This window comes from Notamacropus eugenii, chromosome 1, assembly GCF_028372415.1.
Source record: "Notamacropus eugenii isolate mMacEug1 chromosome 1, mMacEug1.pri_v2, whole genome shotgun sequence".
Lineage (NCBI taxonomy): Eukaryota > Metazoa > Chordata > Mammalia > Diprotodontia > Macropodidae > Notamacropus > Notamacropus eugenii.
The window spans coordinates 660,632,610-660,920,967 of NC_092872.1; the positions used below are offsets into that span (position 1 = coordinate 660,632,610).

General features: G+C 38.2%; 2 protein-coding genes across 3 annotated transcripts; one reads left to right on the forward strand and one right to left on the reverse strand.

Moving 5' to 3' along the window:
• The first annotated feature begins 20,632 nt into the window (after positions 1 to 20,632).
• Positions 20,633 to 133,841, forward strand: FBXO11 (F-box protein 11). 2 transcript variants are annotated; one of them, XM_072635651.1, is made up of 23 exons: positions 20,633 to 21,560; positions 100,965 to 101,092; positions 101,270 to 101,351; positions 101,851 to 101,995; positions 102,794 to 102,923; positions 103,380 to 103,463; positions 103,553 to 103,685; positions 108,090 to 108,196; positions 108,280 to 108,391; positions 109,287 to 109,393; positions 109,472 to 109,609; positions 125,205 to 125,422; positions 126,149 to 126,234; positions 126,679 to 126,773; positions 127,871 to 127,993; positions 128,087 to 128,172; positions 128,752 to 128,828; positions 128,917 to 129,060; positions 130,604 to 130,714; positions 131,091 to 131,198; positions 131,738 to 131,846; positions 132,351 to 132,449; positions 132,536 to 133,841. In XM_072635651.1, the coding sequence occupies exons 1-23, from the start codon at positions 21,302 to 21,304 to the stop codon at positions 132,663 to 132,665; spliced, it is 2,811 nt and encodes a 936-aa protein (XP_072491752.1). In that variant the 5' UTR covers positions 20,633 to 21,301; the 3' UTR covers positions 132,666 to 133,841. The 2 variants fall into 2 exon arrangements, with proteins under 2 accessions (XP_072491752.1, XP_072491753.1); XM_072635652.1 differs by having other exon boundaries at positions 101,854 to 101,995.
• On the reverse strand, positions 133,808 to 159,521 carry MSH6 (mutS homolog 6). The gene is made up of 10 exons (XM_072635650.1): positions 159,052 to 159,521; positions 146,816 to 147,015; positions 144,716 to 144,879; positions 138,645 to 141,180; positions 136,403 to 136,677; positions 135,103 to 135,220; positions 134,636 to 134,725; positions 134,401 to 134,555; positions 134,100 to 134,299; positions 133,808 to 133,966 (listed from the first exon to the last, which is right to left on the reverse strand). The coding sequence occupies exons 1-10, from the start codon at positions 159,402 to 159,404 to the stop codon at positions 133,885 to 133,887; spliced, it is 4,173 nt and encodes a 1,390-aa protein (XP_072491751.1). The 5' UTR covers positions 159,405 to 159,521; the 3' UTR covers positions 133,808 to 133,884.
• Positions 159,522 to 288,358: the final 128,837 nt, after the last annotated feature.

The following is a 288,358-nucleotide window of genomic DNA, read 5'->3' on the forward strand; positions in this document are numbered from 1 at the left end:
TAGCATGGGATATACTGTCAGATATGGTCACCATGTCAGTTTTCTTAACTTTTTCTTTATTACCAGGGAAGCCTCACTGTGTAGTGATAGGAAGTATATTTGTAAATGACTGTAATATAAAAACAAAAGCCATCAGTAAAGTGTCTCTCTCCTCCCCACCCCCCATGATAGAGAAAAATAAATCACAAGATTATTTACACCCATACAAACAAGTGTTATATTCCCCTACTGGTTATTACACCACCAATGGGGATACATGCAGGGAACATTTATGATCAGAGAACATGCATGAGGAAACACAAAGGGAACATATTTGACTAGGGCATATGTGTGTAACTTATATCTACAATGCTACAAAAACACCAGCAGCTTCAATTGTTATCATCAGACAAGCTAATTTCTGTACCTATTTGGGTTCCACTGTTCTGTTTTCTCTGCTAGGTTTCCCTGTTCTGGATATTGCCTTACCACTACAGATGCTGTGATCTTCTAGACAGTAGACACTCTGCAATTTTTTTCCAATAGAGAGAGGGGTCTACCAGTTTTCTGCATTACAACTTTAGCTCTTAGTTCTTTAGTGATATAGACCCCAGCCAACTTCACACAGCCAGTTAGGGAAGCCCTAGAGCATTTTAAAGTTTGTCCTTTAAACTACATTTCCTTTTGTTGGACGTAGGCTCCTGACCCCTACTTTCCATATGACCTGGGGTCAGAAAATTCTTTTCATCTCTTGTCAATACCCCCTGGATATTGGGTTGCATCCTTTCAAAACACTCTGGACTTTCCATTTAGCAAAACTACAAAGAAGTTGTGTGGTCCTTGGATGATAATGTTCTTTTGAACTCCCTTCATGCCCTGGTTGCCATGCAAATAAACCTGAGGCAAGACAGAAAAGGCTAGTGGAGTCAGAGGAATTCTCAAGCTCTGTCCTAATTCCCTTCTTTTACACACACACACACACACACACACACACACACACACACACGCACACGCACCTCTTTACAAGTTTTATCTTCTCTATTAGATTAGCACTCCTTAAGGATAAGAATTGTGTTGTTTTTTGATGTTTGTATCTTCAGTACAGTTCTTTGAACATAGTAGAGTTGATGCTTAACAAAGTTTATTGGAAGGAATTAAAAGAACTTCAAGCCAATTTCCTTGCTATCCACTGTATGGTCTACTTTCACATCCATTCTACTAATCTATAGCCATATGGATTCTTTGGGTTCTAGCTCAAAATTGACTTCCCCTAAAAACTTTTCTAGAATAACTTCATCTTACACTGATTTCTTTTATTCTCTGACCCCTTGGCCTTTATGTATATAGCTGACATTATATCATCTTGCACATGTTCTCACATTAGTTTACATTTCTCTGCATGGATGGTGAATTTGTCTCACTGACTAAATAATAAGTTCCTTATGGGAAGCACGTCTTCTGTTTCTTTAGCGTATGGATTGACAGAAGAAGAAGAAGAAGATGATGATGATGATGATGATGATGAAAAGGAGAAAGAAAAGGAAAGAGGAGGAAGAAGAGGAGGAAGAGGAAGAGGAGAAGGAGGAGGAGAATGAGGAGGACAAGAAGAAGAAGAAGATGGAGGAGAAGAAGAAGAAGGAGAAGGAGAAGAAGGAAAAGGAGAAGGAGAAGAGTGAATAACTGTGAAATAGTGGAAAGAGTGCTTGATTTGGAGTTAAAAAAACCTGAATTTGAATCTTACCAAGTAGTAGTTATGTGATTCCTAAGAAAGTCATCATTTCTGTGAGCCTGTTTCCTTATCTGTAAGATAGTAGAAGTAATCTGTAGTGCCTGCTCCGCAGGGTTGTTGTGAAGTTCAAATGAGATAATATGTATGTGAAATACTTTGCAAACCTTAATGCACTATGTAAATGTCAGCTATAATTTATGAATGAAACCGTGCTCATGGCAGTGAGAGGAGCAAACACAATATGAAATATTTTATTTGGCCCACCACTGCCACCTGACCCTAACTGCTTTTAAAAATTTTACCTCCCACTACTCTCCAGTATGACTCCTCTACTCCAAACAAAGGAGTCTTTACACCACTTCCCAAATGTCACCTCCAAGCCTTTGTTCATGCTATAGCATTTTCCATTTTCTATACTCATCTAAATTCTATTATTTTTCAAGGCCATGCTCAAGTTCCAGTTCCTCCACAAAGCATTCTCTAACTATTTCAATCCACAGAGATGTTTCTTCCCTTTAACCTCCTAAGACAGTTGTTATTTATTTAGCAATTAACATGGGTTAACTTATTTATGAGCACATCTTGCCTCTAATAGGGTACTTCCTATTACCCATTGGCTAGTAGACTTTACTAGCACTCATTAAAGACATTTACTCAGGTAATGGGAGTCTGGCACACGTGCAGACCCCATCAACATGCTAAGATGGCATCTTCACTTGGAATATGGTAAGTTGCTGCTTCTGGGGGAATCATGAGGACCAGAGGGAAATCCCTTGAAGATTCTGGAATTCATGGATTCTGGATTCATGGGCATTGTGTAACTGGTTCCAGTTCATCTACCATGGAGTTGAGAAGCCTTTCTTTTTTCCATTGGTCCTATGGCCAGAAATGTTGGTTTCTTCAAAAAGACTTGAGTCAATTGTGGCCAGCTGCTTTTTACCCTTTGTCTTCAGTTGCATTCTAATGGTGTAATGGTGCCTGGTGAGACATCATGCTTTCATTTAAGGGGAAGAGTCACATGACATTCCTCTTTTGAGGTCAACTGATTTTCAGGAAGTGGGACTTACATGGCTTTTTTGTTCATTGTTTTCCAGTCTAGGTGCAGGGAGTGAGGACTCCAACTTTAGGAATTTCAAAGGCTAGGAGAGCAAGTCATGAGAATCCAGGACTTTATAACCAGTGCAACATTAATGACCTGAGGACCAGGGATCAAGGAGAGATCTTTGGGAGGGACCTTTAGGATCCCAGCCCAGTAGAAAGCTTCATCTGGCAGTGACGCCACTTTCAGCCATGAAGTTCGTGGAACCAATGCTATATAGGAACTGAGTTAAGTTAAGCTCAAGTCCCCTCCAATGACTAAGGTGGGGGAACTACGCCTGCAAAGTATAAATACAGATGATTAAAGCAACTCACAATTATGGAAGTTCAGGGACCTGATATCCTTTCTCTTTTTCGAAGTTCATTGTAGGACAGTGATATGGATGCTAGATTAGTTGCTCCACTGCTAAGCTAGCCTGGCTCTCTCCAGGGCCAATTTGGTTTTGTTTATTTGGCTTTGAGGTTTGCAACCTCCCAAGTACTGAGTGTTAAGAGGTATAGGTTCTTTTATTCACCTACTTTTTCTGGTTCATAATTGGGGTCCCTTGGTGAAGGAACTGCTCCTGACTTATAGCAACCATTCAGCACATTTCCTAAATCTTCTTCCTTCCTATGCAAATGAGTGGCTAAGGAAAAGAAGTCAATGTAGTCCTGGGGACTAGGTGTGAAATGCTTCAATCACACCTAAAAGTGCCTCACTTCTCTCTCCCTCTCTCCCTCTGTGTGTGTGTGTGTGTGTGTCTCTGTCTGTTTGTTTCTGTCTCTTTCTGTGTCTCTGTCTCTCTCTGCTCCATTTGACCTTCAACTTTATTGCAATCTAAAAGGAGCACAGCCTTAATCTAACCAACAATCAAGACCCAAATCCAGGGTGAGTTCTCATTAAAAAAAAAAAGAAAAAGATTTGTGAGGATGACAGGGTTATGTTATGTTACCTTTATTATAACTACATTGAGTCCCGTATATTTTATCTTCCTATTATTATTCCATTAAACTGAACTCCTGATCTTATTGTCTAGTTCTAGATTATTATTGACTTAACATTATAATACTGGATATGTGTTCCTATGATAATTTTTGTTCCCAAATATCAGGAAAAGCCCTTCCTGCTCAGTCACAATGATGTAGTTAATCAGAGTCAGGGTATAGTAAAGAGTCAAGACCCCCAAACTTAATCATTAAGCAAAGGGAGTAATTAGGACTCTGTGTCAGGTTACTTACCAGACTGGAACCAGAAACGTGGAGATCAAGACCTAAGGAAAAGCAGATGCAAGGAATAGGAAGCAAGGTCAGGAATGCAGGATATCAAAATTAGACCACTGAGCTAAGGTCAGATTTACTAGAGGTCAGAGGTAGAAGAAAAAAAGGAAGCACCCTGTGAGCCTGAACTTGTCTCAGTAAATTGAAAACATTCATTTTTCTGGTTGTTTTCAGCTTAAATTCTACCAGTTAGATAGTAAAAATCAACTTGAAGATGAGAATTTTAGTTTAATGTACATATGTAGTAAATAGAGTATTATACTTATAATCAGAAGACATGGGATTGAATTCCAGTTCTAATATTTACTATCTAAGTCCAGGTGAGTAATTTGATCTCTTGGAGGCTTAGTTTACTCAACTATAAAATGGAGATTAATCATATCTATATTACCTATCTCACTGTTGTAACTCCGAGTACTGCTGTTGGTTGATCTGTGAATTGGTACAACCATTTTGGAAAATAATTTGGAATCATGTTAAGAAAGGGGCTAAAAGGTCCTTACCCTTAAAACCCAGAGATCCTACTGCTGACATATATATCAGAAGGAGGTCAAAGACATAAAGAAAGATATATATCAAAATACTTAGAGTAGTCATTTTTGTAGTAGCAAAGAACTTGAAACAAAGCACCAATACAATGGGAAATGACTAAAGAGAGTGTAGTATATGATGTAACAATATCATTGTACTGTACAAAATGACAATTATGAAGAGTATGGTGGAAGGGAAGACATAGGAACTGATATAAACTAAAGTAATCAGAACCACTGAAACAATATCTACAAAGACTATAGTAATGTAAATGGATACAACAAAAATTAAACTCAGAGCTATGAAATTAAAACGACCAAGCTTGCCTCAACAAAGCAACAGAAGAACACACTTCCTTCTCTTCTTTAAAGATATGGGGGCCCATAGGTATAAACACTACGTATAATATCTGACGTAGCTCATGTGTTAATTTTGCTAAACTGGTTTATTAAAAGAATTATTCTTTGTTATACAAACAGTTCTCCAGGAGAAGGAAGGGAAAGGATATGTTCATAAAATGATATAAAAACAAAGGAGATTCATAGAAACTTAAAAACTTAAAGCACTATATGAACGTCAGTTACACTTAGGTGGGAAACATTTCTTTAAAGTATGTGTAGGAGACTTTTGTTACTGTTCATTTTCTACAAACATAATAATTAACGAGCACTGTGAAGCCATATATGACCATTATCTAAAACAGCCTTCTACTTTAACCTCTACCCAATTTTACCCATAAATTTTCCAGATCTTTAGGCACCAAAGAGAGACAGAAATGTGGAACAGAATAGTCCTAGCAAGCTTGTTGTAAATGACAACTTCCAGAGATCTCACTGGTTGTGCTCTCTGATGGGCTTTAATGATGAGAAAATCTTTTTTTGACTGACTATGTCTCTCTGAATCTCTCTGTTTCTCTCTCTCTCAGATTCCAGGAGCAAAGCTCTAGCATATTGAGAAGCTATGCAGAGAAAGAAGCTACTTTTGTTGTAAGTCCAAGAGATTTCTCAGTTAGATGGCTAAGGTATCAGAGAGCAGGTTTTACTTGGATATCAGGCACAAACAGGAATGTCTGACTGCCTGTGTCCCTACAAGGATATAAGTTGATCTGGAATGTGAACACATAGTTTTCTTTGCCTTTTGTGACTCTGAGATTGAGATTGCTTGGGAACATTCATCTATCTCTGACTACCTTTGCCATTCCAACCCTGAAAACAGAGCTATAGGAGATAGAAGAGCAGGTTGGGGGAATTGGAAATTTAGATACCTCCAGGAGTGACATGAGCAGGGGTTTGAGATGTGAATGAAAGTACATTTCACCTTTGATTTTTTTTGTCAGTAAATTCCATATGGTCTTCTTGTCAAGTCAGTGAATTCTTTGGTGAATAGGTAGTGCAGTGGATAGAGCTCTCTATCTGGTGTCAGGAAGACTTCCAATCCAGCCTCAGACACTTACTAGCTATATGACCCTGGGTCAATCACTTAACTTGTCTGCCTCAATTTCCTTATCTGTAAAGTGGGGTAACAAGAGCACCTACCTCCCACAGTTGTTGTGAGGTTAAAATCAGCTAACATTTGTAAAGAGCTTTGTGAACCTTTAATTGCTATATGTATGCTGGCTATTATTATTATTAAGAAAGGAGCAGATTGGGGATCCAACTGGGGGTTAACAGTCAAAAGTATTGTGTTATTTTTAGGAATTAATCCATTACCCTAATCTTATACATAAAAACCCATAGGGCATTAGTGAAGCCTATATCTTGTATCTACATGCTTGTTGTGAATGTGAAGTTTGAAGGTAACCAGCATAGCTATCTATAACTTTGGATTCCTCTTGATGGCTAGTACAACTAAAGTAGCTCCATAGCAAACTTCTCCAGGTCACACCTCTAGATCTTGATCAGAAGTTTTATCTAGGCCAGAAGTGTCAAACAAAGGCAGCTTTGGTGGCTGTGGCCTGCAATATTCCCCAGTGCAGCCTGCAGCCAGATTAAAATGTAATATTTAACAAAATAAATAAAAATACAATAAATAGTATTGGATGATAATATGAATAATATTACATTTTAAAAACGCAATCAATATGCAGTCTGTAAGGATCCTTACCAGATTAGTGGCCCCCAATGGAGTTTCTATTTGAGTTTGACACCATTGGTCTAGCTTATTTCATACCTGTAAAGTTAATTTTTTGAACCTGTGTAAAACTTTGCATTTATGAATTTCACCTTATTAGCATTGCAAGGGCTATTCCCCACACGTAGCATGGTGGTGTCTTTGTGTGGTTTGAAGGGATGCAGAATAGATTTCTCTAGCTTCTTTCTCCCCACCTTCTTCCAAGGGAGACTTTAATTTCCAAGGGGAAGCAGGAAGTTAGGGCCAGAGACTGCCACTCTGCTCTCTTTAGAGAGGGAGAGAGAGTACCAAGCTAGAATTACATCTATCTGCTCCCTTACGTATTACTCATCTATGGGATATGATTTTCTGGTTCAAGCTAACTTCTGATCACTGTTTCATTACTGGAGGAAGCAGGACCCCAAGCTTTACATCCAAGACTTGACTCCCTTCCCACCAAATACTAGTTCCCCAATGAACATACCCATAACAATTAGCTTTTGTTATTGTTCAGTCATTTTGCAGTCATGTCAGACTCTTTGTGACCGCATTTGGGGTTTTCTTGGCAAAGATACTGGAGTGTTTGCCATTTCCTTCTCCAACTCATTTTACAGATGAGGAAATTGAAGCAAAAAGGATAAAGTGTCTTGCAAAGAGCCACATAGAGTCTGAGGCCAGATTTGAACTCAGCAAGGTATGTTTTCCTGACTCTAGGCCCAGCACTCTACTATCCAGTTAGACAACTAACTGCCTAACAATTAGCTAAGAAATCCATTTATCGAAATCAGTAGCAAAACAGAAGTCAGAGAAAATATATATAAGAGAATATATACCAGAGAATACAGGACAAAGGAACTTTCCAACTGGGAACAGGTAACTCACCTCAACCAAGAGACTAAGTCCTAGAAATCACCCAAAGGGAAATCTCTCTTCAGTCTCTAATGTAGCAAACTAAGGATAGAGACATGATGAAGACTGTCAACTCTTCTCACATCAACTTCTTCTCAGAATCTTTTTCTTCAACTCGAAGTTGAGTGGGCATCATCCATCTTTTCTCTTGAAGCTGGAAGCCAGAAGTACATAAAGTCCAAAGAGACTCAGAACTCAAAGAAAACTCAGAGAAATTTTGAAAAGATCCAAAAGAGATTGGAAGCTTGAAAAGAACTGAGAAACTCTCTTCTCATGTGCTCTCACTACTCTGCCCCACCCCTAATGCAGGCAGGGCATTCACCTCCACCAATGAAGCAAGAGAGCTCATACCAATAGCTTTGGGATTAGGGTTACATTAGATAGGATCTGCAAGCTCACAACAGATTCAGAGAAGCATAGGACCAATTGAGAGGAAATTGATTATGGACTTTACTGCAAAGATTGCTAGTGTATCTTTCTTTATTTAACCCTGGTTTGTAGAGTATCCCTTGCATCACCAACCTGCCTTTTTTCCTTACAGTGTCTGGACAATAAGAGTAAATAAAATTTTAAAATCACATTTAAGAGTATGACACCAAGCACTGACACAGTAAAGCATTTTAAAATCACATTTTTGAAATAGAAAAACAATACTTCATGTTTGTTTAAAGTAGATCTCCATGAGAGATTCCTGACCCATGAGACTCATGGGGGTGGTTTGGCTCTTTAAATGTAGTCTGTGGAAACAGAGTGACTGTTTCCTCCCTTCAGGATAAGATGAGATCTCTATCCTATACAGTAGTCTCTTAAAAGAAAAAAAAAAAACAACTAAGCAGATGCTAAAAGCTATCCACCTTTGATGAGTATCACTTAATTGTTTGTTTTTTAACTAAGGGTTTTTAACTAGGGCTATTAGTACTTTAAAGGGCATTTGATCTGTTGCTGTTCGTTTGAAAATGCTCAATTAACTTTTTTCATTTGTGTTCTTTGGTGAGTAATAAAAGAGGGGAAGGGAGAAGATATTTAGTTATCTAAAAGATCAGTTTTCTGATTTTTTATTTTCATAAGTATATATTTCCACAGTCAGAAGCTGGTCTGAAATGGGTAAAGAATGGTTCTAGAATGGTGTGAGGAGTGACTTTTCATGCTTCTCTTTCATTCCCCACCTAATTCCTAACTTTGTAATGATATTCTAAATTTCCTTTCCCTTCTAGTTATCCAATATCATATTGAACATAGAACTAAAATGTATCTAGCAGTCATTTCATATGCAGTTCAAACCAATACATTTTGCAGGACCGTGCTGATAAATGATTAACAACTGGCTCTTTGGGGAAAAAAATGAATGCAGGACGCACTTTTCAGTTTAATCTGTATTATTAATGTTTTCTCTATCACTTTCTAAAGTCTAAAAATATCAACAAAACAATAAATCAAGCCCTGATTTGTAGTTTGCTGATTTCTGAGGTGTAAATGCTCACACTGAAAATTTAACAATTGACTGTCCTAAATCAATATAAGCTGGCTCAAATAAATCTAAAGATGGGCAGGAGATCCAACATAGATGATACAATTTAATACACGGTGGAACTTGGGGATCCACCCCTAATCCTCATAAATACAACAGTGCCAGGGGAATTTCATTGATGTCTTATAATTCATGTAATCATCAAAAATAATCAACTGGATTTTAAAATATTTTAAAAGAATATTTTGGATATCATGTTTCCCCTATCCCTTTATTTTCTAGATAAAATGAAATGTCATCTTTTCAAGGGCTCTCCTTCCACTCCAACTGCTCAGAATGCAGAAGGAAGGGGAAGAAGGTGAGGGTTATATGATGCCTGAGGATAGAAAAACAATTTGTAGAACAGAGATGTCTGAGATAACAGAGACTATTCTAGAATTGAAAGCAAAAAAGGGAAAAAACAAAACCTATAGATTTTCTTAAAGATTGAGTGATAATAAAGAGGCACTTCTATAAGGAATGTCTTGGTGCTTAACCAAATGTCAGGATGCAGCTACATAAGAATAGGAGACACACATAGTAACATTATTCACACAAACTGGAACTTTTTAATATCTCTCATGGAATACAGGATACTGTATATAGTGCTGGCAAGGACCTTTGAAGTCATTGAGTCCAGCTCCCTCCTTTTACAGCTGAGAAAACTGAAGCCCAAAGTGATATAGCTAATAAGCTTCAGAAATAAAGCTTAAAACCCAGTCTTACTGACAAGTACAGTGGTATTCACCATACCATTATCACTCCAAAATCCAATGAATACAAAAACCCAAAGGTAGCTAGAGTTTGAGCAGCTATGTTGCACAGTGGATAGAGCTCTGGAACTGAACTCAGGAAGACTCATCTTCTTGAGTTCAAATCTGGCCCCTGGCACTACTAGTGGTATTACCCTGGGTAAGTCACTAATCCCTCTTTGCCTCAGTTTCCTCATCTATAAAATGAGCTGGAGAAGTAAATGGCAAACCTCTCCAGTATCTTTGCTAAGAAAATCCCAAATCGGGTCACAAAGAGTCGGACACAAGTGAAATGACTGAACAGCAGCAAAACCTAATCTACTTGTGAGGAAGTCTCCTCCTCTGCTGCTCTTCTTCAACAACTGCTGGAGTTACTTGGGCAATAGTTACTCATGTCAGATTTGTTGTTCTTCAGTCATTTCAGTCATCCATCTATTACTTTCACATTTTTATTTTTTAATAACAATAATTTTAATAAGAAAATGACAATAATAATTTTAATAAGAAAAGAAAAAATTCCTTCTAATTCTTATAAGTACCTTATATTTTGTAATTTGGCTCTGCTTAAGAAAAACTTGTGATAATAAAATAAAGCCAAAAAAAAATCTATCCCACTCTATCCTGCTTTGACCAGGGTACGTTTACACCACTATTCTAAGGAAGGGTCTTCTAGTTTTTTGAATTTTATATGTGATAGTGGAACTGAGTTCAAATTTGACCTCTGAAAATTGTTATAGTATGACCCTGGGAAACTCAACCTCAGTCTGCCTTAGTTTCCTCATCTGTAAAATGGAGATAACAATAGCACCTTCCTCCCAGAGGATCAATTAACATTTGTCAATGCTTTGCAAACCATAAAGCTTAAATGCTAGTTATTATAGCTACTATTATTCATTGCCTCTGAGTTGATCGACATTCTCTTCAAATTATGGGGGGGGTCAGAATTTGTTAGGGGTGGGCCTGACACCAGCTCACTGTTGGTTTGGATTTGATATGGGGATGAAATGAGACACACATGAGGATAAGAGGGGTTTGTTTAGCTATAGCATAGAAAATACAAGGATATAGTAGTATTGAACTTCAGCTTTTGTAGACAGGTCCTCCATAGACATTTTGGAAACTAATCTACTTAGCAGGGTGGAGTATGGTGAAAATTAATCCCTCCTGGAGGGCAGGGAGTGGGTGAGAGGGGAAGGGGAAGGTCTGGACCTCACTTATGTTGTAGAGACACACTGGTAAATAATAGTCCAATCACAGAAATGGCATACAATATTCCAGATACGATATGATTAGAGCAGAGGATGGTGGATCAATGAATCACCTTCCTTATTCTGGATGCCATACCTATCTTTATGAGAGCTAAGATTGCATTAGCTTTTTGGCTCCCATATCACAACGTTGACTCATATTGAACTTGTATTCCACTAAAACCTCTAAGATCATCATCAGATGAATGGCTGTCTAGTCATGCCTTCTCCTTTTATGTTTTGTCAAGCTGATGTTTTAAGCCCAAGCGCAAGACTTTACATTTTTCCCTACTGAATTTCATCTCATTAGAGTCATCTCAAATCTTAATTGTCAAGAGCCTTTTGGCTCCCGCCTGTCATTCAGTGTGTTAACTCTTTCCCAGCTTTGTGTCACCTGTGGAGAGGATAAGTTTCCATCTGTGTCTGAATTTATGTTGCTGACAAAAACATTAAGCATCATAGCAGGAAGCAAAACTACAAAAGATTTATTGAAACAAGTGACATGGAAGAGTTCCTAGACCAAGCAGGAGTCAGAATTCACTCTCAACAAAGGACAACGATTCTCAACCATGTAGTTCACTGATACTGTTAATGTGAATTGTGTTGGTCAAAGGAAGGGGGTTGTGGTAAGAGGAATATCTACCAAAATCCCCCACCAAGTGTCCTGAGCTAGCTCTTTTCCTGAGAAGGTATTGAAATTATCCTTGAAACTTAACTGGCTCAATAAACTGAGGTTCAGGTTACTGAGGTCACTTCCCAGTCATTTGAATAATGCTCCCCTCCCTTCACTGGGGAATTTTCAGGGGTAATAGAAAGGCAGGGAAGAGGCTCTCTACTGAACTTACAAAGTATTCTTCCTAAATATCCTTCCTCTTTTATGGCTAAATAAATCTACTTTTGTTAACTATCAGGTCTTCTACAAATGTTTCATTTTATTGCAATACTGAACTTAAATTACCAGTAGGCCAATTTAGGTGATACTTTTCCAAAACAGGGGCTGACCAACTCTGAGTTGTTTCTTCTTGTAGTCATGTTCTACCCAGGCACAAATACAACCATCTAGGCAGAAAGTATTGCCCTCTGTGTGTCCTATCCAATAAAGGAAAGGAACTTGGGGTCACTAGAGAGTAAAGCAACTCCTTTCAACAGTCAGCCTCACCATGCAGGACCTAGAGCAACCATGTCGTGGGTTGCTTGATTTGTACAGCAACCCTAAATTCTTTTCCTTATTATTAGCAGGGGACAGCCCAGAGTGGTATTACGAGTCTAGAGGATTGAAAAAGGTCCTTTAGTAGGTGGGGCTAATTTGGGGCCTCAAGTGCTTCTCCTTTGTATTTTTTTTCCTCAGGTTAAATAAAGTCTGACCCATATTCATTGTTTTGATAAATATCTTTGCAAGGGCCAGAGGAGTCCTTTCTCTTCTGTTCCCTTTCTGTTGCCAAATATTCTAAAGTCTCTAGGGGAAATCCTGGGTGAGGATAAAATGACCCAAAGAAAGAAATTTTTGTGAGAATATTCCCAGATTGAACTTTCTCTTTGTTAACTCTAAGGCTGAAGTTTCAGATCACAGGTTACAAAAGAGCTCTCTTTTTTCCTTCTCATTAGAATTGTTCCACACTTCTATAAGATGAATATTTTCTTCAAGAAGAGAGTTGAAAATCACTATATAGAGAACACAACATCATTATAAAATGTGAAAATAACTTTATCTTAATGGACAGAAAATAATTGGTTCCTGATGGTGGGAATCATTTTTGAATCATCGTTCTGCATGCAATTAGACCATCTACTTCCAGAAAAGTTAAAAAACAAAAGCCAAAGAAAAGAAAAAGATGAAATTACAATAGCTCCAACCCAATCCTTTAAGTAAGCAATTAGTTAACTCTGAAAAAAAGGGGGGAAGAATAAAAAACATTGACTCAGATTATCAGCAGAAGTTAAAGTGATATAAAGCAGTTGTCAAAACAAAGAGCCAGAAGAAACTAGAAATTGCCTTAGCTAACTGTCATTTAATGTCCTTTCCCAGAGACATGATAGACAGTTGGTAATACTAGTATAGAGCACAAATTCATCTGTAAAATGAAATGGAAGAGTAGAGCAGAAGGGTACAAGCAATGCTACCTCATTAATGAGCAAAGTACAGGAGATTTTCTCACCTCCGAATATCTCCTCACTCTTGTAGTCCCCTTCTATTGCTGAGTTTCTCCTGGAACCTCCATTTTTTGGACCAAGTAGGTGTAGGTGTGCTGCAGTTCATTCAAGAAAGGAGCTAGTAATAAATCCTTGGCCTCAAATGTCTATACACAAATGCCCAAAGTGTATGCAATAAACAAGATGAGATGGAGGTCCTAATACAGAAAAAGGAAATCTGACATCACAGACATCACTAAGACATGGAACCCATAATTGGAATGTGGAACTGAATAGGTATAACTCATTCAAAAGGAAGAAAATGGGAGAGCTCTATATATTAAAATTTAAATAGACAATGTATACATAATATATTAAAAGCAAAACAGCGTAGCACTGTATTTTATGAAGATATACTCATATAAGAAAATTTAGAAACCAGAAGGCAGAAACTTGGTGAAAGAATTGGGATATAGATAAAAGGAGGGACAAGTAGAAGAGATTTTATCATTAGAATATACTACAGACAAACTGAAAAAAAAATAATACAAGAAGAAACATATGAAGAATTTGGTTAAGAGATCACAAGCCTGCTGAAGGGCATAACATATTACTGATAGGGGATTTCAATTATCCAGACCAGCACTCTTCTTATCTAACTTAAATGATAATTCCTTTCTTCCAAAGATGGAGGAACCAACAAGGCGGAATTCTATTCCATACCCGATTCTCATCCACAGGAGAGGAATGGTGGCTAGGGTGGACGTTATGAGGACTTCCTAGAGTTTTCGAAAGGAAAGGCAAGGAGATTGGAATATAGTCTGACATGCACTCTAGATTTTAGGAGGAAAGATTTCAAAGCATTCAGAATAAAGAAGAGTAAACCCCCCTCATTGACTAAAATTCTACAAGGGAATACTGCTAAGAAGAGATGGGAAGCTCTCAAGAAATGCTGATGACATAAAATGGAACAATTCTGATGAGGAGGAAAAATGGGAGATGTCAGAATATACTGATATGAATGCACATAGGACTAACCAAACAATTTAAATTTTAAAAGGATAAGATAAGAGATTGAATCAAGAGAAGGTAACAGAGAATGAATAAAAAAACCCCAACATAGTATGATCTTGTAAGAATCATGTTGAATACTACTAAAGCTCAGAATGAACTGAGGTTGATAAGCTGAGGGCAACAAAACCAGTTCTGTTTATTTTTGGTTCACTGGGGGAATAAGTATCAAAAAAGCAATAAAGTCACCACTTGCTCTGCATGGGACAACAGGGAAAGGTAGAGCTACTAATTATTTTTCCTCAGCTGAGGAGAATGACCTACGGACAGGAAAGGAAAGAACAAAAATTGTTTGTTGGGAATTGATGCCCAAGACATAAGCAAGAGCATAGAAAGAGAACACTTGTAGACAGAACCAGGAAAGCATTGTACATAGTAACAGCAACACTGTGTGACCAACAGCAACTGTTAGACTTAGCTCTTCTTAGCAATGCAATGATCTAAGACAGTTCTAAAAGATTCATAATGGAAAATGTTGTCTACATCCAGAAAAAGAAATATGGAGTCTGAATGCACATGGAAACATACTATTTTCTCTTTCATGTTTTTCTTTTTCATGGTTTTCCCATTTTGCTCTGATTCTTCTTCCACAAGACGACTAATGGGGAAATAGGTTTAATACGATTGTACACGTATAGTCTATATCAAATTGCTTGCTGTCTTGGCAGGATTGAGGGGAGGGAAGGGGGAACAATTAGAACTCAAAATTTTGTAAAAGAGAATGTTAAAAAGTAAAAATAAACAATTAATTTTTAAAAAGAGAACACTTATAGCAGTCCTTGATGGATTCAAGTCTCCTGAAACATCTGATACATAAATAACTGGCCCAGGTGATAGTCAAACCACTGTCAGTGACCGACGAAAAACTGTAAACAGGTGGTATCAGAGGGTCTAGAAAAGGACAAATGTTCCAAAATTTTTTTAAAGGGGGGGTAGGGAAGAATAGAATCTTCAAATCCTGGTGAGCTTGACTCTGATTCCCGACAAAATTCTAGAATTAGAGATGGTCAGTGATCACCTAGAAAAGGAGTGCTGATCACAAGTAATCAGTATGGCTTCTTCAAGAAAAAGGTCATGCCAGACCAATCTTATTTCCGTTTTTGACAGGTTTATTAATCTGGTAGATCACAGTAATGCAGTAGATATAGTTTACCCCAATTTTAGCAAAGTTGAATTCACATGCTATCCTTGCGGAAAAGATAGAGTCAAGGTGGCTATACCATACTATAATTTGGAAGAAATGAGTGTATCAGGGGTTTGTACTAGTCAACATTTTAGATCTATGATTTTAATAAAGGTGAATGTTATTCTTTTTTTTATCATATTTGAAGATGACACAAAGCTAGGAGGGATAGTTAATATACTGAATGACAGACAGGTTACAGAAAGATCTTAATAGATTAAGAAATTGGGCTGGGCAAGTATGATGAAATTTAATAAGGAATAATGTGGTATGACATTCATGAAATCAACTTTACAGGTACAATATGGGGAAATATACACATATATTATATATATATATATCAAATGAGAATGCAGTTCACATGAAAAACGTCTGGGGACTTTGGAACAGTAGTCTCAAACTCAAATAGAAATAGGAGCCATTAAACTGAACATAGGTATCCTGGTGGGCAGCATATTGACTTAGAAAACCACATATTAGCATTATCTATGTTCTATTGTACATTTATTTATTTTTAAAAGTATCTCTCAATTATATTTTAATCTGGTAGGGTTGTACTTGAGAGCATTGTGGGCCACATGAGCCCATGGAACTCCAGTTTTACACCTCTGTTTCAGAAGACTATAAGCTGTAAGAGTCAGTAAAATGACTTCCAAAAAGGTAATGCAATTTGCAGTTGTAAAAGAAGCATACCTTTCTAGAATAAGAATAGTCCCACTGTACTCTGTACCGTTCAGGCCATATCTGGGGTATTAAGTTTTGCTCTAGGTATCACATTTTAGAAGGGACACTGATAAACTGGACAACATCCAAAGGAGAGCAACCAAGATGATGAAGGGTATAGAGTCCATATCACGTACAAATCAGTGGAAGGAATGGTAACTCTACAGGGTCAAAGGTGACATAATGGCTACCTTCAAGTATCTGAAAGCCTTTCACCTGGAAGAAAGATTAGTTATTGTTTATCTTACCATTTTAAATAATATTTCCCCTCGATTACATGTAAAAACAATTTTTAACACTCACTGACTTATTTTTTAAGTTCCAAATTCCATCTCTCCTTCCCTCCCCTCCACCCTCCTTCTGATGGTAAGCAATCTGCTATAGGTTATATGTGCAATCATATAAAACATTTCCATATTAGTCATTTTGTGTAAGAAGATGAGAAAGGGAGAGAGAAAAAGAAAGAGAGAGAGAGAGAGAGAAAGAGAGAGAGAAATAGTATGCTTTAGTCAGTTCTCAGACATCAGTTCTTTCTCTGGAGGCAGACAGCATTTTTTATCATGAGTCCTTTGGGATTATCTTGGATCACTGTATTGCTGAGAATAGCTAGGTCATTCACGGTTGACAATATTGCTATTACTGTGTACAGTGTTCTTCTGCTCACTTTGTATCAGTTCACATATAAACTTGATATGTTTAGAGGGCAGAACCAAGAGCAAAGAGCCAAACTTAGGTCTGATGTTACGAAAAATTCTTAACTACTAGAACTACCCTGTATTGAAATGAGCTGCCTCAGGAGATAGTTGGTTCCCCTTCAATAAAGGTCTTCAAGCCAAGATTGTGTGATTATTTGTCCAGTGTGCTAAACTAGCACAGGATGTGGGCCAGATGTGATCCAACTAGGTGAGCTGGAAGTCAGGAAAACCTGAGTTCAAGTCTGATCTCAGATTCTTAGTAGCTATGGGATCTTGGGCAAATCAATTAACTTCTGTTTGCCTCAGTTTTCTCATCTGAAAAATGGGGATAATAATAGTACCTACCTCACCTGATAGTTGTGAGCATCAAAGGAGGTAATAATTGTAAAGCACTTAACACAGTGCCTGGTACATAGTAAGTGTCAGAAGGCCTCTACCATAGTGGGCAGACTCTCTTCGGAAGATTAATAGGAGAACATAGACAAGAATTGCAAGGACTAAGAAAATTTAGATGGATTGCAATCTGTATGGGTGGAGAGAAAACACACATTGATGAGGACATAGTTACATCAAGGTATAGTAAATTATATCTAGCATGAGCATCTTTGAATTCTGTGCTAACCAGGTTTCTATACATATACATCATATAAAAGTTGCTTCCAAGTTTAGTTTTACCATCTAATTTATAGAATATAAGTTGAGTGTGATCTGAAGGGTGAATTTTTGTCATTTAATGAGATGTCTTTTATAACCTAACCAGGATATTTTAAACAGTTACTTATTCCTTAAGGAAAATTGCTTAGACCATACTAACTCCCTAAATGAAATTTAATATAAACAGCTATGAAATATTATATTCATATATTATATTTATGCAATATTCCATCTGAATTGTGAACATTTGGGACTAAGTTTGGAGAGTGAACTTTTAGAGGAAGATTTATGAAATAGGTAGAGTATAATTTAAAGATCACAGCTGCTTGGCTCTTACCTTGATTAGAGTATATTTTGTGCCTTCTTATTGTGGCTGATTCTAGAAACAAATAACTTAATTCACTCTAACACACTAAGCACCAGTAAGTGCTTGAGTAAAACAAGCACAAACTTGTTCTGAAGGACAAAACAAACTCCATGGGAATTCTGTCCTTTGAAATTATGCTACACGCGTACATAGTTTTAGGGGTCCTCTCCTCATAAATACTGGGTGTCCCAAAAAATCTCATAACAGTTTTAAGCTCCAATGGCTTATAAGACTTTAGTGTTACAGGAAAAGAACATTATACGGTTTGAAGTATTGTGTAAATATGAGTTAATTTATTATGTCATGACGAAAATTCCATAACCAGAGTCATAGTGAAACTTCCAAAATCAGAGTTAACTTCTCATGTCAATGAACCTTATTAGAAGTTATCTCTCCTACCTCTAGACTCCCAAAACTTTTGATTTCATTTTTTTTCCTCTAATGGCATTTTTCACACACTTTCTTATCTTGTAGATCTTTAATGTATTTCTCTCATTGATCCTATTAGACTGTTTCATTGTATCTTCTCAGCTAGCCAAGAACATGGTACTTTTTACAGAGTAGCAAGTTCATGTTTTTATTAATGAGTGACCACTAGTCTATTACTCTAATGCCTTTTTTTCCCCCTTAAGGATAGAAGAAATAAAGACTCTAGTACTCACAAGTCAAAAAGACAAAAAACTGGGAGTCAAGAGACCTGAGTCCTCTCTCTAGCTTGGTCATTAACAAGAAACATTTATTAAGGGATAGTATGTGCCAGTCACTGGGCTAAGTATTCTGGATATAAAGAGGTAATAGACAAACCCTGTCTTCCAGTAGCTCCTAGTCTAGTGGATGTGACTTTGGGGAAGTCACTTTATTTCTTTGATATCAATTTTGTCATTTGTAAAACGAATTGAGTTGGTATCCTTCTAGTTCTGTTTATGATTGTAAAATGGAGGTGGTTTTGAAAATCAAGATTTGATCACAGTGTCTGGCATATAGTAAACTCTTAATAAAGGCCTGTTCACTGACTGCCTGATAGCAATGAAAGAAGACACCTGCCTTCGGTTTCTTTTATATAACCCCCTCTGGACATATCCTAAGCACTGGATAGTTGTTGGGTGAATTTATGAAAACATGAAGTTTCAAAAAAAAAAATCACCAGGACTGATTAATCATTTGAAGACATTATGGAATAGTATGTGATTTTCTTTTTTCCTTAAACTCCATTGGATCAGCTCTTACTCCTCCCTATCTCCTCTAGCTTTTTTCACTGGTTATTGACTTCCATGTGACTAACAAATGGAACTGTTTGTTTCGGTACTTAGCTCTTTTGTTCAACTTTATTTCTTTGTGGGCTTGAGTTGGAAAAGTTTCTCCTCTCTCCCTTTTCAGACTGAAATGTAGGAGGGACTTCAATTGCACTTCACGAATGGACAGGTAAAAACACTATTTAAAAACAGATCTCTGCTTTGCCCTGCCTGAGCCCCCTCTGGCCTGGCCAGCAAGGAAAAGTAGGGATCTGGAAAGCTCCCAGGGATGAGGAAAACACACAAAGGTCTGCACACCTGGGACCAGGTAGGACACGAGCCGGAGGCATTCCACAGAGAACGACCGTCGCAAAAAGGAAAGAGAAGGAAAATATATTTCCAATTTAAGTCAATTCTGATAGAGAATACAAAGGCAAACACATTTTTCTCAAGAATTACTGGGAGGGGAATGGGGTCACACTGTCTCCGTGGGTAGGTCTGGACCCACCCAGACCGGCTCTCCTAGACGTCCCTTGGCATCTCTTACCCAGGCACTCACTTATCGATCATTTGTCGATCGCCGCGAGGGCGGGGCGGAGAGGGGAAAGGGACCCCCCACTTAGAGGCCCCCCGGTCCTCAGCTTGCTGAAGGGCACGCAGGCTCTTGCGCACCCTGCAGACCACTCTCGGAACCGACATCAAACGCAAGTTGCCCCCAGGCCCGCTCCCGCGCCACCTTCCCATTACGGGAAGGGAAAAGAAGGGGGGAGAGGCTGATACTGTAAATGAATGGATTAATCACTTCTTCCAATTACATCAGCAGCCCCCGCCCTTTCCACCTCCCCCCGACCCTGCACTCCTTCTTCCCTTCAACCCCGACTCCTCACTGGACCCCCCGCCCCCCCCCCCACATAAATACCTCGATACCTCCCATTACCCCAGGCTCCCTGCCTTCCCTTCGGGTCTGGGGGATCAAGGCTGGGACCAGGGGAGCAGAGTGAGGGCCGGCTCCTTGATAAGACACGAGCTCCTATTGGCCCCGGTGCCGGGATGACTCCGTTCCGGTGCTTCCCATTGGCCGCCCAGAGGGAAGCCCCGCCCCTCTCCTCCCCGGCCGCGGCCCTCGATTGCTCAGCTCTGGCGGCGGCGGCGGCCGGGCCCTCCCCCGCCCCGCTGTGGCGAGTGACTGACTGAGCGTGTGGTGTCTACGGCGGTGTCCATGGCTCCTCCTGCCACGGAGCAGCAGCAGCGTCGGCGGCAGCAGCAGCAGCATCATCATCATCGGCGGCGGCGGCAGCAGCCACAGCAGCAGCAGCAGCAGCGGCGGCGGCAGCGACGGGGCTGAGCAGGAGGCGGAGGCGGAGGCGGCGGCGGCGGCGGCGGCGGAGGCGGAGGCGGAGGCGGAGGAGGACCCCGAGGAAAGGCTCCTTTAAGGAGGAGGAACGACTACGCCTCTTTTTTTTTTCTTTTTTTTTCCCCCCCGGTCTCCTCCCTTCACCCTCGTTTCCCCTTCGGTGAGGAGAGAGAGGGGGGGAGGAGAGAGAGGAGGCCGAGGAGAGGAAAAAAAGATTCCTCACAGAAATCTCTTTGAGGGGGTGTGGGGGGGTAGCAGAGGAAGAAAAAAAAAGGAGCCCGGCGCCCCCCGCTCCCTCCCTCCCTGCTCCCTCCCTCCCTCTCGCTCGCTCTCTTCTCCTCCTTCTCCGCTCCTCACCCGCCCGCCCACTCCCCCCAGCCACCGCCGCTGCCGCCGGAGACCGTGCTCGGGAGACGGCGGGACCGGGACCGGGATCGCGATTCTCCTCGGGATCCCCGAGCGGCCGGGCGGCCGTCCTTTCTCTCTCCCTCTCTCGGCCTCGGCCTCGGCTCCTCGCCGCCCTCGCCCCTCCCTCGCCTCTCGGCCTCCTCTCTCTCCCGGCGGTGCGTCGGCCCGCCGCCCCGGCCTCCGGTGCCGCTCTCGTCCCCGGGGCCTCGGGGTCTCCTCGGGGGCCCCCTCCCCCCCGCCCCTGTGTCTCCGCGCCTCTCCCTCGCCCCCCTCTCCTCTCCTCCCCCCTCCCTCCCCGCTTCTCTTCCCAGTCCCCGGGTGCGGGGTGTGTGTCCCTCCGCCAACGCCGCCACCTCAGCCCGGCAAATGAACTCCGTCCGAGCCGCCAACCGGAGACCCAGGCGAGTGTCGAGGCCGCGCCCGGTGCAACAGCAGCAGCAGCAGCCGCCGCCGCCGCCGCCTCCCCAGCAGCAGCAGCCGCCCCAGCCCCAACTGCAGCAGCCCCAGCCCCAGCCGCCACCTCCGCCGCCGCCGCCGCAGCAGCCCCAGCCCCAGCAGCAGCAGCCTCCGCCGCCGCCGCCGCCGCCTCCGCCGCCTCAGGAGAGGAACAACGCCGGGGAGCGGGGTAAGGCTGCGGCCTCCTCGGCCCCCTCCCCGGGCCGGGGCGGCGGGCGGGGGGGCTCCGGCTCTCGGGGGGTTATCGGGGAAGGAGTCTTCCCGCTGCCGCAGTGCCCAGCCCGGGCCCCCGTCGGCAGGAAAAGCCCCGGCTTCCCCACTCGCCTTGACTGGCGCTCAGGCCGCGCTTTGTTTGGTTTCGGGGGCTCGGCACACCCCCCCCTTTCCCCCGTCCCTGGACCCCGGAGGGAGCCCGGGGGTGGGGGGAGGTGGGCTCGCCGTGTTCTCCCTCCTCTCCCGTCCCAGGCTTTGGGCTCTTCCCCTTCCGATGGAGGCTGGGGAAGAAGGAACGGGGAATGGGATTGCCGGCGCTGGGTGAGGAATGTGTCCTCCCTCCCCCCTTCTTCTTAACCGGGTTAGCGAGGCTCCTCTCCCGGCGGGGATCGGGGGATCCGGGCGGCCGGAGGGGCTGGCCCGGGAGCTTGTTTTTACCCCTCCAGCCCCGCTCCGCTCCGTGGTCACGGGGTGGGGGGTGGGGTGGGGTGGGGGGAGCCTCGGTTCTTCCAGCCCCATAATGTTTGCTGCGCAGTTTGGTTTTGGTTACAGAATCCCGGGGAGGGGGTGGTGAGTGAGTGGGGGTGGGGAAGGGACCCGTTAAATAAATAAATAAACAGACCATCGGCCATTTCCAGCCCCCTCCCTCCCTCCTGGTGCAATCACCCCTACGCTGTTTCTTCCAACACCCCTTCACCCCCACCCCCTTCACCTCCTATTCTCTGGCCTGCCCCGATCTCCTGGCATGGACTTCATAATACTCCTACCTTGGAGCCAAACGTCTTGGGAATGTGTGTGTTGTGTGTCTTGTCCAAGGCCTAGCGAAATGTGTCAATTGGACCCAACTGTTTAGCTCTGAGTGTGGTAATCACCATTGTCTAAAGGGCTGAGGCTCCTCGGGATTGGATTCCTGCTTTAGTGAAATGGTACAGTTATTTTGGGAGGTGGTGAGGTGGGAGTGTGCCCCTTGGTCACCAAGCTGCTTAACTATTCCCTTTTTAACTAAATGCAGCCAGTGGAGGGGCTTGTTCTCTGTACCGTATTTGCAGCTTTGTTTTTTTTTTTTTAAAGAGGAAGAGAATTGTTAGGAGACATTTTGCATGTTGTGTAGTTGAGAAGATTAGGTTTTAATTTTTTATGCATTGCTTGTCACATCTCGAATGATAAAGGGAACTAATCTTGAATGCAGTTACCCTCTTAGAAACACGGTGTTGTTTTTTTAAAGTGGTGATTCTCTGTCGTTTTACTTGGTCAATATTGAATAGATGAAAAAGGGAAATGCCAATTTGTAAATTAGGTTTACCCATTTCTTCCCTAGTAATGGTAAAAACTGTCATTTGGGAGCAGGTTATTATGTATGACATGAAAGGATGTGAGGCTGCAAGTCCAGTTGAAGGTCTTGTGCAGATTCTACAAATTCTTAGTAATTTTTACCGATTGGTGAATTGGAAATTTATTTTCATCATTTCCTTTTTGTGTGTGACAGGCATACAAGAGTTTCTTTTCCCCCTGTCCCACTCAAATAATAATCGTGTGTTTCTCTCTTAACTTAACGCTTTTGTAAGTAGTTGAAAAAAATATTCTAAAGAACAATTCATAATTCTGTATTAGAGACTTATAAATGTTCAGTCTTGGGGTGTTGCTAGCAGTAAATTTGCTCAAGGTGTATTAATTTGATAGTAACCTTGCCAAAAATCTTTTGATTTAGTGTATTTGAAAAAAAAAAAAAAGTAATCCAATCACGTGACTTTTTTTTTTTCAATTTCTTTAACTAATTCCCAGAGCCCCCTTTCTAGTCCCTGTCATTTAACCTGCTGATGAACACTAAACTTTAGTTAATGTCAAGCTATTTGTTCAAATAGATTATCTCTGACATTTTTCTTTCTTTCAAATTCAGTAGCTGCTTTTCATTTGAAGTGGAGTGGTAATCTGGGTTTGGAAATTGCAGGTTATATGCCAATAGTTAGAGTTCCTGTCTTTGTTTTTGATGCTTGTAAACTCTCTGATGACATTCATCAGAATTTCAGTAAGTAACAAAGCCTTCGTAACAAATAAAATTCCGTCGAGGATCCTTGCTTTTTTTTTTTCCAGAATAAAAACACTTTCTCATTAGTTAGACTCTTTAAAAACCCTTTAATGATCTTAAATTCAGAGGATAGCTTCAAAATTGAATAAATTGAGTTAATAAGCAAAAAACTTAGGTAATAACATTAGTATATTATTTTGAATCATGAATACATTTTTTCTTTGAAAACTTGAATACTTTTAAAAGGATTTTAAATTTCTGTATGCAAAGTGTTTTGGGGGGGGGGCGAGTTAGTTTTAAAATATATGATTTATAAAGGAGAGGAGGATTCCTTTCATTAGTTTCTGGCTTCCATAATTCAAGGTGTGTAATGAAAATGATTAGTTGGTTTTATTTTTCTTACAGAGATCTTGCATTTTATTGAATTATATTGTATTAGTACCTAAGAAATGCCAGAAGGATTTAGATCAACATTGAGACTCACAGATTCTTAAGATAATTTCAGTGTCAGTTTACTATCCATGTGAAAGCTCTTACTTTTTATATGGTGGATATGTCTTTTGCTTAAAAGAATAAAATAGACATCAATTAGTTTTTGGTGGGAGGGGGGGAATTATTGTACTAGGACTGTGGTACTGGTGTACCTTCTCTGTTTCCCTTTCCAGGCATCACTTTAGCATCTAAAATTCATGTTACCTTTATTTCAACTATAGTCCATGACCAGTGTTTGAGGAGGAGAATAGTTTAGGAATATGATAGGGGAGTCTTTTACAGGCTTCTCCAAGTTCCTGGAGGATTCATAAGGCTCTGTAGACACCACTTCAGGAAACGTTGACTTATGTATATCATGGAATACTGCATTTGTCTACAGACTTTCCAAAATGGTCCTTTGTCAAAGGTAGAATTCTAATTACTAATAGATGCTTTTGGTCTGTTCATTTATATTCTTGAGGTTTGAATATTATATACAGAAACATGTTTAGCTAATAGAAAATAATTGGAGATATTTCACAGAGGAAGAAACAAGGATTTATTAATATAAAAACTGTTATATTCTAGGATCTAAAATAGTTTTGTAAAATGAAACTGAATGTAGTATGTTCTATACTTCAGAAATATTTGACACGCTACATTTTTAAAAAATTCAAGTACCAAGTTTATGTTCTTCACTCAGATACTGTTTGATAAGAATTTTGCAGAACAGAAAAGATAATTGCTTATTCTCCAAGATGGAATTTGAGTAGCTAAAAAAGTATGTTGGTGGTTAAAGTTAATAAGATTTTATTCTTGATGTTGAATTTTTTAAAAAATAAGTGGATGATAGCTACAATTTGTATTTTAGCTACTCAAAAACTTTGAGGCTCTTTTTAAAGGCAAAAAGTTTATTATGCATATGTAATAGTCAAAGTTCAAGGAAATTTATTGTGGTTCTCATGATCTTTTAGTTTCTAATCGTAAGGGGATCAGGCATTTTATTTTTTTTAAGAATTGAAAAAGTCTCAACTATAACTTGAGCTGCTTCTGTTTTGTAGTAGTATCACAGAATTGGACAGGGGAATCCCTGGAGATCCTGGTCTTGAGTTCTGATTGGGCCCTTTTTAAGGAACTTCTTCCATCTAGTTCTGCTCCCTTCAGGCTCCATTGCATGCATGCATACACACCGTAAACACTGTCTTATATATTCTTTTGAAACTCCTGTAGTGGTAGGAATTCAGGTCAGGGAACTCTACTCTGGTTTCAGGAGTTTAGGGTAAGTATGTACCTTGGGGACAAAACTAATGAAGATGAAAAAATCTTTGGCTTCTACCTGGCATGACAGGTTGGGAAGAATATCAAGAACTTTCTTTTTCCCTGATCACTTTGTGAGGAAGTCACTCTCTTTATATTTTTCCTAGGTTTTGAGATCATTTAAATTTCTCAAGAAGGGTCTGTGTTCCCTTCACAGTTGGGAACTTTAGCAGATCAGGAGAGGTGGCAACTAGATTAAAGATTATCTACCTCTTAAAGTCTTAAATTAAGGAATTGTAGCATTCAAGGCTACTGGGTCAGTCTTTCTGTGCAGCTTTACTTCTAAAATAGTAAGACTTCAATGAAGAATTGTTTTAATTTGTGAACCATTATGATTCTGAGATCCTTTTCTCTCATTCTTCAACTTGTACCTCTTGTTCTTCTGTGTATTTCTTTTTACTTAATAATGCTTCTGTAAAGTGTCATTTGGTTATAGTTCTACCATTTCTCTCTTAGTTATTTTTGATCCTCTTCCTGTTTTCCAAAGATACAGCAACTTTTCCAAACTACTTTAGCGTCATTTGAACACTCAGTGAGCATTCTCCACTTCATTAGTGACCTGGCCTTGGGGTTGGCATTAGTTGGGTTAAAACCCTATCTCTGACACCAGTTAGCTTTGTGACCATGAAGAAAATACTTACCCTGTCAGTTCTTCCCAGCAATTCTTAAGATTATAAGTAGCAGACCAGTTTCTGTTCTGCTTAGGTGGAGGGATTTTCCACGCTGGAGCTTCCTACACATGGGAAATCACAGGTCCGGAAAATCACTGATTAAAGCAGTAAAATATTGTCCAATTTAGGGCTAATTCTTTGGAGTAACATTCAGAATAATCCCTTAGACTGATACATTGAGACTTTGAGCATTGCCTTATGCAAATGTAGATAGTGCTGGAGTCAAGTTTGTTCATATCTAACAAGGTGAAACCATAGATTGTTGATGCAAATGACTAGACTTTTCCATGTACAAAGAGATGGGTGAATTTTCCCAAAATTACTCATCAGTTCAGAAGTTGGTTTTTTTTTTTCAGTTCATGGCTAAAGGCAGAAACTGTTTTTAGAAGAAAAATGTAGGTTAAGTTAATGTTGGACTAAAGTACTAATTTAAAAATTATTTTTGACTGGCTGTTTTCTGGAGCAAATTTCCCATAGTACTAATGTGTATACTAGACAAGCTTTGGTATTTTTCTTTTTTGACCATATACTTGTGTTTTCCTACATCCTTTGATTTTTGACTTCCATCTCTTTACCCCCTGTTGAAAAGCTTCCTCCCTTTCCCTTGACCCCTTAACAAGGTCATTAATGGAACATTTAATCACAAAATCCAGTGATCTTTTTCAGGCCTTATGTTCCTTGACCTACCTGTCCATTGCCTTTGACCATGTTGACCATCCCATTCTCCTGGATTTCTTCTCACCCACCTCCAAGGGTGTATAAGTCTACTCTCCTATCTCTGTAATTTCAACTTTCCAAACCAAAGTATTATTATTATCCAGCCACCATTCCTCTCTATGGGTTATCTCCTCTGTTAGAATCTAAGCTCCTAGAAGGCAGCTATTATCTTTGCTTTCGTTTGTATCTCCTGAACTTGTCAATGCTTAACTCTAGGAAGCATTTTTAATAAATGCTTTTCCTTTCGTATATTAAGTCCTCTTCTGTTTTTCCAGACACCTGTTGTTGTCCTCTTGTTTCAGTCATGTCTTTGTGTTGCCATTTGGGGTTTTCTTGGGAAAGATACTGTAGTGGTTTCCCATTTCTTTTTCCAGTTGATTTTACAGATGACGTACTGAAGCAAACAGGGTTAAGTGACTTGCCCAGGGTCACACAGCTAGTATGTGTCTGAAGCCATATTTGAACTCAGGAAGATGTAACTACCTGACTGTAGGTTCTAGCCACTATGCCACTTAGCTGTCAGTCTTGTCCTCCAACCTTTCCTTAATTGCTCCTATCAGACAATAAACATTTATTACATGCCAGACACTGGTTTCCTTCAAGTCCCAGCTAAAATCCCAATTTTTATAGGAAGACTCCCAATCCCTCTTAATTCTAGTACTTTACTTGTATTATGTTCCTAATTATCCTGTACATAGCAGTTTGTACATTTTTGTTTGCATGTTGTCTCCTCCATTACAAGTTTCCCAAGAACCAGGACTGTCTATCTTTTGCCCTTGGGAAATGCCTTTTTTGGGGAGAGGGGGGAGGGAAATGATACAGATACCAAAAAGACAAGACAGTACCTGACCTGAAGAAGCTTACAATCTAATGGGAGAACACTACACACAAAAGAAAACTGAAATCGGGCCTGTGGCATAATGGAGAAGTTGTGGGAAATGCAGAGGTGGCTGGCCTTGGGGTCATTCTTATATGGAGACTTTGAGAGGAGCTCTCTACCTTCCATGCAGAGGTCTCCAAGAGCCAGAGGGTACTGATGAAGTGTGTGTACCAAGGCTAATGCAGTCTTTCAGGAGGATGAGATTCTTGATAGTGTGATGAAGAAGTAGAAAGGAGTGCTGCTTTGTGTTATTTTGTTGTTGTTGATTCTTCTTCCCCTTCCTTACTGACTGTTTTAAGCTGGACTAGGGCTTGGGCCCTCTTCTCATTCTGTTCTGTCCTTGGCAGTCTCATCCACTTCTATAGCTTCAGTAAATGCAGTACGGTTTAACAGAGTGCTATATTTGAGAGCAAACCAGCTGGTTTCAAGTCCTGGCTTTTATTACCTATGTGGCATTAGACAAGTCACAACCTTTGTGACTCTTAATTTTTTTTTTCTTTTAAGTAGGAGATTGAGACTAGATATCTTTAAGATCCTTTCCAACTCTAAAATTCTTATGGACCTTTATACAGATGATGACCAAAATTTAATTCTAGCTCTGGCCTTTTTCTCCCATACTCCAGAACTTCATGTCTACTCGACTGTTCCACCAATTCAAACTCACTGTGTTTGAAAACGAGCAAATTATATTTGTTCTGAAAACTTACTGTTCCTTCTGTCTTCATTATTTTTGAGTGACACTACCGTTCACTCAGTTTTGTGTATTTAAAACTTCTTTTGATTCTACCGTGTCCTTCATCTGTCATCGTTCTAAGTTACCAAGGTTTCTTGTTTCTACTTTTGAAATCTCTCTCCTGCCTGTCTTCAGCACTATTTCCACTGGTATCACTTTAGTACAGATTTCATTACCTTCTGTTCTATTGCAGTAGCCTCTTAACAGGTCATCCTGCTTCCACTTTTAACTTTTTTCAAGTCATCTTTAAATTAACATGGCTACAACACATAATTTTCCTTATACATAAATCTTGTTCATACTGAGCCTTCCTCTTATCCACCATGTTAAATTCAAATAACTTTGCTGGGCGTTTAATGCCTCTGCATTTTAGGCCCTTTCTCTTCTCAACTTAATCTGTGTATTTTATTCTCCAGGCACCTTTAACTAAATGGTCTTTTCTACACATCCTCTACTTTCCTATTTAGTCTTTGCTCAGACTAAATATCCTCTACACTACATTCCTTTCTATAATGCCCATTCCTTAAAAGCCTAACTCAGATTTCTTCTAGGAAGTGTTTACTAATTTCTACCAGGTAATAATTTCCTTTTTCCTGTTGTACTCACATAGAATTTTGGCACTCATATTATAAACCAATGCCTTGATTGAGGACATGGAACTATTTTTTTGGGGGGGGGGGGATCTTCAGCATCCAGTATAACGCCTTGCATATAGTGGGTTTGTATGAGTTAGATCCTGATGCACTGTAAATTCCATAAAGTCATGGATTCTGTCTAAATTCCATATCTAAGTGTTGTGCGCACAGTTGATGCAGTAATTGTTTATTGAGTTGAATTTATGGAATTTAACTTAAGAAACATTCTTTTTACACTTAAATTGTTAATATGTTTAATCTAAGAAAAATAGAAAAGTGAAAGAGACTGACTTTTTTTTATATATAATTAGGCAAGGGGCAAGAGTGTTTATTTGAAAACAGTTTTTTTACCTTGAACAATCAATTAATTTCATTTTCTTAATTAGAAACATTGAATAAGATTGACTGTAGTTGCAAAGTAGAGGTATATTTTTTACATATTAACATAATTTAGTTCAACAAATGTAATGTAGGCATATACCATATGTGAAAGTCTGTGCTTGATGTTAAAGGAGATAATTTGGTAAGCCAAATTGCCTTTTGGGAAGTTTACAAACTAAGTAAGGGGATATACTCCCCCTCCCCCATACACACACATTAGATATATAACCATGGTACAAAATAAATAGGTAAGTACCTCAACTGTAAAAAAAAAGCTTCTCTATGGAGTCTTATTTGAGGAATCCAGGAACATTTAGGGCTTCAGTTTCCTTTGAAATGAGATTTGAGAAATACGCTTATCTGTGGTTTTTGGTTTCTTGTTATCTGATTCTGCCCTTTGTATTACTAGATGGGAAGCAAGTCTCCAGTCAGGAAGACTTGGGTTTAAGTCTTGCCTCTGACACTAAACTGTCCTTCTGATTCTGAGCAAGTCAGTTAATGTCTCAATGCCCCTGGACAACTCTCTAAGAGTTGTTCAGAACAGTTCGCTGATCTGCATTGGTAGATTGAGTTGACATACATATATAATCACAGGTTGGTGCCCTCCCTCAATATTTTGAAGATAACTCAATCTCTGGTCTTGGAGCTTTCTCCTACTTCGGAGTTTATTTTCTAGTAATGTCTTGTGTGCTCTTGACTGAATTCCTGTATGAGTGAGAGAATTAATTTTGAGGTTTGTTTGACTGGAGTTTATAGTGAAGTGTATGACTGGAGAAACAAGATGTTCTTATTGTGAGCTAAGGGTCATAAAATTGAAGCCTTTAGTTTTAGTATTTCTAGGAATTAACTAAGGCTGGTTCATTGTCAGCCATGTTTTATCTACTAACCCTGAATGGTTAGGGACACTACAAGACCTCTTCAGGTTATCTGGAATTTCAGCACCAGTGGAAGCATTTCAGGAAAGGGTACCCCAAGGGAAATCAGGTCACAAGTGAAGTAGTCGGATCATTTTTCTCCTCAAGTCTACATCAGGATTTGGACTACATCATAGGAAATAAACTTGAGCTGGAGATGAAGGTGAAACCAGTCCTGCTAACAGACATTTGGGCTTTTAGAGTGATTTGCACCTTTGGCACATTTCCATTACAAATTCCACCTTTAAGTGAATATGAAATCACTGAGGGTTTTCCTGATTTTCCTTGTGCAAAGTGTCCATCCAATACTACTATAGAGGTCTTAAAAGCAACTAGTAGCAATCCGTAGAAGAAAACATTGATTCTTGTGATTAAAGTAGTTTCTTGTGATTAAAGTAGTTTACTTTAATCACAAGAATCAGTGTTTTGTTTGGGTGGTAGGGTAGTTTATTCCTTACCCCCATTTAAAAGTGTGAAGTATTTAGGTTCCTTGACAAACACGTGGTTAGCTGTTGTTTGGATAAATCTGACATTAGGACTAGTTGAGTAAGTTAGCAACTTGATCCAGACCCTCTGATTTAACGTAACCTTGGACATCTAATAATCAGGAATGTTGGCTTTTTTTAAAAACTTGTTCTGTCAGCTTGGACAAGGCACCTGAATGCTTTCCCATCTGTAAAATTTAGATAGTAATATTGACCACTTATTATTCTCTGTAAAATGATTGGTAAAAAAAATTAAGAGTCCTACCTACTTGTGTGCTTTTGGGCAAATCATTTCCTTAACTTTTCTAGGCCTCAGTTTACTCATCTGTAAAATGAATTGGGCTATATGTTCTAAAGTTCCTTTTAGCTCTACATTAATGGATTATGCTTCTCTGGTTGAAGGACTTGCTTCTTAATTCCCAGGGTTAGTTATCTGAACCTTTATGTTTTTGTTTCTAAGTAGTATTCACAGTGGAGCTGCTAGGTGGCACAATGGATAGAGCCTCATCTTCCTGAATTCAAATATGGCCTCACATATTTACTAGCAGTGTGACCCTGAGCAAGTCACTTAACCTTGTTTGCCTCAGTTTCCTTCCTGAAAAATGAGCTGGAAAAAGAAATGGCAAACCACTCCAGTAGCTTTGCCAAGACAACTCTAAATGGGGTGATGAAGAATCAGGCATGATTGAAAGGATTAACAGCAGTAACAACTGTATTCATAGTGTGATTAGAATGTATGAGTCTCCATTTCTATGAGAGAGTTGAGTTTAAGAAGATGTAACTTTTCTTTCATAATACTTTTATTCACTTGTTAAATTTTGAAGATTGATAAAGCCTGGTGTATAAAATATACCTAGGTATGAGTTATTCGTTGGAGGTAAAGAAGTAACATTGTTTCTTCCAATTTAATTTGTATTGCCTTTTTGAAAAGGGTAGGATTTGGTACAAACAAGATTTAGCAGATGAAAAGCGGATGGTCACTTCAGGCCAGTGCAGGTGATGTGGAAGAAATTGACAGAAATTCAAAGGTTACCAGTGACACTATTCCACAGTTACCTTTGAAATCTTCCTGGCTAAATCTAATAGTCTCTTCTCATTCTTCATTCTTCCTGACTTCTCTGCTACCTTCATTCATTCTGTTCTCTTGGAAACTCTCCTTTTAAGTTTTTATTACATGGTTTTTTTTTCTGGTTCTTCTGTTTGTCTGAGCAGTTTTTTTCAGTCTTTTTTTCTGGATCTTGATCCAGGGCATGCCCGTTAAGCCTGGGTAACTCCCCCAATTCCACATTATGTCAAGTTTTGTCTTTTTCTTCTGTTACAATCTCTATTATAAGTCCTCTTCTCTCCAGTTACACAGCTAACACCCTGTAAAGGTGCTCATGATCTTAGTACTTAACTATTGCAGTAGTCTTGTGATTGGTCTCCCTGCTTCCCTTAAGTCTCTCCCCATGCCAATCTATCCTTCACTTACCTGCCAAATTGATTTTCTTAAAGTGAATGTCTGACCATGTAACTCCAGTGTCCCTCACTTAAAGTTCTCTGGCTTTGCTCTCTGTTGCCTCCAGAATCAAATATTAAAAATGTTCCGCTTGGCATTTAAAGCCTTTCACAACCTGAAATCTTCCTATTCTTACACTGTATTCCTTTCCACATGCTCTGTGATTGTTACACTGGCCTACTTGTTCTTCCAGATGACACTCCCTACTCCATACATTTGCAATGACTGTCTCTCATGCATCAAATGCTTCCTCACATCTCCCTCTTTGCTTCTCTTACATAACCTTAAATCTTTCCTTCTGCAGGTAGTCTTTTCTGCTGCCCTTCACTACTAATGCCTTACTTCCCTCCGAGATGACCTCCCATTTTTTCTTGTATGTATAAGGTTCTTTGTTGTCTCTTCCATTAGAATGTAGTTTCTCTGAGAACACAGACTTTTTTTTGCCTCTTTTTTTTCAATTTGCCCAGTGTTTAGTGCAATACCTGGCACATAGTAAGCCCTTAAGAAATGTCTGTTGCCCAATTGACTAATAAATGCTGCTTGACTGAATGAATCCTGTGTGTGATTGGAGGGAAACAATCTTCTGAAATAGCTAGCCCCACTCACTTCCTCAAGTGTCAAGGGAGGTAAGGGTCACATGTTGGACAAATGGAAACTTCAGGAAATCAGTCAAAAATGTTCGTAGTTCATGGGATCATAAATCTAAAGCTAGAAGGAAGAAGTTTTATAAATATGTGCCGCTCAGCATCAAAAACCCCTTACTTTTGGCAATACTGTCAGCATAAGAAATGTATAGAACTTTTGAAATTGACCCCAGCCTAATGTGTACTAAAATTGAATTCAGCAGTCATCTATTAAGCATTTACTATTGCAAGGCATTGTGCCAGGTGATGGGAATACAGACCAAAAAAAGGCAAATATTGCCTTATTCTTAGAGCTTACATGTTCTGAAGAATAACTGAAATAAACATATAGTAGTTAAGAATGCTTTTGTCACTCGTAACATTCATTTGGAATTTAAATTCGCTGTTTTTGTTTTTTGATAATCAGTGATAGATTAAGCTTCCTGGTTCTGTTTATACTTATATATTCTGTAGTACAAACTACTCCTCCCTGACCTACAGTTCTTCTAAATCATTTGCTAAGACTCCACTATTGCCATCATGGGAATCTTAAATTCCTCTCTCAAATTGTTAAAAATAAGTTGGAACAATGTGAACAATGGACAGAGAATTCCCCAACTTTGGGTTGTATATGAGGTTCATTGTGTCTTGGAATTGCAATTTTTTTTTTAAAGAAAATTGTTATTATGTAACAATTGAATATGTAGGCTACTCCGCAAAATCCTATTTAACACATAATAGCTGACCATTTACTACAGTATTTAATAGCTCTGAATTCTGGATCCTTGGAAGAAATAGGAAGAAAGAGGACCAGTTCCAACTCTCTATTACACAAAAATCTTTTGAAATTTTTTCTTCTAGATGCTGTAGCACCAATATGATATTCACAGCCCCTTCGGTGGCCATGAATATCCTAGTGCAATTCTGAATTGTGAAATACAACAGACTTTCCACATGGAAGACAGAACCAAAACATTTATTCAGATACCAGAAAGCCAAATCCATCATAGCAACAAAAATCTATACACATTAACAATGCAGAGAACAACATCATCCCCAAACCTTCCCCCTGCTAACCACCTCCATTATACAAATCATAGGCAGGCTCCCTTAAACAAAATCACAAACAAGTTCTTTCACTCAGGCTAGCCTAGCCAGCAGCCTGCTTGCCTGCATCCTTCCTAACTCTGACTAGACTCTGACCAATTTCCTTTCAATTCTGCTCTAGCTCCACCTGTTCCTGTTTCACTCATTCAGCAAGCTTCTCCCACCACATGTGACTTAGGCTTCCATGTGATTTAAGCTGGTCACATGGGCCTATTAATTAATGGGAAAGATTTTCCCATTTAAATGACCATTACAGATGCAAAGCCAGCAGTGGGCAAAAATTCAAAATTAACCAAGTTTCTTTGATAAATTCCAATCTACTTCCCTTGTAGTTCGCTCCCCAGGTGCTTAGTGCCCTTGTACCAAGCTAAGTCCCCATACTGTGGCTCTCTAACCTGACATGTTCAACTCTCTAAAATTACTTCATGCTCCCAAAATTATCTGTTTTCCTTATCTTACCTAAGCACTGTATCTTTTCCAGAGCTTTACACAATGTTCCACGTAGAGTAAGTTTTTATATTTGTTGAAAATGGAAATTCAGTGTAAATTAGTCAAGTTTGGAGTTTGAAAACTCTCCTTGAAGTAATTCATAGCTGATGTGTGAATTGATCATTGTCCCTTAACCATATCAGAAATTGTGGGGGTTTTGTTTTGTTTTGTTTTTTAAAAGAGGGTACTTTTGACTGAAATGAGTCTCTTAAGTGGAAAAATTTAGGCTGTACACCTGAGTGAACTAAAGACATTTGGGCTCCTGAGGAGTATATTTTGAGATAGCTTTAGATAGGTGCCTGGGAGTTTTTCCTCATAGTCAGCTCCCCTTAGTTATTCACAGCCTATTCCTTCCTTTACTGTGGAATATATAGAATATTGAAGCTTTTGAAGTAACTTTTTCCTTGACCATGGCTTTTACATTTTATGTATGTGTGTATATGGGTGGTGGTGGTAGAAGGTGTGGAAGAAGGGTTGGCCAGCAGGGTGGTAAGTTCGGGACTGACTTTATGTGAAAATGATTTGAATAGTAGAGTCAGTGGGATTCATGAAGAGTTTGTCCACATTTGAAACTAACCTTTTAGTGGAAATAATTTTCTCTTTACTTTGATTTTGTTGTTATTTTAGTAAAGAGTTTCTGAAGGAAGTTTATGAATGACATGAAAAAAGGTGCTTATTTCCATAGATCTTACTAGGTGGTACAGTGGGTAGAGCCTTAGTTAAAATCTGGCCTCAGGTACTTACTAGTTGTGTGACCCTGAGCAAGTCACTTAACCTGTTTGTCTCAGTTTCCTCATCTTTAAAATGAAGATAATAATAACACCTACTTTAAAAGTTTGTTGTGGAGATCAAATGTGAGTAATTGTAAGGTGCTTAGCTCAGTGCCTGGCTGCATAGTAAGTGCTGTATAAATAAATGTTAGCTATTATTGTTATAATCACCTATTTTTATTGTTTATTTACTTCCAAAGGAGTGGAAGAGCTGTATTGGCAATATGAATAAGAATAGGAGCTCTCTTGATTATGTTGATAGAGTAAATTTGCATGAAGAGGTTTTATTTTACATATATTTATATATTTCTCAGTTTTCTGATTTTGCCACATTGCAAGGTTTTTTGTTTTGTTTTTTTTTTTGATATTGCGTTAGAAATTTATTAACATTTGCCAAGTCTTTTGGTATGCAGTTAATGTTTTAGCACTGAATTATGATTGTAACCTTTCAAAGTTTTAGATTACAGTTTTTAAAAATTATACATACCCTCTGGGTAAGTGATCTTGGTCCATTTTATAGGTAGAGTGTAGTAGAAATAGCATGGAACTTGAAGTCAAAGTCTGAGTTCAGATCTTGTTTTTACCATTCATTGGCTAATCCTGTCCAAGTCTGTTGCTTCATCTGTAAAATGAGGAAGTTGAACTAAAATCTTTAAAGTACTTTCTGGCTTTACCATTCTATAATTCTTGTCAGTGAGGATGTGGCCACTGCTAATTCTGCCTTAAGTTTTATGCCCCTTGTTTTCATTTCAAAACTCAAGTTACTTGCTTTTTCATTTGATCCTGGCATGCAACTTTCTTGAAAGTCCTATCTTGGGTTATCATTTAAAAATTATTTTCCTGGTTTTTGTTTGCCATTACTGATACTTCATTATCTTAAAGTCATCTTGGTATATGCTAGAAATCTAGCATACGGTTTACAAAATATTTGGATACATTTTGCACTCATCTTTCTTAGTTCTGTTTATTTCTGATGTGTATGAGCAAGGTGCATGAGTGTCTTTGCCAGAAGCCCCATGTGGGGCCTCCCCCGAGAAAAGATCTCTTATTCTTGTGTCATGGGTTCTCATAAGCCAGTAGCACCCCCTTGAAACTACCTCTCTCAAGAAAATTGTCCCTCTTCCTGGGAAATGGTGACTCATTTGTTATATTGATTTTGATTGTTCTTTCAGGTACATGGTGCTCTAAATAATTTTATTATGTCAGAACAGTGAAAAAATTAAAGTAGTTTTGTATGTGCCCTGTGTGTGTGTGTTGTCTGTGTAAATATATATGTATATATTGGTATGCTTCCCATATGTGGCTGGATAGATTGGTGAGAGCATGGCACTAATGAGGCGCCCAGGTCATGGAATTGGTCACTGTGGGCCACTTAGCTTCACTTGGGTCCAAGGTTGCAAACTATGGTATGTGTGTATTTTTGATCCAAAGGACTTTTGTCAGGCTCTTAGTACATTGGTGGAAATTCATTAATGCTAGAAAAATAACCCCAAGAGCATGCCTCTTGTTGGTTGGTTAGTAATGTCATTTCCTAAATAAAACATTTTTATTAGTAAAAGCAACAGATAATCTATAAAATAGCATTTTTGTTCAAATTGGTAACAGACACATTGACTTCTATAATGTTATTTGATCAATAATCAATCTTACCTTGTTTTTATTTTGTGTATTATATCTATTGTATCTACTTCTACATGTACATGTTTTCCTTGATAGAATGTAAGTTCCTTCAGGTTGTGTGTGGGCTGTTTCATTATTGTCTTTGTATCTCTAGTGCCAGTTATAGTGCCCAGTACATAGTTGGTGATTAATAAGTGCTTCTTGAATGATTATAAAATTTGAAAAAGAGTAGGTTGAATTAATTGTAGCTGAAGAACTGTTGTTTGAAATTTTTGTTCTATAGGTGTTCTCAAAGTTAATGGCATGATGATGAAAATTTTTTGAAAGTTTTGAAAGAATCAGTGTAGTCACATGTAAACTATAAAAGGTATTTCAAAAGAAAATGTTTTCTTACATAAAGAATGAAAAACAAAGTAAAATTGAGGTTCTGATGAAATTCATGAGAAACTTTGTACAAGTTGAGTAGAGTCAAATTTAGGGAAAGAAGGGGAGTCTTGGAATCACTGGGATTATTGAGTTGCCATTGTGTTTTTATAGGCATTATTTTTGATTTTAGCAATTCATTAAACCCCCCTCCATTCCTTTCTGTGGAGGCTTATGTTGTAGACAGGCAAATATGGAACATAAGTTGAACATATATGAAAGTATTTTGTAATTATAATGTATACACATAAGATAAGGAAACCTGAGCTATTTCAGGACAGCCATCATCACCTGATTTCTCATATACTGTAATAGGATATATTCCATATGGGTAGTTTCTGAGCAAATTAAATTGATGTAGCAGACTTACTTCCTTTTCTTTGAAAGCTTTTAAAATTGCATTGTGGAAAGCAAAGGAAGACAACTATCAGCCTAAGTTGGATTTACAGGAGTTTATTGATAACTTTTTTTCCTATTCCTTGCAGTTGGAGGTCTTATGTTTAGATAGATATCATTTGCACCAAACGTGATTTTCTGTATATTATTTAAAAAGTGATGAGCACATCTGATCACTATTATAGGACCCTTTTGTAGTTTAATGTGCTTGAGATCCTTCTGGAAATTATAGTACTTTGGACCAGGGTTGTGTTGATCCAGTATCTTAATAGTTGTTCCACCATTTACATACTTAGTTACTTTATGCTAGGCACTTCAAAATTGTTGTAGCTTAGGAATAAACAGGAGGTTCAATAGTATTTTTGTAGAAATAAATGAGAAATAGTACTAGGGCCCCAACCAGACTTACCCTGATGGGTAGAGTAAGGTATTTGTTTTGGGAACTCTTGAGATCTCTGTAGCTTAGCTAAAAGAGTTCTGGGCCTATCTTATCTTAGGGGTTATAGATTTGAGAACTAAAATGTAATATTTTAAGTATTGCCAATATATGTCCAATATGCAGTAGTCCAAGCTAACTGCCGTTCATGAATATATATGGATGGGTAAGCTGTTTTGTTCTGGACAGGCAGTATGATCTGTGAGATAGGTAGTTTAAGTATTTGTCCTCATTTTATGTAGATGAAACCCAGATTGTGCGAATTTAAGGGGCTTGCCCATGGCTGCATAGCCAGTAAAGTGTTTAAAGTGATTTTTGAGCTGAAATCTCTCTACTTCAAATCTATTGGTCTTATACCAGCTGTAATGAGGGGTCTGTATCTGTTCACTGGCACTACATTGATGTTATGGTACTTAACAGCTATGTGAAAATTTTGAGGGAGAAGAAATAAAGTCTTTCTTCTACCTGCCTCCTGCCATTAGTTTGGATAATTTCTTTTTTTTACAAAACTAGTCAGAGGAAATGTTTGGCTGTTAATGTTCTGAAACACCAGAGCAGATTGTTGAGTTGAAACAATTTTATCAGTGGTCTTTAATTAAGTAGCCATTGTGTTTGTACCAAGTGCTCCAATAATGTGAGTTTAACAGACATGGTCCATGTTAAATTTGTGACCTAATATATATATTTGAAAATAAGTTAGACTATACCACCAAACAGTTTTCAGAAATTGTTGGGGCCATAAAAATTATATTTATCAGAATTTGATTACAGTTTTTTAGAGGCATAAGAAACCTTAGAGGTAGTCTTGTCTAGCCCCTATATTTTATATATGAGGATGCTAAGGTTCAGAGATATTAGATGAATTGACCCCATTCATCCTACCAAGACCATACCTTTCTCCTAACCCTACTCCCCTCCCACTAGTTATTTCTACTTCCTTCCAGCATTTTTTTTAAACAAAGTATATTTAGTACCATCTCTAAAAGTAGGGATTGTTGATATAAAATTCCAGGTAAAATTCCTTTTAAGCCGCTTTGTTCTTTGAAGATAAATCCAAGACAGATAATCCATAACCCATAACTTGAAGATCAGATGTGATGAACCTGCTTGTAAAGTCACCGACTATAATTTAGATTCCAAAGAGCAAGATTGCTTCCAGAGAGAGCTTTTCACGTTTTAATTCAGGGGTCTACAGTTTAAGGTGAATTGAGAAACTACTCTTTGAACTGAACCAACAAGGCTTGTGAAGAGCTTGTTATGTCAGACCAGTTTTTCTGTCTTTGAAAGGGAGCTCCAGTTCTCTTAAAGGACAGAAGATGGAGCAACTAGGGCATGAGAGTAAAACTTAAGATTTTTTATCTTATCTTTTTTGGGGGGTGGGTGAAGAAGACTGATCTCTTTTCACCCAGACTAGAAGTGCAGCTCAGTTCACAGGCCCAATACCACAGCTGATTAATAACTTTGACCTACTGGGTTTCTTACCTAGGCTGATTCACCGCTCTGTTAGTGTGTATCTTTAGGAGTGTACAGCTTTTGTTAAGGTCAAGGAAGAGAGATTTATGTAGTTATATTCCATAGAAGTTGATTCTAGATTTAGTATTTCAATTAATAATTTACATGAATAGAGAACATACTAAGTTTACAGATGATATAATTTAGGTGAGGTTTAGAAATACTTAGGAATAGAAATAAGAGGACTTTGAACAATTCATGAAATAGTCTGTCAGAAATGATAGACATTTATTTGCAAAACTGTACAAAGAAATCCTGCCCAGCGTGGCTCATTGCTAAGTTCAGCAGAAAATTATTAGGGGTATTAATTTAATGAGTTGTTTAAATATTAAATTTGTGTACAAGTCCTATTTTATAGAAAGATCTGCAGAAACTGGGAAATCTTTTTTATTAAACTCTATAGTAAAGTAAAGTTTGAAAATAATATTAGGAAACAGTTCTGGAGGATAAGAGATAATGACCCTTTGATGCTTTAAGATAATTGTTCCCCTTCCCCCTTTAAAAAAAAACCAAACAAACTTAATCAGAACTGGGTTTTGTTTGTTTATTATTAAGCTTGGGTCACCCTGTCAGGTTGAAAGTTCAGCAGCCACTCATAGGCCTGACCCAATGCTGATTTTCCAGCGTTTTTCCATCCCAGGTGAATTCATGCCTCCTTTGGCAGGATGGTAACCTACTGGTCACCTGTTTTTTCACTTGCAGAGAACAGACAGAAGAAATGGGCAAAATTGGAGCTGGGTGGTTTAAGTTAACCATAAAGGACTTCATGAATGGAAAGATTACAAAAAAACAGAGTAGTAGGCCAGTGAGAAAGGTTGTATGATCTTACTCCATGAGTTCAGCTATTTCTCTCAGATGTTCTTAATCCTCTCTGGAGAAAGGGGGCTAGATTAGATGTTGATATTTCTTCTTTAGAATTTTATGGTCATGTTGTTCTTTTCCAGAGTTCTTTGTAACTTCAGTCTTCTTCAAATCACGTTCTTTATGTAGTTTTCCAGTGGCACTAAAAAAAACCTAGTTTTATTGCTTACAATTTTTACTTCATACAGTGACTGAGAAAAAAATTTTTGATAGATGAATCAGTGTTATTCATGAAAACACTTCTTCCAAGTGCTTTATCTATCACATTTATCACCTATCACAACTTTTCTTCTAGTGTTCTAAAACTGTAATGTTTCATAAGTACTCCACAGAGGATCTATCCAATGTACTTTTAGGTGTTTTGATGTTTCTCATATAATAGTACAGTAGTCAGGCTGTTCCTCTGTTGTCTCTCACTTTTGATACATGACTGGGCCTTTTATGCTTCTGATCATATGTTTCTTTGATATGTTTATGCTACTTGTTGCATGAGAGTTATCTTAGTATTATACTGTAGCCTACTTCCTTCCACCCACTGTGCCTCTCCATTGCCCATGAGGTGACCTACAGTTTAGTTTTTTAGAATCAGGCTGTAGCTTGGAATAATTAAAAAGACTGTGTAAATTTCTCCAATTCAATCTAGCCTCTTTTCACTGTTATTTAGTTGTGGGCACAGCTTGGTAACTGCTGAAGTGGGCCTTCAAGATACATGTATGGATAGACCAACTGTGTCAACTACTAGGCCTTTCTCTTTTGAGTAACTAGGTCTGATTGATATTCTGGGACTTCATATGTAAAAATCTACCTAAAGTCAACTGCAAAAAGTATTTAGAGGACCTCACATTTGGTAGTAAAGGTTTCTTTTATTTAGTCTCTTCTCAGGATAGATATTCACCATAATAGTAGTGAACAACCTTGGTGAGCATATATTTCCTGCTTTATGTTTTACTTTATAGTCAGGTGGAACAGAATTCTTTATGGTTTTATCTATTAAGGAATTGTAGGTGATCTTTCTGTATGCACTGCAGACACTTCATTGGAAGAGAGCTTTTTTTGCTGCCAAATCATATGTGCATTTTAAAAATTAAACATAATTTATACTTTTCTTTGTCAGTTATATGCTTGTGAAAATGTCTGCTGTTGAAAAATCACCTGTGAAAGACTTACCTGTTCCTTCTCTTTTTTTTTCATCAAGGATACCTTAAAATTGCGCATTGAACATTTTCATGTAGGTTTTCCAGAAATAAGAACGTAGACATTGTAGCAGCTAAGTGGCACAGTGGATAGAGCACTGGGACTGGAGTCAAGAAAAGTTGGGTTCACATCCAGCCTCAGACACTTCCCAGGTGTGTGATCTTGGGCAAGTCACCTAAACTTTGTTTGCCTTAATTTCTTCAACCATAAAATTGAGGATAATAATAGTTCCTGCTTTCCAAGGATCAAATGGCATATTATTTGTAAAGTGTTTAGCACATTGCCTGCCACATAATAAGTACTATATAAATGCTAGTCATCATCATCATCATCATCATCTTCATTATCTTCATTATTATTAGTTATAATTCATATATTTGGACTGTGATTTCTCTCCCCCTGCCCTCCCATACTTTTGGATTTTCACCTTCTTTGAGATATGTTGAAAATTGCTGCCTCTAGCATGAATTCCTTCTGTGTAAACTTGATTTTCCATAGTTACTTTTTCTGACATTATTAGATGAGTTCAAATAGTGTTCTGCAGTTTATTGTGTGACTTTAGATAAGTTAATTTAATTTCACTGAACCTGTTTCCTCATCCATAACATGAGGAGCTTAGAGTATGTTCTCTTCCAGCCCTAAATCTGTAGTCCTTGTACATGCCATTTTATTTACTCCTCTAGCACATTGAATACTGAGGTGTTAAAAGGCCAAATGTGGTTCTACCTTGCATTTATTTAGGGTTTTAAGGTTTACAAAGTGCTCTGTGTGTGTGTATCTCATTTGATTTTTTTTCAACAACTGAGTGAAGCAGGTGCTAGCAGTAAAGAGATTATGTGACTTGCCCAGGGTCACCTAACTATTATGTGTCTTGGTCAGGATTTGAACTTGGGTCTTCCTGACTCCCAAGTCCAGCACTCTTCTGTGCTCACTAGTCACTTAGTAAGAGTAGAATAGGGTCCCGGGATGAATGGAACTGAGCATGGATTAGTTAGGAGCCATGAATTTGGGTCTTGGGATCTGGAAAGGGAATTTGTGGCCTAGGGATCCTACAACTCACGAGTCACAGAAGTTCTGGTGTTCTATAGGTTGTCATGCTCTTTATAATAGCAGAAGTGAGGTTAGTCTGTCCTTGAGAAAGTTGGGATTGGGGTGAAAGTGGAAGGGAGAAAAGAACTGTCAAGGATGATATTGGTGGTGGAGTACTGGGGCTAGGCTGGTAATAGAGGAGAATGAGGCTTGTTTAAGGTATTCATGCTCAGGCAGGTCAGCTTTGCCCTTGGATTAATTCCAGTACTGGTTAGATGACCCTCCTCTTGGTAGCTAGGTTCCAAAGTTGCTTTTTGTTAGACTGGTGGCCAGGCAAAAAGTATTAGTAATAGTAATTAATAATACATCTGTATATTGAGCCCTCTGAGAATTCTACCAACCAACTACACTAGTAAATTTAATATTCAATATTTCTGTTTCTCATGTTCTTGATTTATTATGCTATACACAAGTAATTAAAACTTGTAGTTATGGTGAATTATTTGAAGAATAGAAAGGTGTATTATACTGGTGCTGATAATTCATACTGTATGGTGATTCCTTAAATTAAAACTCATAAACTGATTTGAGAGATCTTATTTAAAGACAAATTTTAAAGTTCCTTACATGACAAATATGGATTTTTATAAGAAAACTCTGAATTTTTTTTTACAGTTTACGAAGCAGGTTCCAAATTTAATATTTGCAAATTAAATTCATAAACTAAACTAAAATTTGTAAACTAAATTCATAATCAAAACATTTTCATGTCTTGTGTTTTCAGAAATGTACTCTATCACTAGTTCAATTTCTGGCTACTTCATAGATCATTCTTTTAATTTTCTTAAATCTGGTAATTTTCACTAAGTGATAAAGGGGATCTAAGATCCATGCAACAAGTGCTTGACTTCCTACTGCATGAGAGCCACATATTTAGTTTTTTGGATTATTCGCAATTTTTAAATACTTTTAATAATGACTTCTTCCTGACCACACTCTCTCCTTTTTAACTAATTCTTGACATCACACCTGCTTGATTTTGCTAATACTCTGTTTTGTTAAGGCCATTTTCTCAGAGATCTTCACTGGTTGCCCCATTGCCTATAATAAAAGTATCTGACATTTATTGTATAATGCCTTAAAGTTTGAAAAATTCTGAACATTCATTATCTTATTTTCTCATCAACCCTGTGTAAGTAGTATAAGTAATAATACTGCTTTTTAAAATTTTTTTTATTATTATTATTTTTTTTTACAAAGGAAGACATTGAAAGATTGTGAAATTAAAGAATTTGCATCTCCTCATTCTCACACAATGAATAGATATCAGAAGCAGAATTATCCTGGCATTCAGGCAGTCTTCAACCTACTTTTATAGTGGCACATTATCTAGTGCTTCTTTTCATGTACTCTATTCTAATCATACTATTATTCTCTGTTCTAATCCTACCTTTTCCTGTTTTCTTGCCTTTGTTTATGCTTTCCATCACTTCCAGTTTGTTTATTAAAATCCCTTCACAAATGAATTCAAATGCCATCTCCTTTCTGAAACCTTCCTTGATCTCTCCTCTTGTTCCCTAAAGCTGGAAGGCATTTTGTCTCCCTCATATTTCTCTCAGCACTTTTATTTCAGTCTCTCCTTTTGTATTTTTTCTTTCTGCTTTGTGAATAGAAAGTTCAGAAGACCTGAGCTCCAATTTTGCCTCGGACAGTTATTAGCTGTGTGACCCTGGGCAAGTCACTTAATCTATCATAGCTTCAAGTTCCTCATCTGTGAAATGAGACTAGTGATACCTAGTGTCATGTACTACACAGGGTTATGGGGATCAGATGAAATAATATATATAAAGTGATTTGCAAATCTTAGAACATTATGTAAAACTTCTTGCTGTTATTAGAGATCTTTCTGTACATATCTAATCTCCTATATTTGAGTTTCAGCTCCTTGAGGGCAGGAACTGGAATATTTTTTAAATGCTCTTATTTTTAATTAGTACTTATGATTTATTTCTGAATATATTTTTTACCACTCCAATAAGTCATTTTTGTTGTTGTACAAAATATTAAAGATATAAAGGAAAAAGAAAAGCAGGATATCAATACAGGGTTTACAATATTCTCTGTCTGTAGTTCCCTTTCCCATTCTTTCTATTCTACCCCTCCCCTTCCCCCCAGTGTATGGAAGGAGGTGCACTGTGTGTGGGGGGGGGGAGGGGTCTGGGTCTGGTTTTGCTTCATTCTGCATTGTGATTCTCAGGGTTCTTCATATTTGCCATATTGCTGGTAATGATGGTCTATTCATTTACCACAATTTTAAAAAAGGGTTTTCCCGGTTGATGGGTACCTGTTTTGTTTCTTATTCTTTGCTACAAGTATCAGAAATACCGATATTCGTATCAGACCTTTCTGTGTTTCAACAGCTTGGACTTTGACTACCAGTAAGATCTCTGGGAAAGGAAGTAGACATTCTAGTCACTTGAACATAATTCCAAATTTGCTTTCCCAAATGGTTGGACCAGCTCCACTAACACTGTATTAGTATACCTTTCTTCCTACAGCTCCTCCAACATTGACTTCCATTTTTGTCAGTTTATCTATTTTATATTTTATGATTATCTATTTTATATTTTATTTCTGTCTTTTATTTTGTGGTTTCCTTTGTCCTTTGTTTAGGTTAAGAATTCTATTATTTATATTTTTTGATCTCCTTTGTCCTTTGTTTAGATAAGAATTGTCTCCCTAGCAATAGTTGTGAAAGGTACTTGATAAGTTCTGATATCTCTTTTGAGTTTCTTTTAATATGTGGTTTAAGATGTTGGTCTAAACCTGAGTTTTCCAAAATCTTTTTTAGTTTTTCTAGCAGTTCTTACGCAGTTGTCCTGACATCATTTCCCCAAGTAATTTTCTTTCTGGTTATAGAACCAGATAGTGAGTTTCTATAGATCTAGAAAGAATTCCATTGATAGAATACTTTGGTATTCTCAATATACCTTTATAATTTACAAGACCACTTTTGTTATGATAGAAGGGCTTGCAGAGATTCAGTGATAGGGTTTTTATGTTAATAAACATAGATGATAAAATCCTAGACCATATGCTATGTCTGCTTAACTTTTTAGTCAGGGAAGGGACATTGGTGTAGTTTTCAAGACATGGGGAATCCATCAGAGTTGTAGATAAAATCATAATTTTAAAGCTTGAATAATAGCTATTATCTAGTATAACTCCTTTAATTTATATTAATTGGGTTAAATATATATATATATATATATATATATATATATATATATATATATATATATATATATATATATATATATGGGTGTGTATATTATATTTTAACCTCTTATTTTAACAGATGAGAACTAAAGCCTAGAAGGTTAAGGATTTTCCCAGATCCATGGAACCTAGACACTAGATACTAGCAGAGATAGGAATAGAATTTATGTCTCCAGACTCTAGTTTAATTTTTTTCTATTCTGCTATGTCTTATAGGCCAGTATCATTTTCAAGAAGACAAGAAATCTGAAACTGATTTTTTAAAGTTGAGCTATTTTGTTGCTCTTCATTGTTGCCACGGAAATCTATTTGGTAGCAGTATTGTCAGTTCTACCCTTCCCAGAATTTTGAAATGACTCTGCGTGGTTTTTATTTTGTGGATTGTCATATATAAGAACATACAGAGGACACCTAGCTCTCTAAACCATATTCAGTAACTTCCCTTTAAAGCATTTCATACTCTTTATCAGGACTGGATTCCAGCAGCTCTTTGTTTCTTTGATTATCCAAAGTTAAACTTGTTAGCTTTTCCCCAAGACCTCCAGGTTCAAAACCTTTGTGTTTATCTCTTGACTTTTCCATCTCCATTGCCTCTCCTAGGCAATTGATCGAAATCCTACTGAGTCTACTTCTATTTATCATCCCTTCTTTATTACCCCCTCCACCAATATAGTATAGACCCTCATTTCCCGGTCAATTGCAATAGCCCTCTAACACGTACAGTGGCCTTCTAAACTTCCCCTACATCTTCCCCTTCTCCCATCATTCTTCATGTTAGTGTCAGCTTATCTTCCTTATACATACAGCTGGTAAATGTGATTCCATGGATCAAAACACTACTTATGCTACTTCGGACTCCTTTTTGTGACATTTAAGGCCTTCCTTAGTTTATGTATCCCCTCCCTCCATCTCTTCAACCTTATGTAATAATATTTCATATTTTCTATATACTAGCCAATAGTTCTTCTGCCCATAGTTCTTTGTACTAGGTCCATTGGCACTACATTGCCTTGGTACCTTTGCTATTCCCTATTCCTAGAATACTTGGCTCCTTCCTGTACTCCCTACCCCACCTTACCCCTGACTCATTCCTGTTGTATTCTTACCCAGCCTTTTAAGCTCAAGTCATATGTTAACTTTCTCCTGGATGCTTTCCCTGATCTTGTTCCAGTCATCCAAATCAATAATGATCTTCTCTCCCACTTCTTATAGCACTTTGCTCATCCCTATCAGACTCTTACAATGTGTTATTTTAATGTTAATTAAAATTATTGCTTTGTTTATGCATCATAGCCCATTTGTAGGTTGTAAGTACTGTGTGAGTGCACTGTTGCTTATCTATGCTTGCCTAATTCTTAGCATTCTGCACACAGTAGGTATTTAATAAATATTTAATTGTCCAGAGAAAGTTGCTAATGAATTGTACAATTGTGAAAATTGGTTAGGCTTTCTGTTTCATTATGACTGAAAACATTATAAACATCTATAAAAACTTCTGTCAGTTGTGAACATCAAAGAACCCAAGGACACAAGGAACCAATCACATCAGATAGGAACTTCCATTGTGTAGCATCAGACTTTTCCTAGTGGCCTAAGAACAGGGTCAGTAACTATACCATTTGTGTTTTATGGTCAGGGAGGAAGTAAGTAACAGTGGCCTGAGTGTTTGGAGACTTTGCTGAGTAGGTTAGGTGTTTTTCTAGCTTTGAGGTGGTTTCACTATTGCAGCAGGTTTCCCAGTTTACAATTAAAGGGCACACTAGAAATGGAAGAAGCACTTATTTTCCAAGCTTTCTTCCTCATTCTTTTCCTCGGCTGTCTTTGTTTGCCTAGGCTGACTGCCTTATGTTGCAGAGAGGGCAAAAATCAGAATAGTGTTATGAATGGGGGCGCAGTCTTAGGCCCCAGCCTACCCTACCCTCCCAACCTTGTCCTTTTTGATCTTAAATGCCTTCAGAGAGATAGATCCCTGGGAATTCAACAATAAAGGATGTCTTTCGGGGCCCATGTCACTGAGGTTCAGACTCTACCTTGGAGGCTTTTAAAACATGGTACAGGGAAAAGAATACTAGATTTGATCAGAAAAACTGACTTCAGATATTAGCAATGTAGCTTTTTTATTACGTGTTACGTGACCTCGCTCAGAAAAGCCATTTCACTTCTCTGGGCCTCAGTTACCACATCTTTTGAGACAATGGAGTTTGGACTAGATGCCCTCCAACTCTTCAACTTTTAAATCTATTATACTGTTATCATTAAACCGATATTTATTCTGTGTATCTCACACGCACACGCACGCACTTACAATGCTAGGTAAGGCATCATTCTGTTAAAGTGAAGAGAGAATATATAATACATTGTTTTATTCTGCTTGTTTAATATAGCCATGGTATCTATTAAGATTTTCCGATCTTCTGGATAGCTTATCCAGATTTACAAGTTTTGTGAGCATTATTAAAATTGCTTAGTTAATAAATACTAATAATTAACTGGCAAGCACATAAAATATATATCACAAATACATATGACATCACAGACCATTTTACAGAGTCGATACAGCTTTATGGACTTAGAATTTGAAGGAAGACTATGTACGGTCTATTCTAGAGATATCCTATATGGTGCTTAAGATTTTTCTACTCAGAGAAGTTTCTATAATCAGCTTTAAGTAAATGTTGTTCATTTTAATCATTTAGTATCAATTACATAAAATTTATCTATCATTCTGTTGCCTGAGTGCTGGATTTGGAACCTAGAGAATTCTGGATTCATATGGCTCTTCCTACACATACTCTATATGTCCCTGAGCAAGCCATCCAACTTCCTTGAGTTTTACTTTCCTGTTTTGTAAAATGAGCATAATAATATGTGGTGCATACCTGTCTCAGGAATTTGCACATGTGGTGCAGTGGACTACTCAGAGACTGTGGATTCTGAGAAATAATTGCTTTACTACTCATTGATTTGATGTAAAAGAAACAGTCAAAAAGATAAAAGCAGCCCTCTCTTCTTATGGATTCCTTTTCCAAAGGGTCCATAGTAGCATTTTGGGTCATCCACCTGGAGGCAGAGTGCAGACAGATCAGCAAGGCCTGTTCCTCAGTGTCCTGGCTCACAGCAGCCCTGGTTGGGGATGTGGCATATATGGGGTTTGACTCAACTGCCCATAGTCTACTGAGGTTCTGGGCCATAGCCATTTACTGCCTGAACTCTGGTAACTTGAGGGACCAAGGAAATAAATTTCAGCTTCACAGCACTCCCATGTTGACTAGCACCAGGTTTAAGGTCCTACTTCTAAATGTATAGCTCATGAGCCCCCAATGGTGTGCTTACCTTTAGTAGCTACGATATAGACATACCCCAAAGCAAATATATTTACTGAGACGTTATTGTAAGAACAATAGTAATAAAACATTCCCTTTATAAACCTGGGGAATACTTTCCCGTATTTGAAATACAATAGTAGAGAGGTGTACTTTTAAGCAGTATGTAGTCAAGGCAACTTATTATCTCCAAATACTGTGACACTCCATTATCCTTTTTCTTCTCAGGATGTTCCCCTTGGGTGTAAGGTTTCTGTTCAGAAGGTAGGTAGTAGGTAGCTTAATTGAACTCCTTTAACCTGACACAGCTCAGTTGATGACTGTGGCTATCTATATTCTTAAGAGAGGTTACTCTCCTTAGAGCTCTCCTGCCTCAACTGTTGGGTAAGGTGCCTTCTGTTGGACAGGTTTCTCCATTACAGGACCTAAGATCATTTGGCGGGGGGTAAGAGAGTGTAATCCTTATCCTCCTCACCAGAGGCAGAGGAGTAATGATCCCCTCTTACATGAGTTTTTCCTTCATAGTTGCCTCTTTTCTGCTTCCATCTAGTCACAATTCTCAGAAATATTCCCTGCTTTGACTTTTTACTTAGAGAAGGTCTTTTTAAAAGACCATATAGGGCATGGCCAGCAATAGCTAACTGCCCTCTAATTCCAACAATTTTGATCAGAAAACTTACTCATGTTAAAGAGGTTTTTATACTTTGAGACCATAACACCTTGTTTTTTCCACTGTCTTTCCATTATCATTTGTGATTTTATTAACTGGGCTAGAAGGAAACCAATTGATCAAGAATATCCTGATTAGTTTCTTCTCCTCCCATTACAAATTATGCAAGGTAATTTTTTAGAAGGAGGCTCTATTAGCTGGGGGATCAGGAAGGGATTCACATAAGAGATGTTAAGTAGAACTTTGAAGAGGCAGAGGTGAGGAGGAGTACTTTGAGGCATGAGAAATAAACAGACTGTGCAGAGAACAGAGACTGGAGATAGAATGTCATGTAGGATGAATAGCAAAGGGGCCAGTTGGGCTAGTTCATGGAGTTTCTGAAGGGGAACAGTGTTGTTTAACAAACAGGCCAGAGGGGTAGTTTGGAGCTTGGTTGTGAAGGACTTTCGTTAACAAACGGAGGATTTTATAATTCATCCTAGAAGTGATGAGAGACCACTGGAATTTATTGAGCAGGGGAGTGATGTGATCAAACCTGTGTTTTAGGAATATCACTTGGGCAGCTGTATATGTAAGATGGATTGCATAAAGAAAAGATTTTAGGCAGGGAAACCAATTGGAAGGTTATTGTAATAATCCAGGTGAAAGTTGATACAGGCTTAAACTAGGGAATCATGTATTCCTGAAGTATTAGTCAACTGTTTAAAATTAAATGAAGCAAGATTAGTGGTATTTTTTGAATGAGAACATTAAAATATGTTTATATGATTTCTCAGTAGCAGCACATGGCACAAAAATAGGCCATGTGCTAGGGCACAAAGATGACAAATTTAAAAAAGCAAAAATACTAAGTGCATCATTTACACATCATAACTCAAGTAAAAACAGTAATCAATACAAAGAGCACAAGCAACAGACACAGACCTAAATGGAGATATGTGTGTGTTCGTTTTTTGTTGCCAAAGAAGACCATGCCAATAATGACATGACTTACACTTGACTTTGTTTTGAGTGAGGGAGGGCTGTGCAGGTCACCAGCCTCACTTCTCCTCCATAGCCATCTGAATCCAGTGACCAGATATTCATCAGGATGACTGGAGATGAGCCAGGATGAGGCAACTGGGGTTAAATGACTTGCCTAAGGTCACACAGGTAGTGAGTGTCAATTGTCTGAGGTGAGATTTGAGCTCAGATCCTCCTGACTCCTGTACTGGTGCTCTATCCACTGCATCACCTAGCTGCCCCAGGGGAAGGGAGTCATATATAAGCATTAATTGAGCACCTTACTATGTGCAAGGTACTGTGCTAATCAATGGGGATACAAAGAAAAGCAAGACTGTCTCCACTCTTAAGGAGCTCACAGTCTCATGGGGATAGAGAACACAAAAATAACCCTGAACAAACAAAATATGTTCAGGATAAAATAGAGGTAATCAATAGATGGAAGACACTAGCATTAAGGAGTGTCAAGAAAGGCTTCTCTTAGAAGATAGGATTTTAGTTGGGATTTGAAAGAGACCAGGAAGCCAAGAGGCAGAAATGAGGAAGGAAGCATAAGGGAACAATGAGTGAAAATGCCTGTGGTCTGAAGCGGAGAAATGGTCTTGTTCCAAGTACAGCAAGGAGGCCATTGTCACTGGATCACAGAGTATTTTGAGGGGAGTAAGGGATAGGAAGACTAGAAAGAGGACTAGGTTTTGAAGTTGTTTGAATTCCAAACAGAGAATTTTATGTTTGATCTTGGTGGTATTAAGTAGACACTGGAATTTATTGAATTGGAGGATCCTCTTCCAGATCAGACCCTCTAATTGTAGGTGTTCTTTAGGGTTCTGACTTGGCCCCTGTTTTCTACCTCTATGCTGCTTCACTTGGGTGTCTATGCAGATGATTCTCAGCTCTACCTTTACTGCCCCATCATTCTCTCAGTCTCTTAGGTTTGCAACCTAGGATTCATCCTGGAGTCCTCATTACGTCTCATCTTTCATATCTGAGCTGTTGCCAAGGCCTGTCAACTTCACCTTTTTGACATTTTTCCAATATGCCTCCTTCTCTCTAACCCTGTCTCTAGTGCAGGTCTTCATCACCTCACACCTGAATTATTGCAGTATCTTGTTGGTAGATCTGCTTATCTCAGGCCCTCCCCACTCCAATTTAGTCACCAAAGAATGTTCCCTTACCCCAAAGCCCATAAACTTCACTAGTTCTCAGTTGCCTCTAAGACAAAATGTAACATGCTCTGTTTGACATTCCAAGTCCTTCTTAACCTAACCCCCTGCTACCTTCCAGTCTTACACTTTAACTTTATTTCCTGACATGTATTTTTCGATCCAGTGACATTGGCCTCTTAGCTGTTCCACAAAGAAGGCACTCCATCTCTTCATCTCTGGGCATTTTCCCTGGTTGTTCCCCATGCCTGGAATATGGTCCATGTTCCTGTCTTAACAAAAGATCTAGCATATCAAGTTAACTGATGAAAAAAAGTGGGAATAATACTCCCAGAGTTCATACTGTATTATAAAGTAGTAATCACCAGAATTATTTGGTATTGATTAAAAAATAGAAATGGAGTTCATTGTCATACACTAGATAAGAGAATCAGCAACAGTTGAACTCCCTGATACAGTGTTCATTAAACTCCTAGGCATGAGAGTTTTTTGACAAGAATTGCTTAGTAAATCGGAAAACAGTAGGTATAGACCAGCATCTCGAACTGTTTATCACAATAAACTCAAAATGGAGACGAGTGCTTAATTATTAAAGATCATCTACTTTAAAAAAAAAGAGGAGAAGCAAATTAAACAGCTTTAAAGCCAATGACTTCCTTGTGCAAAGAATAGATACAATTAGGAAGAATAAAATAGAGGAATTCTATTACAAGAAAATTGAAAACTCTTGCATGAAGTTACTGTAACTAGGACAAGAAGAGAAGCATTCTGTTGGGGATGATTCTTTGTAAGAAATAGCTCTGACAGGGGTCTTATACCTAAAATATGTAAATGGAAATATGACCAGAAGCCATTCTTCAATAAAGATATGTGATTAAAAGATTTGAACAAATAATTTTCAGAAAAGAATTTCAGACTACTAACAACCATAAGAAAGAATGATCCAAATCATTAATAAGACATGCAAATGAAAAATAACTGAGCTTTTTCCTCACACCCAAAATCCTGGCAAAGATGCATTTGGAAAGGACAGGAAATGCTAATGCAGTGTAGTCCTTCCATTCTGGAAGGCAGTTTGAAGTTACATCATAAAAAGGCTACTACTGGATCACTTTGACCCAGAAATTTCACTGCTACATATACATCCCAAGAAGGTAAATGACAAAAAGGCCCTATGTGCACCAAAATATTTGTAGCAACACTAATACCCAAGAAATATAGTAGATGCCTGTTAGATGGGCAATGAATAAATAAATTGTGGTGCATGAATGCAATATTTTTGCTATTTTTATTTTTTTTTTTGTTATAAGAAATGCTTAAAAGCATATTATGAATACAAAGAAGTATTAGACTTAAGTGAACTGTTTCAAAGTAGAACAAGTGAAAAGAAAACACATAAAATGAGTACAGTAACATAAATTAAAAGAATAAGAACAAAAGAGCTGAGACGAAATACTTCAAAATTATAATGACCAAGCTTAACCTCAAAGAAGAGATAGGTTTTGCATCTCTCCTGACTTTGGGTGTGGTACACCTCATATAATGTTAGATATTTTGAGTTTTAAATTCATTAAAAGAGCTGATTCTCTGGGAAGAGGGGAAGGACTTGAGAAATATAGGTGATGTACAACAAAAGACAATAAAAATTTATCTTGAAAACAAAACAATTAAACAATGATTTGTTTCTTGTCCTGTTTTTGGTGAGAGCCTCACCATCCTTTTAGGCATTGACACAAACCTTGAGATCATCCTAGAATTTTTCACTCTCCTCCTCATCCCCAATATTTGTCAATTCTCCCTTTACAATATCTTTCTCCTTCTCTTCATGCAGATGTCCACTGTCCTAGTTCAGAACCATATCATGAATTACTGGAATGTTGCAAGGAATTTCAGTGACTCATAATTGCTTCTAATTACCTTTAGAACAAATTACAAAACTCGCTACTATTTAAAGCCCTTCAGGGTATCACTCCAACATAATGTCTTTCAAGATTGATTTTACATTAATTCCCCAACACCATTCATTCCAGCTAAACTGAAGTATTTGTTACCCTATTCCATCTCCTGTTTCCATGCCTTTTATACATGCTGTGTGCCACAGGTCTGGAATGTTCTTTCTCACCTCTACCTCTTGCAATCCCTAGCTTGTTTCACGTATCTCCTACAAGGGGCTGTTTTCTGATTCCCTCAACTATAAGTTCTACTTCTCCCTATGCTCCTCTCTCTAATTACTTTGTATTTATTTATGTATGTTTTCTCCTAGACTGCAGCAGTGCTTGGGACCCAGTAGGCACTTAATAAATGCGTGTGGAATTGATTGTCATGTAACTGAGTAAATACATTTAAAAATTATATATGATTATGGACCCAGTTTAGTATTGCCATGATTATGCTCTGGGTGTTCTACTTCCAAGATGAAAAACCCTGAAATTCCTTTTGTCACATCATAACTTTCTGTCATTCTCTCCTGATGTTTTACCACTTTCTAAGCCTATTTTTCATACTTTCCAAGAATTCCTAACATCCCTTCTCTCAGTATTTTCTCAGCTATAGTTAACTGGTTCAGCTGTGTTACTGTTCTCTATTCTTGAATACCCTGCCTCCCTCTGTGTAAAACAAAAGATAGTAAAAATGTGTCTTTTCGCTCATTCATTCTTTGCCTCAAACCCCAACCCTGGAATACTCCTACCATCTGTCTTCCTTTGCTCCAACTCACATGTTCAGCAGAATAGAGCTAGGGGAAAATTAAGCTAACTGGGTTCACAGCAAATTTATGTTGTCCATTCTATCTGGGGCTTCACTATAACAAGATAATCTTTTAATCCTCCCAATTGATTTCTCCATCCCATTCATCACAAAGTCTCTTTTCAGAAAGTAAGAGATCATTCACTATGAGCTCCCTCTTCTTCTTCCAGCAACTCTTGACATAACTCCTCATTTTCTCTTCCTTTACTCTAGTCTCTGAGAGATAGCCCTTCTCCTTACTGGGGCCAATCTTTTGTTCCATCCTTATACTTTTGATCCTATTTTCTTGCCTTGTACAAATTACCCCCACTGTCATTCTCTTGCTTTAATCTTTGCACTCTCTCTGTATTCTGTTTCTGACCTTGCTACCTATGAATATGCCTAAGTGATACCCATTCTTTAAAAATATCTCACATGACCCCACTATCCCATCAAGTTATCATGGTATATCTCCACTCCTGTTTTCTGCCAGACTTAAAAAGCTGCCTATACTCTTGCCCTCACTCCTCAACACTTTGTAATCTGGCTTCCTACCTTGCCATTCAGTTGCAACTGTTTTCTCCAAAATAATCAGTGATACTTTAATTACCAGAGCTCCTGACCTTTTCTCAGTCCTTTTCTTTCATGCTACATTTGACACTGATTGCAACTGTTTCTGAATATACTCTCTGTTTTGGATTTTGTTTTTTGTGATACTATTCTGTCTAGGTTCTCTTCTTGGTTTGACTATCAACTGTCTCCTTTCCTTGTTCATAATTTGTATCACATGCTCTCTCTGATGGTATGCTCCAAGGCTTTTTTCTTGGTCCTCTGCTTTTCTCTATGTATACACTCTCTTGGTGACCTCATCAAATTCCAAAGGTTTATCAGCTCTGTGTAGATGATTCCCAGGTCCATATTTTCAGCCCTAGTCTCTCTTGAACTTCAGTTACATATCTGTCATTGTGTTTTGGATATTGTATGGTTGGCCCACAAGGCATCTTAAATTGAACATGACCAAAACAACTTCTCTTTTATCCCCACCCAAATGTATCCTTCTTTTTTGTTAAAATTATCATACTCCTTCCAGTCATCTAGACTCATTAGCATTAGCATTATCCTCAGCTCTTTGCTGTCTTTCATCTAGCATATCCAAACATTTCCCAAGTCAATGAATTTCCACAATATATATTGTATTCATCAACTTCTTTCAGTACCTAGTTACCACACTGATTGAAGTCCTCAGCACTTCTCACAGAGTCATGACTCGTCTCTTCTGCTTCACATCTTTTCTTGCTATGATCCATTCTTCTTACAACAGCTAAAATGATTTTTCTAAAGTACAAATCTGACAGTGTTACTACCCTACATGATAAATTTCTGTCTCCTTTGCCTGGGAGGTACCTTTGCACCGTCTGTCCCTCATATCTAGATTGTACATCCTTTTCATCTCTTGTGTTTAAAATTCAGCTTCTACTTGGAGTTTTTCCTGATTCCACTTTGCTCCGGTTAATGGTACCCTCTCTCCAAATTTATCTTGCATAAACTTAGGTATATATTGTTTCCCTTTTATAATGCAAGGTCTTTGAAGGCAGAGACTTTCATTTCTGTCTTTGTATTCCCAGTGCTTAGCAGAGTACTTGGGCATATAGTGGATGCTGTATAAATTCTTGTTGATTGAGCTAAAGAAGTGAAATTGCACATTAAGGTTTTTTCTCCATCATATTTACTCTTATTACATCATATTACTTTTCTCCCCAACTCTATTTCCAAGTGAAGTTTGGATACTAAATTTTGTGATCAGTAAGGTACTGATTAGCTCACCTCAGCATTCTTCACTATCCTCTACAAAAGATAACTCTCCTGCCATTGCATTAATAAATTGATTTATTTCTACAATTTTTTTTAATAATTGTACTCTGTGTGTGTGTGTGTGTGTGTATGTGTGTGTGTGTGTGAGAGAGAGAGAGAGAGAGAGAGAGAGAGAGAGAGAGAGACTACCTTGAATTATAAGTTTTTAGAAACAGGGACTGTGTCTGTTAAGTTAGTTTGATAAGTGGGTACCTAAATGTGTTTTAGTCATAATAAAGGATTATTTTATTAACAAGTTTCATTCATTTTAGAAGAGATTGTTTTATCTATTAAACTACATTAGACACTTCTGTAAGCTGCAGCTTTTACTCATTTACTGTTTTTGTAATCTTGACTGGCATAACACAAATTATAGATTTAGAGTTGGGAGGGATCTTAGATACCATCAAGTACAACTTCCTCCTTTTGCAGAGGAGGTTATAGGATGTATCCACGCTCACATAGAAGTACTTTTTTTTCAAATGAATACATTTTGTGATTGTTTTTTTCAGATCAAATATAGTTTTGCTTTGTGATAAACTAAATCACACATTAGACTCTTTAGAATATATCATATTTAATTAAAATCAATCAAGTTTCCTTTGGGGAGTTTTCACAAATCAAATGGAAAATGCTTAGGTATAGAACTTAGAGATGAAAGATGAGAAGCTATCATTGGGGGAGGGGAAACTATCAGATAGGTTAAAGGTTATACATTAAAGGTCTGATATACAAGATATAAATGCAACTAACATAAATGTGTGACCAAAATCCTAGTGGATTTAGAGGTCAAAGAACAAGCAGTATTCAAAAGAATTGCACAGTTAACTGTGTGAAAGCTGTTTCCAAATCACTGATAGTAAGAGAAATGTAATTCAAAACAACTATGAATTTTTGCCTTACATCCAATAAATGGGCTTAAAGATGATGAAAGATAGGAATAGTCATTCTGGAAAGAAATTTGGAATTGCACTGTGAAGAGTAAAGAGCAAATATTCTTTGACCCAGAGATTCCACTGCTAAGTTAGTACCCTTCAGAAGGTAAAAAATAGAAAGATTTCATATATACCAGTTATTTATAGCAGCACTCTTTGGAGTACCAAAACAGAACTTAACTATATTTGTTCTTAAACCCATACCTCTCATAAACTTCCCCTTTTTTACACAGGGCATCTCCACCATCCTTTTCATGTACAAAGCTTCAGAATTATTCTGGACTCTTCCTGGAAGCTACCTCACACCTCTCCCTCCCCTAAAGTATTTACTGCTAATTACTCCCTCCTCCTATTTGCCCTCCCTTCTATCATTCCTCCATCCCACTTATCCCTTCTTCCCTACTTTCCTGTAGTGTAAGATAGATTTTCATATGAAATTGAGTGTGCATGTTATTCTCTCCTTAAGCCAGATGTGGTGAGAGTAAGCTTCACTTCTTTCCCTCTCACCTCCCCCCTTTTCCACTCTATTGAAAAAGCTTTTTCTTACCTCTTTTATGAGAGATAATTTGCCCCATTCCATTTTTCCTCCCAATATATTCCTCTCTCACCCCTTAATTTTATTTTTTTAGATGTCATCCCTTCCTGTTCAACTCACCCTGTGCCCTCTGTTTATGTGCGTGTGTGTGTATGTGTATATATAATCCTTCCAACTACCCTAATACTGAGAAAAGTCTCAAGAGTTACAAATATTATCTTTCCATGTAGGAATGTAAACAGTTCAACTTTAGAAAGTCCCTTATGATTTCTCTTTCCTGTTTACCTTTTCATGCTTCTCTTGATTCTTGTGATTGCAAGTCAAATTTTCTGTTCAGCTCTGGTCTTTTCATCAAGAATGCTTTTGAAAGTCCTCTATTTCATTGAATGACCATTTTTTCCCCTGAAGTATTACTCAGTTTTGCTTGGTTTTAATCCTAGTTCCTTTGACTTCTGGAATATCATATTTCAAGCCCTTTGATCCCTTAATGTAGAGGCTGCTAGATCTTGCGTTATCCTGATTGTATTTCCACAATACTTGAATTGTTTCTTTCTGGCTGCTTGCAATATTTTCTCCTCGACTTGGGAACTCTGGAATTTGACTGCAGCATTCCTAAGAGTTTTTCTTTTTGGATCTCTTTGAGGAGGTGATCAGTGGATTCTTTCAATATGTTTTTTTACACTCTGGTTCTAGAATATCAGGGCACTTTTCCTTGATAATTTCATGAAAAATGATGTCTAGGCTCTTTTTTTTGTCATGGCTTTCAGGTAGCCCCATAATTTTTAAATTGTCTCTCCTGCATCTATTTTCCAGGTCAGTTTTTTCAATGAGATATTTCATATTGTCTTCAATTTTTTCATTCTTTTGGTTTTGTTTTGTAATTTCTTGGTAAAGTCTAATGTCATTAGTTTCTATCTGCTCCATTCTAATTTGTGAGCTTTTGAACCTCCTTTTCCATTTGACTGATTCTACTTTTTAAAGCTTTTTTCTCCTCGTTGGTTTTTTGGACCACTTTTGCCATTTGGGTTAGTCTATTTTTAAAAGTGTTATTTTCTTCAGCATTTTTGGGGGGTCTCCTTTAGCAAGGTGTTGACTCACTTTTCATGATTTTCTTACATAGCTCTCATTTCTCCTCCCAATTTTCCCTCCACCTCTCTTGATTTTCAAAATCCTTTTTGAGCTCTTCCGTGGCCTGAGACCATTGCATATTAATTTTGGAGGTTTTGGATGTAGAAGCCTTGACTTTTATGTCTTCCTCTGATGGTATGCATTGTTCTTCCTCACCAAAAAGGATGGAAGAAAATATCTGTTCACCAAGAAAATAACCTTCTATAATCTTATTTTTTTCCCCTTTTTTGGCCATTTTCCCAGCCAGTTACTTGACTTTTGAGTCCTTTGTGAGGAGGAAGGTATACTCTGGGGCCCTTTAAGTTCTCAGTGCCTTCAGGGTGGCACAGTCAAGGGAGAGAAGTTTACTCCTCTCCTGGCCTGTGCTCTGGTCTGGGAGCTACTGTAAGCTTTTCTGCCCAGGGTCTGCAGCTACAATTCCTTTTCCAGAGCCTCCACCAGCTCCAGCAGGCCAGCACTCCTCTTCATCCCAAGGCCTGCACTCCTCTTCACCCCAAGACCACCACTCGGGGCTAAGACCCAAATCAGCAGCTTGATTCCCCTGGGGGCTCCAAAAGTGGACACTGCTGCGACCTGGGGCCAGAGCTAGAGCAGGAGGACCCTGTTCCCTTCTCACCAGGTGAAAGAGCTTTCTCACTGACCTTTGAAGCTGTCTCTCCCATTTGTGGGTTAAGAGATCAGTGAACTGCAGCTACTGCCCAGGATTCTGTGCCCCTGTCTGCTCCAGTCCTTTCCCTGCAGTGTGGGCTGCCTCCACTCTGAGCCTGGTGCAATAGACTTTTCCTGTTGGCCTTCCAGGCTGCCTTGGGCTGGAACTCTCTTTCACGCTCTCGTTTTGTGCCTTCTGCTGCTCTAGAATTTGTTTAGAGTCATTTTTTACAGGTATTTTATGGGCTGTGGGGGGAGAGCTCTTATAGGTTGTTCTTCTACTCCATCTTGGCTCTGCCCAAAATTGAACCTCTTGTCAATTAATTTAGGAATAGTGTCAAGATGCTATAAGAAAGTACATTTACTAAAAACAAATTGTGTGGGAAAGTATGTTTTATTCTTTTGAGGCTAGATACAAACTTTATTCCATAAAAGTTTAAATAACATTCAACTGAAAAGTGATATTTTGTATATGTTTGCTAACTATTGTGGGATTTTATAGGGAAACATTTGACATGGTACCACTTAATGTACTGGTGGATGAGATAGCAGAGCCTCTATTGGTAATCTTTGGAAGATGATCAAGAAAGAAATTGGAGAAGGGCAAATGTGCCAGTTTAAAAAAAAAAGAGATGAGAATAGAATTTGTAAATAGCAGGTTTGACTTTCATTCTTGATAAAATTATTATTATTATTTCTTACATATTTATATTTAGTTTGGTTAAGAGACTTTTTCAGGGTCATACAACCAGAAAGTGTTAGGGGCAGGATTTGAACCCAGATTGTCCTGGCTCCAGGTCCAGCAATCTATCTACTTTACTACCTAGATGTTTTTTCTACATAACTGCCAAACTGATATTTGTAAATAAAGCACATGCCTGACCACATCACTCCCCAGTCATATATTTAAATAAAGATATATACAAATATGTGTGTGTATGTATATATATACATATACACACACACATATATATCATATTGTATATTATCATCTATGTTATTAAAGGAGTAGTTTGTGAACTTCTAGAAAAGGAAGCAGTGATCACAGAGTCATCATGGCTTCAGCAAGAACAAGTCATGCAACATTATATTTTCTTTTTTGACATGGATACTGTTGATAAAGTGGTAGAGAAGGAAATTGCTATAAATAAAGTTTATTTAGATTTTAGCCAAGCATTGATTGGGTAAAGAATCATGTTATACTTATATAATAGATTAGATGTGGGCTAGGTGATTTTATATTTAGATGGGTTTTGAAACTAGTTGAAAAGCAGAACCTATAGAGCAGTTATTAATGGTTCAGTGTCAGCTACCTGGAACCTGAACTCAACCTTCAAGAGAAGTAGGAATTTCAAGAGGTGGAACAGTTTAAGAAAGGAAAACATTCCAGGCATGGAAGAAAACTTGGAAGTCACAAAGGCTAGATATAGAATGTCTTGTACAAACAACAACGTCAGATTAGACAGTTTGGCTGGAATATAGAGTTTCTGAGGGAGAAGTAATAGGAAAACAATGTGGAGTGACATGTTGCCACCACTTTGTAAAGGGCTTTAAATATAGAACAGGAAGCAGCTTGGAATAGTGGGAAAAGTATAGGATTTGGAATCAAGTGCTGTCTTTCTTACTTTCCACCAGTTTGATGCAGGGCAAGGGATTTTGCTTCTCTGGACCTCAATTGCCTCATATTTAAAATGATGGGATGTCAGGCAAGAGCACTTATAAAGTATCTTCTAGTTGTGAATCTTTGATCTTATTGTTCTAATTTATGCAGTGGGACCCACTAAAATTACTTGACCAAGGGCAGTGATGTGGTCAGGCATGTGCTTTATTTAGAAATATCAGTTTGGCAGTTATGTGGAAAAAACAGCTAGGTAGTAAAGTAGATAGATTGCCGAACCTGGAGTCAGGAAAACCTGAGTTCAAATCCTGCCTCAAATACTTATTTGTTTGTGTGACCCTGGACAAATTTCTTAACCATTATAAACCTCAGTTTTCTTTCTGTAAAGTGGAGATAATAGTATAGTTATGAAGATTTAAGTGTTTTTCTTCAATATTTTTTGTGTGTCTCCTGTACTGAATGGTTGATTCTTTTTTTCATGATTTTCTTGCCTCGTTTTCATTTATCTTCTCCAATTTTTCCTCTACTTTTCTTACTTGATTTTCAAAATTCTTTTTGATCTATTCCATGGCCTGAGACCAATTCATGTTTTTCTTGGAGGCTCTGGATTTTGGAGCTTTGACTTTGTTTTCTTCTTCTGAGTGTGTGTTTTCATCTTCCTCGTCACCATAGTAACTTTCTATCCTCAGAATTTTTTTTCTGTTTGCTCATTTCTCCAGTCTATTTCTTGACTTTTAACTCTTTGTTAAAATGGGACTCTGCTTCCAGGGTAAAGGGCATACTGTCCCAAGCTTCAGAGGTTTTTGTGCAGTTATTTTCAGAGATACTTGGGACCTGTAAGATTTCAGTTTTTCCACGGTGGTATGATCTAAGGAGAGATGCATTTACTACCCTCCTAGTCTGTGCTGTGGTCTATGAGCACCACAAGAACTCTTTTTTGCCCTGAAACTGTGATGAGGGTACCTGCTTCACTGTGGCCACAAGCTCTGTATGCCACTGCTCCTCCTTGCCCTGGGATTGCCCCCAGGATTGTGACCTGATCCAAGTATGGGCAAAACAATAGAGTTCTGCCCCCAGTGCCAGCAAAGAGACCCCTGATCAGTTGTTCAACTCCCCTTACTGCCTGTGGGCTGAAAGCTCCAGAAGTAGCTGCTGATTCAATGGCTTCCCTGGTTTGCAGGGGCCTGGTCTGCACTGGGGCAGCCTGTGCTGAACTATACTCCATTCTCACCCTGGTGTAGCAGTACTTTCCTGTGGACCTTGTAAGTTGTCTTCGGCTGGAAAATTATTTCACCCTGTCCTTTGTGTGTTCTATTGCTCTGGGAATTTTTTTATGGCATTATTTAAAGGTGTTTGGAGAGGTTTTGGGGAGAGCTCGGGCAAGTTGCTGACTTTTCTCTGTCATTTTGGCTCTGCCCCCATGATAAGTGTTTGAAAGTCCTAAAATATATATTAATACTAGATAATATAGATATAAGATAGTTTAGATAGGGCAGACCTTGGAGTCTATTGCAGTTGACCTGGTGAGAGGAGATGATAGCATGAATAATATAGTATTGGCCCTGTGAATGAAAAGTAGGGGAAAATTTTGACTTAACAAGATTTGGTAACTCATAATGCTGGAATTGGTTAATATGTTGATCAGTTTTACTAAAATTTTCCCCTCTTCTTTCTTTGTTTTAAGGGATAACTCTTTTGAAAAGTAGGTAGAGAGGCATTTATGAGGAAGTGAGTGTGAAGTAAAAACAAAATATACAAATAAAAATTTTTAAAACTTAAAAATATGAGATTTGGCAATTGATTGGATGGGATGTCTCTGGTGAGAAGAGTAAAAGGTAATTCCAAAGTTGTGAATTTCGATGACTGGAAAGATAGTGATTCCCTCAGCAGACATGGGGAAGGTTGGAGAATAGATGTGTATTTGAGGGGAGAGGGGAGGTAGAATATGACTTCTATTTTGGATATGTTGAGTTTGAGATGCTATAGGACATCCAGTTAAAAATATACCCACTTATTTATTAGCAGCATGATACTAGAGTTCAGGAGAAAGATTAGGGTTGGAGGGTTAGATTCCCATGAAGAGATCAAAGGAGAAAGAATATATATAGAGAAGAAAAATTCAGAACAGAGCCTCATGGATACCCCTACTTAGTGGACAGGAGGAAGAGCAAAGGAGAATGAGAAGTTAGAGATATAGATGAGATATAGGAGAACCATAAGAACATTGTCATGGAGTCTAGAGAAGAAAGTATCCAGGAGGTGATTGTGGACTGATATAAAAATAGTAATAATAATAACAGTTAACATTTGTATAGTGCTTGCTGCGTGCCAGGCACTATGCAGACTAAGCACTTTAGGTCAGTCAGTATATGTATTTTTCCTTTTTTTTTTTTGGTCATATGATTTTAGTCCTTGTGAATTTCTGTTTATTAATTATACTAGCAATAATTTTTTAGCTAATACCTCCAAGCCTTGAAAATTATTTAACTTTTTGACCATCCCTCAGTAAAGAAGCTACTGTGAGTATTTCTGATGAAATATCTTGTCAGTGCAGCCCTAAGCTTCCTCAGTGATAGGACTTGAAAAATTGTATGTTGTCAAATAACATTTGTTAGAAATCTAGTAATTTCCCAACTGATGCTGCTCTTATATATAGGACCTTCAGTTGAGGATTACATTTTGTGTTTATTTTTCTAAATGACATTAGGTATGTTTTAACTGAAACCTCAACTGTCTAGCAATTTCTGCTCAAAAATGTTGTTGACAGTAAGAAAGTAAACAAAAAAATGCTTAAATTTTAAATCCTGTAATTGTGTGTATTTGTGATCCTGTTGGTCAGAGCAAATTGCAGTTTGTCCACACATTCTTATCTTTTATATGTTTGTCCGTATGGTCTCATAGGTATTCTATTAGGATCTATATATAGGATCCACCCAACAGGTGGGAATCCTTCCTGAACTAGGGCAGCAAGCACTTGGACTACTTGCCTGTTACCTATTGCTCTTCACATGACATGGCTACCTGATTTTTCTCATCGTACATTACCTGAGACATTTGTGTCACTTCTTGAAAATTTCATTTAGAACCATATTTGTACTTAAATCTGCCATGAGTCTCTCAGTTACCTTTTGGTTTATCCTAGCTTGGATTCTTTCGAATTCATTCTGTTCCAGTATTGACAACTAAACTAAAGGTAAATAAAACCAGAACGGGATGTGATGTAAGACAGAAACTACAAGATTTGACCACTGATTCTCTAGCTAGGTTTGAAATTGATGAACTGAGGATTATGTTGAAATTTTGAAACTGAGAAACTGAAAGAATGGTAATGCTTTTGACTGAAATAGGTAAGTTTGGAAGAAGGGTAGGTGTTGGGGGCAAAGCTATTTAAGTTTCATTTTAGGACATGCAGATTTTGAGATTTATTTGGGAATCCCATTTGAAATATTCACTGTATAGATGTCTGAGTCATCTGCACAGAGATAATAATTAGAACCAAAGCTGAAGAGATCACCACGAAAATGTAGAGTGAAGGTTTTATCTAAAGTCCTTTAGAATTGTGTCATTCACAGTTGATCATTGCACAATACTGCTGTTGTTAAAAGTGTGCATTGTTACCCTGGTTCTGCTTACTTCACTTTCAGTCAGTTCATGTAAGCCTTTCCAGGTTTTTCTGAAAGCATCCTGCTCATTATTTCTTAATAGCACAATAGTATTTCATGACAGTTATATACCACAACTTGTTCAGCCTTTTCCTAATTGATAGGCATTCCCTCAATTTCCAGTTCTTTGCCACTACAAAAAGAGCTGCTATAAATATTTTTGTACATATAGGTCCTCCCCCTTTTTAAAATCTCTTTGATATACAGACCTTGTAGTGGTACTTCTGGATCAAAGGGCAATTTTATAGCCCTTTGGACATAGTTTCAGATTGCTCTTCAGAGTGGTTGGATCAGTTCACAACTCCACCAAGAGTGCATTAGTACCTCAATTTTCCCATATCCCCTCCAACATTTGTCATTTTCCTTTTTTGTCATATTAGCCGTTCTGATAGGTATGATAGGTAGTGAAGTGGTACTTCAGAGTTGTTTAAATCTACATTTCTCTAATCATTAGTGATTTTAGAGCATTTTTTCTTATCACTCTATATAGCTTTAATTTTTTTATCTGAAAACTGTCTGTTCATGTCCTTTGACCATTTATCAATTGGGGAATAACTTGTGTTATTATAAATTTGACTCAGTTCTCTATATATTTGAGATGTGAGATCTTTCAGGGAAACTTGCTGTAAATTTTTTTCCCATTTTCTGCTTTCCTTCTATTCTTGGCTGCCTTGGTTTTGTTTGTGCAAAACCTTTTTAATTTAATGTAATCAAAATTACTTGTTTTATGTCCTTTAATGTTCTGTGTCTCTTGTTTGGGTAAAAGTCTTCCCATGTCCTAGATCTGACAGTAAACTATTTCATGCTCCCCCAGTTTGCTTATGGTATCAATCTTTAGTGTAAATCATATACTCATTTTGACCTTATCTTGAAATGGTTTTGAAATGTTGGTCTATACCTAGTTTCTGCCAAACCGCTTTCCAGTTTTCCCAAATAGTGTCAAAAAGTGAGTTCTTGTCCCAAAAGTCTGAATCTTTATGTTTATCAAACATAAGATTGCTGTGGTAATTTCCTACTGTGTATTGTGTACCTAATCTATTCCACAAATCCACAGAGTGATTAAAGATTTTAAATGTGAAGGGGGGAGAGATTTGTTGTATCTTACCTTTCTGAAGGCAGGAGACTAGATAAGTTGATCTCTTCTTCCTTTCCAGTGATAAGGTCTATGAAAATAAATTCATTTATCTGATATGTAAAGTATATGTTTATTTATAATCCAGTTTTTTAAAGATATTCTTTGGAAATGCAAATCAATTTTAATCCTCATCTATACCTCAAAGTTGTCAAGTTAATCTTTTAGAAATTTTTTCTACTTTCTATCCCAAGTAAATTTACCCTTTTATAGGCAAAAAATGTATATGGCTAAGAGAATGTTAAGTCCACTACTGGACAAACAACTCAAAGCATCAAACAACTTCATTTCATATCATCTTTGTGTGTTTTAAATCATAGAATTTCACAGTTAGCAGGAACCTCAGACACCATCTAGTCTAGCTCATACCTGAACAAGAGTCACTTCTATGGTATACCAAAAAGTGGATGCCTTTGAAGACATCTCATGAAGGGGAGAACCTTTATCTCATAGGTAGTCCATTTCACTTTTCAATGGTTTCTGTTGTTGAGACAGTTTTTCCTTACAACATACTGAAATAACCCAGTTCATGAATTTCCACCTGTTGTGCCTAGTTCTTCCTGTGCAAGCAAAGAAGGGGTTTACAATTTATGTTCTAGCATAGTTTTTCAAATACTTGAAAACAGCCATCCTGTCTTCCCTTCTCCAAGATTTAACATTGGCAGTTTCTTTGACAAATCTTCATACAGCATGATCTCAGGGCTTTTCACCACCCTGATTGTCTTTCATGTTAAATAATCAGTGTTCTTCATGAAGTATTTCTCCGAATGTTGAATGTCTAGGGCAGTGTACAGTGGGGTTATCATCTCTCATGTCCTCAACATTACTGCACCTTACTTTAGCTTCAGATTGCGTTAGGTTACTTTTTGATTGGCATGTTACACAGTTGACTCTTCTCAGGATTATAGTTTGCTAAAATACCCAGATCTTTTCCAGACAAACTGCAGACTAGCTAACGCCTCCTTTGTCTTTGGTGATGATGAGTTTTAAAAAATACAAACTAAAATATAAAATTTTATATTTAACCCTGTTTATCCCTGTTTTGTAGCCTGTCAAGATCTTTTTTGGACCCTATGCCATCTGCATTAGCTCTTTCTTGTCACAGCTTTGTGTCACCTGTAATTTGGTAAACAAGGATCACAGATTTAGATCTGGGAAGAAACTTAAAACTCATGGAGTTAATGCCCATTTTCTTTTTTAATGATGAGGAACTAAGTGACTTATCCAAGGTCACACAGTCACAAAGCCAGAATTTGGCCCCAAGGCCTTTGACTCAACAACAATCTTTGCATAACATAAAGCAGTTTGCATAGTATGCACTGCCTTCATGCATACCTTTGCGGATATGTTGATAAAAATATGTTGAGCAGCACAAACCCCCTGAGGGACTTCATTGGGAGACATGTGTCAGTATTAAGGTTGAGTCATTTGTGATTATTCTTAGGTCTTGACCAGCTCTGAGTCCATATAATTGTACTGACATCTAGCCCACATTTCTCTGTTTTTTCCACAGAGCTCTCTGTAGAGGAAATTAGGACATACACATGTTTTCAGAAAGGTCCTTGTAGTTTCAAAGTGGGGCCATAAAATTTTGCTCTCTGGTTCTCAACTAAACAAAATAACATTGATCATCTGTTATCTTTTCTTTATAAGAGTAAATAATTGGGTTTACTGTATTCAGGTTCATATGAGTGCACGTTTATTTCACTAAACACCTTTAAGATTTTTTTTTTGGTCTGTAGTTATTTACACTTCCATTTACACCTCACCTGTTAGGTTATTTTATACCAGAAGTACTTATGGTTATGGTTATGAACTTATGGTTCATGTGTCAACATTTGAAGCCTTTTTTTCCCGGCATTCTTTGTATTTATTGATAATTTGAAGTATTTTTGTGGTAGATTAAGGTCCATTTTTGGACCTACTGAATGACAACTTTAGGACATCATAGTATACTTTTGCTAATTTGCATTGTTAAGATATCAGTTCCAATCTGAGAGGATTGTTTTTTAGTTCTTCATTTCTTATGACAGGTGGCAATAATCTCAAATGATTTTTTTTGCACCACTTACTGTTGACGTTTCTTAATTTAATCTGACAGTAAAAGCTTTTAGACAGTAGTAGCTCCTAAACCAAATTTGTCCCTTCAAAATGGATGCTTTGTATACTAAAAGTAACAACAAGCTTCTGATTTCTTCTACTGTAAGTTTATGTTTATGGCTAGTTTATTAACTGACTTTCTGAAGTACATAGGGTAATAATTGTGTTGTTAAACATTATTTAATGACCCATAATGGTTAAGTAGTAATTTTTCATTGCATGTATCTCAGATTAGTTGAGAAAATTTCTCTACTCCTGCAGTAAACCTCTTTCCTCTCATCAAAGAGAGCAATATGTATTCCTTACATCTCTCCATTTTAGTAGTTCTATAGTTCAAAAATATGCATTCCCAAGAAATGCTTGTTCTACTATTAGCCTTACCAAATTCTAAGAGCTCCCTTGAATCCTTTCATGGAGCCTTTCTGGGGCATAGTGGATAGTTAAGTATTAGACTTGGAGTTAGGCTGACCTGAGTTTTGAATACCATCTTCAAAATTTACAGACCATGTATCCACTCATAATAATTTGTCTGATACTCGGTTTCCTGAGGATAAGTGACATAGTACTTTGGAAAATATTAAAAAAAACAAAACCAAAAAACCTGAATGAATGCCAGTCATTTTTGTTATTGTTTCTGCTGTTATTAATACTATTTTAATTTGATCATTATTTATGTGTATGTTTTGCATCTGAATTATTTGTAAACAAAATAGTGTCTTCTGTGCTTCTTTTGTACTAGGTAGTATGTGTTTTACTGTTGTACACATAGTAAATACTTTTTTATTTTGAGAATTGTTCAGACTTGAGAGTGGGGCAGAGGGTGGTGAATGTAGTGATGTTATAAACTTGCAAAAATAGCTTCCTTTTCTCTAGACTTTGTGATATATTCCACTACCGCCATCACTGCCGCCTCCCCATATTGGTAATAGGTAAATTGAAAAGAAAAAAGTCCAACACAAGAGTCCTAACAGTGATATTAGAAGGTGTGATCCCTTAGTTATAAAACTGGAAACTGAAGTTAATCTGAACCCATACCTGAAAGTTGTTAATGATTTTGGTTTGTACTTTATAGATTATATCAATAAAGTGTTGTAGTTTGTAAAAAGAGGTAGTGAGAGACAAAATTAAAAAGATAGGCTGGAACCTTATGATGAAGTGCCTAGAGTTTGGAATTTATTTTGTAGGCAAAGAGTGTCATTGTAGTCCACTCCAATTCAAGCAGCATTTATTAAACTACTTGTGTGGTTTGTCCTTCATTTTCAAAGAGGACCATGAATCAGAGGGATGAAAACATGACTTGCAGTTGAATTTGATTTGAGTAAGGGAGGGCTGCGCAAAGTTGCCAGCCTCATTTTCTCCTCCAGAGCCATTTGGGTCTTTGAATGACTTCTTAAAGAGGCCTGTTCCCTAAATGGGTGTTGCCTCACTCAGAGTGAGAACTTGAAAAGACCTTAGTTTAAAAAAGCCAAGATCTCCCACTGCATCCTGGGCCATCTCCAGTTGTCCTGATTGAAACAACTAGTATATGTAACAAGTAAAGGCAGTGGAGATACAAACCTCTTACCTTAAGAAACTTACTGCCTACTGGGGGTGGTGGGGATGGTGGGGGTATACAACTTGTGAACAGGTTAGTATGTGCATGATTTGTTGAAGAATGGGAGAATACTAGCACTTGGGGTGGAGGGGTGGAGTTAGGAAGTTTTCCTATGGGATGTGATACACTATCTCTATCTGATCCTTGAAAGAAGCTGGGAATTCTAAGTTGTGATGAGGAGTGAGTGGAGTCCAAGCATGGGAGAGGTGCAGGGGAAGACATTCTGTTCAAATGTGTTACCATTACAGAAGCCTGGCACTGGGTTATGAAGGGCTTTAAATGCCTAATAGAGGATTTTGATTTTTATTCTAGCAATAATAAGGAGCCACTGAAGCTTCTCAGGCCGAGAAGTGACATGGTTAAATATATACTTTAGACAGATCAGCTTCACAGTTGTGTAGAGGATGTATTGTAGAGAGGAGATAGTAGAAGCAGGAAAACTAAGAAATAATTTCAATAGTCAAGGCAAAAAGTAACGGTCTGAAGGAGGGTGGGGCTTGGTTGATAGAAAGGAATGTATATGAGAGATGTTATGGAGTAAAATGGACAAGACTTGGCAACTGATTGAATATAGGAAGGTGAGGTAAAGTGAAGAGTTAAGGATAACTCCAAGGATGTGAATGCAGGTGATTGGAAGGATGGAAGTGATCTGAATGAAATAAAGGAACTATGGAGTTTAGATTGGTGAATTTGGGGGGAAGGGAAAAAGAGTTTGGTTTGGAATATGTTGAGTGGATGTCCAACAGATAATTGTTGATGGAGACTGCAGCTTATGAAAGAGACTAGGGCAAGATAAAATAGATCTGAGATCATCCATATAGAAATGGTCTTTGAACTCCAGGGAACTAATGACGTCTCCAGGAGAGGATATATAGTAAGAAAAGGACCCAGGAACAGAGTTTTGGCATACACTCGAGTTGGGAGGAGGACATGAATAATCTAGCAAAGGAGATTGAGGAGGCATATTCATATAGGTTAGGAGGAGAACTATGGAAAAGGGGGGGAGGTGGGCAGGGGTATACTGGAAATGGAGATGGACAACAGTTTAGATGCCAATGCTTGCAGAATGATTTTTTTTTAAATAATGAAAGAAAGCCATTGCAGTTAGCAAGTAAGAGATTTATTGTAACTTTGGAGAGGGTGGTTTCATTTGAGGGAAATCAAAAACTATGTTTTTTCCCCCCCTAGGAATTGGCTATAGAAGGGAGAAGAAAAATAAGATAACTAGAGGGGATGGTAAGGGAGCAAGTGAAAGTTTTTTTTTTAAAAGACAAGGAAATCCAGTCATATTTGTAGGCAGTAGGGAAGGATCCAGTAGATAGAAATTAATGATTGGAGAGAGAAGAGAGGAAGGACATAATTGATGAGTGCCATCCAGGTTTCTGAATATGGGAATGACATATATACACATTTTAGGAAGCTGAATTTCCCAGTGGGAAAAGCAGCATGTTGTAGTGGATAGAAAGCCGTCCTTGAAGACAAGAAAATCAAGACTGAAATTCCCCTTCTAACACATCAACCATGTGACTCCAGTCAAATCACTTAATATTTCAGTTTATCAGGTTCACTTTTTTTAAAACTAAGTTACAGAGAAGGTATCCCACCTGCCTAGGTAGAGTTTTCCTACCCAGTAATTGTCTATACAATTGAAACCACAGATTCAATCCCTAACCTTATCTCTGATTTGCTTGTACTATGTAGGGTGGAATGAGAGATAGGAATCGGAAGAAAGTCTACATTGCATATGAATGACTTTTTTGTCACCTTTGCGTTCAAATGACTATTTCCCTGAAGCAGTGAACATTCATTTTTAAACTGTTGTGACCTGGATGAAGAATCAGAAAAGAATAGGAGAAGGAGTGGTCAGACAGGTAGGAGAAGCAGGATGGAATGATGTCATGAAAACCTAGAAAAGAGAAGGTAATCAGCAGTGTCTAATGCTTCAGAGAGGCCAAGAAAAGATGAGGATTGAGAAGACCACTAGGTTTGGCAATTAAGTCATTAGTAACTTTGGAAAAAGCAGTTAAAGTTGAATGATGAAGTTGAAATTTACATTTAGGGGAAAAAAATTGGATAAGAATATTGCATAAGAATTGAAGGCATGATTGGGTTGTGATCTGCAGTGATATGTATTCAGATACAGTCATGGTTAGGTGATTAGGATCTTTTGATTTCAGGGAATGTAAAGCACAATGAAAAGTAACATTTGATGGCAATATAAATAAACTATGAACATTTTGTAGTAAGTATATACAGTGCAAATAACACCCAGAACTCCAGTATTCTTTTTTCATACATAGTTCACATTTCCACAGGTATTTTTTCTTTGTTATTTTTAAATGACTTTTTTCCCTTTTATCTGCCTTGATTATCTTCATTGATATATCCAGTAGCCTTTAGTAACTCATTGGATTTATTTTCTAAATAAAAACAGAAAATGTCTACTCAAAGGACAAATTTTCTGACTTTCTTGTTCATTCTAAAAGTTGTTTTAAACTAGATAAAACATGTTAATGAACTAACTTTGGATTGGAAAGTGAAAACAAAAATAAAATCTTTGATAGATTTTTAATAAGCAGTGAATTAAATAGCTGTTTTTGACTTTCCCCAGTATTCCCTTTGGAAGGGAATACTGAACATGTCTTTGTGTGTGTGTGTGTGTGTGTGTGTGTGTGTGTGTCTGTGTCTGTGTCTGTGTCTGTGTCTGTGTGTCTGTGTGTGTATGTATATGATTTTTGGTCATGTTTTGTACCCTGGTGGCAGTATAAGTTTATACTAGTATTTTTTTTTAACTATGTAAAGATTTTGCTTCAAGTGCTTCAGACAGAATCTGGTTCTCCTTTTTGTTTTTAAAAATTTTTGTTTATTGTTTATATGTGCTGAATGATCCCTTGCTTTAATTTAGCTTTCCCTACTTTTATTGAATCTGTGATCTTTTTGTACATTTCTATAGTCTAAGTTTCCTATATGTGAAAATCTTTGATATTTTTGATGTGTTATCTTTCATTGATCATAAAATTAATTGCATTTATACCATTTAGGGAACAGGGTAGATTGCCCAGATATTGTTTTTCAATATTTTGTGTAAAGAGAAGTGAACAGTACTCACCCTATTTTCAATGGTACTCTTAGTTATGAAGTCTTATACTTCTTAATCTATTGAATAGATAGATATTTCCATCTTTAAGGCAGCATGTTTAAATTAATACTAACTAGAGAAATTAGACTTAGCTTCATTGCATGACTGTACCATCAGCTGAGGGTCTTTGGACTAAATTCACTTCTGATTTTTCTGCTTTGTGAAATGAATATTATAAAAATGTTTTTTGATTCCTTAACATAATCATAGTCACTTAAAAAGTATTTTACTTTACAGCTGGGAGGAAGAGGTTTTTATCTCCAAAAAGAATTGAAATGACTTTTTATATATCTGCTCTCTTTGTGGAGAAGTAAGATTATGATACATACTCTTAACATGGAATGATTAAGAGTTATTTGTTACAGCCATCTATTTCTCTCCCACCCCTCTGGGATTTATGCCTTAAAAACCACATGAGCCAACAGGGCATTAAAAACAGATTATTTTCTCCATTTGATTATGTTTCTTATAGATTTTAATTGTTATGAGCCCTGTAGTTATCTTTTTTGACCACTAGATGGTCCCCCCTGTGTAGTCAATCAGCTAAATGATGACCGAGAATTAGTCATTTGTTCTTTGAGATCTGTCCAGATTATAAGCAAAAGTGCTAGTGAAAGGTCTGGAAAGTTAAAATAAGGTTTTTTAAAGACAGTATCAAATACAAAGCATAGGGCAGTGTTCTCACTGCTTTATGAACATTGTAGAACACTGACAGGGATCTGAATTCTTGAGCTTCTTGGTTTCCAAGTCTGTTAACTTTCAGTTTGTAGTTGACATCTGCCCACTTCCTTGAGGGGTGTTCATTCTCATTGCTAGACATTCTCTAGAGTTGTTCTCCAAGTAGCAGCAAAGAGATGGAAAGGGGGGCAGTAGGTGTAGAGCTGGTAGGAGTTAAAGGTGTTGAGTCCAACTCTTCTCCTCATTTCCAGTTTTTCTTGTAAGGAAACTGAGAGGAGTATACATTTACTTGGCACCTATTATATGCCAGGCCTTGTTTTAAGCTAAGCACTGGAGAAGTGAAGTGACCCCAGGGTCATACAACTAGTAATTTTCTGAGTTGGAATTCAAACCCAAGTCTTCCAATTCCATGTAGGGAGAAATATTGGGAAGGGAGCAGTGTTAGGCAACATGTCCAATTTATGTATAAAAATATTTTTTCCTCATGTGCCATAACTTTTAATGGAAGCCTCGATCTTTAGTGTTCGTCTTGGAGCTGTGTTTGTCACTGCATGCTGTTGTTAGTATATAGCAGCCTTCTTACTTAGGCACACCAGCTGTTTTTCCATTATTAAGTCACCTACAGTTTTGATTCTGTTGTAGATTGTGATGTTCCATAATTAAGCACCCTACAGCATCACTGGAAGAATACAGCTATCATGGAAAAAAAGGATTTTTGTGTCAGAAAGTGCTTGGAATCTTTGATAGTACTGTATTACTTCCCAAATGGAATAAGCTCTTTTTCTTTCTCTTATTTAACTCTAGGCTTACATATACTGATAGTTTCAGTGATTTATCTGAATGTCATAGTCTGATCAATAAGTTTTTTTCATTCATTTAGTGTAGTTTTTTATTTTAATTCCCCTCCCAGGATTTTGATGGAATACTATTGTGCTGTGAAAAAATGATGAGGGGATGAGTTCAAGAAGACCTAGGAAGAGTTATATGAACTGTAGCAAAGGGAAGTGAACAGAACAGGAAAACATTGTACGCAGTAATAGCAATATTAAAATGGTAATCAACTGTGAATAACTTAACTGCTGTCATCAATACAATGATCCATGACAGCTCCATAGGACTCATTATGGAAAATGCTGTCCACCTCCAGACAGAACTGATATACTCTGAGTGCAGGTTGAATCAATCATATTCTTTTTTCCATTTTCTTTATTTTCCCTTTTTTTTTCTTTTTGGCAATGTGCCTAATGTAGACATAGGCTTTTTTTGATCTCACATATACAATGGAGAGCATATTTTTTGCTTCTTCAGTTGTGAGGAAAGGACAAGAATTTGGAAATACAAATTTTAAAAATGAATGTTTTTAAAAATAATTCATAATCTGAAAGAAAGTCTCTCTCCCCCATTGAACTTCCCTTCTAACAAATAAAACCATTAAAGTGAAACCAAAACAAAAGCACTTAAGTGAAACCAGCTAACAGCCATATCTGTCAGCACATGAAACATTTTCTATACATATTCCCCTGCCTTTCTACCAAAAAGAGAAATGTCTTTCATCTTCTGCTGTCTAGATTTGAGATTGGTCATCGTAAGTAATTAGAGTTCAGATATCTTTTAGTGTTTTTGTTGTAGTCCTATGTGCTTTGTTTTCTTGGTTCTGCTTTCAGTTGTTTTGGTCGTGTCCAGCTCTTCATGACCCTATTTGGAGTTTTCTTGGCAAAGATACTGGAATTGTTTGCCATTTTCTTCTCCAGCTTATTTTTGTAGATGAGATAACTGAGGCAAATAGGATTAAGTGTCTTCTCCAGGGTCACACAGCTAGTTAGTGTCTGAAGCTGGCTTTGAGGCATGTTCTCCTGATTCTAAGCCTGGAGTTCTGTCTACAGTGCCACCTGCATTTGCAATGCTCATGCATTACTTCCCACAGGTCTAAAAAGGTTTCTCCAAATTCCTCATAGCTTTCATTTCTTATGGTGCAAGAATATTCCTCTATCATTAAATATATTCAGCCTTTCCCTAATTGTTGGCCACCTGTTTTGTTTCCAGAATTTTTGTTTTTGCTATCAGAAAAAAGTTCTGTTGTGAACATTTTGTTACATATAAAAGACCCTTTCTGCTTTAAACCTTTTAGGAGAGGAAGAGTTTATGCCCAGGAGGGATATTTTTGGTTGAAAGGAATAAATAATTTGGTAAATTTGCTCAAATAAATTCAAATTATTTTCTTGAATGCTTGACCCAGTTTACAAATGCACTAGATATGTGTGTGCCTATATTCTCATAGCCATTCTGATACTGGTTTTCCATTAAAAAAAAATAATCTTTGGAGAACAACTGTGTTGCAAGGTAGATTTGATTTGATTTGATTTTAACTTCACTTTACTATTGATGATTTTAAATTTATTTTCACATAGTTGTTAATGATTATTGGAATGACTTTTGACCTTATATCTGTGTCATTTCTGTTTTATCTTGAATAATAGACTTTTTCAAAGATTTGGTGCAGGTTTTTTTTCAGTTGCCTTAATTTTGCTTGTGCAAAAGATTTTAAATTTTACAAAACTTAAATAATCTGTTTTCTCTTTTACAATCATCATCTATCCTTTGCTTGATTGAGAACCATTGAATTCTTCCTACATGGATTATTTAGGTTGATCACTTGAATGATCATGAGTGGGTAGAAGTTTTTATAGGGGCTAATTTAGATTTAATATCAGGAAAAACTATATGAGTAGAGTTAATCAAAATTGGAATGGGCTGCCTTTGGAGGCATTTGAGATATTTCAAGCAGTGACTGGGTGACTACTTAGTCTGTATTTTATAATTGGCACTCTTTTAGAAATGGATTGGACTAGATAACTTCTGAGATTATCTAGTATGTGGGATGTCAAGATTTCCTACTTAAATTAATTACTCAGAGGCCTCTCAAAGTGATGACAGAAAGTTTATTTATTCGATTCTCGAAGCGGGGCAATTCCTCTACCAGGTGGTCTGGAGCAGGAAAAGCCGAAGACAAAGGAAAAGCAGTGATATATATAGACTCTAATGCAAGTCCTTCCCTCCCCAATGACCATTATCCTCATTGGCTGAGAATATGATCTTGCATTCTAAATGCGAAATCTAGCCAATCCCTTTTGAAATGAAGACATCGAAGAATTATGTATGATTCAAGATATCAACCACTGATGATAAAGGAAATCCCTCTCCATTTGGATTCTACACAAGACATTTTCCATGGTAGAAGTAAAAAATGTATACCATGTTTTATGTCTTGCCTAACATTACAGTTATCTTTAAGGTTATATTTATCATTGAGGCTTGTACCACCTTAATATATGCAGGAGAAGTCTTATTGAGGAAAACCTTAAAGAATTCATTTTGCTCTACAGTCATAGCTTTAAAAAAAATAGCTATGTGATTTTGGCCTTAATTATGCCTTAACCTTGCTCCTAAGTCTTTTAGTGAGTTGTTTGATTATGAACATGTGTATAGAAAATGATTTCTGGTAGCCTATCCGTTCACTTAATGTATTTTCATCCTAAAGATACAACATATGCTTAATTTTCATAAAACTTCTATAGAGAGGAAATAATAGGCATATGTCTTGATCCTTTTTTTTCCTTTTCATTTAGTATGTTACTTTCATTTCACATATCTTGAAAATTGACCCTGCTGTGTTTTGAAAATTGTTCATTCAGGTATGGCTACTTTCCTTCACTTATACTTATTCTGATCCACCTATTCTTCCTAGTCCCATTTCCAGTTCCTCATTTTAAGACATCAAAGATTGAGTTCAAATATTGTTGTTTCATTATCATAGGTGATGAAAATGGGTTCTTGTTGAAATTTTTGTAGATTATCAACATTAATTATATATTTATTTTTCCAATTTTAGTTGGAATTAGATCTCAGGCCAAAGTTTTCTTTTGACTAGTTTTATATCAAGTATTGCTTAAGTACCTCCTCTGTGGCTGGCACTTGGGATACACACATACACACAAAACACATATACATATATATTCTCTTGGTAGAGACAACAAGTACATAGTAAAAACAATACAGCATAAATATATACAAAGCAATCAAATATAAGGTAGTTTGGGAGGGGGAGGGCATTAGCAGTTGAGGGATGTGGGTTAAGAAAAGTTTGATGCAAAAGATAATGCTGAAGCTGCATCTTAAAGGAAAAGAGGAACTGTGAGACAGGGGTAAGGAAAGGAGTGCATTCCAGGAATGTGGGATACCTAGTACAAAAGAGGGAGGTGGAAGGTGTGAGGAAGAGAGAGGAAGCCAGTTTGGCTAGATTCCAGACTGTAGGAATAAGTAATGCCCATTGTGGAAAGATTGGTTAAGGTCAGGTTACATAGGTCTTTAAAATCTAACAGAAGTGTTTGTATTTGATCCTAGAGGCAATAGAAAGCCACTGGAGTGAATTGAGTAAAGAAAGACAGGGTCAGATCTTTCGGCTGCTCTGTGTAGGGATAAGCTGTAGTGGTGTGAGACATGAGGCATAGAGTCCAGTTAAATTATTGCAGTAACCTAGGTGAGAGGTGATGAAGGTCTGAACTGAAGTAGCTGAGAAGAAAAGAGAAGGGGGTCTGTTGTGAAAGTAGAAATGGCAAGATTTGGCAACCTGCTGGATAAATGGAGTGAGGGAGAATGAGGAGTAAAGAAAACTCCAGTGTTAGAAACCTGGAAGACTGGAAGGATAGTAGCTGCCTTTGACAAAAATAGGCAAGTTTGGAAGATGAAATGGTTTAAGAGAAAGATAATGAATTGAATTTTGGACATGGTGTATTTGATATGTATATATGTGTGTGTGATACATATACACCCACACCCACATGCCATATCCTCAGAGCTAATGGAAGTCAGTGAATTTACCAAGAGAGAGTACGTGCAAGTGAAGAAATCCCAAGACAGTCGTTACCGAACACTCACAGTTTGTGGGGAGGATGTGAATGATGAATCAGTGGATTGAAAAGGACTTAACAGGTAGGAGGTAAACCAGAAGTGGATAGGGTGATGAAAATATTCCAGATCAGTCTGGCCCTTGGTTGCCATGTTTTTCTGCTTGGAAGGAGATTCAGTGTTTGTTATGCTCCTTTGGGAATTTCATTGTTGTAATTACCTGAAATAGTTAAACCTATGTGGGAAATGGTTATAGTTCACATTGATGTATTTTCCTTTGCGCGCGCGCGTGTGTGTGTATGTGTGTGTGTGTGTGTGTGTGTGTGTGTGTGTGTGTGTGTGTGTGTGTGTGTGTACTGCAACAGTATACCTTGTTTTGGTAAGACAGGTTGGAGTTACTTTAACTGCAATATCTTCTCATCTTTTTAAATGGAATTTAAGCATTTTAAAATGTTATTTGAAACTTGTTGAAAATTATAACCTTTTCAACCACATTAAACCTAAATTTGAATCCTGCCTTACTTAGTAGCTACATGACCTTGAATGAGTCATTTAAACTCTTTGCTCCTATTTCCTCATTGTAAAGTGGGGATAGTAATACCTCCCAGGGTTGTGAGAATCAAATGAGATTTCGCATATATTTATAAAGCACAAATTTCAAATCACTTTATAAAAGTTACTTATTTTTACATGCTTCTATATGTGACCCTGTGCTTTAATTTGCTTTGTTGAAATAATGTTCTATAAATTATATAGAAGTTACAGACTTTTAACTCTTCTGTGACATAGCCTAAAACTTTTATCAGTAAGGACAGTGAGAAATACTTGAGTTGTGATTATTTTAAATAATTTTCTTTATAAAGAACAAAAATTTTTATTATATATGTATATATTTATATGGCAGATATCAACTGGATAGTTTGCCTAGTGGAAATAAATGTACAATATAACCAAAAAACCTATGATTGATTAACTCTGTAACCTCCAAGTCTTAGTGGTTTAGTTACTCATTTATAAAATTATGTATAATATTGACATTCTTCAAAGTCTCTTTCACCTTAACTCTGAATTGCTCTGGTTCCCCTCCAATTTCTCTGACTTGTTTTTTCTCAGTTCTTCCTCTTGCTTTTGGCCCCAAACTATGAACATTCTAATGACTCATTTCTAAGGTAGCTGCCTTTTTAAAAATGTATTTATTTTTTAGTGTTTTATTATTTTATTTTTTATTTTTTCTTCTCCTACTCACCTGTATGTGAATGACTAAATCTCTAAACTACAGGCTTCTTTAGGTTGTTCCACTTTTACCTTAGATCATAATTAAATTCATTACTTCCCTTCCCACGTACAATTTCTCTGCCATTCTTCTAATCACTTAGGTCATTAACTCATATATGAAGTCATAGATTTTATACCTGAAAAGGGACCCTATGAAAAGCCATATAGTTTAACCCCCTCATTTTATGTAAGGAAACTAAGGAAGAGAGGTTCAGTGCCATGTGCAAAATTTTATGGTAGTAAATATGCAAGGTACTCTGAGAAAGAGATTGGAAGCAGCATGTGCTGTGTACCTCAGACCACCACAACCTTGCCACCATCTCCCTTCAAACCCTGAAGGGATCAGCCCTGAACCCAAGAGCCTTGGGAATAGCAGTGTTCCCAAACCACCAAAAATATTTCTAGTCTGGCCCTGACAGCCATCATTGAGGGGAGAAATTGTAGAGAGGAGTTCCACCTTTCACATCACCATTAGCAACAGTTGCTGATCGAAAGCCTTGAGAACAGTGACATGAAAGAAGAGTCATTTAACATTGGCTTTGCTTCTAAGCCCTAAAGACCATGAGACTTTTCTGTGTGACTTGACTTGTAGCTGAAACTTTCTATGTATATGTGTATCCTTGAGAGCCTGGATTATCTTATCTCTGTTTATGTCTCCATGACTGAACAGTGCTTTGCTCATAATAAATGTTCAATAAATGAATCATTCATCCATTCAAATTCAGTAGTCTTTGCACTCAGTTACCAAGCTCTGTCAATTGCCCTTTTGCAGCATTTCTTGGATTTATCCTTTCTTTTCCATGTTAATTGGCGCCATGTTATTCCTAGCTCTTATTATTTCATGCAGGATGGTGTAGGGAATAGAGAGAGATAGCCTTCAAATCAGAAAAATATGCATTCGATTCCTTCCTTTGACACATGGTCAATGTGTCTATCTTCCCATATGATGGGACCATACTTTTACTCGGGTTGGGGAACCTGCTCTAACTCTATCCTATCTAGTCAAATTTAATTCTAGCTAAATTAGTCTAGTAACTGTCCCAAAAATAGCTTATACGTTTCACTTGCTATACTTACCTCATACCTAAAACCTGCCGCCCTTCCTCCCCCCCTTCTTTCTGGCACATTGAACTGACTCTCACAATGACCTCAGTTCAGTCTTATTCTTTTCTGAACTGTTGCAAAATGTAGCATGTATAAACTTTTATTCTCCTGTAAATCTTTCTTCCACATAACAGTTAACTCCTTAAAGGCAAGGACCATATCTTATACAACTACTACTCTTCTCCAGTAATGCCTATGAGACTAGATCAGGCACATAATAGGCCTTCATATACTTGGGGGATTGACCTCTTAAAGAAGAGCTGTACACAATGCATCTAGCCTATCATTCTTAATATAAACACAGAGACTAATGAAAATCGAGGGAGATTTTATCTGCTACTTTATCTGTCTTATGGGGGCAGCTAGATGGTACAGTGGATAGAGTGTTGGGCTTGGAGTCAGGAAGACTCTTTCTCCTGAGTTCAAATGTGACCTCAGATACTTACTGGCTATGACTCTAAGCAAATCATTTCACCCTTTGCCTCAGTTTCTCTTCTGTAGAATGAGTTGGATAAGAAAATGGCAAACCATTTCAGTATGTTTGTCAAGAAAACTTCTGATGGGGTCATGAAGTCACATATGATTAAAAATAATACCTAAACAACAACAAATATCTATCTTATATATAGGTAGATAGAACATTTATTAAGCACTAACTACTGGAGTTACAAACAAGCAAGACAGCCCTTGCTCTCAAGGAATTTAGATCCAAATGGGAGAAGACAACACATAAAGTAGGGTGGGAGGGAGTTGGTAGAGGCAGCATGGTGTGGAGGTAGCTGGGAAATACATAGAGGCTTGGTTCCTGGCAATTTAAAGTGAAAGTTCATTTTTCAGAATCCATGTTCCAGGTGCAGAATTCAAGGTTTTGGTGGAAATTGAGGGGTGAGGGAGACGTTCCTGGAGGTAGTGATAGGGTAGCATTGTATGAAAAGGTCTGGGAAGATTTCCCTAATAGGTTTGTAAAACAGGAGGAATCTATTTAGACAGGTGTCTTAAAAGATGGCAGTTCATAGGGCCATTAGATTTAGCACTGAAAGGGACCTTAGAGGTCATTTAGTCTAAGTTCCTATATTTTATAGATGCCAAACTTGAATTTCAGGGAAGGAAATGACTTGCCCGATGTCTTGCAGGTAAGATTTAACAGCCCAAAAATCAAACTCATATTCTCAGACCCCCCAATCCAGTATTATTTCCACTGTACCATTCAGTTGATCATAATGACATGGAAAATGAAAGCATCAGAGAAGAAAGACCATCTTTTACTTTTGAGAACATCTTAAATTAGGGAGTCACTTAATCTTAGTACCTTAGCTTCCTCATGTATGTTGATGATACATGCTTTATTTATTTTATAAAGTTATATGTGTGTGTGTGCCCTTTCAGATTATTCATTAACTTTGTAACACTTCCTGAAGGATTTCTCCAGTATCTTTTCCCTTGGAGGAAGCAAATTCTAATATTAGCTTGCAAGTTTATAGTTGTATTCCTAATCCCAGATATTTAAGAATAAATCAAATCTGTTATAGGTTATGTTACAGAACTTGTCGATAGAAAGTTACTGTGAGAACAATCCCAAGAATTCTGAGGAGGCAGACCATTATGGAAATGAAATTAGTGATATATGAAATTAGTGTGGACTTTGTTTACTTTTAAAATATGTAAAAATGTGGTGTGTTATTTGTATATAATTGAAAGTTAGTTACATAGTCTGAATTGAATTCACAGGCGTGAATTAAACTTTGTGTTAGTCTTTTTTGCTTTATTCTGAATTCAGTTTGATAAACATTTATTAGATACCTACTATGGATGAAGCATTATACTAGGTGCTGAATATGTATACAAAAACCAAACAGTCTTTGCCTTCAAAAATTTATATTTTATTGGTTCTTAGTTATGGTATGATGGCAAATTTACTCCACTGTATAAAAATCCCTACTTTATTAACTGCCCATATTTTGTATGTTCACATGTAAATATTTTAGGCTATAACTTTTATTGGAGGTTCTGTTAGATGAAATCTTCTTTTCACATTTGTTTTTTCTCTTTGTTTTGCCTGCTTTTTTGTGGTACCGAACTTGTATCTCTGGGCAGTATTCCTCCCCCCATTCTCCCTTTTCAAGTCATTCAAGCCCTAAATCATGTGGAGAGATTGCTATTAGTAAGGTAGATGGTAAGTTAGGTAATACTTTTTAAAAATCACAAGCAAATGGAACTTAAAAGTAATGAGACTTACTTGTGATATTTTTTTTTAATTGATTCTAATGGTAGTTCCAAAAAAGAAAATTTGAGTAATGACAATATTGCTGGAACAGGAATCTTGCCTCTCATAGTGATTATCCTGAAGGAAAATAATCCTTTATATTTCTGATATGTTTCTCATTTTCCTTTTGTTTTAAACCATTCATAATTTTATAGCCACTAGTTTTTGTTCTCTTTTCCACAGTTCACCCTTCAAATTGTGGCCATGTTGAAATTCTTAAAATTTTGCTTTATGCAGATCATTCTGCTGTTTTAAAGTCTTTAGCAGTACTCATTGCTTGCAAAATAAATAAATAAATTTTAGATTCTTTAAGTTGTCCTTAAAATTCAAATCCCATTTGGGATTCAACTTACATCTCTAATTTTATACTAGACTCATAGAATCTCAGTGTTGGAGGGGACCTCAGTTCACTTAGTCCACCCACCAGGAAAAAAGAAGCCTCTTTAAGTCTGATAATTGGTCATCTAGCATGTGCTTGAAAGTCTCCAGTTACTTTTGGATAAGTCTAATTCTTGGCAAGTTCTTCTTAGCCTCTTGCAACATCTATCCATCTTTCTCGCTCCTGGTTCAGTCATTCAGTGATGTCAGCTGTCACTCTCAGCTTTGTGTCATCTACAGATTTGATAAATATGCCATCTCTGCCCTTATACAAATCAGTGATACTACTACCTTGGCTTCCTCCTAACTAGTACACTAGAAACTTCCTTCTAACTAGACACAGAACCATTGACGACTATTTTTTGAGTCAAACTATATCCAATCTTTTTGAAGTCTACCTTATTTGAATTATCATTTAGCCCATATTTTTCTATAGTTGCTCTAAGAATAATGTGATAAATTGCCAAATGCTTTGCTAAAATGTAGTCAAACTCTAGCTCCAGCAGTCCTCTAATTAACCATTCCACTCTAGTAGCTCTATCCTGACACCCTTCTCTGAAGGAAATGAAGTATGAGCTATTTTTAATGAAGCCAGGTTTTTTCTTTGTGACCCAGACTGCTTACCCCTTTAACGAATTCTAGAATTTCCCAGAATTTGAAGACAAAATCATTGGCGTATGTATAGTTTACCTATGGTTTTCTTCTTATATTTTGAAAATTGAGATATCTGTTTTTTATCTAATCCTGCTGATTTGATTACCTCTTCATTATACACATTCTTTCAAAGATCTTTGCAAGTGGTGTTTATACAATCTAGCCAAACTGACTTTCTTGCTATCCTTACACAAAATATTCCATCTTTAATCTCTGGAGTCTTTCAAAGTTCAACTTAAAAGCCACCTCTTAAGGCCTTCCATGATTCTTCTTCTACTTCTTGCTGCCTCCCATATTACTGTTCTAATTTTTATACATTTTGTGCATACTATATACATGTTGTTCTCACCTCCTCCCAACCCCACATAGAATGTTTGCTTATTAAGAGCAGAAACTATTTGTGTATTCCCTTTTCCTAGCACATGAAGTGCAGACTGCAACACATGACCACCAAGAGAAACAGTAATGAAGATGTCATAAAAGAAATATGATATGCATCCATATGTATATGTATGCATACACACACGTGTGTGTGTAAACTTTTTTCTGAAAAATGGGTCAACCTTATAGTAGCAGAAACAAAAGAAAAAGGATAGAAAGGCAGGATGGCGCAATTGGTATCGTTATTGCGTCTAGAGGACACAGAAAAGTCCCTCAGTGTATTGAGTGGGACCTCCTGTGACATAATTATGGAAGGTCATGAATGAGATCAAGGGTGGGACAGGAATGGATGGATTCCTAAGTGGAAGTGAGTTCTATGTCTGTGAGACAGTTGGAATTTTCAACATTAAAAACAAAACCAAACTCACTACCCTTTTTCTTGTCTTTAACTTTTTCTCATCTACTGCAGCTCATTCTTTTAGCACATTAGACCTTGTTCTTACTGGATTGTGCTACACGATTGTATTCATTCTTTGTAGCATGTTATTGCCTCTAAGCTCTAGGTTACTCAGCATGTTTTATCTATGCATTTACAATGGTCTTGTTAGGAATCTGCCTTTTTGCCTTCATCAGAATTGTTTCTCTTTAGGTCTTCACAATATTATTCTTACGAACTTTTCATTCTTCCTAGGTTGACCTTCCCTGTAGAATTTAATTTTAGTCCATGAGATCCTTCTTTTGAAAGCTTTTACAGTTTTTTTCTCCAGAAATATGTTAGGCATGGCCTTACATAACCTTCTTTTATGATCGCTCTTAAGATGGAGATGTTTCTTTTTTCAGTGGTTCCCATCACTGCCACCCAGCAGCTATTTAGTTCCTCTTTGTTGGTGAGACTCAAATCTGGAATAGAAGTCCATCAAATCTCCCACTACCCCTCTAAACCCTCTACAGTAAATATTTCCCTCCCTAACAAGTCATACTCATTTTTAGTTTGATATGACCATGGGACAGCTGTGCAGAGATCCATGAGCAGTTGAAAATGTGAATCTGAACCTCAGGGGAGAAGTCTTTGTTTGAGTTTGCAGAGAAGTAGTAGTTAAAAATAAAGAAGCTGGTAGAGAGAAGAGGGCAGAACATAGAATTCTGAGAAATTCCTATATTTAAGGAGCCCCTGAAGGAGACAGAACAATCTAAGAGGTAAAAGGAATACTGTATACTGCAACAGGAGCCAAGGAAATAAATTTCAAAGAGAGGTTAGTTAATAATGCCAAAAATGCACCACCACCCCCCCCCAAAAAAAAAAAGGAAACCAGAATGAAGACTGAATCACATCCATTGGATTTGGTAGTTAGGATGTCATTTGTGACCTTTGAGCAAATAATTTGAGTTCAGTGGGGCAGAAGTCTGCAAGTAATTCACTGAGTGGTGAGAAAGTAGAAACTAGTAGAGATGCATTGGGAGAAGTTTAGCAGTGAAATGAAGGAAGGTTTTGTTTTGAGATTGGTAGGTACTGGAGCATATTTCTTGGCAGGAAGGAAAGATAATGGTGAGAGAAATCGTGTATACATTAACATTATAAATTAAACTTTATTATAGAAAAGGAAGATTTAACACAGATTTTTAAAAATACTTAATCTTACAGTTTTTAACTATGCACAGAATAAGATTTAAAAAACCTTACAATTTTTTCCCCCTGCAAAACTAGTCTATATGGTAAATTAACCTGGGATTCTCTAATTTTTAATTGCTTTAACTAGAAATTATCTTAATGCCAGTTGCTTTATAAAACTTTTCCATAATTGGAGAAAAGCTAAGGTACTCACAGCTGTGTTAGAAACAGTTGTCAGGCATGTATCTCTGCCATGAGACTAGGAACTGTTTTCAAACACAGTTGTTACTAGCACAGATTTTTTGTTTGACCGATGTGGCAGGTTGGTAAGTGGCACGAGATGTTTGTAACTGCATTATAGAAAAATGAATCCCAACACGTGCATAATCATTAATAGCATGAGGATTGTTGTTCTTGTTTTAGACAGGCTTTAAAATATTATCTTAGTTGTATTACAGATTAAGAAAATATGGTAAGTATAGACCAGAATTGATTCTGTTGAAATGAATCCCAGTATGCCTTTTTGTTTTCCCTGTGGTGCTTTTTTATACCAAACATATTGGCTCTAATACTTTCCTTGGTGTCATGATATGGATCTGCAAGTATAAAGTATAATACTTTTTCTAATGATTAAGTTTCTCTTGAGACACTGGTTCAGTTTTCTACTGATAATTTAAATGTGAAAAGCTCAAAACCTGTATATAGTGTTTTCTTTAAAGACAGTTTAAAAATAAAATGAAATAAGCTTTATCCTTTCAGAGTTACTAACGAAAAGTTTAGTGAAAGTATCTATAACTATAGAAGTCCAATATAGGTTCTAGTTCTTTCTGACTAATAGTGATTATTTTTAGTGAGTAGGCAAATGCTGGATGAGATGGTTTTATTCTGCTGTGGTTCTCCCTGCATATCTTTAGATTATATTGTGACAGATAAAATCAGATCTCCTAAAATCATATTTGAAAATGAAAAACTGTAAGTGTGAGGATTATCTTTAAGTATCTTTAAATAATTCAGATTTTTTTTGTTGGATTTTACTTTTAGATTTTATTTTTATTGGAAGCTTAAATCCTCTGTGGAATTCAAGTTCTTAGAATAATGCCAGTTTGGAACTGCCGTTTATTACTACCCATTTTTAATTGTTGTATGGGGAGACTTTTTTGAAGTGAGCTGCAAATACTAATAAGATTAACTTGTATAGTGTTTTTGACATAGCTGTCTATATTAGATGCCTCTTCTTCTTACTATATTCCTTACTCGTTCCTTAAACCTTTGAAATCTGCATCTGCCTACTACCATTCTGCTAAAATTGTTCTCTGTGTTTCTGCCTTTCAGCCAGTTGCATCTGTTGAGGTAGAGGAGTTTCTAATAATCCCAGGATACCTGTAAGATGAACTGCAAGTGTTTATGCTTTATTTTTTAGGGTGGCTCTAGGAACAAAGGAAAAGATTTGAGGACTAGCATTTTACTAGTGTATGTTTATAGAGTAAAAGAATTGATGACTTTTCCACTGGTTTCTATTAATAAGATTTTTATGGAATATAACATTTAAATAGAAGCAAATAGATTGCTTTTTTAATGACCTTTTAAAACTTTGCAAGATGCAAGTCATAACTACCTGTGCCCTTAAGTTGAGCACTGTGTCTGTTCTTCACATTTACCATTTTTTCATTTATAACTAATAAATATTTATTGAACACTTTACTATGTGCAAGATAATCTAGATACTGTGTACAAGATAATCTAGATACATACAAAACATTCTCCTTGCCCTTAAGGAGTTCACAATAAAAGGTACAAAAATTCTGAAATTTTTCATTCCCCCCAATGCATATCCACAGCCCACGTGGAGAGAACAGTTAGTTAAATTTAAAACTAACCACTCTCTCATCTGCTGGTTTTTAAGCTTCCCCCTTCCCCTTATTTTATAATTTGTTAGAAAAACCTAGGATCATGGGACATTGATCTAGAGGTAGAAGGGACTTCAGAGACCAGCTAATCCAGTCCCCTCGTTTTTTTATGGATGGAGAAACTGAGCCAAGGAAGGTTAAGTGACTTGCCTAATGTCGCATAGGTAAAATCATTTGCTCATTATCGTAGGGCTAGTAAGAGAAAGAGCAGAGAATTCCTCATTCCTGTTCTAACATTCTTTTCTTCAGTAGCATGCTGCCTCATTTCTTGTATATTTACAAGTACATGCAGTTCAGTGTACCATCTTCATATTCCAAACTAAGACCAGCTCTTTTCTGGCCCTGATGTGGTGATGCATGATTTTGCTGTACTTCAGGGAGTCTCCAATCTTTTAAAAAGGTGTTGAAATTTTTGTTTTATCTTTTTAGTACAGCTATAATCACCATGTTAGAAATACTAAACTAGAAAAAATTACTAAACTGGTAAATCATCCAGATATACATTTGATAGTATGCTGCCTCTTCTTCCCCAATCTTACTCTCTTGCACATTCTGGACGATGACCAGATTTTTCTGTGCAGAAGGGAAATGCTGTCCATAACCACCTCCTTTCTTACCACTGTACCAAGGATATGGTAAGGGAGAAACACTCCCCCTTTGACCACTGGATGTTCAATTTATTTTCTTCCCATCCTTCAACCCTCACGATGATTTTTCTCATGTGTATATACACATTATTTTTCATCACCTTGTTTTTTCTCTTAGTACAATTCTAATTGGTGTTCATTTCCTCAGAAAAACCACTTTCAAATATAATTTAATTATTGTTGATATGTCAGTGTTAGTTATTTTACTTGTAACTAAAAAAAAAAAAGGAAGGTTGTAAGAATTGAAGTAAAACTGGATGTAGTAAAGAAATTGCCATAAATTATTTAAAATGCCCAGAAGTCCCTTTTTTAATGTGAATTACAACAGTATTTCTGTCTTCTTTCATTTCGCATGTAGAGTATTTTGGTTAAGAAGAGTTTATGAACTAACGTAGGAAACTACTACTTATAATAATGTTTCAGTGGAGAAGAAAAGACCACAACATATTATAACTTCCAAATGGGCATTTATAATGAACGCATGTGTAACACATGTATGGCCATTTACTCATGATCATAGATTTTGAGTTTGAAAGGTCTGATAGGTTATCTAAACAGACATTTTACAGATGAGGAAACTGAAGCTCTGAAAAGTTGTGATTTTCCCAAGATCACATAGGTTAGTCAAGAAGCATTTATTTAGTTAGTGCCTACAACGTGCTGGGTACTACATTAAGTGGTAAAGATAAAAAGAAAAGCAAAAAACAATCCCTGCTCCCAAGGAGCTCACAAGTCTAATTAGGAAGACAACCTACAGAACAACTATGTACAAACAAGATACAGATAGATAAATTAGAGTTGATATCAGAGGGAAGATACTAAGTTTGATGACCGGGAAAGGTTACTTGCAGAAGATGATACTTTCTCTGAGACCTAAAGGAAGCCACAAGGTAGAAATAAGGAGGGATCAACTTCTAGGGATGGGGAAATAGGACAGAGAATAAAAGTGCCTAGAGTTTGAAGATGGAGTAGCCTGTGCAAGAAGTAACAAGAAGGGCCACTGGATTGTAGAGTATGTTGGAAGAGAATAAATAAGGTATAAAAAAACCCTGGAAAGTAGAAAGGATCCAGGTCATGAAGGACTTTAAAATCTAAATACAGAATTTTATATTTGACCCTAGAGGTAATGAGAACTACTGGAATCAAATAGAAGAGGGAGTTGACATGGTCAGACATGCACTTAAAGAAGATCAGTTTGACTACTGAGTGGGCAGTAGAATAGAGAGGGGAGAGATTAGAGTCAGAGAAACAAACCAGAAGGCTGTTGAATTAGTACAAGCATGAAGAGAGGGAGGTCTATATCAAGATGGTAGCAATATCAGGGGAGAGAAGGGGACATATATGAGAGACATTGAGATTGAGATTGTTTAAGGAGATAGAAAAAGATTGTCTTGGCAATAGTGAGTGCTCAGGATTGTGTAACAAATCTGTAGTAAACTCAGCACAGTTTTGTGATTTTTCTTCTATCGGCAGCATGGGAGTAGGAATGAAGACGGTGGATGGTAGGAATAATTCAGGACTGGGATTTGGCAGGGTATTTACACAGGGAATAAGCGGTAGAGCTTGGAGTCAAAACTCAAATATTCTCATTCAAAATTCAGTATCATTTATACTGTAATCCTGTATCTAAAATGGAAAGGCTGCTGTATATATCAGGAGGTTTTCAAATCAAAATCAGAAGTTAAGTGGATCTGTCTCTCAAATGTTTGTAGATCACTGCTCATGACCTCATATCTGGATTCCTGAAAAGCTCCCTAGCCAACGTCATTCTTCATTTCACTTAATCTTAATGTTAGAATCACAGAATTTTATAGCTGATAGATATCAAAGAGTGAATTTCTTCTCAGATTCTCAGGGGAAATAGGCCCTAACTATAGGAACTAACTTGATAAGGATCACATAGCTAGTTAATGACAGAATTTTGGAACTTGAGCTGAGTTCTCCTCATTAGCTGCTGTTATTTTTTTAAAATAATATTTCATTTTCCCCCCAATTACATGTAAAGACAATATTTAACATTCATCTTTTTTTTATTTTAAGTTACAAATTTTCTCCCTCTCTGAGATAGTAGGCAGTTTGATATGTTATACATGTTCAGTCATGCAAAACAGATTACCATATTAGTCATGTTGTGAAATAAGACACAAACCCAAAGGAAAACACACACACACACACACACAAATAAAGTGGAAAATAGTATGCTTTGATCTGCATTCAGACCCTATCAGTTCTTTCTCTGGTGGTAGATAGGATTTTTCATCATGAATTCTTTGGAACTGCTCGTGAGCTGTTTTTAAGCATAATGTTGATTATGCAATTTCCAGTTTCAGAAGATTATAGTGGAGAGCTGGACTGAGAGTCAGAAAAACCCGAGTTCAAAACTTGTCCCCATACATACTGACTTACACTATCACTTAATCTCTCAATGTCCCAGGCAACTGTCTAAGACTATAAATTACAGAGAAAGTGCCAAAGTCTTTTGGTAGGGGGAGTTCAATAATGAGAGTTCCCTATACTAATGAAATCACAGTTCAGTTTTTTAAAAAGACTTTTAATGACCCTATTTTCTTACACATCCAATGAAATAGTGTACATTAGCATCTAGTGTTGTCAAATAATGAGGTGTTTTACACAGGTGGATTTTCAAGATAACTGATTCTCAACTACTATCAACTACTAGGTTTAAAAAAGAAAAAAAAACAAAACATTAAGCACCCCTTACTATGTGCAAGACAGCTCTCCTTAGCACTGGGACTTTTTTTTATTTTTTAAATGGGAAGACAATCTTTGCTCTTGAAAAGCAAAGAGAAGATAGCTTGTGCATAGATGAATGTTCTATTTAGGGTAGAATGCTATGTGTAGCAGATAAGTGAATACAAGATCATTTGAGGAGGAAGGGAACAGTAAAAGCCTGGGTGTAAAGGAAGTGGAATTGCAAAGCCTTTGTGTCTGAGTGACAGCTTGAACTGAACCTTGGGTGAAGATAAAGAGGTTGAAGAGTGGAGGCAAGGAAAAAGCACATTTTTGGCATGGTGAACAACTTACATGAAGGCGTAGTGGTGGGAGATCAAATCCCAGTTTCAGGGAATTTATAGCTGTGCAATTTGACTGGAATATAGAGTGTGAAGTAGAGTAATAGGAAATAAGTCTAGAGAGAAAGATTGTATACAGATGTAGACTAGGTTAAATGCCAGTCGGAGGCATTTCTTTAAGCAACAGGGAACCCTTGATGATTTTTTGACTTGGAGGCATGAACTAGTTCTGACCTATGCCTTAAGAATATTATTTTGACAGATAGATTGGAAAGAGGAAAGACCTGTTAGGTAAACCACTTAGGAAGATAGGCAGTAACACTAGTGCAGGCTAGAAATAATGACAGCCTGAACCAGGATGGTGGCCTCATGAGTGAAAAGAACTGAGATGGATTTGAGAGATGTGAATTTGAATTTCCAAGGCAACTACTGGTTGGATAGAGGTGGGTTGGAGGGGCAAGGAGAGGGAAAAGTAAAGGCTGTCTTTGAAGTTGAAAGCATACATGACTAAAATGATGGTGGGGCCCTCAGAAGAGTCTGGACAAAGGCTGGCATTAGGAGAGGAAATAATTCTATTCTGAATATATTGAGTGGGACATCCAAGTGGAATTGTCTGATAGGCCTCAGTTTCCTCATCTATAAAAATGAAATAATACCTATGTCTTACAGAGTCTGTCTGAAAAAGATATAAGAATTGTCATGAATCAGTGGTGACCCAGGTGAGATTAGAAAATACATATTTGTATCTCAAAAAGAAAATAAAATATGAACTTGTAGTGGATCGTGTTGGCAGAACTTTTATGACTTTATCTAGTGACATTTCATAGCACACAAAAATGGTAATCAGGACAGTGAGATCTGGCAAGGCTTGAATATTGGTGTGATACTGAGACCTTTAGGACTGTATTTTTAAAATTTTTTAGATTTTTAATGCTAGCATATTGATTCTTATCGCACATCATGAATGCTGAGAGGTATTGTGGCTTAATGGACAATGTTCAATCTCTGCTTCTTGACCTAGTGGTTGTATGACCCTAGGCAATTCACTTAAGTGAGGGACTCTAGGCATCTTTCTAAGACCAAATTACAGAAAAGTTTCTGACCTTCACTGTAGCTTCTCTGAGGGAATTTCCTCATCCAGAGTTCCTTATATCAGTGATATCATAAGTAAAATCCCCTTTCTAAGCCTACAAATGTTAATTCTCTTCTACATTAAACAGTTTTTTTAATGCAAATTCCTTTGATATTGATCTATTAGCTATGACTTTTGCTATTAGGCATTCCTTTTATACCTGCCTTATCAACTCAGTGTCCCACTCTTCACAAAAGCTCTTCCAAACCTTTTCATGCCTCCTCAAACCTCCTGTGGTTCTCTCACCCCCATCCTCTTAGCTGAGAATCTGCCTCATATTTAACAGAAAAAATTGAGGCCATTTACCCAGAACTTCCTCTTCTCCCCTTTTCCTCATCTCCTGTCACTCAGTGGCCTTTTGCCACTCTTTCCTCCTTCATCTCTTTCTCATGTGGTAAGTTGGTCTTACTCCTTACTTCCTTCTACCAGGAAAAATGATCCCATTCCATTCCATTCCATCTCCTCCAACAGATTGCCCTCTCTGTCATCCCCATTCTATCACTTATTTTCATACTCTCGATATTTATAGGCTCTTTCTCTACTACCTGCAAACATGTCGATGTCTCCCTCATCCTGAAAAACCTTTACCTAATCCTTCCATTTCCTCTTTTGTCATCATCTCTTCTGCCCTTTGTAGTTAAATTCCTTGAGCAAACCTGTTTATAATAGGCGCCTTCACTTTCTCTTCTTTCCACTGTCTTCTTAACCCGGAACAGTCTGACTTCCAAATTTAATCATTCCACTGAAACTGCTTTCTCTAGTATTATCAGTTCACTTGTGCCAGTAGTCTTTTCTCAATCCTAATTATCCTTGACCTCTCTGCAGCATTTGAGCACTGTTGATCACTCTCTCCTTCTTGATCTCTTTCTTCTCTCTGTGCTTTCAGGACACTACTGTCTCCTTGCTTTCCTCCCAACTATCTGACTCCTCCATCTCCTTTGCAGGATCTTCATCCAGATCATGCCTTCAAATTGTCCTTCAGGGTTCTGCCTTGGGTCCTCTTCTCTTTTCCCTCTATACTACTTCTTTTGGTGATCTCATCAGCTCCCATGGATTTAATTACCATCTCAATGCTGGTGGTTCTCAAACTACCTATCCTACCCCAACCTCTCTACTAGAACTCCTGTCTTGCATCTCCAGCTGCCTTTCAGATGTCTCAAACTGTATGTTTGTTCTGTAGAGTTCTTAAACTAAATATGTCCAAAACAGAACTCACTATCTTTTCTTCCAAACTCTCCACCTCTCTTATCTTCCTTATTTCTGCACCATTTTCCTAGTCTCTCAAGCTCAAAACTTAGAAGTCATCCTGGATTCCTCAATATCTCTCACCATCCCCACCACTCCCCATGTCCAATCTGTTGTCAAGGCCTGTCCATCTCAGATTTGTAACCTGTCTCAAATATTCTCCCCCCCCCCTTCTCCTCTTGACATTGCCACCACTCCAGTACAGGCCCTCGACCTCATACCTGGATTATTGCAGTGGCCTTTTGATGGGTCTGCCTGCCTTAAGGTTCTCCCTATTCCAATTCATCCTCCATTCAACCACCAAAGTGATTTTCCTAAGGTGTAGGTGTGACATGTCACTTTCCTACCCAGTAAACTCCAGTGGCTCCCTGTTGCCTTCAGGATCAAATATATAACCCTCTGGTTGGCATTCAAAGCCCATCATAATCCAGGTTGCTTTCTAGTTTGCTTATACCTGACTCCTTGCCACATACTCTTTGATCCAGTGATGCTGGTCTCCTGGCTGTTGCAGGAAAAAGACTCTATTTCTTGTCTCCAGGCATTTTCTCTGGTTGTCCCTCCATACATACACTGTCTCCTGAATTCCTTGACTTCCTTTAAGTCCTAACTAAAATTCCATCTTTAACAGGAAGCCTTTACCAAGCCCTCTTAATTGTGGTGCCTTCCCTTGGTTAATTATTTCCTATTTATCCTACATATACCTTGTTTGTATATGTGTTGTTTACATATTGTCTCATTAAGAGTAGGGACTGTCTTTTGCCTCTTTTTGTATCCCCAGCTCTTAGCACTGTGCCTGGCACTTAGTAGATACTTAAATCAGTATTTATTGATAGTCACCTTTTTAACTTTCATGCTAGAATTCAGTCTGAAATAGAAGTGAACAGCATCTGAAAAAAGGCCTGAGATTGTCTGAAGGAAAGGCACTGGGGGGGGGGGGGGGGGGGGGCTGGGGTTACTAAGAGGCCTTAGAGGTCTTTCCCCCTATGTTTCCTGGTTTTTGGCTGTTTGAGGGTTGTTGAAGGTACCAGGTAACTAACTACCATAAAACAGGCATTTATTAAATGCTTTACCTGTCAGACATTTGCAGGTGCTGCTGGTGGGAATACGACAAAAATTTAACAGTTCTTATACCTCAAAGAGCTTATTTTCTTTTGAGAAAGATAGTATATAAATACATAAAATGTAAATGTATGTAAAATAAATTCAAGGTAATTTGGGTTATTTGGCACTAATAGTTGTGTGGGGAAGACAAGATCAGGAACACTCTTATGTAGCAATTGTTGTTTGGAAGCAGCTCAGGATTCTTAGAGGCCAGGTTGAGGAGGGAATGCATTCTAGGTATGGAGGTTAATCTACTCACATACTTGGGAAGACAGGAGAGGAAATGGTCACTTTGGTCACACTATAGAGTTAAAAAAGGAATTCTTTTATACTGTAGTGCCTCAATATATTCCTGCCAACTTCATTTCCTTTTCCAAATAATAAAGTTTTTCTCATCCATGAGCTGTACTGAGATAAGTTCTCATGAACTTTGCTTACCTTAATTCAGGTCTGCACAACAGCAGGTCAGCAGCTCACACACAGCATGCTGAGGGATTTCTTCTATATTTTTTCGAGGGCAGCTTGAATGCAAGTGGCTGAAGGACCATCAGTGGTCTGCAGTCACAGATTGTGCAGTCCTGTTAATCATTCTAGCTTTAACATATTCATTTTGTAATACTTTACTCATACTCTTGTTAGTTTCATTTTTATCCCATGTGCCTAAAGTTGTCCTACAAACTTCTCATTTGTGAATGTAGGTGTCATTTTTATTCACATGAAACATCAAAATGCAATAAAATTTAATTTCAGCACAATTTTCATTAATTATAACACAGAAAATGTTGTGTAAACATCCTTTTGCTGTTTAGTTAATTTAGATTTGTGCCTGGAAAACATTCTACCTTGATTCTAAGATGCGTTGACATAGTGTCAACTTAGGTAATGGTCAGACTGCTACCCCTGAGACCATACACACACACAGACACACACACGCATGCACGCGCGCGCACACACACACACACACACACCCATACCCATACCCATGAACAAAGAAGGGAATGAGAAACAAAAGCAAACTGACAGATGGTCTTGTCCTTTGAAGGAGTAGGAAAGGGCAACATTCATATGAACAAATTCCAAACTTTGGCTTACTTTGACCTACTTTGTAAGTATGCATATTCAAGTCTTTTACTTTCTAGAGTCCCTCTCAGTGACCCCATGACCTCAAAGTGCCTCCAGTCAGGTCTTTAGTGCATGTGTCTTAAAATACTTTGGTTTTTGTTTTTGTTTTTTTTGAGCTGCGGGGCAAAGAAATTTGATTAATCCCCATAATTGTCACCTCAGTCAATCAAAAAGCATTTACAGAATGTCTAAGGCATGCCGTGATAGGCTTGGGAGAAGTGACTTTTTAGGGACATTTTAGGTAGAAGGGACTTAACTTTCAACCATCCTTCTGTCCCTATTACTCTTTTTTTGTTTTATCATTTGTGGTTCAAAATAATTTTCTTTTTTTGGTAGAGAAAACAGAAGCAAAATAAGGGAACAGCCTTGCCCTCTCTTTTGTCCTTTATCCTCATTTCATCTCCTCTGATAGAAGTAGCAGTACTGTCTCTTCTTTGATTTTATTTTTCTATAAATAGCCAACAGCCACTTTTTTATTGTTGTTAGTAGTACTTCGCAATCTCAGATAATGCTGAGTTTTGACGCCCTTGACCCTATTCTTATGGGACCCTACTATGGTTTTTAGTAATCATAGTCTCTTTAGACAACTTACCTTTTTCCTTCTTGTGGGAAATATTTCTTTTTGTATATTCAGAATATCATTCTTAAAAAAGCTTTCCCATTACCCCTTTCCTGACTTCAATTAAAGAATTTTAATTGTTACTCAAGTTCTACTAGTGGCTCCAAATTGCCACTAGGTGTAATAATATGTACTCTTCCTGTTTGGATGTTCAGGGTCTTAAGAAATTGAGAAAATGAACTTTCTTCCCTTCTTTGCAGAGGTGGGAATCTGTGTGTTGTTGAAATACTGCACACACTATAAAATTTGATTATTTTACTGAACTGTTTTTTTTTCCTTTTTTTAAATTCTTTGTTACATAGAATGATTTGCTGAGTAGGGAAGAAGAGAGAGGAATATAGAGCAATATTGCATTATTAATACAATATATTTATTATAATAGCCTGCCTTTCCAGGTTTACTATATATTTAACTCCATGTTCTCTACATTCTAGCCAACTGACTCTGCTTCCTGTTCCTCATATATGCTACTAAATCTTCTACCTCTGTGCCTTTGCACAGGCTATCACCTATGCCTAGAGTGCCCTCCCTCCTCATTTCCACCTCTTAGAATCCTATGTTTCTTTCAAGACTCAGCTTAATTGCCCTTTTTCATGAAGCCTGTCTTGATTTGCTCAGTTGCTAGGGCTTTCCTTCTGGAAGTTAGCGCGTGCGTGTGTGTGTGTGTGTGTGTGTGTATGTGTGCGTGCGTGTGTGTGTATGTGTGTGTGTGTGTACGTGTGCACGCGCATGAGAGAGAGAAGAGAAACAGAGAAGGGAATATTTACTTTTCTGTGTATATATTGTTATATCTCTTTCTTCCATTTCCTTCAACGTAGGATCCTTGGCAGGCAAGGGCTATTTGGGTTTTTGTCTATGTCCTATGTCCCTGCCTAGCACATAGGAGGCACTTAATAAGTACTTACTAGATTGATTCCTACCTATACTTTCCCTTATTCCTTTGAAATCTGTTCTCTCATAAGGTTACCTGTCCAGTTATGCTTAGTTAACTGTTTCCTCTTTCTCAGTCACAAGTTCTGAGAAGGGTTAATTCACATTCCCATGAGGCTGCCATCATGTTTTCTCAGCAGCCACTTCTTTCTTGTTTATATGAATAAGTCTAGAATAGGTAGTCCTCAAATTGGTTCCTCCCCATTTGGAAGGACTTGTCTTTAAAACAAGTCAATTAATTATTGGTTGCTCTGTTGCAGGAAAGAGGGAATTGCAGCAGAAATTCAGATAATTGCAGTTCTCTATTACTACTGTATTCTGTTTCTGCCAGCCTTCTGATCTGTTTGTGAAATTTTTCATCCCTTTCTATCCAAATAGTCTATAATGTGCTTCGGTGAATATATCACTTGTGTTTCTGTCTCTGTTAATCTTTATCCAAATGACATGAGTGTGATTTAACTTATCCTATTATTTTAGTATAGGGTGTACTCTTCTTTAGCCGTATGTTCTAGTCCTGCCTCTAAGATAAAATATAAACTGTTTATCCATTAAAACCCCTCTCAACTTGCTCTCAACCTACTTTTCCAACCTTATTTCTTCCCACACTCTGTGGTCCAGCCAAATTGGTCTTCTTTCTGTTATTCTTCTGTAATACTAGATCTCCCATCTCTGTGCCTTAGTTGTGGCTGGCACTCAAGCCTTAAATGTGCTCTCTCTCATCTTCATCTCTTAGACTAGCATTTCCTTCAGGACTTAGCTTAAACATCATCTTCTACATGAAGTCTTTCATGATTTACTATCTCCCCCCAACTTTAGCAACTGCCACTTTCCCCAAAGTCATCTTGTATTTACTTTGTGCATATTCTGTTTATATTTATTTAAGTCTCCTTCAATAGAATATGAGGTTCCTAAGGGCAGAGACTCTTTTTCATTTTTGTTTTGTATCTCCTCTGCCATTATAGTACCTGGCATGTGGATGTTGGTTAATAAGTGCTTATTAACTGATTGCCCCTATCCCACGAAGTTTCAGAGGTACCTGCTTCCTTGTGTTAAGCTATCTAGTTCACATTGCGTTTTATCTATATTTTGTACATTGTGACTAGATACATGTGAACATGGGTTTTGTTTTTTACTCTTTTATATCATTTTTGGCTTTTTTCTTATGTGAGTTTCTGGGCATTCACACTCCACATCTTCCTACAGTTTTAACAACTTTATATTTATTGTCTAGTACTTACGCTTAGGCAGTTTTCACTTTCATCCTTCCTTTTAATTTTTAAAGCTTTTTTGATTCAGTAAATTTTTTAAATTAAAATTTTTAAAGCTTTTTTTGATACAGTAAGACTAGGCAAATATATTCTAATTAGCCTTTGTTAGATACATTCTATTCCTATACCATGACTCTTGTGTTTCAAGTTACAGTCCAGAAATCTAAATCTGATTCTAGATATCATCTTTTTAACAAAGTGTTCACTTATGAATTTTTTCTTTTCTGAGGCCTTTTACAAAATGCGATGATCAGCTTTAGCCAAAGCATTACTTGTGCTCCTAAAATTTTCAGTTTCTTGTCCAAAACTTCATCATCTTGAGAATTGCTTTTCAAATTCCTCTTGACAGTATAATCTGTGTTTATGTGTATCACCATAAGTAAGTAGACAACTACCCTTCATAAGTAGGTTTACTAAGTTTTTGAGAGATTTTCTGGATATTTCTCCCCGCAAGTTAGAAAACCTTCTACAGTTCAACTAGCAAATAACTACCCTTTAACTTAGAATCACCAACCACCACTACTCATCTCATCTTCCTTTGACTCTTGCTAAATATTGCTAAAGTGGTTACCTCCTCATAAGGTCCAGTTCTAGTTTCTTCAGGAAAAGCCTCACATCTATTGCTAGAACCAAATGTTTATTGATCATTCACCCACCCTTCTGGTACAGGAAATTTCGCCTTCTCCCCCCAAATCCTTTTTATTTTTGGTTTTCACACTAACCCTTCCTGTTCTATTTTGTTTTTACAAGAACACTTCATTCTTGATTATCTAGAAACTGGAGAGTTCTTTGAGTCTCTTTACCCACTCTCCTAAAGAAAGACTAGCCTGCACTTAGAATACAGATAGCGGTAACTTGTCCTCAGTAAACATCATTATTTCCTCAGTAAAATTCTCACTGCTCTTCATATTTTTTGGAAGCAATGACCTTAATTTTGTTCTTTTTGGTTCTTATTAGAAAACTTGGGATCACATTTTGACTTTGCCATTTCCTACCCAAATGACCTTGTACAATTATCTTTTGGGGTCTTAGTTTCTTCATTTTAAAATGAGAGGGTTAGACTCAATGATCTAAGATCATTTCTGGCTCTAAGTCTCATCCTTCATTTTATGAATGAGGCAACCAAGGCCCAGAGAGTTTTAAATAATTGTCCAATGTAAAAAACAAAAACCCAAGTTTCTTGTCTAATAATGAGTCTACTTCTCTTTCTGTTGGAATAGAATTCTGTTTACAAAATAATTTGAATCCCTCATTGACTTTTACTAAACAATATAGCATATATTTTCAAAATTACAGGGTTTTATTATATGTATTTTTAGAATACATTTAATGTATATCACGTAATAAAATAGATATTTACTTGAATAGTCTTTGTAAATTAAAGAACTTTTTCTTTCTTTATTTCTTTTTTATTAATAGATGATGATGTTCCGGCAGATATGGTTGCAGAAGAATCAGGTCCTGGTGCGCAAAATAGTCCATACCAACTTCGTAGAAAAACTCTTCTACCTAAAAGAACAGCTTGTCCTACAAAGAGCAATATGGAGGTAAGTTGTCTATTTTGTTTTATCCCCTTTTTGTTAATGGACATTAGCATATATGTCAGAGGGGAGTTTTTCTTTAAAAAAAACTAATGTAAAATCCTTTCACATTATTTAGAAGCTGTTGAATTTGTTTTTTTAAAAAACTACAACTTTCTAAAGTAGTGTTTTTGTCGTTTAAAGGGTGCTTCTACTTCTACCACCGAAAATTTTGGTCACCGAGCAAAACGTGCCAGAGTTTCTGGAAAATCACAAGACTTATCAGGTATTTTTTATAAGGGAGACTGAAGGACAAAGAGGGCTATATTAACCAGATTCTTTCTTAGTTATTTTATGCCAAAATCAAGAATTAGAGATTGGAGGGGAAAGTTGTTTTACGTCATTTGGGAATTAGAATTGGAATATTGCTAAATAATCTGACAGCAGATTATTATATTGCTATATAATTATAATTATATATTACTATAATATATAATTATATTATTATTATATTATCTGCCTTCTTATGACTTTTATTGATAGTGTACAAAGTTATTTTTGCAATGTTTTCCAAGTTAAGAAAGCTATACTAAAGTAATGAAGTAATCCTTGCTAAATTTAAACGAAAAGAGAGTTTTAGAATCTGAAGAGGGTTTTATCTACAGTTAAAACAAATTCTTTCAAATCAGTAGTTTTCTGGTTGTTAAAAAAAAACTAATCATTAATGTTGATGATTTACTTAATAATCAGCTAGGTTATTTAAATATGTGTTAATATTTTAATAGCAGCACCTGCCGAACAATATCTTCAGGAGAAGTTGCCAGATGAAGTAGTTCTAAAGATTTTTTCCTACTTGTTGGAGCAAGATCTCTGTAGAGCAGCATGTGTGTGTAAACGCTTCAGTGAGCTTGCTAATGATCCAATTTTGTGGTAAGTGAAAAGCTATATTCATTATTATTGTGAGATGAATTATTTGCCTGTACAAAATGCCAAACATGGTAAGAAAGATGAACTGTAAACTTACTGTCATATTTAATTAGCTAAGCCAAACTAAGAAGCTTCTGTTTTTAAAGTACCTGGTTATCACAAATATGAGCTGCCAGTCAAAGCAATGTTTATTAAAAAGTAATTAAAATATTTTCTCTATGATGTATTGATTAATAACTCAATATTTTGGTGATTATGGGGAGTTATTTCTCATTTAATTGTTCTTTAGGAATGGAAATAAAATGATTGGATTTATATTTCTGGCTGCTTTAAATAATAGAATTGCGTAGAAAAAGTGTTATTGTACTAGTATTGACAGGTCTCTTTGTGCTTACTGACATAAGTTTTTACTACATAATTAATAGAGAAAGAAGCTGACTGTAGAGTACTAGAATTGTAATTCTTAAGTTACATAGTGTCTTCAGTCTGTAAAACTAGTAATAGGTTGAACTGGTGGGGAATGTTTTTTGTTTAAAAAAGTACTAAATTGAATATTTTAACTGTGAGAAAATGATACATTATTTCATGTTGTTATTTGAATTTTTTCCACTAGCTTTCACACTTTAATCAAACATATAAATGATTGCATTAATAGCCAGAACAGTTTTGCTATGCTCTATCTTTGGTCTTATTTTCTGTTTTATTATTTAATGAGATTAATTTTGAGGTTTGAATTTTGACATGTAATTGGAAATAGTTTTTGTATCTGATCTATATTATATATACTTTTTTCTCTTTAAGGAAACGATTATACATGGAGGTATTTGAGTATACACGTCCTATGATGCATCCTGAACCTGGGAAATTTTACCAGATTAATCCAGAAGAATATGAACATCCAAATCCTTGGAAAGAAAGCTTTCAGCAGTTGGTATGTATCCTGACTTAATGTAGAAAGTACTTGCCTCACTGCATAATTCGTAAATAAAATTTCTACTAAAAAGAACGTTACATCCCATTAACATTAAAAATTATCTAGCAGTCATCTTTTTTTCAGACAACAGATATTTTGTCACTTTGATTATCAGAAAACCATAAATGCTATGATTTTGAATTTTTTTGAAATATTTTTTCCTTCCAAGAGTCTATGCTTAGCTAGCCTAAGGTAGTTTATGGTCCCTTCTATTTTTCATTATTGCTTTCATATTAATGGAATGCTGTATATGCTGTAGAACTAACCTCTTTAAAAAGTACAGTAAATGAGTGGAAATGTATATTTTAAAAAATATTTCAGTTAAGGTTGACTTAAATAAATATGCCATGGTTCTAATTTTAAATTAAAAAATGAAATTTTTTTCTCTTATGCTTTTTTTTTTTTTCATTTTAGTATAAAGGAGCACATGTAAAGCCAGGATTTGCTGAACATTTCTACAGTAACCCTGCAAGATACAAAGGGAGAGAAAATATGCTAGTATGTATAATGTGTATTTTTTTAATATAATTTCTTCAAAAGTAACCCCACAGTTTATGACTAATATTTTTATTTCAAATTTCTTTTAGTATTATGACACCATTGAAGATGCATTAGGTGGAGTACAGGAAGCTCATTTTGATGGACTTATCTTTGTTCATTCTGGTATATATACTGATGAATGGATATACATTGAATCTCCAATTACCATGATTGGTGCAGGTATTTTGATATGTATTTTTGTATTTTAATCTTAATTTTAACTCAGATTAATAAAAATTTCGAAAACAACAGTGACATGTTATGCACTTTTTAAAAGTAGAAACTATATATTGATCAAAGGTATTTTTTTTTTTTGGTGTTCTGGGAATTTTTTAATTTTATTGTATTAATTTTTATTATTTGGGAGGTTAGAGCTATTTCTCCTAGTTAGGAGGTTATTGAGCTGGATAAAGCCTGTCTCATAGAATGTGAAATTTTTCTTTTTTATAATTTATTTATTTATTTTTAGTTTTCAGCGTTCATTTCCACAAGATTTTGAGTTCCAAATTTTCTCACTATCTCTCCCCTCCTCCCACTCCAAGACATCATGCATTCTGATTACCCCTTCCCCTAATGTGCCCTCCCTTCTGTCATACCCCTCTCTTCCCTTATCCCCATCTTCTCCCTTGTTGGGCAAGATAAATTTCTATACCCATTATTTGTATTTCTTATTTCCCAGTTGCATGCAAAAATAATTCTCAACATTCATTCTTAAATCTTGGAGTTCCAACTTCTCTCACTTCCTCCCTCCTCACACATCCCCACTGTGAAGGCAAGCAATTCAGTATAGGATATACATGTGTATTTTTGCAAAAGACTTCCATAATAGTTGTGTTGTGAAAGACTTAACTGTATTGCCCTCCATCCTATCCTGTCCCCCATTTATTCTATTCTCTCTTTTGTGTTTGTCCCTCCCCTAAAGTGTTTACTTCTAATTACTCCCTCCTCCCATTTGCCCTCCCTTCTGTCATCCCCCACAGCCCACTTACCTACCTTCTCCCCTGCTTTCCTGTAGTATGATAGATTTTCATACCAAATTGAGTGTGCATGTTATTCCCTCCTTAAACCAAATGTGATGAGAGTAAGCTTCACTTTTTTCCTCTCACCTCCCCCCTTTTCCCCTCCACTGAAAAAGCTTTTTCTTGCCTCTTTTATGAGAGAGAATTTGCCCTATTCCATTTCTCCCTTTCTCCTCCCAATATATTCCTCTCTCACCCCATAATTTTATTTATTTTTATTTATCCTTTCTTATTCAACTTGCCCTGTGTCCTCTGTCTATATGTGTATAATCCTTCCAACTACCCAAATACTGAGAAAAGTCTCAAGAGTTATAAATATTATCTTTCCATGTAGGAATGTAAACAGTTCAACTTTAGTAAGTCCCTTATGATTTCTCTTTCCTGTTTACCTTTTCATGCTTCTCTTGATTCTTGTGTTTGAAAGTCAGATTTTCTATTCAGCTCTGGTCTTTTCATCAAGTATGCTTGAAAGTCCCTATTTCATTGAATGGCTGTTTTTTTCCTCTGAAGTTTTATACTTAGTCTTTCTGGGTAGGTGATTCTTGGTTTTAATCCTAATTCCTTTGACTTCTGGAATATTATATTCCAAGCCCTTTGATCCCTTAATGTAGAAGCTTCTAGATCTTTTGTTATCCTGATTGTATTTCCACAATACTTGAATTGTTTCTTTCTGGTTCCTTGCAATATTTTCTCCTTGACCTGAGAACTCTGGAAATTGGCTACAAGATTCCTAGGAGTTTTTCTTTTTGGATCTCTTTCAGGAGATGATCAGTGGATTCTTTCAATGTTTTTTTACACTCTGGTTCTAGAATATCAGGGCACTTTTCCTTGATAATTTCATGAAAAATGATGTCTAGGCTCTTTTTTTTGTCATGGCTTTCAGGTAGCCCCATAATTTTTAAATTGTCTCTCCTGCATCTATTTTCCAGGTCAGTTTTTTCAATGAGATATTTCATATTGTCTTCAATTTTTTCATTCTTTTGGTTTTGTTTTGTAATTTCTTGGTAAAGTCTAATGTCATTAGTTTCTATCTGCTCCATTCTAATTTTTAAAGAAGTATTTTCTTCAGTGAGCTTTTGAACCTCCTTTTCCATTTGACTAATTTTGCTTTTTGAAGCTTTTTTCTCCTCGTTGGTTTTTTGGACCACTTTTGCCATTTGGGTTAGTCTATTTTTAAAGGTGTTATTTTCTTCAGCATTTTTGGGGGGTCTCCTTTAGCAAGGTGTTGACTCACTTTTCATGATTTTCTTGCATAGCTCTTATTTCTCTTCCCAGTTTTCCCTCCACCTCTCTTACTTGATTTTCAAAATCTGTTTTGAGCTCTTCCATGGCCTGAGATCATTGCAAATTTATTTTGGAGTTTTGGGATGAAGAAACCTTGGCTTTTATGTCTTCCTCTAATGGTATGCTTTGTTCTTCCTCATCTGGAAGGATAGAGAAAAATACCTGTTCACCCAGAAAGTAACCTTGTATAGTCTTACTTTTTCTCCCTTTTTTGGGCATTTCCCCAGCCAGTTACTTGACTTTTGAGTCCTTTGTCAGGTGGAGGGTATACTGTAGGGACCTGTAAGTTCTCCATTCCTCCAAGGTGGCACAATCAAGGGAGAGGAATTTATTCCTTCTGTGGTCTAGGGACAACCACAAACTTTTCTGCCCAGGATCTGCAAGTAGTGTTCCCTTTCCACAACCACCTCCAGCTCCACCATACCAGTGCTCTTCCTCATGCCAGGGCCACCAGTCAGGGCTGAGATTCAGATCAGCTGCTTGATTTCCTCCAGGGTCTTTAGGCAAAGGCTCCAAAAATGGATGCTTCAGCTAGGGCAGGAATCTGCTCCCTTCTCACCCAGGTGAAAGAATTTTCTGACCTTTAAAGCTGTCTCTGGCCATTGTGGATTGAGTAGTCTGGGAACAGTAGTTGCTTCCTGGGATTCTGTGCCCTTGCTCCAGTCCTGTCCCTGCCGTGCAGTGAGGCCAAGGCTGGGCTATGCTCTGTGGGCTGCGCTCCTCTTAGAGCCTGGTGTGATAGACATTTCCTGTAGGCCTTCCAGGCTGTCTTGGGCTGGAAATCTCTTCACTCTGTTGTTTTGTGGCTTGTGCTGCTCTAGAATTTGTTTAGAGTCATTTTTACAGGTATTTTATGCACTTTGTGGGGAGAGCTACAGCAGGTCCATCCTTCTACTCTGCTATCTTGACTTTGCCTGTATTTTTTTTTTTTTTTAAAGAAAACTTTATATTCTGCCATATGAGACAGAGGACCCTACACAGTCAGGGAGAATGGTTTAGAGAGGAGATAATACTCTTACTTAAAAGAATGTTGGAAAATATAAAAGTATACTTCCTTTAAAGTGAGAATATTACCTACATTGCTCTCTTCCACTACATGACCTGGAGTTACCTTCCTCCTGGTAGAATATGAAAATTAACATATATATTAACATATATTTTCATTCCTAATGCATATGTTAGGAAGAATTGGTTGTTCTTTACTGGGTTTTTAATAAATTTGAAATTTGGTATTATATTTTGCTTTGAACTGATGTTTTGTTCTAATGCCACAATATTTTTTAAGTTTCTAAGAACATTTAATTCAACATATTAGCATAACATTCTGTTAAATTTCTTGAATATACTCCCTCTGCTGGTTTTTCAAGTAATTAGTACATGGAACAATTTTTTTCTTTTTTTAAAAAAAAAATTAATTTTTAGTTTTCAGCATTCACTTTCATAAGATTTTGAGTTCCAGTTTTTCTCCCCCTTCTTCCCTCTCCCACACCCCAAGAGGGCATGCAATCTGATACAGGCTGTACATACATATACATTCACATTAGCATTGGATACTTTTCAAATAAATGCAGATATTTCAGTGAAGTTCCTTTATTATCTTCCCTTCTTTTCTCTACCCACTGAAAGTTACACATGTATTCTCTTTCTCTCTTTCACACACACACACACACACACACACACACACACACACACACACACACACACGTGCACACTTTGTCCCTTAAATTTAATGTAATTTTTGATGGTGATACTATATATTTTTGATCTGCCAAGATACTAATTTTTTAATATACTTTGTAGAAACTCATTATAGTTAAACTTGCTATAACACTATATTACTAAGACCCATGCCCCTTAATCATTAGATATAATAAAGCCTAATGTAACATGGCACATGTTATGTGTTAGGACCAATTCCCAACACTATTATTAATGAAGGGCAACAGAGTATACTGGAAAGAACACTAGACTTAGACCCAAGAGACCTGAATTCGAGTTCCAGCGTAGCCTTATGCTAGATATTTGGCCACAAACAAGTCAGAGCCTCAGTTTCCTCATCTATAAAAATAGGAATAATACTTTTACTACTTTGACCATAGGTTAGTTTCAAAGAAAGTATTTTGTAAAAATTTGAAAAGCAGTACTATAAAGATGTGAGTTACTACTTAGTTTTATATGGCATCAAGACTGTGCTTTAGATTTAAGCTTTTCTTTCTGCTGGACATTGCTTAATCTGTTCAGTAAAAATGATGTACTATTCTAAAAATGTATCTCTTTACAGCACCTGGAAAAGTGGCAGACAAAGTCATAATTGAAAACACTAGAGATTCAACTTTTGTTTTTATGGAAGGTTCTGAGGATGCTTATGTTGGATATATGACCATCAGGGTAAGAGACCTGAGATTAAAACTATGCATATTTAAATTACTAAGCCAATGTTTGTTTATTTGAAAAAAATTTATATTTTTCAGTTTAATCCTGATGATAAATCTGCTCAGCACCACAATGCCCACCACTGTTTAGAGATTACAGTGAATTGTAGCCCAATAATAGATCACTGTATTATTCGAAGTACCTGTACAGGTTAGTGTTCCTTCCATATTTTGATGTTACTTGGGTATTATAACACATATTTATGTATGTATGTATTCTTGCCCAAATAAAGAATAAAGAAACTTTCTAAACTATATTTTTCACACATTAAAATAAAGAGGTGTATCATGTATTCCGTGTAGATAATCTTGCTGCCTATGTAGATCATAACTGATAAATTAGTAGGTGGTCTTTGAGAGTTACTGTGACCAATTACTCCAGAACTAACTGCGTGATAGGCCTCTCAGAATTTATATAGGCTTTTCCTTAAATAGTAGGCTTGTGGGTCTTTGTCCCACCTTTGCTAAGATAGTTTTACTAGATTGTCTTATAGGATAAAGGACAAAATCAACTTGACATTTAAAACCCCATAATGTGGCTTCAGTCTGCCTTTCCAGTCTTTATGTATCTTACTCACCTTTACGTATTCTTCATTTCAATCAAACTGATTTACTAGCTGGTGTGTGTGTGTGTGTGTGTGTGTGTGTGTGTGTGTGTGTGTGTGTGTGTGTGTGTGTGGATGTGTGTGTTGTGTTTGTGTGTTTTTGTGTATGTGTACATACACATAAACTTTTTTTTTTTTTACCAATTTTCACTCCTTTGCTACCTTCCCTCCACCCTTAACCTATTTTGATTTTGATATAAGTTTTCTCCTGTGTATGCATAGCTTTAAAAAAAATGCTTGTTGAATTGAACCACACATTCAGACTTGTCGCAATCAGCTTGAGTTTACCTTCTGCTGGTATTGATTTTCAGAACCCATAGCTCATTGTTGAGTCATTGTGGTCTTTAGGAGGATGTGAATTTGAGAGTAAAATTAAATAAGTCCTTAGCACAATGCTGGTAAAATATGCATACATTATTTCAGATTTTACTTTTCTTACAGTTGGTTCTGCAGTTTGTGTTAGTGGGCAAGGAGCATGTCCCACTATCAAGCACTGCAACATCAGTGACTGTGAGAATGTCGGACTTTATATAACAGATCATGCACAGGTACTTTTTAATTCTAAAATTTTTTCTTTGATGTTTGGAGAAGTTCTACTCTTGCTGACTTCTGATTGTTTGCTATAGGGGATATATGAAGATAATGAGATTTCCAATAATGCTTTAGCTGGGATTTGGGTTAAAAATCATGGAAACCCCATTATTAGACGGAATCACATTCATCATGGACGTGATGTTGGTGTGTTCACGTTTGACCATGGCATGGTAAGAGCATTTCCTTCTTGGTAGAAAACATCTGATTCATGTCATCAACTAGATGATTCTTACTTACCAATAAATATTTGGACATACTAATTTTTTTTCCTGAATATGTTCCAAAGTTTATAAACCAAAGTACAAATGGAAAAACAAATCTAGTATGATTCATTGATACACGCAGCAGTTCACCATTTCCTAAATTAGCAAGTTGACAAGCATTTATTAAACAGTAGTGAACCAGGCACTTTGTCAAGTACTGGGGAAGTAAAGAAGGGCAAAAAATTTTCCCTACTTTCAAAAAACTCATTGTCTGATGTGGGAGACAACAATGTACAATATGTAAATGTGTATATGCATGTATATATAATTCATATGTATGCATGTGTGTATGACTTTTTGCAGAAGGTGGCCTTTTAGCTAGGACTTGAAGGGAACCAGGGGTGCTGGGAGGCAGCGATGTGAAAGGCCCTTGCGTTCCAGCCAGTAAAAATACTTGGAATTGAGGGATGGAGTATCAATGTATTGGGAACAGTAAGAAAACTAATGTCATTGGATTGTAGAGTACATGGTGAGTAGTAAGTAAGGTGTATTGGGAAAGTTGGCTCCAGGTAATGAAGAGATTTGTGTATATTTGTATATTGTGTGTGTGTGTGTATAAAATATATATTTGTTTATATAATCTTTGAAGTAACAGGAATCTACTGGAGTGTATGGAAAGGGGTCTAGGAGTTGGGTTCAGACCTGTGCTTTGGAAAAATCAGTTTGATAGCTGAAAGGAGGATGGACTGGAGTGGGGAGGGCCTTGAAGGGGAGAGATCAACTAGCAGCCTATTGCTGTTTTCAGGCATGAGATGATGGGGTTATAGCAATGTGAGAGGCAAGGACACAAGGCAACTAGGGAGATACTGTGAAAGTACAATTGACAGTACTAATTAGTTAACAAATACTTTGCTAAGATAGGAAAAACTTTAAAAATCAATTCTTTGTAGCTTCAACTACTAATATAATGTTGAGAAGCCCTCTCAAAATTTTAAGCCTTTAGATTTACAGCTAAAGTCCTTTTAACTCTTGCCTTGGTTAACTTAAAAGAAAGTAAAAAATCAAACTGCCCTTACTTAGGCTGCTCTTGTTAATTTGTTTGGTCTTTTATTTAGCACTTTCTCAATTTTTGATATTTTAAATGTTTTGACCAGGTATTGTATAGGCCAGGGGTGGGAAACCTGCGACCTTGAGACCACATGTAGAACCTCTGGGTCCTTGGGTGCAGCCCTTTGACTGAATCCAAACTTCACAGAACAAATCTCCTTAATGAAAGGATTTGTTCTGTCAAATTTGAACTCAGTCAAAAGACTGCACCCAAGAACCCAGAGGGTCCTTGTGTAAGCCTGATATATCTTAATTTGATCCTTGTTCTCCTTCCACCCTTAAAATGAATCTTCTGATAGCATTTAAATCCCCTTATCCTGCATAATCAAGGCAATTATTTTTCAGTTGTGCTTTACTTGTAAATTATTCATTCTTCAAATGTACTTTACTTCATATAGCTTTTCATGTTTTCTGATTGCTTTATTATCTCATTTTTTTCTCACAACCCATGAAATTGGTGGTACAAGTATTTTAACTGTTTTATAGATGATGAAACAAGAGATTCAGAATCAGTAACCTAGGCCTTCTGACTTAACATTCTTTCTACTATGCCACCCCAATTCATACAAAGAGCTGAGGTAGATATAGATGTCCGTCCTCTCAAATAGGTTAATAGGACAAAAGATATTTACACAAATCATTGTAAGACAAGTCAGCATGTGATAATCATAGACTTGGTCTATAACAGGGTTCTTAGACTTCTGGTCTGAGGACTGTTTTACACTCTTCAAAATTCTTGAGGATTCCAAAGAGCAATTGTTTATGTGGATTCTATCCATATTTGTATGATCAGAAATTGACTGAAAACATTTTTAAGATATTTATTAATTTGTTTAAAAATAATGAACTCATTATATACTAACCTAAATAACACTTTTATGAAAATAGCTTCAAAAATAAATTTAGTGAGAAGAGTGGCTTTGTTTTATTTATTTTCAGAAATCTTATATCAGCTTAAGAGAAGAATACTAGATTCTCATCTATTTCTTCATTCTGTTAATTGCAATATGTTGTTTTGGTTGAAGTATAAGAAAAAAATCTGACCTTATATACCTATGTGGTTGGAAAATGGAGAAGTATTTCAATAGATAAATAACTTCTTAGTATTATTATAAAAATAGTTTGGACTTCTCCAATCCCCTGAAAGGGATTGGTGGACCACACTTTGGGATGCCTATGTGATCCCCAACAAATGACCTTGGTGACCTCCAGGGACCAGAATCTTACTACTCCTCAAGGTAGCCTAGTGTGTTTTTTAGACAACTTTAATTACTAGGAAGCTTTTCCTTATGTTGAACGTGCTTTCTAGCCAAGCAGAATGAATTCATCTAGTCTTTTTCCTATGGAACAATTCTTTTAAATATTTGAAGACTGATAGCATGCCATCTCCTCTTCCTCCTTGTGCCTCACCTCCAAAGCAAACAAGGACTCTCTTTGCTAGGCTAAACATTCACACTTTCTCTAATTTATCCTGTGGTTTGGTTTCTAGTCACTTTAATTTCCTGAGCACCCTTCTGGATAAGTTGCAATGTAAGATACAGCACTCAGAATTGGTTGTATCATTGCAGATGTGGTGTGAGTAGAGAGTATGATACTCTCTTGCCCTGGATATTTATATTTGTGTTAATTTGGTATTAGTTGAGGTTAACTTTTTTGTTTATTACATCACACAGTTTATTCATGGAGTTTACATTCCACTAGCATCGCCAGTCTTTTAAATTCATTTTTTTCTAACCATATGACATTCCTCCTATACTTTGTATAGTTGGGTGTTTCCTTTTTTTTTTAACATAAAACACAAGATTCTGTTAAATTTTAACTTACTCACCTGAGCCTACTACATCTTATGAAGAGTTTGAATGGTTTTTTTGTATTCTAGGCCTGTTAACTAAATCCTATTCTATTTGTCCCAACCTTGTACAGTTTGATAGGCATGCCATCTTCATCTAAACCATTTTTTTTTTTAACAGAGTAGATCCTAGGACAAAGCCATTAGAGATTTCCCTCCAGTCTGATATTTAATTGTTAGCCAGTAGTCTGGATCTGGTCAGTTAATCCCCTCTGACCTCCCCTCATAAGTGTATGATCATAGTCCATACATTTCATAGTATGTCTGTATGGAGGCAGGCGGGTACCATGGAGAGAATGCTCGACTAGAGCTGAGGATGCTCATAGGACCTGAGTTTGAATCCTGGCTCTATGATTGTGGATGAAGCACTTAACCTCTCTGAACCTGTTTCCTCATCTATAAAATGAGTGTGTTGAACGAGATGAACTTTAAGGTCCTAGGGCTATTACTTTATAATTTATATAAAATAGATTTTCTTGTCAGATGCTGAAATTCATATATGTATCCACAGGACACCCCTGATCTGTAGCCCTTAAAAAAGGAAATGAGTTTAGTCTGGCATGATTTTTGTCTTACTCAAGCAATGCTGGCTTTTAGTGAGCACTGCCTTTCTAAGTGCTCACAGATCATCCCTTTAATAGTCCATTTTAGAATTGTCATAGGGATGATAGATCTGTCGTTAAGGTAAGTTACCCATCTCCAGGCTACTGTCATCACAGCTATTCACTGTGATTGCTCAAAGATCACTAGCAGCAGTTTATTAGCAAGCACAACTTCAAGGTTTTTCAATACCCTGAGTCATAGTTTATTCTGGTCAAGACAAGTTGAACCTCATGAGGGCAGTTGTACTTACCTCATGGCAGAACCAAGGATGGCAAAGGCTTTTGGACTTTGAGAGGCAGCATGCAGCCATTGGAGATCTTTGTGGATGGAATAATAAGATGTTTTTCTATTTTCTAAACTCTCAAGATCTCTCTTAAGAACTTTGGGTTTGACCATGCAACATGGCACAGGACCACTCAGCACGGTGTGCCCACATCAGAAAAGGTGCTTTGCTCTATGAGCAAAGCAGAATTGAGACTGCACAAAGGAAACACAGAATGTGCAAATTTGGGACATCCACCCCACATACTCACACGGGCTATCTGTGCCCAACCTGTGGTAGAGCATTCCGTGCTGTATTGGTCTGATCAGCCACAGTTACACACACTGTAACTTCACTTTATTACGGGGAGGTCATTTTGAGCCTCTTCCAAGACAAAGGACAACAGCCTAACCTAACTTTCTAAACTAACCGTAACAGATTATATACAGATTACTTTACAGATTAAATATTTTGAGAAGTGCTCTGGCAAGATTACTCTGGCCACAGTGAAGGATGGGTTACAAGAAAAATATGAAATTAAGCTATTTAGAAGTTTACTATGACAGTGCTGGCAATGGGAAGGGAGAGTAACAAATGTTGGAGGCACTGGGAAGGAGGAGTAGAGTCAACAGGAGCTGGTGCCTGCGGGAAGGAGGGCAAGAGATGGAGAGGAAGAACCTCTTCTGGGCCACAGACTGACAGATTCTGCTTTGGAGGAGATTTAAGAGAGCATCTCTTCTGACCCTCAGGTGTGAAGGAACTCCACAGCATCCCTAACATACGGTCATTTAGTCTGTGCCTAATGTCTTCCAGTGATGGGGAATTTGCTGCCTCATGGTACAGTGGGAAATGGTATTTGTTTTGAGAGTCTGAACTTGGGTTAAAAGTCTTCCTCAACTCTTATTCCTCCTGTAATCTCAGAGATGTCACTTAAGCTCTGTGCTTTATCTTTAGCTTCTTTCAAATATGGTTATTGGACTAGGTGACCCATAAGTTACTTTCTTTCTTCTAGGTTATACAGTGAGTAATGAATGACTTGGGTTTTTGTTCTAGGTTACTATTAAAATAGTGGCACATTCAGCAAGTATTCACTGAATGCCAGCTATGGCTAGGCCGAGCCCTGGAAACAGAAAAACAAAACTGTCTCCATCAAACTTGCTTTCTTTTGGGTGGGAACAATATGAGCACAGATCAGCATATATAAAGTAACTTCCATCTGCTGGTGAGATTAGGAAAGCTCTGCGGACTAGATGTCATTGAAAGAAGTTAAGTTAAAGATGAGAAGAGAATGCATTCAAGGGATAGGGAAGAGCCATGAAAGGCATGAAGGTGGGACCAATCTGCCTAAAATATAGAGCCCATGAAAAAAAGGAAATAATTAGCCTGGAAAAGTGGGGCAGATGGTAAAGAACTTTTAAAGCCTGCCATAGAAGTTTATGTTCTGTCCTATTTGGAAAATAGCGGACCTTCTTAAAATAAGGGAATGACATTGTCAGATCTTGGTTTAGGAATTTGACTGCTCTGTGTAGTTTGAATTGGAGAAAGGAGAAAAGGCTGAGAGACCATTTAGGAAGCTTTTGTGATAGTCTAGTCTAGATAAGAGGCTGATAAAGACCTAGGGTGGTGGCTGTTCCAGGAAGACAGAAAGACATGTGAGACATGGTGTTCAGGTAGAATGGACAAAACTTTCTATTTGATTAGTTCTGGAAGGTTTGAAAGAGGGAGATGCTGAGGATGACTTTGTGGTTGTAAACCTCTGTGGTTAGAAGTATGGGTCTACCCTCAACAGAAGTTGAGTGGTTAGGAAGAAGTGAGTGTCCAGGAGTGTGGTGGGGAGGTGTTCATTAACACAAATAGGAGCATCAGAAAGAATGCTAGAAAGGGTAACAATGAACTTCTATCTGTCCAACAGACAGTAAGTGTAGGATTAGAGCTTGGGATAAAAGATTAAAGTTTGAGGTAAAGATTTGGAACTTATGCAGAAGTGACAGTTGAAGCTGTGGGTTAAAGTATGATCTACAAAGGAGAAAAAATGCATATGTATTATGAATATCACTTATCCCTCTGAAATGCTAGTACTAGCTGCTATGACAGATCATTCCCATTAGTCTTTTAATTGGCAGCAAATTGATAGCATCTTTATTATAATAATAATAATAATAAATAATAAACATCTTTATATCCAAACTAGCACACTTTCCTGCCACTCTCTTATCTTGGCATTTTATCTACTGCCTTTGTACAGGCTAACTCCCATCCTAACCCTCACCTCTGAGAACCCTTAATTTAGAGAGTAAATCAAAAACAGCTTCCCATAGGAGGTGACCTTTTCTCTTCCTCAAATTTTCATGTGTTTACTTATCACTATGTACATAATACTACTCAGTAGGATGAAAGCTCTTCAGAGGTAGCAGCTGTGTTTTTTTAATATCACTAGTACCTATCACAGTGCCTTGTACATTATAGGTGCTTAATAGATCTTTGTTGAATTGGCTATTTGCTGTGCATGACCTCTGTTTTAAGATGGATCTCTTACATCACTGTTTCAAAGAGATTTATTTTCCCACTACCATTCAAATAGGCATTCCTCCAAAAGAGTAACTTTTTTTTTTTTTAAGGTACAGGTATTTGCAATATTTTAATATTGTGCTGTCAGGCAAAAGGCTGCTGAGGGTAAAGAGTAATAAGAGTATCAAGGAGTAGAAAGTATCAGGGAAAGAATTATTTTGCGGGCAATAATTACTTCTTGCCTATTCTTTATGGTATTCTTACAACTTGTTCAGAGGCTAGGATGGGATAACAACAGAACTGGATGAAAATTATAAGGAAATTGGCCAGGCATGCACATCATAACCACTTAACTGATATTTGTTGATTTGTAAACCTGATGCCTGATACAAGCAGAGAGAACTCCAGGTGAAAAGTCTCTTAGGGAATTGCCTGGAAAAGTAGACTGAGAGTTTGTGTCTTATCCATGTGTTTTAAAGGCAAAATGACCTAATTCCAAGGTTGGCTCTCTCTTGTATTGTGTTGTCTGTCTTTCAGCCTACAGTCCCCTGGCAGTCCCTCATCCAAAATATCAATCAGGTCCAATTGTGGTTGCCCTTAGTTGTTTAATATTGTTTCTAAGCCAGCTATTTCAGTGCCAGCATGACCCATAAAGGTGCCATGCACTCTGTTAAAATGATTGACAAATACTGAGTGTCACTATAAAAATGGTTTTTGGTTATAAGTTCACTTGCCAGTTTTTTTTTTCATGAGCATAAAGTTCTACAGCATTAAAACAAGTTTATAAAAGACTAATTTTCATTAAGTTGAAATAATTATATGATATTATGATGAGTAAAAAATGAATTGAGGTGTTATGATGCAGACTTCTAAAAATCTTTGAAGAGCAGCTCTTTTTTCAAGTGGTCGGGTTTTTTGTTGTTTTTTTTTTTTGGTTGGTTGTCTTTTCATTGTTCTTTTTAGTGCTAGCAGTTTGTGATTAGTGAAGTTATTACCTCTGAGTTTTTGTTTTTGGTTTGGTTTGGTTTTTTTTCCCTGCTGTTTTATGTAAAACTGCAGAACAAATCTGAAAAAACATTCAAAATAGTTTGATTTACTGCCTTCCTCTCAAAAATATAAATTTCTTGTTTTATATTTTGAAATTATATCTCCTCCATTTTTTTCTAGTGACTTATGTAAAAAACTAACTGAACAAAATACAAATTCTTCTTATACTTAGATATATACCATTTTTGTGAGCTTTTTGATTTGAATTCCTGCACTCTTCAGATTGGTTAAAAAAGATTCATTTGTCCTTTGTTACTTAAATCTGTTACAGCTTATCAGGCTATAATAGGTATAATAGACCTTTTTGTATTTCAGCCATTGTTAAGGTGTTTAACTTTTTTCCCCCAGCTTGGATGTTTCCCAGTTGAATTCGTGCATATGGCTGAATTTCAGAGTTGTTGCTACTAAGTTTTAAAAATGAAGGAGGTTCTTGGAAAACTGAAATTTTCTTGGTTAGAAACTGCTAATTTATAATGTTTGAATACCAGAAATTCTTGCAGGATAGATAGAATTGAGGAATATAGCTCTTGATGCTTTTGAAGTGTTTTTGTAGTGGGAGAGGGGGTTGAGGATTGAATCTTAAAACTCAGTCAGAATTTTTTGTATATCTAAATTCCCATAAATCTGTATTTGACTATTTTTTATTGTGACTATCCATTTGTATTCCAGCAAATTGCTATGTGGAAACTTTGATTAATTTAGTCAGAGATGGTTTTCCTTTTAGCCTCTGGATATAATAAAATAATAATTTAATACAATAGTCCTCTAAAAATCATATTTGAAGGAGAAAATCCAAGAAAATATTATTCAGTAATAATAATACTATCATACTTGATTCAACATGGATAATAACATTGAAGTAATCCTGAACATAAAAACGCACTGTAGTATCAGGAATTTTGACAGTTTATCCTGCCTTACTCCAATAGTACTTTAGCAGGTTTACTATTTATCCCCCCTTTTAAAATTTTCAATGCTTTTTTTAAACCTCTATACTTTAGATGAGAATTAACTTTTGATTAACACTGGTCAGCCTGCCAGAATGTTGAGCTTTGTAAAATATCGATTAGATATAATATTTAAAAATACTCAATTGAGCAGTAATGTGGATAGTTTTGGGAGCAGATGGTGGTGCAACAGTCATAGATTGTGTAATTCAAGTGAATTCCCTAGAGTGAAAGGATACTTTCAATTCCTTAACTACTTAGGTTTGGACTTCTTTCTTATGGTGAAGAGGATGTTTTGTTCTCTAGGTTAAATAAGTGTTCTAAAAATGTGTAAGTATAAAGTTTCTGTTGGGTTCATGAATTGGCTGGACCTGAGTTCTTATTCCATATTTCATACTACCTACAAAATATCTCTACTTGTCTGCTCTACCATTTCTTCATAATCAGTTTCATAGATTTTGACCTGAAAGAGACCTCAAGGGTCTTTCTAGTTCGACCACCCCCCCACCCCTGAGTTTACATAAAGGAACAGTGACCACAGAAGTTATGACTTACCGAAAGTCACACAGAGTAAGTAAAAGAGCCATTAAGTTCACTTGCTCTAAATCATGGTGCTTTCCTTATATCTGAAACTAGATTTGTTATTGTTTTACTTTTCAAAAACTAGATCCTCTTAGGCTTCACAGTTTCTGACAGTGATACCCTCATTCTTTCAAACACCCATCTTTTACACCTGTTTTCTTTGTCCCATATCTAATCAGGCACCATTGCTGCTTCAAAATGTCTTTCATGTCTAACCTTTACTTTCTGTTAATACTGAATCATTCCAGGTCTTTTTCTCATACTTGAATTGCTGTAATGGTCTCATAACTGGTCTCCTTGGCTACAGTCTCTGTCCCCTTTAAGCATTTACCAATGCCTCATTTGTTCTTGCTAAAACACACTTTCATCTTTATCGTAGATTTACATCAGGAATGTACTTCACACTTCCAACTAGTTCAGTCTCCTGATTATATATTTGAAGAAACTCAGGGAGATTATAATATGGTCAAAGTCATATGTATACAAACAGACAGGTAGTACTCATCAGAAGTGTTATTTCAACCCAGGTCCTCTGAATTTAGAACCAGTGCTCTTTCCACTGTACTATGTTATTATCCTTTAGAGGGAGGTAGGTGGCAAAGTGGATATAGTGCCCAGCCTGGAGTCAGGAAGACCTGAATTCAAATTCAGCCCCAGACACTTAAGTTGCAGTGTAACCCTGGACAAATCACTTAACCACTGTCTGTTTCTGTTTCCTCAGCTAAAAATGTGAATAATAATAGCATCTTCCTCCCAGGTTTGTGGTGAGGATCAAATGAAATATTTGCAAAGTACATAGCAGAGAGAAGCAAATAATAGGTACTGTTACTTTTTAAGAATCCACAGTATCCTAATACCTTTCAGATAAAGCCTAAACTCTATAGCCTGTCATGGTCTGACCCTAACCTATCCAATGTTATTTATTCTTATGACCAATAAACATGTATCCCCTTCAGGCAAGTCCTCCTCTTAATCTTTATTTCAACTAAGTTAAATATCTACTTTTCTTCCCAGTGAAACCTGTAAACTAACTTTTTCTTCTATGAATTCTGACATGGAATATAAATATAGTATGGTAGAAAGTACACTAAACTGAAATCAGGAAACTTGTAATGAAGCAAGTTCTAGGCCCGGTTCTGCCACTATAAACTCATGCCATATAAAAGAATTGTGGATATTTAGCCCGAAGAAAAGAGGAATCCTAGGATGTATATTATGTCTTCAAATATTCAAAGGTTCCTTTTGTGGAAGAGGAATGAAATTCATTCTATACAACTCTGGCAAAATTAGAGCGCCTAATGGGTAGAATAAAATAAAGAGATATACAGTTGATGTTGGTGTGAATGAGAAAAGACTGCCTTGTAAGGTACTGGACTGTCAGTGAATAGATTTAAGCAAAAGCTAAGTGACCAGCTCTTAGGAATGTTGATACACTAATAATTCCAGAAAATGGGTAATCTTCCAATTAGTGGAGAGAAGGATGGGAATAGAATGAACAGAGAAATAAAGCCAGCTTTAATTGTATTCATAAAGTATGCTGGGAAGTTGTGGTATACAATTTGATTTTTTTAAAAAGTGATGAAGGGCATTTTGGATCTCTGGCAGAAGTTTGAATTTGAGCTAATGCCAACTAGTAAGTCACTGTATATTCTTGAACTGGTGATTTCATTATATAGAACCATAGAACTTGAGCAATATTTTAGGAAGATTTCTTCTAGGAGTCAATTCTTTGCATGGTATGTTGGGTACAAAGATAGTACAAAGATCCAGCCCTCCTTCTAGAGGACACTTAAGAAAATGAAAATTTACTTCACAAAGAACAATGAAGTATGTGCTGAAAACAACACAATCTTAAAGGTACTCTAGGATTGAGTCCCAAGATATCTCTGAAAACTGTAAAAAAGATGAATGATTTTCTAATCAATAAAAGCTGACCAAAAAGACATAGAAATTACATATGTTTACTTTCTGATCTGTAATAAACCTTTGAAGGCCATTTTTGCATGGACATCAATTGAAAACATGATCAAGGAACAAGAAAGCTTTTACAACAGACCACATCTTTACAAGCACACAACTGCATAGTATACAGAATATAGATCACAGCATGTTTATGGATTTCAAGAAATCCATTGACTTGATAATACAAAATACAGTTTTAAAAGCTGTCCTCAAAGTATATCAGAATCCCAGAGAAGATTGAATGGCAGATGCAGCTTCTAAGACAATTCTGTTCCACGATCCTATGAATTTAACATCAAGTAAGGTTGTTAATGGAGATATTTGATCACTAAAAGTGTTTCAGTGCCCTTAAAGATGCTATGTGTAAGATCCAACAAGATTTCCTTGTCATTAACATCATATGCAGTTAGTAGTATTTGGATAACATATTATTTGAATTGAATCCCACAACACTATAAAACGTACTCAGAAAAATCCACAATAATTTAAAAGAGACTAGTCTAACCAGTTATTTTTTTCTCAGACCAGCTGTGATTTCATTAGTTTAGGGAAATCCCAGTGAAAACATGCTTTCAGTAAATGTGGATTAGTACCTACTCTTTGATCTTAGAGAATTGCTTGGGGCACTGAAAGTTAAGTGACTAGCCCAGGGTCACAGAGTCAGCATTTTTCCAGAGGTCTGACTTGAACCCAGGCTTTCCCAAACTTCCTCTCCCTCCACTAGGTCACAGCTGCCTGTCAGTCCTTCACATGGGAAGACCAGAATAAATGAAAAATGCACAGGTTGTGACATACAGAGAGGGCTGAATAAATAACCCATGGATTTAATGAATATTTATTTCTCCGCTTAGTTCTACTCTGGTATCTTATCATGGCATGAATATAACCCTAGATTCTTAAAGACTGTGCCAAAGAGCATGAGATCTGGCAGTTTCTACCATAATGGAAAAATAACATGGTCTCAGCATCAGATTGTTGTCCAGGTCAAGCTTAATTAAGTACAGAAAATACTTATCACAAGTAGGCTGTCCACTTGGTTATAAATTCTTTGGCATTGGTAGGCTATGAAACAGAAATACAAAAATTGCCCTTGGATCTGTATAGCCCCTTATGCTTCTACAGCAAGGCTCATCATGCCAGAAAGGGTGCTATAGGAATCTTAAAATTTTTAGCTCTCCTGTAACTTAGCTCGTGGTGGTCTTATTCTGGTTCAGTGACCAAGTGAATGTGCTACTGAAGGAAGTGAATGACATCAGTCTCAACATTCTTCCTATAAATAAATCAGAAGGTGGTTCCTACTACATAAAAAGGTGGCTCATAAGTTCTCCTTGGAAAAGCAAATAAAAGAGTGTTAGAATTTTTGTGGTTTGTTTTTTTTTTAATCATGCATTCAAAGGCATCGAGGACATTTCATGAGATTGTCTTCTCATATTGCAGTGCTTATGATAAGCATTTGCAGAAACACTACCATGAATATAATTGCAGCTTGTTCATTTATGCTTTGACAGAGTTTTTGTAAGGAAATTTAATTTATGTAAACCATAAGTTTATGTACAATTACCAAAATGAAGAGACCACTAGCCAACGAATTGCTTCTGCCATTAAGTACTTGATTGATCTTCTTGCCAATCAAAGGGATGTGACAGCCAAGCAAAATAGAGGTTTCAAATGAAAATTCATTTGTACAATATTATGTAACAAGACAATGGAAGATTATGAGTAGTGTCACTTCATAAAATGGCAAGAAGCAGTGGAGGTTAAAAGCAAGTTTACAGAAAGCTTAGTAAGAGATGCAACTAAGCCACATCAACCCCAAGGTCTTTAGCATAATGGTTAGAGCATTCTGATCAGGAACCTGCAATTCTGTTATTTTAAACATGGTCTAGAAATCTAAATTCCATTCTCAGAATACCATCTGCTTAGCCAGCTGTTCAATTCCCAAGGGAATTCATGGATGAAATCAGGAGGGCAGTAAGCAGAAATGGAAACTGTTAGTCAAAATTCTCTAATCAACTCTTTCCTATCATTAACAGTCAGCTATCACATCACATAGTCCATGATATACTACATGATAAAATAGAAATTTCACTAAAGAAAGCAAATATGAAATTAATAGCAAGTATACCTTGCTGGAGATGATGCACTTTAGTGGGCATTGAGGGATTTATTGAAATACTTTGGGGGAGGGAGAGCAATGGACCTTGTTACCACTCCAAAAAAAAAACAACCACTTGAAGTGCCATCACCCAAATGTTTGCTTTCTTGTTTCTGTAAACTCTTTGAGAATAATCCATGCATATATCAAAGACATTCTTGATGAGGGTATCAGCTTTCCATAATAGAACATCACATAGTGAATTAAAAGGTATGCAGAATATAAGATCCCACTGTGTTTATTTGAAAACTATGTAAAAAGCATTTTATTTGGTAGAACAAAACATCACTTTAGAGTTTTCCTTTTTGGTTCTTCCATCATCCTTCAAAGCAAGTCTACTTTCTAGGCAACTCTTAAGGTTATAAATTTCAGAGAAGGTGCTGATCTGCATGGTGTTACCTATACTAATGAAACCACAGATCCAGTTTATCCTATCTTTATCCCACAGCAAGCCTAGACATTAGCTGTTCTACTTTCAATAGGGAGAGAGTTCCAACAGATGTCTGGACAATTGAAAACCAAACCATCATGACTCTATTATAGGCATTGTGATCTACTTCCAAAATTCACATTTATTTGCCTTGAAATGGGGTACTTGTAAAGCCCTTTACTTCTTGTGTGCCTGGCACGTAGTAGGCATTTAATAAATATTTATTCTTCCAATTAACATCCTGCTCCCTTCCTTTTCTGTCTAGGTGATTGATAGTATACTCTGGTGACAAAATTATTTCTCCCACCACTGATCTTCACCTGATGTTCTCCACCATGCCTCCTTCTTCTGATTCCTAGATTTCTTCCTACCTTGTTTACATATAAGGCTAAAGCACTTTCCTTCCTCCCAGTCTCTCCTACATCTATAAGCTATATCTATCCAGATCCATATTAAGTTGCTGGTTTTACTCATCAAGTCTCAGTGATGTGTAAGATAAAATTTGCCTCCTTGAGTAAAGACCTATCATTTTAATTTGTTTCTTGCCTAAACTTTATGCATTCATATATAAACATTTGAGGCCATGGATTTTGTTAACTATGTGCTTTATTGAATTTTGTCTCTTGTGAATTTTTAGGTGTCTCCATTACTTTTTTTTTACATTGTATCTACTATCTAGCTTGTAGATATACGTAGTGTTCTCCTTTCCTGTTTTTTGTAGTTTAAAGCTATTGTAATTATTTTTTTTTCCCTTTCCTGAGCCATTATGGAAGAGAATGCAGTCTCTCCTAGAAGCCTACACATTCTTAAGGGGTTTTCTCATTGTTACTACTAGCAGCAATGAGAAATACATATGAAGTAGGTTTGAGGCTCCAACGTAGGCCTCTTTTTTCCCTATAGAAAATATCAAAAGCACACATAAAAGGTGATTATGTCTTTGGATACATAAACAAATAAAGTTTGGCTTTGTTGCATAGGCTAACTTAGCCTGTTCTAGGTATTTTTTTCCCAAGAGCTCTGAGATGTGGAGTTGGACAGTGATACTGCCTCTAGTAGGAGTAGGACCAGGAGCTATGATGAAAAGAAAGGAATAGCTTTAGAATTTACTCTTTAGTAATTAACCCCCTTTGCATCCATTTCTTTGCAGAGGTGGGGGACCCTGGATGTGATTCAGCATATTGCTGAATTCTTTCCCTACCCCTGTTTTATTAATGTCTTCTGTGTGGAAGGGATGTAATTAAAAATAAAGTATCAGTAAAATTTTACTTAAGAAAAAGAATTTACCCTCATCCAACAAATAGTAATAAGTGGCTTTTATTTACAAAGCACTCTGCTAGGTGCTGGGTAATTTTTTTTTTTTTAGTGGAATGGTGGGTGACTTTGGATTTTTAGGTATAAATAACTCCTGGTAAAGTAATTCCTAACCCTGATATACATAGGTATGCAATTTATATTTTTAAAGAATTCCTGAGGCAATGAGTGGTTAAGTGATTTATTTGTCCAGCATTATAAAAGAAAAGGTGCTTCTTGCCTTCAGAAAGACAGGGTTTTATTCAAGTCCTCCCTCAACTACTTACTATCTTTTTGACAAGCCAAATCACTTAACTTCTCTTGAGACAGTATCCTCTTCTATAAAATTTGAGCAACAGTAGCACTTACTTCACAGGATTGCTATGAGGATCAAAAAGAGATATTTGTAAAAATAAAAGACCTATGTAAATATCAGTTGAGTTACTTTTTATTACAAGTCAGCATGTGTCACACATGGGATTGGAACATTGGTGTTCCAGACTGAAGGAGTGGCTTTCAATCCATTATGCTAAACTGGGCCCCTACATTCAAAGAGTTTACCATCTCTGCTTCCTTTTGCTTTCCTTACACTACTGTTGGTTATGCAGTCATGGCACCATCATTCTAAGTGATAGCAGGGAACAACTTTGGGCCACCAGACTGCTAGCTATTGTGTATATGTGAATGGACTTGGCCAGAATATGTTAGTAACTGAATGTATGTGATTAGGAGTTTTCAAAAGAGAACTTATAATGTTTAAATAGCTCCATTTGTTTTAGAAAATATCTTTTACATACGTAATTAATTTCTCTGTTTTCAGGGTTACTTTGAAAGCTGTAATATACACAGGAACAGGATAGCAGGCTTTGAAGTGAAAGCCTATGCTAACCCTACAGTAGTTCGATGTGAAATCCATCATGGTCAAACTGGAGGCATCTATGTCCACGAAAAAGGAAGAGGACAATTCATAGAGAATAAAATCTATGCAAATAATTTTGCAGGTGTATGGATTACCTCAAATAGTGACCCAACAATAAGGTATCTATATTAATGGGTGGAAGTGACTTTAGGAAAACCATTCACTGTGGGATTGATATGGAAAGTCAAGAGATATGTTGGCTCAGTTATATTACATAATATATAAATGTAATGTAACAGAAATGCTAGTACTGAAACCTTGTATGCATAATATTAAATATATCTGAATTAATAAACTCTTTTCATATACATGTATATGTACATATATGTTACTTATGTAAATGATCTAAGCCATGTTTCCAAAAAGCAACTTTCTTTTAGGGAATTTTTCACCAGCCTCTAATGTCCGTTTCCCAGTTTGGTATGTCAGCTCTCAAAGATCCCTGAGACAGTGATGAAGCTGGCTTCTAGTCAAATATTGCGCATCTATTACCGTATGTTTCATGCTGTGTGCTGCCCTCTTTGGCCACAGGAAGGAAGTAGGAGTAGCACAAGTCTTTCTGGCTGTATGTGTACAACAAAGTTCTTATGTTATCAAAAAACATAGTTTATTTTTAAAATATGACTTTCCACTTTGTGTTACAAAAATTAGTCTATCATTGCTAGTATTACTAGTCTAGCATATTGTTAGTATTCAAAAAATTTCTACACCTGTAAAGATAAATAGAAAAGGACTTTCCCATTGTCATTTGATTATGAAAAAGGACTAGCAAATAAACACACACACACACACATATGTATGTATGTATGTATGTATATATACAAATGCATTTATTTCAATTACAGGGGGAATTCAATATTTAATGGAAATCAAGGAGGAGTTTACATCTTTGGTGATGGAAGAGGCCTTATTGAAGGAAATGACATTTATGGTAAGCTGATAATTTTTTGTTTCATAAAATCACAACAGGGCAGGGCAGAAGGAATTTCAAATCTTTGTGCCTTTTAAAGATTCTACAAAAAACAATTCCAGTACTTTCCTCGACAATCCATTCCAGTGTTTCCATCAGGAAATTTGTGTTTCCAGTGGGCAATTTGACTACTTTATACTATAATCTGAGTAATTGTTTTACACAGAGAGAACTGCTTATTATGTCCTGTGCTGAACTTTTATCTCTTAGCTTTCTTTTGTACAGTACAGTCCCATGAGCTTGGTTTCTCATAGCTCTAATGCTTTAGCCCTAATTGTTTTGGGGTTTTTCCTCATGACCTTCTCCTCTAAGAGTCTAATCTATGTTAAATACAACAGGAAGATTATTTTATAGTTCCTTTATACTGAGTCCCAGATTTTTTGACATCATAATGTTTTCCAACAGGTAATGCATTAGCAGGAATTCAGATCAGAACAAATAGTTGTCCCATTGTTCGACATAACAAAATCCACGATGGTCAGCATGGTGGGATTTATGTGGTAAGTTACTGAACATAATTCTATGAACTAAATACAAGATGAGGGAAGTGTTCTTTTAACATTTGATTATAGGTTCCTTGAGGGCAGCAAGGATTCCCATTTGCTTGCCCAGTTCAGCTTAGAATCTTTGTACAAGATACTTTACAAATTTTTAAAAATTGAATTATTTTCTCCCTTTGACTTTAGAAAATAAAGTGTTCTGAAGAAATTTATTCTTTACTTAATAGGTTTATCTAATAGAAGATAAATCTTCAGCAACCTGTTATGGAGCAGCTGTTATGTAGAAGTCTCTGAGATAAGCCAGATAATTTTTTGTGCTAGAATTGTCACAATTGCCTTTTACCTACTTTTCCTTTGCTTTCTTTTTCCCAAGAAAGGAAACACAAAATCCAGTTTTGATGTTCAGATATAATTGAGCAACTTGTTACTAGTCAAAAAATGTTTGGCTTTTATCATTGTTTCTTTGGCACCTGTTTAACTCTGGACTAAAATCCTCTATTAATTCAACCAACACATGAGTGCTTAATGTTTTTGAGGAACTTTAAGATAGTCAGAAATGAATGAGAACAGCATCTTCCCTCAAGGAGCTTATAATCTAGTAGACATAGATTTGAGAAGACTGATGAGTTGATGTTAAGATGTGGCTAATTTCAGTTATACTGCTAAAACTGTGAACAATCTAAAGAATGAAAATTCTGTCATATCCTAAAATCTTAAAATGCATAGATCTTTTATGAAAATACAGTATTGATTTAAGGCAAAGGAGAAGTTTCTACTGCTACAGAATAATTCCTGGCCCTGGAGTCAGAAGGACCTGAGTTCAAATGCGGCCTCAGATACCTCCTAGCTGTGTGACCTTTAACTCTGATTTACACCCCCACCCCAAATAATAATAATTCAAGGGTTGGAAGGGCAAAACAGTATTAACAATACAATTGTCAGTGGTTCAAGATATTCAGGTGGATGTTACAAAAGCAGTTATGAATGGTGTGGTCTTTGTCTCTCTGCCAAGATAAAAATCATGTTGTTTTTAGATCTCCTAAACAGTTATTTATGTTTGTGGATGGATTTTGATGTAAATAATGACTTTTATTTAGCATGAAAAAGGACAAGGTGTGATAGAAGAAAATGAAGTTTACAGTAATACTTTGGCTGGAGTTTGGGTGACAACAGGAAGTACTCCAGTGTTGAGGAGAAACAGAATACACAGTGGCAAACAGGTGGGGATTTTTTTTCAGCATGTTGGATGGGAAATCTTTTGGTTTAAGCATTTTTCTGTTTCTTTGACATAAAATTTTCCTTTTTAATATTAGGTTGGTGTTTACTTTTATGATAATGGACATGGAGTGCTAGAGGACAATGACATCTATAATCATATGTACTCAGGAGTTCAAATAAGGTAAAAAAAAACAACTGGATTTCTTTTTTTTTGTTTTGTTTTAGAGATAGTGGAGGAAGTAAAAGGACTTATATATTCTCTAATACCTAATCCTCTTGTCCCTTAATTTTAAGAACTTAAAGTTTTGGCAAAATATAGTTGTCTCCCATTTCCCTTTTTATCTGGAGTCCCCACTAATTTATGCCACATGTGCAAAAAGATGGCACAAAGACTAGTTGCTGCTGACCTGTTCTCTTTATGCTTTAATAATATTTAAAGACTGGCATAAAGGGTGAGGTTCTGCAGTGTGCTAAAAATGGAGAAAGTTATAATTCTGACAGACCATTCTTTAAAACTTTCTCACCTCTCTAGTAGATTCATTCATTATCCAAATATATATAGGGAGTTTATTTATAGTTTCTAAGAGTTTATAATCAAGAATTCTTAGATTTTGGTTTATATATGTTGTAAAGTACAAATAAAATGTGGCTATGATTAGCTAAAAATTTTGTCACCATCTCAGCTCTAAAAAGTGTAACTTTATTCATAAAATAACAAAAACTTTTTGCACTTCAGTGGTATTTTCTGTTTTATCCATAGAACTGGAAGCAACCCTAAAATTAGGCGCAACAAGATCTGGGGAGGCCAGAATGGTGGAATTCTAGTTTATAATTCTGGTAGGTTCATTCACATATTTCTTTTCTCAGGGTTAATAATATTTTTAACAGTGCCTCAGTAGCTTAATTTCAGTGTCTATTTCTCTAGGTCTAGGCTGTATAGAAGACAACGAAATTTTTGATAATGCAATGGCTGGGGTCTGGATTAAGACAGATAGTAATCCTACACTAAGAAGAAATAAAATACATGATGGAAGAGATGGAGGCATCTGTATATTCAATGGAGGCCGAGGTAGTCTTCATTTCAAATGTTTATTATCCTTTTGTATTCATACAGATTGTCTGGTTATGAACTATAATTTGTGGAAGGGGTACTCTAGATCAGACCTCTGTTACCTCTTGCTTAGATTATGGTAATAGCCTTCTAATTGAGCTCCCTGTTGTGTCTCACCCTTTTCCATTCTCTCCTCCACAAAACTTGATCTTCCTTAAGCAGATCTTGCCCCCCACTCCCCCCACCTAACAAGCTCCAGGAGCTACCTCTGACCTCCTCCATTTCACTTTTAAGCCCTTTCACGGTTTAGCTCCAGTATTCCTTGCACATCGTGACACCATCATGCCCTTGGAATTCTAACCAGTGTTTTGCCTCATAAAATCCGTAATTTTCTTTAACGTTCAGTTTAAGTATCACCTTCTACATAAGATGTTTCCTAATCCTTCCTCCAGCTTTATTTTGTGTTTACTCTTCTGTATCTGTGTTATTTCTTCCTAATAGAATGCAAACACTTGGGGGTGGGGGTATCCATTGTCTAGTCTATATGTACAAATGACTGTTGAGTGAAATAAGACCATAAAACCTATTGGATCAATATTGTGTCATGAAACATTTCAGTGGAATTGATTCCAGATCTTGAAGGATATCCAAGGTCTTTGTTCCTGAAAATTTGACCCCTTCATCTTTCATTTTTATCTGTAGCCTACCTTATCTGCTAAAATTTGCAATATGACATTTCACAGTACCAAAATTTAACTCCAGACTCCATGACTATTTTCTACATGAGAATTTGTTCCTATACAGAGGGTTTGATATTTTAATAAATTACAGAAATCTTGAATTTAACTGGTCTGTAAATATATGGAAATGTTTTTTGCATCAAAGTATTGCTTTCAAATCCATTCACCATAAAGTGTTGTGAGTATGGTGCTAATGAGACCACTGGTCAATCCTTCCAGTGACAGAGAGGCAGACTAGCCAGCTTTTTTGTCAGATAGTTGTAGCTCATAACCCCCCCAGTCTCATATGCCTTTGATCAGATGTGTATAATCATTGGTGAAGGGAACTACTGGTGAAGAAACTGCCTTTATGAATACAGATCTGCAGTTTCTTAGAAACTCACCTGAGGTAGAGAGTTTAGTGAGTTGTACTACGTATTAAAGCTAGCCTTGTCTTTCAAACCAGCAAAGTCAGTGTTGTGGAAGAACTCAGCTCAGGCTCTTTGCTCCTCTGTAAAACAAAGCTCAATGATCCTTTCTAGCCCTAATTTTCTTTCATGTACATAGTTTTATATTAAATCCTAACCTAAAAGAATTTCAAGCCCAAGCATTTCTCAAGATACTGTCAATACTTCCATTGACAAAAAATCACTCCACATCATCTTGCCCCTGTAATGCCTGGCACCATTCCCATACATCCTGGATAGACTTTGGTTATCTTGAGAACGAGTTTCTCGCTTGAGATTGTCCATCTTTCTCTTCCCAGATTTCCCTGAAGTTTTTAAATCTCTTGATTACGTTTCCAAGTTTTTATTCACAAATATCTGGGCATTTTATTATAGGTCTCCTTGAAGAGAATGATATTTTCAGAAATGCTCAAGCTGGTGTACTTATCAGCACTAATAGTCATCCAGTCTTACGGAAAAACAGAATATTTGATGGATTTGCTGCAGGTTTGTATTCATAAAACCATGAGGCCATGTGTTCTAGTCTTGAATCTTTAACTTGATCAAATTTTAAATAGTTGGCTTTTGTCTAATATTACTAAGATTATACGGTGCCATTTACCCTTGGGACCACTGCTCCCTCCTCACTCGATTTACACAATGAATGTAATTTTTGTGTGTAGCCTTATTGTGTAGCCTGTGACAAACTGTAAAAGTGGATGTTTTATTCTAGCTACATATACTCAACAGATATTTCCCTTGAGTGTGCATAAACACTAGCCATTGAATTTCCTTCCCTTGTGAATATTTTATGAAGCACTATAATAATTTTTAGTAAGGTCATTCAGTTCCTGTTATAAACACGCTCTTTTAACTTCTTCAGGTATTGAAATTACGAATCATGCAACTGCAACACTAGAAGGCAATCAGATTTTTAACAACCGGTTTGGAGGCTTATTTCTAGCATCTGGTGTTAATGTAACGATGAAAGGTACATTGGAAATCTCACAAAATATCCTCTGATAATATGAAGTCATTTTCTTGTATTCACTTTAAAGACCTAAGGTAGTTTCAAAAGTCAAAGCTTCCTTAAAAAAAAAGATTAGTTGTTACTATTTTTATCCTTTTTAATTCTTACTTCAGAGACTTGTGATTTTATTGGGGTATTTCCTTCTACATAGATTATAATCTCTACACAGCATAGTATCTTTTTCAATGTTGGTGTAGCCAAAAACTTCACCACCCTTCAACTAATATGGTAATGAGCATTTCCACTGTTAACCAGACTGATGCTCAGATAACCATCTCTCACCAACACTCAAATCCAAGACTACATATATGTCAATGAAATAATTTCAACAGTAAGAATGCTAGGGAAACAGTAGAAAAGGCTGTTATTAAGTGGCATTTTGCTGAAATAGCTTAGAAGTGGGTCACCTTAATAAGCAACATGGTGGAACTTAGTGGAAATTTGTTACTTGTTTAACCAAAATTCAAAAAAATTTTGAATAGATTTTTCTTCTATTGCAGATAACAAAATAATGAACAACCAAGATGCCATAGAAAAGGCTGTTAGTAGAGGCCAATGCTTATATAAAATATCAAGCTATACCAGCTATCCCATGCATGACTTCTACAGGTATTTCCAAATTATTTGTGGGTTCTGGAAGCAAAGTAATTTGAATTTCCTAGATTGGGTCCCTCACTCCAAATCTTCAGTGGGGTCATCAGTGCCCCCCCTCCCAACTGGACTAGAAAATTGTTCTTGCTCAACTTTGATCAACTGCAAGTACTCAAACAGGTCTTATCTGGTTTGGTTCTGTACTTAAATCAGTTCAGGCCCCCCATTCCCTCATGATGACTCTTTCTGTAGTGGACAGGAAGAGAATCTACAGTAAATTAAAAGTTGGTTCTTGTGTGCTGAGAGCCGTATCTTTGTATTTTCTGGATTAAAGATTTAGCCTGAAAATCAGTTTAGAGGAGTGCCACAGCTTACCCTGGAACACACATTGGAGTTTTAGAAAATAAATGTCCCATCCACTCCTTCAGAGTTGATTAGAGCCAGTCAGTCAGATAACTCAGTGACAGAAGGTGAATCTAATTTCTCTGAATCCATGACTAATATGTACTTAACGCTTTCTAGATGCCATACTTGTAACACCACAGATCGTAACGCCATATGTGTGAACTGCATTAAGAAGTGCCATCAGGGACACGATGTAGAATTTATTAGACATGATAGGTACGTAAGCCTACTGTTATAGTATTTTGTTATTAGGATCTTTTTATTTATGTGCTGATGCTAACGGTGCTTTTGTCATTTTCTAGGTTTTTCTGTGACTGTGGTGCTGGAACACTGTCTAACCCCTGTACATTAGCCGGAGAGCCTACACATGATACAGATACACTATATGACTCTGCTCCACCTATAGAATCTAATACGTTGCAGCACAATTGAATTCCTTCTCCAAGGAGAGTTCTGCCATTCTAACTTAAAACTATTAGAAACTTTTGGAGGACAATACTTGCCCATTTCTGCAGGAAGAGACTGTAAAATGGATGTGTAAGGTGTTGACACTATGAAGCTCAACCTACCAAAAAGAAAGTGGCAATATATTGACTCAGGATCACAGAACTGGGTGTTTTAGCATTACTGTGTAAAGACTTTTTGAAGGGACAGAAGTGAAGAAAATAAGCTGCAATTTTGTACAGATACCAACTTCTGTAAAGCTGGTGTTTTTACAACTGGCATTGAACGCAGTCCACTTTGCAGTAGTACTATTCAGTAGACAGGCAGCATTGTTGCTGCTTTTATGGACATGGGTACCAATTGCTTTTGTAATATGGTAAAAAAAAATGTGAGCTAGCACTTCTGCATTTTTGATTTTTTTAACATGTATTCAGATTGAGATATGATTTTAATGCTTTAATCTCATGTAGTTTGTTTTTAATTTCAAGCAAAATTGTACTTGAATGTGTCCCATTTTGTTAGCACACCTAGACTTGCTGTAACTGTACTCATGTCCCAGTATGTACGTTCTTTCTATGAAAGAGAAAACACTAATCTTAAATTATATCCAGCAATGTTTCTGGTATCCTTTAAGAAAGTTAGACTATTATTTCCTTCCCTTCCCTGTCCCAGCAGCAATCAAATCACCCCTAGAAAAAGTGAGTGTTTTAATGAGACTTCCTAGGAAGGGATGCACTGTAAAACAAAGTATTCTTGTAACTAATTTTGTGAAAGGTAAAAAGCTACTATGTTTTAAAGTACACTTTAGAAAGTCTCCTCAAAACAGTCCTGTATTTTAATCTGTTCATAGTTTTTTTTTGAACAGTCTAGATATAACTGCTGGAAATTAAAACAATTTCCTGCTCTAATGAAGCTGAGACAAGTATATATACAGCCCTATACAGTTTCATAGCTTCCCCCTTCCCCATTTATGTGTATTGGTGACAGTGGGTAATCAAACAGCCTGAAAGTATATGCATGTACCATAACATCTAGACTTAATATATTGTGAAGTATTCAATAACCATTATGTAGAGGGTAGATAAGAATTAAAAGGGTTTAATTTCCTAGGAAAGAAAATGGAAAAATGGTCATTTTTAAAAAATAAAGTTTATTAGATCATAATGTTGTCTTGAATTTTACCACCTTTGTCAGAAATTGCTGAAGCTTATATTTCCTTGATCAAAGTCAACAACTTGCGAACAGCCTGGACATCTGCAGCTGAATTTTCAAGAGCAAAGCAAACTTCCCTAAAAACAAAGGGTTTACAAAACAAGGGTTAGGTTCTTCCATTTTTTTCTCGCAATCCTTATTTTCCCCCCATTATGTCTGTCCAAGTTCTTACTACGTGTACTCAAAAGAATATTAGTATATTTAACCTACCGAAACAGTCTCAATGATTGGGTCATCTTTTCAAATTCTTTTGCTTTTCTGTGGCCTTTCTGAATAATCTCTTCAGGAAGACCAGCAAGTCTTGCTGCATTGAATCCATAGCTTTTAGGACAAGCACCTTTAGTAAATTTATAGAGGAAGGTAATGGTTTCCTGACTTGGGTCTTCACATTCATTTTCAACCATGCATGCCTGAAAGGATAATATTTATCATGACTTGACTATCTGTATTTTTGGAAGTACCAAGCTGTTTTCCCCAAATGTAAATCCCCTTTTAAGCAACAGTTACATACCATGTGTCCTAGGCACACAGCAACATTTTGGGAGTAATCCTCTACTAATGAATGGTAGTGTGTAGAAAATAAAGTACGACACTTTATGGTCTCGGCAAGTTCTTTTACAACTGCATTTGCTATAGCTGTACCATCAAAAGTTGCAGTGCCTCTACCTACAAGAATTAAGAAGGATCACAAACTATACTCTCTTTTGCTTAGTCTCCCCTCTCCACTTAAATCTTGTAATTTTTACCTAGTTCATCCATGAGCACCAAGGAATGTTCTGTTGCATGCTGCAGTATGCTGGCAGTCTCATTCATTTCAACAAAAAAGGTACTTTCACCTGACATGCAAAAATGTGAACAATGGTCATTCAGTAGGATCAAGGCCAAATTGAACAATTATAAGCTCGAGACATGTAGTGGTAATGTCCAAATTCTTACAATGAAACTGTTGCATTAAAGATAAGACCTATGAAGTCCAGCCTTTTACTTGATTTCAAGTAATTGCCATACAGTCCTAATTGTTAGGAAGATTCCTTCTATAAGAAGGACTTGCCTGTAAATTCCTTTCCTTCAGAGCTTTAAAACCTATTTATACAACTCTGTGTGTATATTACACATATAACAAGGCAGACTGATTTAACAGATGGCCTCAGTTTTTCAGTGGCTAAAATCTAAAATCACAAAATGGATAGCTAAATAAGACAGACTAACTTACCTGACATTATTCTGTCTGAAGCACCTAATCTAGTGAACACTCTATCAACTGGGGTGAAACTACAAACTTCAGCAGGAACATAACAGCCCATCTGAGCCATTATAACCAACAGACCAGCCTATGAACATTAAAAACAAAACAAAAAACTCAGTCATTATCCAAGAAACACAAATCTGTCAAATATTTAACTGGAAAACATCATGGAACCTTCCAGACCACATAATTAAAAAAATGATTTGCCCTAGATCATAGAAGTAAACCTTTCAATTAAAACTCAAGGTCTCTTGACTCCCAATACAATTCTCTTCTCAAATATTATGCTCCAAGGACTGAACTATGTGTTCTTCCCCAGCACCTTCTCAAAGAAAGTGATTCACCTAACCAAAATAGTCTCAATGCTTGGGTTATCTCAAATTCTTTGGCTTTTACTGGGACTAGAATTTAGGTTAAAAAAAAAAACAGCTCTTTTAATGATTATCCTCAACACTCATTTTAAGGCAGAGCCTATTTTTCTTAATTTTAATGAAACCACAGTAAAAACTGGAAATTATTAATTTACCATTGGTTGCTAAAAAAGGAAGTATATCAAAAAGTGTGTTCGTCCTTCATTGCCAAAGAAGACCACACCATCACAGAAATAATGACATGACTTGCACTTGACTTTGTTTTGAGGGAGGGAGGGCTGTGCAGGTCACCAGCCTCACTTCTCCTCCAGAGCCATCTGAATCCAGTGACCAGATATTCATCAAGATGACTGGAGATGACTCAGGATGAGGCAATTGGGGTTAAGTGACTTGCCCAAGGTCACACAGGTAGTGAGGTAAGATCTGAACTCAGGTCCTCCTGACTCCTGCACTGGTGCTCTATCCACTGCACCACCTAGCTGCCCATATCAAAAAGTATGCTCAAATGAAAACACCAAAGAATAAAACTGGAAATATTGTAGGTTGTTAATAATTAAAACAACCTTGTTTTTTAATTAGTATTCAGTGTGTACAGACTACTTTTAAAAGTAGGGGAGAGACTGTGTGCATAAGGGATCTCAGAATATTTTAATGACACATTGGAAAAATTGTCATTTAGTTGTTTCTGTCATGCCTGATTCTTTGAGACAAAATTTGAGGCTCAATATCCTTCTCCAGTCCATTTTAAAAGTAAGAAAACTGAGGCAAACAGTAAAATGATTTGTTGGTCACAACAGCTAGTTAAGTGTCTGAAGCAAGATCTAAAACTCTGGTCTTTCTGACTTCAGGTCCTACTGTGCTACCTAGCTGCCCTAGAAAAATATTTATAAATTTACCTGTCTCATGAGGGTTGATTTGCCCCCCATATTTGGTCCAGTAACCAGCACACAATAAGCATCCCAGGTACTATCTTCTGAATCTTCTTCCTTACATCCTATCATAATGTCATTAGGAATAAAGTTATCACCAAAAAAATTATTTGTAATGCATGGATGTCGAGATCCTTTTAGCTTTAAGAAGGGTTGAGCATCCTCATCTGGTACTAGGATTACTGGACGACACATATGACCATCACCACCTCGACTATAGTTAGCCAAGCATAGTAAGACATCTATTAAAAAGAAAGAAGGTAAAGGATCAGCTCTAATTAAAAATGATTAAAGAAACTAATACAGAAACAAGTTGAAGCTAGCAAAGACAATCTAAATCTAGTTTAGCCCCCTCATTTGAAAAGTTTTCATTTAATGACAGACATTTTGTATTACTAAAAGAAATACTTGAGAACACATAATTGACATGATTTCTAAAAAGAGCAATATAAATTTTATTTTCAAGAGTTTTTTGACATCATCTAACAACATAGTTTAACTTTAACTAGAGAGGGATGTTCCTTGAACCCAATAGCTCCCACGGAGAGGGCTCAAAAAACCATAGGGTTAGATTACTTCATCCAAAAAATTTGAGGGAGGGGAATCACCCTGAACTATGGAAAGAAGACTAAGGAATGTATGTTATTTCAATAACTTCTTACCTAAAATAATCACTGACACTTCATAGAGAAGAAACAAGAAATATTAGAAATATTAACTGATATGACAAAATGATCACTTCTTATAAGCAAATGAAACATTTAAAAATAAACAGAATAGAGGTTATGACCCGAATAAGAAGAAAATCTTCAACAATTACTTTGTAAAAGATAAAACAGTCCTTTGTAAAAGGACTATTGGTGAAACATGCCTTGCCTTTCAGTGCAGTTGATGGACTAGAGACATAGAATGAGACATGTCAAGCCTGACAATGGTGATGCTTTCCTTATCAAGAAGTGACATTTTAATTTTTTTAAATACTTAAAAGATTCAGCGACTGAGGAAAGATTTTTAAGAGAAAAATATTTTAATATCATTTAGAAGGCCAAAAATGTAGAAAATATTGGTCTTAGTGTCAAGGAAGACCTGGTTTGGTTCCAGTCCTGTCTTTTGAGCCTTACTCTCTTAGACCTTTAGTCTAAGGATGCCTCTGGGCTGCATATTGACTTATAAAATCACATATTAATGTGATTTGTGTTTTACTGTATTCTTATTTGTTAAATATTACATTTTAATCTGTTTTAGACTGCACAGCAGGATGCTGATGTAGCCAATAGGTTATAGCCTTAAGATTATTAATTTAGACTTGTCCGTCTACATTAGGTGTTTGCTATACAGATGAAATAAACAGGTCTGGACATTAAATAAGTCATTCCAAATCTAGCCAAATGTATACTCAATTTCTCAAGATTGAGACAAATAGAAAAAATGAGGTAGAGAAGAGGAAAAATTATAAATTTATACAGATAAGCATTCTTAAGATAGTTAACTGTATAAGACAACAAGGTTCTGGAGGTAGAAGAATGTTTAATGATCATATGAGTGGAGGTTGAGTGTCTAAGGTCACATAGCTCATTAAGACAGAGAGCTAGGACTAAAAGTCAGGTCTTGCAACTCCTGATCTAGCAGTCTTTTCATTACACCATGATCTGTTGACAGAAAAATAGTAAGGGGAAGACAAAAGGCAAAATAATGAAGAAATAATTGCTCACTAAAAATTCCGATTTCATAATTCAAAGGATTTGGAGAAATGTGGGTCCATAACTCTCGAGAATAGAAAAGACTTAGAAAAGAATCTGCCTTTTGTTTGTTTCAAGTGCCCAATTTAGGTTAGTACAAATAAATTCTCCATGGTACTTGACACTACTATCATAGATGGAATACTTCCTCTATCTAGGAGAGGGATGCTATGCATTTGACAAAATCTACCAGTAGTACCTGTGAAGTTTAAATGATAGGTAGAAAGCAACTGCTAAGACTAAGGCTAGTTAAATATTAGTGTCACAGTGAATGATTGTATCAGACATTAGACTGTGAGCCCCTCAAAGTCATGAGCTGTCCTCTTGCTTTTTGTATCCATACAGCTTTAAGCACAGTGCCTGGTACACAGTAGGCACTTAATTGTCTGCTGACCAACAGTATCACAGATATTAACTTAGAAGACAGTAGTACTTCCCTAGGCCTGAAACAAAGAATTCACCAGTCTTACCAAACACAGCAATACATTCCACAGCAGTCTGCCAGTCCCTGTAATTTTTATCAAAATTAAAGAAGAGTCTCCTCATACAGTCCTTCAATGATGTATCTCTCCGCTCTTCAGCATTCATCAGATCAGCAAGCTTTTTCTCAATGTCCTTTGTCCAGTACCGTTTACAGCCCTTCTTGGTGGACTTTAGTTCATATTCCCCTGGCAAATCATGCAATGTGAAACTTTCTGGAATTTCCAATTGGTAGCGATTTTTGCCAACACCCCAATAGACTATGGATCTGCACCCAATTCGTTTGCGCTGTTTCTCTAAATAGTCTAAGAGGCTCTGCTCGTTGTCCTTGATGTCAACCAATGCTTGGTCATAATCAGAGTCAAATCCTGTTTTGGGAGTAATTATTCCAGTCTTTCGAGCTTTTTCATGGTCAAAGGCTGTATCCCATCGGTTCAATTCTGTGGTCAATTCAGGGAAACGACCCCCTGAATTTTGGGTCCGGAGTGTAATTACTTGCTTAAGGATTTTAGATTTGAAATTATCTACCACTTCTTCCATAATCCCAATAATTTTGCACATCACTTTGAATCCTTCCAAAGCGGACAAGAAATCCACAATTTTTTTTTTGCTGTAAGTGGTTTCTTCATACATTATAGCTCTGCTGTCTGGGTGCTTCTGACTCTTCAGTGGAGAGCCAACACTATGAATCTTGTTCAATAGTCTCTCAAGGTCTGGAAGTTTCTTCAGAAGGTCAACTACCTCACTAATTTTATCAGGTACAGCCATGAGATCTTCCACTGCATCTAAACGGTCATTGATTGAGTATGGGTTACAAAGTGGAGCACAGAGCCACTGTTTTAGGAGCCGCTTCCCAAAGGGAGTACAGCAAGTATCAATCCTCTCTAACAGTGTTCCCTCAGTGGAGCCATTTACTGCATTCTGGAGAATCTCCAGGTTGCTCAGGGTCACAGCATCTAGCACCATTCGACAGTCTCTCTTAACAAAGATAGCACCAGGGTTCACAGCTTTCACCATATCAGCATCAACAGGAATATATTCTTCAAAGTTGGCCATGGACAAAAGCTCGTAATCTATAAGGCATTTTTTGAGGTAGAAGACACAACCACCCAGAGCAGACAATGCCAACTCACTCTTCTCATTAGGTGTTAAGCCAATGGTATCAGATTCTGATGTCATGCTTTTAAGCACAGAGGGTAACACCCCTCCATCAGCCACATTAAGCTTTTCTTTAAAGTATCCTTCTTCAAGAAGGGTTCTCAAGGTTTTAGCTGCATCCCAAAATTGGGAGCCTGGTGTCAGACTTTCCTGAATACAAGAAGATAAAGAACCCTTCAGGACCTTCCTTGTTTCAGCAGAGAGATTTCCTTTCTCAAACAGTATTTGTGCTGGAGTGTAATGTGCCACCAGAGTCCTAAATCGGGAGCAATGACGGTCATCTGAAAATTGACCCATGTAAAACTTGCCCACAGAGGTGTCAATAAAGCAAACACCATACAAACGCATGTGACCAGAAGTTTCTTCCTCTTTTTCTTTGACACACAGCAGATATTTATTGTTACTTTCAGAAGGTTCACCATCAAGTGCACTGTAAGTCTGTGTTCCCTTGGTAATAATTCTGCATATCTCTCTCCGAACCACCCTGTCAAATCTGGATATGTGAGCTGACTTTCTGCAGCGAGCTTCCATCATCTCAGGGGTCTCTGTCTGCTCAACTCGAGCAACTTTGTAGCCCTTCTGAACTAAGGAATCTGAGTATCTACCAAATGCAATTTCTGGGAAACCTGAATGGGCCCAATTGCCTTTCATAAACACTAGCCCCAGCTCGTTGACTCCAATGATTGCATCCATGTGGTATAGCTCATAGAACTTTCCCACTTTATAGAAGATTACCAGGTCAAAGTTCTGAGACTTGATTTGCCACCACCTTCTCATTCCTGGAGTACAGGTGTTAAGGAAATCCTCAGGGACGTGGAGAGTGTTTGGGTCATAATCAGGATGATCTGGCCTCCTCCTGCATGCATCTTTCCTTTTTCCCTCCTTTAACCATTCTAGTGTTTCATGGTACCACTGAGTAGAGCCACAGCTCCCATCACCACCTCCACTAACTTGGGCTTGGGACTCAAAGCTCTGTGGAGCAGAGAAAGCACTCAATGTGTTCTTAGTTTCTGAGGAAACACCTACTACTCGTTTGGGTGCATTAGGAGCACAACCTCCCAAGCTTTTCCTCTTGAGGGAGCTGTTTGCAGCCATTCCCCTCTTCCGTTTTGGGGCAGCTTTGACAGGACTGTCCACGTCACTATCACTTTCACCCATTCCACTGCTTGCTTCATCACTGCTCCCTTCTTCCTTGGTATCTGGTTTAAACTCTACATCAGAGCCACCAATATCACTCTCTGAGTCTGAAACAACTCTTCGTTTTTTGTTCCGGGCTGTGCTGCGCTTAGCCATATGCCTCTTGGGTCTCACTTCCTCTTCACTCTCTATATCCTCTCCACTATTATCTGATGCAGAAGCTACAGCCACCTATCAGAAAGGAGAGACTATTTAAAAACTTGGTGCAATAAAAATATATACCATGTATATACACATATATAGGTTTATGTTAAGGGTATTGAGGTGGGATTTCGATTTTACTAAAACGTAATATGCAAAAATACACCAGAAAGAATTATAAACACCTTCCCTTCCTACCACCCCCCACCCCCAAAACCTGCATTTTCCATGTTTCTACAGATATTAAAATGTTATAAAATTGGAATGTTTTTACCCCATGCATGTGTGTTCAGGGTCATCTGCTGCTATTTTTCTTTCATTCTGTTTTATCTCTGCAACTGGCCATAACTAAGCATTTAAATGTTTTAAAAATTATGATTCTTATAGCATAATGATTTCTGCCCCCAAGGACTTGTAAACCAGATACAGAATTTAGCATATATACACAGCTATGTGGAGTACATAACAGACAACAGACTAGGAGTCAAGAAACCTGATTTCCAGTCTTAGTTTTGTCACTAAATAGCTAAAGCAAACTTTGGTTAAGTCATACTCTGTGGAACTCAATTTATCTCATCTATAAAATGAAGACAATGAAGACACAGCAACTGAACCTGTGATTTCATTACTACCATGATCTCCTAGATGAAAACTCTCTATACCAATGTAGACTGGCAACTTTTCTGAAACGTGAGGTCTAAGAGAGTTCCCTAGAGCACTGAGATGTTAAGTGACTTACCCAAGGTTACACAGTCAATGAGTCAGAGGCAGGAACTTAAACACAAGTTCTCATGATACTGAGATCTATCCACTTTGCCATGCATCTTCTCAACACGTAAAATGAAGGAGCTAAACTAAAATAGTGTTTCCTAGACCAAACAATACTGTAATTGAACAATAACTACCCTCAGCACTCAGTAGTTCAGGAGGCAGAGGCCAAGAAAAAGAAGGGAACCAGGAATGGGAGGAAAATAACACAAGAAAAAAGAGGAATAATTTTAAGTTTACAAACTCTAAGGATTTTTGTGAACCAGTGATTGAAAATTTAGTTCTGCCTCTAAAATGCTAATAGTTTGTATTTTCTCTGCTCTCAATTTCAAAAATCAAATGAAACATTTCATTTCCCCCCAACACCATTCCTCCCCACAAAAAATTAAATTTATTTTTATTTATATAATCACTGCTTCCCACTCTTACCATAGGTAAAATGAAAGTAAGTCAATTTTTCAATGTGGGTATATCAGTACATTTGTGAATATTAAGGAAAAATAATTACAAAATTCATTAATTATTCTGTTTATACTTCAAATTAGAAGCAATAGATGCTAACATACAGAGAGCTAGCAACTGAGTCAGGATGATCTGGGTTTCCAAGTCCTTCCCTCCATTACACATTAGCTAAGTGACTCTGGGCAAGCCACTTGATTTCTTAATGCCCTTAAAAAAGTCTCTAAAACTCTAAGTTGCAGATTCACCTATCTATGCACATAAGAAAGAGAGTTTTCCTCATTTGGAGTTCCTTATGGTTATGAAATCAAAAGTCCTATGTTAAAAACAACCAAAAAGAAAACCCCATTTCAAACACATTGCTTTGTTTTCATTTACCTAACAACACATTTTGATTACAAGTTATTAGTGGATTGTTAATTCAACTGGACGATTTAACCAGTGACAGCTGCCTTCTATGCTTAGAATGAATGTACTTTGTCCTCAACACAGCCCCTCAGAATCCCTGGCCTCCCTCAAAACCAGCTTAAGTAGTACCTTCTCCATAAAGCCTTTCCTAATGCCCCTAGTTGTCAGTGCCCATTATTTTGTTCTACATCTGCATACACACACTGCATCCCCTGAGTAAACGTATGCTCCTTGAGGGCAGGATTATTTTATCTTTATCCCTCTTCCCCCAGAACCTAGCTTAGCAGCCACTTAATAAATCCTTACTGATGGATCATAAAGTTATGGAATAAAGAAAACTTAGGGGATCTCGTCTAAACCACTTATTTTACAGCTGAAAACACAGATGGCCCAGAGATGTTACAAGACTAGCTCAAGGTCACAAAAGCAGTAAGCACCAAAGCCGTAACTGAACCCAGGTATTCACTCTAAACTTAGCATGTTGCCTTCCCAAAAGAAATGAGAAAACAAGGTGCCAGGCATCTCTTCAAATCTTTAAGCCTCTGCTCTAGGATCCCCTAGGTTCCTTGGACCAAAGAGGGAGGGAAATCCTGAGACGTATCCCTGCTTAGTCTGACCTTGGAAACTATCCCCTAACGTGTTAGTTTTTAAGGATATTTGTGTATTAGTTTTCAAAGAGAGAGCACAGGGAAGTTAGCTTGTTTAACCTCTTATGCCTCTAACTCTTGCTTGCTATGTGATCTGTGCCTCAGTTTGTCCATCTGCAAAATGTCACTAGATCAGAAATTTGGTGCAAGGCAGAACATCTGATGACTTGGAGTCCCAACCTTGGCATTTTATAGATGAGGAAAATGAGGCTCAAGGAGGTTAAGTTAGTTGCATAAGGCTACAGAAGCAGAATCTGAACTCAAATCCTCTGACACCACAGAGTCATTCTGCTTTCCATTACACAATTTAAATCAGATGACCTCAGAAGATTCCCCTCCAACAGTAAGATTCAATGACTTATAACTTTTAAAATTCAGGGTTTCTCCTGCAAGGAAGTTTGAGCCATGTGCATTGTGTGATCTAGAACTGTTTTACTGGTATAGGGAATTCACAGTGAGAAAATTCTTTTTAATAATACACACAGGCAATTGTGCAACTTTGTCTTATGTATGGGATGCTTGAAGATATCAGAGAAAGAACTTGAATTTAGTCTTCTGACTCTGAGGCCAGTTCCTCTTGAACCACTATTCTCTGCTAAACTTGTGCATAGTGTGGGTCTAATAAATACTTTTATTTGCTTGACTGTAAAGCTTGTTTTCAAGCACAATATTCAGTTCTGTTTCATCTCAATGGTTATATTAGCAAAGAATACAAAGAAGCTTGCAATCTCAGACAACTAGGTATTTTAGACCTGATTCACAAGGAAAAAAGACTCACAGCATTACTCTTACTATATGCCCTATGTTTGCACACTTGAATTATATCATCAAATACTATCTGGATGTAAAAAGTTGAAAACATTATTCAAAATTAGATATTTAAATTTAATATTAATAACTAAATACCTCTCATGTAAACACTCCCCATTACCATACACTTAGTAACCCTTCCAAAAACAGCATACTCTCTCCTAGTACCCTGACAAATGTGGTAGGATGGCTTACGATCTTAGGCCACAAGATTAACAGCTATTAACATCATTCTACCTTAAATTGGCAGGAATTCACATTGTAGAAGGTACACATGCTACAGGTTCCAAGTTGCTGTATTACTGCATAGATTGTATTCTGGCATAGACAGATTTATGTTTGTAAATGCATGTACACACAAATATATACTACACCTAGAGATATACCTATCCCTAAAAAAGTCATTTAAAGGTAGCCTTCCATTTTCTTATCCACAAACAGTACACAGATGGTTGCAAGGTTAATGTCATTACCTCCATCTCCTCATCCGGGTCAGAAGGCTCGTCACACACTGCTAATTCAAGTCGCTTAGTCTTCTCTATACTTATGGCATCATCTGCCAGTTGCATTGCTCTGAGGATTTCAGGCTTTGCAGTATAAAAAGGACCTCCTTTCTGGGCTTCCTTACATTTTGAACCTGGAAAGAAAAAGTTTATTAATAAGTACTGATGGAAGAATGGTTAAGAACAGACTCTACTCAGCAAATGAAGGGGGATGCCTGAAGTAGCAAAATATATTTATAAATCCTCCAAGTAACTTTATATCTTTTGCAAAGGTAAAAATTTCAATAAAATCTGCTTTTTAAGTGTTAAGCAGCATCAGGCCCAGTGTACAAGTACAAACACAAATGAAAAGGAAAAGAAATGTACTTTTATGAAGCTATTTTCTTGAATCATTAAAATCCATTTAGATTTCTCCTTTTTCTCTTAATTTAGGCATCCTAAACAGAGAAAGGTAAGATGTTCCTCCTAAAGTGAATGATTTAATTCTAATTTACCAAAGATCTTTTAAACTGACACCTAAAAGGGGGTACTATGTTGCTAGTTATATAAATCCAGGACATTAAAAGCATAAAAAACTAATAAGCAAGCACTATCAAAGGCACTACCATCCTCCCAACCAACCAAGCCTACCAACCTGTGTCATCCTGGATCCCTCACTCTCACTTACCCCACATATCCAATCTGTTAACAAATCCTGTCATTTATATATTCTATTCATAGCCATCCTAACTGGTCCCCCTGCCAAGTGACTCCCTATTTCCATCCTCCATTCAACTGCCAAAATGATTTTCCCAAAGTGTAGGTATCTGCCCATGTCAGCCACCTGTTCCATAAACTCCAATGACTCCCCAGTACATTCAAGATCAAATACAAAGGCCTATAGATGGCATTTCAAGTTCTTTATAATCTGGTGCCTTCCTACCTTTCCAGTTTTTTTATACTTTACTTCCCCCTCTACTTAATCTACACTCTAGCTACATTGGCCTACTTTTGCTGCTGCTTACATGGGACACTCCACCTGCCCCCTGCTTACCCTCTGCCTCTAGTTTCTATGGTTTCCTTTAAGTTTCTCAAGTTCAAATTCCATCATCTGCAGAAGACCTTTCCTGATCTCCCCCATTCCCCTTTCTGGCCTATGTCTCTCCCATTAGACAATGGATGAAGTCATCTAGCAAGTAGCAATGCTGGTACTCAACATGGGCCTGTCTCCCAGTTTCCAGTCCAGGGCTCTTTAAATTAAATTCATTTTTGGACTGAATACTTAAGCACAAGCAGTCCGTAATCCAAATTAAAAACAAGTGCAATTGGACACTAATGGGATGAATAGCCTATATTAACTGATCCTAAATATAAAATTTTATAAGGAAAAGAAAGTTTAACTAAATGGTCTGACATCTCTTCTAGCTTTCTATGTAAGAACTTGGACAAATAATTTAATACTTTCTAACCTTCCCTTTTTTGACCAAATCATGTCTCTTCTCTCTCTTAATCTTACTTGAGCATCAAAGTCTATTTGGTAACTAACAACATCTCTTTTCCTTTAAGGAAGATAACAAAGTGGAATCCAATTGCAAAAGGTTAAAAAGCAGACAGAGAAATCCCATTTAAAACAAAAACTCTGATCAATGACACAGTGAGAAAAAAGCCAGATTTGGAATCTGAGGACTTGGGTTCCAATCCCAGCTCTGGCACATGCTATCTGAGTAACTATAGACATGTCACTTCAACTGTCTGGGTCTCAATTTCCTCAATTATAAAAAGAGGGGGACTGGACCAGATGACCTCTAATGTCCCTTCCAGTTTCAAATCTATGATCCTAAATTTCACTTTCTCATACCAAAATCTTTGACAGTGGTACTACAAAGGATATTCCTACAACTTAGCAGAAATGAAAAAAAGCTACATTCAGCATGGCTTTTTTTCAAAATTTGTTTTTTTAATTCATGAAATAACTATAACATAGTATAATAAAAAAGATGATTGTACATGAAACTGCAAATCTATTATGTATATATTCAATATGTTTTTTTAAAATGCATTAGTTTCCTACTTAGAGAGCAAATCTCTTACCTGTATACGGTTTTACAAGCCTTTTGTTAACCCAGCCCCTCACTGGATTATCATCAAAAAATTGTACGTGCACACGGAAAGTCTTCCCCCTTTCTCTGATGAATGTTCCTTCAGTGGGGTGGTTATACACAAGGCAAGGCCACCAGGGGTAACCTTCCATCTTGGCCCAAACCAAATCACCAGGAGAGAAGTCACAAGAGCTGTCATCAAAAGAAGATAGATGATTAACATTTGGATCAAGTACCTTTAAAGGCAATTACCTTAATTTTGTGTGGGTAGTTTCCAAGACTCCTTCAAAGCTCACAAAGCAATAAGAAAAAAGATGAAATCTGAATTCAGTGAATGAGAAAATAACACTAAAGGGAAAAAAAATCCTTTGTTTTTGAATAGCAAATACCACTATGGTCTCACCACTAGTAAATTTAAGCTATATATAAGTAAGCATACAGTGATTTCACAATCAGAATGCCCAACCACAAGCTCATGAAAAGAACTATGATATGAACACAGGTATCAAAACACATAAGACAGTATATTTATGTTACAAGTTTTCCTGGTTATAGCAGGAAATCAAAATACAAACCTCTCTCCCTCACACACACACACACACACACACAAAATGTGAACATTGTAACTAAATATAAGATAAAAGCAAACTTTGCAATGTATTGTCCAATGAATAATGGTAAATGCACCGTTTTCTAGTCCAAGAGAACACGCTGAAATATTTGGTGAAGCTACTTAAAGGCACTGATTGGTACCCAGGAAATTAGTTATGTGGAAATGGTGAAGTCTTACCAACCACAAATGCTGACAAATTCCAGATGCTACAAGATGATCAAATAATGCTATTAGAGGAGGAACTATTTCCTCTTTGAGTTGGTGTGGTAAGTTATCCAGGTTAAGATTGCCTGAGATATTTATTAGCAAGTATAAATATTCAGTAAAATTCGAGCAAAGCCAAAATACAAGCTATTGGGGAAACCCAAAGGACAAGCTTTATGGATAGACCCCCGATCTTGGCAGACAGATCCAATTTTGGGTGGACCCAAAATAAGTTCTCTGACTTCTCTGGAGGGTGTGTGAGATCAGCATGACCTACAGCTTAGGATTATATAATTTCCAGGCACATAAAGCTAGGTTAAAACAATATTAATAAAAGATTAGGATTCTAACAAGACTTTTTATAGACAAAAATTACATTAGAGAAAGAGAAATAATTTTTGATATACAGAAATCTTGTACATTGTCTTAGGCCACAAAAGTTGAACAAACTTAAAACAGAATCATAATCTCATATATCCCCTAAAAAAATAAACCTAGTCAGACTCCATACAAAGGTACATTAAGTCAGATTACAGATTAAATTATATTTAAAGGGTTCACAATGGGCTGGTTGAAAGGAGAAGATTTACACTTCACAAAGATAATACAAAACTTGCAGCCAAAAGAATCCTTCCACAAATAACTAAATCATTTTGGGAAGTCCAAACTCTCCTTCATCTTCTTATCTAAGGAATGTCAGGATTAGCTAGGTGAGGTTAATAACAGGGAACACATTTCAGTTAACCAAATGTTCCAGAAGGAATGACATAATAAAACTGAGTAAGAAAAATTTTAAAAATTCCTAACATGATGCTAACTTAAAATTTAAGCAGGTGCTCAACTGCCCTAATTTATGCTCATCTTACTTAATAATATGAAATAAGAAAGTTATCACCTCATGCTAGTACAGAGTAGCCACACTCAGAGACTAGTCAGTCATATGAAATACTTACCATGGGCTAAGCACTGTATTAAGTGCTAGGGATTCAAAAAAAGATAAAAGAAAGTCCCTATGCAAGGAGTTCAGTCTCAGGTATGAAATCCAAAATTAACTCCCATTTTGTTTGGTTCCCTCCACTATGGGATTACTTCCTCCACTTTGTGAGAGAGGCCTTGCTTTGATATAATTTCATGATTATAGGGAATTAAAATGTTATTATGGCTCTGGGAATTTGGGAAACATGCTGATCACAAAATGTTCTACACATATTGAAGTATTCTTGTAAGAACAACAGAAAGTTGAGGACATTCTTGTAATAACCACAAGATTTGTAAACTTCTGTACAAACAAAGGAGAAGGCCCATGTTACTCAAGATTGTGTAAATTGATCAGTCCCTTATTATTGACTATAAGAATGCTTTGTAAACTGCCAAATGGTGTCCTTGCACCTACTGAGGAGGTTCTGGACCTGATTGGTACACAACTGCTAGCCTTGCTAATAAATCAATTTGCTCAAATATTGATAGCCTCAGTTCAGGTCAATTTCCCATCACAACGTGGGGGAGACAACAGGCAAATAATTATGGACAAACAAGTTACATACAGGATAAACAGGAAATTATCAAAAGAGGGAAGATATTAGAATTAAGGGGGATCAACAAAGGTTTCCTATATTTCTATGGGACTTTAGCTAAGACTTGAAGGAAACTAGGAAGTGAGATGAGCAAGGAGAGAATTCCAGTCATAGAGGAACAGTTAGTGAAAATGCCCAGATTCTGGAGATGAACTGTCTTGTGCAGAGAACATCAAGAAAGCCAGTGGAGCTGGATCACAGATTTAAGGTGGGGAAGACAGGAAGGAATAAGACATAAAAAGACTTGAAAATAGGGGAGAAAAGGCTATGAAGGACTTCAAGTATCAAACAAAGGATTTTCTATTTGATCCTGGCAATGATAACAAGCCACAAACAACACTGTACAGATAAAACAGTATTCAATTTGGAGTCAAATGATATCTGCTTGAATCCCAGTTTTTCTATTACTAATCTGACACTGGTTAAACTGCTTACCTCTGTGAGCTTCAGTTTACTCATGTATAAAAGGAGACATCTGGACTACATACAGCATACAATAAAAATTACACACATACAGTTTTACTAAATACAACCTAATTATGTCCTTTCATGTGAAAATAACTTGTTATACATATATGAAATTGTCTTTAACCACAAAGTACTAACACAGAACCCACTCTCCTGGGCAGTGAAGGGTGGAGAATGCAATGGCTATCTCAAGCTGTACTTGTTTGAAAGTCTCCAGCCTGTACACACACTTCTCTCTTACATAACTTATGCATTTCCCTCTTCATAATCAAAACAAAACCAGAGCTGATATTCAAAGAGGAATCAAAGGCTATTAAATAACTCCAAAGTTCCAACTAAAACTATTTCTGCCCTTGTACACATCTACAAACACATATGAAATAAGGATTTGTTGTAATAATTCTATAAAATTAGAAGAAAAGCAAGTAATGGGGGAAATCTTTACAGTCAGTTTCTCTAATAAAGGTACAATTTTTTCCATGAGTTTTTTCCTAATTATATTTTTATTTATTTTTGTTACATTTTAATTTCATGAAACATCTCCCTCCCCAAATCACACTAGAGGAGGCTATTCGACATAAATGTATGTGTGTGTATGTATGTAAAATCCCATTATATACACATATCAACAGTTCTTTCTCTGAAAGTGGACAGCATTTACCTTCATAGGTCCTTTCCAGTCGAATTGAATATAATTCTAAGAATAGCTTAATTGTTCAGTTATTCTTTGAACAAAATTGGCCTTAAGGTATCTTATTTCATGCAAGTCTTTCTGTGTTTTTCTAAAATCAACCTGCTTATTATTTCTTATAGCATAGTAGTATTCCATCATCACAATCATATACCACAACTTGTTTAGCCTCTCTTCAATTGATGGGCATCCCCTCAATTTCTAGTTCTTTGTCACCACAAAGAAAGCTGATATCAGTATTTTAGAAGATAGAAGTTCTTTTCCTTTCCCCCTCCTTCTACCTCCACCTCCCCCCTACCCCATCACCTTGGGAAACAGACCTAATAGTGATACTGCTGGGTATACAGTTTTATAACTCTTTGGGCATAATTTCAGATTGCTCTCTAAAATGGTTGTATCAGTTTACAGCTACACCAACAGTTGATTAATATCCCAATTTTTCTATATCTTCTCGAACATTTGTCATTTTCCCCCTTCTATCATTTTAGCCAACTGCATCAATGAGATATCTCAAACTTGCTTTAATTTGCATTTCTCTAATTAACAATTATTTAAAGCATTTTTTTCACATGACTATATATAGCTTTGATTTCTTCCTCCAAAAACTGCCAATTGAGGAATGACTCATACTCTTACAAATTTAACAAAGTTCTCTATATATTTGGGATATGAGACTATATATCCTAGAAACTGTCTATGAAAACTTTTTCCAATTTTCTGTTTTCCTTCTAATCTTGGCTACATTGGTTTTATTTGTACAACATTTTCTGAGATATATAGGGAACTGATTCAAATTTATGAGTACAAGAGCCATTTCCCCAATTGATATGATCAAAGGATATGAACAAGTTGTTTTCAAAAGAAGGAATACAAATTATCTAGTACATTAAAAAATGTTCTAAATCACTAACAATTAAAGAACAGATTAAAACAACTCAGAGGTTTCAACTCATACCCACAAAGTCCCAAAGTTGACAAGAAAGGAATATGCAGAAGGGGCTATGGGAAAATGCATGCATTAAATCACTGGTGAAGTTAACTGGTCCAACCATTTTGGACAGAAATTCCAACCATGCCCCATAAGTTATTAACTTTACAGACTTTCTGACCTAGTGAAAGGACTTATTTATACAAAAATATTTACAGAAGCTAAAACAATGAAAATCCAAGACACAGAGTTTCTGTGTAATTAGTAATAAATTTATTAATTAGGCTAGCTGGCAATCAATAAATTGATTTCTCTCAGTAACCAAAGATGGCAAGGAAGACTGAAACACCTAAATACCTTCTGAAAGGGAATTCCCCTGACAAGCAAATATCAGCTTTGATTGGAGGACATGTAATGAGGAGGTGAGCTAAAAGTCTGCAGCTTCTCCTGCTGAGAACATAGCTTGATCATAAGACTCACCTCTAGCAATCTGGGTAAGGGGAAGCCATCTCCATCGGGCCCTCTCTGGTTGTTTTCTCCTTCAAGAGCTAGGTCACCCTAAACTATAAAGGAGAAGACCAAGGACAGGAGTTCCTTCTCTCAGGGCAAGGGCTCACCCAGAGTGGATTCTGTTTATACTCTAAACAGAAACTAGGCCTCCTAGTTGGGTGCCTGTTCCTTAAGGGCTATAGGCTATAAGTATTCTCATCAATCACGCATATCCTTCAGGGACTGACTTCAACCAGAGCTGGGTCTTCAAGAGAAAAAAATAGAAAAAAGCCTAGATCACAAGTTAATAATTATTAATATAATAGTATAATAATTTATCTCAGCTTTTTATTCAATGACAAAGAATTGGCACATATGGAGTTACTTACCTATCAATGGGAAAGTCACTGAACAATGGTATATGAATATAATGGAATATCATTGTGTTTTTGGGTAGAAGGGCATGGCTTCGGAGAAATCCGGGTAGACTTGTATGAAATGATGCAGAATGAAGTGAGCATAACTACAACGACCAACCACAATTCCAGAGGCCTCATGAAACACGTTACACACATCCTCACATAGTAGTGACTCAAGAGTGAAGAGACTTTTTTAACAAGTTGGCAATTTGTTTTGCATAACTGCATTTTAGTAACAAGGATATATTCTTTCTCAATAAGATGGAACAAGTGGGAGGGAAAGAAGGTAGACTTGTATTGATTAAAAAAAAATATACATTTTTTTTGGTGGGGGCCATTGAGGGTAAGTGACTTACCCAGGGTCACACAGCTAAAATTAAAAATGCTCTTTATAAGTCTTAAATTCAGATGTCAGCATAATATTACACTGTTAGTGGAGCTGTGGAAGGCAGTTTAAAATTACACTAAGAAAGTGACCCAGAGACTGTATGCTAAACATATATCCCAAGGAAGTCAAAGATATAAAGGCCCCATAGTACACCAAAATATTTATTGAATTAAATATTAAAGCACTTCTTACAACAGATGCCTATCAACTGGGAAACGAATAACCAATTGTGGTACTTGAATGCAATGGATTATTAATTACTCTAAAGTAAGATTTGAAGAATATGAAAAATTCAGGGAAGCCTGAAAGGGCTTACATGAACTGATTCAAAGTGAAGTAAGCAGACTCAGAAAAACAATATACCCAACTACAACAAGGTAAAATATAAACAAAAAAAGGAAAATAGATACCGTATAATTACTATAATTAATCTGAGCCTCAGAAATAAGAAAATTTCCCTCCCTTTTTTACTGAGGAAAATGGGCTACAGTGTATGGATGTGGAACAATGAATACGTTGTCAAACTCAGTTTACAGATGTTGATTAGTGTTACTAAACTCTTATTCTTTCTTATGAGGGATGCTGAAGGAAAGTACATTGGAAACTAAGATGAATTTTAAGGTAAGCAATAAAATTTTTAAAACTCAGAAGTTTTTTTTTTTATTTGAATTGCAGTTTGTAAATCCTAATCATCCCTCTCCCTATATACAGTAGAAAGGAAGCTGAATTTATGCATAGGAAAAATCTTACTGTAAACCATCTATTAGATTCTGTTATAATGCTAGTCAATTCAAGCACATAAGATCTATTTGTATTTTCCTCCCTAGGGTACAGTTTTCCAGGATGCAATTAGAATAATTTGCTCTGATACATGAAATCCCACTTTCCATCCTCTCATCCCTAACCACCTCAACCCAGACTCTCCAAGTCTCCTCCTTCCATTATGCCCACTGGAATTCTAGTTCCTTAAAGTTTCCTTCTTATGCTCTTTCCATCTTATGAAACCCAGAGATCTGGCTTTCCTCAGACAGCACTAGTAGTACTTTCATACTCACTTTCTATACCAAGCCACCAATCCTGGAGCAGAATCAAAATAACCCTTGCTCCTCTGACTCTCCCTTTTCTACCATCACTCAGCAAGCCTTACTCTTTGTGATTTACTCCATCCAAATTTATCACCCAATCCAAATTCTAACAGCAGTTTATCTAACTTGAAATGTTCTCTCTCTTTCAAGGTGTTCAGTGTGTGGCTTAATTGTTTTCTTCCCTCTACTTCAATTCTTGCGCCCTTATAACCAGGGAACTTCAACATAATATGTTGATGGATAGTTGCTCCAACACTCTCTTCACTCCATGTCCTACTCCTTCACTATACCTCCTGACTCCAGTCACACTAGTTCTTTCCACTTCACCACCTTCAATTGTTTGATGAAGCCTATGGACTCCTCAAAATAATTTTGAAAAAATAACTGCAGGAAATTCTAAATTTCAGCCATAAGTTGACAAAATAAAGATATAATTCTTTTTCTGATCCAAGTTGAAGGACTCTGAAATTTATCCATGGGCCTCAGGTTGTAAGAATCTCTGAAATAACCTCTCAGTTCCTCCCTGCTCTAACTTTTCTTTCCTCCCTCTCCAATCCCAGTCTCTTTGCCCTAGCAAAGCTTATACTTTGCCAAATTCCAGCCCTCCATTACTAAGACTGTATGCCTTCTCCTTGATTTATATGTGGATAAGTAGAGCTGGAAGAAATCATATAACCAACTGTGTCTATTAAAAACGTGTTATCTAATTACAACTGGAGCCTTACCACCCCCCACCCCCGCAAAAGGCTGTAAATCTTCTTGCTCCTCGCTGGCATATTTTCTCTCACTCCCCAGTGAAGCTGTTCCAAAACTTTTCTTTCAAGCCTCCCACATTTTACCTAAGGACTTAACCTCACACTTTTACTGAAAAAAATTCAGACACCACTCACACTATTAGCTCCCTTCCTCTTTTCCCCTATCTCTAAACCTCAAAACCTCTTGACAACACCCCCACACACACATACACTTTTCCCCCCTATTCCAGTCCCTGAAGAGGTGAATTTCTTCTCTTTAATGTTTGATCCCAAACCCTCCTATCTTTCTCAGCTGACTGACTCCACTATTATTTCTATGATTCAACCTCTCCCCTTCTACTGGTGTCTTCCCCACTACTTACAATGAGGCCCAAGTTTTCCCCCATGCTGGGGGAAAAAAACACCTTCATTAGACTTTTCCACCCCCTCAACCTAGTGCCCCATCCCTTTCACAGGTCAAATTCTTAGGGAAAAAAAACAAACATCTATTCCTGTGCCTCCATTTCCTCTCTCCTTACTTTTCCAATCCTTTGAAATCTGGCTTTCCAACTATATCATTCTACAGAAATGGCTCTCTTCAAAGTTGCCAATGATCTCTTAATTTTAAAAGCTTTTCTCAAGTCTCCATCTGTGGACCCCTAAGCAGCATTTCACTATTGACAGCCCTCTCCTCCTAGGTATTCATTAAGTATTCAGATCCTGTTCTCTCTTGGTTCTCCTCCAGTCTGATTGCTTCTTCTTAATCTCCTTTGCCACTTCATCAACCCACTACATTCCCTGACTGTCCTGGGCCTCAATCTATTTTTCTAAACTCTCTCACTTGGTAACCTCATTAGCTCCTATGGATCTGAATATTATTTTTATGTGACTGATTCCTAGATGGTATGTATCCATCTCTAGTGTCTCTTCTGAGCTCCTGTCCTTTATCTCCCTCTGCCTATTGAACACTTCCAAAGGAGTATCTCAAAGACATCTCAAAAAGTACTTGCCTTCCACACTTCCCTGCTTCTGTCAAGGACACCATCATTCAGGCCCAAAACCTTGGCATTATCCTAAATTCTTCAATCTCTCTCACACAGACAGTCAATCAGTTATCAATTCTTGTGTCTATCTCCAAGGAATCTCTTGTACCAGTTCCCTTATGTTTACTAACACAGCCACTGCCTTAGTTTTCAGGTGCTCATCATCTCTTACTTGGATGTACTGCAGTACTCTTCTAATTAGTTCCACTGACTCAAATATATCATATCTTTCATTACAAGGTCCCAACCATCTTTATCATCCATCAAATTTAAAAGAACAAAATAATATCAAGCCCTGGATGAATCCAGGTCAAGAGAAGGACGTTAGGAACACATTTTTGGTTTAAGAGGGTTTCTGGTTTAAAATGACATAATCTCTGCCTTCCAATGGGAGGAAAAGAGAGTAAAAACAAGTTGACAGGTAAATAGAGGCTATAAAAAAAAATTAACACAAAATTGGGGAAGAGATAACAAATGGAGAAATCAGAAGAACTTTTGGGAAGGAAATGGCACTTCAGTAGAAATCTGAAGGAATCTAGTTTGAAAGCTTTTCTCTGATTGCTGCCATTACCACCACTATCACCACACTCCCTTCTCCTTAAGACTAAGACAACTTACCCAGTAGGTAGTATATGCAGAAAGGAAAGTTAGGTACATACAACATCAGGCCTGGAATCAAGATTCATTGTCCTGGGTTCAAATCTGGCCTCAGATACTTGACAGTTACCCTAAGCAAGTTACTTAACCTTGCTTGCCTCAGTTTCCTCATCTGTAAAATGAACTGAAGAAATGGCGAAACACCCCAAACGGGGTCACAAAGAGTCAGACATGACTGAACTGAACCAAAACAAGAGAAAGGCAGAAATGCTAGAATTGAATTAAAAATGGTTCTAAGGTAAAGAAAAACAAAGGAATTTGTTGAGGAGTACCTGAAACAAGACTCTAAACCTTTCCTGCAGTACTTCTAAAGCTGAGCATTACTACTAAACGCTATGGCTAGACTATATCTAGTCTATCTTTGAATATAGATATCTATGTTCACTGCTATACTGATGAACTATGGGAAATTATACTGTCTCTAAGCATAGTAATAGAAAGCACCTGTTCAACCTGTAACCCTATCCTGTTAATATATTACTTGTTCCTAGAGTGTTCCTTCCAACTGGACTCAATCTGTAATCCCCTCATTTGACTTTTTGCCTTCTTGAATCTATGAAAAAGACCACAAAAACGAAGTCTTTTTTTAGCTCCAAGAACTTTACTATTGTATCCATTAGGCAAAGCCATCATCTGGTGCTTTCCCTGAAGCCCTAAGACTAAAGGATGCCTTCAGTAAGCAAGAAAAGATAATATTTAAGAGGTACTGTGACAGAAAACACCCCTTATTTGGCCTTACTATTTATTGTGTCCAATTGGATGCTAAAAATGATTTGGAGAGTAGTAATAGGTAGAACAGAATCAAAAAGGCTTCTTTGTAGGGGGCAGAGCCTGAGCTAATAATCCAGGAAGGAAACTAAGGATTCCAAGAGGCAGAAGAGGAATAGATTTCAAGTACAGCAGACAACCTGTACAAAGACAAGTAGGTGGGTAGGATGAGTCTGGAGGCCAGCAAGTTGGAGTAATGAATATACCCCAACAATTCAGTATCAGAAATGGGAACAGAAATTAAGATTATGAAAGACAGCCTACCATTCTCACGTGAAGGCTGATCTCATTCATAGTCAATGTTGGATATTGGGGAGAAATGGAGAGAGGGACTTTGAGATGACTGGAAAATTCATCCTTAGAAGAAGGTGCTGCAAAACTACAGCAAATACTTGATGAAGATTGCAAAGTATCTATTTATGTGAAAGGAGGGTGAAGCTTGATCTCTTTCTTAAACCTTTCAATTAATTAATCAAGTGTTTCTCTCGTCCCTCAAAACAAAATTTCGTTTCACCTTTTAAAAGGTGATGGTTCTAGTACAGTGAAAAGAGCAACAGATTAGGAATCAGAAGCAAAGCTGGGATAAAGCCCCAAGCAAGGTTTCAAAACTGGGCTCTCCTGGGAAAGTATATGATTGCTCATCAGTGACTTAGAGCCTTCATGCCATCACTGTAGTGCAAGAGAACAAAGGATATGCAGGAAGAGACTACTAGAACACCATCTTGTTTTTTAGATAAAGAACAAAAATCCTTAAATGCAAGAAACATAAGATACAAAATACAAGATTAAAGTGTTCTCCCTCTGCTTTTCTTACAACTACCCTTTACTCCACAGAGGAGCACCTCTCTCCCCGCTCTGTGAAGTGGGAATTGTGTACAGACTTGATTTTTAGCTGAGGCCTGCTATGAATCATCAAACAACCAGCATTAATAATTTCTTAGAGTTTAATTTCCCCCCCTTTTGTGAGCCTAAGTCTCTTCTTATTTAAGACTTCCCTTTTCTGAGCAAGTCTAAGTTCCCTTTTTTTACGTGTTAATTCCTCATTTGGAGTCATGGAAAATCACAAACTTTCACACGATGCTAAACAACTGATGTTGTCAATAGCCTATTAATCAATAATCTTTTATAATGCCTTGCCAATCAAAGGAGTGTTTATTACTCAAGAGATTTTACAATTTTCCGTTCCCAGAAATAGGTTCCCAGTTTCTAATTTCTTTCCTATCTTGATTTCCCTATTCTTGTCCTTATTCCAAACGCCCGAGGACGTGTCAGTCCACCCTGGGGCAGAAGGATACAACTTGTGGTTACCACCTTCTTCAACCACCAATCAGGAATCGACAAAAGCCTCGTTACTCAAGCCTTGGTAACTTGCTTCTTTATTGACTCCAAGATTTGTCAACTCGTGGGGTCCTCGGTCACCGAGGAGCCTCGGATCCCACTAATTGGCAATTGCTAGCCTTGTTATTAAAATGAACGCTCACGGAACCTTGCTGCCTCCGTTCTTCTTTATCGAAGATTTCAATCGAGACATCTCCAAGGTATCCTGGGGTTAGCATCTACTCAAAATTTGGACAACTAGTCCAACTAAGGAGAAGGAAAGTAGGAATAGGAGGGGGAAAACAAAACTGGGAACATTCTCCCATCGAGTCAGCCGGCGGTGATGCTCCTTTACAAGGGACGCTTTTCCCCTGCTCACATTCTCCCCACAAGTTCCTCGGGCCTAAATCTCACTGCCCTCTGCTTGTACGGACGGCCCTCTCTCTCCCAAGGGGTGGGCAAGGTTGGGTCCCTCGAGGCTGAGGGTGGCACGGCATGGTCTGGCCCGCTGCAACCCCCCCCCCCGGGCACCATCACCTCAGCCGACCGTGCCCCTTTGTGCGGGGCAAGCGCGCCCGCCCGCGCCCGCCAGCTTTGCTCCCAGCGCCGGGCCTCCGGAGGTGCGCTCCCACCTCCCCCGCTCCCGAGCACGCTCGCTCCCCTCCCCCACCGGGCCAGGCTCAGCCGCTCGCACCGCCCCCTCCCCCTGCAAAAGCCTCCTTCCCCTCCCCCAGCGCCACGCCCCCTTTGCTCCTTCCCTCCCCCCTCCCACGGGGGGGGGGCATCTCCTCCAGGCCCCCACCCCGATCCGCACCCCTCGCTGGGGGCTCTCGGCCCTTGCCCGGGTTACCTGGCAGGAGGGGCCGCCGGGGCCGGGGCCGGGGCCGGGGTAGCCGTCGCTCGCCGGCTCGGTCCTCCGTTGAGTTTTATCTCTCGGGGCAGCGGAGCGACCCCGGAGCTGGGGCGGGGGCGGGGGCTGGGGCTGGGGCCGTGGGGACTGGGGCCTTGGGGGCCGGGGCCGGCGGCGGGGTCCGGACTCGGGTGGGCTTCCTGGCTGCGGGCCGCGTCTCCGCGCGCGGAAGAGGCCCCGGAGGCCCCGGCCCCCGCTCCGCTTCCATCTGCAGCAATGGCGGCGGCCTTGTTGTTGCTGCACAGCGCTGGGCTCTTCGGAAAGAAGCTGAAGAGGGTGCTCTGTCGCGACATGGCAGCCGGCGGGGACAGAACCCCCTGCGCTCCAGCTCGCTCGAGGTCGGTCGGGCCGGACGAATGACCCACCGCGGCCAACCGCCGACCGCGCTCTGGCTGGCGGGAAACGTGGGGAGGGGGTGGGAGCGGGGAGGGCGCGCTGGGGGAGGGGAAGGGCGGGAAAGGAGGGAGGCGAAGGCGGTGTCTGCCGGGGGAAAAACCCGGCGTCCGGCCAATCAGAGCGCGCGGGGGCTCGCGCGGGAGCCGCTGTCTTGGAGCCCCGGCTAGCTCCGCCTCCCGAAGGAGCCCGAGGAGATGCACGCCACCTAGCGGCTCTAGCGTCACCGCTCCCGTCCCGACGGTCCTGGGAGGCGGGGGAGGGGAAGGGGGAGGGGGAGGGGGGTGGTTACTACTTGGACCTCAGCGACTGAAGGATTGCCTACATTTGCAAGTAATAATACTTGTGCATAAGTTAGCATTTATGTAGCGCTTTCAGGTTTGCAGAGCGCTTTACAGATATCTTAATCGGCCCTCGCCACCGCCCTGGGAGCTAGAAGCTCTTATTATCCCCTTGTTGCAGAAGAGACCCGGAGGCTGGGACAGGTTTAACGACTTTCCCAGGCTTAGGCTGCCCAGAAGCGTCCGCCCCGGGAGGCCTGGGGCCACTTCCTCCCCGAGATTCCTCCTCTGTCCCAGGGTCCGCTCCCGGGCTCTGCGCTCCCGGGCTCTGCGCTCCGGGGCTGACTTGGAGAAGTCCGATGCTCGCCCCCGCCCCGAGAGCTAGGGTACAGCTTCTCTCCTACACCTTCCAGCCCACCAGGGCCCAGACTTGGTGCTGGGGAGCCTCTAAACTTTGTCCGAACTTCGAGACCACCGCCGCCCCTCACCACAACCAGGAAAAGCTGGTCTGGGAGGCGGACTCTGCAGGCCGCTGCCTCCTTTTCTGCGCACTCTGAAACAATGTTTCCATTTTTCTCCCGGGATTTACTGGGGAGGTGGAGACCGCCCCGGACTGGGAATCGTGCGCTGGTCCCTCCGGGAGTCACTCGCTCTGTCTCCTCTTCTGTAGATTGAGAACAACAGTGCCTGAAGCTAAAATGACCAAGAGAGACCAAGTGGGATGGAATTGAATCGAAATGGAAATGACCACTTGGGATATCTGTGTTTCCTTTACCATTAACACGCCATGACATAGTGTATGTCCATAAAATAGTGGAAGTCCCATTATTCAAGAGAGGGTCTCAGGTTAAGGGTCTCCTCCTTAATGGCCATAAACGGAGGCGGACCCCTAGGGAGAATCCCAGTGGGAGCAAATATTGATCGACCTAATTATATGGAAAGTTCCCCAGCCATTTTTGTTGCCTCTCCACCCATCATCATCTCTCTCTTTTGCCCAACGGCCAGAAGTATAGTCATGCCAACCATCATCTTGCCCACTTTCTACTGGCCCACCGGCAGGGTCAAGGTAAGGTCTGTCAACCCATGGAGTCCTGTATTTTACTTTGCTTCATCTATATCGTCTGGGTATCAAGCATTATAAACCCAAGGCCCTGGAGAAAAGGAGCCCCTCAGATTGTGAGGATCCTATTTATTAAAGGATCCTGAGGTCCTATTTATTAAAGAGGGCCAGGCCCCTTTAATAAATAGTTATTGACTTAAAGCTGTGCCTTAGTTGCTTTTATTGCAGATTGGACATTTTGGAGCCCACACCATTATTCTTCCCGCTAACAATCAGGCAGAATTAATTAGCATTTTAGCAGAGGTATTTGCTAATATGGTATGATAAGAACTATAATTACAAAAACATCACCCTGCCAAAAGTCTGAGTTACACTGTCCCACAAATGTAGTTTATGAGAAAAATGGATTAAAATTTAAAGTACAAAGGTATTGAGGCACATATGTAGAGAATGTGTGACAAAGGTGTAACTCAGCTCCTGGTTCCTGGAAGTCCATTTCTCCTTTTGTAGAGTCCTCATGAACTTTCTTCTGAACACTGAAGTTGCTTGCCTTCCTAAAGTTCATGGCTGGTATCTGTCTGCCACAAGGGACCACATTCTGGTGACTGTTGCTCCTGGATGAATGTATTATTTCCTAGGAGCCCAGTCTCTCTGATGCCATCTAGATACACTATCCTCTACTGGTCCAGTTGATAACCAAGAAGTTCAGACCTTAAGGACAATGGGCAGGAGATGAAGCAAGTAACTCCGGACACCCATAGACCAATCTGGTGGCCCTCTACCCTGCTGCTTAGCTTCCCACTTGGTGCATGCCTCCAGAAGGTGGAAGGGCATTGAACCTCTTGTTCACCTCTTAATCATCAGAAACCACTTCATTTGTCTCTTTCTCTCCCTGTATTATCACTACTCAGAAGAAAATAATTCAAAATTACTATTGCAGAGACAGCTAGGTGGCACAATGGATAAAGCAATGGGCCAGCAATAAGGGAGACAAGTTCAAATCTAGCTTCAGACACTAGCTCAGTGAAATCACTTAACCACTGCCTCCCTCAGTTTCTTTGACTGTGAAATGGGGTTGATAATAGCATCTATCTCACAGGGTTGTTGTAAGGGTCAAATGAGACAGTATTTGTAAAGCACTTAGAACCATTCCTGGCCCATAAATAGGTGCCTAATAAATGCTTATTCCATTCCATTCCAAAATGTCCTACTTGGTAGCACTCCCTCACCCTGTGTTTCAGTTTTACTGAGTCCTAGAGAAAGTGGAGATTGTAAGGAAACAAAGACACTTGTTCTTCTTAGGAAGTTTTATTACCTACCTCAGCCTGGCACTTGCATTGCACCGGGCAGCATACTTCCCTGCTTCGATCTGGCAAGACTTTTTACTGATCCTTTGTCTCTAAGACCATGACACAGTTCTAGATCCCTCCCTCCCTACCCCATCACTAGGAGAAGTTGTTTAAAACTTTTATTCCTTTTCCTGTGTATTCAAATCATCCTATAAATATTCCCAAATGATAGAATCAACTGTGAGATATCCAGAGAGTGTGTATTGGGTACGTGGCAGTACTTACCAAGATCTTTGTGCCTAATTTAGGAATGTGGGACTGTAGACTCTCCTAGGCTAGCTCTGCAGTGCACCTTGTGGTTGATGGAATCTGTTTTCCATTCTCTTGATTGATGTTGGTCATTTCCACAAAAACAGATGCATCCTGTTGGTCTAAGCCTTCTCATTCCCACTAAGCATAAACATTAGCTTGGCATACTATGCATCCCCCCTTAAGCAAAACCCTTTGAGCCTTATTCTGACAAATTACACAGAAACAGGCACATCCTGTTGACCTAAGACCACAATTCTTTCCCACTAAACATAAACATTATCTCCAAGGGTCATATTACTCCCCTAAGGTTGCTGAAAGTCCCCGTAAGTCTTGAATTTTTTTCTTTTTTTAGGTTTTTGTCTGAAATTTTTGAAAATTATCACAGTCGTTTCCAGGTATACCATCATCTCCTCCCCTACCAAGTGAATCTTCCTTTGTAACAACAACAAAAAGAAACAAAGCCAACCACCAGCATATTGTTTGTAAATTCTGTATCCGTAACCCCCCTCCCTTCTGACATATACTTCCAAGGAAAGATGGGAAGTACATTTCCTCATCTCACTGAGACTAATATTGGTCCACATGATAAGCAGTGTTTGACTTTGTTCAGTCAAGCAGCTCCTAGTAAAATGAGAAGAGGACTGACTGGCTCAGGAGTCAGAAGACCTAGATTCAAATCCTGCCTCTGGGGCAAGACATTTAGTCTCCTTGTGCCTCAGTTTCCTCACCTGTAAAATGAAGGCATTACAGTAAATGGTCTCTGAAGTTCTTTCAAGCTTTAGATCCTTGATCTTATGATCCTCTACCTGTTTCTGTCTATTCTCAGCATCATATCATCTGCTTCTCCCCATTTCCAAAAAAAAACAATACTCCAGGTCTGGCCCCACCATCCTCTTCTTTAGAAGAATATAATTGTTATTAGTATCAATTTTATTTCCATCTCTGGGGCAAATTTTATCCTCTTGAGCAATTTCCCACCCAGTGGCAAAGCCCCAATGGCCCCAGCCTAATTACTGGTCCACCCACCTAACCCCTAAAGTTCTCAAAAGACATTCCCATGTATGATATATGTATGTATATATGTATTTGTATATATGAGGGTATATGCAGGTATATAACTGCATGCATGTGTGAACATTACCTATAGTCCTCTCTCTTTAGGTTCATTGACATGACTCATCCCTTGAAATACACCAGCCTCAAGGAGCATGTGGAAGGACAAGGTCTAGAGGTGACGTGTAGAGACAAAGGACATCCTAAATTTAGGGTCATAGAAAACAATCCTGCAGGGGGGTGGGCGGAGAAAAAAGCCTGAACATTGTGGTAAAGTGTCCAAGGCCTCATTACGTGTACTTCCTAGCTGGCCAATTATTTTGATTAAGAGCTAGGAGTTCCCCTAATATATAACATCTAGCAGTTGTATAGAACTTATATAACTCCTCTAGTAATAATTAGCACTTTAACATTCACAAAGCACTTGACAAATATCTCATTTAATCCTCAGCAAACCTGAGAGGTCAACATTAGTATGATTTCATTTTATGGTTGGGGAAACTGAAGGGGAAAAAGATTAAGTGCTTTGTCCAGAGTTATACATCAAATGAGTATCCAAGGCTAGATTTGAACTGTCTTCCTGACTCTCTATCCCTGACCCTACGGATTGTGCCACCAGTTACTTCTTTCATCTCTACAATCTAAAAGACTGATTTTTTTTTTTTTATCATGAATGCTAGCCTGATGACTAAATCCAAAGTGAGGTTCTACCGCTGGGATATTCTAGGACAAGTTGGTTAACCAACTGCATAGGATCGTAGACTAAGAACTTTAATGACTTTAATGGCTCTTCAAGGTCACTGAGTCCAACCCCACCTTTTGGGTGGTGCAATGGATAGAGAACTGGTCCTGAAGTCAGGAGTTCAGACACTAAGTAGCTGTGTGACCCTGGGCAAGTCACTTAACCTCTGTTTATCTAGATTTCCACATTTGTAAAATGGAGATAATAGCACCCACCTCCCAGGTTTGTTATGAGAATCAAATGAAATAATGATTATAAAGGGCTTAGTGAGAGGCAGAGCCAAGATGGCAGAGTAGAAAGACACACATATGTAGGGTCTCCCCACACAGCCCATATAATACTTGTAGAAAGGAACTCTCAACAAATTTTGGAGCAGCAGAAGTGAAGAAAAACAGAGTGGAGGAGATTTCCAGCCCAGGGTGACCTGAAAGGCCCACGGTAAACATCTGTTGCACCAGATGCAGAGCGGAGCCCAGCCCAGCCTTGGTGGCTTGACTCCTGAACAGCCTTTGGGGGCAGAATCTCCAGTCTTGGAAGCCCCAGTCCCAGCAGCAGCAGGTTTTGCAGATCCCTCAACCCACAGAGGCCAAAGCTCAGTGACAGGGGTTTTTCAGCTGGCCAGGAAGGGAGAAGGCCCTTCCGTAGCTCCAGCCTTAGGCAGCTGCCCCAGAGGCCACATAGGCAGGTGGCCACATTGGCAGGCGCAGCAGCTGGACTATTATTAGAGCATAAAAACCCTTGGGGGGATTGAAGAGCTGAGTCTTGCCGGGGCCCTGTGTGGAGGCCCTAGGGGAGTTGGTCTTTGTCTCACACTGAATGATGGCCCTGCCCACCCAGCTTATCTGAAAATCAGCCCCCAGTGCTGACTTGGTGGAACTGGAGGCTAGGTGGCTGTAGAGAGGTAACTGCTAAGATTTGGAGCACAAAAATCCCTCTCTGCATCCAGACCAGTACATGCTTGATTGGGCCACCTTGGAAGAACTGAGATCTTACAGATTCCCAGAGTATATCCTACTCTTGACAAAGGATGCAAAAGTCAAGTAACTAGTTGGGAAAAATGCCCCAAAAAGGGAAAAAAAAAATAAGACTATAGAAGGTTACTTTCTTGGTGAACAGATATATCCTCCCATCCTTTCAGATGAGGAAGAACAATGCCTACCATCAGGGAAAGACATAAAAGTGAAGGCTTCTGTATCCCAAACATCCAAAATAAATATTCAATGGGCTCAGGCCATGGAAGAGCTCAAAAAGGATTTTGAAAATCAAGTAAGAGAGGTGGAGGAAAAACTGGAAAGAGAAATGAGAGAGATGCAAGAAAAGCATGAAAAGCGGGTCAACACCTTGCTAAAGGAGACCCCAAAAAATGCTGGAAGATAACACCTTTAAAAATAGGCTAACTCAACTGACAAAAGAGGTTCAAAAAGCCAATAAGGAAAAGAACACTTTAAAAAGCAGAATTAGCCAAATGGAAAAAGAGGTTCAAAAGCTCACTGAAGAAAATAGTTCTTTTAAAATTAGAATGGAACAGATGGAGACTAATGACTTTATGAGAAACCAAGAAATCATAAAGCAAAACCAAAAGAATGAAAAAATGAAAGATAATGTGAGATATCTCGTTGGAAAAACAAATGACCTGGAAAATAAATCCAGGAGAGACAATTTAAAAATTATGGAACTACCTGAAAGTCATGATCAAAAAAAGAGCCTAGACATCATCTTTCATGAAATTATCAAGGAAATCTGCCCTAACATTCTAGAACCAGGGGGCAAAATAAATATGGAAAGAATCCACTGATCACCTCCTGAAAGAGATCCAAAAAGAGAAACTCCAAGGAACATTGTGGCCAAACTCCAGAGTTCCATGGTCAAAGAGAAAATATTGCAAGCAGGTAGAAAGAAACAATTCAAGTACTGTGGAAATGCAATCAGGATAACACAAGATCTAGCAGCTTCTACATTAAGGGATCAAAGGGCATGGAATATGATATTCCAGAAGTCAAAGGAACTAAGACTAAAACCAAGAATCACCTACCCAGCAAAACTGAGTATAAAACCTGAGGGGAAAAAAATGGTCTTTCAATGAAATAGAGGATTTTCAAGCATTCTTGATGAAAAGACCAGAGCTGAAAAGAAAATTTGACTTTCAAACACAAGTATCAAGAGAAGCATGAAAAGGTAAACAGCAAAGAGAAGTCATAAGGGACTTACTAAAGTTGAACTATTTACATTCCTACAGGGAAAGGTAAAGTCTGTAACTCTTGAGACTTTTCTCAGTATTTGGGTAAGTAGAGGGATTACACACACACACACACACACACACACACACACACACACACACACACAGAGTACAGGTTGAGTTGAATCAAAAGAGATGATATCCGTAAAAAAAATTAAATTAAGGGGTGAGAGAGGAAAATATTCGGAGGAGAAAGGGAGAAATGGAATGGGGTAGGCGATCACTCATAAAAGAGGTAAGAAAAATCTTGTTCAATGGAGGAGAAAAGGGAGGAGGTGAGAGGGGAAAAGTGAAGTTTACTCTCTTCACATATGGCTCAAGGAGGAAATAACATGCTCACTAAATTTGTTATGAAAATCTATCTTACACTACAGAAAAGTAGGGGAGAAGGGGACAAGTGGGGTGATGGAGATGATAGAAGGAAGGGCAAGTGAGTGAAGCGAGTAACTAGAAGTAAACACTTTTGGGAAAGGACAAGGTCAAATGAGAGAATGGAAAAAAAAAGGGGGGGACAGGGTAGGATGAAGGGCTGTATAGTTAGTCTTACACAACGTGACTATTATGGAAGTCTTTTGCAAAATGACATATGTATAGCCTGTATTGATTGCTTGCCTTCTCAGTGGGGTAGGGAGGGAAGGAGAGAGAGAAGTTGGAATTCAAAGTATTAGAAACAAATGTTGAGAATTATTATTGCATATAACTGGGAAATAAGAAATACAGGTATAGAAATTTATCTTGCTATACAAGAAAAGCGAGAAGATGGGGATAAGAGAAGGGGGAGGGGGTGTGATAGAAGGGAGGATGCATTGAGGGAAGAGGTAATCAGAATGCAAGGTATTATGAAGTGGGGGAAGGGGAGAGATAGGGAGAAAAACTGAAACTCAAAATTTTGTGAAAATGAATGTTGAAATCTAAAAATAAATTTTTAAAAAAAGAGAAATACTTTATAAGCTTCTATGTAAATGCTAAACATTATATTAAAATTTTTATTTATTTAAATCCAAAATAAAATTTTATTTCATTTGAAAAAAAAGAAATGTTAAGGAGGGCTGGGGTGGTTTGAGTGAAGATTAGGAAGGTAGAATAGAAAAAGGAAGAATTTGGGTGGAGTGGAACAGCAGTTAGTCCATGGCCCTCAGGCCGATCAGTTCTTAGTCACTTCTTTCCCTCTTATTTCGGAAGATTTGGGAATGTTAAAAGAGTGCAAGGTCAAAGGCTGAAAAGGAAAATTTGTAGCCTGATTTAATGATGGAAAGTTAGAAGAGATTATGTCTATCCTCCTCCAGGATGGATATATGGGAGAGTTTTATTAAATTCAATATTGGTATTGATTATGGTATTGATATTGGTTCATTTAATTATTAAACTCCAAAGGTTTCTGCTTGAGAGGAAAGCAGGCCACACCTTATTCAAATTCCTTAAGCTTTTGTCTGGGCTAAACCCTTTACCTAATCTGATTTAACTCTTTTGTAAAACCTCTGAAAAATAAGGTATTAGGAATTGAAATGGCTAAGGTAGTTTGTTTATTTTTGATCTGGGGTCTCAGAACTTCAGCATTTTGAGGAAGTGAAGGAAGGGTTCAGAGTTGGGAATGTATAGCCATGTGTCTTTTTTGGGGGAAATGTATAAATCTGGATAATATTTCCTTTTATAAGGCCAGAGGTATTGAACTTAAATATATATGAAATTGGTAAGTATTTATGTATATAATATATATTAATATATTAAATGTATATTTAATATATGTAATTAAAATGTTCACATATTGTTATTTGACCTTATGATCATAAAGCACTTGATACAAGGATGGGCATATGTTAGATACACTATCATTATCAAAGGTAATTGTTCCATACCTTATAATTTTGAAATGGGTTTAAAATTCCAAGAGTAATAAGATCAATAATTTCTGGAAATGCAATCGATCTGTCAGACAAAAAAAAATTGATGGATGGGTTAAGAAGCTGTTAAGTCATTCTAGTTTGAAGTATTACAATTTTTAAAAATCATAAACTTCCAAGTTTTGTCTTTATTTAAAAGGAAGTTTTATTTAAAATTGTTTTTGCTATAAATCAAGCATGTATTGTGAAAGGAGACTTGGTAATTATGCAAAGGTTTTGCAAGATCTCCTCTTGTAATTTTTGTAACCAGGGTATTTGGGAATAAATTTTAAACTATTTTTAAGGAAGGGAAAATACTTTTAATCTTTTGTATCGTTTTTAGAAGGCCTAGTAGAAATTTGTAAGCTAATTTGTTATAATAACTTGATGCTGAAATTTTATTCAAACTTGCTATGAATCTTCTGAGTTTTGGGGATGAAACCCTGATATTTGGGGAGTTCAGGGGGAGTGCAAACAGTCACAGGGTTTTCCTATTTATCCCAGATCAGATTAGGAAGAGAGAGCTTTCTTTACCTTTCCCCACCTGGAAAAGGGAAGGAGGGGAAGGAGTGCTAGCTACAGAGAAGGCCCCACAGGCCTCACCCTGGGCCCCTAAGGTTGGAAAAGCCTGGAAGCATCACTCAAGTGGCAGGAGACTAGAAAGCAGTGCACCTCAGACTTGGGTAAACTTGCTTTGTTAAAGTTATAGTCTATATAAAGTGTATCCAACAAAGCTGAATTGTATCAAATTGGTAAACTTTTGCATATGGAACTCCTAAACGAGGAATTGATTAGCTGAGAATTTGCAGATCATCTCTAGTGACTGGCTTTTAGGCCATTAGCTACTCAGAAAGAATGTGACTGTCATAGGCAGAGGTTTGTCTCAAAAAAAAAAAAAAAAAAAGAAAGAAAAAGGAAAAAGAAAGCTGAAAGTACAATCCTGGCCTTGGCCTGGCATGGGATTCTTCTAGCTCAATTTCCCCATTATATTTCTTTGAAAAGGAATGTTTTCCCACCTGACTATTCCTGGGTCTAGCTATGAGGTGGATATGATACTGTAAGTGGAAGGAAATGATGTTTTATCTAATCATGTCTTTACCTTGTCGTTTTTTATGGCATGTTTCTGTAATCAAAGAAAGCCAGTGATGAAATCTTGCCGTTTTCAATCAAATAATTGGGTAAATTAGTACTCTTGTATAGTCTTATGAAAGATAAAATCCCTGGAATAGAACATGCTTTCTAAACATTAGGGGAATAATTAGATAAAGGAAAAGAAACAAAGGTACAAATACAATGTTGAATCATTATCCCATAGACTAAGGTTGGGATTTAAAGTTAATTGTAATAAAGTTATATCTGTATGGAATAAGGTCCTTGCATATTTCAAAATGATGTAAGAGCAAATGGTATTAATACAATTGACTGAATTAATTACTGAGACTAAATAAGAGACATCTTCAGTTTGGGGAAAAGAATTTCAGTGTAAGTTTCTTGGGGTGGGGGTGGGGGTGCATTGATGAAAAAGTTAAATGTTTCTCTTTTGATTTGAATTCATTCCATGACCTAAACATGAGTTGAAGTTAGTGTTTGAACTTATCATATGCATATCTCATTCTTTCAGACTGAGCATGGTTAGAAAAGGATAGAGAAGCTTGGAAAACAGATGTAAATCTATTAGGGAAATAACTTATGATCTTCATGGTAAATTTGATTTTATGTTATTTAATCAGGAGCTAGAATAAGTGTAGAAAAGCATGCAAGCTACTTATGACTCACTTAGAAGATGTTCCTCAGCCAGTGAAATTTTAATCATGTCTGAAACTGACTATTGGAATTTGCTATTCAAGATTTTATGGAACTATTAACTGTTACTCTGAGTTTGACTCCAGCTGTGCATACCAAGAAAGACTGTCTGAGCCCCTGATCCATGATGCCAGTAAGCCTGTGAGATGCTAGTAGGAACTGCAAAACGGATGATCTCATAGGAAGATTGGGAGAACGACTTCCCCCTGAGCTGAGGCAAGACACTTCTGACTCAATTTCTCCCACTGATACCAGGCAGATTTTAAGCCTAGATAAGTGCCACTTGACAATCTACACAGCTCCTGCCTGGAATTGACATGAAGTTAGAGAAATGTTGTTCCTTTGCGGCTATGCTCCTACTCTCTTAATGGCAAATTCCTATAATCAAGTTTTGTAAGCATAATACAGATCTATTAAACAATAGCTTGGTAGAGGAACATCTGAAGTTGCTATAGTAAGATTAAGCTATCAGATTTAGGATTTTAGCCCAACTAACTATTTGGTCTTTACATCTATTACTGGGGTGTGTGTGTGTGTGTGTGTGTGTATACATATATACATATGTATATAAATATATATAAATATGTGTGTATGTGTATGTGTAAACACACACATATGTATATTCCTATATAAGTTAGGGTCCTTTAATTTTTAGTAATAGTATGGAGACAGGTCAAGGACTTGTGAAATCAGCATATTATTCTTATCTCAGTTTTGTTATAATTAGTTCACATTAAAAGAAGAATACTTTGTGGTCTATCTTGTAAATGCTTTAAAAGAAGCATAACATGAATTGGAATTGTTTTATGACTTGGTATGTATTGTGTTAAAAAAAAATTGATTACTTATTGTATTTATATACATACTAGAGCCTGTTATTGATTCCTTGGGGGAATCTCATCCTCCTGATGTGGGAATGAATAATGGAAAATTGGTCAAGCTTCCAATTTTGGTTAGATAAGGGTAATAGTTTTGTAGGAGAATGGACATCTGGGTTTCTATGGGAAGGTAAGAGGAAGATGCTGAGATGCAGTGCTAAAGACGGCATGAACAAGCATCCACACCAGAAAACTGCATCAGACAAGACAGCTGTATGAGATGAAACTTCTTTTTTTAAAAAAATATATAATTTATTTATTTTTCAGTTCTTAACATTCACTTCCACAATAATCTGAATTCAAAATTTTCTCCCCACCCCCTACCCCAGGACAGCATGGATCTCATCCACCCCTTCCTCCAGTCTGTCCTCCCTTCTATTACCCACCTTTCTTCCATCCCCCTTCCCCTCTATTTTCCTGTAGGGCAAAATAGATTTCTATACTCCATTGCCTATGTAACTTAATTTACAGTTGCATGCTAAAACAATTTTTAACATTCATTCTTAAAGCTTTGAGTTCTATATTCTCTCCCTCCCTCCCCACCTACCCTCATTGAGAAAACGAGCAATTCAATGCATTAATCAACTTCTCCCCTTTTCCTTCCCATATTTAATTGAATGGGGAGATAGATAAGGGGAAGAATTCATATAAGAAAGAGAATAAGGGAGTATTAAAGATGTGGAAACAAAATCTGAATTAAAAAAAGAGGGAGAATTTGTGGGGAAACAAAAAGATGAATTCTGTTTCCATAGGATTAAAATTCCTCCCAGCTTTGAGTGGTAGCAGAATGTAAATCCGAGGTTACTAATTCTAATCAGAATTGTGACATAGCAGAACCAGGCTCTTGATCAGGTACAAGGTCAGAAGCTTGTATGCATACTTGATGAGCTGTTTGAAGGGGAGCATTGTATTTGTCTGAGAGTGTCCTCTCCATTAGGGAGAGACTTGTTCACTAGGAACGTAGAATAATAGCTAAAATAAAATAAGAATTTCCTTGGCTTTACAATGAGTATTGTTCTATGTTTAGAGTAAGTACGTTTCTCACATCCAGAGTTCCCCTTTTCCTGGAGTCTTCATTTCAGAAGTCAGTCTCTGTAGGTTGAATTATCTTTCTCCTCGGTCATAGTCAGAACTCACCCAGCCTTACAAGGAATTTAATCTAAAGTAGAGAAGTCCATTGTTCTCTGCTCAGGTTTGGGTGGGGATACATTTTTTGATTAGGTTGCCAAAGATTGGGGAGTGATTTGGAGGTAAATTACATAAAAATACTAATATTATTAATAAAATAACTAATTACCCAGAAAGTATGTCTCTCAAAGTTTTTAAATATTACATTACTTGTGCCAGGCACTATGCATGAGGACTATGGATACAAAAAAAACTATTGTAACACAATGGTCCTTGCCCTTGACTTACAAATACACAATTCTTTACACTGTACTATACAAACTCAATCATACAATTCAACAAACATTTATTAAATGCTTGCTGGGCTATCTCCAGTTGTCCTGATCTATATCTGACCACTGGACTCTAATGGCTCCGGAGGAGAAAGTAAGGCAGGTGACTTTACAGCCTTCCCTCACTTAAATCCAATTCACTTACAAATCATGACCTCATCTTCCTGATGTCATGGTCCTCTTCAAGAATGAAGGACAAACCACATTAAACACAGTATTTCAAGCAAGGCACTGTGCTTTTCGAGATGAGGATGGCATAACAGCAGCACTATAAGACAGCTATGACTTGGCAAGGTTAGAAACATGAACTGACCGCCCCATGCAGGTGCCCTGTCTATATGTACTTTTTTAATGTGTGCCCTGTTAATTATATGGGTATCTACTCTTTTCACTGTCTGCTATGTGTATTTGTAAAAGAGAGCATGCCCCAAGTTTATGGGGGAGGTTAGGAGTGGATCTTCTGTTTCTATTTTTCTTACTAACTTTATTAAGTGCATTGTTTTAAGCTAAGGGTGTCCCTTGGCTGACTAGTAAAAGTAAATAACTCAGGGAAGTTTGAGCGATAGTTGGGTAGACACGTACAAAGTGTTTTTTGTACTACTTAGGTAGGTATCCTCTTAGGAGCTGACAAGTGTGAGAATACTCCAGTGTTTGTTACACATTGTTTTTTGTTTTGGATTGCTATGGCTGGCTTGGTCTGTAATAGTAGTAGTAATAATAATAATAGACATTTAATGATGGTGATAGTTATAATAACAATAATAATAGGTATATAGTTTTTTTTAATGTAGCTATTATATAGAATGTAAACTCCTTGAAAGGAGGGACTTTTTTTCCTTTTGTCTTAGTATCCCCCGTGTCTAACACTGCCTTACACATAGTGGTGGTAGGCTAAGAACAAAATTCAAAAACTGAAATAATTTTAGAAAGTAATTAAGTCATGCAACAGAAAAGAAAGCCAAAATAGGGGTGGCCCACTCCCCTCACGACATATATATAGGATTCAAACAAAGGAGCAAGGAAACAATAGTGAAATTGGCCAGCCAGGAGACAGTCTCCAAATAAGACATATGGGGAGCTTGAGATATGTAGCAGGATAAAGACTCTTCTATTAATCTTTGGATCTGACCATGTTCAGTGTAACCTAGGTTACACTGTTGTGAGTTAAGAATCAAATAAGTCTATTCTCTTAAGCAACAGTTCTGCTTCCTCAGTCATGCAAGGCTAAGTTCAAACAATAGAATAGTTTTCCAACAGTAGGCATTTCAAAGTACGTGTGGAACTTTATTGAATTAATAAGGTTTGCCTATTTCTTGATCTCATTTGATCTTTGAAGAGGTTGATGATGTTTGGAGTCGGGTTGTCTGGAAAGAATTCAGGGGGCAGAGGTTCTCTTAGTCAACAGAGCATTATTGATGGAAGAGCAGAAGGCTAGTCCTTAGGAGCACAGGCAGCCTGAGATAAGAAGGGGTTTGCATTTATATTCAAGTTTTGGGCACTCAGCTAGCGATGGGGGAGGGGTGGGGGAGTATGCTCCTGTGTGGGTACTTAACTGCAGGGAAGGATGTCAGGAAAGGGGAAGAAGGTGTGTTAAGAGGAGGCAGGAAAGGAGATGCAGGTGTGTTGGGTACTTTACAAAACAGTTCAGGGATGTGGTCACAAAGCAGGGAACTTAACTTGCACCGTCAAAAGATATAGGCACAAACCATAGGGGTTAGTCACATGCACAGGAAAACAAAAGTTTTCTTGTCAAAAGATAGAACCTCCTGTTACTGGGCGGAGTTAGATATAGGCAAGGCTCTCTCAGGGTTGCTGGGCAGAAATCAGCCACATCAATCCTTATTTGATTCCTGTGGGGTAGTTCCTCTTACTGCCTCTTTTTATAGTAAGGAAATTTAAGGTCAAAGAGGTTGAGTGATTTCCCTGGGGCCATACAGCTAGTAAGTGGCAGAAACAGAGGAAGGCAGTTCTCCCCTGATTTCAAGCCCAGTCCCCTTTCCATTAAACCACATTATTGTTTTAGTGGTGGGACAGACCATGATTAGCAGAACTGATTGGCATAAATAGCCTGCAATGAATCTGAAAGAAATTGTCTAGCAGGTCTAGAGCCTGACTTGTCAGTTGTTAAGGACTTTGTGTTATAGCAAAAGCTCACGATTTAGTAGGACTGATAAAACACAAACTAGAAGTGTTGTGGTGTAGTGTCAATAGAGAGTGGGAGTTAGGAAGAGTTGGTTTTGGTTTAGTTAGAATGTAGGCACTCAAGCCTACATTCTAATGGGGAAGGCAGCACTTAAGAGGAACCTAGAATGTACAGCTGAGGTGGAGAATGTATAGAAGGTATTATAGAGAAAATCCAGAAGGAAGGTCAGGAGGGAACCTGGAGAGGAACCCTTCAGAGAAAGTCAGACAGGACACTTGGAGCATAGCCTTGAGAGGAATGAAGTCTATTATAGGAGTGTAAATACTGGTAATTATAATACACAATGTTGCATGAGCGAATTAAAGCCACTACTTATGAACTCCCCTTTCTACTGAATATCTCCCAATCAAGTCAGAAAAAAAAATCATCTGATATCACAGTAAAGGACATATACTTAAAATAGAATATGAAGCATATGCCTCCAGAGCCCCACTGTGGCATTCCCAATGCCCAGGACAGTGCCTGCATGTAGTAGCAGGTACTTTATTAATTGAGTATCATTCATTTGATGCTTGCGGGAGTATCTCATGATTTTTTTTTTTTACTGCTTACTTTATGTTTTATTTCTTTAGCAAATAAGTTCCCAAAGGACATAAGGGGACTCACATTTATCTATTCTGCCTACATCTTGTTTGCACCCAGTTGTTGGTACGTTGTTACCCATTAGATTGTGAAGTACTGAAAGACTCCCTGACCATTTTTTTTCTCTCTTTTCTTCACATCTCCAGTGCTTTTAGCACAGTGCCTGATATACAGCAGGCTTTTAATAAACACTTGTTGTTAGGCAACCTAGAAGTACCAGACTTCAAGCTATATTACAAAGTGGTAATCATAAAAACAATCTGGTACTAAGAAATAGAGTGATGGATCAGCGGCATATAGATAAGGTACACAATACAAGTAGTAGTAAATGACTACAGTAATCTATTGTTTGATAAATACAAGGATCCAAGCTGTGGGGGCAAGAACTCCCCATTTGACAAAAAATAATGGAAAAACTGGAAAGCAGTTTTGTATAGACCAACATCTTGCACCATATATCAAGATAAGGTCAAAATGGATTGATGATATTAGACATATGATATTATAAGCAAATTAGGGGGAAAGTGGAGCCAAGATGGTAGAATAAGGCAAGAACTCAGTTGAACTCTCCCAAATTCGCCTCCCAAAATGAATTCTAGATTGACAGAACCAACAAAAAGAGTGAAACAATTTTCTAGCCAAAGATAACTCAGCAGGAAAGGTCTGCCTCATTCATAGGGGAATACAGTGCAGTGCAGGTGGTGTCTAGGTCCCAGTAAGCCAGCAGGAGACCCCAAACCCCAGCACAGATCAGCTATGAGGGCCCAAGGCCCCAGCACAGCAGGATAGCAAAATAGGAGGCCAGCTGCAAGGCATCAAGCCCCTGGCATAAGAAGATTGGAACAGTGCCCCCTCCACCCGGGAGCAAAGCCCAACAAAATGGACTGAGAAAATGAGTAAAACAACAACAACAAGAGTCTGACCATAGAAAGTTACTATGTTGAAAGGGAAAATTAAAACACAAACTCAGAAGAGAACAACAATGTCAAAATGCCTACATGCAAGCCTCAAAGAAAACTGTGAATTGGACTCAAAACCTAAAAAAATTCCTAAAAGAGCTCAAAAATGATTTTTAAAAAAACAAAGGAAAGAAGTAGAAGAAAAATTGAAAAAGAAATGATAATGATGCAAGAGAATCATGGGGGGAAGAAGTCAACAGCTTGGTAAAGGAAGCACAAAAAATGGGAAAATATGTACAAAAATTCACTGAAGAAAACAACTTCTTAAAAAGTAGAATTGGTCAAATGGAAAAGGAGCACAAAAGCTAATTGAAGAAAATGATTCCTTAAAAATTAGAACAGGCAAGTAGAAGCTAATGACTGAATGAGATATCAAGAATCAATCAAACATAAGCAAAAGAATGGAAAAATAGGAGAAAATGTGAAATATCTCACTGGAAAAAAAACTTATCTGGAAAAAATATCGAGGAGACATAATTTAAGAGTTATTGGACTACCTGAAAGCTTCCATCAAAGAAAGAAACTAGACATCATATTTAAAGACTAGACATCATATTTAAAGAAATTATCAAAGAAAACTTTCCTGACATCTTAGATCCAGAGAGTAAAATAGAAACAGAAAGAATTCAATAGCCTCCTGAAAAAGATCCCAAAATGAAGTAGGAAGGGAGAGGAATAAGAGAAGGGAACTGAAAAGGGTGGGAGAAGAGAATGATAAAAAGCAGAGCAGATTTGGGGAGTCAATGGTCAGAACTGGAAATTGATGGGATGTGTCACTGGAATACTATTTTGCTATAAGAAATTATAAACAGGATAATTTCAGAAAAACCTGTAAAGACTTAAATGAAATGATGCAAAGTGAAGTGAACACAAGCAAATGTTTTACACAGTAACAGCAATATTGCATGCTGATCGACTGTGATTGACTTAGCTATTTTCAGCAATACGATAATCCAATGTTATCCATCTCCAGAGAAAGAACTGAAGGAGTCTGAATGCAGATCAAACCATACTATTTTTCACATTTTTTCACAGCTTTTTTTTTCAGGGACAGTTGATGTCTATATCTTCTTTCACAACATGACTAATATGGACATTTTTTTAAAAGTAGGTAAATTAGGGGAGTATGAAAAAGTATACCCGTCAGATCTAGCCTTCCTGCTTCCCTTTTAAAATAATTAAATGCTTGGTGTAACACTGAGACCTTTACAAAAGAGTATTTACTTCAAAAGGTGAAATCACAAATATACAGACTTGCTCTTTTCATAGTCTCCCTTCTCAACCTTTGTATCACCTCCACTCCTAGAGACAGGAAGGAGAAGGGGATTAATCTTACACCTTAGCTAGAATATATAGTTCCACTTCCAAGTTTAAACCCCACCTTGGGCTCAAGTCCTGGGTACCTTGGCTTCTCAGGGCTTTCATGATGGCCTGACTAGATGTATTACTCTGCCTGGAATTATGCAGGATCACTATGGCTCCAACTCCCAATTGGTGTGAATCACCCCTGACACTTTTGAATTTGAGAAGGATGACTAGTCCAAATACCTTAGGTCCATTTATCTGGGACTGGAGCTCTCATGGTGTCCATGCTGGGTACAGCAAGTAGGAGTCTCCAAAGAAAGTATAGCTGAAAAATGAGAGAAAGAACTTAGTTAGGAAAAAAGCAAATGCTTCAGAATGCCAAGCCATGTGAGGATGGTAAGGGTATGGTAAAGGATATGTGGGTTCCATGTTAGAGCTGTGTATGCCTAGACCAGCTGGGGGTTAGAAGTGGTTTAGAGCACAATAATAATAACTAACATTTATACCTTAAAACATGCAAAGTGCTGCATCCATTCTGCAGTTGCAGATTCTGAGATATTGTTACCATTTTATAGATGTAGATAATGAGACAGAGATTAACATAGCTAAGTAACTGAGACAGATTTGAACTCAGGTCTTCCTGTCTCCAAGTTCAGCCATATGCGCTATATCACTCAGCTGCCTAGGTGTTAGCTCTTGAACCCTAATTCAGGTTAAAGACCACAGATCCCAGCTTTAACATATTGCTTACATAAAAGCAATAAATGAATCCATCACTAATTGATCTCCCACATCTGCAGTGCTCCCTCTTAGCTTCACCCTGCAGAATCCCAGCTCCTGGGAGATTTCCTGATCTGATCTCACCTCTTCCCCCACTCTTGTGACTTCCTATGAAGCAGCTAGGTGGTGCAATGGATAGAGCACCAGTGTAGGAGTCAGGACAACCTGAGTTCAAATCTCACCTCAGACACTTGACACTCACTAGCTGTGTGACCTTGGGCAAGTCACTTAACTCCCATTGCCTCATCCTGGGTCACCTCCAGTCGTCCTGATGAATATCTGGTCACTGAATTCAGATGACTCTGGAGGAGAAGTGAGACTGGTGACCTGCACAGCCCTCCCTCACTCAAAACAAAGTCAAGTGCAAGTCATGTCATCATTTCTCTGATGACATAGTCTTTGGCAATGAAGGACAAACACGCACATGTGTTATTTTGTGGAATTAATTGTCCTCTGTGACCCTGCCTTCCTTAATGATGACAGACCAGTTAACCTTGGTCAAGGTATACTTGGTACTTCTCTGCAATCGTGTTTCATATCCATTATTGTAAAAGAAAGCAGCAGTGCTTCATTGATGCGTCATTGTTTATTGTCAGAACTTTAGGGGTACTGTAATAGTTCTGTATTATAAAAATCTCTACTAAAATTCTACTCAATGCTTTATAGTGGTATGCAGGTGTCAGGAAGACTCCTTTTCTTTTTTTGAATCTGCCAAAAGCTGTTTTCTACCAAACCTATCAGAGCTGTTTAAAATATTTCTCCCATAAATGAGTGCTTTTATAAATGTTTGACAAGTCTCTTGATTTGGGATCTTTTAGCTTTGGAAACGGTGTTCTTTGGTAGATAATCTCCAACTACTCACTGGGTCTCAAGTCCCTTTTTGAAAACAGGAATATAAATTTGTTAAGCAAAAAGAATTAAAATGTACATTCATCATGATTGGGGAAAATTTCAACTCAAACACAAATCATTGTTAACCAAAATAGGACTTATCTCGGACACCTATTTTGTATTAGGAACTAGTTTTATCAACTTATAATAGTAACTTAAATATACTCTAGTCAGTCAAAGAAGACATGTAAACAGAAAGAACATGAACAGGTGTAACACCAATGTGATACCCACAGTAGCCTCAATGGATATGCATGCATATTTCCTGGGCAAATCCACAAAATATAAACTCTCTTCCTCAAAGACAAAACCAAGACATTTATTCAAACACCGGAAAGCCAAATCCATCATAGTAACAAAGAAATCTATGTTATCAATGCAGGGAGCATGGCCATCCCCAAGCCTTCTCTCCATCAGGCCTCCCCACAAACAAGCTCCCTTAGGCAAAACCACTCCTTTTCTTACTCATGCTAGCTGCTCTGCTCTGCTCTGCCTTCTGTCTCCAAGATCCACCTCACTGTCTCTCCCTGCTGCACCCTTCCTGCTCCACATGTTCAGCAAGCTCCTCCTACCATGGGCTTCATGTCACTCAGGCTGTAGGCTGGGCCAAAGTTCAGAGCAGGTCAGATGGGCCTGTGAAGGGGTAGGAGAGATCTTCAAAATCCCTTACTTTTAAAACAGGACACAAACACACAAATATTGGGGACAGAAGTGGAGGCTGCACATTACAGTGAAAATACAACAATTAAGATACTTTGTCATATTCCCATTGGACTGGTCTTAGTGGTACAAGCTGAAATTCTCATTGCTGATGAGTGAGAGACAGGGTGGGGAGGTGGAGAAAAAAGGGGGGAAGAAAAGAGAGAGAGGTAGGGAAGAATTACATAAAAGAGGGAGGAAGAGAGGCTACAGAGATAAAGAAGCAATGAGAAGGAGGAAGAGGAGTGATAAAAGGAGAGAGAGGGATAGAGAGAGAATAAAAGAGGGGGAAAGATGGAGAGAAAGATATATAGGAAGATATATACATATAAACCTCTACAAACATCCAGGAAGGTGTAGCAGGGAGAAAAAGTGAGGTGGATCTGGGAGAGAAGGAAGGAGGAAGAAGGAGAAAAGCAATGAGAGAGAAAGAGGAAAAAGATGGAGGAGAGAGGGAGAAGAAGGGAGAGAGAAAGAGAAGTAGGGGAGAATGAGTGAGACAGAAAGAGAAACAATAAGAGAGCCTGAACTCCTCCTCCTCAACTACTAGCTTGCCTTCAGAGAGAAAAGGCAGATGACCTTCGGAGCCCTTTTCTAAGTCAGAAAAAAAGATCTGAACATAAAACCCCCCTTCCTCAATCAAGAAAAAAGCAGCGAGAGAAGAAAAAGATGACTTTCTCTACAGTTTTATGTATTTTTTTCCAAACTGCATACATAGATGCAGTATGATACATAGATATCATCGTCACACCGCCCTTGCCTGTGGTGAGAATGTCTTGAAAGCATCCTTTTTTCTAGCACACCTATTTCACTCTGACTTTTCAAACAAGACTGTCTATTTGTTTCTCCTCCACATACACAAGTTAGATAGCTGCATAAAAGAGAATTGTGTGGCATCTAGTTATCTTCTTTCAAGGACAGCAGAAGGTGAGGACACCCTTGTAGGGACTTTGTAATTGAATTCTGTCAGGTTTTTGTTTGAGAATTGCAGGTTGACTTTACGTGGTTTCAATGGTCTTAGTTTCTTTTAATCCTATTTTGATCTTGGGTAAAGTTTGGTCCATAATTATTATTTCATGAAGTATGTCTTCAGGTTAAATGAAAGACTAGAAAATCAGGGCCTGACCCTTTGACAGAAGAAAAACAGTGAGATCTTCAGAAAAGTCCTGCCACCACCTTTGTGAAACTAGTTCTTCAATCCTTCCTAATGTTGCCATACATCTACCTGGAACCAACTCAGTATTTAAATATGGCAGCATTATGATGATTTTAGCATGTTTTTCATGACTATTCCAGCAAATAGCCTTGTAATAGAGATGACTGGGTTCTGGGAGGTTATGCCAGTGAAAAGCAAGCTTTGGTAAATTCTCCCAAGCTGAAAAGGTTTTTCATATGGATTTTGAGTATGAACAGTATGCACTCCAAATTCAGAGAGGTTCATGACTAGTAGGGTGTCCCAGGTAATTAATTTCTTCAGCCATAGTAACTCACAAAGCCTGTCAACTAAGGAAAAGAGAGCCTAAGTAAGTGGAACAAATACTCATATCAATGAAATCATAATTTCTTGAAGGAATACCCTATGTCCCAGGGGCCCACAAGGACTCTAGCCTCACATGAGCTAAGTTTGAATCTGGGAGGCCTGATCCTCAAGAGATCATTTTATTTTTTCTTTGGGGCTCATTATTCCCTGACCTGAATTTCCAAAGGAAACCTCTAACATATAGTTTATCTAAAATATTACTCCCAATTCACACACCAGAATTCAATATTTGATATGGGAATCAGGGATAGAATAGTTTTTATTTTATCCCCTGCATAAAATGCAAAGTGTTCACAGGTGCTCCCGGATAAATACGGAAGTATAAAACATCCAAATAGTCCATTAGGCTCATTAACCACTTCCTGGGAAGGTAAATACACTTTTGGAAATGCTAAACAAATATTTTCCATCATCTTGGATCATAATATTTGAGCAATTCGGAATGCTTGGTGTGAATTAGTCCTTTGGCTACAGGCTGAGGTTGGCAGTTTGTCTTCTTCCTTCAAAAAGCATTCTACTTAGAAAAATCATTTTGGAGGCTCCTTCAGGGAGATAACTACAGTTTAAAGACCATATAGGTAACACCAGCCAACAAATTGTTGACTACTCACCATTTCTGCTATTTCTATCAGCAAGGCAAAAGGGCAAAACTTCACACTTTGAAGCATCCCTTTCTCAGCTACTTTTTTATTTTTGTTTTTCAGAGCTGTTTTTTGCTTATTTTTTGCTTGATTTTACCTGTTTGGAGACAGCCTGGATAGGACACAAACAGTGGTTTGCATAGACCTGCATCTGATTAGGGACGCAATGTCCAGAGCATAGGCTAGAAGCCCAGATGGGCCTTCACAATATCTATCATTACAGTAGAAACACTATGTAAGAAAGGACAGAAGGAAGTCTAGCCCTGTTTGGGAAGAAACTCAATCCCACATCTTTCCAAGTGAACGCACATGAATACACCAGAAATTATGAGATATCAAAAGGCCCACATTCTAGCCTGCAACTTTGCATAAAGGCGAAACAAAAAACCGTGGCATTCACACAACACTTTAGGAACTCACTAATTTCAGTGCTATTCATTCACCTGTATGTTCCCTCCACCACCTCAACTCCCTGAACTCAATTTATTACATAGGCCCCATTACCCTGCTGCCTAGTACAAAAATTAGGCAGGAAGGGCCTACACATCACACAAAATATGAGATAAGAGGGATATTGAAAAGAACAGAAGTGCTCATTGGCCCACAGCTATAAAAATATATGTCCTCCACTTCCCTGCTCTTCCTTGCCTCCCTTTGACCATTCTCCTTCAACATCCAGATCAAGTCTGTGAAACCTTCTCAAGGCTATGACAGTCCTTATCACCTCGTAGTCCTTCTCAGATCTACCTCTTTCCTCCATGCTTCTTCAGTGTAGTCTTCATTCCTTTCCAGGCAGCAGCATTCTTGACTCTCTGGACTTCAAGAAATCTCTTCATCCTGGAAACACATGGTACGTGGTTGCTTCAACATCTCCTTCTGATTGGCTGGTTCCTCCCAGAACTTCCATCTTAAGAAGCCAAGGCCAACCATTTCTTCTTTCCTCCTCCCTCATTTCATTCATTGGGTCTGTTGACCTGAAAACTTGTTGAAGAAAAGGCAACATGGCTAAATGCATACATTTTATGATTTAATTAATTAATTGATCAATTCCCCATAAAGAAAACAGTTACATAATGCATTATGGAGCCAGAAATGTTCTGGCTACCCAGTACAGAAATCTTCTGGCTTATATACATTTTGCCGTGAGAAAGGAGTTCTCTTACATAAACACACTGAAAACAAAGTAGCATCAGTTGGGTTTTATGATCCCAAGCTCTGGGCATCTTCTTTCCCTAGCATGCCTTTGAAGTTGTTTATCTTAACAGAGTTGACAAAGCTGAAGTTACAACCCAAGGTATCTGTGTTTTTCTCTTATCACTAGGATACTAGAAGAAGGGTCTGGTAAGGAAGTCCCATTTGCTTAACATCAAAAGGCATCCTCTAAGTTAAACAAAGGGGACTATTAGGTTGAGGCTCTTCTTAATTCAAACTTTGAACCTTATTAAAGTCTAAAATTTATATTAAATATTATCAGGTCATATGAGGAACACTCATCTCCCCCTTTTAAAATTCCTTTTAATGTGTTGTGTTGTGTCATTAAAATGTAAGCCCTTGTTAGCAAGGAGTGCATTTCTTTCTGCTTGTATTTATATTCCCAGTTGTTAGCATAGCACCTAGAACACCTAGAATGCACATTGAGCTGATTTGTCTTAACTTGGATTGTCTGTATGACTTGTTTTGGTACTCAGAGCTATAGAATTTCAGAGTTAGAAGGGTCCTTAAAGATTATGTAGTCCTGGCCTTTCACTTTAAAGATTGAGGTCCCAAGAAAAGAAGTGATTTACTACCAAATTAGTAGCAAAGCCAGGACTGGTATCACAGGGTCATAGATTTAGAGCTAGAAGTGACCTTGGAGTTCATGAAGTTGAATTTGTAAGAACTCAGGTATCCTGACACCCAGGATAATGTCCTCTATCCTACACCATCATTTCTGCTATTGTTTTCCATTTATTATGTTGGATGTATTCCCGCCACCCCCCCCCCCCCCCCCCCAGCTATATCCTCCCTTGGAATTGCATTTCTTCTGCATTTCAAACATCTCTCCTCTCCTCCTCTCTCTTCCCCTCCCCTCCCCTCCCTTCTCCTCCCCTTTCCTCCCCTCTCCTTTCATCTTCTCTGGTGTTCTGCCCAGGGGAAGGTAAACTCCATGGCCGAAAGCTGCCTTTTTTTGTTTGGGTTTACTGGCTACATTTCTTCCTCAAAGATCAAGCCTTAAACCCAATTCGCTCTGGAGCTCATAGACTAAGCAACAAGTCCCCACTCACCTAGCACAGAGCGAATGTAATAACTAAACAGTAATTGTTTCTCTTTTACTCAGGAACCCTGAGGGTCTTTCCCTCCCAGTTTGATTTTTTTTTTTTTTGATTAAAGGGGTCATCCCTTGAGTAACTTAAAGAAGTCTATTCATTGAATGAGTGTATCTCATTCAAGGTGAGAATGTGATAAGACCTTAGCCTAAAGGACTAGGGTCTCCCTTTGCATCCCGGGCTATCTTCAGTCTTCCTGATGAATATCAGTCCACTGGACCCAGATGGCTCAGGAGAAGAAAGTGAGGCTGGTGATCTTGCGCAGCCCTCCCTCACTCAAATCAAAGTCAACTGCAAGTCATGTCATCATTTTGATGTCATGGCCCTCTTCGAGAACGAAGGACAAACACAACAACAATTACATAGATGACCATCAGAAAATGCCAATTGATTGAAATAACATTGGTTCAGCGAGGATCCTCCTTCCAGAGCAATTATTGTTATGATTACTATCATTACTTAATGAATGGGTGGTTTCTCATTGTGTGTGATGGGCGTATACACTGTAGTTATAATGCTCTGTGTGTACTTGGAAAGGAATTTCTTTTGAGCTGCGAAGGCTGAAAAGTCAGGTGTGGTCACATCAGCTGCTCCATGGTTCTACTGATTACTTCAGTACTAGGAAAATGAGTGAGGGGCTGCTAGGTAGTGCAGAGAATAGAGTGCAGGGCCTGGAGCCATTGACATGACTTCAAATTCAGCCTCAGATACTTACTAGCTGTGTGACCCTGGGTAAATCACTTAACCCTGTTTGCCTCAGTTCCCTCATCTGTAAAATAAGCTGGAGAAGGAAATAGCAAACCACCTCAGAATCTTTGCCAAGAAAATCCCCAAAGTGGTCACAAAGAGTTGGACATGACTGAAAAATGACTAAGGAACAGAAACTGAGTAGGAGGGTTTGGTAGTGTTCTCCAGAGCTATCAGATCACTCATCCAAGGTCAGGACCCTGACTAGCGTATATTGGGGCTCTGGTTCTTTCTCCTATCTATCCCACTCACCAGGAAACGTGAGAAAGCAATTTATATAGCACCTACTATGTGTCAGACTTTCTCCTAAGAACTTTTACAAATATTATTGCATTTGATCCTCATAGCAACCTTTTGAGGTAGGTGCTATTACTATCCCCATTTTACAGTTGAGAAAACTGAGGTAAAGAGAGGTTAAGTAACTTGCCTGGGGTCTCAGAGTAAGTATCTGAGGCTGAATTTGAACTCAGGATTCCCTGACTCCCAGGCACACTGTGCCTGCAGCTGCCTCCTTAAGCAGAGGGAAAACAGGGCAGATTCATCCAGGAGTACACATGTAACAGGTAGTCAGTGAATACCTATTTCAAATAAGGAACAGAGGTTGCTTTCTACCTGTGACCCCTCCTTTAAGCAAATCCAGTGTATCCAAAAGTTAAAGGATTCACCATAGGATTCCTTTAAATGGTGAGTTCCCCTGGTGGATTTATATATGATGGATTTGGATTTTATTTACAAATACTTGGGGTTTTTTTTTTTTTTGATCTAGCTTTTCAAGAGACTGCCAGTGGCAAAGCCTACTATTGTAAACTGTCAAAGCAAGCATTAGCGTCTCTGAGCAAACAGGAGAGCCTACTTGAGCCAGGTGCTCTGGATCTCATGTATACCTGGTAGGAAAGCATGATTTCCAATTCTCTTTCATCCTTTTATGTAACAGAATGGCAGTGGGGGTGATAAGTGCTATGGGGAAGGACATTCCTATGTCCTATTATGACGTTCCATAAATCATGAGACAGGACGATTGCCCCTAAAAAGCTGCCTAGTGTTAGAGACGTCCACAAACCAAACTACAAGTTTGGGCTGTAGGGAAAAGGGATCGCCACAAGAGGTCGCAATTCACCCAGCGTACAGCCCTTTCCAATGTGTTTGTATTTGTTTGTATTTCCTCTGTCCCCCACTTCCCGATTGCTTACCAGTGGGTAAATTGGGTTTGGGGTTTTACCTCTTTCCCTTTCAGAGTCTTCCGTCTTCCCCACAGTTTTGTCCGGTTCCTGATCCTCTATCCCACGACTTAAAGCCTCTCTCCTCATAAAGCTGTCAACCAAGTTAGGACTTAGTGGATAATTTAAGGTATAACCCTTTGCCAGGTGTTTGCATTTTGGTAGGAGACTCTGAGAGTCTAGAAAACTTATGACTCAAAGGCATGTGTTCTAATGGTGGAATTTCTAGCATAGTAAAAACTGATGGGGAAATTATGTGTAACCCCAGTTGCAAAACCAAACTATGACACTCTCTCTTCACTGGTGGAGATGAATGTTCTGCTTTGTGTAAAAGTAAGGGAGTTGGTTGGCCAGAGACCTTGGGTCTCTCCAGTACTTCTGGAGACAATTTTCCAGTAACTGAATCTCTTTGGGCCCTTTGGTTACTTCTGGCTTGCAACTTGCAACTTGGAGAGGGAAGATGGAGGAAGTCAAGCTCACTTTATTTTTGTTTTTTCTTTTGCGAGAAGGGGAGAAGGGTCTTTTTGATGCTACTTTAGTCACATCAAGCTAACAACTTCTACTTGAAAGGCTGTTCTTTGCTTATGCTTGTGTCCTCCCAGAAATCATTGCTCAGAATCCTAATTCCTGTGGCCCTAGGTCCCAGTGGCACCTAAGGCAATGAAGCATGTGTCTCTAGGAAACTGGAGCTGGCCTAGAGGTACATGGGAATTATCTTCCCCTAGTGAACCTTTCTGAAGAAATACAGTGTGGGAAGAAAGCAACAGAAAGAATCCCAAGATGCTTATAGAGTTAGCCCTGCTGGCTTGGCCTTCCAGGAATGAGTCTTACTGGCTCCAGGAAAGTCCTCCATCCTCACTTTCTGTGTCTTTTCTTCCTATATTCAGTCTTTGTATGGCTACATTGTTGCTGGGGTAGTCACGTAAGAACTCTGGGGCCAGGACGCTCCATGGTCATTCTTATTTGCTCTAGATTGGTCTGGAATTGGGACTGCCTTTTTCAAGTACTCGTTTCTCTGTTTATCAGAAGTTTGCTGGTTACACATAGATAGAGGTGATCTCGGTAAAGTGTGGCCATACGCAGGGTACTTTTGCCGGTCATGTAATCCTTTCAGACAAGAAACCGGGCACTGATTTTGATTGCTCTAATTTCATAGGACCATAGGATTTTTAGCTTAAAACAGTCTTTAAAATAGTCTGGCTCAACCCTCTGATTTTGTAGGTAAGATCAATGCTGGTCAACATTTTTGGATAAAGGCAAGCCTAACATATTTGCAGGTGAACACAGTTTGGAGAAGTTCTATCAAACAGTTGGATGCCAGTCAGCATCCAGGATAGGAAATTTGGTAGGACCTAATAAGATGAGATTTTATAGGAATTAATGTAAAGTCTTATACTTGAGTCCAAAAAACTAACTTTATAAAGATAGAAAAGGGAAGGTATGTCCACACTGCAATTTGTCTGAAAAACTTCTGAGGTTTTTAGTAGACCACAAGCCCAGTATGCATCAGCATTGTGCTATGGCAGCCCAGAAAGCACTGTGCTAAATATTGGTCAGTTATTATCTCATTTGATCTTCACAACAATCCTGCAAGGTTGGTCCTATTATTATGCTCATTTTATACTTGAGAAAACGAAGGTAAACAGAGGTCAAGGGACTTTCCGAAGGTGACACATCTAATGAGTGTCTGAGGCAGGATTTGAATTCAGGTCTTCCTGACTCCAGACCGGCTCTGTATTCAATGTGCCATCTAGCTGCTAATGTAATCTTAGGTTAAATAGCAGAGAACTAAATCGCAACAGAAATATTATATTCTGAATTTTAGGAAGAACACTGACAAGACTGGAAGTTTTCTGGTTGGGAACATCTGGGCCTTGAATTCCTGACATATGAGGATCATTTGTAGAAATATGGGATACTTGTCTTGAAAAGAAAACTTTAGGGACATGAGAGTGGTCATCAAGTATTAGATAGACTGCCACAGAATGAGGGATTAGACTTTCTTTATTTGATCCCATGGGATGGACTTAGAAGCTGTTGAGTTCAAAGTGGGTGAACTTGCCTTGAATATAAAAAATAATTTCTGAGAACTAGAGCTACCCTAAATCAGAATGACCTACCTTTGGAAGCAGTAAGTACCCCCATCAAGGGGGCGCTTCAAGGAGGTAGCTCCCAAGTCTTCAAAAATGTTCAACATCATACACTGGGGCAGGTAGGTGGCATTGTGGATGGAGTCCCAAACTTCCTGAGTTCAAATCTGGTCTCAGACACTTACTAGCAGTGCAGCCCTGGGCAAGTCACTTAACACTGTTTGCCTCAGTTTCCTCATCTGTGAAATGGGCTAGAGAAAGAAATGGCAAATCACTCTAGTATCTTTGCCAAGAAAACTCCAGTTGGGGTCATGAAGAGTCTGGTGCAAAAAACGACTGAACAATAAGCGCTCTCCCTCCCTGGAGATCTCTAAACAGAAGCTGGTTCATTACCTTTGGAGGATGTTGTAGAAGGGATTCTTGTGAGCTTGAGATCTGAGAGCTAACAGGAGAGTCAAGGCTAAAGAGAATCCTGGCCTTCTGAGAAATAGACAGACACTGATATCGACATCGTTTGAGGTGTTGGAATTGAGAATGGGCCTTGATTCAAAGGTGTCAATTTGATATTGTCTGAATGGGACCATCTTCCTTTGTATCAGACTTAACACAAACTCAGCAAAATTGGAATGCTGCAGTCCAGCAAAGGAAAAGCCATCCATCTCCCTCATTTGCCACTTTTGTTGCTAGGAGAAAAAGCTCCTAATCACAACCCCAGTGTCAGGGAGAAGGATGCAGATCCAGACTTTGGGATACTTATTTCTTGATTCATCCCTTGTATTCTATATTTCCTCATTCAAAAGCTTGAGATAAGTGTGGCTGCTGAGATCTTTGGTCACAGCCCTCAAAAACTGCCTCTCTGGAGAGAACTGGCCCAGCTAGGGAGAATGAGCAACTCCAGGCAAAATACAGCACAAACCTGGATCAGAACAGGGAGAAAGTGAAGTGAGCTTTATTGAGGAGAGGTGCTCACATTATGAGCAGTGGAGGTGGCACAATGGATAGAGCACTGGGCCTGAAGTCTGACACACTCATGTTCATGAGTTCAAATCTGACCTTAGACATTTACTAGCTGTGTGATCCTGGGCAAATCATTTAACCCTGATTGCCTCAGTTTCCTCATCTGTAAAATGAACTGGAGAGGGAAATGGCAAACCACTCTAGTATCTTTGCCAAGAAAACCCCAAATGGGATCACAAAGAGTCAGACGCAACTGAAAAATGGCTGAACAGAACAACTCATACGAGGAAAGGGCAGTCTGGGTCCTAGATGAAGTTAGGCACCCACTAGAGGTAAAGAAGAATGGTGGTCAGAGCAAGAACAAACACTGAAGGTAGAGAGCAGGGAACTCAAATTTGAGAAACAAAACATCTAGCAGGCCAGGGGCTTGGGGAAAGATCACTTCTTTCCTAATTTACCATTGCAGTTTTGCATGGCTCTATCTTGTTGATTTTCAGTGATTCCTCTGATTGTGCAGATAGCCAGTTTCCTCCTCTGAAAATGAGGAGGTTGGACTCTGAGCTCCCTTCCAGCACTGCGTCTATGATCTTATGAGCCACGTGACCTAATGAGAATTCAGTAAGGAAAGGGAGAGAACTGCAATGGAGAGGACACATGATTATTTTTCTCCTTTTGCTGAGCTAAAGAGATGCTGCAGTAAGGGACACTAGCTCCATAGCAATGGAAAATTACTGTACGTGTTCTAATTTGGTTGTTTTCTTCCCCTGATCCCCTCAGACACTGAGAAGACTGATCTTAGCTGGAGGGGGCACTTGAAAATTCCTCTGCCACTTACTGACCAATCATTTAACCCCTCTAATATCTCAGTGTCTTCATCTGCAAAATTGAGGGGCTAGGTAAATATATCTAAGTAAATATATCTAAAAGATCAGTGTATGATCTTTTGATTCTACCTTTCAAAGCAAAAAACCAACAAACAAAAACAACTTCATAAGTTTCAGAAGTAGAAGCAATCTCAGAAATCTTAACCTGGGCCTCCTCTGTTTACAGGTAAGGAAACTGAGGCCTATGGAATTAAAGTGGCTCATCCAGGCTCACACTACTTCAAGATATTTTGATTTCAACCCTAGCACTCTTACTACTAGATTATGCTGCAAGGTCACAGAGCTTGTGCTATACACAGTAGAACCAGGATTCATACTAAATGTGCTGGTAAATATATTCACAAATGGTTCTCTCCACTAAAAAGTACGCAGGACATACTTCTAAGTTTAATCTGTATCATTAATATTTTGCCCATCTCTTAGGTCTAGACAATCAATAAATCAAGCCTTAGTTCATAGCCTTTGAAAATTTCTGACATTTTCAAAATTTCTGAGCATTTTGAAAATGCTCCCATCGAAAATTAAACAATTGGCTTGTGACCTGGTATAAGTTGCATCCAGCACTTCCCTGATTTGAACCCAGGTCTTTTAACTACATATCCAGATGATGCAAATGCATTTTCAGGTGTCAATATCCCTAATAATTATGAAACTTCTTATTTAGACAACTGATCTTGGTAACAGAAGATTAAATTTTAATTTGCCTGTCATCCTTTACTTACCCTTTTATGATCAACTCAAAGTTTTTTCTTGTCAGAACCAGCTGAGGATCCTGCATGGGTTAGATAGGCTCAAAAAGTAATCATCTCCCAACAGTTCTTAGATAAATGTCTTTCCCATCGCTTCTGCTCTACAGATTTCCTTTGGACCCTTGGTGATTACTGACTAAAACTAATGAATTGGTAAATAATCCTGTCTGATCCTCTCATCAAACTGAGTCTGTGTTTTTCCTCCCCAGTGACTGTATTCCAACAAAAACTTTAGCTTTAACTTGGAAGGGCCCCCACTCAGATCTTTCCATGGTGCGTCTCCTTGAATTTCCTTCCTTCTTAACCTTTTGGGGGACATCTTGGCCAGGCAGCGACTGAGAACTTTCACATTACTGCTCCATTCACAACGAGGATCAGATGGGACTATCTTTAGCCCTATGAGGTATCTCAGTTCAGCACTTCCTTAGAACACTGGCTTGTCCTTTTGTTTTAATCAGTTTTCAAAGAGCTGATGAGCTCACTTCTGATTTGTAATAGGCATCAGGATATTAATTGATGCAAACTATTTCCCTAGATGAAATAAAATGTGACCCATTGATGACATAGTTCATTTTTATGCCTTCTATATAACTGGGTTAGCTTACTGGTAATGAAATATTACATATCTGTATCCTAGTTTATACTCAATTATCAAGGCAGTTCTATTGGTAAATATTGTTTTTTTTACCCTGATTATTGTTTTTAAAAAAATGTAATCAGGTTAAAAACATTTCTTTCTCCTTAGGGTGCATTTGGAAAATTGATGTACCTAATCAGTATGAGAACTGACAGAGGTATAATGAGGATTTAGGACTTAACATTTAAACTCATTCCAAACAACCCATTGTCACTATTTTAGGCAAAACTGGTCACATAAACAGGGGGAAGAGACAGGTTCCTGTGGCATGATTAGGAGAAGGAAATTAGGTTATATTACATTTGAAAAATTATAAAGTACTTTTAATGATCTCAAGTTGCTCCCGGCTTCTAAAGCCTGTCTTCTTAACAATTATATGAATCATGGAACATCATGTCCTTGAGAAAACCAAAACTGCATGCAATCCATGCTTATGGAAACAACTTTTAGGTACCAACTCACACCTATCAAAATGGGAAAAAAAATTGAAAGTTAACAAAATTTGAAGATGACAGGGTTGTGAAGGAATGGATACACTCATTCATTACTGGTGGAATTGCAAACTCGTAGAATCTTTGTAGAGAGCAATAGGGAAAGGTATAGAAATAATCCCATGCTTTGATCCAGTAATTCCATTGTTGAGAATATTTCTTGAAAATATTTATAAAATAACAGCTAAATGAAGAGCTCTCTGTTCAAAGATTTCCATATAGTGACATTATTTATAACTGCAAAAATCTGGAAGCAACCTAAGTATCAAATAATAGGGGAATTGTTAAGTATATTTTGGTAATAATTACAATAGAATGTAATAATATGATTAAAAAAAGAAATATAGGCAGAATATGTACCCTCTGCCCCGATAACTGTTCCAATTTCCTAGAGACAGGTAATGCTAGTGACACAGTGGATAATTTACTGGCCATCAGTCAGGAAGATGAGCTTAGTCTAGCCTCAGATAATTATAAGCTGTGTGACTCTGGGCAAGTCACCCAACCTGGATTTACCTCAGTTTCTTCAACTGCAAAGTAGGGATGATAATAATAGTATACCTACCTCCTAGGATTGTTGTAAGGATCAAATGCCTGGATAGAGTAGATAAAAAAAGTCCTTCCTTCCTTCTTTCCTTCCTTCCTTCCTTTCTTCCTTCCATCCGTCTTCAACCACACCCTCCCCTCTTCAGCCTAGAAGAATAGGAAATTGATCAGAGCCTAGGACCCTACAGCAGTCCCTTTGGAGATCTCTATCAGTTGCCCATTATTATCCTAATGGCTAGCAAATGTCTACTACCTCTTTACTTTCCCTGCACTCGAATTACTTAATCAGTTGCTACCAAAGGGAGGTGAAGTCAAGATGTCAGAGTTGTAGGGAGTTGTACAGCCAAGCTCCCCTCCACAAAACTCCTCCAAAGAGTTCTAGAAAATGCACCAGATTGGCTCCTGATGAGGAAATAGAGAAAAAGTTATGGTGAGTCATTTGTCCAGCTCAGCTCAGCATAGGAAAACAGACAGGTTTTCAGACACTAAGTATAGATTGGACCAGAAGCAAGTTGAGAGTGGAATACTCTAGCACCCAGGAAGAAGTTGTGCACCAGGGCAAGAGGAAAAACAATTGACTTGGAAAACAGATTGAGGAGAACAAAATTAAAAATAATCAGACTTATCTGAATGCCATGATCTAGAAAAGAACCTAGGCATCATATTTTAAGAAGTAATAAAAGAAAACTGACTAGATCTCTTAGAACTATAGACCAAAGTGGAAAAAGAAAAAAAATCTACTTGTCACCTCCTGAAAGAAAACTGAAAAGTGAAACCTCCCAGGGACATCATAGAGTTTCTAGATCAAAGAAAAAATATAAGCAGCCGGAAAGAAAGAATTCAAGTACAAAAGAGCCACAGTCAGGATCACAAATGATTTGGCAGCCACTACCATAATGAAATAGAGAACTTATAATACAGAATTCCAGAAGGCAAAGGATTTAGTCTCATAGCCAAGTATAACTTGCATAGCAATATTGAGTATAATGCTACAGGGAGAAGAATGGATGTTTAATGAAATAGAGAATTTCCAAGCATTCCTGATAAAAAGACCATAGTGCTATAGAAATGTTGAAGTTCAAATCAGGAGTGAAGGGAAACATAAAATGGTAGACATGAATGAACAATGATAAAGGACTAACAAGGATAAATGATTTACATTCTAGGATGGGGAGATTGTGCATGTATCCCCTCTGAGTCCTATTATCATCAGTGGTCACAAAGGGGGTCTAAATCAGGCCTTTTTTTGAGGTGGCAAAGAATAGGATTCTGAAGGGGTGCCCATAAAATGAGGAATAGATGGATAAGTTACAGTACATAAATGTGAGATAGTACTATTGTGCTGTCAGAAGGGATGGGGATGCTTGTAGAGAAGCCTGGGAAAACTTGTATGAATTCATGCAGAGTAAAGTGAAGAAATCCAAAGGTACAATTACCCAGTGATAACAATATGGTTATGTTAGCACTACATCTTGTTTTAGTCTCCATGATCATCCCATCCCCCCTTCTAGTAAGTCTAATAAGTTTATGAATAGCCAGTATAAAATAATAACAGCAAGTAAGATTGCAAAGGAAAACCTAGAAGTCATGTACAGACTGTCCCAAAGATCACAGAAGCATAGTTTGCAAACTGTATCATACATTAACTAAAAGTCACATCCTGGAAATACGTGCTAAATCAGGGGATGCCACCTAGGCTTTGCTGTCATTCTCCTCTCAGCCACATATCCAATCAGTTGCCAGCCTTTGCCATTTCTACCTCCACACTATCTCTTGCCTCTGGCTACCCTCTCTCAAATCACACAGCTATCCCTTTATTTCAGACCCTCATCACTTCTCACCTAGACTATTACAGTGGATTAATTGGAGGCTTCAAGTCTTTCCCCATTTCATTTCACTGTCCAAACAACTGTCAAAATGAGTTTTCTTAAGGACAGATATGACCATGACATGTTTCTATTCAATAAATTCCCCAAGTGCAATGTAAAGTTCTCTGTATTTTAAAGCCCTTCACAGCCAGATCTCATTCTATCTTTCTAGTTTCACTGTATATTATTCTCCTTCTTATACTCTATAGAATATATTTTCGTAGAGTATAGAAAGCAAATAAAGAGTATTTCTAGCCAAACTGTCCTCTCTGGTTCAAATGCATGGCACTCCATCTTCCAACTTCATGCCTTTGCGCTGGTCATCTTCCATTCCTAGAATCAATTCCCCTCAGGTCTATCCCCACCACTCCATGTTTCTCTACTCCCCTTGTTTCATAGAATCTCTTACTATCTTTAAGATATAATTCAAGCACTACTTTTTACACAAAGCCTTTTCTGATTCCCCAAAATGTGTGTCCTCCCCCACAACTACTTTGAATTTATTTTGTATTTATTCTTTTCACATGTGTGTGTTATCTCCCCCAGTAGAATATAAACTCCTTGAGAGTAGGGATTATTTCATCTTTAAAAAAATTTATATCCTCAGTGACTTGTAAGTGCTTTTCATATAGTAGGTATTTAGTAAGTGCATGTTGACTGATTGATAAATGAAATATATTTAGAGCTTTATGAAATAATGCACATTGAAAAAGAGTGAGAATAGAATATAATAACTCTAACTACATAAGAGGTAAAATGAATTGGTATAAATAGAGAAATTAAGCTGAAAGAAACTTAGAGTCTAAAAATGCTATTTTTTTGTTAAAATTCATTTATTTAAAAATAGTTATATGACTGGTTTAGTTGATTGTATTGATTTTTAATATTCAAGATAATTTAAAAAAAGAAAACATAAAGCCACAGGAAAGTATAAACTGGGATTGTTTAGGGTGGAAGGAAACAGCTCTGCATCCTAGTGACCCTTCATCATCACTGAAAAATCAAGTTATGTTCAATGTACTCTGTTTAAGAAGGCAGGGAAATATGTAATTCATTTCATAAAGTTTTTCATCTAAAATGAGTAGTATAGAAAATTGTCTCCTTTTAGTATCATTCCTAGGGAGATAAGATTCCCCTTTTAGGAGAGCTCTGGTTTAATGAATGACACACTTTTCAAAACACACCTTCTTTAAGATCTTACATTCACTTTGATTTCATGGGGTCACAAATCACACTTCTTCTCCTCCTCTGATTTCTGGGTGATACCAATTGGACCTTAGCTCAGGTTTAGCTTATGACCTTCGTGTCACCTTTTTTTATAGCTTTCAAAGCAGTTTCTATAGAAAGTACTATCTAAGAGGGAATGACTGGACTGAGACAGGAAAGAATTTTTGCTATTCATCTTTCTAGAGGGCTTGGTGGGATGACAAGAAGACTACTAAATGGTTTGAAAACTAGAGAAATATTCTCCAAGGAGAAATCAGAGTTCAGCAGTTTGAGAGCTTGAGAGGGGAAAGTTTGAAGTGAGAAAATGTAAAGAATCATGAGAATTGCTCAGCTATTACTTATGTAACCACAGTAAGATTTGGTGGGGATAGGGTAAGGTAGAGGTGGGACCACAGCCCCGCCTGTCATAGTTCCTGGAAATAAAGCTGTGGTGGAAGGGCCATTCATCTTTTCTCAGATACACCCCTAGGACTCCATTCCATTCCTCATTTTCATACAATGCACATTTCATTGAACCTTAGAAAGTTTGCAGAAGCTTAGAACTTTTTAAGCATAATTCCCCCTTCTGAAGTTTAGTGAGTCAAGTTGTTTAGGGCTAAATACTCTCATGGCTCTGGATGGCTAGAGAAAAAGTATAAAAGGGAGTAGCTGACAAGTAGCTGAAACCAAAGCCTGGTCGCCAGCATCTTTCTGCTGTAAGGGAAACATTGCTTAAGAAAACCTGCATAACAGAAGAATGTCGGAGAGGAGCGATTGTTCCCACTAAAAAGTTGGATAGTTTGCAGTTACTGGAAGATAAGGTGGAGACTTTCTTAGAATCAACTGTTACTCCTTCATGGTAACATGACTTACTCAAGAAGGGGCAGGTAGGTGGTGCAGTGGATAGAGCACCAGTGCAGGAATCAGGAGGACCTGAGTTCAAATCTTACCTCAGACACTTGACATTCACTAGCTGTCTGACCTTGGGCAAGTCACTTAACCCCAGTTGCCTCATTCTGGGTCATCTCCAGTCATCCTGATGAATATCTGGTCACTGGATGCAGATGGCTCTGGAGGAGAAGTGAGGCTGGTGACCTGCACAGCCTTCCCTCACTCAAAACAAAGTCAAGTACAAGTCATGTCATCACTTCTCTGATGGCATGGTCTTCTTAAGCAACGAAGGACGAACACAATTACTCAAGACCACGCACTTGGCTGATTCTTGACTCAGAATTTTGCTTGTTTTAAGTTGAGAGTATGGGCTGTGGAGGGGGAGGGATTTAAAGGGAAGAAAGAGGGAGGCAGGAGAAGGTTTTAATATCTTGGTAGTAATAGCAAACTCAGAAATGCCATTAACATGGGAGTGAAGATTTTATGCCACAGCTACTAGGGCAAGATGAAAAGCAGAGCTCCTTATTCCTATAGGTGGAAATTGTTAGATATAAAAAAATTATGTTTCCACACAGATATAGAGAAGTGGCCTTTCTTGGAACAGAAATACTTAGAGTCAAGAGAAAAGCAGAAAAAGATCACAATGACACCAATCTCACCCGGGGCCTGCAGTCAGTAAGAGGGCAAAGGGTAAAATAGGCTTAAAGTCCAGATGCTTAATTGCTTCATGAATATTAACTTCTCCTCCCCAAGAGGAGCTACAGCTTATGTAAATGCACATTCAATGTATGTAAAGGAAGGAGAAACATATGAAAAGGAAGCATAAGGTAGGCCTATACCAACTTGAAGTTGTACACCTCAGAGTACTCAGCCAATGAGGAAATAAGGGAGGGCCTTGTGTTTTGGGACAGGGATATAACTTCATGCTCTCACTTCTGTAGGTGTGTCTGTCTTAGCAGCACACTTGCTTCTTGCCAGAATGCAAAATAAATGAACTTGCCTCATCTACCTTGGGAGTCTTTGCTTTTCCTCTAGAAATTTTTATTCCTAACAAAATAGCCTGCAGAGTTTGTGGCAGTTACATATACAAAAGCCAATTTCCTTTCCTTTCTACACAGCTCCTATACTTAGACTGCAATAACAATTCTTTCGTTCCTTCCTTCCTTCCTTCCTTCCTTCCTTCCTTCCTTCCTTCCTTCCTTCCATCCATCCATCCATCCATCCATCCATCCATCCATCCATCCTTCCTTCCTTCATCTGAGTGGAGGAGGCAAAAGCAGTCCTGATGTACTTAAGGGCCTAGCTACTATTGACAGAAAATTTGAATATGAAATGTAATATTACCTATCACCTGCCACTCCCTCTAAATAATCCTAGAAATGTCAGAATTCTACTAATGTTCCTTCATTTCTACTTCAAAGGTATTTATTCTCTATTTAGTTAAACTAAGCCCCATCCTAAGTCCCCACCCTGGGACCTTACCTTATAAACACAATTATCTGGAGCTGGATCTCCACTCCTGAGATTTAGGGGGAGTTAGATCAAAAAGGGTAAATTAACTAGAATAAAGGAGTTATTCTTGCCTGGACTGGCAAAGGCCAGCTGGGTTCTCATGACCAGGCCTTGATACCTCATATGATCCCTTCCCCATTTCCTCTGAAAGGTATAAAACCTTTTTGTAAATTTTTTGGTTGGACTTCCATGTATTCGGATGTGGATAACTCCAGGACTTAACTTGTGACCCTGTTATCTTGATTAAAGATGCCTTCCCCTCCACTCATGAGTTTGACTTGTTTCAGGACTTGACATGATCATCATACCCCTGCTGTCTATCTGGGCTAGAGGAGGAGAAAAGGGAGATAATGCCTACGGATGGAATTGAGTCTGAGGATATGGAAGCGACTCATCCAGATTCCAAAAAGGGCATGCTAGAAAAGTCCTTCCTTCATCCTTTTCTTTGTTGGTTGAATGACTGCCTATCCTCTTCTTATGTGGAGCATAGTAGAACCAGTGCTGGGAATATAGAAATTGAAGTACTTTTTCATTCCTAATCCTATATTTATCTCCGAGATTTTTTTACCAGGTTCCAACATGGAAAAACCTGAACTCTCCTTAAGGGAATCAGGTTCCCCATTCTTATACTCTTCAGGTTGCTAACAGAGTTCCACCCTGGAATTGCATGTGTGATGCTAATGCCAGTAAAGGTTATAGCTCACGGCTTGATCTTCTTAAAGGGACAAGTTGCTGGGGATGGAAGCTCAATTCCAGGTGGACAGTCTCGGGCGGGTAAAGGTGGGAACTTCTAAATCTTAGAGTTCTCACGAGACCCCCCAGGAAACCGCTGGGAATCGAGGTGAACCGAGCTATCTCGTGTATTTCCGCCTCTTCCCGTGAGAAACGTGATGGGAGAGAGCTCTCCCCGCCCTCGAGATTGTCCCGGATTGGAGCACACCTAGTTACCTAACAGGCACGGTATTCAGATGCAAACTATGCCGCTGCAGAGCTTAAGTAGGATCAGGAAAGCCTGAAAGCTTTCTTGGGCGGAGGGGCTCGGAGCGGTGAGGACAACAAGGCTCCGCTTTTCCTCTCTCCTCTCTCCCCTCCCCCTCTCTCCCCGCTTGTACTTCTACTTCCAATCTCTTATTGTAAGATCTTTGCCTCCTTGGGAGATCTTTCTCTTTCCCTCCTAAGGAAGAATTCCCCTGCACTTGTATCTAGACTCTGAAATAAAGCTCAACCCTTGTTCTACTCTGGAATGTCCTTTCTCTCATATGAGCATCCGGTTTGGCCAACCGAAGACCTCGGGAGGTGAGGTAAGAAGACTCGGGTAGCCCTCAGGCCTCTAGGCCTGGCAACAAGTAAAAGGCATATGGGACAGGTCATTTATAGGTACACATAAGGCAAGGCTGAATCTAAAAGAATATTAACATACATTAACAGGATGAATAGAATAGCCTTCAGTAACAACTTGTAACAATGGTTAAATTGGTTTAGGGGCTAAAGTTTAAACTTCATCAGAGAATAAATAGTGTAATTGTGCCATACTACTAGTTAAGGAGTTACCATTTCATCTCAGTTCTGGGCATTTTTTCCACTCAAATAACCAATCTTGGTCTTTTTCCTATTGGCTCCTGTCTTCAATGTAGACACTTCTTTTGCCCCTAGCTTCCTCTTCCTGTGAACACCACTGCCACAACCACAATTGCTGTGATAGACAATGCTGCTCCCATTGGATAATCTATAGACTTTTCAAGCTCACAAAAGAAAGAAAAAATAACTGAGGCAGAATTGCTGGGGACTGAAGTGAGGCCAAGAAAGGACAGGGTTCTTCCCTATTCTTCACTGGAGCACTATTTTATCTTTTGTGGAGTTATGAGCTTCAGCACTGTCCTATCCTAACCCCAACCAAGTAGGGAGGATAACCAAAGTACCACTCAGTGTTTTCCCCAACAGTCAGAAATGCCTTTCAGGTCTTGACCACCAAATAGTCAGGAGTATGCAGGAAGTTTATCATTCCTAAACACCCAAACAATGAGTGATCTTGACCTTAGAGTCCCAGGAAGTTTCCAGGGAGTTCTGAGTGAACATGCTCTATACAAACCCGTTTTACATTTTAAATCCCAGTACAAATGCCAATTCCTCCAGGAACTTTCCCCTGATTTCCCCATTGGTGATGAGTTTCTCCTTTGGACCTCAGATACATTTTTTGGTGACTCTCTTATATGCTTATCATGTACTAGTGTGTATTGTAGCTAGCTATATTGATTCTTGATTCTTTATTCTTCATTCTATTCTTTATTACTAGCCATGGGACCATGGACAAATCACTTAATTTCTCCAAGTCTCAACTTTCCTTATCGGTAAAATGGTAATCCTGAGAATACTTCTAGTACCTACCTTAAGTAAAATAAATAACTTGCTAACATTTATATAGCACTTACTACGTGCCAGGTGCTTTAAAATTACTATCTCATTTGAACCTTACAACAACCCTTAGAGGTGGGTGCTCTTATTATATCCATTTTATAGATGAGGAAACTGAGGCAAACATAAGTTAAATAACTTTCCTGGGGTCACACAGCTTGGAAGTATCTAAGGCCATGCTTCAACTCAGGCTTTCCTGGCTCCATGCCCACATTCTATCCATTGCACCACCTAGATGCCCTGCCAAGAAACCTTACGGAGTTATTGTCAAGCACAATTGAGATAATGTATGGAAAACACTTTGAGAACTTCCAATTGACTTATAAAAGTCAGTTATAAATGATTAATTATTATCTCTTTCAGTGCCAATCAGAATGCCCAAGGAGGTTTATAATAAACCCAAGTTGTGGCTATGTTGCTCCTTGATGTATTATCAGTGAACTTCTAAGATTTCTGTCAAGGGTATCTTATTCATCCACAACACTCACTTTAACTAAACCTCCTAACCTTTCAGAAGTACTAAATTAAAAAAGACTGCATTGAAGAAGAAATAGAGAAAGGCTGGAAACAATATCTTTGCTATTGTCTTCCAGAAGGGGCTGGGTATTTGCATCAAGGAAATTGTTCAAAGTTGGTGTAGTGTTCTAGAAGAAATTAGTGGTGCCAAAGAGGTTGACTGCTATTGCTTCTGGTCATAAGGGCATATTCTGATTTTAGCAGACAGAGAAAGGTAGAGAGAGAGAGAGAGAGACAGACAGACAGACAGATAGACAGTGAGATAGAGAGGAAGAGAGAAAGAGAGACAGACAGAGAGAGATAGAGACAGAGACAGAAAAGGAGGGCAAAAATGGAGGGGGAGAGAGAAAAAGAGAGAGAGAGTAGGAGGAAAAGAAGAATAAGAAGAAAAAGCTCAGTAAACAAAAGACCAACAGAAATAATGTGTTGTTAATGTGTCTAATGGCTTGCTAGAGAAGGGAGATGTCATATCCAGCAGAAAGCAGCAAAAAACAACTTGATGATCTCAGTGAAGTCCAAAGCATTGGAAGAAGGAGAACTATTGGCTGTAAGTGTACCCTCATCACACGTATTCCTTTGTATTCCTGCTAGATGCGTTTTCTGGTCACACAGACTCCTAATTTTTGAGCCCTTCACATGTGCACTCTGGCTGCATGGGTTACTGACATGAACTACCACTTAATCAAACTGAGACTTGTTAAAGACCTTGGCTTGAAAAGGCCAGTGTCTCCTATTGCATCCTGGACCATCTCCAGTTGTCCTGATGAATATCTGGCCACTGGACTCAGATGGCCCTGGAGGAGAAAGTGAGGCTGGTGACTTTGCATAGTCCTCCCTAACTTAAATCTAATTCGCTTTCATGTCATGGCATCACCAGGACAAACAACCACTTATTGCATGTTTCATAGTAGAATCTTCTCTCTTTATTTGTGCTTTCCATGTATTTCCTGGTTACATGTATTCTTTGCATGTGTGCCCTTCTTACTGGTGGAGGGCAATCAGTGGGATAATATACCCCATGTATATGTCAAGAGGAAATCTTTTTTTGGCATTTTATTTGCTATGTTGCTTTTGTTTTGAACTAATATATCCTTTGACTGGTTCATAAGAATAAATGCATTAGTAGGGGCATATGAGCTATGGCTTTAATTGGGTGCTGGTCCAGAATGCTTTGAATCTGGAAAGGTATATACTTGTGTGTAATGGGGTACCCCATGTATTAAGTCCTAGGGGTCCATATAGGATTTTAATTTTGGTTGCTCTAACATGCCAGAGCTCAAATGAAGATTTTACCTTCTTTTATTTATGTTTTTCCCGCTTTTCTGATTGTAATTGTACAGCAGGGCTTTCTACTATGAACCTTTTTAGGTTAGATCAGTTGTTCCGCTATAACTATTGCATAGTTGCATACTTAAGTATTCATAATTGTGTTGTTGTGTATGATTTAAACTCTAATAAACAAAATGGCTATTAAATCTTTGAAACATTGGTGCAAAGCTTTAGATTTTAGTTCTCATGGGGGCCACATTATAGAAATGCCTATTAGCATTGGGGATAAAGAAACTGAGAGTGCCTTATGTAATGGCTATGTACAATTTGGGGAGATGTACTTATTAAAATGTACAAGGAAATAGATAGCCCTGTCCTTGATCTATAAGTCAGCTGTACTGATGGTATATTCTCAGATCTTTGGAACAATAAGAGTGGGAGATATTACCTGGAAACTGATCACTAGACTTCCCACCAAGGTGGAGTCCTTTTAGAACTTTCTTAATTGATTGTATTGAAACTCAGTTGATGATCTCTGAGGACCCTTCAAGGTCTAAAACTTATGGTCCTATGGTCCTGCATAAGTGTAAGTAATAATGACAATAATAACTAGCATTCATATGGAGCTTTAAGGTTTACAAAGTGCTTTACAAATATTGCTCATTCAATCCTCACAAGCCTGGTTGTTGGAAAGTACCGAGTTTTATTATCCCTATTTATAGATGAGGCAGACAAAAGCTAAGTGATTTCTTCAGGGTCTCACAGTCTGATTTTAATTCAGTTACTCTTGACTCCAGTTCCAGAACTCTATCTGCTGTGTCACATAGCTTCCTAAAAGAGCAGGGAGAGAAAGAGCCTGAGGGTTTATAGTCTTAGAGACAGAGGGGGAAAGTGAGCTTTTCAGAGAAAGAAAGACAGAGCTCTTAAATCAGTGGTTCTTAATGTGGGACCAGTGAACTTTTTTTTTAAATAACTATTTCAAAATAATTGATTTCCTTTCTAATCCCATGACACAAAGGAATTTATGACCTGGACCTAGAGAGAGCCAAACCCTTCCTGATGAGTCTCCTCCAAACTCCCTGGTCAATCTCTGCCCTTTAGTTTTAGATTCTGCTCCAAACTGAATGCTTATTTTTCATTTTAATTCTTTTTCCTGTATTTGCTCAGGCTTTGAAGATATTTTTATATCATGATCAAATAGTACCTTTTTTCTCCTCTCACAATTCTTTTGCCATTGGCTGTTTGATATATTTATAGCCTTTCTGCTTAGCCTGCTCTCTGTGATTCTTAGACTAGGTTGTATGAGGAGTACTTTGGACCTTTCTAGTACCATCTGTAGGGTCCTTGTTTCTCCTCCTCCCTTCCCTCCACCTACTCCAAGACAATTTGCAATTTGACATAGACTCTACACATACATTCATATTGAACATATTTTCAATTTAGTTATGTTATGAAGAAGAATTAGAACCAAGGGGAGGAACTATGAGAAAGAAGAAATAAAAAAAGAGAGAGCAAATAGTATGCTTCAATCTGCAATCAGACTCCATAGTTCTTTTTTTGGATGAGAGTAGGCTTTTCCATCATGAGTCTTTTGGAGCTGTCTTAGATCCTTGCTTAGCTAAGAAGAAGTAAGTCTATCAAAGTTAGTCATCACACAATGTTGCTATTACTCTGTATAATGTTCTCCTGATTCTGCTCACTTCACTCAGCATTAGTTCATATAAGTCTTTCTAGATTTTTCTGAAAACTGCTCATCATTTCTTATGGAATTACAGTAATGTTCCATTACATTCATATACCACAGCTTGTACAGCCATTCCCCGGTTGATGGGCATCCCCTCACTTTCCAATTCTTGGCCACCACAAAGAGAGCTGCTATAAATATTTTTGTACATATAGGTCCTTTTCCCTTTTTATGATCTCTTTGGGAGACAGACCTAGTAGTGGTATTGCTGGATCAAAGGTATGTACAGTTTTATAGCTCTTTAGGCATAGTTCCAAATTGCTCTGCAGAATGGTTGGATCTGTTCACAACTCTACCAACAATGCATTAGTGTTCCAATTTTCGACATTTTCACCAATATTTATCCATTCTCTTGTTTTGTCTTGTTAGCCAATCTGATAGGTGTGATGTGGTACCTCAGAGTTGTTTTAATTTGCTTTTCTCTGATCAATAATGATTTAAAACCATTTTATATGATTATAGATTGCTTTATTTTCTTCATCTGAAAACTGTTCCTATCCTTTGATCATTTATCGGTTGGAGAATCACTTGTATTCTTATAACTTTGATTCAGTTTTTTAAATATTTTAGAAATGAGGCCTTTATCAGAGACACCAATTGTTAAAACTGGTTCTCAGCTTTCTGCTTCCCTTATAATCTTGGTTACATTGGCTTTGTGCAAAAACTTTTCAATTTAATATAATCAAAATTATCCATTTTGCATTTCATAATATTCTCAATCTCTTGTTTAGACATAAATCCTTCCATTTTCTATAGATCTGACAGGTAAACTCTTCCTTACTTTCCTAGTTTGCTTATAGTATCAGCCTTTATATCTAAATTGTGTATCCATTTTGACTTTATCTTGGTATATGGTATAAGACGTTGGTCTATGCCTAGTTTCTGCCATACTGTTTTCCAGTTTTCCCAGAAGCTTTTGTCAAATAATGAATTCTTATCCCAGAAACTGGAGTCTTTGGGTTTACAAAACAGTATATTACTATAGTTGTTGACTGCTGTGTTTTGTGTACCTAACCTGTTCCACTGATCCACCACTCTTTTTTTTAGTGTCAGGTAGTTTTGATGATTGCTGCTTTATAATACAATTTACGGTAGGCCACCTTCCCTTGCATTTATTTTCATTAATTCCATTGATATTCTGGACTTTTTGTTTTTCTAGATGAATTTTGTTATTATTTTTCTAGCTCTATAAAATAATTTTTTTTTGTGGTGATTGCTGCAGGATGAGGGATCTCTGTATTTCTTCCTGCTACTCTGCCATCTTGACTCAACAAGGATTTATTAACTTTTATTCAGAATTAAAACTGTATGTATCAGCCCTTTTGTGTCTATCTCTCAATTCAAAGTCACAGGTTAGGTCCCTCAGGGGAAGGACTACCCTCAGGTTCAAGGCACTTAGTTGGTCCCAATCCTAACCCATATTCATGGGCCCCAAGGGTGAATGACCTTTTATAGTCAACCAATAGACAAAATTAGCTCAAAGTAAAAGTATTTACTGAGATGGCATTGCAAAGAACAGTAGCTACAAAATTCTCCCCACAGAACTGGGTTGCACTCCTATAAATACACACACAGAATCAGTGGGAAGACTGGGCATAAACTTAGAGTACATTGGTGGTATAGCACATATGTGAGGAATGCATGCTACCAAAGTATCTCATATCTCAACAACTGTAGTGTTCAGACATTCTTTTCTTCTTATTGCATCCTCATACTGCTCCCCAACAGAACCAGAATTTTTCCTGTGCAGGCTCCACATCTGGGTTTCTTTGGTATAATCCTTTTCCCAACTCCACTCTGAACTGTAAGAGATAGTTTTTTCTTAAATCTGGTGTTTGCTCTCTTGTCTGCTGCCAGAGACCATGCTTCTTGAAGTTACTTGTACCCCTAACTTTGTTTGTGTCCCTAGAGAGTTTTTCTTTTTCCTATATATGTATTCTAAAAATCACCAGAATACGTCTTTAAAACTTCTGATTGCTGGAGCTAATCCTCTTCTTAACTCATAGAGTTCGTTGTCCTCAGAGCTCTCTCTGGCCTTGACTTACTAGGTCTTCTCCCTGCTATTTTGTGATATCTTCTATTGGGTGAATAGTTCCACTGGAAGACACCATTGCCATGGTGGGAGGAGAAAGAAATACTCTTCCCACTCAAAGAGTTTTCTTTTCAAAAGCTTGATTCTTGTTCCAAAACTGGCTCTCCTGAAGCTAGAGGTCACACTTCTTGGAACTGTCCCCTGCCTCAACTGCCTTGAATCCTTAACTGACTCCCTAGGGGGTAGTTCAATATTTTTAGGGTCATCAGGGGTATAGCTAATCCTTGTCCTGTTAGCTGCACCCTAATTCCATCAGATTTTATCACAATATTCTTCACATCTCAAAAAGGAGTCACAGGATCATAAATTTAGAGGTACAAGGGCCGATAGACGACACTGAGTCCTTCATTTTATAAATAGTCAGATTCTTTAGACTTCCTCCAGGACTTTAGCACATCCTTTTGAGATGACACAGCAGGATAGCGGGGTGGAGGGTGGGAAATCAATTGTTCAAGAATGTTTTGGTCACCACTGGAAGAGATCTCCCCATTTTACACCCATCCCCCCTCCCTCTTCCACTACAAGTATTAAAAGAAACTGGGCTCAGAAAAAATGATGTTAGGTCAGTCCTTGCATTTCTAGTCCTTGCAATTCCCAAACCGAGAACTTGGCAGAACAGAATCTATATAAGTCCCTAAAGATGTTTCCATTTTTTCCCTTTCCCATCCTCCACAGTGAATTAGGATAATCCTTGAAAAAAATGCCTAATTGCCCTATAATGATCTTTTATGTGGCTATATAACTTTGTAAACAGAGGGAAGAAGCAAACATTTGTTAGGTCAGACAGACTAAAATAGAAAGAATGTGTTAGAACAAAAAGCAGTTCTATAGACATCTCTTCTATAGACAACTAAGGAGTGTTGATATTTATATATTCTGCAGTTTAAAAAATACATTTATGCTGAAGAGTACAGGCAATTTCCTCTCTTGCTTCTCATTTAAAAAGGGGAGATTTTATGTTTTTATTATTTTCTCCTTTCCTCTTTTGTCTTGATATTGTTTCTTGTTTGGGGAGCTATTTAATGTGTTTAGAAATTTTTTTTCACTCCTTGGTACAGCAACTCAGAGGACAGGTGCTGTCCTCCCCCTTCTCTGTTTCTGACAGCTGAGAGGCTCAGAGATATTTTTATTTTTCTGTTTAGGTCGGAGTTCAATACACTCCAGCAAGAATGATCCATTGGGTCTCTGAGAAAGGTATCTTTATTGTGTTTCCTTGTCTTCTCAGGGGTTTTTCATTATAAATTGCAGTTTCCATGTCTAGCACCCCAGTATTTTATCTCTGTGTGAGCAAGTGTGTGTGTGTATGTATCTTCTCCCTTTCATGAATCTATTTATCTCCTTTCTTTCTTTTTTTTTACTCAAATATATGATTTCTTATGAGAAATTATTAAAAAAAACACAACTATGTTCCAAATGCAAAAATCATTTGATTGAATTCATTCTTATCTTGATGAACAATGATTTGCATGTGTCTGTGAATTAAAAATTTCCTCCATATGATCCATGTATTTTAAAATTTTCATATGTTTTGACCTCACCTATATAGTTGAAATCAAATTGTTTGCCTTCTCTTTTTTAAAAAAAATATTTATTTTTGGTTTTCACCATTCATTTTTGTAAGATTTTGAGTTCCAAATTTTCTCCCTATCTCTCTCCTCCCCACAGTCCTGTGATGGCATGTGTTCTGATTACCAATTTCCCCAATCTGCCTTTCCTTTTTTCATCCTTCCCACTCTTATCCCCTTCCCCTTTACTTTCTTGAAGGGCTGTATATCTTAACACATGTAAAAACAATTTTTTTAACATTTATTTTTAAAATTTTGAGTTCCAAATTCTCTCCCTTCTTCCCTCCCCACTCACCCTCATTGAGAAGGCAAGCAATTCAATATAGGTTATACATGTGTAGTTATGCAAAACACTTCCTTAACAGTGATGTTGTGAAAGATTAACTCTATTTCCCTCCGTTCTATCCTGCCCCCCAATTATTCTATTTTCGCCTTTAACCCTTTCCCTTTTCTATAGTGTTTGCTTCTGACTATCTCCTCCCCCAATGTGACCTCCCTTCTATCATCCCCCCTCATATCCCCTTCCCCCTTACTTTCTTGTAGGGAAAGATACTAAATGAGTGTGTATGATATTCCCTCCTTAAGCCAAATTCGATGAGAGTAAGGTTCACTCATTTTTTCTCATCTCCCCTCCATTGAGAAACTTTTTTCTTGCCTCTTTTATGTGAGGTAATTTGCCCCATTCTATCTCTCCCTTTCTCCTCCCAATATATTCCTTTCTCACCCCTTAATTTTATTTTTTAGATAACATCCCATCATATTCAACTCACCCTGTGTTATCTGTCTGTCTGTCTATCTATCTATCTATCTATCTATCTATCTATCTATCTATCTATCTATCTATCTATATCCTCCAACTACCCTAATACTGAGAAAGGTCTCATGAATTACAAATATCATCTTTCCATGTAGGAATGTAAATAGCTCAACTTTAATAAGTCTCTTATGCTTTCTCTTTTCTGTTTACCTTTTCATTACTCTCCTAATTCTTGTATTTGAAAGTCAAAATTTCTATTCAGCTCTGGTCTTTTCATCAAGAATGCTTGAAAGTCCTCTATTTCATTGAATCTCCATTTTTCCCCTGAAGTATTATACTCAGTTTTGCTGGGTAGGTGATTTTTGGTTTTAATTCTAGTTCTTCTGATCTCCAGAATAACATATTCCAAGCCCTTCAATTCCTTAATGTAGGAGCTGCTAGATCTTGTGTTACCTGATTGTATTTCCACAATACTTGAATTGTTTCTTTCAGGCTACTTACACTATTGTCTCTTTGACCTGGGAACTCTGGAATTTGGCTACAATATTCCTAGGAGTTTTCCTTTTAGGCAATCAGTGTATTCTTTCCATTTTTATTTTACCCTCTGGTTCTAGAATATCAGAGCAGTTTTCCTTGATAATTTCTTGAAAGATGATGTCCAGGCTCTTTTTTTCATCATGATTTTCAGGTAGTCCGATAGTTTTAAAATTATCCCTCCTGAATCTATTTTCCTGATTAGTTATTTTTCCAATGAGATATTTCACATTATTTTCTATTTTTTTATTCTTTTGGTTTTGTTTTATAATTTCTTCATTTCTCATGAAGTCATTAGCTTCTGTTTGCTTCATTCTAATTTTGAGGGAATTATTTTCTTCAGTAAGCTTTTGGACCTCCTTTTCCATTTGGCCAATTCTGTTTTTTAAGGCATTCTTCTCCTCATTGACTCTTTGGACTTCTTTTGCCCTTTGGGTTAGTCTATTTTTTAGGGTGTCATTTTTTCAGTATTTTTTGAGTCTCCTTTAGCAAGCTGTTGACTCGATTTTCATGGTTCTCTCACATCACTCTCATTTCTCTTTCGAATTTTTCCTCTACTTCTCTTACCTGATTTTCAAAATCCTTTTTTGAGCTCTTCCATGGCCGGCAACCAATTCGTATTTTTCTTGGAGGCTTTTTATGTAGGAGTTTTGACTTTCTTGTCTTCTTCTGGTTGTATATTTTGATCTTCTTTGTCACCAAAGTAAGATTCTATACTGTGAGTCTTTTTATGATGTTTATTCATCTTCCCAGCCAAATACTTGACTTTTTAGCTCTTTGTCAAGGTAGGACTCTGCATCCAGTGGGGGTGGGGAGTGGGTGTACTATCCCAGGCTTCAGGGATTTTGTAACATCTGCTTGATCCCTCATCATCTGTGGGCCCAGAGCTCCACAAGCAGCCTCCACCACTGTCACTGCTGCTGCCACTGCCACCTCTACCAGCACTGTGGTCTCCCCCACTTCACCTACCACATTGGGACTGAGGCTAGTCCTGGCCAGACTACATATTCCTCTTTCTCCCAGGTCCCACAGAGTTTTCCCACTGACCTTTTTGGCATTTGTGGGTTGAGAAGTCTAGAAACTGCCATAGCTGCCAATGATTCAGTCCCCTGAGGCCTGCTCTGGCCAGTCTGTGCCAGTACAACCCACACCAGACTGCACTCCACTCTCTTCCTGGTGTGCTAGACTCTCCCTGTTGACTTTCCAGGTTATCTTGGGCTAGAAATTTGTTTCACTCTGTCATTTTGTGGGTTCTGTAGCTCTAGTGTTTGTTTAGAGTTATTTTTTACAGGTATTTGGAGGGCTTTGGGGGAGATCAGGGAAGTCCCTGCTTTTACTCTGCCATCTTGGCTCCTCCTCAATTGCTTACCTTCTCAGTAGGGGAGTAGCGAGGGAGAGAATTTTGAACTCAAAGTTTTTAAAAATGATTGTTTAATTTTTTTCTACATGTAATTGGAAAATATTTAATGAAATAAAAAATTTTTAATGTTCCATATACTAACAGACTTACACTCTTTTTTTTTTTTAAATAAATGAAAGACCTAGGAAAATGTGAATTGTTTATTATGTCATAGACATTATGCTATGGGCTGAGGTTACCATGAAAGGCAAAAATACTATCCTTCTCCTCAAGAACTCACATTCTAATGGGGAAGTCAACATGTAAACAACTTGTTACATACAAAGTATATATAGTGCAACTGGAATGTGATCTCAGAGAGAAGGCACAAAACTTGGTTTGGAAGGGGAATGGAAAAGCCAATAAAATCCTCTTGGAGAAGGTGATACTTGAATCTTAAAGGAGATCAGGTAAGCAAGGAAGTAGAAGTAAAGAGAGAACAATCCAGGCATGGGGGATAGCCAATGCAAAGGCCCAGAGATAGTAGATGGAATGTCATGTGTGGGGAAGAACAAGTACCTCAGTATAGTTGGATTATAGAGAGTGTGGAGTTAAGTGTGAGAATATCAGAAAAGTAGGAAGGTGATAAAAAGATTTAAATACCAAGCAGAAGTTGTAATCAGAAGGCACTGGAGTTGATTGAGTAGAGGGAGTAGGTTACTTGGTCAGATGTATTCTTTAGAATAATCACTCTGGTAGATAAGTGGAGGATATATTGGAGTGGGAATAGAGTTGAGGCAGGGAGACCTTGCTATTCCATTCATTCAAGGAAGGGGTGATGCTGAACTAGGGTGGTGGCCATGTGTGGGGAGAGAAGGGAACACATAATGAGAGATCTGGTGATAGTAGAACCTGTAAGTTTGGGCAATTCATTAGATATTAGGGTAAATGAGAATAAGGAGTTGAGGATGACATCAAGATTGTGAACCTGGGTGACTGGGAAAAAGATGGTACTCTGGAGAACAATTGGGAAATTTAGAAGAGGAAAGAATTTTATAGAAAAATAAAGAGTTCTATTTTGAATATGTTAAGTTTGAAATGCCTATGGAATATCTAGATTGAGATGTCTAAAAAGCAGTTAGTCATGTGAGACTGCAGCTCAGGAGAGATACTAGGGTTGGGTATATAGATCTGGGAATCTTCTGTATAGAGATGATAATTGAACGCATAAGACCTGATGAGATCAACAAGTGAGATAGTATAGAGTGGAACATATATAAATAAGATACAAGGTAGTTTTATGGAAAGAACATTAATTGGTGTTGAAGACCTGAAATGACTTCCTGGAAGTGGTGACACTTGAGCTGAACCTTGAAGGAAGTCAATGATTCTAAGGGGGGAGATGAGTAGGATATTTTGGGCATAGGTGAGCATCTGTGAGAAGTCATGAAAAAAGGCAAAGGAATGTGGAGGTTGGAGAACAGCTACTGTGGTTCAGTTTGGATGGAATATAGAGCCTGTAAATGAATCAACAAGCATTTATTAAATACCTGCTATGTGTTAGTCATATTAGATGCTGGGGAAAGTGAAGCAACTCCTGCCCTCATGGAGTTTACAGTCTATCCAGGAAGACAACATGCATCTATATAGGCATATATACACAAGATAATCTGGAGAAGAAGATCTTTGACTCTAGGATGCTCAGAAGAGGCTTCATGTAAAAGTCGATGCTTCAGTTGAACCTTCCAGGAAGCTAGGAATTCTGAGAAGCAGAGGTAAGAAGGAAATACTTTTCAGGACACAGCCAAAGCAAAGACACAAAGATGGGAGATGGAATGACATATTTGAAGAAGAGCAAGAAGTCCACTTTGACTGGATCATTGTGTGTGTGAAGGGTAGTGATATAGAAAAGGCTGGAAAGATAGGTTGTGGCTAAGTTGCAAAGGGCCTTAAATGTCCAATTAAAGAGTTTATAGTTGATCCTAGAGATACTGGGAAGCTACTGGTGTTTCTTGAGTAGGGAAGGAGCGTCGTCAGACCATGTGAGTTCCACAGGATGGGAGTTCTAGTTCTGCCATTCATTAGTTCTGCCATTCAAAAGAGACTGCAAGGCATAGTGGAAAGGAGACTAGACTCAGATTAGGAAGACCTTGTTTCAAATCTTGAATACTTTCCAGCTGTGTGACCCTGGACAAGACACTAAACCTCTCGGAAGTTATTTCTTCATCCTGTAAAATGGGGATAATAATAACATCTACCTCACAAAGGTTGTTATGAAATAATGTGTGGTCTGCAAACTTTAAAGTGTCAAGTAAATAAATACCTGCTATTCTTACTCTTAGCTGTATAACCTTAAAGTAGCATGACCCAGTGGAAAGGATGCCAAATTGGGATTCAGAGCACTTATGGTAGTAATTTGGCTCTGCCGGCTACTATGTGTGTGAACCTCTTATCTATAGAGCTAGTATTTCCCAGCTCCTCTTTGAGAGCCAGGTGGGTCACATCTCCCCCTCAGGGTTTTATGTACCCTGAAGGGTTATGGGGTATTTTTCTCTACTGCCATTGACTTTGAGCCCTCTTCCCCAGTAGCTCTGCTCCCCACCTCTGTTAGGTGGAAATGATTTAACCATGTAACACTGATGAACTTTTATGAAGAGATATTTACTTTGAAGATATAATAAGAACAAAGTACAATCAATCATCTCCTCCGATACACAAACCTCAAGGGACATACTCTCCCTTACTCCATCTTGGTCTCTAGGGGTGTACACTTTTAATTTAGCTTCCTTCCTACATAATCTTGATCTCACTAAGTTCATGCATAAAGGCAGCATCTCTGTTAGATGAGTCCCTGTCTCAGTTATGTCCTGAGGGTCACTGTCAAGGTCATTCCTTGATCCTTAGGACCTTGAGTCTATAGTGGCTCAGAAATTCAGACTCTGGAATTCTGGGGTGGTGAGGAACTCTGTGAACCTTACAAGACTCCTAAAGTCATGGAAGCTCTACTCCAGTGCTTAGTACAGTGCCTGGCACATGGTGGGTACTTAATAATTATTGACTAATTGTCTCTCTTTACCTATTACAGGAAAGAACAAATACAAACACCAAGAACTGAGGCCTGTTTCTCAGAGGTTATTTGGCCTCAGAGAGGAGAAGATGCCACATGTGGCCTCTCAACCCTTATAGCAAGATGTCTCATTTGATACTGAGGGCAAAGGAGGCATGCCACCAACCAAATGGACTAAGGCAAGAGAGAGATGGGAGCTGGTTAAGCGTTTTGAATGCCTTTTGTAATCCATTAAAGAATGCCCCATTCACCATGTGGTTGGCCAACCAGAACCATAAGTCTCTCCAAGGCATTTCATTTACATGTCATCAAAATTGTCTCAGAAGCAGGTTTCCAGCCATTGCATGTGGGGAGGTTGCATCAGCTAAGCAAACTGATAGAGTCTGCACATATCCAAGGTCCTGGTAAAAGGAGGGAGTTGGGTTAGATGACCCCTGAGGTCTCCGCCACTTCTTAATCTAGAATCTTATGCCTCTAAGGTCTCTTGGTCTCAGTTTCTCCATCTATAAAAAAGAGTGTTGTAATAGATGACTTCCTGGGTCCCTTTAAGCTACAGCTATCTAGGATACAGCTGCATCTCCTGTATGCTTTTGAAACCTCTTTTTCTGGAGGACTTTAAAAGTAAGAAAGATTCTTCTTTGCCTGGGCCAGGTTAGGGTGGTCCTACCTGGAGAAATGAAAGGGGAACAGGACAGGTGGGGTGTGGGTAGAGTGCTGATTCCAGCCTTCAAAGTATACTGCTTTCACTCTCCTCAAAAGCATGCCCAGAAAACAATCTTCGTCAAGGTCACTGTAGAGTTAGAAATTCAGGTCAGCAAAATGCTTTGCTTTGCAAGCTGTTTCTTCTTAAGAGAAAAGGATTGGGCAGGCTTTAAAAACCACTGAGTCAGATTACAAATATTGACACCAATTTCCAAGGCACCAATTATAGAAGTGGGAACAGCACAAAGAGAAAGAAGCAATTGAAAGGTTGCCTTAATTAAGAAAGCACCTAAATAATTTAGTATTTTAAAAGCAGTGGTAAATTTTAGAGAGAACAGTCAGCTACATCACGACTGTGAGTGAATGGCAGCTCAGTCCCTGGTATCTGACTCAGTCTATCTAATTTTTCCGTTAAGGTTTTCATGGTCACATTGCACCTGGTGAGTAATGGGGTGCACATAAAGTATTCACAGAACTCTGAGAAAGGGCTGTGAAAGAACCCAACTAAACTCTGGTGTCAAAAGACATTGGTTCAAAACAACTCTGGCACTTACTAGTTCTGTGATTCTGGGAAAATCACTGCCTCCTTGAGCCTTAGTTCCCCACCTGTAAAATGGGACTAATGATACTTATACTTATTAATTTACAAGTTTGTGAGGATCAAAGGAAATAATTAAGTGCAGTGCCTTATATGAAGAAAAATATTATATAAATGTGCACTGAGAACAGGTTAAGAGAGAAGTGGCTCAAATTTAGATTAGACCTAAGGAAGAACCCCACAGAAATTCAAAGGGAAGACTGACCAAAGGAGATTCTGTAAACTCCTCCAAGGGCTTATTTAAAACAGAAGAAATTCTTCTTCATCTAGTGTCTTTGAGGTGGGAGTCCTAACTAGAGGGAGAACAATAGACTAAATGAATTTCTGTAATTCAATATCTGTATCAGGGTCATGATTATCAAATCCAAGTTCCCTAGAATGTATTAAAAATTGTCCCTTTGTAAAGAGCTTAGTGTTTGTCAGAATACATTCATATCAATCATCTCATTTGATCATAGTAATAACATCAGAAGAAACTATTATGCAGGTTTTATGGATGAGGAAACTGAGGTACAGAGAGATCACATACCTGCCTAACTAATCCTCATTCCCCCAACAAGCCAGTGGCAAATCCTCCATTGGAACTGCTGTTGTCAGGACATCTGGATTGGCTCAATATATGGTTGTCATCCTACTCCATTTTCATTCTGGACTTTATATGGCATGAGTCCTCTGACCACCATTAGAGTAGCAGGAGCAGTTCCTCAATTTCTTTTCTTTTCATCACTTTTTAAATTCTAATTTATTATTTATTTTTAACATTCTTCAAAAAAAATTTTAGTTCTAAATTCTTTCCCTCCCTGCACACCCTTCCCCCCATTAAGAAAGTAAGTAATATATCAATATACATGTGAAATCATGAAAACATGCAAAAAAGGAAGAAAAAGAAAGTGAAAAAATTATAATTCAATTTGTACTCAGAATTGATTGATTCTCTTTCTGGAGGTGGATGGCATTTTTTATCATGGATCTTTTGGAATTGTCTTGGGTCATCATCTTGAGCAGAATAGCTAAGTCTTTCACAGTTGATCATCCTTACAATATTGTTGTTATGGTGTACAGTATTCTGGTTCTGCTCACTTCACTTTCCATCATTTCATATAAGTCTTCCTTGATTTTTCTGAAACCATCCTGCTTGTTATTTCTTATAGCACAATAGTATTCTGTCACAGTCATAAGCCACAGCTTGTTCAGCAATTTCCTAAGTCAAGCATATCTCTTCAATTTCCAATTCTTTGCCAACACAAAAATAAATATAAATTTTGTGCATATAAGTCCTTTTCTCTTTTTTTACTTCTTTTTGGGATACAGACCTAATGTAGTGCCAATTGGTATTCACAGCACCTATGATGGCTATGAATATGCTGGTATAATTCTTAATTGCAAAATATGACAGACTCTCCACATGGAAGACAGAACTTAAACATTTATTTAAACACCAGAAAACCAAAACCCAGCATCAGAAAGCCAAATCCATCATAGCAATAATGAAATCTGTACACAATAACAGTGCAGGGGGCACCATGATCCCCAAGCCTTCCCCGTACTAGGGCCTTCCCACAAACAAATACTCATAGCTCACTGTCTGTTTCCTCTCTCTCCCGCAGCTCTAACTACTGTGTCCAATTTCTTCTCAGCTCTGCTCCACCCTTCCTACTCTACCCATCTGGTAAGCTCCTCTCACTATAGACTCATGTAACTCAAGCTTCCATGTGACTCAAGCAGGTCACATGGGCCTATTAATAGATAGGAAAGATCTTCCCATTAGGCAAAAATACATTAACAATACACCCAGGAATGTTATTCCTAGGCCAAAGGGTGTACAGTTTGCCCTTTGGGCATAGTTCCAAATTGTTCTCCAGCATGGTTGACTAGTTCACAACTCCACCAACATTGCTTTAGTGTCAGAATTTTTCCACATCTCCCCCAACATTTGTTATTTTCCTTTTCTGTCCTGTTAGTCAAGTTGATAGGTATAAGTGATATTACAGAATTATTTTAATCTGAATTTTTCTAATCAATAGTGATTTATAGCATTTTTTTCATATAATTATAGATAACTTTGATTTCTCCTTCTGAAAACTGCCTATCCATATAGTCTGCTCATTTATCAATTGGGGAACAACTCTTATTTTTTTTTATAAATTTGAGTTCCTAGTATATTTGAGAAATAAGGCTTTTATTAGAGAAACTTACTATAAAAATTTTTTATACTACTTTATTGTCTGTGGTACCTTTTATCTCAATGTAGTTTTCCTGATTATCTCTCTTAAATAGGTCTGTTTTTTGCTTTTGCTTTGAGATCATAATTGCTATCCTTGCTTTTTTTTTAATTCAATTGAAGCCTAATAAATTCTGCTCTAGCCTGTTACTTTAACTCTGTGTGTCTTTTTGTTTAAAATCTTTTCTTGAAAACAATATATCATTGAATTCTGGTTGCTAATCCATTCTGGTATCTATTTCCATTTTGTGGATGAATTCATCCCATTCATCCTCACCATTATGATTACTAGTGGTATATTTCCATCCATCTTATTTTCTTTGTTTATCCTGCTTTCTCTCTTTCTCTTTTTTATCACCCATCTCTCACTTCTCCTATCCCATTCCCCTCCTACTTCCCTATTAGGTAAGATAGATTGTCTATTACCAACTCAATGTGAATATATATTGTTCCTTTGAACCAATTCTGATAAAAGGAAGGTTCAAGTATTGTCTACCCTCCACTCCTATCACTTCCCCTTTCATTATAAAAACTTTCTCACATACTTCTTTTATGTGAGATTATTTCCTCCATTTTTCCTCTCCTTTCCATTTCTCCCAGTGCATCCCTCTTTTTGCACTCTTTCATTTTTTTTGAAACTATCCCAACATAATCAACTCACACCCATGTTCCCTGTCTATGTAGATTTCTTCAAACTGCGCTAATAATAATAAAGTTCTTAGGGGTTACATGTATCATTTTCCCATATAGGAATGTAAACAGTTCAAACTTATTATATCCCTTATGATTTCTCTTTCATGTTTAATATTTTATGCTTCTCTTGAGTCTTGCATTTAAATGTCAAATTTTCTATTTAGCCCTGGTCCTCTGTTTAATTTAATACTCATTTTTCCCCCTGCAGGTTTATACTCAGCTTTGTTAGATAGTTTATTCTTGTTTGTAATCCTAGCTCCTTTGCCTTTGAGAATATCATACTCCAAGCACTCTGTTTCGTTAACATGGAAACTGCTAAATCTCATGTGATCCTGACTGTGGTTTCATAATATTTGAGTTATTTCTTTCTTGCTCCTTACAATATTTTCATCTTGAACCTGGGAGCTCTGGAATTTGGCTATAATATTCCTGGGAGTTTTCATTTTGGGATCTTTTTCAGGAGGTGATTGAAAAATTCCTTCAATTTCTATTTTACCCTTGGATCTAAGAAATCAGAGCAGTTTTTCTTGATAATGTATTGAAATATGGTATCAAGGCTTTTTTTGTGATCATGACTTTCAGATTGTCCAGTAATTCTCAAATTGTCTCTCCTTGATCTGTTTCCCAGGTCAGTTGTTTTTCCAGTGAGATAGTTCATATTTTTATCTATATTTTCATTCTCTTGACTTTTATTGTTTTTTGATGCCACATGAAGACATTAGCTTCCACTTGCCTAATTCTAATTTTTAAGGAATTATTTTCTTCAGGGAGTTTTTGTATCTCTTTTTCCATTTGTTCAATTTTCCTTTTTAGGGTGTTATTTTCTTCCATATTTTTTTGGTGCCTCTTTTACCAAGCTGTTAAATCTCTTTTCATAATTTTCTTGCATCACTCTCATTTCTTTCCCCAGTTTTTCCTCTGTCACTCATTTCTTTTTTAAAACTTACATATTCTTGTTGGATTTGTGGTTAATTTGCATTATTCTTTGAGAATTTGTTTATTGCTATTTTCACATTGTTGTCTTCTGAATTTGTATCTTGATCTTCCTTGCCATTGTAGTAGCTTTTTATGGTCAAGTTCCTTTGTTGTTGTTTGCTGTTTTTCCAGCCTCTGCTTTGACTTTGGTCTTTTATATTAAAGTCGGGCTCTACTCTCTTGTAGTGGGAAGGTATTGTTTGAAGCTTTAGGCTTTTTCATACTGCTGTTTTTATAGCTAGTTCTGGGAGTCTTCAGGTTTTCCATGCTTCCAAGATGGTATTATCCTGGAGGAGGTGTGATTCCTGTTCTCCTGGTCTGTGCTCCAATCTTTACCCAGGAAGGACCCTTGCTATCCTGAAGCTAAAGGCACTAGTACTTCTCTTGTCCCTGGAACTGTGACCAGATCCCCAGCTCTTCTGCACCCACAAGTGTTAGTACTTCTCTTCACCCTGGAACTGCAACCCAGAGCTGCATATTGATAGTGAAGTTGCCAAACACTTCCTGGTCCTGTGCCCAGTGTCAGCTCATGGTCTCCTGTAATCTCTCTCTGACCATATCCAATACCTTTTGCTGTGTTTGGGCTGAGAGCTCTCAAAGCTATTGCTGGTGCTGTCCCAGCCACCTCCAAGGCCTATCACTTGTACTGCTGCTGCATATACTTAGGGCCAGCCCCTACCCTAATGTCACAGACCTCCATTGTTATTCTCCTAAGTCATATGCAGCTGGAAAAAGATCTCCCCCCCACTTTTTGTTGGCTATTCCTCCCAAGAATTCAATATGATGTGTTATTTTAAAGTTGTTCAGAGGGCAATGTTTGGGAGAGTTCAGCTGGATTGCTACCCTTACCTTGCCATCTTCTCCTTGGTTTCAAGGGAGGAAAAGTCTAACTAATTTTTGTGATAAAAGTGAGGAAAGCATAGGTGCAAATGGAATTGTGCCCAGGACAAACTTTAACTTGTTTTATAGTGCATCAGCTAAATCTGGATAGACATGGACATGGAAACTCTTCTGATGTCTCCCTATTAGTAATCCAATATGACTGACTTTAGTTACTGAACATACAGTGGGATGTCTCATTGGACACTTAGCTCTGACAGCCAGCATAATTAGGAGTCTTATATTAACCTTTCAGCCCACCATTTTCTTGAGGATAACAGCTCTGAAAAGGTTTCTGTCCACAAATCCCTTCAACTTAGCTGACCAGTTGGAAGAAATGAGAATGTTTGCCTGCTTACTTGTTGCAAATATCTAGTGCAGAATTTTGTTTTCAACAGTTTTTCATGATGGTCTTAAAAGTTCTATGAACCTATTTGAATATATGACATCTACTCCAATTAAAAGGTTTTTGTCCTGAAAGAGTGGATTTTTGACACAAAATTTTTTGGCCATTCCTCATAATAAAATTGAATTTTGGCAAATTAGGCTGAATAGGCAAATACTTGAAAATATCATTTACAAATATAGTAAAGGAGATTAGGTTCCCCATTTCCCCCCAGCAAAGTTGATAAAAATCACAGAGGGGACAGGTTTAAATGGGTTAAAGGAAATGCAAAGATGTGTCTCTCCCTGTTACCCTGTTAAAAAGTACAAATAAATTTTCTCTTTGATGGAATTTGTTGTTCAGTCATGCGGCATTCTTCATAACCTCAGGTGGGGTTTTCTTGGCAAAGGTAGTGGAGTGGTTTGCCACTTCTTTTCTCAGCTCATTTCCCAGGATCACACAATTAGGAAGTGTCTGAGTGCAGATTTGAACTCAGATCTTCCTGACTCCAGGTCCAGTATTCTATCCACCACACCATCTAGCTGCTTGATAGACTTAGAGAACAACTAATTTTTGACTAGCGTTTAAAGAGAGTGTACACTTTAAGGAGAGGCACAGATCCAGAGAGTCCAGAGTGGAAAGCAATTGCAAGAAGCATAGCCCCTGGCAGCAGAGAAGAGAGCTGACTATAGCTTTAAGACAGAACTATCCCTGGCAATTGAGAGTTAAGCCCAAGAGAGGAACAGATCCAGGCAGCCCACATGAGCCACCTACCCAGCAGTGATGCCGCATCCATCACAGAAAGCAGCACGATAATACTAGGAGAAGAAAAAGAACATCAAGCCCTGCAGTATCAGTTTCAGGAGCTTCCTTGGCAACATGTGTTATCAATTTGCGTACCTCACACACAAAATACTACACATTTAGATTTGCTCTTCCCAATGAAATAATTTGTGTTTGTGGGAGTATGTATTCCAGGTTTGTGGGGAGAATGTTTGGTAGCCACTATTCTTTCTATGAATCCTAAGAAATATTTTTGTTTTGAGCTCATTGTGTCTCCTGGCCATTATAGTTGAGTGAATTTGTAGGCTGAGAGGATAGGGTTTATGGGCTATAATTTTAGGCATGTGAACCTGTAATATATTCTATGAATCTGAGAGGAGTCATCAGTCCCTGAGAACCCAATCTATAACCTACAAATGTTAAGTTGAGGGAGGTAGCCCCAGAGGGGTTATTACACTAATTTTTCAACACTGGAATCAATTCCAGGCCATCAGATATAGCTTCTCATCTATGTTTTTATGCTTGCAGTTCCCAGATGCACTGCATATAGCGTGACCAAGATAACTTGATGATCTCGCTTTCTGGAAAAACAATGCAATTTTCCTATAAAAGGCAACCTTTATAGGCAGATAATTCATATTGAATGCTTGTGAATGACTTGACATCCTCAGGCAATGTCTCTACTAAATCTCCTCTCAACACCCTATACAGGAAATAATAATCGTAATAAAAAAGGCTTTATACTTACAAAGCACTTTAAACACATTATCTTATTTGATCCTCACAGCAACCCTATGAAGTACTGAATACTAATATTATTATCCTCAGATAATATCTCCAGATAAAGAAATTGTCTCAGAAAGGCTAAGAGACTGATTCCCTGCCACCTGCAGCTGCCAATATCTCTTCCTGACTTTGTAATCAGTTTGTACATTGTTAAATAAACACATATACATGTATATCTCTATTAATATGCATGTGTATATGTATATATGCATGTATGTATACATGTTTGTATGTATCTAATCTCTCTTAATAGAATGTTAGCTCCTTTAGGGAAGGGACTTTTTTCTTTTTGTCTATAATACAGGTCCTTAGCACAGTGCTTGGCACATAGAAAGCACTTAATAAATGTTTTATTGATAGCTTGATTGACTAGCTTGCTTATGGTCACACAGGTAGTAAGTATCAGGACTTTCTGAACTCAAACCCAAAATTTCATACCATTTGTCTGGTGCTTTGCCCACTAGGCAACACTGTCTCTCCTGTGACATTCTACACCATTGATCTCACATTTTGATTGATTATACTATACTATAGTGGGATTTGCCCAACAATAAAACTTTCCATGGAGGTAGCATGGTATAATCTGGGATCCACAATAATAGATGACTCAGGGAATCCGTATTTGATATAATCCTTCTAATCATGTAGAAAACCATATTCATAAGCACTGAGGAAAGGAATCTGGGGCTGCAGCCTTGGTGACATAATGTTTCAAAAAGAATCCAACAACTGAAAATGGAGAATGAGACATATTTTTTTTGGACATGGTCATTGTGGGAATTAGTTTCATTGGACTGTACATATTTGTTATGAGATTTTTATTTTTCCTTTATTTTTTCTTTTTAGTTATTCAATTGGCTGGGGGAAGGAAAGGTAAGGGAAAGAAAATAAATATTTAATTTTAAAAAAAGCTAGAAAGAAGTAAAAAAATACAAAAAAGAAGAGAAAGAATAGAAAGAAGGAGAAGGGAAAAAAGAAGAGAAGGAAGAGAAGAGGAATACTTTACATCCAGTTCCTTAGGCAGAAATGCTAAGGAGGTAAGAAACAATTCTTTACATTCAGGATAGTTACTAGAATAGTTTCAGATGTCAAGAACTGCTTGATAATACAGAAAGTGCCTTGTGCTGATGAAGCAAGGAACAACTTTTTCCTCCCATATGATGACATAACTCAATAACTATTATCTTTTGTGCAAAGAAACTATGGTAGAAATCGAGTAGCCCTAGAAAGACATAGAGTTCTTTCTTTAACTCCCCTAACTCTGAGAGGGGAGATTTTTGTCTTACTTTGCCAAGTTGAGTCAAGTCAAGTCAACAAGCATGTAAGTACTTACTATGTACTAAGACGGACAGCTAGGTGGCACAATGGATAGAGTACTGGGCTTGGAATGAGGAAAACTCACCTTCAGGAGTTCAAATCTGGCTTCAGACACTTATTATCTGTGTGACCCCATGCAAGTCACTTAACCTTCTTAGCCTCAGTTTCAGGAGCTGTGCTAAGCTGGGAAAACAAATACAAACAGAAAGAAAGACAGTCTTTGCCCTCAAGAACCTTACATTCTAATGGGAGAAGATAACACATTAAAAACTAGCAGGGGATGCGTAGGGTAGGAAATGAAGGCATCTGGCTTAGGAACATGGAGAAAATCCCAGGGAGAATTAAGAGTGCAGCTTGGAACATATATAGTGACCTATGAAGACATAGGTGGTCTGGGTATCCTCCTTATAATGAAAGTTCCCCTTTTTCTGTCACCTCCTTCCCTTCAATTGAAGAGAAAAAAAGTCCATGTGACAAATGTGAATAATTAAGCAACATAAATTCCCAAGTTGTCTGTGTACTAAAAATAGATGTCCCATTCTACACTCTCAGTCCATCATCACCTCTCTGGTAGGAAGTAGAAATCAGGTTTCCTCACTGGACCACAGGAATCATGGTTGGTCCTTGTGCCAATCAGGATTCTTAAGTCTTTCCAAGTTTGTTTTTTACAATATTGTTATTATTGTATAAACTTTTCTCTTGACTTTGCATACTTCATTCTGCAGCAGTTCATACAGTTCCTCCCAGCCTTCTCATGATCTTTTATTTATCACTTGATTTTTATACATCACAGTGACTCAAAAATCACATGTACCGGCACTAGCTGGAGTTATACATAGAATGCTAGACTTGGAGTTAGGAAGACCTGAACTTTAATTCTGCCTCCGACACTTATTAGATTATTTGCTCTGGGCAAGTTACTTAACTCTCAGCCTCAATTTACTCACCTGTAAAATGGGGAGGAAAATAGCACCTTCCTCACAGGGCCGTTGTGAAGATCAAATAAGATACTGGATAAAATGCTTTACAAGACCTTTAAATACTATGTTAACATTAGTTATCATTGTTGTTATTATCTCAAGATCTGAGCAGATAGTTCCTCTTGCTCAACAGGTGACTTGCTTTCATCAATAGTCACTGACATTCTTATTATTGAGTCTAGTTGTTTGTCCTTCATTTTTGAAGAGGACCAATGACATCATAGGGTGATGTCTTGCCTGGTGTGTGAATTGGATTTAAGAGAGGCAGAATTGCACAAAGTTGTCAGCCTCACTCTCTCTTCCAGAATCATCGATTTCCATCGGCCAGACAAAAGTCAAGAGAACTGCTGATGGTCCGGGATACAATAGATGAGCTTGGCATCTTTGATGTCTTACCAAGCTCTAAGTGCTCCATAGCACCTGCTTCAGTTGCCTTCATGGTCATTAGAACAACTTGTTCTTATCTGCCTGTTCTGCTGGGGAAAGACTTCACATGCTTGGGATAGACATCCCCACAATGGATATGAGGCTTGCTGGTTTCCCTCAACCTGATTTAGCCCGTCTGTGGACACAGTTTTAGTGGGGTATGGCTACTTTGAATGCTACAGCTTCTTAGAGCCACAGGTGAAAGTTGGGTGTCAGGTAGACACCAAAGGTAGAGAATAAGCCCACACACCAGAGGTACTAGTCCTCCTTGAACACCCCATCAACCAACCCCATCTAGTCTAGTCATCAGGATGAATATAAATTGCTGGCTTACTTTTGGAAACTTTTAGTTACTTGTAGAATACAGTGGGATTGTTCTAATAATGATTTGAGTGCCTTGGATACTGATTCCTCATGGAATGAATCTTCTCCTTCGCAAGAGCTGTACCTCCCCACTCTTGGCAGAGAGGTGAAGAATTAGAGGTACAGAACTGGCAACATTTTCAGAAGTGGCCAGTGTGTTGATTTATTATGCATGAGTATTTTCAGTTGCAAAGGTGGATTTGTTTTGATAGGTTAGTTGTAAGGCAGTGATGGCTTCAGGGGAGGAGGTGAATTAGTGGAAAGGGAAGGAAAGAACAGAGCATCAGTAAAATATTATAAAGATACAGAAAAAGCCCCCAAAAAGTTCACATGAGGATATAGACAAGACAATTTTATAACTCCCTTGTTAAATTTAATGTAAAATAGTAGTGAAACTATCTCATTCCCTTTTTACCTTGATATTCCAAATAAATAAGAACATGTTTCAATCAATTACTCATAGGCCTTATACTCAGTGCTAAAAGATCTCAGAAAAAGGAAATTTGGTCATGCCTCAGGGATATCTAGAAATTATCAGTTGAATTGGGATGGGATGAAATTCCTGATATCAGAGCATATATGTCTATACATATATATAAACATATAATCATAGATAATAATAGTTTATACATGTATATTATTAATTTCATTATTATTATCTATTCTCTGGACCTTTATTGGTTGGGTGGGGGATGGATTAATTGTTTGGACAGTGCAGAGCCTAGATGAAATGAAAAATATCTAAATAACAGTCCAGAAAACTGATTTATATTCTAATAAGATTTAGGATTGGCCTCCCTACAGATTGTAACAGTAGTTTTAAGATGAATTACTGAATTCTGTTTTAACTTTTTTTTCTCAGATGTGGACTTGTAAATGTCCTATGTTTAGCATTCATTTGTGTGTAGGAATAAATTGCCTGTCTCATACCTGATTCATAATTGTACATTGAATACCTCTTTGTTTCCTCCTTTCTGGAGAAGGTCTTAAATATGAGGCATAAGTAAAAGCATCTTTGGAGTACCAGAATGGGGGACAATTAGACAAAAGGAGTATAAAGGGTAGGCCCTTTTCATTAGAGGCAAGATCTCCCAGGATGAACCTCATCTGGATTGCATACCTAGGTACAGAACAGGGAGTATAGTCCTGTGATGAACCAGCAGTACTTTCTCAAAGTTATATCTAATATCTATCTGTCTATCTATCTATCCAACCACATGCTGTACAATGTATATGTATATACAGACATATATGTATACACATGTGCTTATGCACACAATATAATAAATTAACATCAATAGCTAGCATTTATTAGTGCTATAAGATTTGCAAAACAATTTTATTGTGTTAAATCATAACAACCTTGTGAGGCAAGTGATAATGTTTTCCCCATTTTATAGATGTATATATACAGGTATATATATGTGTATAAATGTGTATATGTGTGTCATTTTTCTTTAAAAATGTATATAGCAGTTTGAAGATTTTTCTATATTTTAGGCAGTTTTCTCCTTATTAGTTACAACTGCTAGAACTCACTTCCTTATTATTTGAACCCATTTCCACAACCTCAAGAGAAGCTGCAACCCTCTTCATCAAAGACTCTTGTCTTTGTCTGCTCTGCTGCTGGGAATAGGCTTTAAGATTATTTCCTAGCAATGGTCACCCTGCATAAAGTAATTAAAGATAAAGGAAGCTCTGCTAGACTAAATTTAGGATTACCCAAATTTATAGAGTTTGTTTATCTTTTTCTGTACACCTATGCAGTTTTATTACTTCCCACTGTTTTTCTTCATATTCCTGAGAAGCTCTCTCCTGGTTTCCAAAAATATAACAACATCAATAAAGCCCATCTGGTTCCCAATGAAGGAGTGTATTATAGTAACTTGGTTCTTGAGAAGACAGGTGATGATTTTTCATATCTCTTTCTAAAAGACCTTGATCATCAGAGATAATGGGATGATCCTGTAATCCTAACTCTACATCCCTATTTAGCTAATTTAGCTACCTTAGAAATTCCAATAACTGGGAAATTAAAGGAAAACAACATTTTCACTTAAAAAACCTAGTTTAAAATATGTGTGTGTACATGTGTGTGTATATACATATATGTATGCATACACATGTATACATATGCATGCACATTAGCAGGGATGTGCTGGTAAAATTTTTAACAAACTGCTCATGTATATGTATGTATATATACATATGCAAGACATGTTTTTACATTTAATCTGCATTATTAACATTTTCTCCTTCACTTTCTTAAGTCTACATAATTGACAAAACAGTAAATTAAACTCCTTTTTTCAGTATTTATTGATTTCTCAGGTGTAATATGCTTACACTGAAAATTAAACAATTGGATCTTGTAAGCCAGTTTGAGCTGGTTTACTTTCTCTCTCTGCATACATATTTGCATATATATGTGTGTGTATGTATGTATGTATACACACATATACATACGCACACACATTTTTGTACACACATATAAAGGTTGTTCTTCTGTTTGTCTTTTGTTTTCAAAGAGGACCATGACATCAGAGAAATGATGACATGACTTGCACTTGACTTTGTTTGAGCGTTTGAGTGAGGGCTGTGCAAGGTCACCAGCCTCACTTTCTCCTTCTGAACCATCTGGATCCAATGACCAGATATTCATCAGGATGACTGGAGATGACCCAGGATGCAATGGGATACCTTGGACTTTTAGGCTAAGGCCTTTTCAGGTACTCACTTAAAGTGAGGTAATGCCCATTCAGTGAATAGGCCTCTTTAAAAAGTAGTCAGGGGGATGGCCCCTTTAATAGAAAAAGAGAAAAAGATAGATAAATCACTGTGTAAGGAGCAGGAGCCTCAGGGTTGTTGTTTTGAAGAGAAACTGTTACTACTGTCATTCACTCGAAGCCAGGAGGGTCCAAAAACAGTCACTGAGTGGAGGTTGGGCAGAGACCCATTATCGTTCACACGTATGTATATCATATGATACATGTATACACACATAATATGCATGTATATATATGTATAAACACAAATACACATGTATATACACATACACACACATGTATACCTATGTATATACACACACAAAGAGAAAGAGAATTGAGGAGCCGTTCTTTGGGCTGCTGTATCCCACATATTGATCTAAGGATGCATTATGTGGCAATGATAGTTGCCTGAGATGTGATATATAGACCCAGAGTAAAACTTAAACTTTCCAGACGTTTCTGGGAAGGACTGTGGCACCTTGACCTTCCATCCTCTGAGACTTTGGCTGGCTATAAAAATATGTGTATGTGTATGTGTTTATACACATACACGCCTATGTATATATTGTATAAGTACATAACATGTTATATGTGTTAACACAGTCATGTGATTACTACATGTACATGTGTATTTATATACACATATATCTATACACACATATGTTGTTCAGGAAACCTTGCTAGGATATATATAACACATGCTTTGTTTGTAGGCTTTCATTTCTCTGGATGTGTCCCTGTCTTACCGTAAATCATCAGTTTAAAGGTCACTAGCTGCTAAAAAGAGGAAGAAAGTGAACGGTCACGTCAGCAGGTGTTCCTTAAGTGTGCTCTCTGGGTTAGCCACTGTGACAGAGACTGAGGCTAGATACAAAGACAGAAACAAAATTGCTCTGGAGAAGGTTCTGTTCTAGTAGGATGAAACAGTGTGTACACGTGTAAGTAAATACAACGCATAGACAAAGTAAGTCAGGAAGGGTCTGGGCGTCTGGGAGTGAGTCTGGGGGAGATCAGGTAAGCCTTGGGTGGGAGCATGTGAGTTGAGCTTGAAAGAGAACTAAAGGTCAGGAGGTACAAGAAGCGCATTCTATTTACGGAGGCCACCTGTTGGGAGACAGAATGTTGAACCTGAGGAAGAACGAGGAAGAGCAAGGAAGCAAGTGTGGCTGGACCCTGGAACATGGAAATCAGTCTGAGGTGAAGTACGACTGGAAAGGGAGCTGTGGCCAGATTGTGTAAGTCTTTGAATAAAAATAACAACAACGATAACTCACACACACACATATACATATACATATACCTATATATACCTATATATATACATATGCACACACACATATGTATATATAAGGTACAGTGCTTCCTATATGCCAGCCAATGTGCTAAGCACTTTACAGTTACTATCTCATTTGATCCCCACAAAAATCCTGGGAGGTAGGAACTATTATTATCGTCACTTTTTTTAAAGATGAGGAAACTGAGGCAAACTGTTTAAGTGACTTACCCAGGGTCACCCAACTAATAAGTGTCTGAGGCCACATTTGAACTTGGGTCCTCCTGACCCCAGGCCCAGTTATTCTATCCATTTTGCGGCTTAAACAAACAGGGGAGTTTAATCTTTTAACTTAGAAGGAGCTTTCTGAACAGAGTAATGATGTCATATCCCTATTTTAGGAATATGACTTCGGCATCTATGTGGAACACAGACTAAGGAGGGTAGAGACTCAAGACAGGGAGATCAATTAATCTATTGCAATAGTGAAGGACAGATGTGACAAGGGCCTAGACTAAGGTGCTAATTGTCTAAGTGAGGAAAAGAGGCCAAATTCCAGAGATGTTGTGAAAGTAGGTTTGATCAAACCTGGCAAATAATTGAATGGATAGGGGAGTAGAAGATGAAGAGTGAAGAGTTGAGATCTTAAGAGCTGGGTAACTGGAAGGATGATAGGAACAGAAAAGTTAAGAAGAAGGAAAAATTTGAGAGGAAAGATACTGGGTTCTGTTTGGAGTTTGAGATGTCTATAGGGCATTCAACTTGAAACAACTCCCCTGATCCCCAAAATCCTTGTGAACTCTCAAACTAAGCCATAAGGACATAATATAGTAAATATTTTATATTTATAAATATATTTATTATGTTATATATTTATAAATATAGTAAAATATATTTTACTATTTAAATCATCTTATTACATTCAACTTGTTATTCTAGCTTGCCAATATCTTTTGGGATCCCCATTCTGCCATCTGATGTTTTAGTTATCCCTTTCTGCTTTATATTCTCTTCAAATGACATGCATATCTTTTGTGCCTTCATTCAAGTCATTGATAAGAATTTTTAACAGAAAAGTGGTACTCTTCTAGAGACCGACTTCCAGGTTGAAGTAGATTAATCATCAACCTTTGAGTCCACACATTTAACCAGTTCTGAATCCTAACTAAGAAACTAGGGGGAAATGTAATTTGCTTACAGAATTTATAAATGGAAGGGACTTTAAAGCTCACTCATTCTACAACTTTCATTTTACAGTTGAGGAAAAAGGAGCTTAGGAAGATCTAGTACCTTGGCCAAGTTCTCAAAGGCAGTAAATACTCTAAATGTAATTTTAATGTAGGTTTTCTAATGCTAAAATGAATGCTTTTCAGTTTCTTCATCAATAAAAATGAGGAGACTGAATTAAATGACAGTTTTGGTTTTCTCCAGCTCTAAATCCGTTATCCTAAAGCCCACTATACCGTTGCCTCTTTAGTTCATTCTAATTCTATTACATAGTTCATTCATTCATTTATTTACTCATTTATTCATTCGACAAATATTTCTTGAGTGCCTTTTTTGACACAGTGAGGGGACTCAAAGGAGTGTAATGTATGTAGTATACAGCCTAGATGGGGAACAGGACCACAAAACACATTTATAGTTTTATATAGCACATTTCATTTGGATGTGCACTCAGAGAATTTTTTGAAAAGTGAACAAATGTATTGAATGCTCAGTTATCAAGCATATTACTTTTATCCATCAAAATAAGCAACTAAAACTTTACTATATTTAATTTTTAAAGTTGACAACTAAACTTTTAAAAATGAGACACAAAATGCTAAACTTTTTTTGTAGACATACACAGGGTGTATGCACATATACATATATAGCTTCTTGAAAGCTTTGCTTCTTTCTCTCTCTCTCTCTCTCTCTCTCTCTGTCTCTCTCTTTTTCTCTGTCTCTCTGTCTCTGTCTCTGTCTCTCCCTTTGTATACCTAGGACCCACTGCAGTGTCTGGTGCTTCATATTAAGTGCTTCATAAATTGCTATTGATTGATGGACTTCAGGGTAAGAAGATACAAACTCATAAGGGAGCACAGGACAGGTTTGAAATGTGTGTTATTGTGGGGGAAGACATCATAGTGGACTGGAGGGTCAGCAGGGTTTTCATGGAAACAGTCATTTCTTCAACTGCAAAATGAGGACATTTGATTAAACATTCTTTCAGCCCCTTCCAGCTCTGATATTCTATGCCTCTAAGATTTTTGGAAAAGTCTTTGAAGGATGGATAGGAAAAAGACAGGTACAGAGAAACAGGGGGGACATTGTAAGGACGGAGAGGAGGTGGCTGATGGAGGTGAGGGAGGGACTAGAGCGACATGATAAAACAGCAGGATTGTGCATCACCCCTGTGAAGGATATGTGGATCCTGATACCAAGACTCTCATCCTAGTTCCCCACCTTCCCAGCTACCTCCTACTCTAGTCCTTCAAACCAATCAGATAAGAATGAAGACTCATCCAGACCAGTTTCCTGCTCTGAGGCACATATTCCAAAGGTAGCCAGGAAGAAAAATGGGCCTGAAAACTGTGGTTGAGTATAGCTCATTAGGGGAACTGGGCTGGAGGTACAAGTTGTCATCAAACACCTCTGTGAGTAAGATTTATTCCAGCAGGGACGGAGCCTTTCTCAGCCATGACATCAACTGCAGCGGATACCTGCCAGAATTTATCAAATAATGAGGAAGTTGTCTCTGTCTTTTGCTCTTCCCTCCCTCTGGTCTGGAAATTGGCCTGTGCTGGGACAAGCATCACAAATACTACATTAAACTAGCAGAGTATTATTTTGAGAGAGTTCCTTAGCAAGGAGGCCAAGGTCTCACACAGTACCTTAGAAATCTCTCTTCCTCATCATCTCTTTGAACCAGGGGGAAGACTCACATAAATTCTGAAATACAGGCAAGACTTCCCTGCACCCTTCCCCTTGACCTTGCTCAACCCCTAGCCTGAGGAGGAAGAATTTGAGAGGGAGAATTAATTTATTTACTTATCCATATTTTGAAACACTGAGAGCAAAGAGGCTTCAGTAGGATTCCCATCTACTCATCCTTTCTTTCTAAAGGGCCTTCTTCCCAAATTTCTTCCTCCCTCCCTCCCTCCTTCCCTCCCTCCCTCCCTCCCTCCCTCCCTTTCTCCCTCCCTCCCTCCCTCCCTCCCTCCCTCCCTCCCTCCCTCCCTCCCTTCCTTCCTTCCTTCCTTCCTTCCTTCCTTCCTTCCTTCCTTCCTTCCTTCCTTCCCTTCCTTCTTTCTTTCTCCCTAAAGATTATTACTCTCCTTTACCACTTGCAAAGTATAGGGCACAATCCCTGCTCAGAAAAACAGTAACAAAAATTGAAATGTTGCTCTTCTCATTTAGTTCCCTATAAAGAGTAGGCTCACAGGAACTACTTAAAAAAACCCAGAGTATTAATCCATCACTTAACTATGACAGACTGAATGCCCATCAGTGCAGAGACAATTCTCTCATCCTTCCTACCTCTGCAGTTTGGGGCCCCCTTGAGGAGTGCTGAGCTTGCTAAAGAGAAAAGGGAGTCGGGAGAGGGACTGCATGCTGAATCTTCACATCCTATTTTCTCTCCATATTTCCTCTTGAATATATACAAGGTATTCTATATCCCAAGCGAGTTCTTAAGGACACACCCTTTGTGAGACTTGAGGCATCGTTGGGATTTGGAGACAGCAAGTATCTGTCTGAATTGCCTTGCAAGAAAATCCATTTGGGAAATTAATATGCATAATAACATTTTTATATGTTTTTATTAGTACAGATTTGCTTGGAAATAAGAGAAAGTATCCTTCTTGCAAACTTTCCCTGGACAGGCATCATATCTCCATCTCATTTCCAAGATTAAAGTGGCCTCGTTATTAGAAAATAAGCAATTCCAGCAGGGTCCTGGCTTCCTCTTCAGCATCACTATCATCAAAAAGTACTTAGTCGTTCTCATTTCTCTGTAGGTTCACACTGTACAATGAGATCTTCTAGCAGTTTGGGTCTTTGTCCTCCAGGGGGCTAGTGTTTTAAGAGTAGTACCAATCACACAAACAGAACATATTGGCAGAAAATTAGGGAATGTAGCAACTCATATTTTTATCATGCTTTATGATTTATAAATTTATATTTCTATATGTTCCCTGTATAACGCTATGAGGCAGGTAGTGCCTCATTTTATAGATTTTTATAGATCATTTTATAGATCATTTTATTACCCCATTTTATAGATGAGGAAACTGAGTCTCACAGAGTATTCATGACTTGCTTAAGGTCCCATACTAGTAAAGGTCAGAGCTGGGATTTCCACTTGAGAGATCCTGACACAAGTCCAGCACAGGTAGGTAACCAACAGAGAAGATGAAAGACTGATGTCACATCCAGACAGAGTGGTCCTTGTGCATAGAAAAAATGGGATCATAGATCCAGAGCTGAAAGGGACCTTCGACGACATCTTGCTCAATTTTCTCATTTTACAAATGGGGAAAATGTAAGCCAGGATGAATGGTGAGGTGGCTCATCTGAAGTCACACAGGTAGTGCGTAGTAGAACCAGTGTGTGAATCTAGGTTCTTTGACTCTAAAATCATTTTTTCTTTCCACTGTGCCACCCTGACTTCCCAGGTGACTGTCTGCTAAGTGACATGTGATGATCACTAGACAGGCTCCCCACTCTTGCCTTCCCTTGTCACAGAAGTTCATTCCTTCAGGACTAAGAATTCTCTACTAAATGCAAATTGCCTAAAGAGTATTACACTTTAATGTCATTTTCCAGTTAATAATAAGGGAGATTAGTTGACGGCTTGCTCACAGGAAGATGCTGCAGGGCTGAGAAAGATCTGTGTCTTGTCTTAAGAGTTGGAGGGACTGAGAGGGGGGCAAAAGAGACTCTGAAAAAGCAAGGGGCTAAAGACAGACTACACTGACTTGATAATTTTGCCAAGGGGAAGACTCTGTGTCTAGGGTAGCATAGGTTGTTGGGTTTTTTTTAAATTCCAGGAGTTGAAAACAATATAAGAAGGCAGCTGTACTGATCTTCAGTTTTTGGTGCCATGTTTTAGAAGAGATATTGTCAAGTGTCAGTGCATCCAAAGGAGGGTAAGGAGACTGGAAATAATAGCATTTAAGGATCAGTGGAAGGAATTGGGAACATTGAGCCTGAAGAAGGGAAAATTTAGTGGGAAACACAGAAGCACCAATATTTGATAGCTCTTCAAGTGTTTGAAGAGATATCACTTGTTTAGTCAAGTCAACAAAAATCTAAGTGTCTACTATGTGCCAGGCTCCATGCTATGTGTTGGGGATACAAAGAAAGCAAAATATAAAATAAAATCCCTGCTGTCAATGAGCTTACAGTTGAATAAGAAACAAGCTAATAACTATAGACAAATAAGATATATGCCCTATGAACTGGAGATAGTGTCACAGGGAGGGATTAAGATGCACGAGGTCTAGCAAAGGTGGGATTTTAACTTACACTTGAAGGAAACCAGGGAAATTATTACACTTATTCTGCTTAGTATCAAAGGTCAGAACTAGGAGCAGTGAATGGAAATTATAAATGGGTGTGTTTAGGCTTGATGTAAAGGGAAAAAAATGTCCTGACAATTAATATTTTCTTGAGGTGGAATGAGCTCTCTCCAGAGCTTATGGGCTCTTCCTTACCAGAGGTCTTGAGGAAAAACCTGGATCACTACTTCTCAAGCAGGAGATAGAGGAGATTTTTTGCTCAGATTGTCAGTTTTGTTAGTTTGACAAGATGGTCTCTGAGATCTGCAGGTTTTAGAATTGTAATTTCAGGAGCCTGCAGAATGAAACTATTGAACACCTGATCAAAAGAGACCAAGGGAAAAGTCAGACTCAAAGAAATGCAAACAATATATCTCACCAGGGCTAAGTGATTAACCTAAGTAGCAGTGAAAGAAATAAGAATTTAAATGACTTCAAGGAACTCTTAGATACTCTTTAAATAGTGAACATAAATAAAAATGACAAAGCCCAGTGTTGGCTATGGTATAAGAACAGGACACATTTATACATTACTGGTAGTACTGCAAATGAGAAACACAGAGCTGGAAGAGATTCTAGAGATAATTTAGTCCACTTCTCTCATTTGACAAATGAGGAAACTGAGGCCCTGGGGGAGGAAACAAGTTCACTAGGTCACATAGCCTATCATTTTCAGATTCAGGATTAGAACGCAGGCCTCTTGACTCAAAACTCAATGTTCTTTCTACCTCATTACACTTGCCTCTTAATCTTTCTGGAGATTACATATCTGGCAATATATAACCAGAGCTATAAAACTGTCCATTACTTTTGACCCAGCAATTCCACTTTGGAAAATATATCTTTTGGAATAACTCCAAAAGGGGAGAAAGTAATTTATATAAAGATGTTCGATGCAGCACAATTTATAAATAGAAAATAAACCAACAAAACTCAAATGCCAAATTGGAAAAGACTCAAAAGTCTTCATGTAGGGAGATAGATAAAAATGATAGAATAAAAAAAATAAAGATAGGAAAAATTATGAGCATGTGCATCCTGTCAATACATGGAAATGCACACATGAAATAATTATGAGTGATAAAAAGACACAAATTAGTTTTTATTGGCAGATAACAATTATGCATGTACACAAAGATTAAAAGAAAATTCAGAAGAGTTGTAGTATATTAGAGAGGGACCCCCATCTTAAGGATGGTCTAGTCCAATCCCCTCTGTTACAAATAAGGAAACTAAGGCCCAGAGACATTAAATGATTTGCCCCAAATTACAAAGGTGTTATGTAGCAGAGCCAGGATTTTTGACAACAGACCCAGTGTCTTCTCCAGTGTGTCCTGGTTTGCTCCCAGGTACTTTTCCTGGGTTGTACAACTGGGCCAGCTAAGTGGTACAGTGGATAGAGCACCAGGCCTGCAGTCAGGAAGACTCATCTTCCTGAATTCAAATCTGACTTCAGACACTCACTAGCTGTGTGACCCTGGGCAAGTCATTTAATTCTGTTTGCCTCAGTTTCCTCATCTGTAAAATGAGCAGGAGAAGAAAATGGCAAACCACTCCAGTGGTCTGCTAAGAAAAGCTTCAATGGGGTCATGAAGAGTCACATACAACTGAAACAAATGAGCAAAACCACAGCTGGGTTAGTTTAATAGCACTAATGACAAGACTTTATAGATTACTGATGGGAAGGGAAATCGAGGGAAAAGTTGGTCCTGTGTTGGTTAGCTCAAGAGTTAATAAGGTCAAAGGCATAGTTTTGCATCCCATGTGGGCCAATTAGTTTCCCATAGAGACAAAGTTCATTACAAGAATATATCCCTAATTCTAGCTAGCAATCTGTCAAACAGATGGGTACCCTTGGTCACAAGTGGGACTGGACCAAAGCATTCAAGTGACAACACAGTCCGTCCATCCTTCTAGAGACACAACTCAGAGACAATACTCTCATAGCTCTACCTCGTGGCAGAAAATTTAACTTTTAACATTTTCAGAATTTCTGACAGAGGCCTCAGTATATGATACTTTTTCCTATCTCTTCTCTTTCATGCCAGTATTTATACTGGCTGAGTTGTTAATTTACTGTCCCATTCTGAATGATTGCTTTTTTGCTGGGTTTCCCAGTCTCCTCTGCATTCAATTTACAAATGTCTGTTTATTTCTAAAAACCACATTCTTCTATGATGGGCTAGAAAATAAGATCTGAATAACCAGGGTTTATTCTCTTGCTATGGGCAAGGAAGGAAAAGATCTATCTAGTGGACATTGTTTTCATGTGGGACCTTAAAGGTGTTTTGTCAAATGCAAGGTTGAGTCTAATTGTTTTGCTTAGTATTTTGAGTAGAGTGATTAATATTTTATTAGAAATACTCCATGCTGCTTTTGTCATTTAAAAAAAGATCTCTTATTTTTAGCAGATATGTTTAGTGTCTCTTGTAGTCAATTTTCTTTCCCCAGAAACATAACTTTAATTTCATAGTAAAAGGCAATGAGAAATTAGAATTCAATATTCATAAATTTAATTTACGTTATTTTCAAGAACGTGTCTGTTCTCCAAATCAAGTTGCATCTATGGGGTCATTTTAATTTTTATCTTTCTGGTGGGAAGGGCAATACATTCATTCAAAGCTGCTACACTAGCTTTCTGTCTAGGAAATGTTTCCATCAAACATAATGATAGGATGCTGGGGCAGGGGGTGAAGAATCCAAAGCTGATTGGATTGCACTGAGAAATGAAAATGTGGAGTGCTTTGGTGTAATTAGCATAATCACCTCTGTATTATTATTTCATTTTCTGTAGCAACCCATTCCTCATTTGGGTTTCCTCACACAGTAAAATCGAACAGGGTCATTGCCAAGAACCCCAATGCATCCATAAACCAAAAGCTTGCAATTGTACAAGACAGAAAATGTTATTAATCTTCTCCCCTCCTTAGCAGTTTCAGGATTAAAAACCCTCCTGTGTTTAAAGAATAAACCTGATGATCACCTTCAATGTTCAGTTCTAGGGTGGAATAGGTTTCTTTCTCACTTCGTTGTTGTGATTCTGAAAGAGATATCATCTCTTCCCTATTTCCCAAGGATGGAGGATAGGCAGGGATGCAGGCACTTTCTTCCCTGTTGGTTATTTCCTCTAGTATTGCACAATGCAACCCCTCCACACCTTCTCATCCTGTAGAGGAAAAAAGGCAAAGGATGGTGAAAGATCAGAGAGTTCTTAGACCACACATACTTCATCTTTTTTATGTCGGAGGCCCTTTTGCCAGTCTGGTTAAGCTGAATTGTTGCCTACGTTCATATTGGAAGGAAATGCTAAATTTCAATTAGAGGTTAGTGAAAAATATTTTTCCCATCCAAGTTCATAGATCCCCTGTAATCTACTCATGGATCCCTTGGTGGGGTCAGGGCTCAGTGGACTCCAGGTTAAGAGCACCTTAGACTGTCTATAAACATTAATTTGATTGGAAATATAGAGGGTGAGAAAGACCTCACCAGGACCAGAGCCATAACAGTGGTTGGGTTAATTGGGCTTTGCCCTAGGACAGTCTCTGAGCCAAGAGATACAACCGTGGCTAGCTCCATTCCTTTGTCCAGCCCTGGGCCAACTTTCCCTCCACATTCTTGGGAATCACTTTACTGCCATGTCTCCTGCCTCCCCTCCTAACCACTGGAAGTTTGAGATTTGAAGATTAGGTTCTGATGAAGGGGCATAGGTCAGACTTACTAAGAGATGAGCCAGCTCTTTTACAGGATCATACCTGACTAGGATGATGTCAAGCCAACACTCAGCCTAGAAAATATACAAGGAACGCTCATACTTTAAAAGATACCCTCAGAATTAGCGGTAATGTCAAAATGTGTTTGATGATTAGAAGGCTGAGGTTTTCTCTAACTTGAGGTGATTTTCTCTTCTCATTTCTTGCTCAACTAAGTCTTCCCTAGGCGTCAGAATTCTTAGTTATGGCTCTGACCAAACGTCACTCAGGAACCTGTCCCTTACAGATATTACCACAACAAAGGCAGGTTTGGTTACATCTGTGCCACCAACTAGCCTGATGACCTTAAATGAATCACTTAGGGTAGGACTGAGAGCTGGAAGGTAATGTTAGATACACAGTCCAGCTGTGGGAATGAGTTGCCTAAAGTCATACAGCTGATTAGATAGTTGACCTAGGTTTCAAATCCAGGTCCTGTGGTTCAAAATTTTGTTCTCTTTCTACCTTATTACACTACCTCACATCTCCCTTGGATCCAGTGCCCTCTCCTAAAAGTGAGGGACTGGAACTAGATAGAACTAGATCAACCAATCAACATTCATTAAGTACCTACTATGTGCCAGGCACTATGCTCAACAGTGGGAATACAAAAAAAGGCTTAAAGGAAGCCAAGGAGGTCAGTAGTCAGAGGGGAGAAAAAAGAGCATTCCAGATATGAGAGATAGTCAGAGAAAATGCCCAGAGCAGAAAGATGGAGGGTCTTGTTCATGGAACAGTCAAGAGGTCATTTTTACTAGATCAAAAAGTATCTATGGGGAAGTAAGGTGTAAGAAGACTGGACAGGTTGGAAGGGCCTGGGTTAGGAAGGGCTTTGGATACTGAACATTTTGTGTTTGCTCCTGGAGATCATAGAAAGATACTAGAATATATTGAATAGGGAGTGATGTGATCAGAAATTCTGAATATTCCCTCCTGTTCTTCCTGTCTATCCCTGTATTCCTCCTCCTCTTGTTTTTTGTTTGTTTTTTTTTTTAATTCTCTGTTCCTTCCTTGAAAATGTCCTGGGTCTGAGTTTTTCTTCCATAGACAGCTAATAGAGATAGAATGGTTCAGGTCCAATGGTTCAGGTGAAAACAGTTAAGGAAAACAAATGGAGGGAAAAGGAGGAAAAAAGCATTTATCAAACACCTACTGAAGGCAGGTAGGTGGCTCAGTGGAAAGAGTGCTGGACCTGGAGTTAGGAAGATCTGAGTTCAAATCCAGCCTCAGATATTTACTAGCTGTGTGATCCTGGGCAAGTCACTTAATCTCTGTTTGCTTTAACCATTGGAGAAGGAAATGGTAAACTGCTCCAGTTATCTTTGCCAAGAAAACCATATGGACATTATTGTCATGCTACGGTCCACTGGGTCATGAAGAGTTGGACATGTCTAAATGACTGAACAACAAAGTACCTACTCTGTACCAGATACTGTGATAAGTATTTATAAGTAATATCTCTCTTGAACATCACAACCACCCTGTGAGTGAGGTGCTATTATTCTCTCCATCTTACAGTTGGGAAAACTGAGGCAAACAGAGGTTAAATGGCTTGTCCAGGGTCACTATGTGTCTGAGGCCAGTTTTGAACTCAAATCTTGAGCTGACTCTAGACCCATTACATGATCCACTGCACCCCTCCCCCCTCCATGATTTCCTTTTAACCTTACTTGAGGTGGTTGGGCCAGAGAGAAGCACTCATTTTGGTATGCTGCAGTGGCTTACATGAAGCTGATCTAGCTGTGTTCGCAGCCTCTGACCCTGGAGTCACAGTAGGAAGAGAGAAAAGAAGGCTCCATCACCAATAATCCCTTGCATTTTCCAGGTCAGTATGTTCCTTAAAGCCCTGCCTGGAGCCATGTCACTCACTTCTCCCAAACACCCCCACTGCTGGAATAGAAAAGAGCCATAGACCTGAGTCAGGGATATCTACAGCATAACTATCTGTAGTCACTTCAAGTTTTAAAGTTCTGGGTTTCAGCTCTAAAATGCATGATCTTTTCTCTCCCTGTCCCGGAGTTTTCATTTTTCATTTGATCATTCCCTCCCTCAAGAGTCTCCAGTGACTCCCTCTAGTTCACCAGATTCAAATCTACACTTACTGCCTCCATCTGGCCACATTTTATCTATAACAACTTAAATTTCCATTACACTTTGAAGTTAATATACTTTGCCTCTTCAAGGCACCCTCCTTCCACCTGTAAGCAATACCAACAAGCCTTTCACCTGGGTGTAACAGTAAGTACCCCAGCATACACAGGGGGATCTGCTATCACAGGTTCTTTGATTTTCTCTAAAAGGAAAGGCAACTTTTGAGGGGTTAACAATCACTTTAATCAAGCACATGTATCATTCCTTTAATCAAACACATATATCATTCACGCAATTCAGGGGAGTCAGCATCCTGAACTTCAGAGAAAATACAGAGAAATCAAAGATCAATAGATATGGCTTCCTCAGTCTGACTATAATCAATACATATATTATAGATCAACAAACAGGTCCAACTGTCTGACCATAGTTACCAGAGAGGGAAGCACTGACATCTGGATTTTCAAAGCCAGAGGGCTCCTTAGTGGCTTCTCAGAGTCTCTCATCTGGCACTCAAACCTTCTTCTAAAAATGAAACCCCAAAATAAAACTGCACCTCAGAGTCTTTATACACTTTTTAGAGACAGAGGGCATCACATCCATTGAGTACCAGTGCCTCATTAACAAAAAGTATGGACCTTCCCACAACTCTTCCCAGTCCCAGCAATGGATAGGAAAGATCCTCCTTAGTCGCATTATTCAGAGGCATTATATTTCTTGGTATAAACAAAAACAGCAAAAGATCCTACTTTGCTTGCCCTCGCACTGGGCCACCCGAGCTGTAATTGTGTCTTGGTGGGACCAAGGTAAGATATAAATTGACAGGTCAAGAATTGCCCCCCAGGAATACATTGGCAACAAGGAATATCAGCTGCTATCAATCAACCAACATTTATTAAGGGGCCTACTATGTGCTAGCCACCATGCTAAGCACTCTGATGTCCCTGTTCAGACTTTTGACTATGAAGAGTTTGAGCCAAAAATTTTGTCCAGCATCAAGAATCCATACCAGCCATTCTGCAAACTCAATGTCATATCTATGGTGGCCACTGCCAAAAAGTGTTGCATAGATATGATACATGTCAAAAGCAGAGTGTGGGGCATAGCCTATAAGTAGGTCAAAGAAGAAAAGGAGCTGGAGAGACCAGATTACTGGTAACTGATAACCTTGAAAAAAGGGGATTTTCTGACAATTTTTCAAGGAAATTCCATTTTCATCTCAGGGATGCACATCGATCTTCAGTCTTATAGCTCTATCCAAAGGTCTTCAAGATCCCTTCCCCCACGTTTTCCCCCAAAGGAAAATGAACTTGGAATTGCTGCAGAAGCAACCTCCTTCCCCCTGGACCTGAATGATCCTAATAGTTCAGATACGAACCTTTTACTTCTCACTTTGAACTTCCCTCCCTAGACTTATTATTAGCCACCACACTGCTTCTCATGCCCTGAAATGAGGGTGATAAACATATTAAATGTAAACATTTTCCCTTATTGTCTGTTTCCTAACTAAGAACTATTCTGGCTCTTCCAGGTACCCTAAAATTCTGTGTTGAACCCTAAATAGTGCTTAATTCTCTTATTATGATTGATCAAGATGTAATACCTATGGTTGGTCAGACTGGAAAGCTTATTGGGCCATAAACTAAATGCTGAAAGATTTGTGATTTTTGCTAATTAATTTTGCTTGAAATGATCTAAGAAGCCAACACTTACAAACTCCCCTGGATCACTTCACTACAGACTGTGGTTCTCAAATTTTATCTGGTAATTTTCCAGCTCAGATAATGTCTGTGCTGCTATGCACTCCAGAGTTGTTTAATCCTAGCCCATGCCTACCCAGATGATCCCAAATGTATCTATATCCACTGCCTAAAACACAATTTAATTTTAAATGTGGCAGCATCAAGTGAAGTATCAAAGAGAGAGATGGGTAATTTCCAAAGGTGTTTGCTTCTGTCATGGAGCAGAACCAAATGAGGAGTACAAGAGGGAGAAAACCAATTCCCAAAGGTGTTTAGGGAAGATTGGGGTGGGGGGATAGTGTTATTCTCCATGTCATTCACATCATATCACCTGCTCTGTTTATATCAAGGGGTCATTATTGGCTGGTTTTCTGTTTTTGAAAAAGATCAATTTTATTGTATATTCAAATAGAGATCTTACTTTTTTTTAAATTGAATTTTATTTTATTTTCAAATGAAGTATCAGGGTCAGGATTTGAAGCTAGGTGATCTGTCTCCTGGTGGAGTAATCTTTCCCTATGTCATTCTGCTTCAAATAAATAAACTTAGGACTGAGCTTCACTGAGTGGCTACATACATGTACCCCTACTATAGTTCCCAACCTTTTAACCATAATAGAAACCTGGGGAAAGAAAGGGATTTTTACCTATGAGACCCCTTTTCTCTTGTGCTGGGAGAAGGGAGATGAGGTGGTTGGCAACAGAACTAGGTTAGGAATTAGAAGACACAGATTCAAAGTCCAGTTCTGATAATTACTCCCTTGGGCAAGTCAGAGAGGTCCTCTGGGTCTCAGTTTCCCTCATATGTAAAATGAAGGTGTTGGTCTTTTAAGATCCCTTCTTAGCTTTCAATGTGTCAATCAGCCAGTCAAAAATATTTATTAAGCACCTACTATGCGTCAAGCACAGTGTTAAACATTAGGGATACAAAAAGAGGCAAAAGACCCTTAGGGAGCTCACAATGTGATGTGAGAAGGATGTGTGATCTTTCTCATGCCATTGTCTCTTTCTGGCTGTTCCAGGACTTTACTCACCATTTTCCAGGCAAAGCCTGAAATGAAACTGTTTTCACTGAACTGTTTTCCAGGAAGAATCTCTTGGTTAGTCAGAGCTCTTATCTTGTCAATGCAAGGCATCCATTTAGAAGACTTGTGGTTGTTGCTAGCCTGCCCAAGGGGAAGCGCCCTCCACTCCTAGAATCTTAGACTAAAGAGGAATCTGAGAGGTCATTTCGTCCATCCTTCTAACACTCTCAGCAAGCTGTGACCTGCTTCCTCTCTCCCCCTTCGGCTTCTTACTGTTGGGGTTCAGAGTGCCAGCAAGCTGTTAGGGCCAGCCAGGCTTCCCTTTGTTCTAGATGAATAGCCTCCTCAGCCAAAAGGGGTGGCGTTAATTTGCGGTTCTAAGATCCATGGGGCCCCACCTCCCATCTTGGAGAGTTGTGTCCAAGGCAGTGTGGGTAGGAAGCAAAGGGAATGAAAAGCCTCTTCTCTACTTTCTGGCATTAAAAGTGCACCAGTAGGTTAACTGGTCCATCATTTAACTATAAGTACCTCTGAGGGGGATGAAAGCTATGAAACATTTATTTTTTAATTAGAGCTTGAAGAGGTAGATACTGGGATGGCTTTGACTCCTTTCCCCCACAGGTCCAGTCTTACTACCAAAAGCTGGTGCTCTGTTGACCACAGGACCTTCAGAGGACAATAAGAAATGTAGCCAGAGGGCACACAGGAAGGAAACCACATTTGAAGCCTGTTCCACATACATGCAATGGACTGGTCCCTTCCTCTCCCCCTCTACCCTTCTTCAAGTCTCCACCCAGCTTCTTATAGTGCCTGAAATTGGCCTGGTTCAGGTCATTACATCAGGTTAAGGAAGTACTTTTCAAACTGATTTCCCTCCAGAATACTCATAGGCTTGAGGGGTGTGTGTGTGTGTGTGTGTGTGTGTGTGTGTGTGTGTGTGTGTGTGTGTGTGTGTGTGTGTGTGTGTGTGTGTGTGTGTAACACAAAGGGTACAGGGAAATTTGACAAAATGGGCCTTTTCTAACTTAGATTCTATTATCTTGTGATTTTCATTTCTCCCCATTTAATTGATACATAATAGAACTGGTCATAATAATAATAAAGAATTGTGCGGAGAATAAGATATAAGTCTCACTGGAAAGTAGGCCAGTCATTAGTTAAGAGCAAGTAAAATAACCTATATGCTATACCGGCATTGACCTAATATTGAGGGACCTAAAAGACCCCAGCCTGATGAATGGACCTTTCTCTTTGCCCGTGGAGACTGGTAGACATGGATGGGTTGTGATCTACACCATTGGAGGGAATGTCCATATAGATGAGATCACATGTTCGCTGAAGTACATATTTTTGTATTCAATATTTTAAAGGGGAAAATAAAAGTAGCATGACATTTCTTTGCAGACCCCTTATTCACATTACACAGAAAACTAGTGTTCCATGAAACACAGAAATTTCAGATTGTCATGGCTTCCAGAAGGTAGAAGGAGTTTCTTCTGGTACAGGAAGTAACTGGAAGTGTAGATGATACTATAAATATAGCCACACCTAAGAGCTGTAACACCAGTAACCGGTCCTGCAAATGCCATCAAGAAATGACATCAAGAAATTGAGGTCACAGAGCTACAAGCGTTGAAAAAATCTTGATCCCAATTTTGTAAGAAACATATTATTTGCTAAGAAGTATAACAAGAAGGGACTGAAGATGCATGCCAACCATGCCAAAGCCATCAGTGTTTGAGTAGAAGCCCTCAAGGTCGTTAGTACTGAGATCTGCAAGTTCAAGGTCTTGAAGCTGGAGATCACCAAGCCTTCAGACCCAAAGGCCGCCATGAGCCTCAAGACTGCTACCAAATGTCCAAGCCCCAAGACCACCAAGCCTGACTCTAAGATTTCCAGAACCACCGACCCTAAATTTACCACCTCCACTAATTCTACTGACTCCAAGGTCACCAAATATGACACCAAGGTCATCGAGTCCAAAGTTGATGTTACCAAGTTTAATTTTAAGTTCATCAAACCCAGTGATTGCAAGGATGCCAAGACCATTGACTCGAAGATAGCTAAACCCAAAGTTGCCAGTGCTAAGGCCACTGATGCCAAGGCAACTAATTCTAAACCTTCAAAATAAATACTTCAGGATATCATTTGAATACTTACCCACAGTTTTTTTTTTTCCCAGCCAGGACATCATCATACACTCTTTCATACATATAAAGGAAATGATGAGTCACTCACTCCTCCTCCCAAAAGTAAAAGACATATCACATAAATCTATTAGTACCTATTAATATATTTGCATGTTTGTTTATCAATTTTTTAAGTTTTCAAACTAAGCTATAAGTAAGCTTTGAATTTATATTCTCATATGCTTTTAGTTGATCCCTGCTAAGCTATTAAATGATAATTAATAACCCAAGGTATCATCCACCCCATCACCTACCATGATAGATTGATTTTCTTGAAAGGAAAAATATTAATAATTACCATAATTATAGTTAGCATTTTAGGTTTTTTATATTCTTTTATTTGACTTAGAGACCCAAAGGAATGTCATGATACTAATTAAATCATAAGCAGTAGAATTAATTGGGAAGTAAGAAGAGATTCTGTCTGCCACCCCTACAAATCACATAAAATCATCAACTTAGAACTGGAAGGCATCCTACCAGTTATTCCAAAACCTTCATTTTACAGAAGCCCCAAAAGATAAAGCTAATTACCTAAGGTCATGCAGGTTATGATGGTAGAGAAATGATTCCAACTCGGTCCATCCCTCTTTCCACTCCACCACAATGATAGCATGGTGATGCTCCCTAATCTATCTACTAGCAAGGCCAGTATTGCTGCTATGTGCATTGAAGGTGCACAGTACAAGCCAAAGTTGTCAGAATTATTGTTTTTCTCAGGATGAAACTCAAGGTATACATATATAGGTAGTTGAAATCGGTCATCACTACCACCTTTTGCCTCTATGTTAGATTTTACAATACAGAAGCTTCCTGAGCAGGGAAAGTTGATGGTTAGAAGGTTCACACTCAAGATGTGACCAGCAGGGTCAGAGTGGTCAGGCAAAATTAGTCACTGGAAATTTGGAGTGTTAAGCTTGGGGGTGCGGGGAAAGGAAAAGTTCTGTGCCATTGATTACATCACAGAATCACAGATTTAGAGATTGAGGGGACCGAAAGGACATCCAGTCCAAATCTCTCATTTGACATATAAGGAAACTGAGGACCAAAGATATTAAGTGATTTAACTAGTAAGTGCCAGAAGTGAGTTTCAAACTGACTCCGAGGCCAGAGTTAAAGTGGTCTTTGAATGTGAATCATCACTAGGATTGAACAGATTTTGGAGGGCAAATGAGGATAAGGTCAGGGAATATGGAGATAAGAAGAGTTCGACCTGTGAACAGAGAGAGTTTATGATAATATTTTTATGCCCAGGTGAGTGAAGACATTTCCTCCCTTCTGCTTCCCTTGAATGAGCAGCAATGAACAGCTTGCCACAAACTTTCTGCTAGCTCTGCCCTTAGAAGTAACCACAAAGCAAAGGGAAAATAAGTGTCTTCCCCAGCCCTCCCCTCACTGATTTCTACTTGTGAATCAATGGATACTTCCTTCAATGTCTCTACCAAATGATCTCCAAAAATACCTTGGTTTTAGATTTTTGTCTGTGCATTCAGTTGCTTTGTAATGAGTTGATTCCAAAGGCTTTTCAATCACTTGACAGGTGAGATGATTTTGGGACTGGAAAACAATAGCTTTATAGGAAGATGAAAAGAGTGCTGTTCATTTATAAGGAAGACAAGAAGGCTAGGATATATCTTACTTATGGTTTCCAAGTGAATGAAAGGGCAGCATGGTGCAGTGAATAGTGCTGGACTACTTCATCTGGATTCAAATTCTGCCTCCAATATAATGCAGAAGCTATTTAATCTCTCTGAGCCACCCTCAGATCTCTCATCTTCATAATGGGGATCAAAACAACTGTGGTGTCTGTGTCATAGTATTGTTTAGCCCAAATGAAGGGAACAAATATTTACACAGAACCTTCTATGTACTTCTACAATTATTATTTCATTTGATCTTCATAGCAACTGGACAGGGTAGGTGTTATTATTACCTCCATTTTACAGTTAAAGAAACTGAGGCAGACAGAGGTGAAATGAGACTTGCCCAAGGCCATATTTCTAGTAAGTATCTGAGGCCAGATTTGAACTCATGTCTTCCTGACTCCAGGCTTAGCACTCCATCCATTACGCCACCAGTTTGTAATTAGACTGTAATTAGACAGTAAGTTCCTTGAGGACTGATAATAAGTTTCTTTTCAAAGTTTAATCAACTTGAAGGGTCCTCCCTGCCTATCCTATAATAGCTAAGGTAATCTCCTTTTGTTAATTATTGAATTACTTACTTTTCTCATTTTGTATTTTTTGCCCTTTTTTATGCCCAAGGTTTAGCGCGGTACCTAACACATAGCAGGCACTTAATAAATGTTTATTGATTGACTGAGATCATACATGTTTGAGGTTCAAATAAGATGGTACATGTGAAACATTTTAAAGTGTACTCCGTAAATCTCAATTATCCTTGTTCAGAAGGTGCTTTGTCTCCACTAAGGAGAGAATAGGGTGGATTTAAGCTAGACACAAGAAAACATCTTCTGGATAGGACAATTGAACCAAGGGATAAAGTCTCCTTGCTTAGAGAGAGCACATAAGAAAAAGTGCTGAAATTGGAGTCAAGAGAGACCTAGGTTAAAATACCACCACTAACAGTGGTCAGACAGAGTGCCCACGGGCAAGTCACTTAGACATCTCTCTGATTCATTTTTCTCGTCTACAAAATAGAGATGTTGGTATTTATAGTATCTTCACAGGGTTGTTGTGGAGATCAGTAATATCACACATGTAAAGCACTTTGCAAATGGTAGAATGGAAAGAATGCTAGTTCTGAGAGCTTGAGTTTAAATTCTGGCACTGCCAGGATTTAACCATGTGATCTTGTACAGCTCACTTAGTATCACTGGTCGAACTCATGTCAGTTCTCTCATCCAAGTGTAAGGGTGGGGGTAACCAGTCAATCATTTCCACTCCATTTTAACTAGCTTAATGAGGTCAGGACACCTCTATTGAATCAGTTGATCAATGACATTAAACTAGGTTCAAGAAATCCTTCATTAATTTGGAAGGAGTGAAAGCCACTGGATGAAATGAAATGATATAATATAGGAAATGTATTGGGATTGATTGAAGAGAGTTATTCATGCCATTTGGGCTTTATATAAAATAACAAACCAGTTTGGAACCTGTGTGTCATAGGAACAAAATCTAAACTCTTGCCCCCATATAAGTTAGGATAATTTTTCCTTTAAAAATATTGAGACCATCTTTAAGAATTAGTTGACTCACAAATTAATAAAAATAAGAACCAACTGATAAATAATCAAAAGAAATGATCAGTTTTCTGATGAAGTAATCAAAACTATATACAGCCATTTGGCAAAAATATTCTGACTCACTATTGATTAGAGAAATGCAAATTAAAACAATGCTGAAGTGCTACCTCATACCTATTAGATTTGCTAATAGGACAGAAAAGGCAAATGACAAATATCGATGGGGAAAGGGGAAAAATGAGACTTTAATGTTCTGTTTGTGGAGTTGTGAACTGATTCAACCATTCTGTAGAACAATTTGGAACTATGCCCAAAGGGCTATAAAACCATTTATTTTTTAAATAAAACCCTTTGATTTAGCAATGGCACTACTAGGCTTATCCCAAAAGAGATAAAAAAATGAAAAAGGAAAAGGACCTATATGTATAAAAATATTTATAGCAGCTCTTTTTGGGGGGTAAAGAACTGGAAGTTGAAGGGAAGACCATCAACTAGGGAATGATTGAACAAGTTGTGGTATGTAATTATAATGGAACACTTTTTTATATAAGAAATGATGAGCAGAATGCTTTCAGAAAAACCTGGAAAGACTTGCATGGGCTGATGCAAAGTGAAATGTACTGTGTACAAAATAACAGCAATATTGTGAGATGATCAGCTGTGAATGACTTAGCTATTCTCAGTAATGCCATGATCCAAGACAACTCAGGAGGACTTTTGATGAAAAATGCTATCCACCCCAAGGGAAAGAACTGATGATGTCTAAATACAGACTGAAGCATACTTTTATTTTTATTTTATTTTTCTTGAGTTTTTTTGGTCTACATTTTCTTTCACAACATGACCATTATGGAAATGTTTTGCATGACTACACATGTATAACCTATATCAAATTGCTTGCCTCCTCAATGAGGAGGGTTGGGTGGGGAGGGAGAAAGGGAGAGAATTTGGAACTCAAAGTTTTAAAAGTGAATGTTAAAAATTGTTTTTATATGTAACTAAGGGAAAATAAAATATTAGATAAAAGCTAAAAAATAAAGAATTGGTTGACTCAGACAGAACCTCAGACTAAACCCTCAAGCTATTGAAATCATTTCCTGGCCACCAGAGGACAAAACAGCTACAAGGAGCTCCAGGCATGCTCAGATGCTTGACTCATATGCTCAGGAACTTGGGTCATGATGGGTATGATCATGTAAGGGAGGTAAGGAAGCTTTGATAAGTTGAACCATCTCAAGGGTCCTCCATGCCTGTCCTGTAATAGTTAAGGTAATCTCCTTTTGTTAATTGTTGAATGGCTTATTTTATTCTAATATAAAATCTAAATCATCTGGAGATTGGACTGAGTAGGGACTAGACCTGAACATCATATATTCAAGTGTTGAGTTGGTCTGGTAGTGGAAGCAGTTCTCACCAAGAAATCCTTTGGGGTTGGGGGAGAAAAACTTCTCTCTCATCTCTTCACCTTTGACCAGAGGGATGATCTCCTGAATTTTGAAATATCAAAAGATTTTATACTTCCCATGGATATCCTAGCAATGTTGTCAAAACAACTGTTAGCAGTATCTGCATCAGGAGTCAAGGATAAATGAAACACGCTGAGGGAAGGTGGTTTCAGGATTCTACAAAGAGCACATCTGGAAGCTATACAATGCATAAGGATAACTTCATGAAAACTTCACAGAGGGATGAGAAGAATGTGGAGCAATCATGAGCTAAGAGTTAGCTCTTTGCCACATGTACTCTCTAAGCTTGAGCCCACTTTCTCTTGGATACTATATGTATTTATGGGAGTGTGTACCCCTTTGATTTAAAGGCAAGTTTCATACCAACCATTCCTATTATACTACTTTAGTAAATAACCTGTTTCTAAAAGCTAATTGTCTGACTAGTTGTTACCAATGGATAATTAATGAGAGAAGTATACTGATTGGGGCTCATAAGCTATAGAACTAGAGAAAACTCCCAACCCCTTGGGATTGCCCCTAGAACCTTGAGAAGACAAGTAGCAATCCACTAGGGAACTGACTTGACTGAGGGAGTCACGGTTGGGATAGTGAGGGCAGAGCATGTGCTACATATGATATAATGGAGTTAAAACAGAAGACCTCTAAAGTTTTTTCTATTCCTAAATCTCTGTATATCCCTCTGACTGCTCCTTCTCAGTCTTTGTTGGATCTTCATCCAAGTCGTGCCTGCTAACCATTGGTGTCCTCTAGAGTTTAGTTGTAGGTCCTCTTCTCTTTTTTCTTCATACCAGTCATTCTCAAAGAATGGTCTGAGAACACCTGGGAGTTCCCCAGACTCTTTAAGGGAGTCTGTGAAGTCAAAACTATTTTTCTTAATAGTGCTAATATTTTAACATTTCAAGTATGTTAAATATAAATAGAGACATAAACAAAGGTTTTTTGGGGGGTTCTTAGTAATTTTTAAGAGTGTAAAAGGATCCTAAGACCAAAAAGTTTAAGAACTACTACTCTGTATTATTTTGATTGATCTTATTAGCAGCTATGGATTTAGTTATCATCTCTATGCTGATCATTCTCAGATCTATTTATCCAGCCCTAAACTTCTCCTGACCTCCTGATTTACATCTCCAACTAGATGTCGCATAGACATCATAAACTCGACATGTCCAAAATTGTTCTCTTTCTCTCCAAATCCTCCATTCTTCTAAATTACTGTTGCTTATTACATTAACATCCTTTCAGTTACCCAGATTTGCAATCTAGGTGTCATCTTCAACTCCTCACTCTCTCTCATTCCCTAAATCCAATAAGTCCCGTTGATTTTGCCTTCGTAATGTCTCTTGTATCCACCCCCTTGTCTCATCTGATGTTGCTGCCACCCTGGTGTACATGCTCATCACTTCCAGCTGGACTGTGGCAGTATCCTGCTGGTTGATCTCCCTGCCTCAGGCCTCTGCCCACTCAAGTCCACCTTCCATTTAGCTGACAAAGTGATCTTCCTAAATTACAGGTCTATGTCACCCTTCCTCCCCTCCTTTACTCAATAAACCCCAGTGATTTACTATCACCTCCATCATAAAATAGAAAACATTATTTAGCTTTTAAAACTCTGCATAACCTGGACTCCATCACTCCCTTCCCAGTCTTGTCACCCTTTACCATACACACATACTTGGCCTTCCAGTGACACTATCCTCCTTGATGTTCCTCAGACAAAACTCTCTATTTCCCCACTCAGGCATTTTCACTAGCAATCCCTTATGCCTGGAATAACCCTTCAAATCCCTACTTCCTGGTTTCCCTGGCTTCTTTTAAGTCCCAGCTAAAGTTCTACCTTCGGTAGAAAGACTTTCCCAATCCCTCAATTCTAATGCCTCCCCTCTGTTACTTATTTCTTATTTTCCCTGCATTTAGCTTATTTATACACATTTGTTTGTTTTCTCCATTATATTGTGAGTTCCTTGAGGGCCCGGACTGTCTTTTGCTTTTATTTATATCCTTAGCAGTTAGCACAGTTCCTGACACGTGGTAGGCATTTAATAACTGTTTTATTTACTAATTGAATGACGTCTTCTATCTCCTTCAGTGTAGACATTCAAAGACCTTTAGACCTTCGAAGTCAGCAGTGTGGGTTAGAGCAGATAATATCTCACAAGATCATAGCTTGTTTTTGTTCAGTCTTTTCAGTTGTGTCTGACTCTTTGTGATCCCTTTTGGGGTTTTCTTGGCAAAGACACTGTAGCGGTTTGCCATTTCCTTTTCCAGCTTATTTTACAGATGAGGAAATCGAGGCAAACAGAATTAAGTGACTTGCCCAGGGTCACATAGCTAGTAAGTATCTGAAGCCAGATTTGAACTCAGGAGAAGGAGTCATTTTTACTCCAGGCCCAGTGCTCTGTCTACTATACCACCAAGTTGCAGAGGGGACAGAGCACCGACTTAGAGTCAGGAGGATCTGAGTTTTAATTCTACCTCAGCCTTTTGTTAGCTATGTGACCTTGGGCAAATCACTTAACTACCCAATGTCTCAATGTCCTCATTTGTAAACTAGTTATAGCACTAATAGCACCTTCCTCACAGGAGAGCCATAAAGGATCAGTGAGATTATATATATGTGTGTGTATGTGTATATGTATGTATGTATGTATGTATATATGTATAATACTTTTCAAATCCTGAAGTGCATAAATGTTAGCCATTATTATTATGGTAGTAGAAAGGGACTTTGGAGATCATTCAGTCCAACTCAATCTTTTATACACATGAGGAAACAAAGGTGAAGTCTCTTGCTGAAGGTCATATAGGGAACAAGAAAATCCTGGATTCAAACCCAGATCTCTAGAAAATAAAACAGAGAGACTAAAAGTCTTTCTCGAGGTCATATATGGAGCTATGAGAGACCCAAAACTAGGGTTTAACTACATGATCAGCTTTATCAGGGGTATGAAAGAAGTGGTTCCCCAAAATAACTTCTTTACCCTTTAGCCAGGCTTCCTACTAAACCTGGGGTATTTTGTTGGCTGTTGTATATGCAGAGGAGATATGATACCATATTAGCAGATGCAACTCTGGCTACTACCTGGACATGATGATGAGTAATTGCATAAGTCTTGGATTTGGGTTCCAGAGATTCTGGAAGAAAAACATGCATGGTTCCAGAGACACTCTTTGGGAAAGATAGGTGGAGACAAAACCAGTAGGCATGTAGGGGAAACTAACTCCCCAAATGTTCCTGATTCACAGCTTTGCATGCCTATGGATTATTAAAATGAACCTCCTTGGATGAGATAGGGCCCTTCTGTTAGATTATATTATCTCATGCCCAGCTGTAGAACTCCAATTTCTGTTTACTGTTTTGCTTAGATAAGTGGGTTATTCACTACTTGGTCTTTTTCTAATGTTCTTTTGTATAACCAATATTTGATGTGAAAGCACTAAGCCAGCAAGTATAAGCTAAGGGCTATCCACATTCCTAATTGCCCTTAAGTCACTTCTCCCTCCACCTATACACCAACACTGAAAAAACGTCCCTAAATTGGTTGTAAGCTTGGTTACACCCCTGCTCTAGGAAGCTGAAACTCCCCAATAATATAAGTCCAAACTTGGGCTTTGTATTTGATTAAAATGTACATACTGTGTAGAAAGCGGAATGTCTTATTAGGTTTGACACTTTCACCTGATTGTTTCATGAGAACAGGCTGTGATGGAAAGCAGATTAAGGAAGAGCTGCCCAGGGAGAAAAAGGAAAACCTGAGCATGCAGAGAACAGCACAGGGCACCAGGGACCTGACTCGAGGGAAGGGAGAGGAGGCAACAGGACAGAAAAGAGGGTCCAAAAGAAGTCAGTGGGGAGCAGAGCCTTCTTTGACCAAGTGTGTCACCATATAGAGATCCCAGGACCAAGACAATATGGAAACACTTTCAAATGTTGAAGAATCTTGACATCAAGGGAGAAGAACAAGAAGCCAGATAGCTGAGGGGGGCATTGTTGCAGACTTGGTGTGGACATTTTATTGAACAAAGCTGGAAAATGTCCTGATCAAGATCCTTATTTCCTGGGTTGGTGGGAAGAAGAGGAGTTTTTAACTCTTTCCCTCTCCCGTTGGCCCAATTCTGCAATGTAGAGAAGGTTCTCCCCTTTTCTCTCTTTTTACAGCCCTATTTTATTGCAGAAGTGCAAAATATTCATGCTCAAGAAAGTCCTCAGTGAAGGATTAGCAAACGCTTCCTGGGGGGTTTGCTTCACCCTGGCCTTGCCTTAAAAGAGAACAAGAGGAGTGTAACCTTGACCCCCTACAACTCCAGCAACTCTGCTCTGAAAGGCATGATGCAAGACTTGGATCTAGAGCCTCTCCAAGTTCAGTTCCTAGGAAATCACACAAATGCTCAGCCTAGCTCTCAGTTGAATTAAGGAAAAGAAAATCCAGGACAATCTGGGGCCCAAGATAATAAGGAACCTTAAACACAAAGATCTAATAGAGAAACAGGCGGGCAAGGGTGAAAGAGAAGAGGTCATCAAATCATCCAAAGAAGAAATGATATGATCTTGAGCTGGAGGAGACCTTCCAGATTATTTAGTACAAACTCTTCCTTTCTTAAACAGGAACAAGAGGCACAGAAAGGTGCATCCGGATAGTTATGATGTTCAGGATAGTGAAGTCTCTCATCTCTCAATGTTGTCCAGGGCAGGAATTTAGGTTCTGGTTCTCCTTGCTGAGACATTGTTATAATAACAAAAGCAATAATAAAAATCGTCCCTGACTTTTGAGTGAGGGGTTACTTGGCTGCGATTTTTTTTTGCTGGAAGCATTGCTTGCTCTGTCCCCCAACTGTGGATCTCAGGGAGGGAAGGCAGGGATTATGAAGACAAGTGGAGAGAAAGAATACAGCACAACCCATTCCAGCAAGATTTAGTGGGAGAGGTCCAGGGGGAGGCACTCCACCAGGGATCTGAGGGTAGGAGGACTTATACAACTCCAACTCAATCAGAAATGAAAAGTAGAGACTAGTTAATGGGAGGGGTGAGTAGAAGGAGGTCCTCACACTGCTAGAAGAGGCCCTTTGTAGAATGAGGTTATGTGGAAGCCTGGTGTAAAAAATGGAAGCCACCAAGTATCCCCAAAGCCATTCTAGTTCTAAAGTTCTGCAGGAAGAGGCTTCCAAGACAGAACCAGCTGAGTAAGAGCTAGCAGCAGCTCCTGAGGAGAAGGGATGTATTCAGGAGAGTAAATAAAAGGGGAACTGAATCTACATGAGCATCCTGGTGGTGGGCCCCACAGATCAGAGGGCTGTGAGGACCTGGGAGGAACCAACCCTGACCTTGCTTCTCAGTGACCAACATTGTGAGTTCACCTCTTTAGTGTGTGGGTGTGAGAGGGAAGGGTTTCTCTTTACTTTCTGTGGGCACAGGCACAAATTCTTTCTGTAGTCTTCCCTATGTAGATAAAACCTGTTTATGTTTGATGTCTTGTGAGCTTGAGCATTTATAAGTCAAACTTCAGACTCTTAGCTCCTTGAGGGTATTTTTGTGACTTCATTACCAAGCACATTGCTTGGCACATAGTTGGTGCTTAATGCTTGTTTCCTCTAGGGGGAGGGGAATTCTTAACCTATTAATGGGCTTCTTTGGCAGGCTAGTGAAGTCTATGAACTCTTCAGAATAATGCACTTAAAGGCATAAAATAAAACACAGAATCTATATGTAAAATATAAAGAAATGAAATACAATTATCAAACTGTTTTTAAAACTAATTAATGGACCCCCTAATTTAAGAATCCCTGCTATAGTCCTTCTGGGATAGTAATAGAGACTGAACCTGAGATGTCATTGGTATAGGAAATTCCCCACTAATACAGACCTGCAATTTCTGTTCATTTTATAGTCCTAGAAAATTGCCTAAAGCAGAGGTGTTAAACTTGGGCCCCACAATACTCCTGGGTGCTGACCAATCAGATGAAAATGAAATTGGGGAATTTTTGACAAAGTAAATAAAAATACAGTAAAACATAGATTATGTGAATATGTGGTTTTCTAAGTCAACAGACAGCCTGGGGATCCTTAAGTCCCTGTTTTGATTTGAGTTTGATACCACTCTCTAAAAAGTGAGGTGAAGTTATTTGTCCAGGATTGCATAGTCAAACTGTGTTAGAGGCAGGATCTGAATGCAGCTCCTCCTAGCTTTGAGGCCAGATCTCATTCCCCTTACTCCAGGCTGCCTCTCTCTACCTTACTTGGTAGGCCCTAATAAATTTTGTTGAATTCAGTTATGGTACTTTCCATCTTCAAAGTACATTCATATGTGGTATCTCTCTGCTATTAATAATTAATAATAATAGTTCACATTTATATAGCACCTACAGGCACTCCAGAAGCAACAGACTCTTTGTTAAGAGATTTACAAATATTATCACATTTGTTCCTCACAACAACTTGGGTTGGAGGGCAGGTGCTATTATTATCTACAGATGAGGAAACTGAGGCAAAGATTAAGTCACTTGCCCAGGGGTCATCCATCTAGTAAGTACCTGAGGTCATATTTGAACTCAGGTCTTCCTGACTCCGGCCTCAGAACTTATCAAATGTAACCCCTCATTTTACAAATGAGGAAGCAGTTTTGGAGAGTCAAGGGACAGTTTGTCCAAGGTCCCTCCAGCTATCTAGCGAGAACTCTGATTAGAAGCCAGCTTTCACCATTCCCAGGGCAGCTCTAATTGCTCCTGTCTTTTCCCCATCCCCATTCCATCCTAGGTGTTCCACCTTCACCTTTCCCTGAGGGCAGAGGGGGCTGAGCAGTACTGTGTGGGTACAGTGGGAGTTAGACGCCTGCTTGCTAAAGAGTGCCTTGTGTAACTGTCACCCCATCATGTGGGCTTGGCTTCTGGGGAAAGCAGATATTACCAACAGTAAGCAAGGTCAGAAGTTTAGTTCAATTCTGCAAATGCTAAGAACCTGCATTTATACGCCGCTCATACGACCATTAAGTGCTTTTCTTTACTCGATAATATAGTTGAAAATTGTTATTTATGATAATAATCAAAAAGAAAAGAAAGCAGTTTATACACATTATACCATTTGGCTTAGACAACAAGCCCATCAGGTAGGAACTGCCAATATTATTATTAAAGGAACAGTCTGGTATATTTAAAAATGCACTGGATTTTTTGAGGCAGAAAGAAAAGTTCCAATATTACTTCTGACCTGTAATTCCTCCCTGCCCATGGACTAGTCCCTTAACTTCCTCGAATCCCATGTCCTCATCTCTAAAGTAGGGATAATAATACTTCTATTATGTACTTCACAGTTTAATGTGAATTAAATGCTTTAAAGTATTATGGCTGTGATAATAACAATAGCTCACATTTGTAGAGGGCTTTGAAATGGTTATTACTGTAATTCCCATTTTAAGGATAAAGAAATTGAGCTTCTGTGACTTGCATGATACTAGCAAAGGGCAGAGCTGGGACCTGAACACAGGCCTTCTCTGACTGTATGTCCTGTGTTCCTTCCTCAGTATCACATTACCTCCCCACACAACCTGTGATTGAACTACAGGTATTTATTGTGTTTACTATGTGCAAGGGACCCCCAAAGAACTGCTGGGAAAACAGCAATTAAAATGGTAGAGTTTCTGTACTCAAGAAATTTACAATCTTACTGGAAGAAAAGACAAAATTTGTTAGTTGGAAGGATCTTTAGCTATCACCTAGTCCAGTTCCTACATGAAGGAACTCCCAGCAGCTGGAGACAGAGAGGGTACTTGGGATGACAATAATGGAACCAACAAGTGAATATTCTACCTCTGCTTGAAGATGTCCAAGAAGAGGAAACCCACCACTTCTCAAGAATGTGCATTGGACTTTTGGATAGCTCTAATTGTTACGAAATTTTTCTTGAAATCGAACTTAATTTTGCTTCTTTGCAATTTCTACCCACCACTCCTATTTCTACCTGTAGGGTGACATTGAGCAAATATAGGCCCTTTTTCATATGATAGACCTTCAAGCACTTGTTTTCTTTTCCTCTTTCCAAGTATTCGTAGTTCCTTTCATAGACTCCATATGACATTGTGAACATGGGCTCTGTAATGCTTGTCCTAACCAATTAAATAAGCTAGAACTTCTCTTTTTCACTGGGGAACCAGACAGTGGACTAGCACAATGATTGATCAGTCAGGAGGACTTCTGATGCCCAGGGCTGCTTTATGTACCAGTGGTCCTTTGTGAAGTAAACTTTAGCTGAACTCAGAAATGCCTGCAACTGCTGAAACCAGCCTTGACCAGCTCTGAGAGAAAAGTGAACATTTTGGTATTTGATTCATCTAAGGGGAAGCAGACATCTTGGTTTCTGACTTATCTAAAGAGCCCCAAACATTCTGTTTTCTGATTTTTTGTATTTACAGATATCTTCTCCCTAGATCCCACTTCCCACCTGACTTCCCAATAAAAACCTCACCCTTTCCAACTCCCCTCTGAGCAGATGAACTTTGCCTCACTGCTCCAGCTTGCAAATTCCTTCTCAGGCAATAAATGCATTTATGATCTTTGTAGACTGTTATTGGACTCTGGTTCATTTTAGATCCCCCTTTTGGATGTGAGATTTCTTCCATTGTAATAGTTCACAGGGGCTTCTATTTTAACAACATGTGCTCACAGCCTTTCACCATCCTCTGAACACTCTGACTTATTTAAACTGTGGCACCCAGAATTGAACATAATAGTCCAGGTGAGGTCTGGAGCTAAGCCTACCACTTCCTTACTGATGAAAGCTATGTCACTCTTAATTCAGAACAAGATCACATTAGATTTTGTGTCCCTCTCCTCACATGAGTGACTCAGACTGAGCTTGGAGTTCATTAAATCTTCTTTTTTCAGGCAAGCTGCTATCAAATGATACCTTTCTTATCTTGTACTTATAAACTGATGAGTTTTTTGCCCAAGTATAAGAATTAAACTTTATCTTTATGGAATTTCATCTTGTTAGAGTTAGTCCAGTACTCAAACCTGTTTTGGATCCTGGCTCTGTCATTCATAATCTGAGCCATCTCTCCCGGCTTTGTGTCACTTCCAAATGTGATGTGCCAGTTTTCTATGACCAGATCCAAGTCCTTCATTAAAACGTCAAACACCTCAGCCAAGGGGGAGTGACTGGGATACAGGGTGGTGCCTGTCTTTTAGCTTCATGAACCAGCCAGAGTACTCAAGCTTGAATTATAAAAGGACTGGAAATGATCATGCCAGAAATATTTATGGTTATAAGGATAAACAGAATCAGATGGAAATAACCTGCTGTCCTAAACCTAAATGATCCACTTCTCTCTGTTGACCACTTTTTTGGTTTTACTGGAGCAAGAAGTGCACCTGAAAAGGATATCATGTTGCAGTGGTGAGTGGTCCATCTCTGAGATTCCTCTATTTTGGGCTAGATGCTCTCATGCTGACTACTAATTATTCCTATGTCAATGAATGAAGCAAGGTAGGCTCCTGCCTCATTTCATTTTAGGTGGTTGTATAGATGTATAAATCAACATTTTTAAAAATAACAAATGAATTCTATTTGTGAAGGGGAAGCAATGAATATAACATCATCCTTCATGCCAAACAAAAACTCATTGAACACCTCAAGTCCGGGAATAAGTGACACTAAGTCTGACCTTAGCTTAATTACATAATTTATTCCTGCTAAGATTACCTTTCAGTTTAATTTTTTAAAATAAGAAATATGTGTACTTATGCAAAACAAATCCCCATATTATCCAAGTAAAAATGTGTATTCTTTTGCATCTAGGGTCCATCACCTGTCTGTCAGGAGATGGATAGTATTCTTTATCATCAGATCGTTGGAATCATGGTTGGTCAAGATCAAGGTTCTTAAGTCATTCAAAGTTTCTTGTCCTTACAATGTTATTAAAGTATAAATTGATCTCCAAGTTCTGTACACCTCAGTCTATGTCAGTTCATACCAGTCTTTCCAGGTATCTCTGAAACCATTTCTTCCTTTCATCATTTCTTCCAGCACAATAGTATTCCATCACATTTATATACCATAATTTCTTCAACTATTCCCCAATTGATAATGGCCATTAATTTTCAGTTCTCTGTCATCACAAAAAAGACTTCTGTAATTTTAGTTTGTACATATGAGTTCTTTCCTTCTTTCTTTGATCTCTTTGAGGATATAGTCCTAGCAGTGGTTAATGCTCAAAGGTGATGCCCAGTGTAGTCACTTCAGGGGGGAGAGGCATTAATTCCAAACTGCTTTCCAGAGTAGATTCATCAATTCATAATTCTATCAACAGAGCATTAATGAGCCAATTTTCTGGTAGCCCCTCCAGATTTGTCACTCTCCCATTTTATCAACTTTGCAATCATATAGGTGTGAGGTAGAACCTGAGAATTACTTTAATTTGCATTTCTCTAGTTATTAATGATTTGGAACATTTTTTTCTTATGACTCAATTGATAGCTTTCATTGCTTCCATTGAAAACTGCTATTTATATCCTTCTTGTAAGTTATTTCTGAGAAAAGGTGACAAGAGAGAAGCTGGAAGCAAGTCATAGGTGCCTGCCATCTTTCTGAAGTAGAAAAACCAAGAAGTATGGATTCCTAGGAAATACATTTTATAAAAGCACAATTTAAGGCATGGTATATATGTTTATCACATAGAAAATGGAGTTAGTACTAGAATTGGTGGTTTTGAGCCAACTCACAGGCCACTCATTCAACTATTATTCTCTACAACCTTATTTGGACCTTGAGGGGACAGGAATTTCATCAAGGAGAAGATTGAGAGTAAGCAGAAAGCAGGGGTATACTCGAGCCAGTTCTTAAATGCTCAAAGAGCCCAATTATTAAATTTTCAGTTACATTTACTTACGTATTAAATTTTGAGCATTTATACCTTGAAAACTGTAGCAAATGCTACAGGACTTGATTTATTGTTCTGCTTATTGACTAGACTTGACTCTAGGTTTAAGAAAGTGATGGAGAAAATGTTAATGCAGATTAAATTTAAAAATATGTTGTGTATATCTTTATTCCCTGGAGAACTAGTTATTAAACCCTTATCAGAACACCCTAGGGGAAAGCCCTTTCTGTTGTAAGTGGTGAAATGAGCAAAGGTATAGAGATCAAATGAGGACAGAATGAAACTAGGAGTCATCTGTATTTTACACTTGATTCAGTAGGCCCTGGGGAACCACTCTAAGGAGAAATTTTAACCTGATCAGAATGATACCTTAGAAAGATTACTCAAGCATTGGATATGAAGGATGGATTGGAGAAAGGAAGGCCATTTAGGAGGCTGTTGCAACCATCTAGGTGAAATGAGATGAGGGCACATGGAACTAGTGAGGGTAGCAATGGGAATACGAAAAGAGAGGAGAGATTTCAATTTCTTTTGGACTGTGCCTGTGACTGTTGCAATAAGAAAAGTTCATCTATCCATACTGATTTGTAACTTAAATCTTAAAGAGTTGTCTGGGACTTTGAGATATTAAGTGGCTTACTTACAGTTGTGAGGATATTATGTGTCATAGGCAGTACTGGAACCTAGGTCTTCCTGTGGGGGGAGAGTGGGCTGGGAAGAGGAAAAGTGGGTCTCTATACACAATGCCACAGTTGCCTCTACTTGGAAGTCATGGAAAAAGAATTGATAACGCTTGATAACTAATAATGTAGGCAAAATAAAGGATGGATTAAGAGTGAACGATGACTTGGAATTTAAAAGCTTAGTGACAGAAAGTCAAGCAGTACCATTAAAAAAACAAACCCAGATGCCTTATGGTAAGGGGACACATTTGCTGATGTTGTTTGTTTGTTTGCAAGAAAACTGGAATGGGAGTTCTTTTGGGGTAGGGACTGTGTTTCTACTTTTCTTTATATTCCTAACACTTATCACAGTACCTTCCTGATGTGCAGTAAAGACTTCCTAAATACTCATTGACTGATAAAGGATGAGGTCCATTTTGGGGATGCTGACTTTGAGATGAGGGTATTCCGGTGTAAATGTGCAGCAGGCAGATGGGGATGTAGGGGGGAAGATGAGGATGGACATATAAGCCAGGAAAGGAAAATCAGATTGTCAGGGAGCAAAAGGAGCAGCCAAGATTGAGACTTCTAGGCTCCATCAACACAGGTTTTTAGCAGGAAAGAATGAGCCCGTACAACTTCAATGACTGCGTGCTCCGGCTATGACTTCCTTTTCCCCAGACCCCAACTCTCAGACCAACTTGTCTAATTCTGTACAATGTCTTGAAGGAGAGACAATTCAGTAAGTGGCTGTCAATAACCGGGCTGGACATTCATTAACCGCACTATTTGGGACCTAGCTGTACTAATAGCTAGCATTTTATGCAGTGCTTTAAGGTGAAAGCATTGTACACGTTGTCTTATTTGATCCTTGTAGCAACCTGAGGTAGGTGCTATTATTTTGTAGATGAAGCACCTGAAACAAACACAGATTAAGTGATCCAGGGTCATATGGCTAATAAGAATTTGAGGACAGATTTGAAGTTAGGCATTTTTGAATCCAGGTCCAACATCAGTCCCTCATGTCACCTAACTGGATAATTTTCATCTCAGTGATGATGGCAGATCTCTAGGGGGTATATTTGGGATGATCAGGAAACGAATGAGAGAATGTAGAAGTGATCTCAGATGGCAAATGTGGAATTCACCTTTAAATCTCTCCCTATACTCTTTGCAAGGAAATTATTGCCTATGGTCAGAGATCCTTACAGTCCAATGGGGAATTAAACTTTTTCTTAGGACCCCCCCCCCCCCCCCCCGAAAGGTCTCATGATCTCATTATTTAGCAAGAAGATCAGAGCCAGGTCAGTCAATCAGGATTAATGAAGAAAGATCTTTTTGTGTGCCCAGTCTGGCAGTGGGAGACTAGGAAGAAATGAAAGAGTCAATGTAAAAAGTGAAGATTTCTGCCATGATGCAGGAGATGCTTGCCCACCTTTGGAGAGTACTGGTTCTGAAAACAGAATTGGTTCTTGCCCTCTTGGAGCTACTGGTTGAGACCTAGTTGATGCCATGTTGGAAGCCAGGAAAAGCATTGAAAACCCCATCTGTAAGTATATAAAGTAAGGAATACAATAGCTAGAAGCTGCAGATCTGCTATAGAAAAGGGAACAGTGAAAGTTTACTTCTCTCTCCAGTAAGGCCTTGGGAAATTGCTTTAAATTTATTGCCCCTATGCAGAAGAGAAAATCCAGGGAGACTCCTACCTTACTATTATTTAAAGTGTAAAAACATCCCTCTGGATAATATCCTGGCAAACAAAGGAGTGTTGTTTCTTTGCTTTTTTAAAAAAAATTAGGCAGTATGATTTTTTTCACATCTGATTTTCAGAGTTAATTGGCTGTAAAATCAGCTTCCTCAGGAAACTAGGGTTTCTGTTGCCTAAATCCCAGGTTACTATCTCTGGGGATGTTTCTAAGATTGTCAGACATGCTGGGATAGTTAGTTAGAGGATAGTCAGGAGTATTTGAAAGGTGCTAGCTACAGGTCTGGCCTGCCTACTGCATAGAACAGGCAATACCCAATCTGCTGTGCCTATGATTCCCCCAAGTACCCTCTCTGGATGGCTTGACACTATCCCTCTAATTCCAATGTGCAGTTTCATTCTTTTGGGATAAAACAGGGCTTCCTAACTAGGTTAGATTAAATAAATGTCACACACACTTAAAAATATATGTAGGTACTGTTATAATTAATAAGATAAAAATTAATTTAAAAGCCTTACTTAATTCATAGTAACTTTTTGTCATTATGTATTTTCACAATCAATGGATATCAATACTAAAATTATTATTATATCACGATCCCATGTTTAGAAGAAAAAAAAGGAGCGTTCATACTTGGGAGGTTGGGAGCTACTGGGTTATAGCATTGTCCTGTGCTGTCAATTGTCCTAATCTGCCAATACTCCTAGGTTAAATAAATTGCATGGGTCAGTTATACTGTCTCCACCTGCCCTGTGTCTGTCTTAGAGCTGGCTATCTCTACCTGGCTGAAAGTAGCACAGCTCATAAGATTTCCATGACCTTTCCCATCCTTTTCACAGTCGTTCTAAGTGGGAAGGATAGATCTGGACCTTAAGCAGAAAGTTTGATCTTTCTTTCGCAGGTAATACTCTAATGGAGCCCTACCTAATCCTAGTTTAGCTCATTGATCTATTTAAAATGAAAAATAATGATCTTTCTTCTTTATTTATCCAAGTGTGAGAAAACTGCACCTGGTGCCCCTAAACCCTGGAATCTCTTGAGAACAGAGATTTTCCTTTGACTAAAGACCTGGGAGCTCTTTGGTCATGTTCCCATGTTGCACATAACAAACATCAAGGATGTCTCTGGGAAGCAGATGTAAGAATTGGGGATAAAAGAACTTCTAGATAACTCTCTCTCATCACAGTCAGTCATACTCAGATTTGCTCAGACTTTTTTAAATTTTAAATTTTAACAAAATTTTAGAATTTAATTTTAATTTTTAACTTTGAAGCACAACCATCAAAAACAGATAGGAAGAACTAGGAATATAGATCAGAGGAGAGCCAGGGATTAATTCACCACGCACACACACATACACACACACACACACACACACACACACACACACACACACACACACACACAGACTTAGTGTCCATTGAGTGGCCAGCCTTGTCTTGGCATGGTAGGGTAAGACAAAAGAAGATCCACACTTCCTGTCTTAGAAGAGTTTACCGACTAGTTGGGGAGAGTAGGGTCTAGTCTCAGGAAATAATCAGAGAACAAGTTGAGGCATTATTTCATTAAGTATCGAATGAAGAAAATATTGTGGAATAGCAAAGGTGGGAGGGTTGGGGGAATATAAGAGTTGTTGTGCCAGGAGAAGAGGTGATTGGGGTAATTTAATAATAGTTACTTTTCAGAACGTAGGCACCAGATGTTCTTGCCAACCTCCACTAGGAACAAAAAGAATTCATTTAAATAGGAGCATGGTGGACTGAATTTAGAAATAAAGATGAACTAGCACCTATCTCTCAGGGTTGCTCCAAGGATCAAAAAAGATAACATGTACCTTAAAGTTCTATATAAATGCTAGCTATTATTATAGTTAGGTTCCAGTTAGTGTGCATAATGAATGTACAACCAAATTATTGATAACTATTTACTGAATTGTTTACTGGACACTTTAAAATAATGTATACTCTAATACATCCAGGGTGGTTCAATTCAGCTAGGATGGGGGGGAGGTACAGGAGGATTCAATAATACATCAGGATAGACTCACAGTGAATTAGGCTGAGGGACTGGGGAGATACATAAGGCAACCCTACCTGACTCTGCTATTGATTTCATTTAGTTTTGATTTCCAGGGAAATCCATGGGGACCCTGAGAGCTGGGGAGGAGGTAGGGGCATGACTGCCTTTTGGATTTCAGAGGAAGAATCTTGGTTCCCAGAGTTTCCCATTCCCAGATATTTCCATTCCTGTTCCTGGGCAAGATAAGTGCTAGCATTCCTGTCTTATTACCTTCTAGGAGAGTTTCTTCTGCCCCAGTTTCCCCCTTCTGTTGCAAGAAGATAATTAAATGAGATAGTATTTGTAAAACATTTAGTACAGTGTCTGGCACATCTTCTGCAGGCCATAAATGCTTATTCCTTCCCTTTCCCATAAAGACTCGCCCAGGACTTGAGCACTCTTGAGCATTCCCCTCCATGCCAGGATCTCCAAAGTTGTCATTGAAAGTTTTGGTTTAAAGTTCTGGAGAGAAGGAGTTCCTGCAGCTGGTTGTAGGTTGAGTTTGCTGTCAAGCCCTCCAGCTAAAAAATCAATTGGTATCTTCTTTGTCTGGATTAAACTTGAAGATTTTTTTTTTTTTTGCTTATTTGTTTATTTCCCCCTTTCTTTATATTCTCTGAAAACAATCTTCAAAGTAAACAGTAGAAGCCAGATCTCCACCTGGGTCTGCCAAAATGATTCCCAGAGGAGAGAAGATAAATCTGGGGTAGACATTTTCTCCACTCTGACTTCCTTGCTATCTCAAGAACAAAATCCTTTTGGGTTAGAAAGATGATTGCTTAGGTCAGCTTGTGGTAGGAATATTTAACAAAATGAGTGTATTTATAAGACCGAAGAAGGAAATTCAATAGGATGGATGAATGAATGAGGACAATCAATTTATAAAGTGATTTCCCAAAGACTTAGCCAGCAGAACTATCTTAGTGACAATAGAGGAATAGCAAACTAGGCCATTAGGTATTCGAAAGGAAGGGAACCCAGAACAAAATTCAGCAGTTTTTTTTAATATTAAAAATGAGGAAAGAGCTATAGACTAAAATCTTTAATCTTCCTAACCACAAGATCGTTTGTCTGGTAATTGAAAAAGGCTTCAAGTTGCCTTTAAAGGACTTTGGCTCAAGTTTTGGAAGACATGACTCCTTCTAGGTGTGTAATAGTAAATGTTTAACTGGTTCTCTGAAATATATATATATATATATCTATGTACACACACACACACACACATACATATACATATATATCTGTAAATGTCTACATAAATATAGACAGTGTCGACCTGAAAGTTTGGTTAAAAGAGGCAAACTGGCCAAATTCATATTGCTTATTCCCTTAAAGCCAGCAGATATATGATCATGGAGCCAGAAGGAAAGTTCTGACTGATTGACACAAGAATGAGAAGGTTCAAATATACTTTACCATGAGAAAGGAATTTTCTTAGTTGTATACATTATAAATACAATGATACAAGTCAATTGACAAGATAAGTCAGTTGAAAATTAAGATCCCAGGATATCTGTTTTTGTCTGTCTCTGCATATCAAGATAAGAAGAATCCCACCACTCTTTTGCAGGAATCCTATGATAAACAGGTCTTTGAAGTTGCTGACACAGGAAAGGGAATTTTTTGAGCAAAGCAAAGAAGTCTGATTGATTAGTTCAGGCTATGGCTCTTATTAAAGTCCCAAAATGATATTAAATGATTATCAATAGATACACATACCCTGGTTCTTTCCCTCAAAGAGTGTATAGTCTAGTTAAGGAAATAATTCTAATTTGTATGAATCAGCATACAACCTGAAATTAAATAAATTATTTATATTAAAATATAATTAACTAAAATTATATTAAATAAATTTTACATATTATATTTATCTGGTATATATTTTATATAAATATTTATATCTTTATTATATATTTGTTATACATTATATATAAATGTTTATTTATAAATTATATTAAATAAATTAAAATTCTATTAAATTAAATCAGATACATGATTACATTGTTCAGTCTCCCAATGCTGTATTGATCATGCATTTTTGCTTATTGTTGATATAATTTTGCTACTTAATGGGAAGATCTTTCCCATCTATTAATGGGCCTGCCCATTAAGGGGAGTTTGATTAGGGAAGATTTGTAGGAAGGCCTACATCTTTTGTTAATTTGCTAATGAGGCACTGGTTCTCTGCCCTCTGACTCTGAAAAATGTATAAGTACTCTGAGGTGAGGTTTTTCTTTGGGGCTTAGTGATTGAAAGTGTTTGACCAGATGAGACTGGGAAGCTGCTAAAGCATGTTGGTGCTTCTCTCTCTGGTAACTATGTATTTATGGTCAGACGGTCATCTATCTGTTGATCTGTGGTGTATGTATTGCTTATGTCAGGCAACTGGAAGCACTGTCTGTTGATCTGTATTTCTCTGTATTTTCTCTGAAGTTCAGGGTGCTGACTTTCCCCCTGAACTAAGTGAATGATATATGTCTTGATTAAAGTGATTGTTGACCTCCCGAAAGTTGCCTTTTCTTTTAGAAAAGCAGATCTAAGAACCTGCGATAGCAGGCGCTCTGTGTATGTTGGGTCCTTACTTTTTTTTTTTTTTTTTTTTACAAATGCTATAGCATTTTCGAGGGAGGGAATGAGAAAGGCTGAAGTAGTCAGAAGGGTGAGGGAGTGAAGAAAGGCAGCCGGCACAGGACTGGACCAGGAAGGACTCCTAACTGTCATAGGAAGCTCGATCAGGGAGCTTGAGATTATGATATTGAATTTAAACCTGATACCTGTCTGTCACCCCTGGAGAGAGACAGGAAGGCTCTCTGTTACACAATCAAAGAGGAAGGGAAGCTGATTTATGGGGCAGAAGCACAAGTAGCTGTAGCCAATGTCCCTAAGGAGGCAGGCAGCCTCTATTTGACTCTGAGATTGCCTGGAAGCAATGGATAAATGGTGGGAGAGTCTGGGCCTCTGAGATGGTCTTTAGACTGACCCACTATTCTGTTGTGATGATTGACCTGTGTGTTTTGAAAAGTGACAGCAAGAAAAATAGATGAAATCTTGTTGAAAAGCTGTGGAATTCCAGAGAGTATACTTACTGGAGTTACTTTTTTTTTTTTTTAAATCTATTTATATTTCTTTTAAAAATATTTTGAGTTTCACATTCTTTCCCCTCTTCCCTTTCCCTACCCATTGAGAAAGCAAGCAACGTGATATCAATTATGCATGTGAAATCATGCAAAATATTTCCATATTAGCCATATGTTTTAAAAGAAAGTGAGAAAACTATACTTCAAGTGGCATTCAGAGTTCATCAGTCCTTTCTCTAGAGATAGATAACATATTTCATCATGAGTCCTTTGGAATTTTCTTTTTTTAAGTTATTTGTTTATTTTAAACATTCATTTCTTTTTATATTTTGAGTTCCAAATTCTATCCTTCCTTCTCTTTCTCCAGCCATGGAGAAAACAAGCAATATGATATCATTATACATGTGAAGTCATGTAAAATGTATTTCCATATTAGCCATTTTCAAAAAAAGCAAGCAAAATAAAGAAAAGGAAGAAAATTAGATTTCAGTTTGCATCAGTTCATCTAGGTCTTCCCATGTTTTTCTGAAACTACCCCCTCATCACTTCTTAAAGCACAATAGTACTCCATCACAATCATGTACCACAACTTCTTCAGAAGAATTGAGAGTCATCCCCTTAATTTCCAGTTTTTTGCCACCATAAAAAGAACTACTATAAATATTTTTGTACTTATGAATCCTTTTTCTTTGATCTCTTTGAGTCAGACCTAGTAGTGGGATTGTTGGGTCAAAGGGTATGCACCATTTTATAGCCCTTTAAGCTCAGTCTAAATTGTTCTCTAGAATGTTTGGCTCACTTCACAACTCTACCAACATAATACTAATGTACTTATTTTCCCTTCTCCTGTCTAACATTTGTTATTTCTGATAGGTGTGAAGTGGTACTTCAGAAACTTTTAAATTTGAGTTTTGCTAACCAATAGTAATTTAGAGCATTCTTCTATGATTGTAGATGGATTTGATATTTTCATCTGAAAACTGCCTGTTCACATCCCTTGACAATTTATCAACTGAGGAATCACTTGTTTTTATAAATTTGACTCCATTCTCTATATATTTAAGAAAAGAGACCTTTATCAAAGACACTTTTTTAAAAAATGTATTTATTTTAAGTTTTCAACATTCATTTCTACAAAATTTTCAGTTCCAAATTTTCTACCCATCTCTCCCCTACACCTACCCCAAAATACCTTGCATTCTGATTGCCCCTTCCACCAATGTGGCCACTCTTCTAACGCCCCTCCCTTTCCTTATCCTCATCTTCTCTCTTGTCCTGCAGGGCAAGATTTCTATACCCCTTTACCTGTATTTCTTATTTCCCAGTTGTATGCAAAAACAATTCTCAACATTTGTTCCTAAAACTTTAAGTTCCAACTTCTCTTCCTTCTTCCTTCCCCACCCATCCCCACTGAGAAGGCAATCAATTCAATATAGGCTATATATGTATATTTTGCAAATGACTTCTATAATAGTCATGTTGTGTAAGACTAACTATATTTCCCTCCATCCTATCCTGCCCCCCCATTTCTTCTATTCTCTCTTTCAACCTTGTCCCTCTCCAAGAGTGTTTACTTCTAATTGCTCCCTCCTCCCATTTGCCCTCCCTTCGATCATCTCCCCCACCCTGCTTATCCCCTTCTCCCCTACTTTCCTGTAGTATAAGATAGGTTTTCATACCAAATTGAGTGTGCATGTTGTTCCTTCCTTGAGCCAAATGTGATGAGAGTAAGCTTCGCTTTTCCCCTCTCACCTCCCCCCTTTGCCCCTCCAATGGAAAAGCTTTTTCTTGCCTCTTCTATGAGAGATAATTTGACCCATTCCATTTCTTCCTTTCTCCTCCCAATCTATTCCTCTCTCACCCCTTAATTTTATTTTTTTTAGATATGATCCCTTCTTATTCAGCTCACTCTGTGCTCTCCATCTTGGTCTCTCTGTCTCTGTCTCTGTCTCTGTCTGTCTCTCTCTCTCTATATGTGTGTGTATATATATATATATGTATGTATGTATGTATGTGTATATCTCTGTGTGTGTGTGTATAATCCCTCCAACTCCCCAGATACTGAGAAAAGTTTCAAGAGTTACAAATATTATCTTTCCATGTAAGAATATAAATAGTTCTACTTTAGTAAGCCCTTGTGATTTCTCTTTCATGTTTACCTTTTTATACTTTCCTTGATTCTTGTGTTTGAAAGTCAAATTTTCTTTTCAGTTCTGGTCTTTTCATCAAGAATGCTTGAAAGTCCTCTATTTCATTGAATGACCATTTTTTCCCCTGAAGTATTACACTCAGTTTTGCTGGGTAGGTGATTCTTGTTTTAATCCGAGCTCCTTTGACTTCTGGAATATCCTATTCCATGCCCTTCAATCCCTTAATGTAGAAGCTGCTAGATCTTGTGTTATCCTGATTGTATTTCCACAATACTTGAATTGTTTCTTTTCTAGCTGCTTGCAATATATTCTCCTTAATCTGGAAACTCTGGAATTTGGCTACAATATTCCTAGGAGCTTCTCTTTTTGGATCTCTTTCAGGGGGTAATCAGTGGATTCTTTCAATATTTATTTTGCCCTCTGGTTCTAGAATATCAGGGCAGTTTTCCTTGATAATTTCCTGAAAGATGATAGTTCTTTTTTTGATCATGGCTTTCAGGTAGTCCCATAATTTTTAAATTATCTCTCCTGGATCTATTTTCCAGGTCAGTTGTTTTTTTCCAAAGAGATATTTGTGGGTTGAATGATCTGCAAACCACTGCTGCTCCTGGGAATTCTGCCCCCAAGATCTGCTCATGTCCTCCTCACTGAGCAGCGCTGCCAAGGCTGGGCTGGGCTCCTCTCCGCATGCTGGTGCGACAGACCTTTCCTGTCCACCTTCCAGTTCACCCTGGGTTGGAAATCTCCTCCACTGCATCATTCTGTGACTTCTGCTGCTCTAGAATTTGTTGAGAATCTTTCTTTACAGGTATTTTATGGGCTACGGGGGAAGAGCTTGAGTGTGTGCATCTTTCTGCTCCACCATCTTGGCACCACCTGCCCATCAAAGAAACTTATAAAACAATTTGATATTACTTCATTGTCTTCTGTACCTTTTATCAAGATGTAGTTTCCCTGATTGTCTCCTTTCATTAGGTCTTTTGTTTTTGCTTTGTCTGAGATCATGATTGCTACTTCCAATAGAAAAAGAAAGTTCAGGAAAAGGACATTCAGAAGAGGGGTAGGTTTGAAATGGGGATGGGGAAGAGAGATGATGAGTTTAATTTTAGACATATTGAATTTCAGTTTTCTATAAGAACTCCAGTTTGAGATGTTTAAGAGGCAGCTGATGAAGCTCCCAGAAGTGACACAGTCTGGCAATATAAAGCTGGAAGTCATCAGCATAAAAGTGAAAATCAAACCCATGAGAACAGATGAGATCACCAATGAGCAACTGAACAGATAGGTATACTAATAAAGCATTCATTTTACTATGTGCCAGACAGTGCAAGTTCTGGGGCTATAAATACAAACTAAGAAAAATTTACAAGATGAAATTCAAGCATTAGAATTCGTAATTGAATCAATCCAATGGGTGTTAGCCAATTTGAAAGTTCAGTTATATATAAAATTTGGGAGAAACAAACCTTGAAGCAGATGACAGTTAAAAGTTTTCTAAATATAAATTTTTAATTTGTTTAATAAACTTGAATATCAATAACAATGAAAAATGAATGAATGAATGAATGAATGATTAGATAGCTGGATAGATAAATAAATTTTAAAAAATGGAGCTTTCAACCAGAACTGACCAATCATAGGACCACAGGGTGAAATGATTTTCCAACATGAGAAGGCTATAAGGATAGAAGGACGTTTAAGGGTTAAAGGCTGATGGAAATTGTGGAGAAAGAAGTCTAGACAGTCAGGATTAAGTCCAGAGAAAAAATGAAAGAGAGGTAAAATGGGTATTGGGTGGCTAAATTTTATTGTGGCGGGTCTGAAAATAATTTCTCACAGTTTCAGCTTCCTCATCTGTAAATGGAGATAAAAATCACTGTGCTGCACATCTCATGTGATTGTTGTAAGGAAAATACTAAATTAATGTGAGCTACTATAAATCAAAAAGTATTTCGTACATATGAGCTAGTACATTGAGAATATTGTGGAGAATCAGTGTTAAAAGGGGTCATCTAGATTAATTTAATCTGCTTTATCTAGTCTAACCCTCACTTTATAGGCGAGAGGCCTATGTAGGGATGTGCTCAAGCCAGCTGGGACTCCCCATGGATTGTTATATTTAATGTGAGCATTTCTGCCTCTGGCAACAGCAAACTACAAATTGGGGATTGATTTCTTGTTTTATTGATTTAGGCTTAAGAAGGATAACTAGGTGGTACAGTAGATAGAGTGCTGGGCCTGGAGTCAGGAAGACATCTTCTTGAGTTCAAATTTGGCTTCAGACACTTATTAGCTGTATGACCCTGGGCAAGTCACTGAACCCTGTTTGCCTTAGCTCCTCATCTGTAAAATCAGCTGGTGGAAGAAAGCAAAGCATTCCAGTATCTTTGCTAAGGAAACTCTAAATGGGGTCACAAAGAGTCAGACATGACTAAAGATGACTGAATAACAAGTCTTAAGAAAGTGATGGAAAAATTATCAATAATGCAGATTAAACTTAAAAGTGTGCTAGGCACCTGGTTTTTAAGCATTTACCAGCACACCTCTAGATGTAAGGCCCAGAGAGGTGACTTGTATAAGGGCACCCAACTAACTAGTAGAGGAACTGGGTTTTGAACTTGGATCTATTGACTCCAGATCTAGTGCTTTTATAAACAAGGACATATGAATGATTACTACAACTAACTGCAAGAGAATAACTTCAGTGTTCTCAATATATAGTAGGTGAAAAATGGAATATCTGAGTTCTTAGTTGTAATTCTTCCTGAAAGGTCTATTTTCCTGCAAATAGCAAAACCATTTCAGACTCTGAGAAATATTATGAGCATTTCTTTTTGCTATATAATCATACTTGTCCATTGAGAGAAGTTTACTAGATTTGTTTTTCATATCAAGTCTCCCTAAGGAGTAGGCCAAAGATATTTCCCCAAATTGATCAAATAGCTTAGACTTGGGAGGTCTACTTACTTTGAAATGGAATCCAAGGGGAAGAACAGAAAGGAATCTTTGCTAGTATATAAACTTCTCTAAACCTAAAAGCAAGAGAGGTAGAGAACTGGCTGAAATACCTTGGTGAAATGGAGTAGCCAAAGGAGTAGCTTCCTCATTTTCTTTCCAATGAAGAAAACTTTATAATTATTGATAAAGCAATGAGTTCTACCAGAGCCCCTAAATAAAATAAAAGAATTTGGAGAAAAGGGTCCCTCCAATGCCTACAAACTTTTAACTTTTATCTTTGAATGGGTATTAGATACTTTCCCAGCTCTACTCCTCAATAATTTTGTGACCCTGGTCAAAAGGTTTAATCTTTTTGTACCTCAGTTATCTCATCTTTGCAAAGGAGGTAATAATAACACCTACTTCTATGTGGGCAGTTAGGTGGCACAGTGGTTAGAGTGCTGGGCCTAGAGTCAGGAAGACTCATCTTCCTGAGTTAAAATCTGGTCTTAGACACTTACTAGCTGTGTAACTTTGGGTAAGTCACTCAACCCTTTCTGACTCAGTTTCCTCATCTGTATAATGAGCTGGAGAAGGGAATGGAAAACCACTCCATTATCTTTGCCAAGAAAATCCCAGATGAAGTCCTGAGGAATGGGACATAACTGAAAATGATTGAACAACACGTCTACTTATCTCACAGGGTTGTTGTGAGAATCAAAGAAGATAATGTATGTGAAAGCACTTTGAAAGAGTAGAACTCTCTCTCTGGACATCAGGCAGTATTCTTTGTATGATTGTCCACCTTGTTTCTATGCCAACCGTGTTGTCCTTTATCCATAGAAATGGTGGGTTATGCCCACTGTCACCAAAGGTATACACTCTGAGTTGTTAGAAAAAGACTAAAAGCCTAGGTCACCTTGCTATGTCTGGGTTTAGAAGAATCAGGGGAAATGGTTCCATTTATAAAAGAGAGAACATTTTGAAGCTCAGAGTGAAAACATTTTTATTCCCAGTTCTCTTGGTCTTATTTTTTCCTACAGTATGGCCAGCTATATTGAAGTGCATTTAATTCTCTCCACTGACTTCCATACTCCACACGCACACACACACATACACACACACACATACATACATACAAAAGAAAACTATAAGATGTTCTATTATTTTTTAATTGGCTAGATCCTGATGAGAATTTTCATAGAAAGGAAACAGACTTTAAAAAATTGTTTATTGGTGCCTTTTTGATATCATGGTCATTTCCAGATACATTGTAGACACCCCCACCTCCACATACAATTCAGGGAACCCTCCCTGGTGACAAAGTAAAAGAAAATGTGGTAAGTAAAACCTACCACTTCTTGTAGGATATGCAACATTCAGAATCCATAGTCACCCCCACTTCTCTACTGAAAGGATATAGATATGTTTCCTATCTCTTCTCTGGGGCAAAAATTAGTTTTCTACAATTAGTCAATTTTGCTCCACTAGAGTATTCTTTTCATTTCCATTTGAACTGTCCTAGGAAGATTCTGAAGATCACCTGGCAGGATAAGGTACCAGCCACTGAGGTTCTTACTCGAACTAAACTGCCAAGCATTCAAACTCTACTGCAGAGAGTACAACTCTGATGGGCTGGCCCCATTGTTCGAATGCAAAACATATACTTGCCAAAAAGACAATTTTATGGAGAACTCCCATGGGGCAGGTAATCACATGGTCGTCAGAAGAGGCGATACAGGGACACTCTCAAGGTCTCTCTCAAGAACTTTGGAATTGATTGTGTGACATGGGAGACTACTCAGCATGGCATGCCTACATCAGAAAGGGTGCTGTGCTCTATGAGCAAAGCAGAATTGAAACAGTTCAAAGGAAATGTAGGATGAACAAATTTAGAGTATCCATCCCAAATATTCACACGGACTATCTATGCCCAATCTGTGGTAGAGCATTCTGAGCTCTTATTGGTCTGATCAGCCACAGGTGGACACATTGACACTTGACTTTATCACAGTGATGTCATTTTGGTCCTCTTTGAGAACAAAGGACAACTTTACTGTCGTCATTGTTTATATTGTTCTCCTGGTCCTGCTTACTTCACTCTATAGAAGTTCATACAAATCTCTCCACCTTTCTCTGAATTTCTCTTATTCACTGTTTCTTAACAGTGTGATAATATTACATTACTTATACAATAGTTTGTTCAGTCATTCACTAATCAATGGATACCTGCTTTGTTTGCAGTACTTTTGCTCCTACAAAATGCTTCTATGAATAGTTTGGTTCATACTAGAGACTTCCTCCCTCCCTCTCCCCTTCCTTTCCTTCCTTTCTTTCTTCCTTTCTTCCTTCTTTCCTCCCTTCCACCTTCCCTCCTTTCTTAGAGTCCTAGAACCAATATCATATCAGAAATTAGGTTGTCTCAGAAGAGTTGTCATGAGAGCATTTTTTATCACAACATTGAACTCTTACCACATAGGGATGTCAGCACATATTACTACAAGATGCCAGGCAGCTAGGGAAGAGCATGTGAATACACAGACACACACATGCATGCATGTATGTAATGCATGCGTGCATTTCCAGTTACTTCCCCGAATTTTAGTATACAGAAAACACGTTAGAAAAACATTCTCAGGAAATCTAGACAAAGCAAGGACTCCCTGATTCATCTGGTTCCTGCTCTCACTGAATGGGCCATCCAAACTACCTATAGGCAAAATTCTATGCCAAGCTTCCCTCTGCTAGATTTAATCCAGGAAAATTTTCCACTAAAATTCACCTCTTTGCCCCGGAATCTAAGCCATAAAATATATAATATTTTGAAACCCCAGTATCAATCAGAGTTTGGATGTGTCCAGTTTATCTTAGCTTCTGGAAAACACTTCCTGAAGTACATTCAGAGGAAATTAAGATTTGAACCTACCAAAATATGACCATTCTCGAGTCCTCAGGGCCAGGGCTTTCTGATGACACTCTGGGCCCCTTGTGATCACATACCTCTTTCTCCAGCACTATAGGTTTCTGCCTCTATCAACCAAGACCTAAAAGTCCCTGGGCATAGGATATACTGCCTTTTAATTCTTCACATAAGCCTTTCCAAAAAAGCTTCATCAACCTAAATCGTTACCAGACCAGAAGAGTCTCTCAGACTAACAGGGATCATTAATAAAGTAACAATGAATGACTCTCCCTTACAGCCCCAGAATGGCTATAACTACACTCCACTTGTGTTAAGAATACTCCCTAAATGTCCAAGAACTCTTATGAAACCTGCTTACATTTTTCCATTAGGAAACTTACTCTCTTCACAAAAGGAATTACAGATTCTAGGATAAGCTTTTTCCAGTCTTCCTATCCCAAAGGCTAATTGCACCTCATTTGTCACAAAGATACAAACTTCTTGGTGTTTCTACTGAGGTGAGGAGTGACATTATAGAAGGCTCTGGAAAGGATGGGATCACTGTAGCAAAGACATTTGAGATAGGTTTGACCCTTGTGACACCCAGGTGGTAAGTCAGGTTTTTTCTTTGTAAAACAGGAATAATAACTCCTTCATTCCTTAACTCACAAAGTTGTTGAGGGGAAAGTGCTTTCTAAACATTAAAGCAGTACATATTTACACATTAGTTCTTATTAGGTGGCTATTGAAATAGGTCTTTGAGACTGTGAATAGCTTTTATCTGGTTCTCTCGAGTGACAGGTAAATAAGGGACAGTTTCCATGGTATTCTGGAAAAACTAAGGTAGTTGTGCTCTCAAAATACACTGTTAGAGCAATAGAATAAGGTCTTAAAAACCAGCATCATATCCAAAATGCAGCCACAACTGTCTGAAAAGCAGGGGTTCTTAACCTGAAGTTCATGAATTTGTTTTTTAAAAAAATATTTTGATAATTGTATTTCAATATAATTGTTTCCATTTATAATCTCATCTATTTTATTCACTTAAACAACCATTTTTTTTTGAGAAGGTGTCATTACCAAACTGCCAAAGGGGTTCATGACACAAAAACGATTAAGACCCATAGGGTCTTCACAGCACAGATTTAGTCCTTATTGTAAAACTGATCCCTTGGCATGTGGAGATGGTTGATACCAAGCACAGATACCCAAGAAAGGAACACACTGACACTCTCTACTTCTTTCCTATTTTGCACTTCAGGGAAAATATAAAGACAGGCCTATTTTTGGAACTTCCAGAGAAACCCATAAAAAGACTCTCATGGTTTTACTGTCTTCTGTGGGCAATCCAAACCACTTCAAGGTGCAAATGTTGGCTAGTATGCAAACTTCTTGTATCCCCAGCACCTAGCACAGTGCCTGGAACATAGTGGTGCTTAATAAATGTTTGTGGATTACCCTAAACTGATTCTATTGGCCCTCAAAAGTTCCTCCTCAAATATCCCCAGAAAGACAGTAATACTGCTTAGCTTCCAGAGGCTCTCAATACTGCTTGTTAGCTGACTGCTGAATCCTCTGTTTTGCCATGATCACTGACCATGGTGCTAATAGTGTGTGTGTGTGTGTGTGTGTGTGTGTGTGTGTGTGTGTGTGTGTGTGTGTGTGTGTGTGTGTGTGTGTGTGTAGGGGAAAAAAGCAACTGGCATCTCTGGCATCTTTTGTTAACTGCTGATTGGCTCAATCATTTCATGCTTCATATACATTTGCAGAGAAAAATCCCTAGATACAAAATACTACATCAGTCAGTCATTCTCCCAAATCCTTTAATAATGGAGGATTTGAAAGGAAAAAAGCCTATTAGAATGAGGGAGATTACTGCTCTAAATTGCCCATTCTACCCCCACCCCTGCTTACCCGCTCCCCCTGCCCCACCTTTAGCTATAGCTGTCTCTAATTGGGCTGGCTCCACACTGTGCTTGGGGAGAGGTTAAATGAAGACCATATCCTTTGCAGAGAAAGGAATTAATCCAAACAGAGTTCTACTTAGCATTTATATGACTATGATCACAACAATGGTAATGTAACAATTATCAGGGATCAGGGCTCTTTCTGGGATGACAAACAAAATTAGTGGAAGATGCTGGATCCTAATCAACAATTCACCTCAGCCCAAGTAAATGAGCTTGGGAGACTTTAGCATTTTGTCTTCAAGATCGTATTCAAAAGAAGTGCTGTGTTCCTTACAACCCCAACTAATAATACTTTTAAAAAATTGTTCCTTCCCTGGGGTGAGCTTTTTTCAAGGAATTTAACATGAAAGGTAGAAAGAGAAATGTCTGAAATTACATTTTGGATGGCAGAAGTCATAGAGTAATTCAGAAATTCCAGTCTTTAATATTAAATTCAATCCTATGTATGGTTGTCTAGTACTGTATTAGACTCCTTGAGGGGAATAGGAGGAGCCTTCAAAGAGTTTTTGGTCTGGTTGAGGAGACAATTGATAGAAAAAAATTAAATAGACAAATAATATGATAATCAGAACCTTGATTACATATCATGGACTAAAAATGTTGTAGCAAGATCTTGAATAATTGGGGAAGGCTTTGTGAAGAATATGGAACTTGAGCCAGACTATGATCATGGGCAGTGGTGGGACTTAGCATGCAACAGAGTGTGAAGATGGTAGCCTAACTAGGACACAGAGACATCAGAAAATGTAATGTATAATCTAGAGCAATCTTGAAATAATCCTTTTTTCCTAGGTGGTTGATGGGGGGAGGGAGTTGAAATTATTTTATTGGCATTGATGTCTTCATCCATGTTCCTCTGGGGCAAAATAGGTTGCTTTTGATAGAGGAAATGAATTGTATATCTCTACTAACCCTCAAATCAAGAACCAGTAGAATGGGTGACCATTTTGTGTTATATCTTGAAAAGCCATGCCCCCATCCAGGGACCACAGTGTGTTAAATTCTACCATTGGAGATTAATTTCGATAGGTTAAGATCCTCTTTCATCTCTAGAATCTGAAATCCTAAGCTGAATAAGGGCTATTCCTAAACTGTGTAGAGAGCTAGTATTCATGCATGTTGTTTCCAAAGCAGGAAGCTTCTTTTGTGAGCAAGGATGAGAATGGTCTTAGCTCGAGGAGCATTGAAGTAAAAAAACCTTGAGATCATAGGAGACAGGAAACAGGTCCTAGTCAAATCTCCTCCACTCTCTTGACTATAATAGAGGGTAAGGTTCAAAATCACTCTGGAATTCAATTTTCACCATATATAATGTATGTAATCTGTAAAATATAATCTGATCTGTCTACCTCCTAAGGAGGCTTTAAGGATAAAATGAGATAATAGGTATTAAGATATAAAACCTTGCATGTAGTAGTTTTTTTTATTTATTATCCAGATTAAAGGATGGTTATAATAGTGGTGGGTAAGTATTCTTACATATAAGCAGTTTCCAGAGACAGTGGTTTCCATCAAGTCTTCCTGGTGAACGTTAAAGACTAGGTCACTAATAAGATTAATCCTATCCCTACTCCAGTAGCAATGTAATTTGTTCTGAGGGTTATTCAGTCTGTTACCAGTTGACCCACAGGCATTTGTTAAGTTCTTACTTTGTACCAGGCATTATGCTAAGTGCACATTATATCAAAGTTGGAAGGCCATTTGGTTGACTTCTTAGATCAGTCTGTACCTGAACAAGAATCCCTTCTACATTTCTGGCATGTAGTTGTCTAGTTGTCCTTGAAGACCTTCATGATAGGGAATTCATACTACAATAGCCTATTCCATTTTTAGAGAACTCCAGCTATTAGAAAGATCTTCTTTATGTTGAGCTGAAATCTGACTTCTTTTAGCTTCCAGTTGTTGGAGGTAATGGGCAGCCAATGAAAAATGAAAACTACCTAATTTTTGCACATTCCTAGGAGGTAGGGTCTCAGCTTCTTGTCATTGCTCATAGCCAGATCTGATGCTTTAAAAATGAGCTTTACTGATTCAGGAGAAGGAACCTCAGAGTCTAGCCAAGGAGAAGAAGAATGTCCAGAGGCTCAGACTATCTCCTTGTCTTGGTCAGAAATGAACTGGAAAGATATTATTCCCAACCTAGACTTTCTAGGTTTATCTTCCAAATCACAGCTCTTTAAAATGCAAAGTTGGAGTGAGAAAACTGTTTCACCTGGGTGAGAAGGGAACCCAGTCTGGCCCCACAAGCAGCAGCCACTGCAGTGGCAGCATCCTTTTTAGGAGCCCTCCGCCTAAAGACTCTGGGAGAATTAAGCAGGTGATTTGGATCTCAGCCCTAAGTAGCGGCCCTGGGGTGAGGAGGAGCATTGGCATGGTGGAGCTGGAGGCAGTCGTGGAGAGGGAATTATATGTGCAGATCCTGAGCAGAAAAGTTTTCAGTTGCCCCCAGACCAGTGCACAGGCCAGAAGAGGAGTAAATTCCTTTCCCTTGATTGTGCCACCTTGGAGGAACTGAGAACTTACAGGTCCCCAGAGTATATCCTCCACTTGACAAAGGACTCAAAAGTCAAGTAACTGACTGGGAAAATGCCCAAAAAAGAGAAAAAAAATAAGACTATAGAAGGTTACTTTCTTGGTGAACAGGTATTTTCTTCAATCCTTTTAGATAAGGAAGAACAATGCAAACCATTATAGGAAGACATAAAAGTCAAGGCTTCTGCATCCAAAACCTCCAAAATAAATATGCAATGGTCTCAAGCCATGGAAGAGCTCAAAAAGGATTTTGAAAATCAAGTAAGAGAGGTGGAAGGAAAATTGGGAAGAGAAATGAGAGAGATGCAAGAAAATCATGAAAAGCAAGTCAACAGCTTGCTAAAGGAGACCCCAAAAATGGTGAAGAAAATAATGCCCTTAAAAATAGACTAACTCAAATGGCAAAAGAGATCCAAAAAGCCAATGAGGAGAAGAATGCTTTAAAAAGCAGAATTAACCAAATGGAAAAGGAGGCTCAAAAGCTCACTGAAGAAAATAGTTATTTAAAAATTAGAATGGAGCAGATGGAAGTTAATGACTTTATGAGAAACCAAGAAATTACAAAACAAAACCAAAAGAATGCAAAAACAGAAGACAATGTGAAATATCTCATTGGAAAAACAACTGACCTGGAAAATAGATTCAGGAGAGACAATTTAAAAATTATGGGACTACCTGAAAGCCATAATCAAAAAAAGAGCCTAGACATCATCTTTCATGAAATTATCAAGGAAAATTGCCCTGACATTCTAGAACCAGAGGACAAAATAAATATTGAAAGAATCCACTGATCACCTCCTGAAAGAGATCCAAAAAGAGAAACTCCTGGGAATATTGTAGACAAATTCCAGAATTCCCAGGTCAAGGAGAAAATATTGCAAGCAGCTAGAAAGAAACAATTGAAGTATTATGGAAATACAATCAGGATAACACAAGATCTAGCAACTTCTACAGTATGGGATTGAAGGGCTTGGAATATGATGTTCTGGAAGTCAAAGGAATTAGGATGAAAGTCAAGAATCACCTACCCAGAAAAACTGAGTATAATACTTCAGGGGAAAAAATGATCATTCAATGAAATAGAGGACTTTCAAGCATTCTTGATGAAAAGACCAGAATTAAATAGAAAATCTGACTTTCAAACACAAGAGTCAAGAGAAGCATGAAAAGATAAACAGGAAAGAGAAATCCTAAGGGATTTACTAAAGTTGAATTGTTTACATTCCTACATGGGATGATAATATTTGTAACTCTTGAAACTTTTCTCAGTATTTGGGTAGTTGGAGGGATTATACACACACACACACATACACACACACACACACACACACACACACACAGAGAGCATAGGGAGAGCTGAATAGGAAGGGATCATATCCAAAACAATAAAATTAAGGGGTGAAAAAGGAATACATTGGGAGGAGAAAGGGAGAAATGGAATGGGGCAAATTATCTCTCATAAACGAGTCAAGAAAAAGACTTCAATGGAGGAAAAAAAGGGAAGGTGAGAGGGAAAATGTGAAGTTTACTCTCATCACATTTGGCTTAAGGAGGGAATAACATGCTTACTCAATTTGGTATGAAAATCTGTCATACACTATAGGAAAGTAGGGGAGAAGGGGATAAGTGGGATGGGGGGAATAATACAAGGGGGGAGGGCAAATGGGAGGAGGGAGTAATTAGAAGTAAACACTTTTGGGGAAGGATAAGGTCAAAAGAGAGAATAGAATAAATGGGGGGCAGGATAGGATGGAGGGAAATATAGTTACTCTTACACAACATGACTATTATGGAATTTTGCATAACTACACATATATAGCCTATATTGAATTGATTGCCTTCTTAGTGGGGATGGGTGAGGAGGGAGGATGAGTGAGAAGCTGGAACTCAAAGTTTTAGGAACAAATGTTGAGAATTGTGTTTGCACGCAACTGGGAAATAAGAAATACAAGTAATGGGGTATAAAAATCTATCTTGCCCTATAAGAAAAGAGAGAAGATGGGGATAAGGGAAGAGTGGGGCGTGATGGAAGGTCAGTTTGGGAGAAAGGGTAATCAGAACACTTGGTGTTTTGGAATGGGGGGAGGTGAGAGATGGGGAGAAAATTTGGAACTCAAAATTTTGTGGAAATGACTGTTGAAAACTAAAAATAAATAAATAAACATTAAAATAAAAAGAAAAAAAATACAAAGTTGGAGAAGTGGACTTAACACTCTTCTCACTAATTCATCCTGTACACAAACCTTAGCCTAATCTGTCTTAACACAAAACTCTTGATGCACTTTAAAGCTTTAATTGCTTAAAACAATAAAGACTTTTAGAATGCCCTGTAGGTTATTTTGAATATAACACGCCCCAATCAAAATTATTCAGTAACCCTTCATTTTTAAAGTTCAAATTCACTAATTTCACATTCAAAACCATTCCTAATCTGTCCCCAAACAATCTTTCCAGTCTTGTATCCTACTATACCCCACAGGACCCCTTTATTAAAATCAAATTGGAAGTAGCTATATGGCATAGTGGAAAAGGCCCTGGAGTCAATAGCAACTGAGTTCAAATTGGGCCCCTTAGGCAAGTCACTTAACTCAACCTCAAAAAATAAATCCAACTGGTCTTGCTGCTCCCCCAAACCTTTTGTATACATACACTCTGTCTCTGCTTGTATGCTGTCTCCTCCTACATAAATCTGACCTATCCATCAAGGTCACTTCAAGTTCTCCTTCCACCATGAAGCCTTCTCTGATCACTCTACTCCACTGGGATCTCTCTTCCTCTGAGTACTGTAGCATTCCTTTGGTATATAGCATGGTCTTCCTTATGTTGTTAGTTATCTTTTCATGCACTTCCTTACTTCCCTAATAAAATGCTTGAGGGCAGGTGCCTTCTCTTCATAACTAGTGCTTGGTATTATCTACCAGTTAGGATCTTGAGGACATGACCGGCCTTTGAGCTCTCAGCTCCACCCAGTGCCCAAGATTGCTCTGGGGGTAACTGACCCAGTGTCTCTCTTAGAATCTTACTGCCACTCACTGGCTCTGCCTTTTTTGGGTAGGGTCTCATTTTAGCCTAGGTGCAGTGACTCAATTATTTTGTTTAGTCATGGTCCAAGACTAAATTCTATGAATCACTTCTTAGAATAATTTTGCATAAAATAAAATTCTTTGGATAACACAAAGCAAGTCAATCATATTGAAGTAGTTTAGTTTAGACATGCTGGCACCCTGAAATTCAAGGGCAAGTGATGTGTGGGGTCCTGCCTCTAATGAATTCAACCCAAGTCTTCTTTCAGCTAAAGACAAGGTCTATTAGAACATTGGTCAGGGTCACATTATTCTAAAAATCTGCAATACTTGTCAGACTGAGTCTGAGCCATTGGCCATACTCTTAAGGGATCTGAGCACCTCAATGGAGGCAAGATGGTTCTTATGTACAGAAAGATCTAGAAGTAGCCAAGTAGTCTGGGGTGACTGGGAGAGAAGGACCCAGGAAAATGCCAAGAACGTGGTCCACATGGTCAAGGAAGAATGGGGTCTAGATGGAATCAAGGGTGGGAAGCAGCAAGGGTCAATCGTGAGATAACAGACAATGAAAGCCTGGGATAGGTTAGAAGTAACAGAGAATTGGGAGACTGAGTTTAGGCCATAAGGAAAGGCCAGTTGAGAGGATTATTGGGATGGGTCCATGCCTCAGGTGAATGCCAGAGACTGGACCTTATAGAAAAATTCAAAGAGAGTTCAGGAGAAAGTTCAAGGATGGGTGAGGGTTACAGGGCAGTACCCATAAGTTTTGTAGTGGTTCAGTCATTTTTCTGTCATGTCTGATTCTTCAAGACCCCGTTTGGGGTTTTCTTGCCAAAAATACTGGAGTGGTTTGCCATTTCCTTCTCCAGTTCATTTTACAGATGAGGAAAATGAGGTTAACAGGATTAAGTGACTTGCTGGAAAACACACAGCTAGTAAGAGTCTGAGGCCAGATTTGAACTCAGGAAGGTGAGTCTTCCTGACTCTAGGCCTGGCACTCTATCCACTGTGTCCCCTAACTGTCCACTGAAATAGTTACCAAAATATAAAACAAAAATAAAAAGCTTTCACAGTTGCCAGATTAAGAACCCCTGAAGGGGTTCCAACCAAATTTTAGGCCTTGGACTCCTATCCTACTTAGGAAAATATTACACCATTATGCATGAGTCACACACACACACACACCCCTTCATTATATTTACAAATAATATTTCCTTCAAGATCAGTTGATGCTGCACAAATTTTAATAAGAATAGTAGCAATAATTCAAAGTAGACTGATATCAGTATACTCAGCATGTGCCTTCCCCAGCCTGTCACCCATGCATCTACCCTGCATCAACCTCCCAGAGCCAGGCAGGGCAAAGCCCTGGTGCTTAAGATCTTGTCCCCAGCTGGGAGTGGCCAAGGTCACTCAGCCCAGACTTTTTACTGATGATTTGCGTCACGCTCCCTCTCTTTGTAGCAATGCTTGCAGGGATGCAGATCACTCTGCCAGTCTCTCCCAGAGGTAGCACAGACTTTTTTGGAAAGTATTTGTATTTGCCTCTGTCCTAAAAGATTGTCTTTGCCTCCCCAACTCCAGTTTTCCCTCTCACCTGGCTATTGAGTGTATATGAGTATGTGTATTATGCATGTATATGTATACATATACACATGTGTGTATGTATATACATATATACATGCGCATATAGGTACATACATACACATATATTTAATTATATCTCTGCCCCTTTAGTATTTGGCAAGTCTCCCCACCACAGAAGGAAGGCACTTGGCACGCTACCAGGAGCTGAGTGCCATTTCCCCAGTCTCTCCCCGCATAACAACAGCCACAGCAGCCCCAGAATTGATCCACTGCTTTTAGATTCATAAAGTGTTTTACATGTGTTTTTTCATTTGGTGATCATAATCACCCTGGGAGGTGAGTGCTATTAGTAGCCCCATTTTACAGAGGAGAAGACCAAGACTCAGAGAGGTAAAAGTGACTTGCCCAGGGTCATAAAGCTAGTAAATATGTGAAGGAAGATTGGAAGTCAGGCCTAGTTGCCTAATTAGTTTGATCATATGCCAATTCTGTCCCTTGGATCTTGGTTTTCTCCAACATTATGTTCTGCCCTTGTTGCCTCCTTGATTGTGATATCACCCACCCCTCCCACCAGCACCTTCGTACAAGTAGGGCATGGATGCTACATCTTCCTCATCTGCATCTCCAGCAGAGCTTTTGCAAATGGTACGTTTCCAAAAATATGTTTGATGGCTTATAGGTTATGAACCTATCCTGCCAATACCATTTTTTTGCCTTCAGGGTTTTGTAGGCAAGGATTTCAGTTGAGGAGGAAGGAAGGAAAATGAGAGCTATTCCAGTGCGTGGTGGACTCTCCTCCTTTCATACATACATGCATACACACACACACATACGCACACACACACCCCTTTTTTATTGGGATTGGAGGTCGTCAACCTTGGGATCTGGATAGGGCTGTGTGATAACTCACTGTCTAACCTGCCTTCAGGCGCTATTCATTTCTGCATCTCCTCCTCCTCCCTTAACCCAGTCCTGAGCATTGAGCTTGACCCATAGTAGATATTCAGTACATGGGACTGCTTGATTTGCTGATTACAAAACCAAATTGTTTATGACATTCTTGGATCTTTAGGGATTAGATAGTGAATTTGTACATTGTCACTCTCAGGGGATACAATTACCAGGCAGAAAGCCAAAGTCTGCAAAGGTTCACAAAATTGCACATAAACACTGGATGCTCACTTCTTTACCTCGATGGACCTGTGATCTCATGGATTTGAATACTCCACTTCCCAGGGCAGCTTACAATTCATCTATGCCTTTGCATCCTCTGCTAATGTCCCTGACCTTCCATAACCCCTCAGAGAAGACTCACCCAGAATGCTGGAGGATTTCTTGTGGTTCTCTTAATATTCTGTGGACATCAGCATGATACTTAGGCTGTCCATTCATCCTACATCCTTTTCTGGTCATATATGTTTTTTATAACGTCACCGATTTGGAAGCTTTCCTTCTGCCTTTTAGAAAAATGTAGAAACAACAATGCTGGAAGAAGATAATACAGTAACTAGCATTCACATAGAACTTTAGAGTTTGCAAAATGCTTTACAAATGTTACACATTTTATCCTCACAATCCTGGGGGGCAGGTGTTACAATTATTCACATTTTACAGATGAGGAAACTGAGGCAGAAGTTATGTGACAGGATTATATCACTAGTACCTGAGGCAGGATTTGAACTCAGGTCTTTCTAACTCCAGAGCCAGTGTTCTATCCATTGTACTACACAGCTACCTCTAGCCAGAAGTATCTACTTGCCCAGACTGGACAGATAGTAAGACCAGATGGGACTTTTGGGCAAAATTTAACACTTGGGAGGAAGTAGGAGAAAGTGGAAGAATCAGGGAAATGACAGTTTCAGTTCTTTTTGCCAATGAGAAAGGAGGGAATGAAAAGGAAAGAAAAGCTGAGAGAAAAAGGACCTGGTATAATGGTATGACAAACCTTCATGGAAGGCGGCTTCCCTAGTTGACCATCTTTTATCAAGTCAGCCAGACTGTTTGTCAAGAATGGAGAAAAACCTCATCAAGGAACCTATTTCTAGCATTTGGAGAGTTTGGAAAGGTAGGTTGAAGAAAACTGAGTCATCCAAGTTTTTCCAATAATGGGCCACCTGATTAGAAATCCATAAAGGGTGCATGAATTCGCTTATTTTCAGCTTTGATTAAAATTAGTATTAGAACCTAGTAATCTAGTATGACTTGTGGAAGCAGCTGGTGGTTTAATAGTAGTGGGGGGAAGGTGGTGAATTCCGGCTGGCTTACAAATGCATGTGTGTTAGCTAATTAAACAATTTGAGGAAAGACGTGCTAAAAACCTCAGGCTGTCAACTTTGGACTTGAAAGCTGCATGTTGTACAATAGGAACTTAGCACTTTTCTATGAGAAATTCCAACTCCTATGTTCTCTTGCATCCTCCCAACTTCACAGTGGGTATTTATTTTCACCCCCTCTTGAGAAAGGGTAATTGAGGCACAGAATACTTAAGCTTGCCAAAGGTCACACAAGGAGGCTCGGCCCAGAAACCCAAGATTCTTGATTCTTTATTTGTTACTCAGACCTGGATCATGCCCTGTTGAAAGTTGTCTCTCCCTGCCTCTCAGGGACCCTATTCCTTTCCCTTTGAAGCCTGGCTCTCTCAAATATTCAAACCTCATGCAACTTGGGCAACCACTGAAATAAATGGACCCAGAATGCTCAATGATTCTTATGCCACAATGATAACCTGAGTCAACCTGGGGTAAAATTTTAAAGCAGTTAAACATTGGAAGGAAGAACACCCCTAAATGATACATAGTCACTCTAGCACAGATGCCTCAATTTCCTCATATTTTGTCCTTTTTCCAACCAGATCTCTCCTTCCTGGGCAGCACCCTAAGCTGCAAAATTATCCTCCTCCATTTGCCCCAAATTCTCATTACTACAGGGCCCTGTTGTTAGAATGGAAAGGTGCCAAGAAATAATTCTTCAAGAGGTGTTATTGACAAATAGCTAAATTTCCTCTAATTCTCCTTTAGGAGAATTCTAATTACATTCTAGTAGGAGTTGATACTTAAAAGGATCAATCTCTAATGTTGAAATTTCAGGTCCTGGGATGCTAGTGTTGGGGGGATATACTTGGAGCAAGGTGTGTGTATGAGGGGGGACTTCTCTGGGCCCCTGACATCATAGCAGTGAGCAGTCACATGTCCTTAAGGTTAACTATATGGAAAACCTACAACCCAGTGAAAG

Coding starts and splice junctions, on each gene's coding strand:
- FBXO11 (XM_072635651.1), top strand. CDS start 21,302: ATGAACTCCGTCCGAGCCGCCAACCGGAGACCCAGGCGAGTGTCGAGG. Junction 108,197..108,279: donor TTGGATATATGACCATCAGG/GTAAGAGACCTG, acceptor TATATTTTTCAG/TTTAATCCTGATGATAAATC. Junction 109,394..109,471: donor ATATAACAGATCATGCACAG/GTACTTTTTAAT, acceptor TGTTTGCTATAG/GGGATATATGAAGATAATGA.
- MSH6 (XM_072635650.1), bottom strand. CDS start 159,404: ATGTCGCGACAGAGCACCCTCTTCAGCTTCTTTCCGAAGAGCCCAGCG. Junction 136,678..138,644: donor GGAATGTATTGCTGTGTTTG/GTAAGACTGGTG, acceptor TCTTTTTAATAG/ATGTCTTACTATGCTTGGCT. Junction 135,221..136,402: donor AATCAACCCTCATGAGACAG/GTAAATTTATAA, acceptor TAATGTTCATAG/GCTGGTCTGTTGGTTATAAT.